The sequence below is a fragment of the Bos mutus genome, chromosome 1 (genome assembly GCF_027580195.1).
Source record: "Bos mutus isolate GX-2022 chromosome 1, NWIPB_WYAK_1.1, whole genome shotgun sequence".
NCBI classification, from domain to species: domain Eukaryota; kingdom Metazoa; phylum Chordata; class Mammalia; order Artiodactyla; family Bovidae; genus Bos; species Bos mutus.
The window spans coordinates 72976852-73265209 of record NC_091617.1 but is presented as its reverse complement, the minus strand read 5'-3'; the positions used below and the strand labels follow the sequence as shown (position 1 = coordinate 73265209).

General features: G+C 40.1%; 2 protein-coding genes and 1 long non-coding RNA gene across 4 annotated transcripts in view; 1 reads left to right on the top strand and 2 right to left on the bottom strand.

Moving 5' to 3' along the window:
- ATP13A5 (ATPase 13A5) overlaps positions 1 to 105939 on the bottom strand; it is a 122635-nt gene extending 16696 nt beyond the window's left edge. Inside the window, exons 1-25 of the mRNA XM_005903387.3 lie at positions 105747 to 105939; positions 78464 to 78637; positions 77649 to 77795; positions 77216 to 77286; positions 77029 to 77109; positions 67151 to 67220; positions 64405 to 64539; positions 51927 to 51999; positions 50857 to 50985; positions 43493 to 43663; positions 40973 to 41130; positions 38118 to 38306; positions 34250 to 34311; positions 31627 to 31777; positions 28004 to 28090; positions 27205 to 27361; positions 24765 to 24882; positions 20955 to 21079; positions 20009 to 20169; positions 18039 to 18164; positions 16705 to 16784; positions 14306 to 14348; positions 12323 to 12432; positions 8785 to 8881; positions 6722 to 6794 (exon numbers count right to left, since the gene is read on the bottom strand). Of these exons, the coding sequence (XP_005903449.1) occupies positions 6722 to 6794; positions 8785 to 8881; positions 12323 to 12432; positions 14306 to 14348; positions 16705 to 16784; positions 18039 to 18164; positions 20009 to 20169; positions 20955 to 21079; positions 24765 to 24882; positions 27205 to 27361; positions 28004 to 28090; positions 31627 to 31777; positions 34250 to 34311; positions 38118 to 38306; positions 40973 to 41130; positions 43493 to 43663; positions 50857 to 50985; positions 51927 to 51999; positions 64405 to 64539; positions 67151 to 67220; positions 77029 to 77109; positions 77216 to 77286; positions 77649 to 77795; positions 78464 to 78637; positions 105747 to 105809 (2851 nt within the window). The 5' untranslated portion in view covers positions 105810 to 105939. The remainder of the gene's footprint in view (positions 1 to 6721; positions 6795 to 8784; positions 8882 to 12322; positions 12433 to 14305; positions 14349 to 16704; positions 16785 to 18038; positions 18165 to 20008; positions 20170 to 20954; positions 21080 to 24764; positions 24883 to 27204; positions 27362 to 28003; positions 28091 to 31626; positions 31778 to 34249; positions 34312 to 38117; positions 38307 to 40972; positions 41131 to 43492; positions 43664 to 50856; positions 50986 to 51926; positions 52000 to 64404; positions 64540 to 67150; positions 67221 to 77028; positions 77110 to 77215; positions 77287 to 77648; positions 77796 to 78463; positions 78638 to 105746) is intronic.
- Positions 105940 to 126560: 20621 nt separating this feature from the next.
- Positions 126561 to 252473, bottom strand: ATP13A4 (ATPase 13A4). 2 transcript variants are annotated; one of them, XM_005903388.3, is made up of 30 exons: positions 252262 to 252473; positions 209945 to 210118; positions 198210 to 198356; positions 194387 to 194457; positions 194213 to 194293; positions 192549 to 192618; positions 190661 to 190795; positions 186250 to 186319; positions 183345 to 183479; positions 180562 to 180732; positions 179255 to 179412; positions 178458 to 178646; positions 175461 to 175522; positions 171834 to 171984; positions 167879 to 167965; positions 167496 to 167649; positions 166226 to 166337; positions 159123 to 159247; positions 157502 to 157665; positions 156547 to 156669; positions 155031 to 155110; positions 153077 to 153119; positions 152580 to 152689; positions 150637 to 150733; positions 149257 to 149329; positions 141237 to 141408; positions 140367 to 140560; positions 138982 to 139070; positions 135400 to 135480; positions 126561 to 129971 (listed from the first exon to the last, which is right to left on the bottom strand). In XM_005903388.3, exons 1-30 carry the CDS (start codon positions 252322 to 252324, stop codon positions 129759 to 129761), a joined length of 3594 nt encoding a protein of 1197 aa, XP_005903450.2. In that variant the 5' UTR covers positions 252325 to 252473; the 3' UTR covers positions 126561 to 129758. The 2 variants fall into 2 exon arrangements, with proteins under 2 accessions (XP_005903450.2, XP_070227738.1); XM_070371637.1 differs by lacking the exon at positions 138982 to 139070 and having other exon boundaries at positions 129808 to 129971.
- Positions 252474 to 252618: 145 nt separating this feature from the next.
- Positions 252619 to 269783, top strand: LOC138987989 (uncharacterized). The gene is made up of 3 exons (XR_011464337.1): positions 252619 to 252845; positions 258473 to 258568; positions 269627 to 269783. It is a non-coding gene; the product is annotated as an uncharacterized lncRNA (long non-coding RNA).
- Positions 269784 to 288358: the final 18575 nt, after the last annotated feature.

Below are 288358 nucleotides of genomic sequence, written 5' to 3'. Positions count from 1 at the left end.
CTCAAATGGTAAAGTATACATGTACCTAGCCAGCTGTGAGCTTCCTGAGGAAAGAAGTCCTGTCTTGCTCACTGTCTGTCCTTTACTGAACCTAGCACAGAGCCTGCTGTATGGGAGGACTTAGCAGCTTCAAAGTCTATTCTCAAAGTATAGTTTTTAATTGGTCATCATTATCTGGATATTATGTATGTATGTTTCTCCTAAATAGTTGGCTTACTTTTTATTGACATTTCAAGTCATGTAAGTCAAATTTTAGGAGGCTAATGAACCCACCCAAACTTAATGCAAAATTTTGAGCATGTGTCAGGAAATTTCTAAGGAGAAAAAAAAAATCTTTATCTTTCATTAGCTCCTTCAAGAGGCCCAAGACCCAGAAAGGACCCACTGAAGCACAGATGAAACTTAAGAGATGCATTTATGTGATGGATAAATCCTCCCTACAGCCTCCTCCTCTGTACACTGCCTTCTCCCATGTGCTGGAGTGATTGCCCAAATGGAGCTGAATTACATGACTCTTCCCTCATTCATAAAAGTAAATGGCCTAGAGTGGGCAACTTACCCAAGTGAAGGTGATCAGTTTTCTTTCTAAACAATTTGCAAATGACACTGAGAGGTTGAGCTAATTGGCTGTAGGAAGACAAGCAGAAAGGTTATGGAGACCCAATAATAGTTACCATTTGGGGTTATTTGCAAAGTGAATGAGTAGAAGTCAGTTGAAAACAGGAAGGTTAGAAAGAAGAAAGACAGAAGATGGTCTCTTGGAAATAAGGAAAGAAAATTCTAGCCCTCCTCAGGCCCAGGTGCTTCCAAGTTTCTGTTCTCAGATTATTTTTTTTGTGTGTGAGAATTGTAGTATTAAACATGCTCCTTCTTCAATTTTCTTGTTCTAATTTGAGTGGGTCTTACTAAAGAGAACAGAGACATAGCTAAACAAGTTCCTTTCAAGATTGCTTCTATACCTAAGAGGGTCAAACGGGACTTCAAGAGATGCATTCTTTTTCTTTCTTTCTTCTTTTTGGCACTGGTGCAACTTGCAGAATCTTAATCCCCCAACCAGGGACTGAACCTGGGTCCCTGGCTGTGAAAGCATCAGGTCCTAACCACCAAGAAATTCCCAAGACACACATTTTCTTAATTGACTATTCTGACTCCGTCTTACTTTTGTCCTAGATTTTTCCTTCGTATATTATATTTTACTGGTGGTGGTGTCAGTCGTGTCTGACTCTTTGTGACCCCATGGACTATCAGATCAAATCAGGTCAGATCAGTCGCTCAGTCGTGTCCGACTCTTTGCGACCCCATGAATCGCAGCACACCAGGCCTCCCTGTCTATCACAAACTCCCGGAGTTCACTGAGACTCATGTCCATTGAGTCAGTGATGCCATCCAGCCATCTCATCCTCTGTCGTCCCCTTATCCTCTTGCCCACAATCCCTCCCAGCATCAGAGTCTTTTCCAATGAGTCAATTCTTCGCATGAGGTGGCCAAAGTACTGGAGTTCTCTACAGTCCATGGAATTCTGCAGGCCAGAATACTGGAGTGGGTAGCCTTTCCCTTCTCCAAGGGATCTTCGCAACCCAGGGATCAAACCCAGGTCTCCTGCATTGCAGGCAGATTCTTTACTATCTGAGCCATGAGGGAAGACCAAGACTACTGGTGTGGGTAGCCTATCCCTTCTACAGGGGGTCTTCCCAATCCAGGAATTGAACTGGGGTCTGCTGCATTGCAGGCAGATTCTTTACCAGCTGAGCTATCAGGGAAGCCCATTTTGTCTTATTAGAAGCCTTTGTATGTTGCCTTAAAATCTTGTGGGGACATGCAGGGTGTGGATAGATAGGCAAGTAAATAAATAAATAATATGATAGTATTATCTTTTTAAAACATTCTCCAAGAGAATATACTGGTAGATTTATTTCATTATGGTTTTTATATTAATTTTGTCAATTTTTATACAATTTTTAAGTGTTACAATCCATTCCATTTGCAGTTATTATGAAATATTGGGTAAATTCCCCGTGTTGTACAATTTATCCTTGTAGCCCATCTTACATTCAGTAGTTTGTACTTCCTATACCCCCCCCATAGTGTACCTTACACCCCACCCCGGGTAGCCACTAGTTTCTTCTCTATATCTGTGAGTCTGCGCTTTTTTTTTCCTTTTGTTATATTCACTAGATTATATTCTAGTGAATATATATTATTTACCAGATTATATTCTACTGAATATATATTTTATTCCCTAGTGAATATATATATTATATTCTAGTGAATATATATATTATTCCAGGTATAAACAACAGTATTTTGTCTTTCTGTCTCATTTCACTTAGCATATTGTGATGGCATTATCTTTGTCCCTTACTAATTGAGGCTTGAAAGTCAAAGCCCTAACCTGGGAACCTGGAAATGTAGATGGGTTGATGAGAGTGATTTCACATTGATCGTCCATGACTCAATGTCGGCAGATAAATGTTCACAGTTCTCAGCCTAGTAGTCAAGATTCTGTGATCTGACCCAACCTACTTTTTCAAATTTTGTCTCCTGCTGTTCTTTCCACGTACCCTACAGTGTGGTCAAATTGAAAAACTCATGCCCTATATTTATCAGCTCTCTCTTGCTCATGCTGCTTCCTTCTACTTGAAGTGCCCTTCTTTTGGTAAAAGATATTTGAAATCTATACAGTCTTCTTATTTTGGTGCAAATGCTATGTCTTCCATGAAGCCAACCCCAGTATCTCTCTTTTCTTCATTGCTGTCTCGTCCCTAACTACAGATCATCAAAAACAAACTCCCCTTTTCCAAAACTCCCAGAGCATCTGTTGTTTCTTGGTACTCACTATTTTTGACTTGTACTTCATCCATTAATGTATGTGAATTCTCCACTAAACTCTGTATGTCAGTGATCAACATTTTAATGCCCGGGTACTTATGTGCCAAACACACAGTAGGAGACGAACACTTTTCTGAGGTGAGGTTGAATGAAGGTCCTCCTCTTGTCTGGGGAATTTTGCTGAGCCTCATATTTGAGGACAATGAAAAGAAAAAATAAGTGAAAATGGAAGTGTTAGTTGCTCAATCATGTCCAATTCTTTGCGACCCTATGGACTATAGACTGCCAGGCTGCTCTGTCCCTGGAATTCTCCAGACAAGAATACTGGAGTGGGTAGCCAATACTTTCTCCAAGGGATCTTCCCAAACCAGGGATTGAACCCAGGTCTCCTACATTGCAGGCAGATTCTTTACCATCTGAGCCACCAGGGAAGGACAATGAAAGGTAAGTGCCAATTTAATGTCAAGAGAGATGACTGCCATGTTGCTATCGTACCTACTAACAGGGATTCATACTGGTCCTTCAGGGGCAAACAGGCCGTCCTCCATCCCCCAGGTACGTACAGACTGTACAAGAGAAAACCATGGAGATGATGAAGAGATTCCTTAATAGGAATTGTTAGGAGCAATAAGAACTGTGGTTTTAGTCTCAGCATCACAGCACAAATGAGAGCAAATCATAAGAACCACTGTAGGAAAAGTCCTGAAGTGGTGAGGGTGGAGATTAGCGCTCATTGTCCTACTTGTAATATCAAAGGGAAGAGAGAGGGGGCAGCAGTGAGAACACGTGCCACATCTGTCTAGTAGGTCAAGCAGAAGCTCTGTAAATTAGCCGGGCTTCCGGGGAAGGCAATGGCACCCCACTCCAGTACTCCTGCCTGGAAAATCTCATGGACGGAGGAGCCTGGTGGGCTGCAATCCACAGGGTCGCTAAGAGTCGGACACAACTGAGCGACTTCACTTTCACTTTTCACTTTCATGCATTGGAGAAGGAAATGGTAACCCACTCCAGTGTTCTTGCCTGGAGGATCCCAGGGATGGGGGAGCCTGGTGGGCTGCCGTCTATGGGGTCGCACAGAGTCGGACACGACTGAAGTGACTTAGCAGAGCAGTCTCAGAAGGAATTTGCCCAGTGGGGCAGTCAGCTGAGGTTAGAGAGACCAGCAGAAGGAAAAAGCTGTGTGATATGCACCACCAGAAGGCAGTTAATGAAAGGAATCCTGAGGGGTCAGAGAAGAGAGCACCACCTATGTAAGAGAGTGGTCTGGTTCAGACAATCCACAGGGAATCTCTAAAGAACTCAGGAACTCACTAGTGAGCCCCATGCAAAGGGCCTGAGTTTAGATGCCTACCTTGTTAGAATACACTCGACAGGTGATAAGTACAATAGCCCCATTTAAGTAGAAAGTCCTGGGCTCTTGCTACTTGCATTCACCGAAGCAGGGTTGAAAGTAGCTGACACAAGGAAAACAGTTCATGGCCTTCTCTAACACTACCTACTCCAAGCCATGGGTCAGGCTTCATTTGGAGAAGAAAACTTTGAATTGGATGAGAACATGAAATGTTAATTTATAATACCTGGACTTTTCACATCTAAAGATGAGATCATTTCAGTACCTGGAAATGACCAGGAAATGATCTGCCTATAGTATGACTGAACTCACAGGGATGGGAAAGTGATAGTGTTCAAAGGCAGAAAGTAAAAAGAGACCAAAAAAAAAGGTATTTCCACACTGTGTTTCTCACCTTCGTCGGTCTAGCTCATTTAGTCAGCCAGCTACACGTTTGTTGCATACTAATTGAATGAAGTGCTCTCGTTTGGAAAGAACACTATGCTTCTGAACTGTCAGCCTTCTTCTTACTCCCACGGGAACAGTGGCCCTGCTCTGAGTCATCCCAACTCTCCCACTCGGCCTGCTCTGAGATGAGAGGCTGTTTCACAGGGTGAGCAACAGGTACCAGAGTCCACAGGCTCTTGCCATGGGAAACAGTAAAGTATACTCATCACCTTGAGAGTCAAATTCATGACCAAAATGAAAATTAAGTGTGCAAAAGCTCAAAACAACTTGCTTGAGGTCATCTGGCAAATCTGAGGCAAAGCGTCCACTCATATTTTTGAATTTCTAATCCAACAGTCTACTTGTACACAGTCTTCAGATTTTTTAAGTGCTCAACAAGCTAGTCAGTCATCTCAAAAAAACCAGCGAGGGGTGGGGGTAGTGCAATATCGTTCATCTTGTAATTAGTGCTTATTGGGTTCCGTGCTCTATGCTATACACTACGTGCACTGTGTTATCTAATCCTCACAACCCTGTGAGGACCTTTCACACGAATCAATTTTATGTGTGCATGCGTGCTCAGTCACTCGGTTGTGTCCGGTGCTCTGTGGCCCCATGGACTGTAGCCTGCCGGGGTCCTCTGTCCATGGAATTTGACAGGCAAAAATACTGGAGTTGGTTGCATTCCCTTTTGGGGGATCTTCCAGAACCAGGGACTGAACCCACATCTCCTGTGTTTCCTGCAGCAGCAGGCAGATTCTCACTAAGTCACCTGGGAAGCCCCAGTGAATCAATGATTTATTTAGTAAGTAACTTGCCAAAGGTCACAGAGATAGGAAATGATGGAGGATGGCCATACTCTTCACTTTCATGCTTCTGCCTGCTAGCTTAGCTCTTGAAACCTCCTGGTACTCTCTTCTTTTTTATATCATTGTCCATGTTCACAAGAAAATCATGCAAATTGCTTAAAATATAGCCAACATTGTAGAAGCAAATATACCCATCCATTTATCTGATTCAAAATTATCCAGGCATATGAATATTAATAACACTTAGTATTTAAATGGGCTATGAATAGATATTTCATTCCTAAGAATCAAAATTGATATTACTTAAATCTCTGACACTGGTAAATTTTGTCACTGTGATGATGTAAAAAATGACTTCAATATCAGTTTCATGTTTTATGATGCTACATGAAATTCTCAAGGTTATTAATATCCTGCATTGCTGGATGTTTTATCTGTTATTTTTCATAACACTTCTATTGTTGAACAAGGAAAAAGAGATGAATGTGTCATTCTTTTTCTTTGCTCCCTGTTAAGGCAGTCACCTTTCTCACTTATTAAGAGTTAGTATCAAGCTTTGAGTTCCTTGATAGGAAATACTTTATCAGTGTCATCTCAAAAGAAGGAAATGAGCAATAGTTGCTGTGAGCCACACCTTGCTTTTGAGAGAATTCCACTAGAATAAAATGCTAGCATTTGTTCTCAAACATCAAAGGCCTTAGCAAAAATCTGGTTTCATGTCAATGAGAAGTATAGCCGAATAATGGAAAATGACCTTTGGGTTTTAAAGTTTTCCCTTCCTCAATTTCTTATACATTTTTTCTGTGTATAAGACATAAACTTACAAAGAACTCAGAATATGTTGACAATTTTATGAAATTAAGACCTATTTTCTATCAGACTATATAAATGTCAAGTCTGAGGACTGCAAGCCTCACCTTACTACCAATACCACTTTCAAAAAATTGATAGGTAATGAGGTCTGGTGGGCTTCTCAGGTGGTGCTACTGGTAAAGAATCTGTCTGCCAATGCAGGAGACACAAGAGACTCGGGGTTCAATCCCTGGGTTGGGAAGATCCCCTGGAGGAAGGCATGGCAACCCACTCCAGTATTCCTGCCTGGAGAATCCCATGAACAGAGGACCCTGGCAGGCTTCGGTCCATGGGTTCACAAAGAATCAGACACAACTGAAGTAAATGAGCACACACGCACACAGTGAGATCTGGGAGTTAAAGTGTCATTCTCAGAAGCTCTTATTTGTATGAGTACTTCTAGAATTTTATGGATAAATAAAAACAATATGGTTTACTTTGCTTAAGATCTTACTTGTTAAACAGACCATCAACGTAATGGCAACATCTTGCATGAGATACTGGTAATTCCCAAACAGTTGTAGTTGCTGAAAATGAAGAAAAGTAAAGATAAGTGAGGATTCTGACATCAAAACATCTTCACCATCCCCAACACTCTTCCTGAAATCAGTCAGGAAGCAAGTGTTATTTTCCTCCCCATTTTAGGAGGAAAGTGATTGACCTAAGCTCTTTAGCATCTCATTGGATAGAATAAAACCAAATCACTCTTTTTCCAATGTTTAACTTAATTCCATATAATTAATTGCAATGAGAATCAGTCAGTTGAGAAACACTCTCTTATTGGTTGGTCACAGTGATTTTGGCAGCTGCAGACTCAGCCTGGGTAGTTGAACTCTCAACAGAAGATATTAAACCTGAAAATTTTGCTAGGAACTTTACACTTAAAATTTGAAATCAAGGCTTCAAATCATTGAACAGGGTTTTCTCTCTGTCTTTATCCATGGGTTGAGTTCACATGATTCTCTTGAAACCCACTTACTTTCACGAACTGAACAAGTTCCCTACCCCAAGTAAGCCCATTGCAGACTTCATTCTGGTACACCTGCCTCTCTAAGGTTTGTGTAGACATAGAACTCCCTTTCAGTTTATACTGGAAGTATTTAAATAAACAAGTCCGCTAAGTACTCTGCAAGAACTTGCCTTGCAATACCTTTTGCAGACAGGTCAGTTTTTCTTCATAGCTGTTGACTGAGCACGAAGTCATAATCTGGCTCTATGCATATTACCAGATCACACTGATGCCAATGAAAATATTTCTGTCCCCTTAGAAAGTGAACTCAAGGCCAAGATGTTTCCAGGCGAAGGTTCTTGGAGAACACTCTTAACTTAGATCTAGACCATCAGAGTGAATGACTTGGAGTAGACTGATTTCAATCAACTGTATCTATGGAGACTTTGGAACTGAAATTCTGATTTCTTAACTTTCAGAGAATGCAAATGGTTTCTGAGTTCTTCTCATCTTGCAATTCTTTCTCTGTCTTTTTTACATTTCCTTCTCATATTCTTTCCCCTCAGAATGGTAACATTATACATGCAGGGTGAGATGGAATAGGGAGAATTTTCAAAGGCAGCTTTACTTTATTTTGGGAGTTTTCAGAGAACTATGGAGGGTTTTAGAAATCAGTCAGCCTGACTTCCGGAGGCGGATAAAAGCTCAGCCAAGGGCAAGAACGAATTTGTTCTTAGAGACAGAAGTAGAACTTGAATCCAGGTTTCCTGGCTTCCAACCAATTTCTTCTCTCTATGCACCTGGTTGCCCCTTAGCCTCTATGTGCTTCTCACAATCATTAGCCCACCCGAGGCTGGAGTCCTGTGTTCCTCGCTTTCATCACTATGTCTCAGGAAGGCAGTAAATTAATTCCCCTTGCCCCAGTGTTCCCTGAGCCTGATGGATTATTTTACTGTAGACCAAGTTATGACTGACCTGATGCAGATTACTTTCAACCTATACATATTTCTTCCATATAGCTAGTTAATTTTTAGATGATTATTTTTATCATTTCATTTCAAAAGTCTTTTCCAAACATTTTTTACAGAACTGCTAATCCTTTACTAATGACATGTAGAGGTTCTGGGCAGGTTCAGAACTAAAGCTCTGGTATGGGAATCTTTCCAGTTTTTAGTCCTTCAAAGTCAAATTCAACAATTTCTCTCTCTTTTTAATCTCTTCTTAGTCTGCCAAAAATATTCCCCAGTTGGAGACTGATGCATTGCCTGCCGAGATATATTTAGGCTGCTCTGAAGCTCTCTCCATACTCTAAGTGAAGAAGTAGAGGCTTGAGGAGGTCAAGTGTCTCAGGTTATCTAGAGAAAAACAACACTGAGCCACATCTACTCATTTCTAGCTCTGTGTCTCATGCACAGTTATACCAAGTTCTCAAGTTTGCAGACATCTATTTTGAAAAAAGTAATTTATTTATAAAACATTAAGTCCCGTGTAGGAGCTGCACCCCCACCCAAAATAAACAGGGGATGTAAGTGCAATTAGAACTGGGAAGAAATTATTTTAGTTCATACCCAATAGAGCAGTGATGTGCCAATAAACTGGATTATGCCGTACATGGTCAAGTATTTAAATACCCCGAAGGATGAAACAAGAGCAGCTCGGCCTTCTCTGTTTAAGAAAAAATAAAAATAATTGGTTTTATACGATACATATCTCCCAGTCTCTTTTATATTTTCAAAGGAGCTCATTTTAATGGCCTGTTGATATATACTTGGACTTCCCTGGTGGCTCAGATGGTAAAGCGTCTGCCTACAATGTGGGAGACCTGGGTTCAATCCCTGGGTCAGGAAGATCTGGAGAAGGAAATGGCAACCCACTCCAGTATTCTTGCCTGGAAAACCCCTGGACAGAAGAACCTGGTAGGCTACAGTCCGTGGGGTCACAAAGAGTCGGATAAGACTGAGCAACTTCACTTTCTTTCTTTGATATATACATTCACTTCATCACTGATTCATCCTCTCAATGATTCATTTAACTATTCATTCACTCATTCTTTCCTTCAACCATCATCTCACCCATTGACTCTTAAGCTTGCTTTTACTTAAGGCTTATAAGATAGCAGCATTATGCTCAGAGTCACAGAGGATATAAATTAATCAGGCACAGTCCTTATTTTCAACAAGCTTCCAATGAATTAAGAAGATTATAAACACAATACACCATGACAAGGTGCAACATGTCAAGCATTGACTGGCTTGTGCTTCATTTCATCCTGGCAACACTTGCTCCTTGTGTATGTTTTAGAGTTCCTTAGACTCATGATGCTAAGGCGGTGCTCTCACATTATGAAAAAAGTAGATGTGATGCCAATATTTGAGATGAAATGGGCTTTGTTGGCTTCAGTACACCAGGAAGAACCCAGGATAATAATGGGAGCTGGTTTGGGAACACAAAGAGAAAAAGACAATTGTAAAAGTCGCAGCATCAAAAGTAAATAGTTCCTAGTCAATAATATTGTAATAATTTTTTAATGTGTCAGATGGTTACCAGACTTACCATGGTGATCCGTTCATAATATACATATATGTTGAATCACTATGTTGTACATCTGAAATTAATGTAATGTATATCAACTATACTTCAATAAAAAAGGGAAAAGGTAAATATTCTTTAAAAAATTCTGTTTGAACAATTATTCTTCTAAGACCCAATTAGAAGAATAATTGTTCAAACAGAATTTTTTAAAGAATATTTACCTTTTCCCTTTTTTATTGAAGTATAGTTAGTAATGGATTCAGAGAAGGCAATGGCACCCCACTCTAGTACTTTTGCCTGGAAAATCCCATGGATGGAGGAGCCTGGTAGGCTGCAGTCCGTGGGGTCGCTAAGAGTCGGACATGACTGAGCGACTTCACTTTCACTTTTCACTTTCATGCGTTGGAGAAGGAAATGGCTATCCACTCCAGTGTTCTTGCCTGGAGAATCCCAGGGACGGGGGAGCCTCATGGGCTGCCGTCTATGGGGTCGCACAGAGTCGGACACGACTGAAGCGACTTAGTGGCAGCAGCAGTAATGGATTATGTCAGGCCAAAGTAGCACATGTCGGGGGAGGGAGGAACTTGGCCAACAAGCACTCCTGCAGCCTCCTCTTGTCAAGGTAGAAGCGAATCCATATGGGAGGCGGCCCATATACTCTTGATTTCCAGTCCCCAGTGACATGGACACCTGTGCTGCTCAAAATTTTTCTACAGACCAGGGACATAAGAAGGAAAACCCAGAGAGCCAAAAACCACGCTGGGTCTTGGGCAAGATGAGAAGGTTCTGGTGGGAGATAGGCCAGGATACCTCAGGTCAGTGCTTTCCACCAGACTATGAGACACTACCTTTCTATTTTCAGCACAGAGGGGAGAGAGAAAACCAGTTGAGAAGGGGAAACCATGTGAAACCTAGATTGTTTTCTGACATAAACTTTGTGATTTCATCCTTTATTCTGCTGTTGTGTACATTTCCCAGAGAATAGACACCCAGATCAAAAAAAAAAAAAAGTGCAAAAATCCAAAGTGGTAAAGCGTAAAGAATGTTTGCAAGGCCTCCACAATGGCTGCTCTTCCTAATGGATGTGAATTTTAAGTGGTTCATTCATTCACTTAATGCATTCCACAAACGTTCATCGAAGGCTCTGATGTGTCATGGGAGGCACAACGACATAGAAATTAATAAGGCATAGTCCTTGCCCTAAAGGACTTGAACTATAACAAGCCAATCATGTTTCAAAGAATAATAATGGGAACCTGTAGACCCATGTACCTAAAACTGCACATTATCGCTCCTCTAAAGGATATTTTCTCAGGACTAGGCAGGCATCAAGAATAGCAAGGGTAAATTCAGCATAACAGAGCTGAACTCTGTATTTTTATGAATTTGTGAAGTATAAAAGAAGAGGGTTTCTATCATGAAGACTTACTAAGCCATCTGCCACTAGAGAAAATTTTGCATCCTGACTTGTATTTTAAAACAACATATTGCAATCATAAATGCATCACACAACTTGCATGAGAAAGAGCATCTGAAAGTGCTACTGCCTTTTGGATGAATCAAGTATGCACTTGGCACATCCGTCCAGGAGTTTGAATCCCCTCTGTGATGCCTCCACACCTGGTGTTCCAGCCTCACCTCCACAGTTCCCATCTGAGAAATCTTCCAGCTCAGTTCAGCAATCAGGCCCCTGCACTCTCCAATGAAAGCCCCATTTCTAAACATGGCTCTCCATTTCCTTTATCTGGAATTCCCTCCACCTCCTTAGTGTTTCCATACATCCCATTTATCGTTCAAATTACAACCTACCTCTGAAACCGTCCCTCCTAGCTTGAGTTATCATTTCGAACTACTGGCATATGACTGTATTGTTTGGACATTCATTTACGGAAAGCTAATTTATTGAGCACCTCTCATTCCTTAGGCAGAAGATTCTGTGTTAGGCGACTATATCTACATACATCTTTCTATACCCCTTACTGGAATGTGAGTCCTCCAGGGAAAAGTTCTGTCTCATTTTTAATACACCACATTTTCAAGAACAATATTTAAAAAGAGCCACATGAGTGAGGTGAGTGTCCTGGGCACTCTTGTTTTGTAGTCACCATGACACAAAGCGGGTTAAGACAATAATGATAGTAAAGGTAGGTGCAGTCATTTTGGATATTCACTAATCCGTATTTTGGAGACATATTACTACTAGGCGAAGGCTATGTGGTAGAGAATTCCTCTTCTGCTTCTTCTCCATCCCCAGCTCCTGAGAGAAAGGTTCCAGTAAGCATCCAACATAAAAAACTAAAGGAGAGGAGAAGTGAGATATACAGTTGGCTTTAAAATATCAACACTAGCATTCACAGCCATGTATTCTTTAAAACTCAGCAAAAGTCACCTTTTTGTTGATTTTATCAGCATTCTTAGGCAGCACTCACAGCCCCCTCCCCTTAATTGGTTCTCAGCAGCACTTCAGCCAAGTTTCTGCTGTGACATTTGTCACTTTCAATTAGAGTTGAATTCCACCTGGAGCCAAACAGTGAGCCAGACAGTCAAAGGATAGAAGGGGAAGAGGTAGCTTACTTGATGAGATGAGGCACACACTCGATGTTGGTTGTTTTTGAGGTGAAAGGGGAGGCCACAGATGCCTCCTGCTCTGACAGCGAAATGCCCGCATGAGCCATTTTCAAAGCCTAGAATGATAAATCCATGTTATACCCATGACTCCTCAGACCAGGCTCTAACTGTTCAAACACCCCAAGGCTAGTTTTCACATTACAGAGTTGATAGTATTGTACCCTTCCACCACTGGATCTCTGTTTAGGCTGCCCCTCCACCTGGGTACATGAAGGTACCAATTAAAGAGGCACCAACAATGACTCAGTGGTAGAAGAAGGTGTGTGTGTGTGTGTGTGTGTGTGTGTGTTGGTTGAGGGGATGTAGACAGGCTAAGAAAGTGGAAGGACTCATTTGAGAAGTTGATTAAAAAGATGACAGCGTTTGGATGGACCTGTGTAGAGGCCTTTACCATCACAGTTTTATACTTAACAGGTCATCTTCATGAACTAGGGGAAAAATTATCTAATGCCCACCTTCCCCCAGGCTGCCTGATCCAGCCAACCAGCTAACTGCTGGGATGAAATTTGGGACATAGACCACCTTCGCTGGAGGCAGGGACCAGATTACACTCATCAGAGAATCATTCCAAGGTATATGATGTCTCACTGAAATAAGGACTAAATCTTCTCTCATCAAGACTGAAAACTGCTCAGAGAGTGCCCCAAGCAGACAGCAGCCAATGAGCAGGCCAGCCAGCCCCTAATCCTATAAGAAGTGTATGAACATAAAATGAGATTTTGTATTTCTGTACTGCTATAGAACTTGCAAAGTTCCTGGTAACCATGGCCAGTATACACAAAGTTCATGTTCAATGAATATTAGAATATTTCCTTCTTCCTCATTTTTCCCTTGGTACTTTGTACCTCTACCATGTAATTTAGGACCATCTGCTTTATATATTAGGATTAGTTTTATGCATGATTTTTTTCCCCACCAGGTAATGAACTTTTCAGAGGCAGAGACTATGTCCTATATAACATCTGATTTATTTGTTTTGTTTTAAATTCCACATAATTAGTGAGAATGTGTACTCACCCTAGATTTGAAGAACAGACTAACAGCTAGCTCCTTCTCACAAAGTATGAAGCAGAAAAATTCATAACTGCTATCTAAGTATGAGCTTAGTTTATCTCAGAACTTTGAAGAAAATATTTAAGAAAAAAATAAAACAAATACCCAGACCTTAAGTATACAATAGGCTTTAGAAATACAAAATGATTCTCTTCATTACTTCTCCCACAAATTGGCTCCCAAAATATTTTCTGACATACATAAATCTTCAAGGTAAGCTACTATTTCAACTGTATCTTTGAAACTCAGATTATTAAACACGTACTGCCTTCTACTGTATCAGAGAAGTCATCTGCTGAGAATCTTGTAATTTCAGTTTGCTATTGTATGTAATAACCAAATAATTTGGTTTATGATTTTTCTGAGTGTGAAAATTTGGGAGTAAATCCAGATTGTATAAAGTAACCCTGGTGGAGAATTTGGCAGGAATACGATTTACACATAATTCAAACCTTTATCATCAGTTTCAAATTTTTCCTTCACTAAGCCTTTACCAGCTGTATGACTTTAGGCAAAAAAAGGGAAAAAAAAGAAAAAGAATTTACCTCCATGAGGCTCATTTCCTTATTTATAACAGGAGAGATTTAAACCACCTAGTCTTGTAAAGTCCCTTTTGGGTCTGAAATATGGGAGCCTCTGTAGCCTTTCTTTGTCTTTATTATTCTAAAAGTTGCTAGAAAACAGCTGAAGTGACTCATCTTACTTTACTCTTCACCACATCCAACCCATACTCTGGTAGAAATGAATATAAACATCAAAATGACTAAGTGATGTGGTTGTTGGCAGAAGGGTGAAGAGTCAGACCACAGGGGACGTGGGGTCCTCAGGAGGAATATCAATGCACCCCCTGCGTTAGAAGAAGTAATTTCTACTCACCCCACAGTCATTAGCTCCATCTCCACACATGCCTACATAATAACTGTGAGGGAAAGGATAAGAAACATTAATAGCTTAATGCCTCACTTGAGTAATTTCCATCACCACTAACATGCATGATGTGTGTGTGTGTGTGTGTGTGTGTTTGTGTATGTGTGTATGTGTCTCTGGAGCACATGTAGAATCAAGCTGAAGGAAAGTAACTTGGAGAGAAATATTCCCAGAGGAATAAAGCTCTGGTATATTGTTTCAATCAATCACATGGAAATCATGGCAATACTGCCAAGGACATCCACAAAGATGATCACACACTTCAGAAGAAGTCCTGTTGGATTCTGTCCACCAAGGCCAAGCTGAAGTGAGTACTGTCGTAATCAGTGTTTCTCACACCCTAATGCACAGATCATAACCTAGTCCATCTGTGTTTTGGTTGCTCACTGCTGCTGAAAGTTTAGCATGTAGACACTAGGAGAAGAAACATTTGGGAAATGGTTTAACAGATAACAACTAGAGATGTATGTACATATTCTAGATGCATCTTGGAGTGAAAATAAGATAACATGCTTCCCATCTATACCAGTGTGATGTGCAGGCACAACTGTATAAAGAGAAAAGTAAATTTTAAAGCTGTTACTAAAGGAGTTTCTGATGCGAGACACACTAAGTGTGTAAATAATACATTGGAGGTATTGATTAATGGCAATATTATTACAGGCTCAGTGGTAACTTGCCAAAAACACATGAAATGATACAATATAGAGGAAAATGAAATTCTCAGAGAATTTCCTTATTATTAGTTGACATAAAAATGGCCATCTTTATAGGTCAAATATGGCCAAATGTAAACAAATTTGTAGGTTCAAACTACTCTTTGGTAAGTATATATGAAAATCACACGGTAAACATTTGTTTGTGCTGATGTACGCATCAAGACTATACATTTGCTGAAAATGGCTTCCTTTCTTCAGGCATAAAGTACATATTTAGTCTTTATATCACAGAAGGAATCTTACATCTTCTAGTGTTGTCTGAATAAAGAATAAATTCTGAATGAAGAGCAAGATCTGGAAATTGAGAGGATAACTTATTCTGAGATAGCATATATCATCCTGAATTGATTTTTCTTTAGGGGAATACAGCTTTTCAAAAGTAAGCATTTAAGTTGGCAACATTTCTCAAGTATTTGAGAAGGGCAAAATTACTTTCTTCAGCCAATATCATATAATGACCATGTAAATAAAATAATCATTTTAGACACTGGTTACTAACCCAGCCTCAAGGCATTATGGGAGTTAATAGGCAGTTTTGGAAATGTCCCTAAGAATGCTTAGGCAACAAAAAATAATAGTCAAAAGCAGTCTCTTGAGTTTACCTACTGCTTATCAGCAATTATTTAAAGTTTTACTACTCTTCATTCCTTACTTAACTTTCTAGAAATCTGAGTCCAGAAGCTGTAACCTTCCCAGCAAGTAATAGGTAGGTCTGGTCTCAAGAAGAACCATTTCACTTTCATGTGACTTGGTCATCTGTATTTTTGAAGGAGATATGAAAGAACTTTTTCCTTTTTTTAATTTTTGCCTCTATACCTAAAACAGTAAAAATATAATCTCTTTCCTGGAAGATCTGAAATTGTTTACATATCTTCTAATGGACCAATCTCAAATAATTCCAGGTGATAACTCACACGCTTCCTCATTTTTCCCCCCATTCTAAGCTGTACAGAATGCTGTTGTTTCTAGTCTCTGTATCCAAGCAGGGGGATCTTCCTTTATGATAAGCCCTACCAGCCACAGAAGGAATGTTCTTTGGGGCAGACAGCTTCTAAAATGGCCCACCTTCTGGAATTCATGAGGTTATCTAATGCCTTCCTTTGAGTGTGGACCAACCGAGTGATTTGCTTCTAATGAAAGGAGTAAAGTGACAGCTTAGGATGTCATTTCTAAGATGAAGATATAAAAAATAGTCATCTCTCTTCTCTCTCTCTGACTCCTCTTGCTTGCTAACTCTCACTGGAGCTAGCCGATACTCTGTGAGCATCCCTATGAAATCACCTCATGGCAAGGAAACAAGTGTGGCTTGTGCCCAACAATGAGTACAAAATTTAGACTCTTAGCCCAACTTTCCACAAGGAACTGAATCTTGCCAAGGACACCTGGGGTGAGGCTGGTGGCAGATCCTTCCCCACCAAGTGCTGAGATGACTGCAGGACTGGTCGACACCTGATGACCCCTTGAAGGGGACCTAGAGCCAGAAGACTCAGCTAAGCATACCTGAATTCCTGACCCACAGTAATGTAAAAAAAAATAAATGGTGTTATTATAAACCACTGTGTCTTGGGGATAATTTGTTACACTGCAATTGATAACAAATATACCCTCCTTTCATGCACTAAAACCTACTTTAATTTCTGAAATTCTTCAACTAGGCTAGATTTCTGCCCAGGGGACATTCTTGCAAAAATCGTTCCATTCACCAGAATCTAAAGAGAAAAATAACAATTGAAATAAGATTAGAACAAAGAACACTTTATGGTAAGGGGAGGGAGGTGGGAGGGGGGTTCAGGATGGGGAACATGGGTATACCTATGGCAGATTCATGTTGATGTATGGCAAAACCAATACAATATTGTAAAGTAATTAGCCTCCAATTAAAATAAATAAATTTATATTAAAAAAAATAAAAGAAGAGTCTTGAAAAATTACTCCTGGCCACCATTTTAGTATAGCATTGGGTGATATAACATCAGACCAAATATTAGGAAAGGGCAAAAGGGGGATTTAACAGTTTAATATTTAACTTTCACTTTTGGTTCTCCATCACAAGTCTGTTACTTTGTTCCCAATCATTTTTCCAAGATGGGATAAGCTCTAATGAATAATAGTAACTGAAAAGCAGAGGAGTATATAAGATAAAAATGCTTAGGCAACTACAGTTCTTTTCATTAAGCACCATTTCCACAATTGCAGAGGAAGGAGCAATAGATTGGGAGTTGAGAATCAAGGTGCTATTACAGCTCTGTCCCAGACCGTGACGACCTTAGGCGAATGACAGTGTCTCTGAGTCTCAGCTCTCCCATCTCTTCAATGAGGAGCTGCACTAACAGCTTTCTAGACACCGTGGGGTCTAGACTCTATGGTCCTCGACTGGAAAGGTGACAGGACTTTCAAGACACTGCTAACAGACGGCTGCTGCCGCTCCGCTTGTTTCCTTCCCACCAATGGACCACTCTGCACAGCACTGTTTTAAAATAGACACACAGCGACAAGATAACAAATGATCTTGAAAATAAACCATAAAGCCTTTGTTTCCTCCTGCTGTAATTTAAGAATCCAGACAGGAATGGGAATAGAGCTCAGCCTGACATGAGTTAGTGGCTTTCAGAGAAAAGCAAATTCCAAAAAACAGGCTGCGTGTTTGGGACTATCTGTAGGTTCCCTCTGCTGGGGAGGCAGGGAAGAGGCAAACTGGGATTGGACTGGCCACGGGGGGTGGGGTGAGGGGCAACACCAGCCTCAGGCTCTGAATAGGAGGCCTTGGGCCCGGGAATGTGTGATGAGTGGTATAAGAGGAGTGATGAAGGGAGACCTCTTGAAGAGACAGTGCTCCCTGTGAGGGTGTTTATTTCCTAATTCTGAGATAACCTCACTAAGCATCGCCTTCACTGTTCTCTTACCCTTTTTTATCTCACTAATTTGAGGAGCAAAACGAAACATGTCATTTCTCCAGTACTTACTTTTGGAAGCAAGCTGTTGAAATGCTGCAGTATCACTTGGTATGATTTCCCACTCATTGCAAAATGGTAACAGCTCCCTTTTTCTTCAACAGGCACTGAACTGTTTCCAATGTTGATGTGGGTGTCCTAAAATCAAAAGGGCATTATTTCTACCTTGGCTCTTAAGGATGTTGCTGTTTTCCTACATTTTATGGAAGGAAGTGTATTCAAGTTACGCAAGAGTGTGAGGACCAGCAAATATATAATGTAGAATTTGCCCACAGAACTTAGACTCATATAAAGAAGACACTCAAAATGTTCCCCCAAAATTAAATGAACAGAGATTACTTTGGCAATATGAGGCTCTGGATCCTAGTCTGGGAGATAATATGTGTGATGTCAGGCTACTGAGGAAATCATTCCAAGGTTCCAATGAGTGACTCCAGAGAAGAAGAGGAAACAGTCTTCCCTTCTGTTCCTTCTCCTCATACAACCTTTTGTTTCCTAAGATCTCTTACCATTCATTCAGAAATCATGCCCGGATTTTTTCCCTGTAAAATAGGTGGACCCTTTCTTCAGAGCCTAACCTGACCTCTGCCAACACTTCCCTCAAGGTGCCCAGATCCCTTCCACCTTGTGTCCCTGAACCTTATTATTATTATTATTCTGGATGCACTATGCATGGCAGTTGGAATCTTAGTTCCCCAACCAGGGACTGAACCCATGTCCCCTGCACTGGGAGCACAGAGTCTTCACCACTGGCCTGTCAGGGAAGTGTTTGGACTCTTTATTAAAAATTAATGAAAATCTGTGTCCTGTAATAAATTATAATGGAAAAATATGAAAAAAGAGTATATATGTATAACTGAATCACTTTGCTATATAGCAGAAACTAACAACACTGTAAATCAACTATACCTCATTAAAATACATTTTAAAAAATATACCATCCTTATTTAAAAATCTGTATATGTACATGCAAACTAATTTTTATTGAAATATGTTAGGCACTTTTAAAAAATTAGTGAGGATCTGAGTTTCGTCACACAGTGCAGTTGAGGCAATACATGTAGTTGCTGAAGCAAGTGAGTTTAGAAGGAAATCAGCACCAGAAATCCACTGAAAGCAGAGAGCGAGCTGTCGTCTTTCACAACCCACACAATGGATTTGAGCCAAGTTAACACACCTCTTCGCAGGGTAGGGGCAGGGCCACTCCATACAGCTGTGTAGCTTGTGTGCTGCACAAAGAAATACTCGACACTGAACAATCTGAAGGGCTGGTCAGCCTGAAGGAAGGGAGCTTTTTGTAGTTTATCACCCTGAGGACCATCTCTTTGAATTCACACAAAGGCAGAGGCGACCCATTTAGTAATGAAACGTCAGGCTGCAGCCCATTCTCTTCACAAGAAAGAGCCGTCCTGGGGGAAGTGCACAGGAAACTCGCTACCTAGAGAAGCCTGACATCTGTTCACGTCAGTTTACCAGTCCAGGACAATCTAAATGACCATGAATTAAGGGAGCAGGGATCAAACAGACCGAACTTGATTCCCTGCTCTGCAGCTCACCAGCATGTGTCGTGGCAAGCTTACCTCTCTAGGCCTCAGTTGTCTCTTTTGTAAAAGGAATACTTTGCTCAACTGTGTAGGGTAACTGAGGGTCAGATGGGAACTATGATGTGAATCAGTGAGTCTCAGCCACATCTGTACACTGGAATCACTAGGCGAAGGACTCAGTTCCCAGCCCAGAGATTCTCACTGAATCTCTAGTTTTAGCCTTGGAAGCTTGAAAACGCTTCTGGGTAATTTCTACATGAAGTCAAGGCTGAGGAGTGTCAGTGGAAATGCTAAAAGCTTTGCAAACTGTAAAATTCTGGGCAGATGGGAGGGATTACTACTGTGATGACTTCTAATGCCGAGAGAGAGGGCTGCCCAGGGTCAGGGCTGTATTGCGTCAGCCTCGGTCCATGGAGGGGCTTTCTGAAATTCACTCACATTCTTTCCAGGCCCATTCTCCTGGTTCTCCACCAGCTGCCAGGTCACAGAAGCAGGGGCGAACTCTTCAGGTTCGTTGGCTTCAACAAGGATCACTTGGCTCCCTCGAGGAATCATTTCAGAATTCTTTGCAACGGTAATGGCTGTTTGAAGGTTGTCACCTAGATGACAAAGAAGGTGGACGTGATTTGTGTAGAAACCTCTCAGCATCCAGGACTGAACACTCCCTCCTCTGAGTGACCATACTGTGTTGTTGGTGCTCTTTGGGGGCATTTAACACTTTCTGCATTTTTTCATAATGTTTTATCAAGCCTGTCTATTCCTAGTGGTCAAACATTATGTCTACCTCTCCCTTTCATCCTAGCATCAAGTCCATGAACATCACATATTTCCAAAATATGCACTAATGAGTAAATAAATGTTCAAGTGCTTTACAGCTCATCCTCAAGAGACTGACAATTTTCAGTGGTGAAGTTATAGGCGTGGTCTGATAACATAAACCTATTCTTGGGATCTGGATTCCAATTAAGTTAAAGAAAAAAAAAGCACTTAGGATCAGCCATGTTGAATTTAATCATCACAAACCATGCCTACCCCACCTCCCTGAAGGACGGTCTCACCCCTTTACACAGAGGTCTCACTGGGGTTCTTCATGAGAACCCCGTTCTTATCTTTCAATATCTGCTGTGAGCCTATTGGCCCTGAACAAACCCTGGGTAGGAACAGAGGGCCTTAGGCAAAAAGAATGAGACGTGGCCCTTGCCTTCAAAGCTCACAGTCATTGAGGGGAGCTCCCCAAGTTCCCAGGTAACTGGAGCAGAGGGTAACAATCTCGATGGCAAAGCATCGGTCCTCCTGCCTCAGCCACAGGAACTCACTCAGCTCACATGGTCTTTTGCTTATGCCTAGGATGGGTTTAATTTGTTAGGCTTCCAGAAACGCATACCAGTGATCATCACAGTCCTGATGCGGGCCTCATTCAGCTCCTTCAAGACTGGTTTGGTTTCCTTTTTCAAGCGATTCTCCATTATGAGAAGTCCCAGAAATGTTAACTCGGACTCCACATGTTCTCTTTGGGTTTGGGAGAAAGTCAATATTAAAGCATATCCATATAGTCTCAACACTTGGATTTATTTCTTTTTAAAATTTCTAAGTTTTATCAATGTCATACATGCACAGGTTTAACAAATCAGAAAGAATCCAAAAGTTCATAATAAAGAAAACCTATAGCCCCTGTCTTCACAGCACCTTCCTCCTTCTCCTTCTCAGATGTGACCACTTCTACGTCTTTTAGCTGCTCTTTCCATGTTTTTCAACTCCATTCTTTTATTTATTTTTTTTTTCAACTCCATTCTTTTAAAACAATGTATTCATCTTCCAATTCTTCTGTTGGTTTTTAAAATTTTTTGTTAGTCATATATATTTTAAATTTGTAAGCATATAAGCAGTTTAAAATTTGTAAGTATATAATCTGACATGTAAGCATGTATTTTTAAATTTGTAAGCATTTTAGTTTAGTAGACATTTATTAAGTACATACTGAATACCAGATATTATAGTACTAGTTGAATATGGAATCATTTATTTCAGCCTCCATCTGTTGCCTCCAGTAAATACACGAATGGCATCAGTCAAGAATTTAGTTTTCAGAATTTGAAATTGGAGGCTTGGAGTCTAACTGTGTTCCATTAGTTATGTGAGACTTCTCCTCGAAAATAAATCTCAGGTGTTTTTTAGAAAGTAAATTTGGGGGCCAAGAGCTCTTTCTTGATCCTCTATTGTTCCTTTTTCTGTGCAGAGTGGAGTTACAATTGCAGGGAGAAGAAGCGGGAGGAGAGGGAGACCTAGGGAACCGATCTCTGTGCCTGCTCTCAGCTCATCCCCCGTGTTCAGGGTCCACCTTCCATGAGCTGTGCTGTGCTCAGTTGCTCAGTTGTATCTGACTCTTTGTGACCCCATGGGCTGTAGCCCACCAGGCTCCTCTGTCCATAGGGATTCTCCAGGCAAGAATACTGGAGTGAGTTGCCACTCCCTTCTCCAGGGGATCTTCCCAACCCAGGAATCGAACCTAAGTCTCCTGCACTGCAGGCGGATTCTTCACCATCTGAGCCACCAGGGAAGCCCAAGAATACTGGAGTGAGTAGCTTAACTCTTCTCCAGGGGAATCTTCCCAACCCAGGGATTGAACTAGGGTCTCCTGCATTGCAGGTGGATTCCTTACCAGCTGAGCTACCAGGGAAGCCCCTACTTTCCATAGAACATGACATACCAGAGGCTCATCCTCTCAGGTTCTACAGGGTGAACCAACTTTACTCTTGGAATCTCTCTCTCTCTCTGGCATGATGTAGGCTACAGTTTCTTCTATCCTGCTGATTCAGCTACCACTCTTCCAGTCACTTTACAACTTACAGAAATTTGTAGAAATCTCTCATCTACACGTATTGCTTCTTTAGTTTTCTTTGATACTATTTCTTTTCTATTATGTTAGTAGGACTTGGGAGGGAAATGATCACATGGTCAGTAAACTTCTTTAAGAGAAAGAATAGAGCTGAATCTCTTGATAAGAAATAATTCATCCTTGGATAAGAATACATTGAAGAAACATCTCTCTGGAGTAGAGAGTGAGTAGCTACATCCTCCATTCAAAAGTCTAGTCACTAAATCACTACTTTAGATCTTACATTAGGCACGTTGGTGAACACTCAGATAATCAAATATGAATTCTGCCATTGTGATCTCAGAGAATATTATAATTCCCATCATTTAGCTTCATGACTTTCTATTAAAAATTGGATTAATGTTCTTATTAACTAGAACTGAAAGAAAGATCCCAAAATCTTCTCATCAATTTATTCTATTTTGGATCTCTGTTTTATGACTTCCCTTGTTCACTGCTTCAGGTACTTGGGCCTCTCAGGATTCTACAACATTCCAGCAAAATCCTGCATCAAGGCCTTTGCATTATCCACTGTTCCTATTGTCTGCAGTGCTTTGCCCTGGATATCTGTATGCCTTACTCCCTTACTTTTACTCAGATCTCTGTTCAAATGTTACCTCCTTGGAGGACTTCCCTGATCACCCCATGTGAAGTACCACCCTCCTGTCATTTAAAAAATCCTTTTAACCTGCTTTATTTTTCCTGCAGGGCATTTATCACTGCCTGACCATATGTTATAGATTAACTTTATTATTTGTTTCCCCCAAGTAGGATATAAGCCTTGAGAAGGCAAGGATTTGATTTTATTCACTTCTGAATCCTCAGTGCCTTGAGGGACATCTAATAATAGCCAAGCTTAATAGAAATGGGCTAAACTCGTGAAAGGGTGAGTGTTATTAAGGAATTTTCTTCTGTTTTTGTCCTTTTTTCCCTAAGCCATCCTAAGAAATTCTTCTACTTCCTCATTATGATGCCAGCTTTTTAAACATTTTTAATTTTCCTAATTGGAAACCTCTCCTAAATATAATTTGACTCTAAAAAAAAAATCCTATTCTTTTACCCTGTTTGAAAATAATAACTATATTCTAGGAAGCATGATAAATAGTCTCCTGATATTCTTTGGGAAAACCTGAGATGGTTGGAAATCTAGCACATTTATCCTCATTTTGTGTTATATTTATAGTAATGTCTATCTCACTGGTAGTTTTTAAATGAGAATATCACATTCACATCCATATATATAGCAGCTGGGTAGTGGCTACATTTCACTTCAAGCAAAATACATCTTGTCTTCACATATGACCTTAACTTTCATTAAAATTTGTATCTTGAAAAATTACAAAATCCTATGTTATGAGTCTTTATGTTTGCTCAAGAATAGCTGACACCTTGAATACTAAACCTGAGAGTGCCATTTCAAAATGAGCTTTGTGGTTCTATTTAGAAGATTAAAATGTCATGACTGAAAGACTCATTAGAGATCATCTAATAGCACATCTTATAGTTGGGGGAAATAGACACAGTGTAAGGAAGGGATGTGATTATTGATTTTATTAGAGTAGATGGACTTATTGTAAATAGTAACACATTACATCTATGCAGATGGGCAGATAATTTTAAAAAATTGTATTAAGTGAGGACCTCTCTGTCAGCAAAACAAAATCAAAGATGAGTAACGTACACGATCTCTTATTCAATTTGCCACAGTATTTCTTTACTCTTTTGTCATAAACAATTCAAAAACAACCTTTAAGAACTGCAAAACTTAGAAAGAAAAAATAATTTACAGATTACCCTCTGCAGAAGACAATTTACCCCTTGAATGTAATAAAGAATACTGAATTCTATTTCATATAAGGAACTCAATTTGCACTCACAGCTTTGAGGGGGTATACTACTGATTCCTGAAAGAAATCAAGTCTAAAAATTTATGGAGGTCATTCAAAGTGACAACTGTATTCTCTGAACCCCATTTTTCTAGGGGACCCCTAATCCGTCAGCCACATGATGCTCCATGGTTGAAGAGGGGTTGGTTGTTTTGAGTGGGATGATGGGACATTGGTCAGAGATAACTCAGTGACATCTGAGAGTCAGGAGATCTCAACTGCCATCCTTGTTCATCACCAGCCTGCACTGTGGCTTGAGCAAGTCCTCCCCAATGTGGCTCAGAGTTGCCCCTCTCCAAAGCAAGGCGTTAGATGAGTCATTCTCCATCTCTAAGAGGTTTCCTGGTGATTTGGCTTCCATCCATTCATCTCCAGGGCTCATTCTCTTCACGCACACAGAGCCTGCCCTGGTACCAATTTCTGAGCTCCCTACCTGGTTAAACTTTGCACTTCTGAAAGCTTCTCCATCTTCAAGACTTTGTGGGCAAGGGCAATGACACGGAAGCCTTGCACTGTATAATTTCTTAGCTCCTTTGGGAAATTCTTGGGCACTGCCAAGAGAGAAAAGAGAGGTAAGCACAGGTCCCACTAAAGGTGGCTCAACTCCTAAACAAAATTCTGGATAGTCACAGTGCTTTGTTTTAACTTTCCCTCCATAAAAATGCTTTAATAGAAACACTATGGGGATTTCCCCGGTGGTCCAATGGTTAAGACTTCACCTTCCAATGTTTGAGGCCGAGGGTGTGGGTTCAGTCCCTGGCCAGGGAGCTAAGATCCCATATGCCGCTCACCAAAAAAATCGAAATATGAAACAGAAGCACTATTGTAACAAATTCAACAAAGACTTTAAAAATGGTACACATTAAAAAAATATTTTAAAAAATAGGAACACTATAACTTCAGTTAAATGCCACAAACAACTTCATCAGTATGTTTTTCTTATAATCTAACAGAAATAAATGCCAAAGATGTACTGATCAACTGGGTGTCACATACATTAGCTGAGTTCAGTAAAGACAGACCTCAGGACCATCTACCCAGATGAAATGAGGTACTGGAGAAGGTAATGGCACCGCACTCCAGTACTCTTGCCTGGAAAATCCCATGGACGGAGGAGCCTGGTGGGCTATAGTCCATGGGGTCGCTAAGAGTCAGACACGACTGAGCAACTTCACTTTCACTTTTCAGTTTCATGCATTGGAGAAGGAAATGGCAACCCACTCCAGTGTTCTTGCCTGGAGAATCCCAGGGACGGGGGAGCCTGGTGGGCTGCCGTCTCTGGGGTCGCACAAAGTTGGACACAACTGAAGCGACTTAGCAGTAGCAGCAGGCCAAATCTATCCCATTCTTGTTTTTGTAATTAAAGTTTTATTGGAACACAGCCATACCTGTTTGTTTGTTACCTATGGCTGCTTTCAGGTTACAATGGCAGGGTTGAGCAGTTGAGCCAGAGATGGTGTAGCCTGCAAGGCCTAAAATATTTATTACTTGTCTCTTTGCAGAAACGTTTGCCAATTTAGATAATGGATGACACAGTGCCAACCTTTGTGTGTTTCGATGTGATAATCATAACTAAGGTTAATATGTCTATAAAATTTGTATGGTTTATGTATGTATGGTTATATAAAAATATTAGGGAAAAGAATAGCATAATAAGTGTAGTAGCTTAGGTTCTAGTCTCCACTGTGCTGCCAGCTAGCTTTCTCACCTTGGGCATTTTAAGTCTCTCTTCTGCATCTCAATTTTCCCATCCATAAAATGAAGAGGTTATAGATGTCTATGCTCCCACTCAGCACAGACTTTCTATAATTCTAAAATATCAATAATTCTGGAGGTGATCTATTTCAAGGAAGCTGCTAACACTCTATTTCTTAAACACAAGAAGAAAAAAGAAATCACTGAATATGATATTATCATATGTCAAGGATCAGAAGTTAGGACAATAAGAAGAATTAGACTGACCAGACAAATAAGCAGTGGCAAATGACACCTAAAAAAAGTAACAGCCAACTATAGACCAACAGTCTGTAAAGGATGGAGTTAATGGGAGCTATGAGGAAGATCAATGTCAGAAAAATAGAAGGAATTCTTTTAAAAAACAACTCCAAGTAGAGAAAGAAGTGAAAGCAATCATTTGCCAATTCTTAAAATTCTATGCACAAGCTGATGGCTATCAGCAATTGTAAGGAGAATATAGATGAAAATCAGGAGAAAAAAAGGCCAATTTTATCCAAATGAACTCATTTGAATGCAGCAATATTCTTACAAATCTGGATTGTAGCTTAGAGAGTACATGTTTATAAGATGAAGAAACAATACAAATCAGCTTAAAATCTGGCCCAGAAAGATGAAATTGCTGTGAAAATGATCAGTTACCTTGCTCTAATACCACCTAATTTACTCTAATCACTTTTTTTTCCCCTAAAAGATTTATTGTCTTTATATTCTCCTCCCACTGATCTGAGACACCATAAGTGGTTCCAGCTCCCAGGAGGTGGGTGACAGAGCATCCCTGTTTGGAGAATGAGTCTGGTGTTCAGACCTGTCTCTTTGGTTCCTTCTGAACGCTACTCATTCTCACCGTCCCTGGTCCTCTGACCCCCGTGTAGTTTCCTGATTTGTCCCGATGCTTGTTTCACATCTCCTTCTCTAATGCCACAGTGTGGTTGGGCTTTTCTGGCAAGACCAGAGTCTGATATTTACTCTCTGTTTCTCTGCTTTGAAATGATCACCTCTGCCTTAGCAGATCTGCTGGGCCCACTTGCCACCTACCTAGAAAACAACCACCTCCATGTTCATTGATTTAGGCTGGTTTTCTCTGTCTGAGTTTTAAGTATTTTCACCTCCTGAAAGGGGGAAGTGCCAGTTAGTACCTGTTTCAGGTCTGCAGAACCGAGCCAGCATCTCCGGGGCTCCCTTCATGTAGACATGGAAGTGATCCTCCCCCGCCAGCTGAGCAACCACAGACATCCTCTGCAGGCTGGAGGAAAATGGAAACTGACGCAGGACGATGATGGCTTCCACTGGACTCTAAGTGCACAAAGAGAGAGGAGCTTAAGAAGCTATTAAGGAAGATTTAGCAGATGTACACCAACAAATAATCTTTACTCTGCAGTGAGCCCAGGGACGTGAGGTGGTATATTGTCACAACATTGATATTTTTCTAGCCGCATCTCATCAAGTTGTCTGGTCTACAAAGCCCTTTCCCCTGGGGGCCTGAGAAATCCTAATCATCTTCCAGGCCAAGCTCATAGGTCACCTTCTCTGCGGTACTTCTCTCTCAGCAACGCTACTCACTCCCACCTCTGGACTCCTGCTGCTCTTTCTTCAGCCGTTATTCTCGCACTTGGTGCACTGTATTGCATTTGTTTGCACTGGTATTGATTTTTCTATCAGTCCATGTATTCCTCCAGCACAGAACACAACATGTCTAGTTTTGAAATCACTTTATCTCTTAGCACCTAGCACAGAGCTTGAGTAAACATAGGTATTTTGTGAGTGTTTGTTGAATAAACTAACGAACAAATTTAGGAATGAAGGAATGAGCAAACCAACTGTACACACAGTTAGGATAAGACAAAATAATAGGAATATAAAAAACATATAAAAGGCAGGGGAATTTCACCAGTTTTAAGGGGAACGATTTATATAATTTAAAGAAGCAAACTATACCTGACTGGCTTTTGGTCCTGGCTTTATTATTACATTTGAATCTGATATTCCAAGTTCACAGTAGTCTGCATTGCAATCTTCGATTATCTGCTTTCAAATGAAAACATTCATAAGATTCCTTAGAGAAAAATAAGAAAGAAACACCTCATTTGCATAGCATTTTAATCTTTTCAAAACCCCTTTTACATTTTTCCTCTTCTAAGCCAATTATTTTAATACCATCATTATCAAATTTCTGTTTTTTGATTCATATTAAGGATCTTATTGTAAAATGTCAAAGAGCAGAATTATCGTGATTATATATTCAGTCGTAACTGATTGTGTATGTGTGTGCGTGCTCAGTCGTGTCCGCCTCTTTGAAGCCCTATGGACTGTGGCCTCCCAGGCTCCTCTGTCCATGAGATTCCCCAGGCAAGAATACTGGAGTGGGTTGCCATTTCCTTTCCCAGGGCATCTTCCTGATCCAGGGATTGAACCCGTGTCTCCTGCATCTCCTGCTTTGGCAGGCAGATTCTTACCTCTGAGCCACCTGGGAAGCCAGCAATAATTGATGGAGGAAGCATTAACCGTAGCCCACTGGCTCTTCCTAAAAGGTATGTCTTATAAATGGATGAGGGTAGAGACCTATTCTCCATTACACCTGAGCACATTAGCTCCCAGATGACAGAGGATTGACTCTTGAACTACTTTTTATGCTACGTCTATGCTACTAGCCTAACTAGTTAGCTACAGAGTTACAAGTTAGCTGCTAGCAAATTAGAAAGCATATTTGAAAATAGTTTGTATTCTTTGGATGTTACAGCACTATAAGTTATACCATCTGAAGAACCAATATTTAGCTAAAATATGGGAAAGGCAGTCAGATAAATATAAATAGTAGAAGTCAAAAAATAAAAGACAACATCTGGTCTCTCCTCTACCACTTGTTCAACCTTGGGGACATCACTTTGTTTCTCCAAATCTCAATTTCTTTGGAAAAATATTCTGACATTCCTTATGGTTTCTAATATTCTTAGAATCTATAAGAACATTTTCACTCCTCCTTATGCTTAGTGAAAGTTTCTTAATACCCAAAAGATATTTAACTAGAGACTTATTCAGCTTTAAACTCAGTGAACGATCTTGCACTGTTATGCTGTGTTTGGAGTGGATACAACTGGTCTTAAAAGCAGTTCTTACAGAGCTAATACTAAAGATTTATGTCCCCACATAAGACCCCAACTCGTAGGTCACTTGTACACAGAGAGGAAGCCTTCTCTTTTGGAGAAGAGGGAGCAGTGTTAGAACCAGGATCGAGTCATATAGAGTAATAATGACCATGTGGAACTCCTCACTGTGTCAGCACCAGCGATGCTGGTAAGGATGTTGGTGCTGTTTGCTTATAATAATTACACTGATTCCTCTTCATTAAGATCCAGGAAAGTGAATTCTGTCTTGCCTTTATATTGCAAATAAAAAATACTGCCTTCCATATTAGCAAACAAAGAATGTTGCAGCCATCAAGCCATCACATTACAGCCATCTGGATGGTGAACCCTGGGGGAACTCGGGATGGAAACTCTGCCTGCCAGCAGCCACTTCCTACAGTGCACCTTTAGGAGGAGACTCAGGATGCCTAATGGCTCAGCGGTAAAAACTCTTCCTGTAATGCAGGGGATGCAGGAGACATGGGTTCAATCCCTGAGTCGGGAAGATCCCCTGGAGGAGAAATATCCTATGGGCACAGCTACCTCCAACAGTGCACCCTGAGGAGACTCAGAATGTGAAAACACAAGACACTAGCCCCAGACAGCTGAGATGCATATCAAAGAAAAGATTTCAGTGAGCCCAGACTCTTGCATCTTCCCATACAAATAAAGCACTAAATTCCTTAACTTGAAATGTGTGGTTTTCTTTAAGTAACAGTAATTTTTTTTATTCCAACTACCTTGTCTTTGCTGCAAAAAATCCTATACATGTATCCTAGCTACATACCCCTTCTTCTGTCTTCAGCGCACTCTCTTAGAATTATCTGAGATGCTTAAGTCTTGGGCTTAAGTCCTCAGTTTTGTCTGTCAAATAAAACATAACTCAACTTTTAGGCTGTGCTTTTTTTTTTTTCCCAATAGGCAGTATCAAGCATTTCTCCACAGCAAATGCTCTAATTTTACTTACTGATATCAGAAATTTCCCTGTTTGCCAGGTTTCCCCTTTTATTACTTTGGCCTCTAGAAATCCGTGATTTTCCTACAATAAATCTTTTAATTAGCCTCTTTGCGACTGTCCTTCAGGCTTCCCAGGTGGTAAAGAATATGCCTGCTGATGCAGAAAACGCAGGAGACATGGGTTGGATCCCTGAGTCAGGAAGATCCCCTGGAGTAGGAAATGGCAGGCCACTCCAGTATTCTTGGTGGAAAATTCCATGGACAGAGGATCCTGGTGGGCTCTAGTCCCTGTGGTCACAAAGGGTCAGAGAACATGACTGAGCACACACTCTGTCGAGGGGTTCTGCAGGTCCCTGCAGTTGTTTGTTTTCACTTCTTTACAGCTCTGTTTAAATGCTGTTCTGCATTTCATGTAAGTAGTTTTAGAAAAAAACATTTTTTTTTTGAAGGGAAGAACAATGTGGTTAATTAACTAATGAATGAATGAATGAGTACCCTCCATTCTTTGAACACTTTACAATGCCTGGCTCCCTCAGGCTCACAGTTTCAAAGCTCCAGAAGTGAGTCATTGTTATCCAAATACACATAGGAGGTAATGATTCAGAATCTTTGTTCTGGATTTGAGGTCAGAAAGCTAGAGTGTACTTTCCCCATCTTGTCCTGACAGTTGCCAGTAGGACCTTATATCCTTCAGCTGTCATTCACACTCAGCTGAGGAAATGGAACCCCCCAGATTGAGGGGCCTCCATTCTGGTGTCAAACCCTTTCGCTGGGTTGGGAGGTCCCCTGGAGAAGGAAATGGCAACCCGTTCCAGTATTCTTGCCTGGAGAATTCCTTGGACAGAGGAGCCTGGGGGCTACAATCTGTGGGGTTGCAAAGAGTGGGACATGACTAAGCCGACTAACACTTTTAAGACCTATATTGTCTACTAATAATACAGCAGCTACCAACCAATTGTGGCTATTTCAATTATTTAAAATTTAAAAATCAGTTCCTAATTTGCATACCCACTGTTCAATGCTCAATAGCCAGTGTGGCTAGTGGCTACTGTGTTTACACCACTGCTTTGGATGAGTGTTTCTCCAAGGGTGTTTGTGCTATGGTTTGGCCTATCAAGGTTTTTGTGGTGAAACAGGTTTAGTAAATGCTGCATATTATATCCCCTCTTTAATATTCACAATATACCACCATACATTAACATTAAAGAAATTCTATACTCAAGAAATCAAATTACCTTTGTTTAAATATCAGTTCCCAAATTTATTTGGTGGTAGACCCCTATATCATGTTGCAAAGGTTTGTAGAGTTTTGGAGCAGAGATTGGGAGATTCAGGTAGGATCAGACCTTCATTCATTCATATACTGCTATGATTCTCTGGGTTTCAACCAAAGTTAGGAAAGCCTAGGCACTCCCAGTGAGTACTGGATATGTCTTCACATTTTCCTCATTCAGTTGAACCAAGAAATAATCACCTTACCCAAGCGGTGCCCTCAAACATTTTGAGGTCCAGTGGATCTCCCTGGATGGTCCCATCGAGGAGGATCAGAGAGTGGCAACTGGCCATGGCCGCACACTGTGGGCCCCAGGGCAGAGCCTTGCCTGAGGTAAAGCTGTGGACTTCCTGGAAACTGGTAGAGAAAACAATTCTCAAGTTAAGGTCTTCAACAAAATCATTTTGCACACCCTGACCTTCAATTTTACTGAGATAAAATTTACTGATACCTCACCTCTATGCTCAAAACCTTCACTAGCTCCCCTTCCCCCCAAACCTCATATGATAAATTCTGAGTGTTTGGGTATAATGACAGGGCATCATTGACTTGACGGACATGAGTTTCGGCAAACTCCAGGAGATAGTGGAGGACAGGTAAGCTTGGCATGAGGCAGTTCATGGAGTGGCAAAGAGTTGGACACAGCTTAGTGACCGAACAACAACAAACAGAGCCCTTTGTCAGGTTGCCTGCTGCCAGCCCACAGGGTGGCGGTGTTGTGGGAAGGTAGACTGTGGGAAGGCTCAGAGCTGACATCTGCAAATTGCAGAGCTGTCTCTAGAAAATGACCAGGCAAGAAGTCTCTAGGCCAGTGGGGTAGCAGGGATGGAAAGGAAGTCTGCCTGCTGGCTCCATTCTTCTTCAAGTAAAAGCAGGCATGGATGGGGAATTTCCTTGGCAGTCTGGTGGTTAAGATTCCACCCTTACAACTCAGGGGGTGTGGGTTCAATTTCTGGTCCTGGAACTAAGATACCATATGCTGTGCTTAGTCACTTAGTCATATCCAGCTCTTTGAGACCCATGGACTGTAGTCCACCAGGCTCCTCTGTCCATGGGATTGTCCAGGCAAGAATACTGGAGTGGGTTGCCGTGCCCTTCTCCAGGGGATTTTCCCCACCCAGGGATCAAACCCAGGTCTCCCACATTGCAGGAGGATTCTTTACCATCTGAGCCACCAGGGAAGCCCATGCTGTATAGCATGGCCCCAAAATTTAATGAATAAGTACAATAAAGAAAAAAAAGCAAGCATGGATTCAAATAGTTCTCACAAGTCGGCCCTTTGGCTTTCATCCCTATTTCTTAAAACTCCTGGCATGGATATCTAGCATCAAAAACTCATTTCCCTATTTGACAGTAGGTAGACATTCTTTCCTTCCATCTTACAGCTGAATAAAAACTGTATCCAGGGTTTCTACTTCTCTCAAAGTCTCAGAGTACTAGGGGAAAAGGAGAGAAAGAAGGAACGGAAACTGCAAATATCCCTTTCCCCTTTCATTGCTCTGGTCAGTAGAGGTCTGCCTGTCTGGACCAAAACCTGATCTGTGCATCCAAGTACCCAGAAGCAGAGGCACATTAACGGGAGCCCAGGGAGTTCACTGACATGTAGCCCAGGAATCCTCTGCAACGTCACACTGCCTGACTACTGTTCCCTTGTGCCAGGGCTGTACCCAGGACCCTGTCACCAACCTGGAGAGTCCCTGCATGACTCCTTCAGTGACAGCAGCCTCAGCCACTGTTTGGAGCCCAGGTGGTATACCCAGAGCTCAAGAGCAGAAGTGTCTCCACTCTGACTGAGAGGGTGGGTCCCAGCCCTGCAGGGAAGGGAGTGCAGGGGGCATTCTCTGAGGATGGGCACTCCCTCTTGTCTCTAGCTCTGTTTGGGGGGTAGTGTTTATGTGATTGCCCTCTCCACTCCCTGTTGTTGTTGAGTCGCTAAGTCATATTTGATTCTTCACGACCCCATGAACTGCGGCACACCAGGTTTCCGTGTCCTTCAGTATCTCCCAGAGTTTGCTCAAACTCATGTCCATTGAGTCAGTGATGCTATCCAACCATCTCATCCTCTGTCACCCCCTTCTCCTCCTGCCTTCAATCTTTCCCAGCATCAAGGTCTTTTCCAATGAGTCGGCTCTTCACGTCAAGTGGCCAAAATATTGGAGCTTTGGCTTTGGCTTCACTCCCTAGTGCCAGCTTTTAAACCTTGTCTGTAAAATTTGTAGCCATACTCCCTTCAAAACCCATCTTGTTTGTTATCTCCTCCAGGTGGTATTCCTTGATCTATTCATTGTCAAAATGAATTTCTACCTTTTATCCACTATGTTGTTATAAAAATCAGGACTGTCTTTTATCAAGCAATCATTATTATGTCTTCTTCTCTACTGTGATATCTGTGCCTTAATTCTTTTCCCAGCCCATGTGGTACATTACAGGTGGGTCCATTTGCACCTTTCATCTCACTAGAGTGCGAACTCCATGAAGGGGGAGATGGGGGTCTTCCTTTCTGGATTTCCCACCTCACAAGCCACCCAGGAAGCCTATGCAGTTTTAAATTAAACACAGTCCTAGTTTCACTCTTTGCTTTATTCACTCAACTCCCTAATCGTCCACCTTATTCTATTCCATTTTTCATGTGGAGTTTGAAGATCTACTTTCCCCCTCTGATTCCGAATTTAGAACTCATTTTATTTAACAAGTTAGATTAATGGGGAGCCAGTACCAGCCTATTATGTATATTTTATGTGAGATTCATCCCTCGACACTGGAAGGATGGACTGGAGCGTCACAAGGCAGCCCCACCAACCACACACACTGTCTTCATTACGTGCCTACCAGTTGTCAACAGTAGGGACAGTCCCCCAGAGGTCCAGTCCATCTTCTGTGAGAGTACCAGTCTGCAAAAAAAATCAGAATGGGTTTTACCAGAAGATTTAGAGCTTTTAACTATAAAACCCAAGCTCCGAAGAAACCAAAGTATGTTTAGCTTTCCCAAGCCCTTTCTTTTTACATTAGATGTTTATTAAAATTTTTTTCACTATTGTCTATATTTGTAGTAAGTGTGATACTCAGCTATCCATTAGTTTTCTTTTTTTTCCTTCTAAGAACAGACTTTTTAAATTTTTATTTTCCATTTGTTCAATGATTCTTTTTAAAATTTAATTTGTGTTTTATATTTCATTAACATATAGTTGATGTAAAATATTCTACAAGTTATAGGTGTACTCACAATTTTTAAAGGTTATACTCCATTTATACTTATTATAAAATATTGGCCAAGCCCTTACTGGCAAACATCAAATTTTAAATCAGAGAAGAGCACCTGAAGGAAGGACTCAGCCGGTGACAAATGATTCCCAAAAGACCATGTTGAAAATTAAGTTGAGTCTAGTCACTAATTATTACCAAATGCAAGTGCTTCCTTTTGTTTGTTTACTGCCGTGACCACTGCTGTTGCTGAATGAGAAAGGTTCAGGGGATAGAAACCCAACAAGAACCAGCTCAGGTCTGCCTTCTCAGTTGGCACCTGTTGTCTTTCCAAAGCAGAGGTCAGAATTTTTTCTTTCTTTGCAAGACTGTTTAGTTCCTAGTCTGCTATATGGTTCACAGCTATTTCCTAAAAATATGGCTGACATGGTGACTGTCCAGATTGATAGTGAAATGTTGATAAAGGGCTTTGAGACTACAGAGAGAAGTGAAGTGCTCATAATAAACATTAATTAATGCCCAGGAATGGGTTAGACTGTTAGATCAAGAGGAAAATGGTGGGGAGGGTTGATTTGCTGCATCAGGGGAAAGTATTTGTCAGATAATGTAGCAGAGAAAGCAAAATGGGGCTGAGTGCTATCACAGCACTTTTAATTTGCCCATTGCTTCACAGTCGATTATTAATTACAAACCCTAGTGTCTTTATGCAATAGGCCAATGGCATTTGGCCTGGTCTACACCCAGTCAGAATAAGGAGGTGGCTACCACTGGCTCAGCTCTAACTATCAGTAATGCATTGTGAAGTGATAGGGAATGTCCTTTTCAACACTGACACCTTTGTTTCTGACACTTTTTCCTTGAAAATTATCACCAAATAAGACACTGAAGTCTTCAGTTTTCCATCAAATGATATCTGTTATCATCATAGCACATTTGCATTAGCACCATGCTTTACAGGGAAGTGTCTGCAGTGCTTTCTCTTCTTACAACTAGGGTGCAGACAGTCTCAGTATAAAGGTGAAATGAGCAGCCCAAGGGTCCATTGGCACACAGATTGGAGAGAAAGAAACAGAATCCAGCCTGTTTGGAGACTTCCACCAGAAGACAAATGTTACGTGAATTGTGAAAAGCATGTGGAGAGAAGTCTGTACTGAGCTTCTGGATTAAAGAAACAAGGAAAGTTTGTTTTATTAACTAATTTGGACTTCAAGGAGAGCTAACACGCTTCGTGTAGGTTATTCCTTCAAGAACAACAACAGCAAAAGAAAAAAGCAAAACACTACTTTTTTCATGTACCTCCTATATTTTATAAGGACTCCAATCCGTGTGATTAGATTCCAAAGGTTCTTGAGTTGCTCCATTTCAGCAAGAGTTAGCAACTTAATTCAAACTGAAATATTTTCCTGATGATTAGATATGTTTTAAAACATCAATATCTCGAACATGAAAACAGAGATGATACCGTAGCAAAAATAGATAAGGGACAAAGTTATTTCTCTACATGAAAATAACCCTTATACAATAAAACTAGCCATAAATGGAAAAAGCACTAAATTACAGTTGCTGTTCTAAAGTGAATAAGATAGAAAAATAAAACTTCTTAGTATGAATACTAGTCCAGGCTTAGACTGAATTGAATAGAAAAGAGAGAGAGAACTTGTTTTAAAGAACTTGTAAGAAGCCAGTGTAAAACTGGAAATATATGGGAATAAATATACTCAGAAGCCCAGTGGTGAATATCTTCTAAATTGAAATAACACCAGATGGAAATTCAATTAATTGTGGAGGGCTTTATTCTAACATCATGGTGGTAGAGTTTTATAACATGAAAGAAACAGAGAATTGTACTTCAACTATCTTAAAAAGTCACACAGAAACTTAGTGTCAAATTCATGATTAGATGTCCCATTTCACTAATTCCCAATCATGAGTCTTTGCATAATAAGATGCCATCATGACATATGGAGTCTGGCCAAGTCTGCTGTCAAGCATCCTTAAGACAGTCTAGCAAAGGAGCACAAGGATGTGGAGGGAAACGCTTTCTACAGGAAGAAAAGGGAAGACCTCTGGAAAAATTAGTTTTAGAAACAGATATGTAATGAGCACATTTTGTAAATCTCCCTCCTATATTCTACACACTGGTGAGGCTGCTGGGTCAGTAATAGGAATTGCTGTCAAGAGTTGTTCTCTGGCCCTGAATCTAAAAGGTAGCTACTGTTAAGTTAACCTTACAGGTTTCTTTGTCAAAGGAAACTAGAAAAGAACTATGTAAGAGCTATGCCACTTCTACCTGGGGACCAGGACTTGTCAGGTCTGATCATGGTGTCTCTCCAGCTTGGCCTTTGCTCTCTGTTCCTCTTTGTCTAGGACAAGGAGCCATCTTCTCCGAGCACATGAAGCCCTGAGCAGCTGGGCTCATCGGTTCCAGCTGCATCCTGACCACAAAGCCACTTTCTCACCACCCAGAGTCTGGCTCCCCGCCTGTGGCAGCCCTGCTATTTGTGTGCTGCTGGGCTGCTCACCGCTGAGCCTGGGGCCCATTCTGCCTGACAGCCAAAGCCACAGCTTAGAGGTGACTCCCACCTGAGGCACGTAACCACACCCCAGTGCTTGGCTCATACTTATTTAGCATGCGTTTCACTGTCTTTTCATCATCTATGTTTCCCTGTTACCTTCTTCCTCAACTAGCTTGTGAGCTTCTCAAGAGCCTGGAACATCTCATTAATGGGGCTCTCTGCCAACATCAGTTATCTAAAAAGCAGCAAAGCCTTCATCATTTATTCTCATGAAGACAAAGTGAAGGCATGTAGGGAACAGACCAGACCCCTGCCTTAGAGCTGGTAAACTGGGTACCCGGGTGAGGTGATTGATATTGCAGCCCTGCCTGGTTCCCCACAGGAGCCACAGAGAGGGGTCCTGGGACCTGTCCCAGAACAGCTGTCCCCTCCTCTGAACATACTTCCCTTCTGCCACCTTTCCAGGCCCTAAGCACAGACAATCTGCCCCAGTCCTGAGGCTCGACATTCTGGGAAACAAAGGGGAAAAGAGGGACCAGAGTGTGTAAACACAGGTCACAGCCCCTGCTTTCTAGTTCCTGAAAAGAAGTAGCGGAGGAGAAGTGAATATGCTCCCTTAAGCTCTGGACAAAGCACCAAGGGAACAGAAATGTTCCTCATATTACTTTTTGCCTGTAAAAAGCCAGTCATTCATAAAAGTGATTACAGTAAGAGATTGTTTTGAAACCCGAAACAGGCATGGAAATATTAAATTTTACAGGAAAGAAATGCTTGATGTGATGGCTAAACCACTTCCTCAGGACTCGGGAGAGGGGGCTTCTAGAACATGCTCTCACACCAGCTCCGTGTGTGGGACCTTCGTGGCCTCCATGTTCCCATCTGTCCCAGGAGGGTGCAGGGCTAGATAGTCTCTGAGGCCCTTCCCGGCTCAGCTACGTCCCAAAATCATTAACCTCCAACCTGGGGAGTTGAGCTCATACTTTGTCAAAGCACACAAGGTTGATTTGCCCACACATATTGATCCGCTGTGGGGAGATGCAGAAGATTCCCCTTTTCTTCAGCCTCCTCTGTGCGTACACGATGCCTGTGGTCAGGGCAGCTGGCAGCACAGGAGGGACCGCCACGGTGAGGAGGAGCAGGGCCATGGCCATGGTGTCTTGTAGAGAGGCCTGGGGAGGGAGGGACACACAGGTTAGCCTGGCAGAAAGCACACACCCTTCCTGGCTCCATCTCCTGTCACACCAATGGAGTTCTGGAAGCTCAGAATAGTCATCATGAGCCAGCTCTCTTGGTTGGACTAAGTATTCTCCAGGCCGAGTCTGAGAAATCAACAAATTGTCACCTACTGCAGAGGCAATGACACCTTGGACCCCCACCCCACACCCTACTGCCCTTCCTGACCCGGATTCTCTCCACTCAGCCTTCTGTCCACCTAGAGGGCCACCCCTTCTTTGCCCATCAGGCATTTGCACACCCCCTGGACCCCTGGTCACTGGAACTAGACTTGAGTTGTAATAGTTCACACATGGCCTGACTGTTGCTTTCTCAACAGTTCTACAAACTCCTCTGGCACAGCAGCTGTGCCTCGTTCATCTTTGAAGTCACCTTGGAATTCATCTTACTCGTCACCAGATGCAGAGCCTAGCACCTTCTGACACACAGAAGGTGCTCAACACATGCGTGGAGTGCCTGGAAGCCTGATGAAAACTAGGACCAGGATTCTGCCAAGATCTCAGCATATATTCACTGCTCTGGGTAAGCCAATAATAAAACTAGCTGTTCTCAATGGATACACACCCTGGAATAAGCACTGTGTATACACACTGTTTATTTACTCCTCACAACCACCTTGCAATGTAAATACTGTTATTTCTTCCATTTAACAGAAGAGGAAACTGAGACTTAAAAAAGTAAACAACTTTCCCAAGGCCACATGCTGGTTAAATGGTGAGGATATAATCCCTAGTCTGTTCATCTAGAGGGAGGGCACAAATGTGTGACTGACATGTCATATTACCAAGCCAAGTCTCACAGAATCAGGATTCCAGGCAATCTACTAAGGATCACAGGACTAATAAAGGCAGGGCCGAGGTCAAATCATAGGCTGCATAATTTTCCCATGCTCTGTTAACGAATGGCTTTCCCTCTACAACCTTGCCTAGGTTTTTATGAAATGACCTTGATTTTAGCCATAAAGTTCTCTTTTCAGTATTGGAAACATAGATTCAAGTTTAGTAACAATGGCTACTTGGCACATCTTCGGGCCAATTCTAGTTTATCGTGAAATCCATCATTTCCGGATTTTTCCAACCCCAGCCACAGAGGAGCTTTAACCCGGGAGACTCAGCCCTGCCTAATGCTGAGCCAGTGCAGAGAGAAGCAACCAAAAGGTCCGCAGGTCCAGACCTACAAGACGATGGGATGTGCAATGAGAATGCTGCTTTGGTATGTACCGGACATTGAGTCTTGCCCAAGAAACTATCATATGCTATCACCACCAGGGCTTCCTGGCCCATAGGAGAGGGCTTTTGCTTGTTTTCCTGCTCAAAGCTCATGTTTCCCAGATGAAACTGGCACGCTGCCTCAAATTCCAGCCCCACTGGTTTTGACTTTCTGCCTCACTCTTTCCAGGCTCTATTCTACTGGTGCCCATGTGCCCTGGCCTCCTCTAACCTCCTTCCCCCTAGAAATGCTCTCTGAGAGTTTATTTCAGATTGCAATGACTATGCAGAGCTCAGGTTTGAACATGGCATTGCCTAAAAATTCTCATGACTGCCTTTGCCTCTCCCACACTCAACACACACACTTCTCTATGCCATCACCAATGCCATCAGTTTGGGCATTTTAGAGTCCACTCATGCCCAGTTTCATACCTGTGTGTGGATCCTTTTTTTCACAATGTTTTATTCTCCCCTACGAGCCCACACTGCTAAGATCCCAGCATGTTGTATAGAAGAGTTGATAACAGAATCAGATTCTTAGGACCAGAAAGGACCTCATGGGTTATTTGTGACAATTCTTTCCTGCACAGCCATCACAACTATTTAGAGAGACATCCAAACAAAACCAGACATCATGAAGCTTATAAAGGGAAGTGGGGATCCATACAGTACACAGCTGTACAACCAGACATTCAATTTCATCTCAGAACCTAACGAGAACAAAGGGCAGCTCATTGACTGCATGGTGTGTTGAGTATTCCCTTGACAATGTACACACTCAAATACATCAACACTTTCAAATAGTCCAAACGTCTAGGCATGGCATTCAATATCCCCTTTAATCTAATCTAATCCTACCTTATTAGATTCATCTCAACTGCTTGCTAGTTCCAGAATTCCTTTGTGTTTTTCTTCCTTTGCATTTTTGTCATTCAAATGTGTATATCCTTACTGCTTTCTAATCTTAAGACCAAATCTTCCCCATCCTATAATGTTTCAGAAGCATGTATTTCCTCTGAGGGAACATGTATTCCTCTGGGCTTGGATATAACAAATGCCACACATGAAGTAACTTTTCACTCCCATCCAGGTGGTGAAAGGAGCTGTGAACCTCACAACTTTTAATAGCTACACCTTCCAATATAATTTCCACTAATCACATGTGGCTATTTTAATTTTTAAAAATTGAAAATTTATTTCCTTTATTACACCAACACATTTCAAGCGCTCAGTGAACACATAGTTAATGGCTAGCAAGTTGACCAGTGTAGAGATATAGAATATTTTCATCATTCTAGAAAGCTCTATTGAATGACATTGATTCTAATCCTTCAGTTAGGTTAAGTTCCTTGAGAAAGTTATCCTATTAAAAAGCCCTACCCCCAAGTACTTACTCCATGGTACATATATACACCAAGGGCATAGAAAAAACCCATGATTCCAAGGAAGGCCAGGGACACTATGAACTTGAAGGCATCATTGTACAGTTTGAAGTTCAGAGGCCGGGGGTAGAGGATGGATCTCACCAAGTCCCCTTTGGCTGTATTGTAACCTACATGAAGATAATCACAAGTGGTGTAAGGTCCTTTAATACATTTTCCCCTAAAACCAAAAAGGAAAAAATGGTTTGCATTGAATTAAGAATTAGTTAATAGAGTCATTTGAATATGGAATTAAAACAGCATTGTTGTGACCTAACAGTTTTATATTTATTATTCCTCCAAATTGCCAGGAATAATAAATGTTGTTCACTTAGCCCTTCTCAATTTCTCTTGCTCTGGGGGTCAGTGCTTCAGTGGCTCAAACAATGTAACCCCTACTTCACATATGGGGATGAGGAAAAGACCAAGGAGCTGATGAAGGCAATGACCAGAGAACAAGAGATGCTGAGAGAAGAAGACTTAAAGAAAAATATGTGTTGAAAGTAATGGAAAATTAAGAGAAAAGTAAAGCACAAGTCCAGGTAATTTTATATGCCTCTGGTCATGTTATTCTTAAATTCAAAAACCTTCCAAACCACACACATTTTAGAATAAAGTTCAAATTTGTAGGCCTGGCATTTGAGGTCTCCTGCCTCACTAGGCTTATCCCTAGTCCCTGCTCCCTGGTCCCAGAGACCTCCATGCATTCCTTCTTTTATGTTTCTTAGATACAAATTAGCCTATTTTTCCAGCTCTCTGTGATTGGTTAAATCCTTCCCTTTTATCAGGTTTGGCTCAAAATACCATCTCTTCAAATAAGTATTTCCAGAATTCTACTCCCATATTTCATAATCAAAGTAATTTCTCCCTCTGTCTGTAATTTAGAGCTGGTATTTGCCAGTTTTAAGAAAGGATAAAAACCAACTTGGTTGTATGACATCCCTCTATGCACTGTGTTTTGTAGGCTATAAATCCATCTGTCTCTTGTATCAGATCATAATCTTCTTTGAGGGCAAAGAGTATCTCACATTTGCTTTTCTTTAGCCCTCTATGCATAGCACTTAGTAGATACTCATTCATCTCTAAAGTACTGGCAAAAAGATTGACTACTATATATTCCAGACATGAATCAGTATTGTAAGTATAGTGAAAGTGAAATCGTTCAGTCGTGTCTGATTCTTTGCAACCCCATGGACTGTAGCCTACGAGACTCCTCCATCCATGGAATTTTTCAGGCAAGAGAACTGGAGTGGGTTGCCATTTCCAAGCATGCTTTAATCCCACTTCTTGATGAACATCTGCTCTCCTCAAACATGGCTTTGTAGACTTTGAAGGAAAACAGCCAAATTTTCTCTAATCTGTTGCTTTAGCATTTTACAAGCTTAGATCAGGAGTTTTCATGATCTACACCCATTAGCTTTTTCTTAGGCAGCAGCTTGAGGGATATTCTCATGTCCACTGACTACTTTGAGCATAAAAACCCCTCAAACCTTGATATTTGTATTAAAAAACTAGGTAGAACAGTTGAATCATAGACTAAACTAAAGCATAGAAATATCAAAATGCAAGATATATTTTGGGTCTATGAATATGTGGGGGGGCAGAAACACAGGTCATGGGTAAATACAGAGCTGAGACCAGATCATGGAAGGTATTGATCATGTAATGTCATGTGAAAGAATGGGACTAATATGGGTCATCTTGAAACACTCTTGAGCATGGTATTTTTTAATTGCTCCAAACTATGTTTTAGAAGTGTGACTTGGTGACAGATTGAGGAATAGGTTAGAGAAAAATTGAGCAAGGCATAAAAAAACAATATTTAAGGTGAAAGTTAAAGGGATACTTTCAAATAAATATTTCTTCTGTAATAATCTAGACATGAAATGATAACTTAGATAACACCAACTATGAGGATGAAGAAGAGGGAGGGAGACAGGATGCAGGAGGTATTTGCAGAATCCGTAGGATGTGGTGCCCTATTTGGTAGGAGAGAAAATGAGGAATAAAGACAATATGAAGAAACTTGCTAGGAACTTTCGGCACTAGAGGAGTATGAGTCCCCTTGTAGATGCCTTGACTTTGAAGAATCTTTGGACCTGTTGAAGGCGTCCAGTAAAAACCTTGAGATAACAGCCTGGCATATGACTCTTTGAAAATAAAAATTTCTCAAGTGATCCTGGTTGAAACTATTTTCTTGGTAATCACTTAGAGAAAGTACAGAGTGAAAAGAGAAGAAGTCTATGGACACATAGTAAATCCAAGAACACAGTTTTGCCTTTGAGGAAGTGTACTTCATCCCCGTATGCACTTCATCACAAACAACAGTATTCACAATGAACAGTTCAGTTGGAAATGGCAGCAACCTGGAATAATAAGCATTTCATTGGAAACCAGAATGTGACAAACTCCATAGCTGTAAACAAGATTTCCCTAACCCAGCTCCCCCACCTCTAATCATGGACCATGTTTACAAAAATGGAATCTACTGACCTGTTTGCAAAACGACTGCTCTTACTGACCCCTGCCCAGAGGGCTTGACCTGAATAACTTCTGTTCCACAGAAAAGGACATGCTTCCGATAATCTTCCAAGCTGTGGGATTTCCAGGCTGTGGTGTTCTCTGCATGGGGCAGTGGTGTCTTTGTAACAGGTATACTTTCTCCTAAAGAAGATGGTATTTTGTTGATTTTGTGTGAACTTGGGTAGTAATTTAGAGCTGGTATTCACCAGTTTCAAGAAAGGATAGAAACCACAGTTAATCTGTTCATTCCTATCTCAAAAGTCAGATGACTATTCATTCTTAAGGATATTAGTGATGCAAGCAGTGGTATACTTGATTATATTTCAAATATTTGTTTAAGAGTTGCCTATCTTTCCCATACCTGGGAAAGTATGGCCAGTATGGTTTACTGTTTTTTATTTAAAAAGCATCCCATTTTAGAGAAAGGAGTGGCCACTTAATCATTTTCCTAAGTTTTCTTTAAGCCCAGCACTATTCTAGGCATGAAGAAGCTACAAAGCATGTTATTATTAGTTATTATTACTTGCCTCTTATTCACTTGTTTATCTGTCCATTCATCCATTGATTTGGCAAATGTGTCTAAGTGCTTATTCCATACCAGGCATTGCTCTAGATGCTGGCAATGTAATAATGAATAAGACAGAAATTCTGACCTCCTAAAGCTCAGGGAGCCAGGCCCATAAATATCAGTAAATAATTAATTAAATTGACAGTGTGGTAAATATTTTGGTAGCAGAACTAGGTGATCTGAAGATCCAACCCAAAAGGAAGATCAGGAAAGATTCTGTGTGCAAGTAATAGGTGACAATTGAAAGGCAATAAGCTAGGTCAGCTTAAGGAGGAGGAGAGAGCGTTCTTAGGAGATCTAAGAGAAAGAGCATGGTGTGCTCTGGGTATTAATGGCAGTTGAGGGTGTTTGGAATGTTGAGTTTAGGGTAGAGGAAAGCAGCCCTGGAAGTACAGAGATGGGTGAGAAATGATGCCTGCAGGAAATCTGCACAACATTCTCAGTACTCTTCATGCTGGGGTGGAAGGAGAGGGAAATGGATGAAGATTGTCAAAAGGTACCAACTTCTCAGTAAGATAAATAAGTAATAGGGATGTAATGTAAACATGACAAATATGATTAACACTGAATATGACAATTACTGTCACATGCTATATATGAAATTTGTTGTAAGAATAAATCCTAAGGGTTCTCATCATAAGAAATTTTTTTAATTTCTTTTTTATTTATTTGTTTTTTGTGAGATGATGGATGTTCACTGAACTTGTAATCATTTCGTTATGTAAGTCAAGTCATGCTATACACCTTACATTTATACAGTGCTGTATGTTAACTACATCTTAAATCTCGAAGAAAAAAAATATTCTTCATAATCTTTTTTGGAGCTTGCAGTGAAAGAGAAATTAATGTAACAAGATAGGACCTCTGTTTCCCCTTCCTCTTTCTGGATGACCTCAGCTGTACTTCCATTAATTGGCATGTCTAAAAAGATATCCCAGTAATGCCTAGCTCCATCTTTCCTCTCTCCTGGGCCCTTGTTTGGTGCTTCTCGGTTGTTGGCTGTTCATCCCAACCTGGATATTCTACTAGCCTCTGGAACTCAACATTTCTAAAATCTGTATCAATATCTTTAGCCCTAAATTTCCTCTTTAAATTTCAGTTTCTCTTAAGGTCTTGTTGCTGAGTCACAGATTTATAGTCTCAGAACCATTTTGATTCCTCCTCTTTCCATAATCTGCCTTTTCACAGAATAATTTTCCAAGTCCTAACATACCTTCCTCTGAGTGTCATTCCTGGACTTTTGCATCTAGGTCCCAGTGGCTTAAATAGCAATCATTGTTTGGTTCTTGGTGGTTGCATTAACAATGGATTAGCTGTGATTTGTTTAGCTCTCTGAAGTGCAAACATGTCCTCTGGGTAATTTGAGGCTACCATGGAACTAATCAATCTTTTTTTAAATAAACATCTCAACTTTGAAGTCCAGAATTAGGAAAATCCCCAATCCTTCCTTGTGTGTTTTGTCTTTAGTCTCACACCCTACTGTACTCACAAAGCTTCTGATACCAGATGTGTAGGGTTTTTTCCTCCACAACATGCAATTCTGTGACATCAGCTGATTGTCCTATAATTTAACTCAATTAAATTCAATTTTGATACCATCCATCTGGAGATAGTGTCACATCCCACAGGTTAAGGGCTCGGTCCTGTAAGACTGTTCCCACCCCATTCAGATGCAAGTTGCAAATCCAGTTTGTCATCTGTGCTTCTAAAACATTACCCATAAATCGGAGGTTCCCATGATCCCTTCCTTGGATTCAGTTAATTTTATAAAGCGGCTCACAGAATTCAGGGAGATGCCTACTTACATTTAGCTGTTTATTAAAGAGTATTATAAAGGACACAGATGGACAATCAAGTGAAGGGATACCTGGGGAACGGTCTGGGAGTTCTGAGTACAGGAACTTCTGTCCCCTTGGAGTTGGGGTGCATCATATTCCTGGTATGTGGGTGTGCTCATTCACCTGGAAGCTCTTTGAACCCCATACTATTAGGATTTTATGGAAGCTTCCTCATGTAGATACGATTAATTATCAACTCCATTTCCAGCCTTTCTTCCCTCTATAGAGAATGGGGGTTGAGGTTGAAAATTCCAAGTTTCTAATCATGGTTTGGTCTTTCTGGGGACCAGCCCCCATCCAGGAGCCATCCAGGTATCCACCAACAGCGGCCTCATGAGAACAAGAGACGCTCCTAGTGCTTTTATCAAGTAGGAATTTACAAGTGTTTCAAGAGCCCTGTGCCAGGAACTGGGTCAGAGACTAACATATCTATTTTCTCTTATCTCCCATTCTCCTAATTGTTCCTCCCCTCCAGTCCCCCCTTTCAGTCTTCCCAAACCATTTCCAGATGAATCCTAACAGAGGCTCCTTTTATTATCTCATTCTTTTCTCAAAAATCCTTCAACCTTTTCAGTTGCCATTGCTAATAAGCCTCAAACTCTCCTGCTAGGTTGTCAGAGCCACCACCATCTGAGCATCCATGGCTGTATCACTCTACACAGACTTCAGCTAAACCAGGCCATGGATGTATTACTGACTCCCATTCTTTGCCAGTATTCTTCCTCTACTTTCCCTAATGGATGTACAACCAGATATCTCAGATACAAAGAAAATCAGCTCCGGAGTTCAAAAAGAATAAGCTTCAGAGACAAAATAAAAATGCCAATAACACTTCTGGGCTCATAGACTTAAAAAGCACTAGAATTGGTTGAAACTGTCATCAGATTTTTGCTATTCAATTAGCAAGATAATGTTATATTTCCTACTTGTAAATACAGTTATACTGATTATAGTTACACAAGTTTAGGTTCTTTCTCGTCATCTAGGTAATATCGGAAGACAAGGACTTTGACATCTAAAATTTTTATATTCAGCATTTTCCCAGGGAATCCCAGGAAAGGATGGATTCTCCTAACAAAAGTTTGGATATCTATGTAGGCTGGAGAGGGTTTCAGAAGGAAAAAGACACTCACAGCCAACTGTTCACTTGGCTTCTGAGACCCGAAGATCCTGGCTGCTGTGAAATTGAAACTCCCTCCTTTGTCCACAATGAGCCAGATGTCTCTACATGGTGACAGTGTTTTGAAAGGTCAGGTCCTTGTTTATTTATACTCCTGGGACCATCAGATTATAAACTACTTGAGGGCAGGGACCCTTTCTCATTTCTCTTGTTGATTCCAGCACACAGTTCAGCGCTGGCACATAGCAGGCATCTCTGAAACTTTATTGAATAAATGGATGAATGAGTGAATAAATGAAAGAAAGACAGGAGTGAGAGAGAAGAAGAAAGGAAAACAGGAAGAGAGAAGATCTGATCTATCCACTGACTACAAGCTTGTCTGACAGGATATAAATATGAAATAACCTCTTAGGGGAATTCCTGTGTCCAGCTCAGACCACTACCTGATTCTGCACATACGATTCAAATAGATCAGTAATTCTAATGAGCAGAGGGAGGGTGAGGGACTGTGGCAGAGTGAAAGTTACCCCGCCCCCTCATAATTATCCCTAAGAGAACGAGAAACAGTAGTTGCAAGCGTAGGCTCTGGGGACAAAATGGCTGGGTTTAAGTATTTTATTTCCTTCATAGAACTTCCTGTTATTGGGAATTTATGTCATTTATCTGCCTTCATGTTTTCTGTCCTCCCACTAGAGTCTGCTCCATGAGGGCAGAAATCTGCCTGTTCACTGCTGTCTCCCCAGCACCTAGTAGAGCGTCTGCTCCATAGTGGGGGCTAATAAACATTTGTTGAATGAATGAATGAATGAATAAACAAATGAATTCTACTTTCAGCTCTACCACTTTCAAGCTGTGTAACCTTAGGCAAATAAATTACCCTCTCGGGACCTCAGATTCTCTCACTTTGCAGAGTTGTGCATTGAATGAAAAAACATGTGTAAAATGCTAGCATAACACCTAATACTTATGAGAGCTAAGAAAAATTAGCTATTGCTACCAGGAAAAAATTTCTCCCCACAGTACTCCTTTTTTCCTCTGGACCCTTCGGGAAGAGCTAAATCTTGAAGGGGATCACTGTCTCAGGAGGCACAAGAAAAGAGCAAGGGACTGGCTTTTGAGTTTCAAAAGTCACTCATAAATTTACCATAAATTTTAGAGACCACCTGAGAGAAAGAAGAAAGCTTTTCTGCTCATCATGCCTTTCTTTTACTACTTTTCTAGCCAAATAAAAATCCAAAGAGTAGGAATTGGAAGAAAGTCTAAAGAGAGGTTGGATATTGTATGTCTATGAAGAAGGGGCCCGAACCAAACTAGGACATGGGAACATTCTAGAAGTTTGTGGAAACTGAGAGCAAACGTCGCCGGGGTCTGCCTCATTTCCTGGTAGATAGGTCCCCGACGTTCCCCGAGCTCTGAGTGGCATGAGGCAACCACAGAGAGGAGCGTGTCCTAGACCAGAGGCCTCTCCCCAGTACCTGGCACAACTTCTGTAGCCAGACTAGAATGGGGGGCGTGGGGGCGGGGCTCCTGCTAACTGCTGGGATACCTGACTTATATCAGATGCTTCACACCACACACTTTCAAGAACGGCCAAATTTGAAGCCAAAATTAAAATGAAGCGTAGGTATAAAATAAAGTTGAGCTTTTTGCCTAGTGGAGTTTATGACGAGAGGATGAGGTTAAGATGATGCTAAGGAAAATTCTGCAATGCGCATGTGCTATAAATGGGACTAATCCTGAGAAAGGAAAAGGCAAGGAGACACAAAACAAAAAAACAGTACCTGTACCCATCCTAGAATCATTGTATTCACTCCTATGGTCCCTCATGCCTGGAAGCCAATCCACCTCCAACTTGGCCCCTTTCACTCATTAGCTGAGCAGCCCTAGTCTCTTCACTTTAGTTTCCCCGTCTGTAAATTGGGTATTATAATAGCGCCTAGTCTAATTTGTTTTATGTTACAATGAAGTGAGATATAAAAGTTGTTTATGCAAGTATAAATTGCTATAGAGATGCTAGGAATATTTGCTACTCTTCTTACATAAAGACTTCTGTATATGTAAAGGACTATTTTTGCACATGGAGGATATTACCTGAGTCACATTTATGAACACATACTCAAGAAATACAGTTGCAGTTTCAGGAATCTAACCTTAATCTAATTACTCCATCAGGATCCTTCCCAGGAATACATAGTGAGTGGGAGGATCTAGGCAAGCTATGTAATAAAATATTCAAAGCTTGCTGGTACTGAGGTCTATTTCAAGAAATTAATGAGAAAGAGATGGCTATATTTCTATTTTATGTGTTTATCTCTAAAGTTGACTTTATCAATACTTAGGCTGCATAGATATTAATACTGATGACTTTGTTTTTCCTGAAACAGGCCCTCAGAAAAGCCACTGACCATTTGAGGTCATTTTAGGTCAACTTTGCACATTTGTTAAAAGGTGACATTTTTGCATTTGCTGCTTCTCTGGGACTTTCTGAGTTTTCCTAAGAATCAGGCAAGCATGATCCTCCAGGTCAGATGACCCAGGGGAGTAAACCCTGCTGTGTGTCCCCTCTCTAGTCTCACTGCCATGCTCTCTGTTGCCTTCAGAGACACTGTTCTTGGTTGTCAGGCTATTGGAAATGAGAGATAGTTGTTGCCTCTGAGTGAAGAGCATGGTTTTCTTGGGTGTGAGGTTTGTACTTGAGGTACTATGGCAACATTCTGGATGAGAGATATGATCAGTATGCAAATCGTCAACACTACCATTACAAGGCAGTTAGATCTTAACACATTAAAGGGGTATTTTGTAATTATACTGCACATATTTATGTTTACTGCATTTTCTTGTCTCAGTTTTAAATTAAGCAGGCTCATCTTTAATGGGAATATGCTTCTGTTGAACAATTTAGGAATTAGAGAATGACTCTCTTTATGTTTAGGTGATGTTAAAAAATTTTGTGCATGTGTTTTTTCTTTTCCTTGTCTTACACTATTTGGAAACAGAAAAATGCACCAACTGTAAACACAAAAGACCAATAATTTCTTTTTCATGTTTCCATATGGTTTTTTTCTTCTTTAATTAAGATGCCCTGTGTATTTTCTTCTTCTTCTTCTTCTTTTTTTCTTTTTGGCTTAAAGAATATGTTATAGATAGAGCCTTACTAATTACTCAAATTCAAATGGACTGTACACAAATGAGGACAAGGACAGTTCAAGCCGTAACTAGAAAACCAGTTTTATGCTCAGTGAGATCAACTGGAAACACAATTCTAAAGAACAGAACTGTTTTACTGCCTTTCTGGAAGACCCAACTCAATCTTTCTCCCACTGAAAACTGGGGCTCAGTTTTCCATCTACAGAATACAGGGCTGGATAAAGTCCCTATGCCCTGTCAATTGTGAGCTGACGGTTTTAGTCTGTGTTTTGTTCGAACAGGTGTATAAACCATCCTCATATTTATAAAGAGATTGTGCATCAAATAGTAGGATCTTCTCACCCAACTCTAAACTCAAAGCATCTTATTCATCTCACTCATGGGGTAGTTAATTAATTACAAGTTGTATCAGTCTTTTCTTCTAGGTTCATATGTATTGTGGTTTTCATTCTGATATTTTAAAATTTCCTTATCTACATATATTGCTTTCATTCACATGAATAGCCTGGATGTGTCTTCCCCATCTATCTCTCAATACCTTTGTGGTTGTTCAGTCACTAAGTTGTGTACATAAAGCAGGTAAGTGTATGCTGATCTGCTTTGCTCACTTGGCCTGGTTGTTGGAAGGAAAGAAAGAGGAAGCTCCATGACAACTGCCTACCTGTGAGCATGCCTTCATTCACCACGCAGCTTCCATCAATCAGAACAGCATCGCAAGGCAATGAAAGCTTTCCTGGAAGAATAAGAACATCTCCGGGAACCAAGAGACGGGATTCCAGCTCTTGCAAACCTATATAGGAGCAACATTTTCATGATCAGATGAACTTTTCATGTTTTTACCTAACAATCAAAACAGCTGAGAACTCTTATCAACTTTTTGCTCAAGAACTACCCTGCATGCTCACCTGCTCCAGCCTCTTTCCACTCAATTGCAGATTCCCAGAAAACTAGGATTAGGGAATTGGTGTCTGGGTCTTAGGAAAGGATTTGCTCAGCAATAAGATCCCATCTTGATCCTAGTACCTGGGACAGCACTCTGTCCACAGGAGACCCTTAAAGGGCATTGGTCCATGGAAGAGTGCCCCTTTGCGTCTGCTTACATCCTTTAGCTGGGTTCCTGACCCCCTATAGCACGCTCAGTACTTGGGTCAGGGCCCATGTAAACACTCCAGACAACTTCCACTGCTCTGGAGTACAGCTCCTCACTTCTTGCTGCGAGCCATGGTCACCTCAGCCCAGGTAACTCGGAGCAAATGCCCACTGTCCATCCAGTCATCCATAAGCCTTATACAGGTCTGGTTTCCATATAACAGATACAAATATATGCTGCTGGGTCTGTTTGAGATGGTTAGTTAGCAAATCAAAAAGCCTTAAGAAGGCTTACCCAGTAACATTCCAATGAGTGAAATATGGAGTACAGAGGGGATTTGAAATAAACCAGACATTGAGTAGAAACAGTTCAATCAGGGCTGGCATCAGGGTGAGGCATGCCAGGCACCTAAGGTACAGAATTCAACAAGGGGCTCACTCTCAGTATCCTGCAGGTACAAGTCAGCATTCTTATGACCTTGCTGCCTTAAATTTTCAATCTATGATGACTTGTTTGCCTTGCCCAGCCCCAGTTCTCAGTATAATCAAAAGAGACTTCCTCCTTGACTTATCATCAAAACAAATGAGACCAACTCCACTCCAAATACTAGGATGCTGATGAAAGCAAAACACATCACTTACCTTTGCCTTTTACAGTGATCTTGACCTGGACTTTGTTGTGATCCTCCACGAGGTTGTGCAGCTTCACTGATTGCTGTAAATTTAAAGTCAGTATTTAAATATTAGATAGTCCATATCCTGAAAACCACCTGATCTCAATACAGTAAATGCTGAACCTGCTGCCACAGTCAAACTGACTCTGGGAAAGACTCAAGTCTACTTTCCAAGCTCCTACTTTCCTGTTTCAACCCCTACCTCACTCAACTCCCTATGCAGAGCAGCAAGTATGCTCATTAGCTTAATGCTATTTCAATCCCAGGAAAAATGATACACAGCCACTGTTTCACCAGCTAAAGCTAAGGATCTGAGACTTCGTTTCTGGAAGATGCATGATTAGACTGAAGAAAACCAATGACACCACAAACAGGTGACTCCCCTTCTCTGTGTCTCTGTTGCTCTGTCTGTAAAAAGCAAAGTGGAATTTGATCTGTAAGGGGTTTCCATTGTAAGAGCCTCTGAATACTTAGGTTGTATTTTGATTGCATGTGAAACAACTATCACCTCTTCTATGAACTGGTGGATTTTCATATTGGATAATTCTGCAGACTGGACTCATACTGCTCTATTTGGAATTCTGGTGCTACAACTTTTCAGTTATTCAGCCTGTTTAACCCCCTTTTCCTCATCTAAAGGCAAAGGTAAGAACAGTATCTATTTTATATGGTTATTTTAAGTTACTTTATGCTTATTTTACTTATCACTTTGAATAGTACTCATTACTATAGTATGAGTTTGATGAATGTTGATGACTAATAAGAAAGCTGTCATTAAAGAAACAAAACGAAACACTTTTCTGAGTACATCAGCTGAACAAATTCACTTGAAGTGGGATTCATTGAGGTAAGACCCTGAAAAGTGGAGAGAATGGAGGCAGCCTGGAGAAGTGGAGGAAGCATCTCCTAGGATAACTCAGGGAATGAGAAAACAGAGGTGAGAGAGGATGTGATCCACAGAGTCACCTAAACTGACTCTTAGGCCACCAGCCAGAGGCGAGTGCAATGCCAGACTAACCGGAGCCTCCCTGGAAGGCTGTGTATGGATGTCAGTTACTCAGATCAGATCAAATCAGATCAGTCGCTCAGTTGTGTCTGACTCTTTGTGACCCCATGAATCGCAGCACGCCAGGCCTCCCTGTCCATCACAAACTCCTGGAGTTCACCCAGACTCACGTCCATCAAGTCAGTGATGCCATCCAGCCATCTCATCCTCTGTCGTCCCCTTCTCCTCCTGCCCCCTATCCCTCCCAGCATCAGAGTCTTTTCCAATGAGTCAACTCTTTGCATGAGGTGGCCAAAGTACTGGAGTTTCAGCTTCAGCATCATTCCTTCCAAAGAAATTCCAGGGCTGATCTCCTTCAGAATAGACTGGTTGGATCTCCCTGCAGTCCAAGGGACTCTTAAGAGTCTTCTCCAACACTACAGTTCAAAAGCATCAATTCTTCGGCACTCAGCTTCTTCACAGTCCAACTCTCACATCCATACATGACCACAGGAAAAACCATAGCCTTGACTAGACTTGACTTTGTTGGCAAAGTAATGTCTCTGCTTTTGAATATGCTATCTAGGTTAGTCATAACTTTCCTTCCAAGGAGTAAGCGTCTTTTAATTTCATGGCTGCAGTCACTATCTGTAGTGATTTTGGAGCCCAGAAAAAAAGTCTGACACTGTTTCCACTGTTTCCCCATCTATTTCCCATGAAGTGGTGGGACCGGATGCCATGATCTTAGTTTTCTGAATGTTGAGCTTTAAGCCAACTTTTCACTCTCCACTTTCACTTCCAACAAGAGGCTTTTGAGTTCCTCTTCACTTTCTGCCATAAGGGTGGTGTCATCTGCATATCTGAGGTTATTGATATTTCTCCAGGCAATCTGGATTCCAGCTTGGGCTTCCTCCAGTCCAGCGTTTCTCATGATGTATTCTGCATAGAAGTTAAATAAACAGGGTGACGATATACAGCCTTGACGAACTCCTTTTCCTGTTTGGAACCAGCTTCCTGACCTGCATACAAATTTCTCAAGAGGCAGATCAGGTGGTCTGGTATTCCCATCTCTTTCAGAATTTTCCACAGTTTATTGTGATCCACACAGTCAAAGGCTTTGGCATATTCAATAAAGCAGAAATAGATGTTTTTCTGAAACTCTCTTGCTTTTTCCATGATCCAGCGGATGTTGGCAATTTGATCTCTGGTTCCTCTGCCTTTTCTAAAACCAGCTTGAACATCAGGAAGTTCACAGTTCACATATTGCTGAAGCCTGGCTTGGAGAATTTTGAGTATTACTTTACTAGCATGTGAGATGAGTGCAATTGTGTGGTAGTTTGAGCATTCTTTGGGATTGCCTTTCTTTGGGATTGGAATGAGAACTGACCTTTTCCAGTCCTGTGACCACTGCTGAGTTTTCCAAATTTGCTTGCATATTGAGTGCAGCACTTTCACAGCATCATCTTTCAGAATTTGGAATAGCTCAACTGGAATTCCATCACCTCCACTAGCTTTGTTCGTAGTGATGCTTTCTAAGGCCCACTTGACTTCACATTCCAGGATGTCTGGCTCTAGGTGAGTGATCACACCATCGTGATTATCTGGGTCATGAAGATCTTTTTTGTACAGTTCTTCTGTGTATTCTTGCCACCTCTTCTTAATATCTTCTGCTTCTGTTAGGTCCATACCATTTCTGTCCTTTATCGAGCCCATTTTTGCATGAAATGTTCCTTTGGTACCTCTGATTTTTTTGAAGGGATCCCTAGTCTTTCCCATTCTGTTGTTTTCCTCTATTTCTTTGCATTGATCACTGAAGAAGGCTTTCTTATCTCTTCTTGCTATTCTTTGGAACTCTGCATTCAGATGTTTATATCTTTCCTTTTCTCCTTTGCTTTTTGCTTCTCTTCTTTTCGCAGCTATTTGTAAGGCCTCCCCAGACAGCCATTTTGCTTTTTTGCATTTCTTTTCCATGGGGATGGTCTTGATCCCTGTCTCCTGTACAATGTCACAAACCTCATTCCATAGTTCATCAGGCACTCTATCTATCAGATCTAGGCCCTTAAATCTATTTCTCACTTCCACTGTATAATCATAAGGGATTTGATTTAGGTCATACCTGAATGGTCTAGTGGTTTTCCCTACTTTCTTCAATTTAAGTCTGAATTTGGCAATAAGGAGTTCATGATCTGAGCCACAATCAGCTCCTGGTCTTGTTTTTGCTGACTGTATATAGCTTCTCCATCTTTGGCTGCAAAGAATGTAATCAATCTGATTTCGGTGTTGACCATCTGGTGATGTCCATGTGTAGAGTCTTCTCTTGTGTTGTTGGAAGAGGGTGTTTGCTATGACCAGTGGATTTTCTTGGCAAAACGCTATTAGTCTTTGCCCTGCTTCATTCTGTATTCCAAGACCAAATTTGCCTGTTACTCCAGGTGTTTCTTGACTTCCTACTTTTGCATTCCAGTCCCCTATAATGAAAAGGACATCTTTTTTGGGTGTTCTAAAAGGTCTTGTAGGTCTTCATAGAACCTTTCAACTTCAGCTTCTTCAGCGTTACTGGTTGGGGCATAGACTTGGATTACTGTGATATTGAATGGTTTGCCTGAAAACGAACAGAGATCAGATACCTCTAAATAGAAGAGGTCTAAATACTGTCAACAGTACTTAAACACCGTAATTTAGCTTACCATACAGCTTACCATTGGAGAAGGCAATGGCACCCCACTCCAGTACTCTTGCCTGGAAAATCCCACGGACGGAGGAGCCTGGTAGGCTGCAGTCCATGGGGTCTCGAAGAGTCGGACACGACTGAGCGACTTCACTTTCCCTTTTCACTTTCATGCATTGGAGAAGGAAATGGCAACCCACTCCAGTGTTCTTGCCTGGAGAATCCCAGGAATGGGGAAGCCTGGTGGGCTTCCGTCTATGGGGTCGCACAGAGTCGGACACGACTGAAGCGACTTAGCAGCAGCAGCAACAGCTTACCATACTTCAGATATAATAAAACTTCTCTTTAGATATTAAATTATTTTTGTCTGTTGTGTTGATAATGTTTAATGTTATAAATGTCATCAGGCTTAGACAAGAATTATACACAATTATGCAACTTTCCTCTTGAGAGAACATAATGAGTTTGGTAAGTATGGTGTTAATATTTATGTAGAACAATTTATTATTTATTTCAGTTTTGCTTCAAAAACTAAACTTCAGTCATTTGGGCCAATTGAGTGGAAGAAGTGATATTACTGTTGGGCACATATTCGTTGGCCTAAGGTGACTTCCTGAGGCTTGCCTGTTGGCGCATTCATTTAATTATGGATGACAATAAGAACGTGGTTTGGTAGCAAGACTGCTAGATTCAGTCAGGATTCCTGAGTGGGTTGAGGCTTACCCACCAACCAGTCAGGTACCCCTATATAATAACACATTTCACCATATAAGCTGTTTCCTTTGTCAACAGACAACAATGAATTGGATCATTTTCAGGTTCCCTTCAAGCTCTACAAAAACATGATACTGATTTATTTTGCATATCAAAGATTCATTCAGATTTCCAAGGCTTCATAGGAGAAATATTCACAGCATAGCAAATGACTCAAATTATTGTTTTTAAATAGTTTAAAACTTTATTCAATCACCAAGTGCCAGGTGTTATTTTAGGCACTTGGAATATGTTGCTTGATTTTTTTTAATCCTCAAAATAATCCTATGATGAAAATGCTATTACTTCCAGTGTACATATAACTAAAAACAAAAACAATAAAACAAAAAACAGGGGCTTAAAAATGTTAAAGTAACTTGCCCATAATCACTGACTTATTAAGTATGAAAACCAACAACAACAAAAAGGTTCGTCTGACTAAAGCCTTTTCTGTGGGTGAAAATGGTCTCTGAAAGTGCTTGAAAGCAGCTTTTGTCCTAAAGAGAAGAGAAACATGCTTCCTTACAAATTCCTTTGTTTTCTTGCATAGCAAACTCCTTTAGTTAATGTCAATTTCAACTTTGCTTAAGAGGATGGTAACACATTTGGAAGTGGTGAAGCCTGGGTCAATAATACTTGACTATAATTCTGCAAACTTATGAAGGCATAAAGCTGAATTTGTTTATCAAACTCAGCATCTTGCATAACCTGCCAAGCTTTCCTGTCTTTGCTTGAGCTATTCCCTAGGATGTTCACCCCCATTTTCTACTAGCCAACTCTTTCTATTCCTATACATAAAGCCCTGTTGAAATATCTCCAATCCATAAGTCCTTAACACTCGCAGGAAGAATTAATTGTCCCACTCTCTGTGTTTCCTCCTGTGTTAGTGCATAGATCCCATTCCACTAGAGCTATCTGTTTTCTTGTCAGTTCTCTACTCCAAGTCAGGAGGTTCAAAGATGGGACTACATATTCATCTATGTATCCCCTGTGGCCTTCACATAGTAGGCCCTTAGCAAATATTTATTTAACTCAGCTGAATAATTCTACTTCACCCAACATTCTGCAGTAAAATAATATAAGCATCCTCTTTGAGCTAATGTACTCAGAAACGCTACACAAACGGGTTTCTATGACAACCAACCAGCTAGGAGAAAGCCAGCACTGTGATGCTTGCCATGATTTCCAAGCTCACTGCCTGATTTTCATTAGGTCCCCTCTGGTTTCTCCAGTTCCTGTTCACTGAGACCAGGATTCCCTTCCAAAATGAATTTGCATATTGTTATTCTTCGGCGTCTGTTGCTATGTGTCCTTGTGTTTGCGGTGGCTGGATTTCCTCCAGAGATGAATAATGAGGGCATTAACTCAGGTGTCTCCTGAGCCCAGCTCAGTCCTGATTGAGGCAGAGAACTATGGGCCAGCTATGTCCATGCTATTGACAGCGGCCACCGTGGAGCCAGCAGTGGAGCGTGCAGTACAGTTCAATGGAAATGCAAATGGGTGCCAAGGTTTGTGCTCATATCTGCGTCAAAAGTGGTACAAAGGGACCATGTTGCACTGGGGCGTTTCTTGGCCTAGGCAAGGTAACCTCTGTCTGTGCGACATTGTCAGTGGCTAGAGTGGGTGCAGGGGGATATCTTATTCCACTTCTGACAACATTCTTCTCCTTTGCAGTTTTCAAAAGCATGTATTTGTTTAGCATAATTTAGAAATGGCAGTAAGTAGATGATTTTTCTTCCCTTTTTCCCAGCTCTCCTGCCCAAATCTGCTCTTTGTTATAAATTATCAAAATTATCATTTATTGCCACAGGAAACTCACAAGTTACTTGGAGATTTTGCTCAAGGGGAAAGTGACTCAGAGTCAGGAAACCTGGGATGAAGGTCTATAGCCACCCTTCCTTGGGTGAATGTGATTAAATCACTTTACCTCCCTGATTGCTCCTATCCCTCCCTGTAATTTGTGTATCATTTCACAGTTTGCCAAGCCTCATACAAGCACCTTCATTATAAATATCAAATTCCACTGCAAATTGTAAAGCACTAAATGGATTAGCTGAGGACTATTTAATTAATAATATAGCAATTAATTATTATTAATTGCTGAGGACTTGTGATTTAAACTACAAAGAGATAGTTGCAGGAAACTGGCCCTTTTTGTATAGTGTTACAAGAGGCCTTGCAGGTTGGGTCAGATAAGCTTTTATTAACAAATGCTAACTGCTAATGGGTTTAGTGTCCTCATTTCAAAGAAGCCTTTTGCAAAATTGCCATCAAGTCTGAAATTCCCATGCTACTGTTTGGAGTAAAGGGAGGCATTCAGGGATTTTTAAGTTGTAGGATCTGAATATTTAAATTCTATGAATAATTTTAAAGTAAATATTAAGAAAATGACAAATAGAAAAAATTAAAATACCTAATTTTGGAAAAGGAGAGCTTTATAACAAAAAAAAAAGAGGAGACTTTTAAGACAAAAACCCAGAAACCATAAAGAAAAGGAAACATATTTAAATAGACATATTTTTTAAATCTAGCAAAAGTCAAGGTCAAGATAAAGAAGATTTAAAAAACAGAACTTTTTCACATATATAATGGATATAAAAAAGACAGTAAATAAAAGTGCAAATCTCTTTTAGACAAAGGAAAGTGTGTCTAATCTCAGTAGTAATCAGGGAAGTGTAAATTAAAACATCAATGAGACAGAATTTTCAAAAATGTATTGGATGGAAAATTTTAAATACCAAGGTATAACACCTAATGCTGGTCAGGATCTGGGAAAATAGATATTCTCATATGTTGCCAGTAAGAGACTGAATTATTCCATTTAGGGAAAATAATACTACAGTATTTATTAACGTCCAAAATATACATATCTTGTTTTGCTGAAAAAAGAGACACAAACACTAATATGTAAGGATACACTATATTGTTCAGTCGCTCATTCGTGTCCGACTCTCCGCGACCCCATGAATCGCAGCACGCCAGGCCTCCCTGTCCATCACCAACTCCCAGAGTTCACTCAGACTCACGTCCATAGAGTCAGTGATGCCATCCAGCCATCTCATCCTCTGTCGTCCCCTTCTGCTCCTGCCCCCAATCCCTCCCAGCATCAGAGTCTTTTCCAATGAGTCAACTCTTCCTTGTTGTATATCTTCAACGACATACAGCTTTGACATACTCCTTTTCCTATTTGGAACCAGTATGGTGTTCCATGTCCAGTTCTAACTGTTGCTTCCTGACCTGCATATAGGTTTCTCAAGAGGCAGGTCAGGTGGGCTGGTATTCCCATCTCTTTCAGAATTTTCCACAGTTTATTGTGATCCACACAGTCAAAGGCTTTGGCATAGGCAATAAAGCAGAAATAGATGTTTTTCTGGAACTCTCTTGCTTTTTCTATGATCCAGTGGATGTTGTAGTTAGTTTTAATTCAATATATGTGTTGTAGAGAAGAAACCCCTTATTTTCCATAAAGAGGAAAACAGTTGAATAAATGATGGTAGGCCATGGAATATCACATCATTATTTTTAGACATAATTTAAAATTATTTGTTATAGTGGATGGCCATTGTATAAATTGTAAAGTGAAAAACGCCAGTTCCAGTTTAATTCATATAGGACAATTCTGTTTTGATTAAAAACAAATTAAGAAATTCATCAAGGAACTTCTCTGGTGGTACAGTGGATAAGAATCTGCTTGCCAATGCAGGGGACATCAGTTCGATCCCTGGTCCAGAGAGATTTCACATGCCTTGGAGGAACTAAGTCCATGTGCCACAACTACTGAGTCCAAGTGCCTACAGCTTTTGCTCTGCAACAGGAGAAGATTGAGAAGTCCATGCATTGCAAGGAAGAGTAGCCCCTGTTCGCAGCAACTAGAGAAAGTCAAGCGACTGAACTGAACTGAACAGAAACTTGTCAGGCTGGTTTCAGCAGAAGTTGAGAGTTTATGAAGATGCAGAAATGTCTTATGAACCTAAGGTGGGAAGCACAGCCAAGTCTCCCAAGGGAGTTTCCAGACTAGGTGCAGGGAAACGCTGTGAGAAACAGGTTACTCTCTCTGTTGGACTGATTATTGCTTACCTCTATGTCTCACTGGGTATTTTGTTCACTCTTTTCCCTACTTTTTCTGAGGAAGTGTGTGTGTGTGTGTGCGTGTGTTTCTCTGCTTGTCCATATGCAGGGATAGAGGGTTGCCACCCTGCTCCTAACTATACATCATAGATCACTTTCCTAACAGAATATGGCCAGCAGCTTCAAGCTTTTATTCCAGGATTCCAGGCAGAAGGATTCCAGTCAGCTTCCACCAGATCAGATGCCCCCTTTCCAACTAGTTGTGCCAGTGGAGGGAGAAAGCCACATGGAACAAACCATCTGTGGGCTTCCAGAGCTCTAGGTACACCTAGTTTTCAGAAAAAAAGGAGTGAGGGTGCAGCATTTTCTCCAAAATATGTTTGCTTCATTGCATATTTGCCATAGAATAGGAGGCTAGGAGGAGGAACCCAGGTTCCTCAGCTCAGCCCCCTGGTGAAGTCCATCTACGCTTTACGTCCTTGGGTTCCATGAGCTCAGTTCAATTCATTTCAGTTGCTCAGTTGTGTCCGACTCTTTGCAACCCCGTGGACTGCAGCATGCCAGGCTTCCCTGTCCATCAGCAACTCCCAGAGTTTCCTCAAAGTCATGTCCATCAAGTCAGTGATGCCATCCAACCATCTCATCCTCTGTCGTCCCCTTCTCCTCCTGCCTTCAATCTTTCCCAGCATCAGAGTCTTTTCAAATTAATCAGTTCTTTGCATCAGGTGGCCAAAGTATTGGAATTTCAGCTTCAGTATCAGTCCTTCCAATGAATATTCAAGATTGATTTCCTTTAGGATGGACTAGTTGGATCTCCTTACAGTCCAAGGGACTCGCAAGAGTCTTCTCCAACACCAGAGTTCAAAGGCATCAATTCTTTGGCGCTCAACTTTCTCTTTGGTCCAACTCTCACATCCATACACGACTACTGGAAAAACCAAAGCTTTAACTAGATGGACCTTTGTTGGCAAAGTAATATCTCTGCTTTTTAATATGCAGATATTAAATATGTCTAGGTTGGTCATAACTTTCCTTCCGAGGAGTGTCTTTTAATTTCATGGCTGCAGTCACCATCTGCAGTAATTTTGGACCCCAAGAAAATAAAGTCTGCCACGGTTTCCATTGTTGCCCCATCTATTTGCCATGAGCTACTGGTGTGTATTTATAATATATACTCCTTTTGTGATGAAGGGAATTAAAATGGTCTTCTATTATTTGTCCACTCCTGACAGAGTAGTTTATGTGATTAATCAGTCTAAAACTAATAGGGTCCTATAGAAATTTACTCCAGTCTACAGCACATGCCCCCACATTCCCCGTGGCCAGCCAATTTCTTAATTAATGTTTAAAGTTTTCAAGGGCTCTTGTTCGTGCCTTGCTGGTAGCCCTGGCAAAATGATAGAATCCTAAAAAGGTGGGACCTAAAAGAAACAGTTTAACCTCCACTATCTACAGCTGAGGAAAGTGAGTCCAGAGAGGAGAAAGAGTTCCCAGAGTCACAGTGGATGAATCAGTAGTGGTTAGAAGCTCATCCCGGGGTTTTCCTTGTTCAAGTTAGAACTCCTGTCTTCCCTCTCTAGGCTGCCTCCCATCTTTCCATAGTCTAGCTTCTCCACTCCAAGAATAAGGGTACAAACCGTAACAACTATATCAGTGGTAACGAAAAGTAACATTTGATGAGTGCCTGCTATGGACTAGGAACACAGGCATTTCAAATGCATTGTTTCATTTAATTTTCTCTACTATATACACAATCACTGACTTGATGGACATAGGTTTGAGCAAGTTCCAGGAGTTGGTGATGGACAGGGAAGCCTGTGTGCTGCACTCCATGGGGTCACAAAGAGTTGGATATGACTTAGCAACTGAACAGAACTGAACTATAACAGTGAACACACACACACACTCACACACACATCTCACAGAAAAGCAGACTGACTACTAAAGTGTCCAGTAACAAATTGTGTCAAGTAATACATATAGGATTAGTATGTATGGAGACGGAAGATTTTAACTTGAAAAGATCTCCCTGCCAAAGTCCTCAGATCTTTCTGTATTTTTCCTAGAACCCTGAGATGGTCAGTGATGATATACTCAGGTATATGTTGAGTATGTGTCTTCCCAACAGAAGGAAGCACATGGAAGAGGAACTGCATTCACTGATGTTTGACATCAGCCAGAAAGCACATGAGTGGCTTGCAGGTATCAAATTATCCATTCTATTAAAACAAAGATTTCTCAAAACCCAGGAGCTAGAAATTTGATTTGGGGCTTCACATTACATGCCTCTATCAAATGACAAAAGTAAAACAACTATAATTTGTTTCCTACTGTGGTTGAACAGAATCTGGCAGATCGTTATTGTCCTGGTGTCTATTTTCCTACTTTGTTCACATGCTGAGAGTTCACCAGAAGGACAGTCACTCTTCCCCTAGACTTGGCAGCCAGACACAAAGAAATTGTCACCATGAAAGGCAGGTTACTTACTGGTCATTATTAATATTTGTGTGGCTTTTGTGATTCTAAATTAGTTCATGAAGAAACACACTAGGCCACTCATTTTTAAAATAGCAAAAACAAACAAAAAACCATAAACTAAAGAAAGCCCTCTAGTCTTCACTCTCTAGCTCAAAGTGTCTCCATTCATTTAACTTTTCATTTTTAAGTCCTGCTTTCTAACTCTTTAAATATATTGCCTTTCTTTCATTTCTCATCAAACACTTCATAACTCAAAATTTGTAGAATCCAAAACCTGATAAAAAACCAAGCTTAGACCTCATATTTGCTGAGTGATTGAAACAGAGTAAGAATAAAAATGTCTTTCGATTGGACTTGTTTAAAGTCTCCAGGTCTGCTTTACTGACATGTGCCCAGACTCCTGACAGCTAGAAGGCATCTCTCCTCTCACTCGTAGGTCTGACTTTTCTTCCCCAGCAATGTGCTACTTTGGAAAGGATCTTCTGCTAAAGAAATACCACACATGTAATAGAATTTCATTTATAGGGAACCAGAAGCCCTGATTCTGTCACAAAATCACTTTGTGACACGAACCAACCCCCTGTATCTTAGCTTCCTCTTTTCCAGATGACGGATGAAGTTTGAGACCAGGTGATTTTAAAAGTTCGACAGTTGACAGATACAAGTATCACTGTTTCCCCTGCCTAAAAAGTCAATTTCACGATCAAGTTTCCAAAAATATACAACAAATACATTGAGACACACTTAGAAATTGCCTCATAATTTAGCCTGATGAATCTTGAGCAAAGTAGCAGAACATTTTCTAGAAAGGTGTAGTGGGGAACAGAGACTTAGAGGGGCTGTGGATTTATAAGTAATATTCAGCTAGATTCCACTTCAGAAAGCATTAGTCACTCGGCCTTGTCTGACTCTTTGCGATCCCAGGGACTGTAGCCCACCAGGCTCTTCTGTCCGTGGAATTCTACAGCCAAGAATACTGGAGTGGATAGCCATTCCCTTCTCCAGGGTGTCTTCTTGACCCAGCTATTGAACCCAAGTCTCAATTCATTCCAGATGAATTCTTTACCGTCTGAACCACCAGGGAAGCCATCTACTTCAGAATACGCTATTATATCATTTATAAGACTGATTTTCTTTAAAAGGAAGATTTTAATTGGCTATAAGATGAACAATGATGGAAGATGACAGAAAGGTACTATACTGTCATCATTAATCCATCATTTTTCTATCAGACTCAGACACAGCCTCAGAGCCCTTCTAAACATAGTTACTCAATGCAGCCTTCAGTCAATAATCAGAGTTTGCAAAGATGTTTAAATCTATCTGACATTCCTGAAACCCTCCTTCTCAGATCCAAGGTTTAGTAAGCCCTTGCTTTTTGCTTTGTTATGACTTATGTTTAACGAAGCAACTCTTTGCTCTCAGTGGAACCACATGTTTGGCTTCTCGTGCAGCCTGAGCTAAATAGAATCCAACTATGATTTCTGTTCTTACCTGTCGCAAATCATACACACTTAAGACAATGGAGAGAACAGACAAGATGATGATGGCCACTGAGTATTCGATGTAACCTTGAGACAGCCACAAAGTGAGGGTAAAGGCTTGAAACACGTAGAATGGATTTAAAACCTGCAGGTACGAAAAGAGATTCTGGGTCACCTGCATGGACCTTAGTGGCAGTCTAGATGATGTCATTTCTTTATAGGATTTTTTTCTTTCCTTTTTGCAACATACAACAATAGAATTCACTTAGAGCTCCATTAATTTCAGTAGAGGCGATGTCAAGCTTATAGAATGTGATATGGTAGAAGCGAATTTATTTTAGGCGTTCAGAACCATGCTCACAAATTGATCCTTCTTATTTATTTTGAACTTTCAAAAATATTTGACCAATAACAAAATCTAATAGTTTACCTTTTAAAACAGATGTACCCACATTGGAGGAGAAACATGATTCAGACTCTTTTAAGAACAAACTTTAATTTTGAACTGTGTATTGCAAGTTTCTTTTTCATGTAATCACATGCTTGATGTAGTCAAGTTGTGCAATGAAAATGAAGGATTTCACTTTTATCCAAATAATTCATTTAAAAATAATACTCTCATGTCACAGGTCTTAGCAAGATCCTCTGAGAGCATGGACCTTCTCTTAAACAAGGAGGGATAGTCTTACTCAGCAAAGAGAAAAGTCTTATTCAAAGTTGCAGTGAGAATTATGTGCAGAATGTATCACCAGTTCCAAGCAGGTATTTTTGGTCTCTTAATACTATCTTGGGCTTTTTTGTTCCCTCAATTGTCCCCATTTAAGTCCTGCTGACTTTACTATTAATAATAATAGCAGAGAAGGCAAACCCCAGGGAGCTAGAGAAGGTCACATGACCTACGCATTTAGCTTGAATTAAGCACCCCTTCTGATCAGGGCAAAGATTTTTCTTTTTCTTGGTAAGTGCTCTTTATAATTATTATGAATTAGATGAAATATTACTTAAAATCAGTGCTGTTCTTTCTTACCTCTATCTTCTATAATTTTCTAATATATTAAATAAATTTCTACCTTAATCCTAAAAATAAACCGACATCTGGTTCATAAGTTAATAGGATATAACTTAAAAGTTTCTGAAACCCTTGGCCGTATTTCATCAGTTAAGAAAGCTTGTGTTCCTTAACTTTTTTATTATTTCCATTGCAACATGCTTTTCTTACAAATTATAGCTCTTCTGTCTGTTTGGCATGAAATGCTTTAATTATAAATTATGCATTTCTAGTAATATGATTCTGAGTTTGTATAAACTCAGTAGAAAATTGGTGAAATACTTCTTGTAGAAGAAACAAAACCATTCTAATTAATTTAGTTCTCTTATTCAATATTCTTTTGAAATCAAATGTAAAGACATACATTTTCTTGTTATTTTTTCTACTAAAGACCTAATAAGCAAGTGTCAGGAAATATTAGCACTCTTTTCAAAGTTAGACTAAATAGACATTTGAAAGAGTCTTTGGTAATTTGAAAATGTACTTGAATAAGAAGTTTTAAAAGCAATCTGCTTTTTAATAATAGGAGAGATTGTGCTTATGTGGAGGCATGGGTTACAGAGGAAACCTCAGTACCTTCCGATCAATTTTTCTGTGGACCGAAGACTGTTCTAAACAAAAAAGTCTAATAAAAAATTATTTTTAAAAAATGGCCATGTAAAAACCAAAATGGCCATCTTTGTGGATTAGAAATAGACTGGAAACATGTAGCACTGAGCAGAGACAGGTTGATCAGTCTGTTAGGTTTTACACAAAGACAGGAGATCAATGGCTAGGAGCTCAATTTTATGGGGAATAAGTATCCCACAAATGGCAGGCGACATAACCAGGCTTGCTAAAGATAACAGCAATAGCCCCTGGACTTGTCCTGCCCCAGAGCAGAGGCTGAGAAAAGTCACAAGCAGCCAGGGTTCACCAGCAGCAGAGGGTGGAATAGGAGAGACAAGTTTGTGGTTCAGCTGTGACTTTGGCCAAGCACCAAGCTGAGTCAGGGCCTGCATCCAACAGATCCATGATGGACAGAGCACAAACCTTCAACACAGGCTCCAGTTCTGAACCTGGGACCCATGGTGACCAGTGCAACCCAAAGAAGGAAAGTGAGCACAGAGTGAGGGATGCACGGAGGAAGGAAGGTCCCACCCAAGCTGAGCCTACTAAAATAAATAGATAAACTCCACAGCATACAGAGAAAACATCCTAAAACAAACAGAAACACTAAAAAAGGAAGAAGTCACTATCAAGAGAATGGATATAATAGAGTGATAGAATAATACAAAAAAGATCAAATAATACTTTTTAAATCCTCAAAAAGATCATGAAATGATAACAATCCTTCCCCCTCCCCACTACAGCCATCATCAAAAAAATGAAGAAAACAAAGAGGAGATTATGAAATGAAAATCTGTCCCTCACACTGGGAAGGAATTTTTTAAAGCAGATTTGAATTTAGAACAAGTGATTATTGAAAAGGACCAGTTATAAATCCTGGAATGAAAAATATATATTTATTGAAATAATAATAAAAAAGAAAGCCTTAATAGACAGGAAAAGTAGAAACTAAAGTCAATGGGAATAACCAAAGAAAGTTGCACAAAATACAGATTTTTGTCCTTTTCAAAGTATCCATGTTTTTAAGATATCCCTGAGTGCTAGAAATGCAAAAGGAAAAAACAGTATTTTATTTTTAAAAACAAATGAAAACAGTTACCTGTTTAACAAGCAGCTTCCATATGGGTTGGATTTCAACCTCAATGGCATTTGGCCCGCATACTAATCTTCTGTAGGAGATTGATCATCTATTAGTGTCACACCAACATGCTTATCGGAGAAGGCAATGGCACCCCAACTCCAGTACTCTTGCCTGGAGAATCCCATGGACGGAGGAGCCTGGTGGGCTGCAGTCCATGAGGTCGCTAGGAGTCGGACACGACCAAGCGACTTGACTTTGACTTTTCACTTCCATTCATTGGAGAAGGAAGTGGCAACCCACTCCAGTGTTCTTGCCTGGAGAATCCCAGGGACGGGGAAGCCTGGTGGGCTGCCGTCTATGGGGTCGCACAGAGTCGGACACGACTGAAGAGACTTAGCAGCAGCATCAGCAGCAACATGCTTATCAATAAGCGAGTACAGGCGACACTAAGCAGAAGTCCCTTCTCTACCCTCAAGGGACTTTGTGCTTTCAGTTAAAAATTAATATGCCAATCTCAAAATACTACTATATTTGTAAATGAAAGCACATGGTGGACAAGTTGTTTTTCTGTTAAACATACCTGAAGTACAGTATAATTCATGAATCAAAATGAAATTAGAAAGGCATTTTGAGCTCTTTTTTCTTTAATTGATTATATTCTAAGAGCAGCTAAAAGAAACAGATATGACAGTGTTCCTAGAATTCCCAGGAATTCTAGATTGCCCTTGATGTTGGAGATCATATCTGTCTTACCTTGGTATCTCTAGCACCTAGACAGGTCTTTAGTTTTTGAACTCAATGACTACATGAAGGAATGAACCAATGAACTGGAAGATGGTATATGGCTTTCATGGCTAACACTTTGTAAATCCACACACATGTACATTACAATAAGAAGCCCTAAGGGGGGATAAACTAGGAGATTGGGATTAACATAAACATATTACTATATATAAAATATATAAAATAAGAAATCCACAAGGACCTACTATGTAGCACCAAAAGCTCTACTAATATTCTGTAATAACCTATCTGGGAAAAGAATCTGAAAAAGAATGAATATATGTACATATATAACTGAATCAATTTGCTGTAAATACCTGAAACTAACATAACATTGTAAATCAACTGCACTCCAATATAAAAGTTAAATTAAACATAATTTTAAAAACAAAAGAAAGAACTGATATTCTCACTTTGCCAATGGAAAGAACTCTTCAATGTGGATATTTTGACAAAGATGCACATACCTAATATTAATCATGACAATGTAACTTTTAAGCAGAGATGACAGTGTCAGAAACTGCATTTAACCATTCATATACATTTTCCCTGTGAGATTTTACATTATCATCATTATTATAAAGAAAACTGAAGTTCAGAGAAACTAAGTAACTTTCCCAGAGTCTCAGAGTGAGAAAGCAGCAGAGCCAGGCTTCCCACCATGGTCTCTTTGACTCCACTTTACTCTCTCCCTCAGTAAAGATGGATGTGAAAATCTGCCTGATGGACCTTTGGTCTATGACAGAGAGCTGAGTCCAAGGTTGTCTGACTTCTAAGCCATGCTAGCCCAAATGCAATTTTTTTTTTTTTTTACAAAGAAAATATTTTTATTTGTATAACAAATATCCTAAGAAATGATGACACAATAAAATTAATATAGTTGAAGTATGTCAAGACACAAATAGGTATGAAATGCTATTAACAATTAATCCAACCTCCCATCAATTATTTTACAGAGTATCTTGGGTATATTTCTGACTGAGTCATAAGCATGATGTATCCAGGTGATTCAATTATGAACTCTTTGAAAGAATGGTTCCTTCCATTAGTCCTCATTAACTTTCTTTTTTTTCTTTTTCTTTTTCTCTGGACTAGCAACTGCTGTGGTGGTGCATGGCTCTTCTTCAGAAAGTGGTTCTTCCTTAATGTGTTTCTTCTTGTCCTTTTTCTTCTTCTTCTTCACAGATGTTTCCTGTTCTTCTACAACTTGTACTCCTTCTTCTTCTGTGTCTTCTACATCTTCTACTACTTCTTCTTCAACTTTAATTTTAACCTTGGCCTTTTTGGCCTTCTTTTCAATAACTTCATCCTCTTTGTCTACTTGTTCAATCTTACGTTTTTTAGAATAGGTTGGTAATGTGCATGCTAGTCCAAATGCAATTATCACTTGCAAGGGATTGCAAGGACTCAAACCAAGGTCTTCTGACTCCCTGTGTGAAAACACCATGGTTCAGAGGTGTTGAGAAACAGTGAAGTCAAATAGCATGTACTACTGTAAGGGACTTCAGAAGTCCCTAAGTCTCACATTGAGAAAGGACTATAACTCAAGCCACTTTAGTGGTTAAAATCCTTTTCCAAAAGCCATCAAAATAACCTGTGGTTGGCAAGTATTCAGAACTTCTCAGAATCCTAAACTTGGTTTTCCTCTCTCTCTCCTTGGAATACCCTCCCCACATCCTTCACTTTGTTAAGGTCTGCTTAGCCTTTGAGAGCTAAATCTGAATAGAGCTTGGTGGTAATACAGAAAGAGTAGGATAACCAAACAGTTAGTTTAGAAATCCCACTAGAGGATTATAGATAGAGAGGGAAATTTAGGGGGCTTTAGGAGACAACTGTAAGTTAATATCACTTGAGAAAACAATCTAGACATTGTAAATATAGCAGGCTTGCTTAATAACAAAACTATACAAGTCAATGGCACCTGCATCTTGCTGGTTGAGGTAAGTAAGTTAATGATCCCATATATATATATGAGGAAATGACATTCTAAAGTACAAGAACATCTTTACACTGAAACCTGAGATAATTTACCATATTTTAGCATATGTTAGCACTTTTCTAGGCTTCCCTCATGGCTCAGTTGGTAAAGAATCTGCCTGCAGTGCAGGAGACCTGGGTTTGATTCCTGGGTTGGGAAGATCCCTTGGAGAAGGAAATGGCAACCCACTCCAGTATTCTTGCCTGGAGAATCCCATGGACAGAGGAGCCTGGCAGGCTACAGTCCATGGGGCCACAAGAGTAGGACACAACTTAGCGACTAAACCACCACCACCACCACCTTTCTACTGATTTGAATAGCCCCATGACCATCTGGGTTTGACTGTGGAGGAACAAGAAGACTCCCCCACCTGATTTAGAGGAGAAGCTGATGATGGAAGCCTGATGTCTACTCAAGGATGAGGAAGAAGGTAGTCTTCTCCCCCTCCCCACTTTCCCTTTGATTATAAAAAATGTAGCCCACTAAGTTCTTCTGTAGAGTCCTCTGGCCTGTCCACTTGTAGCCTTCACAAATGTCCTATACTAATAACTCACGCTTATCTATCACCTTGCCTCTCATTGAATTCTTTCTGAGCCAAGACATAAGGAGGTTGAACTCCACCAAGCTCTGAAATGTATTCTGTGGTTTCAGGATTAAGAAATTTGAGATTCAACAGACTTGGGTAATGCTAAGCCTATGTACTTGTTGCTCCTTCTACCTGGAACCAGTTTCCCCCACATCTTTGCATGGCTCATGCCCTCCTCTTTTATTCAGGCCTCTGTTTAAATGGCATCTTCTTATTGGAGGCTTTTCTCCAATTCGATTTAAAATAGCTACCCTGACCACCAAATCACATCATCTTTATCTCCTTAACCTAACTCATTTTTCTTTATAGACTGTTTGATAATCTGAAGTTATACCTTATCTTTTGCATGTTAATCGGCATGCAAACAACAGACTATCCTCCACTATTATATAAGCATCTAGAGGTCACTGGTATATTCTGAATGCCTAAAGCAGGGCCTAATTCATAGAATGTACTGAGGAATGATTTGTTAAATGAGTGAATGGATGAGTGAAGTGTGAGCCTTGGTTCTCTTACCTAGAAAATGGGTTGCTAATACCTGCCTAATAAAATTGCTATTAGTAGCAAAAGATATAAATAAATAAGCATTTAACACAAGTGCCTAAAACAGTGCCATGCTCAGTCGTGTTTGACTCTTTGCTACCCCATGGACTACAGCCTGCCAGGCTCCTCTGTCCATGGGATTGTCCAAGCAAAGAATACTGGATTGGGTTGCAATTTCTTCCTCCAGGGGATCTTCCCTACCCAGGGATCAAACCTGTGTCTCTTGCATCTCCTACATTGGTGGGTGGATTCTTCACCACTGCACCACCTGGAAAACCCACCTAGAACATGACAAGTCCTTAATAAGTAACACCTATATTTGACAGAGTCTCCATTCCTGTATTAATTAATTATTTTTCTTGTCCCCAATTTCTTAGTCCCCTTCATTTCTTAGTAACCTCTTTGAATTGTAACATATAGTTACATGTCTTTTACCTTGAATTTCCTAGGCTCTGTTTAATGGCAGAGAGGGAGCTTTCTCAGCTCTATTTTTCTGACATCTAGGGGCACAGTGTCTGTCACAAAGAATGTTCCCTAAATATTGGAATTAATTAATGAGGACCTTCATGAACCATGACTAGAATACCGTCTCCCCTAACAAGACTGTAAACCCAGTTTAGAGAACAGCACACAGGCTGTGGAAGTCAGTTTAGAAAGAAGCAAGCCAAGTGCCCTATGACCTTTTTCTTTGTTGGGTGAGACGGTTTCTAATGTTACCATTAAGGGAGAGGTGCCCAGCCCTTATGAGAACTGAGATCCAGTAGGTTCATACTGGCCTGTCATGATCCTCTTTAGGGGACATCTGGAAAACGTGAATAAAAAATATTGCCTGTCATGTCAGTAAATAAAAGACGTTGTAGCTATTTGACCATCACATTGCCACAGCGGCCTTGAAGTTTCATCCTGAGGGAACTCAGGATAGAAACTGGATGCCCACCATCTAGAGGGCTACAGTCCAGAGAGTCGCAGAGAGTCGCACACAACTGAAATGACTTAGCACACCTTGTCAGCCGACAACCGCTGCAGCCTCCGATGGTGCACGCTGAGGAGACACAGGATGGTAAAACACAGGATACTAGCTCCAGATAGCTGATGTTCATACCGAAGCAATCATTTCAGTGAGCCCAGATTCTTGCATCTTCCCATACATAGAAAAGCGCTACATTCTTAAACTTGAGACCTCCGGTTTTCCTCAATTAACAGTAATCTGAAATTCCGACTGCCTGGTCTTTGTTGCAAAAATCCCTATATGCCCTGGCTCCTCAACCCCCTTGCCTCTTTGAAGCAGTCCCTCAGAGTGATCTGAGAGTCCTGTCTCACTGGCTTAAAGTCCTCAGAATGTCTGCCAAATAAAACATGATTCTCAACATTTATGTTGTCAGATAACAACCATGTTTGAATCACAAACTGGCATGCCCCTTGATGTTTCACCTTTTCCACTCTCTTTTGCCAAAAAGTATTGTGTGGTTACAGATCATGTACTCATCTCAATCTTAGCGTGAACCACATAGAATTTTCAGGGATATTGACCATTGGTTGAAAACCAGAAGAAGAAATACGAGGTTTGAGCTGGGTCACATTAGCAAAGTTCCAAGGAACAAAGGAGATGACATTCCCTGACTTTAAAAATCTGATGAGCTGGCGGGGAAAGGAAGCCCTAGAACAATTCCAGGTGGCCTCACGAAACTCAATAGTTTAAATGAAATTAAGTAGACTTGCCTAATATTCAGAACCATTCATTAGGGGAATAATTACTTTGGATGAAGAAGATTTCTCTTCAAAAGAGATTGAAGAGTTTCTTAACAGGGAAGTTACGAAGGCATTTCTGCACTGGCTATGGGTATATGCTTGAAGAAGCACTGAGATTTCTTGCAACCATGAGATATTAGTAAATGTGCTGAAAGTTATTTATTTCTTAAAAATCAAGCATGAATGACTAGGAATATTTTCTTTGGCAATGGTCTATATCTCTTTTCAATATGATTATTTGTTCATTCATTCGTCAATTTATTCACCAAATAACAATTATGTGGAGAATGTGTTGTCTGCTGGGCCCTTTAGGCTCTAGATGGTGAAGACTAGGCTGAGAGTCCTCAAAGAGGCAGGAGGACCATGTCAGCATCACTGGTGAGCATTTTCAAACTTCATATAATCACTCTGCTTCCATTCTGATAAGCCATCAATAGCGTCCTTGGCAGGGAGGGAGGTCTGAGGTTTTCCAAAGAGTTAATACTAAGCCAGGGGATTCTGGCATGACCCATTTCCATGAAATTTGGGATTTTAGGGAGCAGCTTTATTAGTGTTTGAATAAAAGTTCCCAGGTGATTCTGCTAGTTAATCCCTCGCTCTCCTAATGGAGACCTGAGAAGAAAAGGAGACCTGAGAAATTCACAGATGCAGAGAAATGGCATCCAATTGCTGGCATTTGGGTATGTCATAGAGTATAACAGGCATGTTAGTCTTTGAGCCCTCCCATTTTAAAATAATAATAAAAGTAAGATTAGCATGTTTTGAGAAATTGCTTTCAGGGGAAGAAATTCCCTATTTTAGCAGTCCATAGCCTGCTTCTATACTTTATAATTTATACAGAGAACATTCATTTTACAAATGACAAAAGTCATTTTATTTTTTCACACTAGTCTTCATCTGTGACCTGTTCCTTTCTTCCATTTCCTAAAGCACGTTTCCAGATAACCTCAGGGAAAATCAAGTTCTTGCAGAGTTTCATGCCCTGTATGTGAGCTAATTGAGGTGCTGCTCATCAGCTTTTGTGGGGACGTGCACAGAGCATTCCCAGGCATGCAGATCCAGAACACAGAGGACCATGAGGGCATCTAAATGGAGGTGGGGGTGGAGAAATCCCAGGGGCCATCTCACCAGGGAGACTCGGGTCTTAGGCTTACTTGTGCTTTCATAATGCTTTGCTCTGAATCAAAGCATTGGAGTTAAGTGACTTTATACTTTCAGTGGACCCAGAACCATAGAAACATGGGTTATATTTTTAAGAATGTTATTGACTTCTAATCTAATGCTAAGATCTGAGACAATCTTATTGGCTTCCAGAACAATGAGTGAAGCCTGTCTCCTCCACTCTGACCAATTCTTCCTTGTTCTTTTCCAAAGACTGATCTGATGGACAAGTGTCTACACTTGAGTTGTATTTCTAAAGATGGAGATTTCCAAGAGATTAAAGGTCGTGGTATATAGATATGATTTCTTTTATGACTTTGGCTTCCCACAAGACCTGAGGAGTAAAAAGGTCGGATTTCATAGCAGCCCAGATCTCTCTCTCCCCTGCCTTCCCCTTGCTTATTTTTTCTCTCTCTATTCTCTGGGAAAAGCTTCTATCAGCTTGGAGCTGAGCATTGAAGGCAAACCCATCCTTTTGCTGCTGTCCACTCAGATTTCTTTCCTCTGGTACTAACAAGCATGCCTTTTTTCAGTGGTATAACAAGTGTTGAGAATTAAGTTTGGTCCTACAGAATCACCAAGCCACTTTTGAATACCACTCCACAGCTTCACATTCAGTGATGTCACACTGGAATCAGCCATGGTTGGAGTATCCCTATTATAGAAATTGGTAAAGCCTATCCATCAAAGCTTTTTTTGTTTTTTTCCTTCCAGAGTTCTGGGATACCAACAAGGTGATTGGTCTGGAGCTAACCCCCAGTTAGGAGGCACCTGGATCTCTTCTGTCAGAAAGTTCTTATGTTTTCAGGAGGCTAAACAGAGGAGGCAGGGACAGGGAGGGCTGAGTGAGGAGATAAAGTGTCACTCAACTGAAAAAAAACTGTTCTAATACGAAGACAGCTTGGATGGATGGGGGATGAGGTAGGTGTGTTTTTTCACCTGTGTCCATGAGGTAAGAGAATTACTCCAAGTGTCTGTATACCTGTCTAGGACAGTCACTAAGATGGCAAGTTGTGTTCAGTTCCTGGATGAGTGAAGGTGAGAACAGGGAACCTTCTCGAATAATTTTCCTGCTTTCCTCTTGATGGCTTCCCTGGTGGCTCAGGTGGTAAAGGATCCACCTATTATGTAAGAGACTCAGAGAAACCTCTGATAGTTTCTCTCCAGGTGTGTCACTCCTGATGTCTTCATTTGCTTTTTGCTACTGAAAAGTGAGAACTATGTTCATCTTTGCATTTTCTCTCTTTTCCTGGTTGCTAGGAAGAGTGAAAGAGGTTGTATTTTTTGATGATTTTTCATGACAGAAATTTTTGTGTATCCCTCTTTCTTTATTTCTTATATTGGGTCCTTGCTTCTCATGCAAGCAAGCTCAAATTCATTGAGGAAACTGTTAAGCTATCACTCAACCAACCAATCCATCATATTTAATTTTTGGAAAAAGTGTTTAGTCTTACATTAAAAAAATAAAAGGGGAAATTTATGGATGGGTGAGGAATGCTCCATATTTTACTTTCTCTCTTTACTCTCCAAATGGAAAAACTCACAAAATAAAATATGACTATATATTTCTAAGTAGATTATCTCCTCTATTCTTCATATTTGGGAAACCATATACTTTATCTTGCTTATTAGATTGTTAAGTTCTTTATTGTGTGGACCAAATTTAAATTTAATTATGTATGGTGTTTATTAAAGCTTGGCACCTGATAAATAAATAAACGTGAGGTAGCTACAAGGATGGAAAATCTGGGGAAACATTTCTTAGGCAGAGTATATCTATATTCATCAACTAGATTTCCTAAATAGATCAATCCTTTAAATGTCTTGTGCTTAGTGCTAGGAAAGCAATGTGTTTTTAATGACTTTGCAAACTTTTTGTACTTCAGTATTAAAGCATTGTATCTGAAATCTTATATAATGTACCCTGTTTCTAAGCCATTTTGGAATATTGTCAGAATCTAGATGCCCAGTTCATTTTTCATAGTGTTCAAACAGAGGGAAAACTTGAAAACAATACTAGATCAATCACTCACAGGCTTGGTGCAAATACAAATCATGGAGATGCTTGCTAAAAATCTTGTTTTTCTCTCACCACCACCCTAGCTTCTACTTACTAAATCAGAATTATGGAGAAGAACCCAAGAACCTATATTTTAAGGACTGAATTGCTCCTTCACTTGAGAATCTGTGTTTCTGACCAAGTGTGAAGAAGATCAGGCAAATTCTTCTTCTCATCCCTAAAACTGGGCAAGAACTATAGGGGATTATTAAGATTCTTGGGAAAACTTGCAATGGTGTTCTTTCAGAGTCACCAGGATTCACCGTTTTAAATTACAGATGAGTGAAGCAGGGACTCTAGGTCACTGTGAGTTGATGAGAAGCCTAAGCATTTCCTGTACTATTATCCTATCATTTCCTAACCTATGCACCTTTATAGATCTCATTCTTACAACTGTACCTCTATTCTTTGTCTCTCTTTCCCACCAGTCAGTTGATGTCTCTTGGACCATGACTAAGTCTTATTTATCCTTAGATCCCTAGTGCCTTGCAAAATGCCTGGCATATTAGAGGAGTTTAGTTCACAGATCAATGAATGCATTTATTTATTCATTCCTTCCACACAAGTCTATTGAGCTTCTACCATGAATCAGGCACTGTTCTAGATTCTGTAAATAATAGTAGTGAATGACATAATTAACTGAGCAAACAAAATCCTCATCTCCAGGGCCAGTTCTCCTAGTAAAATGCAATCATTGTATTGTCTTTCTGTCTCTCAGAGGACCTGGAAGATTAAGATGCTGATGTTTATGAAATGACTCAAGTGTTTTTGAGGAAAGAAAAGAGACAACACAGAGAATACTGTTCTATAATCCTGAGAGAAAAGATCAAATGTTATTTGATTGCATTGTTCTTTTAGTCTTCCCTTTTTAATAAGTGTGCCTACGATGAGAGTAATTTAGAACACTCTGATGCCAGTCAATGAACTGGGGTTATGTGAAGTTGATGTAGCCTTATGCCAACAATTCACTCATCCTAAGCCATGCAACATTTCCATTTATGCTAGCAAAATTTTCTCTGGAGTACCCCAAACCCTACCTGATCTCTTGTTCTTCAGTGGTAAGACCCAGTCCAAACGTGTGATGGATGTCATAGCAGCTGTTGCTATCTTCCAGCAACCTAGGATGTGGTCAGGACAAGAACCGTACTTCAGTTCATGGTACTCAACAAATCAGGGTTCTTCCCTTATATTCTGATGAATGCTGAGGAAAAAAGTCAGACTTACCCAACTTTCTGAAACTTCTTCTCCAAGTTGTTCCAAACATACCTGATTTTCTGTACTTGGATACATCGGAACTGCAAGTACAAATGTGATAGAAAAGAAAAGTGAAAAGAAAGTAAAACCGCTCAGTTGTGTCTGTTTGTGAACTTCCCAACCCAGGGATCAAACCCAGGTCTTCCACATTGCAGGCGGATTCTTTATCAACTCAGCTACCAGAGAAGCCCTGATAGAACAGATGTCATTCACAAAGTAAAGCCCATCAAGGAAGGTGAGGGTTGGTTAGTCCAGGTCCTCAAACAGCTCTCACTTTTCTTGACATAGAGCTATAATTTCCAGCCCAGCAGTGTGATTTTCAGAACTTTCATCCAATAAATACAGTGTTCTCTCGCAAAGAAAACATGCTGTAACATTGTACTCTTAAAGTCAAATCACTTACTTTTAATTCTGGCTTCAATACAGCTTTGTTTATGACTGAGTGGCAGTCAGCCACTAGGGGTTCTTCTGTGTTCTTGCTTATAGGAATCTTCAATGTAGATAAGTAGAGACAGATTACCTTCTTCCTCATATATCTTTGAAATTCATCCTAGAGAAGACAATTCAGCCCATGAAATTCTGAATGTTATTCCATAAAGCACTCAGTCAACCAAATACCTGCCAAGTCCTAGACCAGTGGTTGCCAAAGTTTGGGCTACTGATAAAAGCATTTGCATTACCTTGTAACCTGCTAGACATGTAAGAGTCTTAGTCTCACCCCAAACTTGCTGGGTCAGATATTAAAACAGTCCATGTTTTAAAGAGTCCTCCAGGTAATTGTGAATTGCACTAAAATTTGAGGACCACTGTGCTAGGGAAAAAAGAAAAAGATACACTTTGCAAGAAAGTTCATATCAGGAAATAGTCTCCAGCTATCCTACAATGACATCTAGGTGTTTAAAATGTATAATATCCCTCAAAACACATGTTTTTGAAAAACTGAACAGTAATTCCCTTGTATATGTTTAAGAGTTATAACACTGACAGCCATTGTTCATGTTATGGCTAAGAGCACTTACAATTAGCCTGACATGATAGAAATTTCTCCAGGCAGATGTGGAGGAAAAGTCCTACATTCCTGGATCAAAATATAGATGGCAGAGATAGTTCTGCCATATTGTATCTGGGGGCAGGGAAACTCTTAAACAGAGGAGGATCTGCTCTGGAATGCTGATCATCACAGCTTGTGCACTCGATGCAACACAGAAGGGCACGCACCGTTGTCCTTAGCAAAACAGTGTCTGCTTCTTGCAGGGAGCATGGGATACAGTAGGCCCATACCCTCCACTGGGGCTTCCAGTAGAATAACAGGGGAAGGACCCCACAGGTCAGCACGGATGTCACAAGGAAGAGAACTCTGCGTAGCTTCTGGGTCTGGTAACCAAACACCTCCTGGAGAGTAAATAAAAAAATCACTCTATTTTTTCCCCATATAAAATCACATTTTGTTCCAGGACACACAAACTTTAGGTGCAGGTTGCGTTGGGAGAGCAATCTAGTTTTCGTTGGTTGGATCAGATCCATTGCTTACAGCTGTCAGCTGACACAATAAAAAAAGAAAAAGAAGGAAGGACTCATTTTGCTATCCTGGCACATGGAACTCAAATGTTAGGAGCAAAGAACAGGTGGACTTATTTGGTTCTAAATATTCATGAGTCACCTCAGATTTATTAATATAAAATACCTATGTTTTAGATCAGATTTACTTCCTTTAGATAAAAGGCTTTTTAAAAATTATTAATATGAACTTATTGGAAGAAGATGATAAATTATGACCAATAGGATTCATATCTTGTTTTAGGAATGAAAGTGTGCATAAATGTACTGCTTTGTAAAACAGTAGGGTGATATAAATTAAGAGATTATTTGTACATGTGAAAGATTTTCAACAGACAGCTTATAGGTATTTATCCTGAGAGTAACATGCTGAAATATTTCTGTTTTTAATAATTGATTAGTTAACACTTGTCATGAATTGTGTAAAGACTTGAGATGTAGTTTTAGGGGAACATAAATAGCCAAAAACAATACATTTGCTTCAGATCAGATCAGTCGCTCAGTCGTGTCTGACTCTTTGCGACCCCATGAATCGCAGCATGCCAGGCCTCCCTGTCCATTACCAACTCCCAGAGTTCACCCAGACTCATGTCCATCGAGTCAGTGATGCCATCCAGCCATCTCATCCTCTGTCGTCCCCTTCTCCTCCTGCCCCCTATCCCTCCCAGCATCACAGTCTTTTCCAATGAGTCAACTCTTGGCATGAGGTGGCCAAAGTACTGGAGTTTCAGCTTTAGCATCATTCCTTCCAAAGAAATCCCAGGGCTGATCTCCTTCAGAATGGACTGGTTGGATCTCCTTGCAGTCCAAGGGACTCTCAAGAGTCTTTTGAACACCACAGCTCAAAAGCGTCAATTCTTTGGCGCTCAGCCTTCTTCACAGTCCAACTCTCACATCCATACATGACCACAGGAAAAACCATAGCCTTGACTAGACGGACCTTTGTTGGCAAAGTAATGTCTCTGCTTTTCAATATGCTATCTAGGTTGGTCATAACTTTCCTTCCAAGGAGTAAGCGTCTTTAATTTCATGGCTGCAGTCACCATCTGCAGTGATTTTGGAGCCCAGAAAAATAAAGTCTGACACTGTTTCCCCATCTATTTCCCATGAAGTGATGGGACCGGATGCCATGATCTTCTTTTTCTGAATGTTGAGCTTGAAGCCAACTTTTTCACTCTCCACTTTCACTTTCATCAAGAGGCTTTTGAGTTCCTCTTCACTTTCTGCCATAAGGGTGGTGTCATCTGCATATCTGAGGTTACTGATATTTCTCCAGGCAATCTTGATTCCAGCTTGTGTTTCTTCCAGTCCAGCGTTTCTCATGATGTACTCTGCATAGAAGTTAAATAAACAGGGTGACAATATACAGCCTTGACATACTCCTTTTCCTATTTGGAACCAGTCTGTTGTTCCATGTCCAGTTCTAACTGTTGCTTCCTGACCTGCATACAAATTTCTCAAGAGGCAGATCAGGTGGTCCCATCTCTTTCAGAATTTTCCACAGTTTATTGTGATCCACACAGTCAAAGGCTTTGGCATAGTCAATAAAGCAGAAATAGATGTTTTTCTGGAACTCTCTTGCTTTTTCCACGATCCGGCGGATGTTGGCAATTGCTTAATTAAAGCTAATTTCTAGTTTCCACCTCCTACCATGAAATTTCACAGTATTGTTTTCTAAATTTCAAAAAACTAGATAGTTAGTGTATTTTAAAAAGCCAGAGGGCTCCTGATTATGAGTGACATTGTTACTCTACCATTATTTTACTTTCTGCTGTTATTGTATGCATGGGTGTGTTTTCTGTGACTGGAATCCGGGGTCCAGATCACAGGAATGCAATGTCAAGAAAATGGGTTTTTCTACAGCACTTTCAGTGATGGAATCTCCTGAATTTTATGCCAGTTTACTTTTTAAATTTTATTTATTTTTGACAGTGCTGAGTCTTTTTGCTGCATGTGGGCTTTCTCTAGTTGTGGTGCATGGACTTCTTACCCCATTGGCTTCTCTTGCTGTGCAGCACAGCCTCTGGGACACGTGGGCTTTGGTAGATGTGTCTGCAGGCTTAGTTGCCCTGCAGTACATGGAATCTTCCCTGACCAGGGATTGAACCGCTACATTGGCAGACAGATTCTTAACTGCTGGACCACCAGAGAAGTCCTTAGGACAGTTTGAAAGTGAAAGAAAGTGAAAGTGAAGTCACTCAGTCAAGTCCAACTCTTTGCGATCCCATGGACTGTAACCAACCAGGCTCCTCCGTTCATGGGATTTTCCAGGCAAGAATAGTGGAGTGGGTTGCCATTTCCTCCTCCAGGAGATCTTTCCAACCCAGGGATTGAACCCAGGTCTCCTTCATTGTAGGCAGACACTTAACCGCCTGAGCCATCATGCTTATAATAAATCTTTTGGCTTAATTCTTTGGGAAAGTTTACATCTTCAAAATAATCATTTTAATTAATATCTTCTAATAAAGAACTCTGGTAGATCAAGATTTCAATAAAAGTTGATGAAAGTAACCCTTAAACATATTGAAAAGATCCCAGGTTTAAGAAGCAAAGACGTAAGTTAGAGTCACCACTCTGTTGGTTTCCAACTATGTAAACTTAGGTAAATAATATCATTTCTAGGGAATCCCAATTTACTCTTCTACAAAAACAATTAGAAATATATACCTTACAGGGCACTTAGACTCAAATGAGATAATGTCACCTTAAGTGTTCTGCAAAGTAATTACAAGGTTAAAAGTTTCTTTCCACTACTCCTCAATAGGATCACCTACTTGGGGAAAAATTATCCATTAAGTTTCATGATGCAACTATTTGGAAATTATTCATGATAAGCTTTACATGTATCTTAGAAACACGTGTTCACTCTGCTTTAAGCATATTTTCAATTAGAGCTCCTTTCTCTCTCCTATCTTTCCTCTGATTCTGTAAACCTGCTTTGGTTTTATTTGTCAGTTACATTAGGTTTATTAGACTCAAATAAAAAGTATGTGCCAGTGCACATATTATGTCATAAATATGCATTCGTTTACATTTTAAAAAATGGAATAGCTTTAGCTTTACATTTTTTAAAGTTATTTATTTATTTTTAGTTTGGGCTGTACTGAGTCTTCGTTGCTGCAAGTGACTTTCTCTAGTTGCAGAGAGCAGGGCTACTCTTCAGTATTGGTGTGCAGGCTTCTCTTTGCATTAGCTTCTCTTATTGCAGAGCACAGGCTGTAGGTGTGTGGGCTTCAGGAGTTGTGGCACATGGGCTTAGTTGCCCCACGGCATGTGGGGTCTTCTCAAACCAGAGATTGACCTACCGTCCCCTGCATTGCAAGGTGGATTTTCAACCACTGGACCACCAGGCCCAATATTCATTCTTTTACAAAGCTATTTACAAGGTCTACTTCCAAAGCCCAAGAGTACGCAAAATAGAAGCAGACTAGTTTGGAATTTTAGTCCAGCTTTTAGCTGAAATGAGCACATTTGTAGACAATATAACTTTTTTCTGTTTACTTACATACAGCAATGGCATTGATAATCATAATTCTGGTTTTCCATTAGGTCTTTTCTATACAACAATTTTTTTTATTAAAAAAGTAACTCACAATGCTATCAAGAATTCAATGAAATCACTACAACTACATACTTCCAATAACCTTATAAATTGAGTAATTCTTTAGAGAAAGCAAGGTGATAAATTGTATTAAGAATTATAAAGATGTTTCTATCCCTTGAATCAGTAATTCCACACTCAAAAATATGCTCTAAGGAAATAATACAGGATTGCTGGGAGAAATATCAATAACCTCAGATATGCAGATGACATCACCCTTATGGCAGAAAGTGAAGAGGAACTCAAAAGTCTCTTGATGAAAGTGAAAGTGGAAAGTGAAAAAGTTGGCTTCAAGCTCAACATTCAGAAAACGAAGATCATGGCATCTGGTCCCATCACTTCATGGCAAATAGATGGGGAAACAGTGGAAACAGTGTCAGACTTTATTTTTCTGGGCTCCAAAATCACTGCAGATGGTGACTGCAGCCATGAAATTAAAAGATGCTTACTCCTTGGAAGGAAAGTTATGACCAACCTAGATAGCATATTGAAAAACAGAGACATTACTTTGCCAATAAAGGTCCGTCTAGTCAAGGCTATGGTTTTTCCTGTGGTCATGTATGGATGTGAGAGTTGGACTGTGAAGAAGGCTGAGCGCTGAAGAGTTGATGCCTTTGAACTGTGGTGTTGGAGAAGACTCTTGATAGTCCCTTGGACTGCAAGGAGATCCAACCAGTTCATTCTAGAGGAGATCAGCCCTGGGATTTCTTTGGAAGGAATGATGCTAAAGCTGAAACTCCAGTACTTTGGCCACCTCATGCCAAGAGTTGCCTCATTGGAAAAGACTGTGATGCTGGGAGGGATAGGGGCAGGAGGAGAAGGGGACGACAGAGGATGAGATGGCTGGATGGTATCACTGACTCGATGGACGTGAGTCTGAGTGAACTCCAGGAGTTTGTGATGGACAGGGAGGCCTGGCGTGCTGCGATTCATGGGGTTGCAAAGAGTCGGACACGACTGAGCGACTGATGTGATCTGATCTGATCTTATGTATATAAGATTTCAGGGGGAGGAGCCAAGATGGCAGAGGAGTAGGACGGGGAGAACACTTTCTCCCCCACAAATTCATCAAAAGAGCATTTAAACATCGAGTAAATTCCACAAAACAACTTCTGAATGCCGGCAGAGGACATCAGGCACCCAGAAAAGCAATCCAACTCTTCGAAAGGAGCGCGACTGAACAAAGAGAAGAAATACAGCTCCACCCATCAGAACACCGACACAAGCTTCCCTAACCAGGAAACCTTGACAAGCCACCTGTACAAACCCACACACAGCGAGGAAAAGCCACAATAAAGAGAACTCCACAAACTGCCAGAATACAGAAAGGACACCCCAAACTCAGCAATTTAAACAAGATGAAGAGACAGAGGAATAGCCAGCAGATAAAGGAACAGGATAAATGCCCACCAAACCAAACAAAAGAGGAAGAGATAGGGAATCTACCTGATAAAGAATTCCGAATAATGATAGTGAAATTGATCCAAAATCTTGAAATTAAAATGGAATCACAGATAAATAGCTTGGAGACAAGGATTGAGAAGATGCAAGAAAGGTTTAACAAGGACCTAGAAGAACAAAAAAAGAGTCAATATATAATGAATAATGCAATAAATGAAATTAAAAACACTCTGGAGGCAACAAATAGTAGAATAACAGAGGCAGAAGTTAGGATTAGTGAATTAGAAGATAGAATGGTAGAAATAAATGAATCAGAGAGAATAAAGCAATTAAAAACGAATTAAAAGAAATGAGGACAATCTCAGAGATCTCCAGGACAATATTAAATGCTACAACATTCGAATCATAGGGGTTCCAGAAGAAGAAGACAAAAAGAAAGACCATGAGAAAATACTTGAGGAGATAATAGTTGAAAACTTCCTAAAATGGGGAAGGAAATAATCACCCAAGTCCAAGAAACCCAGAGAATCCCAAACAGGATAAAACCAAAGTGAAACACCCCAAGACACATATTAATCAAATTAACAAAGATCAAACACAAAGAACAAATATTAAAAGCAGCAATGGGAAAACAACAAATAACACACAAGGGAATTCCCATAAGGATAACAGCTGATCTTTCAATAGAAACTCTTTAAGCCAGGAGGGAATGGCAAGACATACTTAAAATGATGAAAGAAAATAACCTACAGCCCAGATTATTGTACCCAGCAAGGATTTCATTCAAGTATGAAGGAGAAATTAAAAGCTTCTCAGACAAGCAAAAGCTGAGAGAATTCTGCACCACCAAACCAGCTCTCCAACAAATACTAAAGGATATTCTCTAGACAGGAAACACAAAAATGGTGTATAAATTCGAACCCCAAACAATAAAGTAAATGGCAACGGGATCATACTTATCAGTAATTACCTTAAACGTAAATGGGCTGAATGCCCCAACCAAAAGACAAAGACTGGCTGAATGGATACAAAAACAAGACCCCTACATATGTTGTCTACAGGAGACCCACCTCAAAACAGGGGACACATACAGACTGAAAGTGAAGGGCTGGAAAAAGATTTTCCATGCAAATAGGGACCAAAAGAAAGCAGGAGTAGCAATACTCATATCAGATAAAATAGACTTTAAAACAAAGGCTGTGAAAAGAGACAAAGAAGGTCACTACATAATGATCAAAGGATCAATCCAAGAAGAAGATATAACAATTATAAATATATATGCACCCAACACGGGGGCACCGCAGTATGTAAGACAAATGCTAACAAGTATGAAAGGAGAAATTAACAATAACACAATAATCGTGGGAGACTTTAATACCCCACTCACACCTATGGATAGATCAACTAAACAGAAAATTAACAAGGAAACACAAACTTTAAATGATACAATAGACCAGTTAGACCTAATTGATATCTATAGGACATTTCATCCCAAAACAATGAACTTCACCTTTTTCTCAAGCGCACATGGAACCTTCTCCAGGATAGATCACATCCTGGGCCATAAAGCTAGCCTTGGTAAATTCAAAAAATAGAAATCATTCCAAGCATCTTTTCTGACCACAATGCAGTAAGATTAGATCTCAATTACAGGAGAAAAACTATTAAAAATTCCAACATATGGAGGCTGAACAACACCCTGCTGAATAACCAACAAATCACAGAAGAAATCAAAAAGAAATCAAAATTTGCATAGAAACGAATGAAAATGAAAACACAACAACCCAAAACCTGTGGGACACAGTAAAAGCAGTCCTAAGGGGAAAGTTCATAGCAATACAGGCACACCTCAAGAAACAAGAAAAAAGTCAAATAAATAACCTAACTCTACACCTAAAGCAACTAGAAAAGGAAGAAATGAAGAACCCCAGGGTTAGTAGAAGGAAAGAAATCTTAAAAATTAGAGCAGAAATAAATGCAAAAGAAACAAAAGAGACCATAGCAAAAATCAACAAAGCCAAAAGCTGGTTCTTTGAAAGGATAAATAAAATTGATAAACCATTAGCCAGACTCATCAAGAAACAAAGGGAGAAAAATCAAATCAATAAAATTAGAAACGAAAATGGAGAGATCACAACAGACAACACAGAAATACAAAGGATCATAAGAGACTATTATCAACAATTATATGCCAATAAAATGGACAATGAGGAAGAAATGGACAAATTCTTAGAAAAGTACAACTTTCCAAAACTCGACCAGGAAGAAATAGAAAACCTTAACAGACCCATCACAAGCACGGAAATTGAAACTGTAATCAAAAATCTTCCAGCAAACAAAAGCCCAGGTCCAGACGGCTTCACAGCTGAATTCTACCAAAAATTTAGAGAAGAGCTAACACCTATCCTGCTCAAACTCTTCCAGAAAATTGCAGAGGAAGGTAAACTTCCAAACTCATTCTATGAGGCCACCATCACCCTAATACCAAAACCTGACAAAGATCCCACAAAAAAAAAAACTACAGGCCAATATCACTGATGAACATAGATGCAAAAATCCTAAACAAAATTCTAGCAATCAGAATCCAACAACACATTAAAAGATCATACACCATGACCAAGTGGGCTTTATCCCAGGGATGCAAGGATTCTTCAATATCCGCAAATCAATCAATGTAATACACCACATTAACAAATTGAAAAACAAAAACCATATGATTATCTCAATAGATGCAGAGAAAGCCTTTGACAAAATTCAACACCCATTTATGATAAAAACTCTCCAGAAAGCAGGAATAGAAGGAACATACCTCAACATAATAAAACCTATATATGACAAACCCACAGCAAACATTATCCTCAATGGTGAAAAATTGAAAGCATTTCCTCTAAAGTCAGGAACAAGACAAGGGTGCCCACTTTCACCATTACTATTCAACATAGTTTTGGAAGTTTTGGCCACAGCAATCAAAGCAGAAAAAGAAATATGAGGAATCCAAATTGGAAAAGAAGAAGTAAAACTCTCACTATTTGTAGATGACATGATCCTCTACATAGAAAACCCTAAAGACTCCACCAGAAAATTACTAGAACTAATCAATGATTATAGTAAAGTTTCAGGATATAAAATCAACACACAGAAATCCCTTGCATTCCTATACACTAATAATGAGAAAACAGAAAGATAAATTAAGGAAACAATTCCATTCACCATTGCAATGAAAAGAATAAAATACTTAGGAATATATCTACCTAAAGAAACTAAAGACCTATATATAGAAAACTATAAAACACTGGTGAAAGAAATCAAAGAGGACACTAATAGATGGAGAAATATACCATGTTCATGGATTGGAAGAATCAATATAGTGAAAATGAGTATACTACCCAAAGCAATTTATAGATTCAATGCAATCCCTATCAAGCTACCAACAGTATTCTTCACAGAGCTAGAACAAATAATTTCACAATTTGTATGGAAATACAAAAAACCTCGAATAGCCAAAGCGATCTTGAGAAAGAAAAATGGAACTGGAGGAATCAACCTACCTGACTTCAGGCTCTACTACAAAGCCACAGTTATCAAGACAGTATGGTACTGGCACAAAGACAGAAATATAGATCAATGGAACAAAATAGAAAGCCCAGAGATAAATCCACGCACATATGGACACCTTATCTTTGACAAAGGAGGCAAGAATATACAATGGATTAAAGACAATCTCTTTAACAAGTGGTGCTGGGAAATCTGGTCAACCACTTGTAAAAAGAATGAAACTAGAACACTTTCTAACACCATACACAAAAATAAACTCAAAATGGATTAAAGATCTCAACGTAAGACCAGAAACTATAAAACTCCTAGAGGAGAACATAGGCAAAACACTCTCTGACATACATCACAGCAGGATCCTCTATGACCCACCTCCCAGAATATTGGAAATAAAAGCAAAAATAAACAAATAGGACCTAATTAAACTTAAAAGCTTCTGCACATCAAAGGAAACTATTAGCAAGGTGAAAAGACAGCCTTCAGAATGGGAGAAAATAATAGCAAATGAAGCAACTGACAAACAACTAATCTCAAAAATATACAAGCAACTCCTACAGCTCAACTCCAGAAAAATAAATGACCCAATCAAAAAATGGGCCAAAGATCTAAATAGACATTTCTCCAAAGAAGACATACAGATGGCTAACAAACACATGAAAAGATGCTCAACATCACTCATTATCAGAGAAATGCAAATCAAAACCTCTATGAGATACCATTTCACACCAGTCAGAATGGCTGCGATCCAAAAGTCTACAACTAATAAGTGCTGGAGAGGGTGTGGAGAAAAGGGAACCCTCTTACACTGTTGGTGGGAATGCAAACTAGTACAGCCACTATGGAGAACAGTGTGGAGATTCCTTAAAAAACTGGAAATAGAACTGCCTTATGATCCAGCAATCCCACTGCTGGGCATACACACTGAGGAAACCAGAAGGGAAAGAGACACGTGTACCCCAATGTTCATCGCAGCACTGTTTATAATAGCCAGGACATGGAAACAACCTAGATGTCCATCAGCAGATGAATGGAAAAGAAAGCTGTGGTACATATACACAATGGAGTATTACTCAGCCATTAAAAAGAATACATTTGAATGAGTTCTAATGAGGTGGATGAAACTGGAGCCTATTATACAGAGTGAAGTAAGCCAGAAGGACAAACACCAATACAGTATACTAACGCATATATATGGAATTTAGAAAGATGGTAACGATAACCCTGTATACGAGACAGCAAAAGAGACACTGATGTATAGAACAGGCTTATGGACTCTGTGGGAGAGGGAGAGGGTGGGAAGATTTGGGAGAATGGCATTGAAACATGTGAAATGTCATGTATGAAACGAGATGCCAGTCCAAGTTCAATGCACGATGCTGGATGCTTGGGGCTGGTGCACTGGGACGACCCAGAGGGATGGTATGGGGAGGGAGGAGGGAGGAGGGTTCAGGATGGGGAACACATGTATAATTTTTTTTAAATTAAAAAAAAAAAAGAAAAAAAAAATAAAGATTTCAGCACAGCATTATCTGTAATAGCAAAATTATTAGAAGGAATAAATGATAGCTAACAGTTCAATAAGATGTGAGTCAAAACAATGGGCTATTGTGGAGCCATTTAAAACAAAATGCATGAACTCAATTTAGAAGTGTAGGCATGATATGCTGCTGCTGCTGCTGCTGCTAAGTTGCTTCAGTTGTGTCTGACTCTATGCAACCCCATAGGCCGCAGCCCACCAGGCTCCCCTGTCCCTAGGATTCTCCAGGCAAGAACACTGGAGTGGGTTGCCATTTCCTTCTCCATTGCATGAAAGTGAAAAGTGAAAGTGAAGTCGCCCAGTTGGGTCCGACTCTTAGCGACCCCATGGACTGCAGCTCACCAGGCTCCTCTGTCCATGGGATTTTCCAGGCAAGAGTACTGGAGTGGAGTGCCATTGCCTTCTCCGGGGCATGATATGATATATGATATAATGTTAAGTGAAGAAAAGAACAGATAAAAATAGATGGACAACAAATAGCAATATGATGAACTTTAACCTAACTATATCAATAATTACATTAAATGCAAAAGGTCTTAATTTTACGTTTGAAAGCAAAGATGATCAGGCTAGACAATAAAAGATTTAGTATATGCTGTTTAAAAGAGACACACTTTAAATGTAAAGAAGCAGATAGATTAAAAGGATAATGAAGGGGAAAACATAGCATACAAACACTAAGAAAACAGAATCAGTAAAGCTATATTAATGGCAGACAAAACAGACTCTAAAAAAAAGAAATAAGAGAAAAAGGACAAAGATTCATTCAACAAAGAGACATAACAGTCTTAAATTTTTGTGCATCTATAAACACAGTTTCAAAACTTAAAAAGAATACTTGATAGAACTTAAATTTACTCTCATTATTGGAGATTTTAAAACATAAAGAAGGAAATAATAAAGATAGGAAGAGAAACGAATAAGATAGAAAGCAGACATACACTAGACAAAATCAAGAATGCCAGATTTGTACTTAGAGGGGTTAATAAAATTGATAAACTCAAATCTGAATATTTTATGGTTATTAAAGAAAATGAATGTGTAACTAAAAGCCGTAATACCAAAAAAAAAAAAGATCTTCAATCCCAGATGGCATGTGAATCCTTTCAAATATTTGAGGTAGAAGCGATATCAGTCTTTCACAAACTGTGTCATAAATAGAGGAGGTAGGAATCCTTCCAACTCATTTTATGAGGCTGGCATATTCAGATACCAAGATCAGATAGGTATGTAATAAGAAAGAAAAATTATAGGCTAGGATTTATAAGAAACATGGATGAAATTATCCTGAAGTACATTTTCTAAATCAGTGAAATATTTAAAAAGCAATGAGTCATTATCAAATGCAGTTTATTCTAGGATTACAAGAACTTGAAAATCAATGTATTTTGGTAAATTAACTTGAAGAAAATGATAATCAGATACAGAGAAATTTTCATAAAATTTAATACCAATACATTAAAAAAGAAAGAAACCTCTCAGCAACCTAGCAACAGATAAGAACACCTTTCAGCTAATATTATGCTTAATGATAAAATATTACTGCTCTTGAAGTGACAAGCAAAATAAGGTTACCAGCAATCACTACTAGGATACAATATAGTACTGGAAATCTTAACCATTGCATAAGACAAGAAAATGAAATAATGTTTATAATAATTAGAAAATGAAAAGTAATAATACTATATTATATACTTGAAAGTTGCTAAGAGACGAAGTCTTAAATGTTCTTACCACAAAAGAGAAGTGATAATTATGTGAGGTGATGGAGGTGTTAGCTAATATTATGGTGGTAATCATTTCATAGAATTTAAGTATATCTAATCAACATGTTGCATACTTTAAACTTACAAATTTTTATATGTCAATTATATCTCAATACCTTTGGAAAAAAGAAGTAAAATTCTCTTTATGAGTAGATAATGTGATTACATACGTAAAGAAATTCAAAAGAATGCGCAATTATCAGAGTTAGTAAGTGAAATTATCAAGGTTTTTGGATACTGTGTCAATATAGAAAAACCAATTGTATTTAAATATACTAGTAACAAACAACTTGAGAGTAAAGTTAAATATCATTTGTAGTACTATCCAGGGGAAAAAATCAATTATCTTGTAATAGTTCTATCAAAATTGTGCAGGACCTCTGAATTGAAAACTACATATTATTACTGAGAGCAAAGACACAAATAGAGAAGTTCATTAAGTTTGAGGACTAACCATTAGCAATCCCATTTAACTAAATGATGATTGAATTCATGGAACTGTACAATGAAAATCAGTGTATTTTTTTATATCATTGTATGTACATATGTCGATAAGAAATAAGACAAAAGTGGAGTTTGTTATTAGATGTCCAAGCAGGTGAAAGTTACTTTACTTACTTTAGTGTGATTGAATTGAGAAAGAGAGAATGACAGCAAAATTTGGGAAGTGAATGATAAAAGACAAGGACCATCGAAAGGATTTCTATGGAAAGTAGGAAGTTTGGTGGCCTGGGAAGACAGTAACTGTCTTGAGCTGTGGATGACTGGCAAGTGCCAAGATACATAGGAGGAGAGTTAAAAATCACATCTCCAATAACCAAGAGAAATTTCCGTGAAAGACATTGCTTATGGCTGGAAACAGCTCAGTGTTAAAATATCAACAGCTTTTTCCCTGATCTGTTCAAAAAAAAATCAGTAGAAAAATAGATAATAGACAGAAATAAAAGACCTTGCAAATGTCAGAGTAACTTTCAGACCTGTGTAGCTCCTTGAGCAAAGATGAGCAGAAGGAATACTTTTGCTTCCTTGATAAACTGGCCTCATGAATCTTAATGAAATTCCTTTCTCTCCTTTCTCAGTTTTCCTGGAGTGTATGTGACTAGATATGGAACTTGTCTTAATGAAATTCCTTTCTCTCCTTTCTCAGTTTTCCTGGAGTGTATGTGACTAGATATGGAACTTGTCTTAATGAAATTCCTTTCTCTCCTTTCTCAGTTTTCCTGGAGTGTATGTGACTAGATATGGAACTTGAGGTCTCAGCTCAAAGAATCGCTACTTGACTTGGCACTCTTTCGATCTAGTCTCAATTGGTTTGTGTGATTCGAGTTTATCATATTTTCATTTTAACCAATTAATCTCAACTATAATTTGATTGTTCTAAATGATTATTCTTCGATACAGTAAGATTCACTCAGAGTTCTCCTAAATATTGATTCAGTCCTAGTAAAATCCACTAAGAAATGCAGGATAGACGACAGAGCCAGGAATATTATGTGAGCCATAATCGGAAGACAAGTAGAATATAGAGGTTTTGTAAATGTAAAGGTTCTGCGAACAGGAGTGAGAAGATCAAAATCTCAAGCTCCTTTCAGTGAACTGAGCTTTGCCACCTATTAGCTATGTGACCTCAGGACTTAACCTAAGTCTCAATTTCCATCTCTGTACTTAGGGGATATTAATAACACACACCTGGACAAATAGTTGTGAAGGTTAAACAAGAAGTGTAAGGTGCTGAGGACAAAGGAAGTGCTCAGTCAATGTTAGCAGTGGTTTGATAATAGGTTCCTAGTGGCTCAGATAGTAAGGAATCTGCCTGCAATGCATAAGACCTGGGTTTGATCCCTGAGTCAGGAAGATCCCCTGCAGAAGGAAATGGCAACCCATTCCAGTATGCTTGCCTGGAGAATTCCATGGACAGAGCAGCCTGGTGGCCTACAGTTCATGAGGTTGCAAAGAGTCAGACACGACTGAGCAATTAACACTCTGACTTTTCAGTCAAAGGAGGAAAAGAGGTGACTCAGTTTTGAGTTGCAATATACTGAGTCAAGGTTGGCAATGGAAACAGGCTGTATTCCATTTGCTGAGGATCCCAGACCTGCCACTTATTACTGGAGTTGAATAGCACAGAGGTTGCGCCCATCTTTGAATAAACTTGAATTGTAGTTCCTTGAAGCAATAATGTTCCCTCACTTCTTTGTTCCCCAACAGAATTCTGTATTCCAAATGCTAGGAAAGGTGGCACAGCCTTAAATGTCTTTTCCTAGACCCAGAGTACAGAGTAGGCAGCCTCTGTACTGACTAGGAGTAACTGAAATATGCAGATGCCTTTTGACGGAGGTTGTTCTCTAAGGTCACAATTTAGAGCCTTATCCAAGTCTGTCAGCAGAGCCTCTGTTCTTTACAGCCTACTCTGTTACCTTCTAGAAGCCCTCACTCCTATTTCTTGCTCCATCACTTGCCAGTTAATATGATCTGGGTAAATGATTTAATTCTCTGAACTTTAGATTCCTTGTGTGAAAAATGTGGCTGGTTGTAAAACGATGGAAGTTGTCTGACATCACAGTTAAAAGCTGGGGATAGGGCATGAGAAAACCAAGTTCAAATCATGCCTCTACCACTTAAGCACTTAACCCTTGGGAAATCCACATGACTTTGGATGATTCAATTTCCTCCTTTATAAATAAATATAGAAACATTAACTATTTTTCTGGGTTATTGTGATAAACTAATGAGATAATGCATGCAACACAGTACAGTTCCTGAAACATTTTGAACATTCAGTATATGTTGAAAGTAAACATTAGCTTGGTTAATTTACCATCCAACAAAATTTCAGTGGATTATAAGTAGCCAGTCTTGTTGAACTGGTTGTGAAATGTTTTGACCATAGGCAATATTCAGAGCTAAATGCTATTTGCCAAAACCATAAGTTGTGCTTCTAAAAGTGGCTTAAGTGGAATTTTTGCTTTTTCCACAGAGCACAAATTGTCAAAACTGAAATCAAATGCAGGCTAAAGAGAAAACTGCTCACCTTTGTGATATGTGAAACTAGGAGAAAGGCTTTAAGATAAACACCAAATTGATTCAAAGACTCACTAGATGTAGTAACTATATGCCCAAGTATCCCAATGCACACACACACACCATTACAGTCCCCTTTCACTAGTAGGGGAAGTAAACAGTGTACCAGATAATTCTGTCTCTGATGCTTACATAATATGACCTTTTATATGTTTACTTCACTGAGCTCAATTTTCTCAGCTGTTAAACCGATATCTGAGTAACTAGCTCGTAGGGATTTTGTGAGAACATACGTGAAGCACTAGCACATAGAGGACATTAATTATTTCTTGCTTTCTTTATAGGTAGTTTATCAGATATATGCTACCATCAGAGACAGAACCAAGATTGGTCACACTATTTAGGAAAGGAGAATTACAGGGCCCAGCTTCACCTAAACATAATTCTTCCCCAAATTCCCTTTTGGTGGGGTCTTCTTTGTCTTATAGAACTATGCCCAAGGGTTTCCTTCCTACTTGTTCTGGAATTTTCATTGCATCTGGAGCACTAGAATTTATGAACCCCTGGTCTTGTGAACAGGTCTTTTTTCAGTTTTTGTAAACTGTTTTATTATGTTCACCATTCGTGTATTTATCCATCTGAAATATTTGTCGCATACCCACCATGCAAAAGCACAATAGTGATTCAAGTTTTTTGGAATGGGTATTTTGGGTTACAGTGCATAACATTCTCATTTATTCAAGCCAGATTATTACAGCTCAAAGTTACAAATTTATTTACTCAAACAAGATATGCCATAAATGACTCTCATTACCTCAATTACCTTTCATGGATGGCAATGCCAATTTCCTGTTGTGACAAGTTGGGTTTTTCCGTAAGTAAGAATTTTTCAGTAACGTTAGAGTAAGTCAGCCTTTTCTCTGTAGGCCTCAAACTTTTAGTCCTTTGAATCATAGCCAAAGAGATAATGTCTCTGTGTCCTTTTATGAAGCTAGAATTCATCATGTTTTATCTTCTTTTTTTAAAACAACAATCACAGCTCCAGGTTTCTATTCATTATTCACAGTCTACCCTTTGTTGTCTTTATCTGGACATGCCAAATTGTGTTCTTTTATGTGTTAAATGGGAGGATATTCTTAAAACTGCTCTCTTATCTCTAACTCTGCCATGTTTCAAAGTTCTTTTCTTTAATGTTAGGATAATATTGTCTGTAGGTAATGAATCATGTTAGTGTGGCCATTGTTCCTCATCCTGGTATTACTGGTTTGGTGTGATCACATGTAGTAATTTGTGTTAGTTATCACTAGCCACCAAGCATTGTTAATTATAGCTTTCTATGTTTTGTCCTGCATTCATGCCATGGAGTACCCTTTGGGTAAGGATAAAATGTCATGAGTACTTTCACTTTTGTCCACATTTGGCAATAAGAACTAACCTTTCTAGGCATTTATTTAAGTGTCATTTAATCTTCACAACAATCCTATGAAATAGATATTATTATGTATTAAAATAGGTATTATTATTAATAATAATATTTGTAAGTTATTATTTATAGATCAGAGAAACTGAGTTTTATGGGGAAGGGATAAATTAGGAGTTTGGGATTTACATACATATACTACTATATATGGGAGAAGGCAATGGCAACCCACTCCAGTACTCTTGCCTGAAAAATCCCATGGATGGAGGAGCCTGGTAGGCTGCAGTCCATGGGGTCACTAGGAGTCGGACATGACTGAGCAACTTCACCTTCACTTTCATGCACTGGAGAAGGAAATGGCAACCCACTCCAGTGTTCTTGCCTGGAGAATCCCAGGGACGGGGGAGCCTGGTGGGCTGCCGTCTATGGTGTCACACAGAGTCGGACACGACTGAAGCGACTTAGCAGCAGCACTACTATATATAAATAGATAACCTACAAGGGCCTACTATATTAGTTCAGTTCAGTCGCTCACCAGTGTCTGACCCTTTGTGACCCCATGGACTGCAGCATGCCAGGCCACCATGTCCATCATCAAATCCCAAAGTTTACTCAAACTCATGTCCACTGAGTTGGTGATGCCATCCAGCCATCTCATCCTCTGTCATCCCCTTCTCCTCCCGCCTTCAATCTTTCCCAGCATCAGAGTCTTTTCAAATGAGTCAGTTCTTTGCATCAGGTGGCCAAAGTATTGGAGTTTCAGCTTCAACATCAGTCCTTCTAATGAATATTCAGGACTGATTTCCTTTAGGATGGACTGGTTGGATCTCCTTGCAGTCCAAGGGACTCTCAAGTGTCTTCTCCATAGTTCAAAAGCACCGATTCTTCAGCACTTAGCCTTCTTTATAGTCCAACTCTCATATCCATACATGACTACTGGAAAAACCATAGTCTTAACTAGACTGACCTTTGTTGATAAAGTAATGTCTCTGCTTTTCAATATGCTATCTAGGTTGGTCATAACTTTCCTTCCAAGGAGTAAGCGTCTTTTAATTTCATGGCTGCAATCACCATCTGCAGTGATTTTGGAGCCCTCCAAAATTAAGTCTGTCACTGTTTCCACTGTTTCCCCATCTATTTGCCATGAAGTGATGGGACTAGATGCCATGATCTTAGTTTTCTGAAAGTTGAGTTTAAGCTGACATTCTCACTCTCCTCTTTCACTTTCATCAAGAGGCTCTTTCAGGTCAGTTCAGTTCAATTCAGTTGCTCAGTTGTGTCCGACTCTTTGCGACCCCATGAATCGCAGCACGCCAGGCCTCCCTGTCCATCACCATCTCCCGGAGTTCACTCAAACTCACGTCCATTGAATCAGTGATGCCATCCAGCCATCTCATCCTCTGTCATCCCCTTCTCCTCCTGCTCCCAAGCCCTCCCAGCATCAGAGTCTTTTCCAATGAGTCAACTCTTGGCATGAGGTGGCCAAAGTACTGGAGTTTCAGCTTTAGCATCATTCCTTCCAAAGAACACCCAGGGGCGATCTCCTCTAGAATGAACTGGTTGGATCTCCTTGCAGTCCAAGGGACTCTCAAGAGTCTTCTCCAACACCACAGTTCAAAAGCATCAATTCTTCGGCACTCAGCCTTCTTCACAGTCCAACTCTCGTATCCATACATGACTACTGGAAAAACAGCCTTGACCAGACAGACCTTTGTTGGCAAAGTAATGTCTCTGCTTTTCAATATGCTATCTAGGTCTTCCTAATTTTCTGCCAGAAGTGTGGTGTCATTTGCATATCTAGGGTTATTAATATTTCTCCCGACAATCTTGATTCCAGCTTGTGCTTCATTCAGACCAGTGTTTCTCATGATGTACTCTGCATATAAATTAAATAAGCAGGGGGACAATATACAGCCTTGACCTACTCCTTTCTCTATTTGGAGCCAATCTGTTGTTCCATGTCCAGTTCTAATTGTTGCTTCCTGACCTGCATACAGGTTTCTCAAGAGGCAGGCCAGGTGTTCTGGTATTCCCATCTCTTTAAGAATTTTCCACAGTTTGTGGTGATCCACAGTGTCAAAGGCTTTGGCATAGTCAATAAAGCAGCAGTAGACATTTTTCTGGAACTCTCTTGCTTTTTCAGTGATCCAACAGATATTGGCAAATTGATCTCTGGTTCCTCTGCCTTTTCTAAATCCACTTTGAACATCTGGAAGTTCACATTTCATGTACTGTTGAAGCCTGGTTTGGAGAATTTTGAGCATTACTTAGATAGTGTGTGAGATGAGTGCAATTGCACAGTAGTTTGAACATTCTTTGGCATTACCTTTCTTTGGGATTGGAGTGAAAACTGACCTTTTCCAGTCCTGTGGCCACTGCTGAGTTTTCCAAATTTGCTGACATATTGAGTACAGCACTTCCACAGCATCATCTTTTAGAATCTGAAATAGCTCAACTGGATTTCCATCACCCCCACTAGCTTTGTTTGTAGTGATGCTTCCTAAGGCCCACTTGACTTCTCATTCCAGGATGTCTGGCTCTACGTGAGTGATCACACCATCACGATTATCTGGGTCATGAATATCTTTTTTGTATAGTTTTCTGTATATTCTTACCACCTTTTCTTAATATCTTCTTCTTCTGTTAGATCATTCAGGTATAACCTAAATCAAATCCCTTACGATTATACAGTGGAAGTAAGAAATAGGTTAAGGGATTAGATCTGATAGAGTATCTGAAGAATGATGGATGGAGGTTCATGACATGGTACAAGAGGCAGGGATCAAGACAATCCCCAAGAAAAAGAACTGCAAAAAGGCAAAATAGTTGTCTGAGGAGGCCTTACAAATAGATGTGAAAAGAAGAGAAGTGAAAGGCAAAGGAGAAAAGGAAAAATATATCCACTTGAATGCAGAGTTCCAAAGAATAGCAAAGATAGATAAGAAAGCCTTCCTCACTGATCAATGCAAAGAATTAGAGGAAAACAATAGAATGGGAAAGACTAGAGATCTCTTCAAGAAAATTAGAGATACCAAGGGAACATTTCATGCAAAGATGGGTACAATAAAGGACCAAAATGGTATGGACCTAACAGAAGCAAAAGATATTAAGAAGAGGTGGCAAGAATACTTTAGAGCAAATGGCAAATATACTCAATATTTTGTAATAATTACAAGGGGAAAGAACTGAAAAAGGATATATGTATATATGTGTTTATATATACATGTGTGTGTGTATACATATATATATATATACTGAATTACTTTGCTGTACACCTGAAACTAACACAATATTGTAATCAACTATACTTCAATAAATAAATAAATAATCAAAAATAAAATTCTTTGCCAATTCTCCCCAACAAAATAAAATAAAATGAAATGTAGACCTGTTGACAAACTAGAAAAATAAAAAAGAAACTGTTGGGGGCCAGAGTGAGGTACTCCGCCCATGGCAAAGGTCATGAGGAAGGAGGCTCGACGTACGCAAAGGCGGGATCGAGCCTCAGGAGTCCCCCTGGAAATCCTCGAGCATCTACCCCCATTAACCAGAGCCTGCCTACTTTACTACTTTGTGCTCTCACCTACACCTCTGACTTTACGGGGGGCTGTCCCCCACCACCTCTTTCGGAGAAGGAGTTAACTTAGAGCTCCAGTTAATAATAATTCCTGGGCATGATAAGAGTGTTTTAACCTACAAACTCCTCTGAAGGTTCTCTAGCCTGCCTGACAGGCTTGTCCGGCCACATGTGATTACTCACAGCCTCCCAACCATGAGAGGCATGAGATGCTTTAAACCTTCTAAAAACAGGTTCCTTAGAAAAGTTAGAAAACTATTAGTATAAGTATAATGGGTTGATTAGAAATTGTATTGGTGAAGGGTTTTTCATTTATTGAGCCAATGTTTGTTGCTAAGTCTCCATATCCCCTGCCCTTACACATATTAATGAATATATAGAAGAAATAACTATTAACCTTTGATATTAATCGTGTTAGACCTTAGGCTAAGTAAATTCTTTCCTTAACTAAAACCCACTACACCCTCACCCTATAGGAATGTAACTTTATTTGGGTGGCGTCTGTTTTAAGAATAATCACCCTTGGAGAAAAAAGTGTTCTGACCACTGTCACAAGGAGAGGGTCGTAAATTGTCAGCAGGCCCCCCTGGCCAGAAGATGATGTAACACCCCTAAGACCTCTGTATACATTTGTGTGAAGCACCTGACTTTAATAAAAGTCAGGACTGCTGTCCCCGCATGACTTTTGTATAACATCTCAGTGTATAAAAACAGACTCTGGAAAATAAAGAACTGGGATCAGTTTCTCAAAATACTGGTCTCCCCATGTCTCTCTCTCTTTCACTCTGGCTGAGTCTCCATCTGGAGCGTGGAACCCACCATGCTTACTAATTATGCCTGGGCTTCTAAGATCCGACCGGGGAGGCCTCAGTGTCTCCTCTCCTTCGGGAGAACAGAAGGACGCCTGCAGCCTACATAAGTGGTGCAAACTTCTTGTCTTGAAGTTTTATTGGTCTCCCGCGTAAACCAAGCCACTCAGCCTCTTTTCTCCACTGAATTTTCCTACTGAGCTATCCTTATTCTATTACTCTTTATATCTTTAATTAATATCTAATTGAAGCTATTGTATCCTGACCCTCGCCGACGCCGTCCCCGCTTCGAATACCCTGGATCAGCCGGGGTTGGACCCCAGCAAGAAACACATGGTCTGCCCAGAAGTAAAAGTATAACTAAGGATTTTTGTTTAATGAGACTTATGGTGAGAGAGCACTAAATATACATCAAAAGGAAATGAAATGCATAGGCTGATTACCAGGGGCAATTTTAAGAACCAAAATTGGCCCCATGTCAAAGGCATGGGGCAACATGGCACATTCTGTTTAAAGTTATTTGTGGAGTAAGAGCATCACTAAACAGGAGGAGTATGTCAGTAATTATTTGGTTCAAATTTCTCTCTTGGGAAAAAAATAGCTGTACACCATCTTTCACAGATGAACATCCATTGTCTGCTTAAGACAGACTACTCACTACCTGGCAGGGTTGCACCTTCACTTGTTGGACAGCTGTGATGGCATGTTCATTTTTCTATCACTGAATAACCAATGGCTTAACACAACACAAATTTACTGTCTCACAGTGTCCATGAGTTAGGTTTGGCTAGCTGGGTCCTCTGCTCAGAGTCTCATAGACTAAAGTAAGGTATTGTCTGGACTCTGCACCTTCTGGAGATCAAAGATTTCATTCAAGATCACATAGTTGTTGGTAGGATTCACTTACTTGTAACTTTAGAACAAAGGTCCCCATTCTCTGACCGGTTGTCAGCCAAAAGCTACTCTCAGTTCTCAGTTCTTACAGATTACTCAGAGCTTCTTACTACTCTGAACCTTCCATCTTCAAAAGTGCAAAGTAAAGCCTCCTTTGCTCATATCTCTCTTATGCTTTAAATCTGACTTCAGGAAATGTCCAGATTGTTTTCTGGGCTCACCTGATTAGGTCAGGCTTATCCAGATACTTTCTCTCTCTTTTTTAATTAAAATATAGTTGATTTACAAGATTGTATTAGTTTCAGTTGTACAAAAAAGTGATTCATTTATTTTTTTTATTCCATTATAGGTTATTGTAGGATACCAAATACAATTTCCTGTGTTATATAATAAACCCTTGTTGCTTATCTGTTTTATATATAGTTTATACCTGTTAATCCTGCACTCCTAATTTGCCCATTCCTCCCTCCTTCTCCCCTTTGGAAAACATTGTTTTGTTTTCTAGGTCTATTTCAGTTTTTACATAAATTCATTTTTATTATTTTTTAGATTCTACACATAAGTGATATTATATCATATTTGTCTTTGTCCGACATTTCATTTAGTATAATATTCTCTATGTGCATCCATATTGATGCAAATGACAATGTTTCATTCTTTTTTATGGCTGAGTAGTATTTCATTATATACATATACACTTTGTCTTCTTAAACCAGTTGTCTATTGATGGGCACTTGGGTTGTTTCCATATCTTGGTGACTGTAACTAGTGCTGCTGTGAACATTGGGGTGCATGTATTTTTTTTAAACTACAGTCTTTATCTTTTCTAGATCTATGTCTAGGAATGGGATTGCTGGGTCATGTGGTGACTATTTCTCTCTTTTTTTTTGGTCTCTAGCTGTGTATCCTTATTTTTAATTTTTTGAGGACCCTGCATACTGTTTTCCACAATGGCAACACCAATTTATATCCACCAGCTGTTTAGGAGGGTTTCCTTTTCTCTACACCTTCTCCAGCATTTATTATTTGTAAATCCCTTTTTGCCATATGTCCCCTGCATTACAAGGCAGATTCTTAACCCGTGAGCCACCAGGGAAGTCCCCAGAGAATTTTAAAATCTTGATTCTGTCATCTGTACTGTTCTTTCTCCCTCATAATGGGGTGCCAGTTGCAGATCAGATAAGCTTGTCAATCTATAATATAAATGGTGGCTAAATAAGAAAGAGACAGTAAGGCTCACTTTTGAATTTTCAGAGTTAGTCCTTTGAGTTTTATTTTGTTTGTCCTTTAATGGAATATTAGGAATATGTGATAGTGTTTAAAATAATTCAGATGTTCAAAATTTCTGATGTTTCTTACCAACTCTTTACATATTATTTTTGAAATGATAGACTTCAATTATCATTCCCCAAGTTTAAACAGAGGAAGAGAAAATATCCTTAGCATCACATTCACCTATTACATTATTTCTGTAATTTTTAAAGCCATGTGACAACCCCTGACTCCTTGCATGTAAATTTACCCTTTATATTTTCATAGCACTTTCCATGTTTCCTACATGATCCTTGCAAACCTTGTGAGTCAGAAGGGGTAATTGATGTCATTCTCAGACAACTAACAAGGTCCCATAAGTTGTCCATAGCCATCCAGTCAGCTGTGGACACTTGACTAAGATCTGCTGTCTTAAGGCCATGGCTCCTCCACTGTATTCCAGAAAAAAGTTACCACAAAGGGAAGTTCTCTCCTATCAAACCTGTGTCCTCCGCGCCAAGTAGCCGTTTTGCCTTCTGGGCTGCTCCCGTTTGTGATTCTGACACTAAAGTGGTGGGCATGTGTGCAGAGGGGAGCACCGAGAGAATGGTTGGGCTTGACGACCAGTGTGACTCATGCAGCACTTCTGTCTCATGGGCAGAATCTGTCTCGTCTCCACCAAGTAAATGCAGCAAGTGAGGCCCGAGAGGACCCCGAAACAGAGGCCGCTATGCACCCCCTGTGCCTCCTGATGCACCTGGCTGAAGAGAAATATGACTTTTTCTTCCAGGAGAATAATCATAATGCTAAAATGATACCAGTCATTCATTGAAAACAGCCTTTCTTACAGAGGTTCCATGGAACAGTAGTTATGAGGGAATCTTCCCTGCCAAGAAAGGATTCCATGTATACACATGTGTGAAATAGAACATACTCTAATGCCCTTTGGGTAGATTCACAGTGAGATACAGTATACTGAAGGCTCTGAGAGGCCCTGAAGTTAATGGCCAGCCTGTTTCACCAAGTACTTCTCAAACTTAATTGCTAGGGAGAAAAGGGAGAGTTTTTATATAATAAATACTATTAACAATATTGTACAACAGAAGATATTTTTGGAAAGGCTGTCTTACCTCATTTTATCCTCACCACAATTCCAAATGGTTGGTATTACTAGCCTCATTTAACAAATAACTCAGCGAGGTTAAAATAACTTACCCAACAGGACCAGAATCTAAGCCCATGTCTGCCTGAGAACAAATCCCTATCCATTAGGCATGAACTGTACAGACTGCAGACTCAGTGAGGTTCTGTGGCTGTGAAGGATGCTGTGGGCTGAGTGAAACAGCAGGGTCCTGAGAAGATCACAAGAAGAGACAAGAAAAGCTGACTGCAAATGGAGAGGCTGATGAAACACTTGGGCAGAAGAAAGGAGACGCTTTTGGGGAAAAAGTGAAGGAACAAGAGACCACTGGAGCCAGGTGGTGGTGTGGGGGTAGGGAGTGGGAGGCAGGAGATTGGGAAGGACAGTCAAGGCCTGTACAGTGACGGTACCTATCACATGAGCTATTGTGAGGGTAACATGAAAGATTGTTTGTCAAACACCCAGCACAAAGAAAAACAAAAAACAAAAAAAAACACCCAGTACAGCACCCACACAGGAAGTATGTGGAGGAGCAGGGGCTGGAGAACAGGAGATAGTAAGGCAAGGTTCAACTGTGATACTACGGCCACACCTCGTATCTGAGATGAGTTCAGGAAAATGACCCAAGACTGCACGTGGATCACCTCACAGGCCCTCTCCACCCACGGAGGTAGTTTCCACCTCACACCCCCTCACATAATCACAGCGCTTGTTCACTGGAAATGATGACTGCAAGAAGTCAAGTCTGGGCCACAGGAAACCTTTGGGAAAGGAAGAGCAAGTGCTGAGAGGTTGCAAAGGCTGGGATTAGACCAGGCCCTGGTTGAATTGGCCTACTAATTATCTAAGAAAGAAAAAGTCCCAGAGTTTATCATAAGGCTATTTTACATGAGTATACAGATTTCTGGCTTCTCTTTCAAACTCAAAAGACCTGACAGCGCTGGGCCTGCGACGTCTAGAATGGCAATTGCCTGGAGGCAGGTGGCAGCGTCCCGTCAGCTGTGGGCCTAGGTCACCCCTCTAGCTTGCCTACTAGCCAGGTTTCCTGACTCACCTGGATTTGCATCTGTGCTCTCTGCCTAAGTTCTTGAGTAAGATTTATGAAGGAGAGATCGACAGCCGCTCCTTCTCCCCCTCCCCAAGATGCCCTGACAATGAGGTAAACCTAGTGGGAGTTCCTAACAGAGGTTTTTTTTGGTGGATTTCTCTAGAATTGTTTGATCACCAATTTCTTCACCAAAGAAATTGGTGACTCCTGCTATTTAATCCTTTGATACCCATGCCCCCTGTGTGGTTAATAGAAATAAAACACTAGACTCTAAACTTTAAAAATACAGCACTGAGTTAGAGAACAATGAGGAGAAAACAGAGATTTTTTTTTTTTGCACGCTCATCGACATGCTGAAAAAAAGCAAGCAGACCCGCTACAGAGTTGTTCGGTAGTGAACACAAGTGAGTAAGTTTTAGTTCTTTGCATCCCTTCAGTCTGAGGATTTTAGAGCACTATACCACTGTAAAGATCTGTGGGGCAGAAAAATGCAAGCCACTTTTGTAATTTCAATTTCCCAGCCCCCACATTGAAGAAGTTAAAACAAAAAAAAGCAGGTGAAATTAATTTTCATAACATTTTATTTAACCCAACCTATCCAAAACATTGTTACTTCAATGTGTAACCAATATAAAAATTATTCATGAGATATTTTACACTTTGTTTTTAGTGAGCTTTCAAAAGCCTATGTGTGTTTTATTAACACACTAAAGCACTTTTCAGTTGGAATTAGCTACTTCTCTAAAGCGGTTTCCCTGGTGGCTCAGTGGTAAAGAATTCGCTTGCCAATGCAGGAGACAAGGGTTCAATCCTTGGGTCAAGAAATGGCAACTCATTCCAGTACTCTTGCCTGAGAAATCTCTCAGACAGAGGAGCCTGGCAGGCTGAAGTCCATGGGATTGCAAAAGAGTTGGACATGATTAAGAGACTAACCAGCAACAACTTCTCTAAAACCACATGTGGCCAGTGCAGGTATAAATGACATCATTTATTTTCCATAGGTTCACAAACACAATAAGTGGGGAGAGTGCGGATATGAATTTCCCACAGATTTCATAGGGAACCGGAAGAACCAAGCAGAAAATTGATACCCTTTGGATATATGAACCCTATCCTCTGGGTTCCTTTCTGCCCTTCAGTGCACCCTGTCTATTCCATCCCCTCTTTTTCTTAATCTCCATTTCTCATTGCCTCGCTAGAGTGTAAACAGCACAGGGTGTGGAGTGGGGAGGAGTGGACTGGCTTCCTAGGCTGACCTTGGGCAAGTTGCTTACCTCCCAAGTCTCACGTTTCTTGTTTATGAAATAGGATTAATTCCTTCCATGAGTTCTGAGGATCAAATAAAATCATAAATGTAAAGTCTTCAGTACTAAAGAGATATTGTAGGCGTTCTCGAGCTTTTCATAATTACTTTTCAAGATTTATATGTGTTTGGTGGAAGGGGCAGTGGGGAAAAAGAATCAAAGAAGTGAGAACTGTTTTTTGTTTGTTTTTGTTTGTTTGATTTTTTTAATATGGCTACACTCTAGTCCTTCTTTAGGACTTGGTGCTTAAAATCTCTCAATTGGCTCTTATAAGGCATGATTTCAGCCCAGAGCACTAAAAATAAATGAAAAATTTTAAAAAGAGTTTCATTTTTTTGCCTGCATTTGTCTAATTATACAGAGTGCCAGATGATAAGTAGGAACGCCTCCATGAGTACCCTGTGAGGAGGGAACTTCACGGGTCCAATCAAAGCACATCAGGATGGCAAGAGCTAAAAGACACGTGGTCATCATCTAGAAGACACAACTTTCTCTCCCCTGCGTAAAAGTGTGCCTCGTGGATCTCCAGGAGCCTTATCAGACTTCAAGTCAGCACCACCCCAAGTAGCCTACAGGCTCAGACACTTTTGAGAAACTATAATAAAAAGAAGGACAGACTCACCATTTCGTTCTCCTCTCCTGGGTTGAGCAAAGCCTGATGGTCCTTTTCTCTCTCCTCCTCCATCTGAATGGGACCGCCAAACTAATTCCCTGGGGAAATGTCAAAACCACCAGGGCTTCAGCGAATCCAGAACAATCACCAATTGTCATTGCTGTTCTCAGCTGCTTTTAAAATCTCTTAGCACACGCCTTACCTATTAGACTAACAAAGGAGAGGAAATACTTTCCTCAGCCACAGGATTGGTCTGTTAATCTATCCTTTTTTTTTTTTTTTTTTTTTAATTCTTAGTATTTACTTGCTGAACTAAATATAAGTGCCTCCAGACTTAAACTGTTGAACTAGGAAGATAAACCATTTCATGTGCTGTCTGTAAATATCTCAGCCAATGAATGTGAATGGTCACTTTGCCAAAAACCTGAGACAGAAGGATTAACCAGTGACAGGTGACTGAAAACCTTATGGATTTTGGGAAAGTAATGAGCGTATTGTGACCATGAAAATTGAAGAAACGGGTTTTGGTTCCTGACAGGGAATGTAGGGATCATTTGGGAATCGGGAAAATCTGAATTCTAATACCTGCTCTGCTGTTGACTCTGGACAAATTACTTAAAATCTGAAGTATTATATAACATGTCAACAGGAAGGCCAGAGTTGACATGGAGATTTAAGATAATGTTGATGGAAGTCCAGCTATACATGCGTCACACTCTGTAAGAGACCATCATAGTCACGCTAACCAAGAAGAAACGAGCTTTCTAAAAGTAAAGTGTAATAATAAAACATATTCCTTTCACTTTCACTTTTTAGTTTAAAAAGTTTTCAGATTAAAAAAAGTAGATGGATCCAGAAAGGCTAAATATTGGGAATGTCATCTAGATTTCAACAACTGTATAATCACCCCTGAATTTTATATTTTAACAAAAAATTAGGTTCATTGTGATCTATTCAGGAATTGGTTAATTTGCTCACAATAAAAATTTTTATCATCTTATTGCCTTTTTGTTCCATCTAGTCCTGGTGCAATAATATCAGGATGCAATAACTGAACAAAATGCTTGCAGCTTTGGCCATGGAAGAAAATTTTCTAGGAATGAATACTACTGGAGGATGATACTTGTTGATTGCCTTGAGGGGGCACCATTACCCACGTTGAAGTTCAGGAGAGGTCAATATGTTTCCTGCCTCAGGAAAAAAGTGGCTGATGAGAATAAACAGACAAATATAGCATTTCATGCCAGAGGGGCTACTGAAAGAACATGCCATCACAAATGTTGCATTTTAAGTGACACCAATCTAAAGTAGAGCTCAGACTCAGAAAAAAGAGCCCACCATTTTAGTAAAACCTAATGAAAGACTTGAAGGACAATCATCATTCACTCCTTACTGATCAGTTATCTACTCATATATTTTGCTAGAAATAGTCCTACTCTAGGCAGCATGATTTCAGGTAAAAGCACCAAGTATGAGTCATGGCGTGTCTTAGAGTGGGCACAGGACCCAGATCTGAGCGGGAAAGACACCTGGAGTCTTCTGGGAAAGAATGTCCTATTGACAAAAGAGAGAGAACTTTTTTCTTCCTTCCTTTAAAGATGACACATGAGAATGCAATACTCCATGCATGACAGCCATCTTTAGATCATGAAGAAGATGAAAATAGTCAAGTTAATGATGGTGGAGAAAAGGATAAAAGAGCTTAGATCCTTACAATTCCACTGAGCCACAGTGCTACCCTGGGACCACCTAGCTCTAGACACCTTGTTAAACATATAATTAAATGTTCCTAAAAAGTCACTGTTTGTGGTTTCTGTTACAGCCCAAATATACAAAATATAACACTCATAGCAGCTCCATTCGACTTTTACTCATTAATTATGAGTTAAACAACAGATATTCCAGACACTGTGCTGAACTCTTGGGAGTCAGTGGTGAAATGGAGAGTCACCACCCCAAGGGGTGGTGCTGGGGTGCAGTTGCTATAGGCAAATAAACAGCCTCTTAAATAGGAAGGGAATCAAACTCAGGCTTAATGGGATAATAACAGCTTCCTGAAGGAAGTGACACCTATCTGACATCTCAAATATGAGCACATGCTAACTAGGTGGAAGGAATAGGGGATAGTGGTGGATGGTGAGCACACTCTTGACCAGGGACAGAAGCATAAAATGTGTGAAAATGTTCAAGAGAGGTGAGAAAATATAGCTTATTTGGGGGTACCGAGAGATGTCAAAGTAAGGCTTGAGAACCAAGGGAATGAGGAAGAATATTGGGCAATGAGCTTGGAATGAAAACAGATGTGCCTGCCATGAAGCGCTTGTAAACCAAGTTAAACTGGTTGATCATGAAGTTCGATAAATACTGAGCCCTTGCTTCAGCCACCAGAGGACATGCTCCGTAAGAAAATAATCACTCCTGGTTTAAATCCTACCTCCTGCAGGATTTGCAACAGATACTAAAATTTAAAGGATCTGCTGAGAGATGCCCATAAGCAAGAGAGAGCCAGTCACACCTCAGTAGCTTAGCCAGTTCCTTGAAGGCCCACAAGAGGAAAAGCCTTGTGGGGGGTGGCGGCTAGTAGTGTGGGGGTGAGGATAGCAAGGAAGTTGGCTCAGTCATGGGGGGAGGACCTCCTAGGGGTTGTTTAGTCATGGAGATCAGGAGGTAGAGGTTGCCACTTAAGCTGACACTCTTCCAATCTTTTCCATCTGGAGAGGCCAGATTCCTGATTGCCTGTGACTGGAAGCAGAACACAGTCATCCTGATGAACCAAAGAGGCAAACTTCCTACTCATGAGAAGATGCAAGCATCAGATGCTGTAAAGTAGGGCCCTCCAGAGACACCACCTGCAATGCAGGAGCTGCAGGAGACTTGGGTTTGATTTGGGAAGATCCCCTGGCAGAGGGCATGGCCACCCACTCCAGTATTCTTGCCTGGAGAATTCCATGGACAAGGGAGCCTGATGTGCTATATAGTCCACGGGGTCACAAAGAGTCAGACACGACTGAATCAACATAGCACTCACTCACTCACTCCAGAGACAGGAAGGAAAGGAAGAGCCAAATGAGGAAACAAAAGAAAAAAAGAGTGAAATATTCACTTCACACAAGGACCTGAAGAAGTGATTAACACCCTTAAAGCCAAGTCTTAGCTCTTCAAAGGGTCTTTTTGTTCAGAGTGAAGCCAGAAGAAGCAAATGACTGAGAGTATCTCCCTGGACAATCCTTAACTCAAAATACAATTTCCAGAAAATGAATCAGAAATGCAGAGATGGAAGTTGTTTGCTCAAAGCTGCACAGCAAAGTACTGGCAGATGCAGGACACAGAGCCAGGTCTCTTGGTTCCAGTCCAGTTTATTTCAACCAGGAAATACAATACTTCCTCCTTTAATGCTGTATTTTCTCTAGAACTCTGCCATGGTTCTGGAGAGGTGGAGGACATGGGGGATTACATGGATTAAGGTAGAGGAAATGTCTCCACCTCTAGTCCATGAGGCCTAGAAATGAAGAAACAACAGGCAGAGTGGAATGTATGAGAACCATGCATCACACTCCTACATGGCAGGGACAAGATTCCTTGTCCCCACTTCCCCATGACCTAGAGGGAAAACTAGTGTGGATTTAGATGTTTTATCTAGATTTCTCTACTGCACTGGAGCCTTTCTGAAGCATCCCATCACACAAACATTATTGGACACCTACATGGGCAAGACTGTTTAATTAAGGTAAACTGACTGCTATAATGACCACAACTGTAACAATTTTCAGTGGTTTAACACAGCAGAAGTGTGGGTCTAAGTCTATAATAATAGGAGGGCATTGGTGGAATAATCGAGGGGAGTCTCCTCCAAACAATGATTCTGAAGCTGGGTTCTTCCATCCTGCATCTCCACCATCTTCAACACAAGCTGTCTGAGGCTGCTATGATTGTATGAAAGACGGGGGAGAGTTAATGAAGGTGTCTGTGGACTAGTCCTAGAAGAAATACTTTGTACTTGTGCCAAAAAATTAGCTAGAACTGGGTCAGATGACCACACCTAACTGCAAGATGATTGGGGTATGTGGTCTGCCTATGTGCCAGGAAGAAGAAAATATGAACTTGGTGGTTATCCTGCAGTCTTTGAAGAGCTAAGATTTCCACATAGACCCTGTGATGATCCCAGTGAGGCATAAAGGGGTGGATCAGATCAGATTCTTTTCCTCAGAAGACTCAGAGTCTGATAAAAGTGACAAAGCCATGTAGAGATGACTGTAACACAAGAAGTGAGGGCGGCCTGGGTTATTGCAGACTAAGGAGGAACATACGTAAGAGGCCCTATTCTCATTATATTATCTTATATCACAGGACACGCCACACCCTATGATTCCTCCACAAAACAGGCTTCAACAACCTACAGGAATCTTATCCAATACTGATAAAATTCCATTCCATCCCTATTACACAACTAGATTTTTCAGGGGTCTTACTACTAGTTCTAATCTTATTAACATAATATCTGTTTGAGGGACCTTATAAGCACTCTGTAATGACCACAACGTTAAGAAGATACTTGAATTTCTGTACGTGACTAATCTTCTTTCTGAAATATGGATTCAAGAATGTAGGCAAACGTCCACTCTAACTGCACTCAATCTGCTGAGAGGCAGACCTGCCCAAAACTTGCTCCTTCCACCCTCAGCCTTCACTTCACCAAAACAACCCACACTTTTCCCACAGAACAAATCAGGGTAGAGGGAGCTTTGTTTAGGAAACACAAATATGGTGAAGGTATACTTTGTCTTTCCCACTCTCTACTTTAAATTTCTATTCAGAGATCATCAGCAAATAGAGAATTTGGTGATTGTGTCAAAACTTAGATGGGTAGAAATAAAATTGTATCTTATCTGAAGACAAAAAAAGAATCCAAACTGTAAACAGGGACCTTCCCTTTTTACCCCTCAGCTTCTCTCTATCCTGTTCATTCATTTAGCAAACAGCTTCTGAGCGCTCAGATCAGGGTTAGGACTGAAGGAGGTGTGGAAATGAATCACTCTCATCCTGTCTTTGGGGCTTCCCAGGTGGGTCAATGGTAAAGAATCTGCCTGCCAATGCAGGAGACATGGGTTTGATCCCTGGGTCTGGACAATCCCTTGGAGGAGGAAATGGCAACCCACTCCAGTATTCTTGCTTGGGAATAGACAGAGGAGCCTGGTGGGCTACAGTCTATGGGGTCGCAAAGAGTCAAACACGACTAAATGACTGAGCACGCAGAACAATCCTGTCCGTAGTGAGTTCACAGTCCAGTAAAGAAAGAGTCAAAAATGTGACTCTGCTTTAGGGGTAAAAATTAAATAACCCAGAGGGACAGATGGAGAAATGGCTGGAAAAGCACAGAATCCTTGAAAGCAAAGGAATGACAAACATCTTTCGTCTGGGAGTTTATTCACTTTGGTGGGGTTACAGAGAACTTTGAGAATTAGGGAACTTTTCTCCTCCCAAGAATAATACACCTATCTATACACATGCATAAAATTTTACTTACATCAGATTTACCAACCCATTATCAGGTCCAATCCCTTTATTTCATATTTCATGAATTTGTTAAACAAATACTTACTGGGGGCTTCCTTTCTAGAAGGTCCGGTTCAAGGTGTTGGAAGGACAGTAGGGGTCAAAGCAGACAAAAGTCACTGCCCATGGAGATGAAAGTACAGTGGGAAAAGATTGACAACACAAGTAAATGGGTAAAATTCACAGTTGGGGAAATAGTGACATGGCTGTGGAGGGAAATAAGGGTAAAATGGGACTAGGCATGTCAGAGGTGTCTGGAGTGAGGGGGCAGAAAACAGAAAGAGATGTGGAGTTGTATTTTAAATAAAAATCGGGCAGGGAAGATATACTGACAAGGTGACAAGGACAGAAATGGTATGGACCTAACAGAAGCAGAAGATATTAAGAAGAGGTGGCAAGAATACATAGAAGAACTATACAAAAAAGATCTTCATGACCCAGATAACCACAATGATGTGATCACTCAACTAGAGCCTGACATCCTGGAATGTGAAATCAAGTGGGCCTTAGGAAGCATCACTGCAAACGAAGCTAGTGGAAGTGATGGAATTCCACTTGTGCTACTTAAAATCCTAAAAGATGATGCTATAAAAGTCTTGCACTTAATATGCCAGCAAATTTGGAAAACTCAGCAGTGGCCACAGGATTGGAAAAGGTCTGTTTTCATTCCAATCCCAAAGAAAGGTAATGCCAAAGAATGTTCAAATTACCATATAATTGCACTCAACTCACACACTATCTAAGTAATGCTCAAAATTCTCCAAGCCAGGCCTCAATAGTACATGAACCGTAAATTTCCAGATGTTCAACCTGGATTTAGAAAAGGCAGAGGAACCAAGATCAAATTGCCAACATCCATTGAATCATCAAAATGGCAAGAGAGTTCCAGAAAAATACCTACTTCTGCTTTATTGACTATGCCAAAGACTTTGACTGTGTGGATATCCACAAACTGTGGAAAATTCTTAAAGAGATGGGAATACCAGACCACCTGACCTGCCTCCTGAGAAATCTGTATACAGAACAAGAAGCAACAGTTAGAACTGGAGATGGAACAACTGACTGGCTTCAAATTGGGAAAGGAGTACCTCAAGGCAGTATGTTGTCATCCTGCTTATTTAACTTATATGCATGAGAAATGCTGGGCTGAATGAAGCACAAGCTGGAATCAAGATTGCCGGGAGAAATATCAATAACCTCAGATATGCAGGTGACACCACTCTTATGACAGAAAGTGAAGAGGAACTAAAGAGCCTCTTGATGAAAGTGAAAGAGGAGAGTGAAAATGTCAGCTTAAAACTCAACATTCAGAAAACTAAGATCATGGCGTCTGGTCCCCATCACTTCATGGCAAATAGATGGGGAAACAGTGAGAAACTTTATTTTGGGGGCTCCAAAGTCGCTGTGGATGATGACTGCAACCACGAAATTAAAAGACGCGTACTCCTTGGAAGGAAAGTTATGACCAACGTAGACAGCATATTCAAAAGCAGGGACATTACTTTACCAACAAAGGTCCATCTAGTCAAAGCTATGGTTTTTCCAGTAGTCATGTATGGATGTGAGAGTTGGGCTATAAAAAAAAAAGAAAGAAAGATGAGAGCCAAAGAATTGATGCTTTTGAACAGTGGTGTTGGAGAAGACTTCTTGCAAGTCCCTTGGACTGCAAGGAGATCCAAGCAGATCATCCTAAAGAAAATCAGTCCTGAATATTCATTGGAAGGACTGATGCTGAAGCTGAAACTCCAATACTCTGGCCACCTGATATGAAGAACTGACTCTTTTGGAAAACCCTGATGCTGGGAAAGATTGAAGGCAAGAGGAGAAGGGGATGGCAGAGGATGAGATGGTTGGATGGCATCACTGACTCAAAGGACATGAGTTTGAGTAAGCTCCAGGAGTTGGTGATGGACAGGGAAGCCTGGCATGCTACAGTCCATGGGATCACAAAGAGCTGGACACGACTGAGCAACTGAACTGAACTGAACTGAAGGCGTATGGCTATCTGGGCCAAGAGAGCTCTGGGTAAAGGGAATAGCAAGTGTCCAAGTGCTTAAGCTGGGTGCCAGGAAGGAAGTCAGTACGCCCAGACCTGTGTCTACAAGGGACAGGACCTCAGGACTGGAGGTAGAGATGCAGTACTGGGGGGCTGGTGTATTTCACACCTACAGCAGACAGTTTTTATTTTTTATTTTATTTTATTTGAAGTATAGTTGCTGTACAATATTATATGTTACAGGTATACAATGTAGTGATTCACAATTTTTAAATGTTATACTCCATTTGTAGTCATTATAACATATTGAGTCTAATCCCTGTATTATACAATACATCCTTGTAGCTTGTTCTATACCTAATAGTTTGTACCTCCGACTCACCTAAGTTGCCCCTTCCCCTTCCCTGTCCCCACTGACAACCACTAGTTTGTTCTCTATATCTGTGAGCGTTTTTTTTTTCGTCTTATTCACAAGTTTGTTGTATTTTTTAGATTCCACATATAAGTGATGCTATAACGTATTTGTCCTTGTTGAGTAGTTCATTCTTTTTGCTTCCTCCTCTATGTGACAAATGATTTTCAATTTGTGAGAACAACAAACAGAAAATAAACATAGAGGCCAACATAATATTTTTATTGAATTTTGTATGTGTAATTACACCAGTACAGTGTTTTTAAAATAAATAAATAAATAAATATTACTGTGCATGAGGAGAGATAATGTTTTAAAATTTTATTAATGTATTTTTACAAAAGAAAAATTCATGCATTGTAATTAATAGTGATATTGTGGTAACTAATACATGAATTTTAATAAAACCAAAACTGCTGTGAAAGGTAAAATTTGGGCAATTATCAAACTGTTCCATGTGATATAAAATTTTATCTTCTTGACCCAGTCTTTAGTTTTATAATGAACAATTGAAAATTGAAAAGAAAAATAAATTTGATTTTAAGGATATTCAAATTAGATAAATATTTCAAATATAATTCAAAATTTGCACTTACCAAACACAGTATTTCAGTTTGCATTGTGCACTCTGTTTTATTCTTTTTGAAGAAAAACTGAGGAAGTAAAAACTGGATAAGTAGCTGGAGAAGGGATAGGATACCCACTTCAATATTCCTGAGCTTCCCAGGTGGTACAGTGGTAATGAATCTGCCTGCCAATGCAGGAGACATGAGTCTGGAAGATCCCTTGGAGGAGGAAATGGCAACACACTCCAGTATTCTTGCTTGGGAAATTCCATAGCCAGAGGAGCCTAGTGGGCTACAGTCCATGGGGTCACAAAGACTCAGACATGACTGAACAACTAAGCGCACAAATTAAAGCCAAAGGATGGAAATCCAAACTCTCTAGGCAATAAGTTGGATTTACATGGTTGGCAAAGAGCAGCCTTTGGAGTTGTAATTGTAGCTCATCAACCTCCTAAGCTCTTCTCAATTCAATTCTGCCCACACGTATAAAAAGCTGCCATATACAAAGCACTGTTCTAAGCCCTCAGATGAAAATCTAGTGATGACTGAGACTGGAATCTTGTCCTTGAGCTCAGTTTACTGGAGCCATGCTCCAGAATCAAAATCTTCCATATTCTCCACTTCCCTCCAGTTTCTCTTAGAACCCATGTCCCAGGGAGTGTTGACAAACTCATCTCTCATGGACAGGATCAAGTTTAGCTTATCATTGCATGCATAAACCATCCATTGCTTAGCTGGAGTGTTTGAGGTATCTTCCTCCTATGGAAACTAGGTAGTTCAGAATCTATTGACAGAGGTTGTGACTTTTGAAAATGATTGATTGTTGGAATATCTGAACTTGTAGTAGAACAAGGCAGCCCAGGGACTTCTGATTAGAGCATTTGAATCAGAAGGGAAAGAAATATTCCACTTTGATCACTTACTGCTGTGACCTGGTCAACTGGAAAAAGGCTCCTCCTCATCTGTTAATGGCTTTTCTCTGGGGATCTCATTTCTGCTCCTATTTTAGGTATTACTGCCCCTCCATCTGCCCTTTGTAAGGGCAGAGACACAAGTTAGGTAGCTGACCTAGTTCTTTCATGGCCCTCGTGGGAGTCAAGTATGAGAATCTGTATCTAATGCAAGGCTCTACTTCTTCTTTATTGTAAAACTTACTTTATGCAGTTTAGGCACAGTGATTTTGTGTAGGTCACTGAAGCATTAAATTTGTATTTAATTGCTCTTGTTTGAGATTTTTTAAATGTTGTCTCTTCAGTCTATTATATAATATTTACTCTATTTACTCTATCATTTATTTACTCTAGTATATTATTTACTCTATTACACTCTAGTATTTTCCTAATGCTTTATATGTCCCAGGCTTGGTGGCCTTCACTGCCCTCGAGTCCACTGACTTTGATTTGGGGACTATTCCCATAGCATTTTATACATAAGTCAATAATGGCTCTTAACACTCTCAAGGGAAAGAATCATTCATCTTCAAATCCAAGCACTTAGAGAGTGGAAGAAATGGCAACTGTTCAATAAATACTGTAGATGAATAAATCACTCTTTTCTTGCTTGGAGAAACTGCTTTATACTATTGCATTTTTCAAATTAGGTGGATGCTTACAGAGTTTTCCCTTTAGGATGCTCAATGGCAGAGTGGAAAATAGAACTATAGACGATATCTGTGGTCTGTCTAAATCCCCTTGAATGTTCTTCAATGCATTTATGTGTTTTCTTCTGAGGTACCTTCAACTCTATGCAGAGGATTGCCCTTGAACCCTTTAGCCTGCCCTAGCAAAGAAACAAAAGTACCTGGAGTTTATTCCACATGCCCACCTGGCCCAAACAGCCCTGATCAATGACTAAGGCTGAAGCCTGAAGCGCTTCTTCTTCGCCAAGAGTTGGCACACAGAGGTGAAGTTTACATTCTAAAGCTGCCTGGTATCATCGGGTTAAGGTTAAGACTTTGCCAAAAATAATATTCTCCTCTGTGTTATCTTCTCCCTCATCAGTTTCTCCTAGGAATACTTCCTTAATAAAATATTTGCATATGAATCCATGGCTTAGTGTCTGTTTCTGGGGAGTTCAACTCCAGAAAAGAGCTAAGGTAGGTTCCTAATATTTGTAACCCCCATTCTGGATCTATCAAGGAACTCATTTCTTTTGGGGAGAGATGGGGAATTACTTACTGATAAGCGGATTTCATCTTTGTTTTCTTCCACCTGGCTCTTACCTAGTACCTTACTTCAAAGCCTCTTTTCTCCCTAATTTAAAAATTTCCATTCAACTTCTCTGAGTTTGGTCTAACCATTCTTTCTGCCTAAGGTATTAAGATTGTTCCAGGAGAATTCAATAGCTCATTTTATGCTTCTGGAAATGTATTGACTCTTGTCAAGGATGTTAGGCCTGGCTAAGCTTAAGCCACATTGTCCCAGCCCTCTGTGTGTTTAGTAGCAGGATAGGACAAGAATGTCTGTTTAATTTCATATTCTGGAGGACTTTCCAGATGACTGGCCGCAAGAACAAATCTACAAAAACTGCCAGGTGCATGGCTTGTCAGCTGAGTACTGGAAATGTCAGTGAGAATGATTGTCAACTGTTAACTGCGTTTGTCAGGTTAAGTCACCTACCAGTGTCTGACTAGTGGCCAAAAAGATATCCCAGTGTTGTCAGATTGATAGAGACAGAATAAAGAGACAGGGTAGTTGATTAAATAATCTCACTAGGGGATCATAAGTAGAGAGAAGTATGGAAGACCCCTATAAGTTAATGATCATTCAAGAAAACAGATTTGCTTAGCAACAAAACTAAGCAGGCTTGCTTAACAATGAAACTAACAACAAAACTATAGAACAAGTCAATGACGCCTGTATCCTGCTGGTTGAGGTCAGTAAATTAATGATTTCTAGAACATGCTCTCTGAACACACTAAAAACAAAAATATAGGGGGAAGGTGACATTCAAAAGTAGAAAATCTTCATTACACTGAAACTTAAAGATGATTTGCCATGTTTTGGCATATGTTACCACCTTTCTACTGATTTGAATAACCATGACCGTCCCAGGTTGACCATGTAGAACAGAAAACTCCCCCACCCAGTGTGGAGGAGGAGCTGAGGATGGAAGTTTAAAGTCTACTGAAGAATGAGTAAAAAGGTGATCTCCTCCTCCTCCCAATTTTTCCTTTGATTATGAAACTGTAGTTCTCAGTTCTCAGAGCAGCACTCTCTTGCCTGCCCACTCGTATCTCTCTTAAGCATCCTATACTATGAAATTCACTTCTTACCTATCACTTTGCCTCTTGCTAAATTCTTTCTGGGCCAAGACAAAGCAACCTGAGCGTCAGTAAGTCCTGACACTAGATGAATGGTTTTAATTAAAAGACAGCGGGTTCAAGTCCCCTCCTAAGTCAGAAATCATGGGTTCAATCCCCTCTCTGAGGTGTGCCTGGGTTCAAGTTCCATCCAAGAATTGTGGTTTCAATATCAATACCTTGGAAAACACTAAACTCATATCTCTGCTCCCCTCACAGCTAAAAATGTTATTGACCATTGAGATCAAATAAAGATACTGACCAGAAGAACAGTGGCATTTCTAAAATTGATGTTGTCACTGCTCAAAGAACAGAGGTTCAATAAAATTTGTCAATATAAGAGGCTTCCCCAGAAAGAAAAGAGCTGGGATGAGATGGGATGGTCACAAAGATGAGAAATAGACATTCTAAAGTGAGCTGGGCCCCAGGATCTATCCTAAGAAGAATCAGTTCAGTTTAGTCGCTCAGTTGTGTCCGACTCTTTGCGACCTCATGAATTGCAGCACCCCAGGCCTCCCTGTCCATCACAAACTCCTGGAGTTCACTCAGACTCACATCCATCGAGTCAGTGATGCCATCCAGCCATCTCAACCTCTGTCGTCCCCTTTTCCTCCTGCCCCCAATCCCTCCCAGCATCAGAATCTTTTCCAATGAGTCAACTCTTGGCATGAGGTGGCCAAAGTACTGGAGTTTCAGCTTTAGCATCATTTCTTCCAAAGAAATCCCAGGGCTGATCTCCTTCAGAATGGACTGGTTGGATCTCCTTGCAGTCCAAGGGACTCTCAAGAGTCTTCTCCAACACCACAGTTCAAAAGCATCAATTCTTCGGCGCCCAGCCTTCTTCACAGTCCAACTCTCACATCCATACATGACCACAGGAAAAACCATAGCCTTGACTAGATGGACCTTTGTTGGCAAAGTAACATCTCTGCTTTTGAATATGCTCTCTAGGTTGGTCATAACTTTCCTTCCAAGGAGTAAGCGTCTTTTAATTTCATGGCTGCAGTCACCATCTGCAGTGATTTTGGAGCCCAAAAAAATAAAGTCTGACACTGTTTCCACTGTTTGCCCACCTATTTCCCATGAAGTGATGGGACCGAATGCCATGATCTTCGTTTTCTGAATGTTGAGCTTTAAGCCAACTTTTTCACTCTCTTCTTTCACTTTCATCAAGAGGCTTTTTAGTTTCTCTTCACTTTCTGCCATAAGGGTGGTGTCATCTGCATATCTGAGGTTATTGATATTTCTCCCGGCAATCTTGATTCCAGCTTGGGCTTCCTCCAGCCCAGTGTTTCTCATGATGTACTCTGCATATAAGTTAAATAATCAGAGTGACAATATACAGCCTTGACATACTCCTTTTCCTATTTGGAACCAGTCTGTTGTTCCATGTCCAGTTCTAACTGTTGCTTCCTGACCTGCATACAGATTTCTCAAGAGGCAGGTCAGGTGGTCTGGTATTCCCATCTCTTTCAGAATTTTCCACAGTTTATTGTGGTCCACACAGTCAAAGGCTTTGGCATAGTCAATAAAGCAGAAATAGATGTTCTTCTGAAACTCTCTTGCTTTTTCGATGATCCAGCAGATGTTGGCAATTTGATCTCTGGTTCCTCTGCCTTTTCTAAAACCAGCTTGAACATCAGGAAGTTCACGGTTCACGTATTGCTGAAGCCTGGCTTGGAGAATTTTGAGCATTACTTTACTAGCATGTGAGATGAGTGTAATTGTGAGGTAGTTTGAGCATTCTTTGGCATTGCCTTTCTTTGGGATTGGAATGAAAACGGACCTTTTCCAGTCCTGTTGCCACTGCTGAGTTTTCCAAATTTGCTGGCATATTGAGTTCATCACTTTCACAGCATCATCTTTCAGGATTTGAAATAGCTCAACTCGAATTCCATCACCTCCACTAGCTTTGTTCGTAGTGATGCTTTCTAAGGCCCACTTGACTTCACATTCCAGGATGTCTGGCTCTAGATGAGTGATCACACCATCGTGATTATCTGGGTCATGAAGATCTTTTTTGTGCAGTTCTTCTGTGTATTCTTGCCACCTCTTCTTAATATCGTCTTCTTCTGTTAGGTCCATATCATTCCTGTCCTTTATTGTGCGCATCTGCATGAAACCTTCTAAATTCATGTCCTAAAGCAAATTGATTTCTTATTAATCAATTCTAGATGATTTAACCTGGTTGGAGAGATGAGTATATTCAGACCGGGGCATGGTCCAGTATCAGTTATTCTTTTTCTTCCTCATCTAAAGGATGGATTAGATTGGATACCTTAAGGAATAAAAGTTTTACATATATTTTCAAACTAACTTCAAGAATACAAGGTATTAAACACCATTCTACATTTTTGCTTTTGGTTAGTGGCCATGCTTTCCCACTGAACTTAGCCAGCAGGTGATTGTTTTGTCAAGAATGGAGTACTTAGTACTCTAACAAAGAGCAGGGACAAATTAGCTCATCTCAAAGGGAAAGAAGTCTGTCAACAGGCTTTCCCCCCACCAGGAACTGCTTTTTAACATAGAGTCGAGAATATAGCAGTGACATCGTATTTTCAAAGGAAATATGCCACAAAATATATCAACACAGCGGGAGATGGCAGAAAAAAAAGTGTAGATGAGTCTCTATGAGGACAAATGCAAGACAGAACATTTAGGGAAAAATAAACTAAGTTATTCTTTTAGGATTATAGTTCATAAATCTGATTTATCATCAGAATCACCTGGAGAGCTTGACAAAGCTATGATTCCTCAAGACTCATTCTGGAGATTCAGAGGATATCTGAGCTTGGGTGCAAGACTTTATTTCTAATAAGCTCCTTGGGGATTTTCATGATGTATCAAGTTTGAGCACCATGTTCCAAAAAGAACTTTATGAAGTGCTGTGGACAATTCCTTGGAGAGAGTGGACAAAAAGATCAACCAAACACTACCTACAAATATGTCTGAATCTGGACTATTTATACAGGACTTCGCATCTCATGGGAGATTCTATAGACTCAGAAGTCATCCAGGAAGGGCCAGTTCTAAAAAGCAGTCCTTCAGAGCAGTCAGATAATGGGACAAGAAGAGCTTCAAAATAAAGTCTGAAAAGAAATTTGGCTTTAGAAGTGTGAGTAACTGATTCTGTAAACAAAAGCCAGCAGTAGGCCACCCTGCATCTCATTTTAAATAAATAAGAGATTAACTAAGAAAATAATTTTAAACAATTAGCAAATAATAGATTATTACATTTTAAGTAAAATAAAATTAGATTCATTCAGTTCCTGCAAGTTTCTCATCAGTTCATTCATTCTCAACTTATGCATTCTTTTATTTACTCCTTCACTGATTCACATAACACATTAAATAGCTATATTATGTGCAAGGCCAAGATTTTAAAATCCTCCTTAAAGCTTGAGAGATGTAAGAAAAAAATAATGTGCTGCATTTAATATTCTTTGATTTTTGCAGATACAAATTAGGTAATAAATAATATTTTCATGCCAATAGTCAGGGAAAGAAGATGTAGACACAGTAATTTGCTCAAAATTACAAATGAAAGAAGTCTGGGTTAGAGCTCAAACTCTAAGCTTATGCTCTTAGCTACCATATGCCATTGTCTGAAAGAGACACCTTTGAGATTGACTTTATCTATCTGAGCACTGCTTGATCCCATTGATGAGGTCAGACATGGGGTACAGTCAAGAGCCCATGACCTCAGCTAGCATGGCTATTTCTATGCCCACAAAGGCTAGCTCTGTCCCACCCTCCAGACTCCAGGTGCAGGCCTGAGCTCCCACTTTGCCCTGGGACACCTGCTGTGCCAGAGTGAGATGTGGGCAGACACAAACACTTGATCTTTCCCAAATATGACTTTTGGCGTCCAGATCAAATACATTATAGGTTATAGAATTTATCTAGGGAGGATCTGAACTCAAAAAATTGTCCCCAGATCAAACCAGTTTTCAATTAGTCATGGATTGTGGTTCAACGCTTGAGGCTATTTTAGCCCTTATCCAATTCTCAAGGGCTTCCCAGGTAGCTCAGGGGTAAAAAGAATCCTCCTGCCAAGGCAGAAGACACTGGTTCAATCTCTGGGTCTGAAAGATCCCCTGGAGGAGGAACTAGCAACCCACTGGAGAATCCCATGGACAGAGGAACCTGGTGGGCTACAGACCATGTGGTTGCAGAGTAGGACACAACTGATTGGCTGAGCACTCGCACCAATTCTCAAGACTAACCTTGGCCTGAGTCAAGAAGTGACTCAGCTTTCAGGAAAGTGCATCCAGCCAGCTGTCTCGTACTTTGTTCAGTTCCTGAGCAGATCAGGAACTTGTTATGGCCTTGGGTCTCTGAGCTGTTTGCTCGGGGTGCTTTATCCCTAAGTGTTCCTGCATATACTTTCACCAAATGCACCTTCACCTCCTGGAGAGGTATCTCTCCTATCTTAGTAACTGATGTTTCCTTGGTCACATAAACCCAGGACTGTAGTCATAAACAGGGTCACAGAGGCACTGTCATGCTGAAGTCCCTCTGGATCACTGAGAAGATACACAGAGTGCTACAGCATGCTCTTCTTTCCCCTGCAGACCACAGTCCACCAGCCCAAGATGATCTCTGATGCTTCCGTGAGGTTTCTGTGAGTTTTATTTCACCTGGAGGTTGGTTGCAGGGGACTGCAATCTGGATTAGATCAATCTCATTGCAATCTGGATAAATCTGGATTAGATGCTCTAATCACATCTCCCCATCCTCTGTCTCCTTTAGCTACTAACTCCCTTAGCCATTTGGAGACATGCTCAGACTGTTTATAATACCTGTGTGATACCATCAGCCACTAGCAAAATGCCTCTTACTCTGGGGCTTATAGAGTAAGCCCCAGTCACCTCTCTGCCAAGTGACAGAGGGCACAGGTGGATTCCCTTCACTGTGCTTTTATTACATCCTGACACACCAACCACAGAGCAGGCTTCTATCTCTACCTGTGCCCCTACCCCTATCCTTCTCTCTCGGTGTCTCTATCTCTAGCCCTTTCTCTGTTTTCATCACAGGCCCTTGCGAAAGTTTGTAAATTCAGGGTGAAACCAGAGAACAGATTGAAAATATACAGTTAATTATACTTAAACTTTTCCCCTCTTCCCCAGTACCCACTGTTTGGTTTTTCAAACAAGTTTGCCTGGCTCGATTCTCTCTTCCCTTGAGTTGAGTACCTTTCTAGAAGAGCCTTTGCATTCACAAATAAATTTCTAGTGTCCTCTACATACTGAGATGGTCTTTGTAGCATATATCTAGCCCTTCTAATTTCACAGCACACCTCCCCACATCTACTATACACATGGACAGCCAAATTCATTAAGCACAACTTGGGAATCACTATACTTTGTACTTTTGGTTGCCTTTATTCATGTCCTATTGTTTTAGTTAAGCTTCTTTGTATTGAATGCAAAACAGATGTTCACAGACAAAGAAGGAGAAATAAATCAACAAAATGTCCCAGTGATTATATTTTTTATTCAATCATGCCACAGCTGCTTACAAAGCCCCAATCATGGCATTGTTCTGGGTGCAGAGTAGGAAGATGAAATGAATCAGGCTTTGTTCCTACCCTCAGCGAATGTGCTTCTAGTTAAAATGGGGTTGCGTGGACACGAGAGGAAATTGAAACACTACAGGATCATAATACAAGGTGAAAAGAGCTGCCTGCTACACAAAGGGTGAATATGTAGAGTGTGATGCATGTGTAGATAAAAGAGATCTCTCTTTTGGCTTGGCAGATTCAATAGCATCCCAATTGAGAAATAGGTGGGATTTGGATATATGAAGATAAGAGTAACAATTACAGAGAAAACAGCATGAGAAAAGGTATTGAGGTGGAAAAATGGTTCCTGTATGCTGGGAATAACAAGTGAGTTACTGAATGCTGGGAACAGTAGTTTGCTGCGTTAGAGAGTGCAAGGATGAGAAACGTCTGAGATGAGGCTACATGTGGCCATTGCAAGGGGTCTTAAATTCCTTTCTAGGCAATATGCATTTTATTTGGTAGATAACATGGACTATGAAGGGTTTCTGACCATGGACAGAACATGATCAGAGTTGAGCAATAAAATTCATAGGGACCTAGAGAAGCAAAAACAGAAGAGAGACTTCAGTTAGGGAAATGAGATAAGAGATTCTCAATTCAGACAAAGTTTTTGAGGGAGGGAATTTCTACATGCGAGACTGTGCCACAGGAGTGTTCAGGGGCTTAAGAACTGATTGGAGGGGGGACCAGTGAGACTCTTGTTACATGCTATGTTTGTGGCTACACAAGGAAAAGTCCTCACTTACCCACAAAGCCTTGATGTCACACAGAGACACCACTTTTGGCTTGTGATACAATAGGAATGGTGTCTTGTGAGTTGTGCAATGCCTAATACATGCAACATACATGAGACCTACCTGTGGAGTCCTGCCCCAAGGCCACAGGTGCAAGGCTTTGTACCAAGGCCGCAGAAGCAGAGCTCAGAACCAAGGTCACCTCCAAAGCTGACTGACCCCCTTTGTAACTGTTGCCAAAAGGCTCCTGGTCATCACTAACAAGCTTCCTGACTCCAAATTAGGCAAAGGTGCCTGGTCTGGTAGTCAACCAATAGCATGGTAACCAATCACCTAATGCTGACTTTCCAGCAGGAATTTTTTTTATCTTAGGCTATAAAAACTAGCCATTAACTCACAAAAACTGCTGACTCCCCTTGGTCCGTCAGGAGGTCAGCCCGCCATGTTAGCAGTGCCCACATTATCTCTGCTCTTTGTTCTTAATAAACTCACGCCCTCAGGAAATGCTCTATGTCTGGAAATTCTTTTCCAACCCTCACTTGGACTGCCTCAACACTTCTGGCAATATTGTCATCCTCACCCACACCTTCAAATTCAACAGTCTCCATGGTCGATGTGTGTGCAGCATTTATCACAGGCCAGTACTTTATCAGATTTTTCATGGGGTTGAAACACTGAGAAGAGATAATAGGAATGAGAGAGCAAAGAAATAGAGCCAGGAGAGCCTGGATAATCCCTTGAACACACTTCATTCAAACATGGAAGTTGCTCTACAACATGTTACATTTTTCCCCCAGTGATTTTCCCCCAGCTGATTTGATTAGCAGAATCTGGCTAGAAGCGAAGACCATAAAGGATCTTCACTTGGAAGCCTAGACTTGGATATTAGACTCAGGTCACCCATTTCCTAAGTGCATGATTTTGAACAATTGGGATTTTTTTCAACCTCGGTCTCCTGAAAGTTTGCTCAAGTAATTATGTAGAAAACAAGCTGAGCTAGCAGGGCGAGGAAACCCTTGGATGAAGTGCTCAGATCAGGCTAGACTTTTTGGAAGAAGTGACCAGTGAGCTGAAATCTGGAGGAAAAGGAGACGGCCGTGAGGAAGGGGGTGGTGGTGGAAGTGGGGGGAATATTCAAGCGAGAGAGCATGGCAAGAGTGGCCTTTCTGATGAAGGAACAAGGTCGACAGGCTTGGGAAGGCCAGGGTGGCTCGGTTAACACCTCCAGGAGAGATACGTTTGGTCGTTGTTGCTTTTATTTGTGTTTGTTCAATTCTGAAGAAAGCCAATTTGCTGATAAAGTTTAAAGGGTCATATTAACAAGTCTAAAGATATCAAAGGACAGACAATGTTGTGTGGCAGCAATTTTCAAGGGTTTTTTTTTTTTTTCTTTCACATAAAAAAGTGAGCATAGTACAAAGCCGAGAGAGAAGTCATATGACCCTTTTACAGAAATTGTACAAGCAGAGGCTGAGCAAAGTTCAAGCAGGGATCCAGGCTTCTGCTTCTGGAGACAAAAGGCAGAAACCAGAACTCTGTCTGCTCTCATGACATCAGCTCTCAGAGCTCTGGTTTTAAATTTTATTCTCTCAGCTGTGGGAGCTGACCTTTTCTGTGATAGATGGTTAGCTCCAAGAGAACTTCTAGGAAAACTAAAAACTCTTTCTGGAGGAAATTATATTCATGATGACAATCCATCAGATAGTTGTCTTGCTTGCCTTCTTGTCTGTTGATGCTATGAACATCCCAGGGAGAACAACACAGAGGAGTGGCACCGCAGGGACTTCACGGCAGGGGTACCACGTCTGAAGCCAGCTCCGGGCTCCACTCATGAGTCGGGTGCCCTCAGACAGGTTCCTGAGGCTTTGGAGGATTTATATGATGAAAAGGAGGAGGAGGGTAATCCTCACCCTGCCTTCCTCCTAGGATTGTTATGAAGCTTAAATAACAGACCGAGAATGAAAGTATTTTGGAGACTATAACGCCCTGTAACAAAGCAGGGAATAATCACATCTGCAGTGTTAGAAATGCCTGGGACTTTGTAAAGAAGTGGCTTTTTGGCCACATAACTGAAGGAGACTACCTTATTTTATTATCCAGAGTGAAAGACTTCACTGCAGAGAAAGAGGGATCGATTTTAGAACAACAGAATGATAGATTCTACTCATCGCTTTTGTACAGGATAATTGATGATAGCACAAACTGCGTACAAGGCTCTGAACTGTCATTTTTTCCAGTCATCACATCTGCAAGTGTGCAATGCATACTTCTGTGAATACAGAAAGGACACAGATGGCACAGCCGTATTTCCATTCTCTATTTCCACCCTTCCATATTCAGTAAGGTAAGCCTGGAGACAGGGTTCTTCTCCATGGGTAAGAGCTGTATACCTTGGAGTGAAGGTATACAGGTATACAGTGAAAGTATACAGGTGAAACTGTTACTCAGTTGTGTCTGACTCTCTGCGACCGCATGGATTGTAGCCCACCAGGCTCCTCTGTCGATGGAATTCTCCAGGCAAGAGTACTGGAGTGGGTAGCCATTCCCTTCTCCACGGGATCTTCCTGACCCAGGGATCAAACCTGGGTCTCCTGAATTGCAGGCAGATTCTTTACTGTCTGAGCCACCAGGGAAGTAGTGGTAAAAGAATCTGCCTGCAATGCAGGAGACCCAGGTTTGATCTTGAGTCAGGAAGATCCCCTGGAAAAGGGAATGGCTACCCACTCCCGTAGAAAATTTAAACACCACTGCTACTTTTAGGGACTTCTCTGGTGGCTCAGATGGTAAAAGAAGATGCCAGGGACTCTCCCAAATGATTTAGACCAGGTGACTATGTCCTTTTCTCCTCTAGGTCCTGGTCAGGAAAGCACAGTGGGTACAAGTAGTGCGGCCCTTGGGTTTGGGGCACTTTCTCATTTTTTTCTCTTTTTCTTAAATATTTCAAACATTTCTTTCTGAGAAAATACATCAGAAGTATCCCCCAGTTGTCAGTCTGTCAGTCAGAATCCCTCACTGTGCAGCTTTCTTCTAGATTCCAGTCCCTATCAGAAGCCACCTTCCAAGTGACAGAGCAGTCAGCCTGTGTATCCTCACCACAGGACCTCCCCCACCCAGCCCCCCACAGGGTCCAGCTGCTGTTTTGGGCGCTCAGCAGTCATAAAAACTCAATTGGAAGCTGAGATCCAGGCTATCAAATCTGAAAGGAATCCAGCAGGTAACTGAGTTTCATCTAATACTTGACTTCCTTTGCTAATTGATCTTCGAATACCCGTTGCAGTCACCAGTGTCAGGGAGTGCACACCTTGTGGGGTCACCAGCTTCCACCTCTGTCCACGCTGACTAATAAGGCAGCAGTCTTCGTGTCAGCCTGAAGCCATTCCCACCATGGTCTTCACCCATTGGTGGAGCCACCAGAAACAAGTCAGAACTTTCTCTCTCAGGTTAACCCCTTCAACTATTTGAATGCCATTCTGGCATCTCTCGAATCTCCATTTTTCCTGGTTAAGCATTTCCTGCTCTTTTACTCACTAAGATCTAGTTCGTCTCAAGAACCATGCTTAGAACAAGTCCCTTTTGGCCAAGGTTTTAGGGCTGTTTTGTGGGTAAGGAACTAGAGCTTTCCATCCCTGTTCCCTGCCAGCTGTGTGTGAATTGCTGAGGATGGAATCACTTCTGATCAAGACAAAAGCAACTGAGTTGCAGAAAAACAAACAAACACCTGTGGTTTGGGATTTTAACACACCTCTAGTCCAAGGCTGGCAGGCTGCCTGACATTCTTTTGAAGTGGAGGCGCTGGTATTACAAAGGCTTGCCTCTGCACCTGACAGAGAAGAATTTCACTCTTTGTTTGACTGTGAGATCACACCGTGCACCCTGCCCTGCTGGAGCTTAGTAATTAGGAGGCATTTGGAGGTTACAGAAGGTTTGCTCAGAAAACGTGTGTCCAAGGTCTGGCTGTGCTCTCCTTCCCCTGAATCTCAGCTTTCTCATCTGTAACGTGGGGATGGTAAGCCCTCCCTTGTCTGAGTTCCGGGAGAACTAAGTAACTCAGATGGCTAGTGGAGATGACATAATTGGTGAGAGGGGGCTCTTCAAAGTGTGAACGGTGTGCCCATGCTTGCTCATCACTAGGCTGTAGGCTGTCTCCAGCTTGCCCCTGCCCACAACTTTTGAAAAATGAGAACAACTATTAGTTTTAGAAAAGACATTTAGAGCTGTCCTATCATTGCCAAGGCTGACTTTGTAAAAGGAAACATTCCTTTCTGTACTGAGGAAGACAATGATCCTGCAGCCTGTTTTAATGATTCTTCACACCCTATTTTAAAACCAGAAGGAACAAGGTAGCTTTGTGTCTGAGAAACACCATGTTCCAGAATTATCTGCAGTCACAAGGCACTGACGATGCTCGGGAGTCCAGCAGAGGAAGGGAATGCTTGCAGATATTCTTGGTAAGTAGCCAAGTCAGTCAGGGACTCACTCTCTGCCCCAAATATTCACTTAGAATTAGCTGTTTGCCATGAAAATGTTGCTTTTGCCTTAAAAATACTATTTGTGGATGTTTTCCTAGAATTCACTGTTGTCTGCTGAGCTAACAGAAACCTGGGTGTTTTCTATGCCAAGTGAATTCAATATAACCAAACTGTAGGAGTGATAAATTAAGGGAAAATTTTGCTTTCTAAAAACTAAAGCCTCAAACTTAAGAAATGCATAGGTTGTACGAGGACTTATGTTAATGATAATATAATGTTGTAGCACAAAACTAACTTTTCTCAAAAATAATGGAACAAAGGGGTAAAAATTTCTGGAACTGGGCACACAAGATGAGGGGCTCCTAAAACAAAGAAGACCACAGGGTCAGGAGACAGTTTAGTGGATAGTTCTAGCGCTCTGTGATGTGGGCTACTTCCCTTTCTTTCCCAGGAATATAAGCCAGACTAACTAGACAATCTGTGGGGATGCTTGTTAAAAATTAAGAATGTCAAGATGGCAACAGCAGAGTACTAAACCAAGAATGGGAGCTTTCTGAGCCCTGGTTTGATCACCAGATTGCAAACCCATGAAGCCAGGGCTAAGGAGACTCTACTTCCCAGCTCCTTTGCCAAATTCCTGGTTAATGAATTGTGAGTGATGGGAGAGATGTGTGCCACCTTGGCACAGTGAAGAGCCTCCATCTTCCTTCCCTATCTCAGTACACATGGAGTTCTTGTGTTGAGTCAGTGGAACCATCAGATTGGAGCAGTCACCATCCTGAGGAGGGCTATTCTAAAGAGTCCCCTGGGTCAAGAAAGACGTTCTTGAGTGTAAAGACACTGAGATACTGGAGTTGCTTGTTATTACAGCATTGGCTTAGCCTGTCCTTACTAATACACAGGAGAGGCCAGAAATAGAAGAAAATATCTCAGATCTGAAAAGTACCACAAAGGAAAGGAAACCAGACAGTAAAGAGCAGTGTGATGGTTCTCCAGCATTTGTTTTTCCATCAATGAAATAAGAATTCAAAAATGATCTTTAACATGTTTATAGTTCTATGCTACTTTCCCTCAACTCATTAAAACATATACATCTAAGAAGAAAGATTACATACTCTCCTTCTCCTTCAGCCAGGCAATCTCTTGGCCCATTGCCATCCCTGGGATATTCTTGAGTCATTGAACACCTCTAATACTTTCAGAAGCCAGGAGAAAAGTGTTCTCCTTAGGGCAGTGTTCAGCTCTGTAGAAAGTATCTTATCAAAAAGACTTTAATTTGTCACCATGATTGGATAGGTTTTTGATTCCAAAACCTCCAGCTGATATTAAAAGAGTCTTGTTGCTTAAAAAAAAAGTAAAATAACTGAAAATGGTCCCTTTTGTCATTGTTTCTATGTTATATAAACTTGGATATCACATTGTCTTCATAGTTGATCCTCGTTGCTCTCAAACACTGGGTTGCTGTAAGACACTCCCCTGCCACATTCTGGCATATCAGAGTCGGAGGTCTGGTTTATTGGGGGCCAACTGGGGTCATTTGCCAAGGCTCTCTGCAATATCCGATACTGGCTTTTTGACTGATAGCCAAAACATCTTTTGATTATCATCCACAGGGCTCTATTTTCAATAATGGCCTCCTGCAAAATAAAAGAGTTATTGTTTACAATCAGAGGTTGTTTCCAGAATATAGTCCTCATAAGGCACTACCACATTGACTGCTTCAATCTAGCTTGACAAAGATCTTAAGTCTCTGCCTCCCAAGGTGATTTCACATGAGAGGTCAAGGCCTCTCAAACTTTTACATTTAAGAAATGCTTCTGGAAGAGAGTTTCTGAAACAGAAATATAGCTTTAAGTAGTCTGCCTCAAGGATGAAATTTCTTTTGAATTTCATGTGTATCTTAAATGTGAAGTGAAAGTCAATGAGTCGTGTCCTACTCTTTGCAACCCCAACTCTTTGCAGTCCATGGAATGCTCCAGGCCAAAATATTGGAGTGAGTAGCCTTTCCCTTCTACAGGGGATCTTCCCAATCCAGGGATCCAACCCAGGTTTCCCACATTGCAGGCAGATTCTTTACCAGCTGAGCCACAAGTGAAGCCCAAGAATACTGAAGTGGGTAGCCTATCCCTTCCCCAGCTGATCTTCCCAACCCAGGAACTGAACCGGGGTCTCCTGCATTGCAGGCAGGTTCTTTACCAACTGAACTATCAGGGAAGCAGTGAAAGTAAAGTGAAGTCGCTCAGTTGTGTCCGACTCTTTGCGACTCCATGGACAGTAGTCTGCACCAGGCTCCTCCGCCCATGGGATTTTCTAGGCAAGAGTACTGGAATGGGTTGCCATTTCCTTCTCCAGGGAATCTTCCCGACCCAGGGATCAAACCGAGGTCTCTCGCATTGTAGACAGACGCTTTACCATCTGAGCCACCAGGGAAGCAGTAAAAGCATCTAAATTCTGCAGTTTACTCCATATCACATCTATACATGATTTAATATGCTGCTGCTGATTTAATATAAATGACACTTAAAATACCAAATGGTATTGACCTTATAGAAACCAAGTATATCCCAGCATATCACTGTGTAAGCTTGAACACAGGTAAAACTGGGAATGTGGGCCACAGTTTTGGAGTTGGACAGATTTGGATCTGAGTCCCAGCTCTGACACCTACCTCCTGTGTGCAGATTAATTATCCCATCTGAGCCTCAGTGATTAGAAATGATAATTCTGTCCTTTTAGATTTGTCATTGGGATTGTATAACTCTTGTTACCAGAGAAGGCGATGGCACCCCACTCCAGTACTCTTGCCTGGAAAATCCCATGATAGAGGAGCCTGGTAGGCTGCAGTCCATGGGGTCGCTAAGAGTTGGACACGACTGAGCGACTTCACTTTCACTTTTCACTTTCATGAATTGGAGAAGGAAATGGCAACCCACGCCAGTGTTCTTGCCTGGAGAATCCCAGGGACGGGGGAGCCTGGTGGGCTGTCGTCTATGGGGTCACACAGAGTCGGACACGACTAAAGTGACTTAGCAGCAGCAGCAGCAGCTCCTGTTACAATGCAGGGCATGGCATGGCATGGCATAGCTGCCTCCCTTTACCATTCTTCTGAACTATTCATTTAATAAAGGGTTTGGCATTGCAGCCTTTTTCATATAAACCTCTAAACTTCACCTACAAATATTTCATTGCAATCCTTTTTCTAAGATAGCAAAAGATATGTCTCTTCAGAAACATTTTATGTCATGAGTTAAACTGAACCTTGAATAGAGCTCAAGTTATAACTTATAACACATAGTGCCTAAGAGGTTATCATGTTAATTTCATTGTTTTATCACGTGTGGTCACAGAGATAGACCATCTTAGAAGTTATCATGAAAGAAACAAAGAGGAAAATATGAGGGCCTAAGAGGTCCCTTAGAATTAGAACTAGTTTTGCTGTCTGTCAGTGGTATTTTTGCTAAACTGAAAGAGTTAATTCTGTAGGATTCTACAAGGAATTTTGCTAGAGATAGTGGTTTCCTAAAATCCACCCATCTTTGACATCTGAGTACACTGCTTATGGAAATCAAAGAAAAGAGCTAGTCTGAATATTCCTCTAAAAACTGATCATCTGCTGATCAGTTAAATACTCACATAGCTATCTCATCAGCATCTTGGAAACCTTAGGAAACGCCTCGCCAAACCTGTTCTTCTACATTCCCACAGCAAAGTTTTTTTGTCCTCCTTAATTAACTAGAGAACAGTAGTTCTCTTTAGAGCTAGGATAAAGTAAGATCATGGGTATTTAATTAAAGATTTTAAAATCCAACTTACATCCAGGAAATCTTAGCAGGCTTCAGACAAAACAAATCAACACACACACACACACAGAAAGACTTTAGTGCTCTCCACCATATCCTGAACTTTGTCACAATTCTAGAATGTGATAACCTATATTACTTTGCTGCTCTGAAAGGGGAAACCAAAGAAAGCACTGAGATATTTGTCCTGTCATTCTACATTGTAAATTAGATACAGAAGGAGAAACAAAGGAAAGCCTTGATAACACACCATTTCTTTAAAAACAAACAAACAAGAAACAACAAAAATTTTATCACATGAACTCTTTTGACAAACAATTCAAATAATTCATGTATATCTATATATACACACATACATATATATACACTTACATATACACACAAATACATAAGTAATACAAGAAGGGCTGTTAAAACTGTCTACATTAGCTCCTCTGCCTATAAGAAGGAGGTTGTTAGATTGTGAGATTAGCAATTATAATAAGGTCTCATTCAGACTTGTTTTGTGCATATCAAATTACCCTCTCCATATGTGGGGTGGGGTGGGGGTGGGGGGTGGGGGAGTTGGGGTGGAGGTAGACAGGCTCACTTCTTAAATTTAAGAATTGAATAAACCTTTATGCTCAGTAGTGTCCAACTTCTTGTGACCCTATGGACTTCAGCCTGCCAGGCTCATCTGGTGGTGGTTTAGTTTCTAAGTCACGTCTGAGTCTTGCAACTCCATGGTCTATAGCCTGCCAAGCTCCTCTGTCCATGGGATTCTCCAAGCAAGAATAATGGAATGGGTTGCCATTTCCTTCTCCAGAGGATCTTCCTAACCCAGGCATCAAACTCAGGTTTCCTGCATTGCAGGCAGACTCTTCACCGACTAAGCCATGAGGGAAGCCCTTTGCCAGACTCCTATGTCCATGAGATTTGCCTGGCAAGAATACTGGAGTGGGCTGTCATTTCCTTCTCCAGGAGATCTTCCCAAGCCAGAGATCGAACCCATGTCTCCTGTATTGGCAGGTGGATTCTTTACCACTGAGCCACCTGGGAAACCCAATTCTATGAGATGAGTTACTATTATTATCATCATTTTGCAGATGAGGAAACAGAGACTCAGAGAAGTATAGAAACTTGACCAAAATCAGCCAGCAAGAAAGGGTAGAGCCAGGATTCAAAGTCAAGTAATCTACTCTGCAACTATATTCTTAACTGCAAATATACTGAAGGAGAATGGTTTTCTGTAGGGGGATTATGGCAGGTTTTGTTGCTTGATTACCTTACAATCCATTCCTCCTGGCTCTTCCTTGCCACCTTAAAAAAATTATAACTAGTCCAGGACAATTTGTCCAAGTTTTTGGCATAGATCCACTTTACCAGAATCCTTTCCTACTAAAACTGACAATGAGACATAGTTCTAAGCAATGAGACATAAGAGGAAGCTCACTGGTGAGCTGCAGGAAAATATTTTGTTCCCTTATAAAAGGTTCATACTTGTGAGAAAAAAAGCTTGCTGGTACCTCTTCTTCCGTTTGCTTTTTACCTGCACTGAAAACAGACCTCAAACCCAGCTAACACAGCTACATGGGAGCTAAGCTGAGCACCATAAGCAACAAGCACAAATATGAAAGGTCAGTTTCTAAGGATGGTGAGACGGAAAGGTGGAAGACTGCAGGTTCCCAATAATGCCACAGAGACCCTAAACTAGATCTGAAGCCACTGGCTTCCAGTCTTCTTGCTAAGTGAGTTAATAAATATCTTTATTGTTAAACCACTGTGAGCTGAGCTTTGCTACTTGCCTAGCTGATCCATGCATCAGGAAAAATTCATGAACAGGATAATACCACAGCTATGCCACAGAGGATGGGATGGTATTTCAGTACATAGAGATGGAGAAAGATGTTTGAAACAGTGGAAATAAAGTGATCATGGACAGGAATAAGATCTACACATAAGATTATCCCTTAAAGGGCAAGGGCAATCTTTTTGCAACTCCTTAAGAGGACTCTCATGGTGACGCTCTTTGATTAATCTGGTGGCTTTGGGGACCGTATGGTTTAGCATAGGGCTCTTTACTGTGGTTCCTGAGTCAGCTGCATCAGAATGACCTGGCAAGCTACTGGAAAAACTAAAACTTGTATTTACTGCAAACCTACCAAGTCAGAAATGCTGGTGGCAGGGCGGGACAATCTGTGTTCTAACAAGCCCTTCAGGGAATTCTGATGCCCACTCAAGTTTGGGAGGCCCTAGTTTAGCATGTAGAGAGATGCTCCTTACCCTAATTCTATGTTCTCTTCTGCCACCAGCTCCTGCACAGCCTTCACTCTGCTCTGTAAAGAAGGCTCTGTGCTTACAAGACACTGCAGGGACGACAGGCCCCGGGGCCCCCAGCCCGCCATGAATCCCCCCTCACTGGAACCATCCTGGGTTTGCGAGAGCAGGATGAGGACAGATGGAGTTTTATAGCTCATCCTTCTTCAAACTGGATGCCTTTTCTGGGGTGCAAACTGGATGCCTTAACTCTCCCCGAAAGAAAGCCTTAAGAACTGGAGACTTTGTCTGACAGCACTGAAGAAGCAGCGAGTAAAGCACATAGCAAGGGAAAAGAGGAGCACCAACTCATTTTACTGAGGAAATGGAGCATAAAGAATAAAACTCAGGAAAAACTTACTGTGAATCTCATTTCCCATCTGTAAAGTAAAAATGATCCAAGTTGTTCAGGGAAAGAAGCTAGACACAACAGGCCGCATATCATACCATCCCCTTTCCATGGAATGACCAGGATAGGCAAATTCATAGAGACAGAAAGCAGACTAGTTGTTAGCAGGGGGTGAAGGAGGAAAAAGGGGAAATAAGAAGCAACCACTAATGGGTATGAGATTTCTTTTGGGGTAATGAGAATGTTCTGGAATTAGAAAGTGGTGGTGGTTACACAACTCAGTGAACATACCAAAAAAACCACTGAATTGTACACTTTAAATAAGTGAATCTAATATATGTGACTCATATCTCAATTTCAAAAAATAAATTTAGTTGGCTCTCTATATGTGAATTTTAGATATGGATAAGACCTTATTCCATCCTCCCCAGCCCCACTTTACAGACAGGAAAACTAATGCCCTGTTTGGAATTCATCACAGGGAACCATCATTGCTCATGTTGCCAAGGAAGGGAGCCCCTTGCACTGCTAAACCTTTTTGGCTAAAGCTGTTCCTTTTTGGACTCCCAGAGAATGGCCCCCACCAACCCAACCAGGTATCAGCAACTCGAGGACACTTACCTCCACGACAAGGGACACAATGAAATTGGAGCTCAGCATAATGACAATGTAGACCCTCCACAGGACAGGAGTGCAGAGCAGCTGGCGGGAGATGAAGTACAATCAGTTTGAAGACAAATCATGCTGCAAAAAGTTCATGCTGTTCATAGTGTACTTTTTCATAGGTTTCAAATTACATATGCAATAAGCCCATGCATAGACGTGTATGTTGTATTACATTTATATACATACATATACATTTTATATACATAAGTATGTCTATGCATCAATGCACCGAAAATATGGAAGTATTACACTCAATGATTCCAATAACTTGGGGACTGATTGTTGCTTTCTTTTATCTTCCTTCTTTCTTCTTTTTACCTCTCTGTAATTTCTAAATTTTCTAAAATAAATTTGGTTATTTTGCAAAAAAAAAAAAATAGTAAAAGTCTTTTTTGGGGTTTTATTAAAATTTTTATTTATTTAGCTGCATTGAGTCTTAGTTGTAGTATGTGGAATCTAGTTCCTTGTCCAGAGATTGAACCCAGGCTCTCTGTACTGGGAGTACAGTCTTAGCCACTGGACCATCAGGGAAGTCCCCAAAGTGTTTCTTGTTTACTTGCTTTGTTTTGTTTTTATGAGGGAATACAGGAATGTGGCTCTACTCCCAGGAGATTCTGAGGGTACACCTGTCAAACCTCTTCTCTGTGGTCTCATATCTCCCTTCAGCTGAGTTCTAGTTTGAGCCCTAAGTCAGGGCTTCCCCCTCAGGACCGTGCATACAGCTTCCCAGGCTGTGTCATGACAAGGCTTCTCACCAATGCAGAAATCAGAGATGAAACAGGTTGTCACTACCTATCTTTTGCCCCTCTTTCTCTCTATCTTCCCTGACCCCTCCCCAGGCACATAATATTTACATATTCATGTTGAATGAATTAACAAATGAATGAATGAGTGAATGGAAGTCTACTCTTACGCACCTGGCGCTGCCTCATACGCTGCCTTATACTTTGGTGAGGATAAAAGGTGTACAATTCTATGAAGGGCAGTGATATTAAAATTCAAAGTTCAAATCCATTTCAAGGAATTTCTCTTAGAGATATACATGGCTGAAATAATATATGTGTAAAGTTATTTTATTTGCTGGTAATAGTAAAAAATTAGAGGCAATTTAATGTTTGTCAATAGGGGACTCATATAAATTATGGTATACATAGATAGACATTGAAATACTACATTAGAATAAGAAAACATCATGTGCTAATATGCAACAAGCACCAAAATACACTGTTACATGAAAGAGCGAAGTGCAGGATTGTGTGTGTGGTTGTGGAAGCCGTGAAAATGCTTCACCTGGATCTCCTGCTGCTTGGAGGACAAAAGGCAAACCCTCCAACTACCAGCATGCTTAGAATCTACCACCATACTCACTCTGTGACCACACTCTGCATGCATGGTCTGCTCAGAGTTAATAAGTGAGGACCCCAGGGCTTCTACCCACACGCATTCTTGTGAGACACCTCTGATGGGCAACTTTGGCTTGACTTTCCTGGAATTGTGCTGCAGTCTGAAACTTGACTCGTTCAGCTCACCTTCCATCTCTCTGTCCTTCAGAGGGATCAGACTCATATCATAGTGTGGCCCCCTCCCGCCTTCACTGGCTGCCTAATCCCCTCCCTCTATGGGTAATTTCTCCAACAACTTTCTTGTACATCTCATCTCACCTGGACATCTCCATATCAGACGATTTGGACAAATGTAATAGTTTGCTATTATTTGTGTAAAAATGTGGTAAAATATACCTTTAAGAAATGTATGTATACATGTGTATAATACATATCCAAAAGTATGCAAAGTAAACTGGTGTTACAAGTTGTCTCCACAGACAGGGAATGGTAACCCGGGAACAAGGATGACAAGGGAGATTTTCACTACACAATTTCTCTAATTTTTGAATTTTAAACTATGAGAATGTTTTCTCTATTTTAAAAAAAATTATGAATTTTTAAAAAAATGAGCAATAACTAGGTTGCAAAGCAGCACGATTCCATTTAAAATAAAATGAACTTCATAACTCAGTCAAATATACACTTATAATATATGAATTTTCAAAGATGGAAGGATCCACTCAATAATGTTATAATTTTCCTTACCTGCATAGTTTCATTATATAAAATGTATGCATAACTTTATGAAATAATAAAAAAATTATTTTAATGTGAGAAATAATTCTTTGCAGAATCTTTTGAAGTCATGCAAAAGAGTCTTCACTATTTTGTTGTTGTTTCGTCACTAAATTGTTTCTAACTCTTTGAGATCCCATAGACTGTAGCCTACCAGGCTCCTCTGTCCATGGGATTTCCCAGGCAAGAATACTGGAATGGGTTGCCATTTCCTTCTCCAGGAGATCTTCCTGACCCAGGGATCAAACCTGTGTCTCCTGCATTGGCAGACAAATTCTTTACCGCTGAGCCACCAGGGAAGCCCCCTTATTATTAAAGAGTATAACTAAATTCAACATGTCCCAACCTGTAATTTCTGCAGGATTAAGGAATTTTAACTCACTTACAAGGCTGGTAGGCAAAGACCATTTATCTCCATGAGTACCTAATCTAGTTCATGTATACAATTGCACTGTTAACTACAGTAATACAATTATAAAAATGAAAAACTGAATGTAGATATTAGCATATAAGTCAGATGTCACTGTGGGCTTGTGAAGGTATTGCTGGTTTTGAATGCACTGTGTACTTTAAAGGCTTGTCTACATTTAGGAACCTGATCTACAATGATCAGTCATCAGTCATTGCCATTATGTACCATTCACTATGCTAGGCACTGGAAATACAAGAATGAATAAGATGGGATCTTGGCCCTCATGAACTTATCTTTGAGATGGAGAAGCAGACAGGAAATTTTGCAAAGAACTAAAAGCTCAGTTCCTTTTATCATCTCTTCTGTATTCTATTTATTGGTCTAAAAGACATTTATTAATGGTTAACTTCTGATTCAAAAGAAGAAAAAGTTAGAATAAATCAATATATACATTTTCCCTTGCTTGACTATGTAAAATTTCTGTCTCTTATAGAGTTCCAAAGTTGTCTCAAAATTACAAAATGTAAGAGAGTTCTTGAGATAGGATATGGATCTTTGAAAAGTTTTGAATACGTTTAAGTATGTACATACAGAAAAACATGTTTTAAAGATGTTTTTAAAAGATGTAAATACAAATTTGAGAACTAACCCCAAAATTGTTACAGGCAAAACTGTTTAAACAGCTTCAAAACAAAACCATTTAGGAAAAATTCTCTCACATTTGAAAAAGGAAATGTATAAATTGAATTTCCAATCTTACAGTGATCTTTTAAAGGTAAAGTGTTCAATGTTTTTTAAATACTTGAAGTCAAGACTAAACAGAATGTCATCTCCTGACTAGTTTAAATTTAAAAAATGAATAAATTCAGCATTCTTTTTAACCCTCCCATCTCAAAAGAATAATAGGTGTCACGAATCCATGTCAATTGCAATTGCAGCCCAGTTTTTGAAGTCAGGATTTTATATAACTATAAAATATCACCATATCCCAGAGATAAGACTTACATCCAGGCACCTATATAATTCTGGAATATCAGCAAATAGAATGAATAGACACACACTCAGCTGTACGACCAGCACAAGGACAAATATATCTGAGGAAATAAGAATACAAGTTATCATTTAGAGAAATCTAAGTAGAAAGTCTCACATTCATTGACAGATATATACTGATTAACACTGCTTAGATTTACTTGATTTCTTCATCCAAATAAGCATAATAGATGAAAAGTACTCATTTCTATGAAATGAGTCTCACTTCTACAATTTTTTGCATGCCTTTGAGTTAAGTGGAAATTTTAGCATGCTTGCTATATGTTTTAATTAATAAAAATGGGAAATAACAGCATACAGGGTAATATTGACAAAATATGTTTTCAATAAATGCCTTGGGGATATCCAAATCTCTTTAATGCAAATCATTTGCAAATACAAATCCTTTTCTGGAAAAAGGGAGGGCTGTAAATAAACAGGACAGCAGCAGCAGGAAATGTTTAAATTGCAGTCATGTGGAGGTCAGCACTCCACGGGTTCCTCACCCCAAGAAGGGCAAAATAACTTTCTCTGAACAGAGGATATTGAGTCTTCAAATTGTGCTTCTACATTTTCCCACTTAGAGAGGGAGTGATGCTGTATAAATATATGTCTCTTACCAGATCACTCATGTCTCCTAACATGCTCCCTCACCCCCAGCCCAGACTGTAAGGAGATGAGAGGTACTTTGGTCATCAGCCTCAATGATCTATAGTCAAGATCCCCCAGACTGAACCTGCTCCCAGAACTGCCAATCACACAGACCACCTGACTATTGTACTGTACACGTCATAGCCATGTCCAATTGAGTGCTGTAATCGTTCTTCTCACATCCTCTGAGATGAATTCTGATAAGCAGAGAATTAAATGCGTCTTCCCAACTGATGGTAAAGAATCTGCCTGCCAGTGCAGGAGATGCAAGAGACGCAGTTTCGATCCCTGGGTCAGGAAGATCCCATGGAGAAGGAAATGGCAACCCACTCCAGTATTCTTACCGAGCATATCCCATGCACAGGGGAGCCTGATGGGCTACAGTTCACGGGGTTTTACAGAGTCAGACACGACTGAGCACACACGCACAAGGTTCCCAATTCAGAGTGATCCCATGAAAAGATACCTAGAGACATTTCTAGTGAGGGGAAGAGGTGGATTAAGAAATTCTAGCATTTTATGCAGCTTTGACGGAGGTAGCAATAAACCAGGAGGTGAGGCTGCATGTGTTTACAGAGCCCTGGAGTGGAAGTCAGAAGACCCTAGATGAGCACCAACTCTGAACTGCACCTTGAGTGAGCCAGGCATGTCTGTTCTCCTCTCCAAAGAATGAGCTCTCTCCTCTGATTTGGTATAATTCTACTCACAGTTTTTGTATGTGGGCTGCCTAAATGGTTTTCCTTTAGAGAAGACAAGAGCCACAATGATGCAGTTGATTGTTCCCAAGAACCATATAGTAGTGTTCTCAAAACTTGTGAAGACACTATTAGTTCCATTCTTTACTGGAGCAGTTGGAGAAATGGTTAACTTTGAAATGGTGTCATTTTGCACTGTGCAGGCACTAAAAAGGAAATCGAAAAGGCTAATGAAGTGAGGTGACAAGCGCTTCTGAAGCATATGTATTTACACGACTCTGTGCCCCCCAAGGCTTCTATAATTGCCTACACTTTGGGAAGAATATACTGAAAAGTACAACAGGAAGAAATCAGCATGTGTAGACCTGTATTTTGGGTAGATGAATAAATGATAGATAGATAAACAGGTTCAAAAAGTTACTTATTCAATAAATTGGGCATGAATCATGTATTAAACCTATGCGGGAGGAAAAGATGTAAGTCATGACTCTTTCCTCTGTTTGCTTAAGATTTCTGAACATTTACAAGAAGGATGACTGTACAATTGATTGTCCAACAGGCACAGATTTCAATAGGAAAGGAAAAAATTTAACCATTTCATTGAATTATCAAGCTTAAAATAGGGCTACCTAGCTAAACTATAATGTATGCTCACCTTAGATATAAAAGATGGTCATAGTTCAATATCATACAAAATGAGTAAAGAGAAATACCAATGAATGAAGCCACCAAACAGTGCTACAGAGACACACACTCTGCATGCCAAGGGCATTAAGGAAGCCAAAACCTTTAACAGAATGAAGATCCATTTGCCTCTCGACACATGGGCCAGATGATGTTTGACAGAAGTTGGAATGCGAGAATCTAAGGCTGTGATCTTACCTGTGTATCCCCAAGGAATACCAAGGCTGCCTCTGAACCAGAATGAAGCCCACAATGTGCATGGCGAGGCTGAGAAGAATGTTGAGAATCACAGAGAGCAGCAGAGGTGGGGAGATCAGCCGTCCTGCTGGTCTGAAAGGCACCAGCTTGGGATAGGCACCATTCAAATTCACTACAAAACAAATTCAGGTTTTATATGGTATATGACAGGAGGCAGTTTTTGCATTTTTCATCAGAAGTATGGTATAACTTCTTGGTCCCACGTATTTAAAGAAACTGACAAATTGGAATATATCACAAACAGAAGGAATAAAACAATGAATGCATGCAAACTTAAGTCATATGAGGAATTCTTAAAAGAGAAGACATAGAACAACCACAAGATACCTTTTTTTCCCCCTAATGAATAGGCAAACTATTAAATTATAGATGAGGAAGTGATGAAATGAGCACTCTCATATACTGCTTGTGGAAACATAAATTGACACAAAAATACCTTCTGCAGGGCAATTTGGCAATAAATATGAAGAGACTGAAAAATGTTTATAACTTGCGACATAACTATTCCACTTCTGGAAATTTATCCTAAGCTAAAAACATAGAGATGTAGGAAGATGTTCACCACAGCATTGTTTACAATAAATTGTGGTACATCTCTACAATGAAACAACATGTAATCACTGAGAAGTAGTGCTTTCAACTACTAATAGCAAAACAAGGCATGACATTAGCAAAATGGCAGATTAGGTGGTTCCAAGATCTCATCCCTCCACAGAAACATTGAAAGACAAAAGGAAGGTGTCAGGACCAGCCTTGTCAGAACTCTGAAAAACAGACAAAAGTCTCCAGCAACCAAGCAGATGCTGAATCAAGAAAAAGATAGCTTAAAAATGGGAGGAAAGCTTTGTGCCATTTTCTACTTGCCCTTGCCCCACTCCCTCCTTAGTTTACTGGCAACCTTGAACAAGGTTGTCTGCATTCCCAGCAGGGGATCCTGGTCCCTGGTTACAGAAGGGAAAAGCAAACTTTATAGACAAGTAATTACGTGTGTCAGTTCTAACCTGTCTGGGGACTACCTGAGGACTGTGCAAGGTGTTCGTCTCTCTTTCATCTAATACAAAACTTAGTAAAGGCAGAAAAGCACCATACACTGCTTGAAAACATTGTAAAGCTAACAAGCTACCCACAGTCACAGGGAGCAAAAAATTGCAGTTGAGACATAAAATAACCATTTGTGGCTTAGAAAGAAAAGTTAAGGAGCATTTATTTGGAAAATTATAGTATTCAAAAGTACTTGTGCCTTTGGAGAATGTAGAAAGTCATGTGCATGCCAAAATGAATGGTCAGGAAAGACCAGAAAAGACCTTAAGGTTTTAAGCCTGAAAAATCACTCAACTCAGCACAAGCTTGGTAATGTGTTGAAGTGCCTCAGTACAGAACCAGTCTGCAATACTGGGAGAAGTATTTCTTTGTTCATGTCATGGGATTCAACTCATGGATATTTCCATCAAAATATTAGTTGAACAAAAGCTAAAGCAATAGAGATTTTATTGACCACGTGTGACAACTGATCCAAATCTTTGAAAAAATAGTTTAGAAAAGTTACTAAATAAATGGACTACTAAAGCCATCAAAAAGCAGCAAAACAAAAAACATCAAGACTTAGGGAAGGGAAAGAATCTGATTCCAGAGTTACAACATTAGAATATTTAATGGAATAAGATAAACTGACAAATTATTTCTGAGAAATCCCAAACATTGGACTTACTGGGAAAAGACTCTAAAATAACTGTCTTTAATATGCTTAAAAACTAAACAAAGTCAGTCAAATAATATATGAGCAAAAGGAGGGTATTAACAGAAATTTTAAAATGAAGCAAAAAGACATTCTTTTTAAAGAACCCTTTTTAATAAGTTCTCTTTATTGACATACTCATTTTTGACATCAGTAAAGGTAATTACTTAGACAAATATAAAATCCTATATTATTCCAATTTTGTCTTTTAACCTCATTTTTTTATTCCTACATTATCTAAAAGACAAATGCAAAAAAAATTAAAAATAAAAGACAAATGCATAGAAATAATTATATATGTATGTTACTGAGCACAAAATGGATAAAGATTTAATTTGTAATAGCCATATAAAAGGAGACAGAGCTATAAAGCAGGAGTTTTTGCCTGCTACTAATGTTAATGTACCTATTCAACTAGATTGTCATACATTTAGCTTATTACATGTAATCCCCATAATTATATATTATATAATAAAAGATCTACAGTTAGCATCACACTCAAGGGTGAAAGATTGAGAACTTTCCCCTTAAGATCAGGAAGGAAACAAAGATGCCCACGTTCACCATTGCTATTCAACATTGCATTGGAAATTCTATCTAAAGCAATTAGAGAAGAAAAATAGATAAAAGCCACTCAAATTGAATGAAAGAAGTAAAACAATCTCTACTCACAGGTGATATGATCCTATATTTTGGAAATCCCAAAGAATCCACATGAAAACTACTAAAGTTAAAAAATGAATTCAGCTATGCTGCAGGATCAACACAATAAAAAAAAAATCAATTGTGTTTCAACACATCAACATAAATGGATAAACAAGATGTGATATATACATATATATAATGGAATACTATTCAGCCATAAAAAGAATGAAGTTCTAATGCATGCTACAACATAGGTGATATGGAAGTATTATGCTGAGATAAGCCAGAGACAAAGGGACACATATTGAATGGTTCAACTTATTTGAAACGTTTTGAATTGGCAAATTTATAGAGACAGTGAGTAGAGCAGAGGTTATGAGAGACTGGATAGAAGGGCAATATGAATTATTTCTTATTAGGTAAAGAGCTTCTGTTCAGGATGATGCAAAATGAGAAATAGATAGTGGTGATGGTTGAACACTGTTGTGAAGGTAATTAATGTACCTGAATTGTATACTTAAAATGATGAAAATGGCAAATTTTATACTATGTATAATTTAATACAATCAAAAAGGTTGAAAATATTTAATGACATTAAAAAGTGGGCATAAAGGTAAACAAAAAGAATCAGGATGCAAAATAATATAGAAAACATAATTCAAATACATGTATATGTATAGACATATATATGAAGGAAATATGTCAAAATGCCTCCATTGGTTAGCTCTGGATAGTAGAATATAGGTGGATTTCGTCTTTGTTATATGTTGTAATGTTTTCCATTTTATTTTCACAATGAATTATATTAGTTAATTATATTAATCAATCATAAAAACATTAAAGAGTCAAGTATATTTATCAAAAAATAGATAAAAATCTGGAAATATTTGTTATGGGCAAGAGAAGAATCACAAAAAGAAAATGAGAGCTGTTTTCAAATATCTGAAGGACTATTTCGGCATAAAAATCAGATTATTCTCTGTCTTCCCAAATGGCAGAACTGAGAACTGAGATGGGTGAAAGTTACAGAGAGACAGAGCTGACTTGATGTGAAGGATTACTCTGTTAACAGTAAGGACTGTCCAAGAATGTTCTTATGGTAGATTTAACAAATATTTAATGAGCTCCTCTGACGTGTCAGGCACTGTCAGAAGTACTGGGAATACAGCAGTGATCAGGGTAGATCAGGTGCTGTTCTCATGCAGTGTACACACTGAGAGAAGGAAAGCAGGCAAAAAAAGATAAAAACAGAGATTAATGCCATAATTTCAAACTGCAGAAAGTAGCATGAAAACAAAGCAGAATGAGTGATGGAGAATAACTGGCTTGGTCACTGTTTAAATGACCTTTCTGAGGTGGTGACATTTAAGCTAAGATCTGACTCTAAAGAAAAAGCCAAAGCCATAGGCAGTTCTACTGGGAGAGTATTTTAGGCAAAGAAAATAGCAAAAAAAAAAAAAATGATGCTGAGGTGACCACAGTTGGCAAAGTTCACAAGACAGAAAAACCAGGGTGTCTAGAACAAGGACCTGAGTTGCAATATGGTTAGAGGTGAATTTAGAGAAGTAGGCAGGAGCCGGCTCATGTAAGATTTCAGACTTGGTGGAAATAGAAAGGATGACAACAAAATTTACATGTAAAAAAAGTAACACTTTTACTATTGTGTAAAAGGTAAATTGGGGTGAAGAGAAAGCAGCGAGAGTGGAAGCAAGATCAATTGTGAGGGTTATCACAGAAATCCTTAAGTGAGGTGACATGGCTTTGTGACCATAGCTACACTGGGGATGGCAAGCAAGGAGGCAGGGTATTTTTTGGAGGCAGAGGCAACAGGAATTGCAGATATATTATATGTAAAGGTGAAGAAAAAAGGAAAATTAAGGATGACTCTGGGTCTTCAATTTGAACAACTTGCTAGATTGTGGTATTATTTTAATAGAATGTAGATTTCACGAGGAAAAGAATTTTTATTTTTTTTCCACTGAAGTATTTTAATTGCCTACTACAGTAAGTAGTACAAACCAGATAATCAGTAAATATTTAATAATTTGTTGACTCTCAGGTCTGATGAAATAAAATGTTCTGTTTGGGCCTCTGAAGTCTCCATACTGTTAAATAGCTAAGATTAGATGCTTAGCAGCTGCATTTCCAGAGCTTGGGATAGACATCAAGGCTAGAGACACAAATTTGGGATTCATCATCATATGGGTGACATTAAATTCATAGAGTTGGCTGAAATCACTTTGGGGATGGTGTAGATTGAAAAGACAAGAGAACCTAAGAACACGCAAGCCTTGAAACACTCTGAAAGTCAGAGCACAGGTAGGTGGCACAGTGGTAAAGAATCTGCCTGCCTATGCAGGGTACGCAGGAGATGCAAGTTTGATCCCTGAGTCAGGAAGATCCCCTGGAATGGGAAATAGCGACCTCCTCCAGTATTCTTGCCTGGGAAATTCCATGGACAGAGGAGCCCGGCAGGCTACAGTCCATGGGGTCGCAAAGAGTTGGACACGACTAAGCGCACATAAACACACACACACATACTTTAAGAAGCAGAGGCCAGCGAAAGAAATGGGGAAGCTGTATTCTTTAAAGCAACAGATAATTCAGGAGTAAGTGGCATCACAAAAACCAAGAGAAGAAACCTTTTAAAGAAGGAGAGTGCTGTTGAGAAATTCAAGAACAATGAGGAAAGAGAAGTGATCAGTATTGTTGACAGCAAGGAAGTCCTTGGTGGACTTGACAAGAGCAGTGTTGGGGAAGTGGCAGCAGAGGTGTGGATAGTACACAATGGTTGCTCTCCTTGAGTATGTTCTCTGAAAGCAGAGCTTTTGAACAAAAATTTTTAATGATGAGTTGGTGTGATAGCTGTTAATATGATGATGAGAAGGCATTAGAGGAAATAGTGGAAATAGTGTGAAAGCAAGTCCAGGAGCCATGTGGAAGAGGCAATCTAAGACTGGTACATCTTTTTAAATGAAGTATAGTTGATTTAACAGCGTTGTATTAGCTAGTACAGCAAAGTGGTTCAGTTATACACACACACATATACATTTAAAATTCTTTTCCATTATACGTTATTATAAGATATTGAGTACAGTTCCCTGTGCTATACAGTAGGCCCCTGCTGTTTACCCACTTCACATACAATAGTGTGTATATTCTGGTATTTTTGAATGTATGAGTAATGTGGACCCTCCCAGCCAGTGGTGGCTAGAGCCGCTCATACAAGACCACAAGAGCCAACTGTGGCGAAGTTCAAAAGTCAGTTATTAAACACAGCCATTATTAAAATAAAATTATATAAAAGAGCAAGTAAATAAATATCTTAAAAACAAAGATAATGAATACTCAAAACTGACAACGTCGCAATGATTTTACTACAATGGCACCCCACTCCAGTACTCTTGCCTGGAAAATTCCATGGACGGAGGAGCCTGGTGGGCTGCAGTCCATGGGGTTGCTAAGAGTCGGACACGACTGAGAGACTTCACTTTCACTTTTCACTTTCATGCATTGGAGAAGGAAATGGCAACCCACTCCAGTGTTCTTGCCTGGAGAATCCCAGGGATGGGGGAGCCTGGTGGGCTGCCGTCTATGGGGTCTCACAGAGTCGGACACGACTGAAGAGACTTAGCAGCAGCATTATCATTGTTCTTGAAGTTAACAATGGAGATTGAACTTAAAAGTGTGTCACATCTGTAGCCATTACATCATGAACAATTGTTTTTTAACTGAGGAAATATCCTTCCAGTTTTCAAGAATTGTTAGTCAAATTAGCAAACAAGTTGCTCACATGACTGATGGGATGTGATTAAAGTTTCACCATAAGGCTTTGTTGTTTCGCTCATTCAGGAAAAGAAAAACATCAACCAACTATTGATGGTTGATAAACCATCAAGAGTTTATCATCAACTAAACATCATCAACCATCACATTGGAACTATTTCAGTCATCAATCACAACTGTATAGTGACTAAGGATACAAGATTTTGATGAAACTCAGTTAAAGCATTCTGTGAGAATCAACTGGTTAAATGGAATTTGCAAGAAAGAGTAATGTATATTTTATTACTATTTGTTAATTGTTCACTACTTATTTTTCTTTTTAGTAAAGCTCATAGTAAACTTATATGCATGAAAGTGATAGTCCCTCAGTTGCATCTGATTCTTTGCAACCCCATGAACTGTAGCCCATCAGGCTCCTCTGTCCATAGAATTCTCTAAGCAAGAATACTGGAGTGGGTAGCCATTCCCTTCTCCAGGGGATCTTCCCAAGCCAGGGATCAAACCTCCATCTCCTTTATTGCAGGCAGATTCTTTACTGCCTGAGCCTCCAGGGAAGCCCAAACTTATATGCATATGCATGTGTGTGTGTGTGTGTGTGTATACATGAAGTGGAGTGAAAGTCACTCATTCGAGTCTAAGTCTTTACGACCCCATGGTCTATATAGTCCATAGAATTCTCCAGGCCAGAATACTGGAGTGGATAGCCTTTCCCTTCTCCAGGGAATCTTCCCAACCCAGGGATCCAACCCAGGTCTCCCTCATTGCAGGCAGATTCTTTACTGGCTGAGCCACAAGGGAAGCCCAAATTTATATACAATTTTTGAAGAGCTGGTTGGTAAATATTTGCCAGGAAACCACTGCCTCCCACCAAGCAGCAGCACAGGTTCAGAATCCAAATCCATTCCACTGAATGTTAGAATCTGGCTGATTGAAACAAAATGACAGTAGCATTAGAGATGGCAGTGGACAGATTTGGTCTATTCAACTACTTGGGAAGTTTGACAATAAAGGGGACAGCAGTGTATGGTGGATTTTGGGTCATGGAAGAGCTTCTTAAAGAAAGAAGATACAAAAATATATATGTATACACTGACTGGAATGATCAAGTAGACCAAAGAAAAGTTGATGGTGGAAAAAAAGACTTTTTACAGAAACAAAATCCTTTAGGAGGTAGGGGCAGGTAGGATTAAAAGTACAAGTGGAACCGGTGGCATTCATATGTAACAGAGAAAAGCAGAGAATATGGTCAAGATGATGGTTAGTGGTCAGGTTGGGGAAAAAATCCCACATCAGGGAAACTGGGGAGACAATTCACATATTATTGATAGTCGGAGGTGTGGGTGAGAGTAGCGTAATGGCAAGATTACATTTAATCTCCGTTCTAAATCCTGAGAGGCTAGGATTGGAAATGGAAACCATGAAAGCCATTTAGCTTCTATAAATTGGGCACATTTGGACAATAACTATACTTAAAAGCACATGGAAGACAGTGTTTCTGATTTTCAAAGTGCTTTTTTTCATTTTAAATGTTTAGCAACCCTTTATAGAAGCTCTATATTTTGTGGAAAACAGTAAAATAACTAGCCAGCTTTTCCTTGGATAACACTTGCTTTCAACGCTTAAAACTGAAGATTGTTTCCTCTCTCTCTCCCTGCAGACTATATCCCTTTGAGAACAAGGCACGCGTCACTGCTGCTATAGCGACTGCCTCTCATGGTGGACCAACCCTGCAGGCAGAGAGGGACACAGGTGCAGGGCAGCATCTCCGAGAAGAAAATTTAAAAGATGTCTTACTTGTTACACCAATAATAGTTGTAATGGCCAGATCCTGGAACAGAAACTGGTAATTTGAAAGGTTGTTTGTCTCCTGAAAATAAAAATGAAAGTGGCTCAAAACAGTTAGAACTTTCTGGATGAAATGTGATATAAACTGCACTCATTTTCTCGTGGCAACATAGGATTTTCAATTAGAAGACCAAGGCGATATGGTCAGGGGCATGGTCATGTCAGCAAGAGTATCAAAGACAAGCCCGTGAACTTCTCCCTAATCAGAAGGGACACCGCTGTGTGCTTTCTGGGCTGGTCCTTTGAACATCTTTGTCACTCCTTGTTGAGGGGAACACCTCACTCTACCAGATTCATCTCTTCTCTCTGTTCTACTTGTTATCAGAAAGATTGGAGTTTGGTCTGGCACAACAAAATAGGACTTTCTAAACGGTAAATGAGAAATGGGGTGATCTTACCTAAATTTCATCAAGGGAAAATAAGAATAACTAAACCCATGATTTGCGTTCTCGGGTGTAGAAAGTCCTGATAAAGCATGCTGATATTCTTAAGAAAAAAATATTCAGGTATTATTGATTTCAAGGAACTTGCTTCCTTGCCCCCCAACCCCTTCGTGAAAAGGCAATGAGTACCCATTATCTCTACTTTTAACTCTACTTTTGAGGATAATGAGTTACTGGGATTCCAAAATATGGCCAGATTTCTGTAACCAGCCTTTCTTTTTTCAGCCCATTCATCAGTGAAAGGAAAAGGACTTATATAATCTGAAAATAACAGAAGTAAAACCTTCAACCCAGGAGCAAGAGGGTAAGACATAGAGGTGAATCTGGATACCTTCAGCACAAGTAGAATTCCCTTTCTCAGGGTTAGTCAATAGAAGAAGCCTATAGGTTGAATTCACAAACAGGTATGTCTTTTCTTTGATATTTTGTTAAATAATAAAAGCTATCACAAGATCTATGTACTTTGGGGGATATGATATGCCTATTTCCAAATCCCTATATTCAAGGAATCAGTGATATGCTGCTTTGTACTAACTTATGAAAGTCAATTGCTAAATTTTCAGGAATTTAGTAAGTTAGTTGTTGTGTGTGCTTAGTCGCTCAGTCATGCCCGACTCTTTGCAACCCTTTGGACCATAGTCCATCAGGCTCCTCTGTCCATGGAATTCTCCAGGCAAGAATACTGGAGTGGGTTGCCATTCCCTTCTCCAGGGGATCTTCCCAGTCGAACCCTATCTCTCACATTGCAGGCGGACTCTTTACCGTCTGAGTCACCAAGGAAGCCTGAAATATCCTATTTGCACTCTTTCTTTAAAAGGCATTGCAGATTGAAAGTGACCACTACTTTTAGCTCTCACTAACCAAGAGACTAGGTCCCAAGTCATACCCAGTAGAGCAGCAGAACACCAACATATTGAATCATGCTGTACAAAGCCATGTACTTAAACATGCAAAATGAGGTGACGAGAGCGGCACGGCCTTCCCTGCATGAGAAAAAAAATGAGAAAGTAAAGAAATGAAAATCACAGGAGGAAATGAGGTCAGTTATCCTGTGCTGTTCAGCTGAGCTCAGAAGAAAAAATCAAAGCCTGATAATTTGATTGTTTGTCTAACAGACTGGACAGTCTTAAGCCAGTGGGAATCAGTGGTCAGTATGCCAGATTTTCAATGAAGACTAATTCCAGTCCAAGGTCCACCAGCCTTTGGTCGAGCTTTAAAGCCCAGATATGGAATTACTTTTGTCCTGTCTGTGAGCATTATTTCAGCTCCGAGTCAGGAGACTTGAGAAATAGTCCCAGAGTTCATAATTATTCACTAATGTGACTTGGAAGTTCATTTTCCTCCTCTTGGTCACAGTTTCTTCATCCGTGAACTAAGGAATTTAAATAAGATTGCAGGTTTGGGGGCTATTTTCATGCTCCAGGTGCTAAAGGGGTTTGGCAAACATCTCATTCAAATTTCATTTGGCAGTCCCAACTTTTTCTAAAACTGAACTAAAATAATATGCACACTCAAATAAGGCTTGCATCCAACTTAAAGAGACTGGAATCAATGAGCATGTTCATTTGTGTTACTGTTAATTGATTTTGAGTAAATGGTATAAATTTAAAGCTTAAAATAGATTACTTATCAAATATCACTTTTATCTCTTTCATTTTGGGAAAAAAAGAAGAATTTAAATTTACTTCTGGTTGGAATAGTTTCCTGGGATTCCAAAACCTGATCCTCAAATCAAACCTCTTCCTCTATCAGGGCTTTACTGCTGTAGTTAACTCCACCTAGAAGATGGTTTCTCCTCCTCCCTCACCTCCTGAGAAAGGTGCCCCGACACAACCACATCTGAAGAAATTGATTCCATCACCTGAGCTATCTCATGACTTTTCACACTATTCCTGATTTATCTGTGTATGTGTTATTGTCTGGCTTCTTCATCAGAAGAAAGCTTTGTGAGATCAAGGAATGTTTGATTTATTTGCTTCTGGATTCCCAGTGCCTCCAACAGTTCTGGGTACTGAGTCCCTGCTTTATAAATACTTGTCGAGTGCATGAATACACTTTTTAAATGGGGAGGAGCTAATCAAAACATTATTTTAATGTGGTGGAAGGAGTATGACATTTGTACATAAAACATATTGAAGCAAAATTAATTCTAATACAATCTTCAATCTTATATGGCAGTGAGCTTGGCTACATGAAGTTCTCAGAGTCTCAGGTTCTTTGTTTGTAAAAGAAATAATGACCATCCCTACAATCCCAGGCTGGCACTTCATAAACTGTAAACACATACTAGTTATAATAACCAAAAGCAGCCACAATGCTCACCATCTCTATTATTCAAACAAAACGCAACACAAGTACATATTCTGGGATGGGGGAGGAGAACGAAGCACCAAGGGAAACTGTAGTAGAAGCAGCAAAGAGGAATAAATATTCTGGAAACTGGGGATAGGAAGGATATTCCAAAGAAGTTTAAAGACACAAGAGGAAAGGAAGACAGATAGGGAGGAGAGGGTTTCTGTAAATCCTCCATTAAGAAAGTATCTAAGGAGATACATTCAAAACAATACTAACAGTATGACTACCATTTTCAAAGCAGCAGCAAGTTCCAGATTCCAATCTTCTAAAAATAATCTATTCAGTGGTTTTCATTAGAAATGCCACTGCTTTCCCAGGAGGTAAATCCACCCCAAAGTAGAATCTTTGCTTTCTCCCACAAAGCACCCTTTCCACCCAGGGACACACATTTCCCCTGGTTTTTGCAGAATAAAGGGATCTACACCTAAAAGTCAAGAGAGGTTAAAACAATGCTGGAGGAAAGTACCTACTTACTTGATAAGATGAGGTACACATTCAATGTTTGGAGTTTTGGAGGTAAAAGGCGAAGCCACAGACGCCTCCTGCTCTGATAAAGAGACGCCCACGTGAGCCATTTTCAAAGCCTGAAAGCAAAGAGTCAGCTTACTGTCTACTCACATACATCTCTCCTGAGGCTGCATAAGAAAGGCTAGTTAATCTGGCCACAAGGTGGCTTGTAGGCCCAAGCTCTGGCCAGAAGATGATTATACTTTGCTCTGCTTACCACATAAGAAAGGATGTCACTCCGACACCTAGCCAAAGAATCTGGAGCCAAATTCTACTCCATTCAGTCCATACTGGTCATTGAGTCATTGTGTGGCTCTGGTCCAAACCTTCCCAAATCCTCCCCATCAGTTTCTCCATCAAGAGGAATGGAGACGGTACATAACCCCAGAGATGCTATCTCTTATTGGTCTTGGAGCAAATACAGTTGAGGGCAAGACGATGGCCCCCCACTGGCAGCTACTTACCCCACAGTCATTGGCTCCATCACCACACATACCTACAAAGTAACTAAAAGGGAACAAAGTGTCAATTGTAGAGGAGATCAAAGCAATCGTACCTACTAATTGTTCTAATTAAAAAGATAAAATAAACTTTATTACTTAAGACTCAAACTTATTATTTATTTTAAGGGAGATTCCCTAACAGTCTGGTTTGACCAAAAGTAGAGTTTGACTCAGCAGTTCCTGAATGGATTAAGAAAACCAACATAGCCGTCCTAAGTCCAGGTGCTTCAAGGAGACCCTGCACTTCACTATCTAGGAGGCAACTCTGTCAGCTGTAAAACAGGAAGTTCATCATTATATGACAGCATGGCATGGTGGGAAGGGCACAGGATTTGAAACCAGGAGATCTAGATCTTTGACCTGTTAACTTTCCATTTTGACTATCATTCATCTCCCCTACAAAGCATTATGAGTATTCAGTGAGGTGGGGCATTCTAAAATGATAAATAAAAATTAGTTGTTGGTAATGTTTAGTCACCAGAGAGGAAATCCACTGTGTCAGCAGTCACTTGAGTGACTCAAAAATGGGCTGCCAGAATCAAAAGTTGAAGAAACAAAATATATCTCTATTTCATGATAGATTTTCAAGGCTGAACGGATACTGCTATCTTGAATTGTTGATGGAAATAGTCTGCTTTTTAAGGCAGGAGCAATCTGACAGTGTTTGCACAATTTGCTGTACTTCTCTTCCACACTGCTACCTAAGACAACGAGTTTACTGCAGAGGTTTTCGGCCATGTTCAGAAGAGAGGACTGTTTACCCTTTCAGTGACTGAATGAAGTGAACAGGAGCAGGAGTTGTGTGGGTGTGCTCCAGTACCAGAGGTAGAGAAAGCCTCAGAGACTCCATGGAGTTCCATTAACAGGAAATAAAGGATCCCAAATGATGGGATTCTGTTAATGGAGACACTTTGTATTAAGAGTATCTTTCTAATTTAGGATGGACAAGATTCTTTGCATAAGAATGCTTTAATATTTCAGGGTTATGTGAGTATCTCTCTTATTATAGGAGTCCCCCATATATCATAACGATAAAAATAATTTGTAAAAATAAAGTGTACATTTTCATTGTACCTTCAGAAGTCAAATTCAAATGACCTTTCAGAGTTATTTCTTGTGCCCCTTATGTTCTAGTTCAGTGGGATTCTCAATTCTGGATGCAAAATTGACTTATGAAAGGAACTTTTAAAATGTCCAAGCACCCACGTGAGTAACTGAATCAGAATCTCTAGATGGTGGTGTCCTGGTATTGCTAATTTTTCAAAGCTCCTGAGGTGACTGTCATGAGTAGCCGCATTAAGAACCCTGCCCTGGACTTCCTTGGTGCTCCAGAGCTAAGACTCTGCACTCCCAATGCAGGGGACCTGGGTTAGATCCATGGTCAGGGAACCAGAACCCATAGGCTGCAGCGAAGACCTAAGACCCTGTGTGCTACAACTAAGACCTGGCCCAGCCAAATATATAAATGTTTAAGATATAAAAATAAAAGAGGAGGGGACATATGTATACCTACGGCTGATTGATGTTGATTTTTGGCAGTGAAAGTGAAAGTCACTCAGTTGTGTCCGACTCTTTGCGACCCTATGGACTATTCAGCCCATGGAATTCTCCAGGCCAGAATACTGGATTGGGTAGCCTTTCCCTTCTCCAGGGGATCTTCCCAACCCAGAGATCCAACCCAGGTTTCCCGCATTGCAAGCAGATTCTTTACCAGCTGAGCCACAAGGGAAGCCAATTCTGCAAATTGGCTTCAATTAAAAATAGTAATAAATTTAAATTTTAAAAGAAAAGAAAGAAATTATAAAACAAACAAACAAACACTGCCTTAAACAACTGAGTGACTTCCTGTACCTCTTACTTTCCCCCTGTTATGCCTGTATGCACTTTATACTACCTGAATTGGTAAATAACCTACTCTAGTTTCTGAAATTCTTCCACCAGACTGGATTTCTGCCCTGGAGACATTCTTGCAAAGATGGTTCCATTCATCAGTATCTGTAAAAAACGCAAAAGGGAAACGTTTTAATCATGTCAGCTGGTCATACCTGAAATAACTGATGGCATTCAGAACACTGACTGGTTAATGATATCCATGAGTGAGAAAACAGTGTTTCTAAGAAGTCCTCCTTCGGATTTGAAGACAGATATTGAGACTTTGGTCATCAGGTTAGTGATCAGGAAGACTAAAATCAGTAAAGATGACTACTTAATAGACAGAGTTGAAGAAAACAATGACCTACAAGAATTTAACTCAGCTGCCATGGGGATTGTGGGCCTGAAAAATCTGGAGCTTAATAGAACCTTAAACCAGTACAGTATGAGAAACTGCAAGATAAAATGATGTCAGGATCCCAAAAGAAGGAAAGGAGGCAACTGCTTTTTGGAAAGCTCATTTGAATCTAGCAGAAAAACCACCTAGTGATGACAGAGTGATTATCTGTAGCCTTTGACTTAGCCGTACTATCTGGGCTTGACCAATTGTGAGACTCAGCTGATATCTCCAACCTGATTTGGGCCATGAAACATTCATTGATTGTAGTATAAAAACCTCTACAGTTCCATCAACCTGAGCGCCATCCAACAGAGTCTAAACTCTTCCGTTAAAACTGTATGCTCCCTGCTCCTCTTGAGTAAACTCAACTTAGAGTTCACTCAGTTTAAGTCTTCATTCTTTTTTTTCTTAAACAGTACCCAAGATAATGAGCAATTGAATGCAAATAAATCATTTTGCTTTACTATGAGCATAATCCTCCTCTAGTTTGTTCAGATGTTATATATATAACTCACCAGCCCCCACTATGGGTTTAAGTTTGACACTCTTTTGTGTAGAGAATCTCTATCAGAAGCCTGGTGGAATTCCTCTATTCTTGGTCTGCCCTTGCTGTGTCGCTTCAGTTGTGTCCGACTCTGTGCAACCCCATGGACTATAGCCCATCAGGCTCCTCTGTCCATGGGATTCGCCAGGCAACAATACTGGAGTGGGTTGCTATTTCCTTCTGCAGGAGATCCTCCTGATCTAGGGATCGAACTCACCTCTCTTAAGTCTCCTGCGTTGGCAGGAGGGTTCTCTACCACTAGTACCACCTGGGAAGCCCCATCCTTGGCCTACCTTCCTGTATAAGCTGGATTCCACTATACTGTGAGACCCCCTCAATCATGGCAGTATAGTGACAGCTACCTCAAAGCAATCTTATCACTTGAGAAATCACCAATGCTTTAATCCTACAGTTGATGGATAATTGGTTAATCAAGTTTACTTATTTTAAATCTAGCATGAAATTAAACAGTGACCTCTGCAAAACTATCTGCTTTCCTTATGATACATTCTGTAGGTATAGCTAACCTAGTTAAAGGTTTGAAATCACTTACTATCATGCTCTTTGACATTGTTAGCATCTTTACCAGGAGATAGGTACCATCTTAGAGCTTACCTTTGGCAGTAGGCTACTGAAATGTTGACTTATAACCTGGAAGGATTTTCCATTTAGAGCAAAATGGTAACTTCCTTCTTTGCTATTATCAGAGATTTCTTCCCTGATATTAATGTAACTGTCCTGCAAAGCAAGACACAGTTATTTTAGACTTGATAAGGTGGTTAGGATCACAAGCATATCTAAGCAAAGGCAACTATGACAGTCTGGGGTCTCTCTTTAAAAGTCACACTCCAGCCTTGTTTCCTCAGAGAAGCACTTTCTCTTTGCTGGATCAATCTTTGCACATCAACGGCCTCTAGTGAACAGGAGGATAACTAACACTCATGTCCTGTCCGCATCCTGATTTGATCTTGGTGAGTCCCAGAGAAAAGCACATTTCACACATTTTAAGTGTAAAAATATGAAAGCATTGCAGCTTAATAAATCTCTTCCTGAAGTGAAAACTTTCCTTTTCTTTTTTTTTCTTTTTTTTGCTAGCAGAATTAATATTGTTTCACAAGGACACAATAGAGATAGAATACTGGCAAGATTGGGGATAAATGAATAAACTTTTTTCCCCCATCTTGAAGACATGGTCTGATTTTTCCAGTGCACACAGCAGTGTCTCTCCTGGGGACTAAATCCAGTTTGAACTCAATGGGATAGCTGGGAAGCAAGGGGAAAAAGGGAAATAGATTTGCAGTCTCACTTACTATATTCTTTCTAAAGACTTTTTTAAGTTTAATGGGATGTATTATTTCCAGCATCCAGGAAACCACCATACTTTAAAACTCAGTATGAATGGTATGGTAAAGTGATATAGTTGAGTGCTTTGAACTGCATACATGTTAGACATCTGAAGAAGTACGCTGACCCCAGGTCACACGTACACCTCTGCCAGTCAAAGCCGCTCAGAGGCCAACACCGTGTGATGAGTCAGATAATACGGCAGAAGGTCTGATTGTAGGTATACCTGATTCCTGCATGCAATGTGTTTCTTCTCTTCTAGTAGTTTCCAAGAAATAGATGCTGATGAGGACCCCGTAGTTTCATTTGCTTCAATGAGAATGACTTTCTGGCCTTCAGAAACCATTCCAGACTTTCTGGCCACTGTTACTGCAGTCTGAAGGTTGTCACCTAGCAGAAAGGAAGAGTACCCCAAAATGGGACTGAAGAGACAGAACCAGTTCATGCAGAGCCTGGAAAACTATATATAAACACTTATAAACTGAGTAAAACTATATATAAAATGATGTGTAAACATAAAAATATATAACTGAATCACTGCTGTACACCTGAAACTAACACAGCATTGTAAGTCAACTACACTCCAATAAAAACTTTTAAAGAAAGACTCTAATCCAAACTTCCTATACCTAGGCAAGACACCATTTCCTTGTCAAAGCCAAGAAAGATATTTCAGGGTATATAATAGATCAGAAAGCATATCTCCCTTTCACCTCATCCAAAGACAATTCTCCAGAAAAATTACAACCAAGCAAGGGAAGAAGCAGGACAGAAATTTTGATATGAGGGAAGAGGTGAAGAGGGAAGGTTGTGAGCCATGAGTTCTTACTTCTACATAAGTCTAACTGGTTAAAAATAGATTCTGAGAATGCATGCAATAATTGTTAAATAAAAATTTTGAAACAGAAGAGCCATAATATAAGGGGAATTCTAGTAAGTAGTAAATTAACTCAGCAACACCTAGAAGTTGGACTGAGGGGCTCAGAAAGGAGAGGGTAAAAGTGATCCAAAAATCTCTTGGTTTGGAGGGGTGGGTAGCGGAGGGGGATAGAGAAGTACCATAGGGGAAGTGAAGGTACACTTGAGTCCCCAACATAGAACTGAGTTCAAGGGCAGTAGGGTGGAGAGAGAATTCTTTGGTGGGGAAAGACTGTATTTGATGCCACAATTCATAGAGCTAAATGCATCTGACTTTGAGAGCAGAGAAAGGGAAGGCAACACACACTCAAAAAATGTAAATACTTAAGGAACTCATTGACTCTCCACTCAGAAGCATTCATTAGGAAATTTTACACATTTCTCTTGCGTGATCCTGTCTCATCATTCCCTTGTTTGTGATTTGGGGTTTGAGAGTGAGACTAGAGGGACATTTCATAATTTCCTGAATCATAGATCTCATTTGATGGGCCTTCAGCGTAGTGTACAGACCACGCTGACTGAGCATTCTTCTTCTCTGAATATTTAACAATGAAATCAACATCTCTGCGTGGCTTAAGGATTCTTATTCAAGTGTTACTTCGAAAGTCCCCTCTCAGAAGGAACACCTCATCTAAAGTAGCCGGTCAGACACACTTAACCACATCAGCCTGTTTTGTTTTACATAGCTTGTAACACTTATTGTGAGCTGTTTATTTGATTTGATTGATTGACTTATTTTCTGTCTTAACCCATGTGAGTGAAAACTCAGTGAGAACAGAAACTTTGCCTTTCTTGTTGCCCATCTCCAGCATCTAGAATGGTGCCTGACCCATATTAGGGAGTCAAAAAGATTTGCTACTTTTTGAGAGAACTGTGTCTATTTCTGCATCAATTTCTTCCTGTTTTCACCCACGTATTTTGTTCTATACCTGTGATCATCACAGTCCTTATCCGGGCTGAGATAAGCTCTTCAAGGACAGATTTTGTCTCTTCCTTCAGTCGATTCTCCAAGATAAGCAGTCCCAGAAATATCAGGTCTGATTCTACCTGGTCCCTGGAAGTGTATGAATGATTGAACAGAATTCACCCATTATAGTCTTTCTTACAGGAAGCAAAACAAAAACAATGACAGATATCATCCTCTCAGAGTGGTCTCTACTCACTCATTCACGCACCATTGCTGAGGCCCTGAATATGTGCAGGAACCTTCCAGAAAAAAGACAAGAGAAGGCACAAGGATATGGAGACGTTTGCTCTGATGGAATTGAGAGGAAGAGAGGGTGCTTATTCAGTACATGATTCACTTTAATCTTGGTAGAGAATGAATAAAATAACCACAAAATTGTCTTCCATCTGATGGGGTGATTTTTGTCACCTCACCTGTTAGCAACCACCAGAGAGAAGTTCTAGCCCTGGTACAAAACATCATGAAAAGTAAGTGCAGCACAGAAAAATAAAATAAAACACTAGTTTCTCTAGAAATCAAAGCTATCATCAATACTGTTTTGGTCCCAAGAGACATGAGGCCATAGTCTTAAAAAGAGCCCTTCCTTTGAAACCAAGCTTCTCTTTCTCTCTCCCTTTCTCTGTGTGTGTGTGTGTCTCTCTCTCAGTGGGTAGCGTTGCTCTTCTACATAAAGTGTGGCTGTTTGTGCAAACAAATGAATTCTCTCAGGCTCCTGCCCATCACAAGAACATTTCCAAGACATTCCACAGGACTAAGTGCAGGGGAGTACATCTGGGGTTGGGGTTTCAGTGATTCTTCCATGATTCATTTATCTGAGACCCAAATATGTCTAGCAGACACAAGAGCAAGGCACCAGCACCTCTCAAGTCTGCCCAAGTACAGATGAACGCAGAAGAACTAAACTGCCTTCTTGCTGTGTGTGTCTCAATGCTGGGCCTCACTCCAACCAGCAGCCCAAACCAGAACTAGAGACACTCCCCAGGCCACTGCTAACATCTCTACAGGAGTGGCAGGAAGTAGATATAACTTGAACTACTCACCTCAAAGCTGGCTCAGAGAGATAGCACTCCCTATCCTTCTGAACCTAGCATTTAAATCTCTCCATAATCTGAGTCCAAAAGATCTTTCCAGCTTCACCTATCACTAAATTCTTCATCCACCCCACATTCCAGCCAAGTTGGACCATGGGTATGTTCTGTACACAACCATCTTTAAACGTTTGCTCTAGACTGCCAGAAGACATTTCTTCTTACTTCATAGAAAAGGTTATAAGTTCCCTGTGATCTGTCATGGAAACCCTTCCTATATTTTGAAATCAAACTCACATGCACCTCCCATGAAGACTTTCCGTAATAGAAATAATTTCAACCTCAACCTATTACTTCTACCTCAGTTCAGCTTGTATTTTATTTGTCATTCTTTGCTACTTGATCTATCTCTCTGTCTCTGATCCTTAACGGTAAACTTGCTTGGTTCAATGACAAGTTCAACAACACCCATGTGGTGCCTAGCACAGAGGATGTGCTCAGCAAATATTTGCCAGTGAAAATGCCCTACTGCCTAGTATAACTTTTTCCCAGGCATCCCTGGAAAATTCATTTCCTCTTTCAGAAATTCTACTGCCAGAGGGTTCTCATGGGAACTGAAGCCAGCAAATCTGTCAGATCAATAACCAGTTAGTGGACACCCAAATAAATGTAAGAACATTTCTGGTGGCTCAGTGGTAGAGTCTGCCTGCCAATGCAGGAGACATGGGTTTGATTTCTGGGTCAGGAAGATTCCCTGGAGAAGGAAATGGCATCCCACTCCAGTATTCTTGCCTGGAAAATCCCATAGATGAAACAGCCTGGTGGGCTACAGTCCATGGGGTTACAAAAGAGTCAGACATGACTTAGTGACTAAATAACAATAACAACAAAATAAATGCAAGGAACGGGGCTCAGAAAAGAGGAAGAGAATATACAGGGATTATAGTAGTTCCTAACTCCAGAAACTTGACATTCAAATTGGAAGGACAAGATTAATCCTGATCACTTTGATTATATGGAAAGCTGGGGAAAGTATTGTAAGAGTTCTCTGGTGTCACAGAGGATGGTGTAATCATTTCTGGGTGGAATGACTGGAGAAGCCTTCCTAGAGGAGATGATATTTGAGCTACTTTTTGAAGGATAATATAGTTGATGCCTAACTGAGGTCCTCTAATCTTGTTAGTAGTTTTCATACACAGGCATCAGGTTTTAGATATTTTCAGAGATCACTGACACGGTCCAACCACAAGGCACCAGGCATCAAGAAAATGGCTGTAGTGTCAAGATCTGACAAAGTCTGCAACCCACTTTGGCAGTCATTTTTCTGGTTCCTCTGGCATGTGGGTTCAGTGCACAATAATCAGGAGACCAGCATTCCAATCCAAGCTCTGAGGCTATCCTGTTGTGTAACCATAGGCAAATCACTTTCTTTGCCTGGCAATTTATCTCTACTTTTTCAAAAGCAGGTGGTGAAAATAACGAATCTGCAAAGTCTCTCCTAGCTCAAGTGTGACACAATTCTTCTTTTCATTCAATCTGATCTAGAAAATGAAATAAGGAGAAGACATAGCCCTTGAAGGGGCTCACACTCTGTAACTTGGAATAGCATGCTATCTTTTCCTGTTTCCTGCACAAACGTTATACCTCCTCCTGAAGCACCTAAAAATAATGAAGAATGGGGAGTGTAATACGAAGGAGCATTGCCACTCCTGTGATTACACTTCATGTTCTTAAAATCCATGTGATTTTTAAAAGATGAAATAGGCATAAAGAGAGCCAAGAACCATCACAGAAATTATGATATCAGTGCTGGAAGCACTCTGAGTAAACACACACACCAGAAAGAATGTTCTGCGTTAATCATGGATTAGGGCAAATGTCTAATTAGGTAAATTGACTTAGCTAGAAGTAGACACGGTGGTGATGCAGCTTTAACACAAGATGGGCCAAATGACAACCAAGGGTCAGATTCTACCAGTGAACTTGGATATAGACCTTACCAGATTTTGGAGAGTTGGAATTTCAACGCTGTGGGCTATGGACTCTCCTGTCTGCTGCTGCTCTCACCAACTGCCCCTCCCAACCATGTGTCCCTACTGTGAATGCTTTGTTATATTCACAAACTCCAAAGTCATGAGTCTGAAACTTGATACGCAAATATTTCATCACAGAAATCAGAAGCAGCAGTGCCTCAGCCAGAATCTTGATATATATGTGTCAAAAGACTCTCAGGAAACAAAATTCCATTTCCAACTCTGCCACATCCCTGACCCAAGCATCCTCTTCTTTAAACTGTGAGATTCAGTCTCAAAGTTCACTTCTAGCTCTCTGACTTGAGTGACCTGGGTTGGTTAAATTACAGCAAAGATCCAGAACTGTAATAGCCAAAGTTTTAAGGGTCACAGTAAGCTGGCCTACTATCCTTGGGCCAAGAAGTCCAGGGAGTCAACACTCAATGACTTTGGATGAGTCACTTCCCCCTCCGGGCCTCACCCACCATTGACAAAGGTGGGGTTGAAACTGATCAGTAATTCTTAGCAGAGGTGATACTGCCTCTCAGTTCAGTTCAGTTCAGTTGTTCAGTCGTGTCTGACTCTTTGCAACACCATGGACTGCAGCACACCAGGCTTCCCTGTCCATCACCAACTCCCGGAGCTTATTCAAACTCATGTCCATTGAGTTGGTGATGCCATCCAACCACTTCATCTTCTGTCACCCCCTTCTCCTCCTACCTTCAATCTTTCCCAGCATCAGAGTCTTTTCAAATAAGTCAATTCTTCACATCAGGTGGCCAGAGTATTGGAGTTTCAGCTTCAGCATCAGTCCTTCCAATGAATATTCAGGACTGATCTCCTTTAGGATGGACTGCTTGGATCTCCTTGCAGTCCAAGGGACTCTCAAGAGTCTTCTCCAACACCACAGTTCAAAAGCATCAATTCTTCAGCGCTCAGCTTTCTTTATAGTCCAACTCTCATATCCACACCTGACTACTGGAAAACCCGTAACTTTGACTAGACAGACCTTTGTTGGCAAAGTAATGTCTCTGCTTTTTAATATGCTGTTTAGATTGGTCATAACTTTTCCTCCAAGGAGCAAGCATCTTTTAATTTCATGGCTGTAGTCACCACCTGCAGTGATTTTGGAGCCCCCCAAAATAAAGTCTCTCACTGTTTCCATTGTTTCCCCATCTATTTGCCATGAAGTGATGGGACCAGATGCCATGATCCTAGTTTTATGAATGTTGAGTTTTAACCCAACTTTTTCACTTTTATCAAGAAGCTCTTTAGTTCTTCTTTGCCTTCTGCCTTAAGGGTGGTGTCATCTGTATATCTGAGGTTATGGATATTTCTCCTGGCAATCTTGATTCCACCTTGTGCTTCTTCCAGCCCAACGTTTCTCATGATCTACTCTACATATAAGTCAAATAAGCAGGCGGACAATATACAGCCTTGACATACTCCTTGCCCTATTTGGAACCAGTATGTTGTTCCATGTCCAGTTCTAACTGTTGCTTCTTGACCTGCATACAGGTTTCTCAAGAGAGAGGTCAGGTGGACTGGTAGTCTCATCTCTTGAAGAATTTTTCACAGTTCGTTGTGATCCACACAGTCAAAGGCTTTGGTCTAGCTAATAAAGCAGAAGTATATGTTTTTTCTGGAACTTTCTTGCTTTTTGATGATCCAATGGATGTTGGCAATTTGATCTCTGGTTCCTCTGACTTTGCTAAAACCAGTTTGAACATCTGGAAGCTCACAGTTAATGTACTGTTGAGGCCTGGCTTGGAGAATTTTGAGCATTACTTAGATAGTGTGTGAGTTGAGTGCAATTGTATGATAGTTTGAACATTCTTTGGCATTGCCTTTCTTTGGGATTGGAATGAAAACTAACCTTTTCCAGTCCTGTGGCCACTGCTGAGTTTTCCAAACTTGCTGGCATATTGAGAGCAGTACTTCCACAGCATCATCTTTCAGGATTTGAAATAGCTCCACTGGAATTCTATCACCTCCACTAACTTTGTTCGTAGTGAAGCTTCTTAAGGCCCACTTGACTTCGCATTCCAGGATGTCTGGCTCTAGGTGAGTGATCACACCATCGTGGTTATCTGGGTCATGAAGATCTGTTTTGAATAGCTCTTCTGTGTATTCTTGCCACCTCTTCTTTATATCTTCTGCTTCTGTTAGGTCCATACAATTTCTGTCCTTTATTGTGCCCATCTTTGAATGAAATATTCCCTTGGTATCTCTAATTTTCTTGAAAAGATCTCTAGTCTTTCCCATTCTACTGTTTTCCTCTATTTCTTTGCACTGATCACTGAGGAAGGCTTTCTTATCTCTCCTTGCTATTCTTTGGAACTCTGTTTTCAAATGGGTACATCCTTCCTTTTCTTCTTTGCCTTTTGCATCTTCTATTTTCTCAGCTGTTTGTAAGTCCTCCTCAGACAACCATTTTACCTTTTTGCATTCCTTTTTCTTGCAGATGGTCTTGATCCCTGCCTCCTGTACAATGTCACGAACCTCTGTCCATAGTTCTTCAGGTACTCTATCAGATCTAATACCTTGAATCTATTTGTCACTTCCACTGTATACTGCCTTTAGAGGACATTTTGGAAACTTTTTAGGCATGCAAAATTTTACCCTTTTGAATATGCCTTTTGAATATTTTATAGGATTCACGGACACTAAAAACATCTGTGGATGTATTGCAATAAGCAAATATAAAATGGTTCATACTTCCCTTAGCTCTCTCTTACATATAAACACAAAGTATTTTTTACATATTTTTAATATTGCATTGAGTTCTCCAGGAATATAATGTATATTGAGAGGAAAGTGTTCTATTATATTCAGTTTTACTAAGAATTTTTAGTCATTTCACAGAGTCACCTCATTGACAGTAAGACTGCCAGAGATATCTGAGATTCCAATGAATAAAACACCTGTATCAATCTGCATTCCTTCCTGTTACATCCCCAAGGAGTCTACTTACTGTGTAAGCAACGTATTGTTTCATTTTGTTTTAATGGAGTCAACTGAGTATTTATTGAACTATTTATTACTTTTTGTAAGGCATTATAATTTGTGCTTCTATTTTTGCTATATAGGAGGGCATTATATTTCTTTTTTAAAGAGAATGTGTGCAGATCATGTTACATATGAATTTTATTTTCTTACATTAAAGGAAGTGATACCTAATAGTTATAGTAAGAGAGTGTTGAATTTGGCAAGGTTGAAAACAATTACATTAGACCTCCCAAATTTAAAATCCTAAATAACAAACTAAGCTTTGATTATCTCCATAGCAGTGTCACCAATAGTGGCTGACATAGAGTACTGGACATAACTTGAAAATGAAATAAATACCATTGCCTGAAAACAGTGGAAAATAAAACAACAAATAAATTTGAACTGCTAATCACTCCAGTACGTTTTAACTTTTGAGCATCCTTATTTTAATCTATCTATAAGAAAACTCTCTTTATAACAGCTTCTCTGAAGTTTTTCTTGTTTTTCAACAAGTATTACCTAGATTATATGTTGGGCCCAAGCTATATTTATTTGTTTTATTAAGTTGTGCATTTTTTATCAAGATTTTTTTCAGTCAAGTGTTATATTTTCTAACTTTCAACAAATTCACCAACTTTGACACAAAATAAAAATAATAAAATCCCCAAATAGCTAAGTAATGAAAAACAAAAAAATAATTTAAAATCAAATTTATATTTGGTTCAAAATGAGAGCAGGACCACACTTTCAAACTCTCTGAAACATAGGTTATATTCATATATTTGGTTTCACAAAGCTGTACAACCATATTTTATAATTTTTACAGCTATTTCTGGTCAATTCTCCCAGTCAAGTTCAGATCACCTTTGTGATTTAGGCAGGAAAGGAATGACTATATCCCCATTTACTAAGTTCAAGGACATTTTATACATAAAAATTCAGTAAGCTGTGTTGCTGAGTCCGCTGCCCAATCTGGTGTATCGTCCCATGAAATCATTCTGCTTTACCAAAATTCTCCCCTCCTCCCCTCTTACCTCATCAAGGCAGAGATGTGGTGATCCATTTCCAGCTTTTTGTAGGCCAGTCCTATGACCCGGAAGCCCTGTGTCGTGTAAATCTGAAGTTCACTAACAAAACTAGTTGGTACTGTTCAGAAAATAACACAAGATTAGTGTGCAATATGAAACTCAATTGGTACTGGTGGAGAAATTCCTTGCAAACAGAATCAACACTTGCCCAAGAAAACACATCTCTACAAAAGGTATGTATAGAAGTCAGTGGGAACTTTAAATATCACTACATTGTCATGGTTGACTTCTTGAGATCCAGTTAAGCAGAAGTGAAAAGGAAGTACTCAAAAGAAAAAAAAAAAAAGAAGAAGAAGAAGAATGGGTAAAGTGTATAATTCTTTTTTTCTCCAGTTTAACCAACAAAAATTTATTGAGAGTCTATTATGGATCAGGCATTGTTTATGCAGCTATTGAACTGTAATTCCTGTTTCGAGGGTCTTTGTCTAGTAAGGTCACAGACGGTAGACCAAGAATACAATTGAATGAGATGCTTGCTCTGATCCAGGCAATTGGGCAGCACACTTTGGGAGCATTAGTGTATCTACCAGACTGGGAGGAGGTGGTCAGATGGAGAAGAAAAAGGGCATTTGGCTGAGGGAGCATCATGTACTCAGGCGTGGGGCCATGAGGCAGTAAACCTTGACAGTTTAGCTCAGGGGAAGCACAGGATGTGAAGACAGGCATAGTAAAGAAAATCTGGAAAGTGTGATAGAAGTCAGATCATGAAGGCTTTAGATACGATTCTAAAGGAGTTTGAGATTATCCTGGAGCCTATGAGAAGCAACCAAAGAATGCAAGTAGGAAATAACAGTATAATTATGCTATGTGACAGAAAAACTGATCTGCACATAGTGTAAAGGATGAATCAGAGTAGGGAACACTGGGGAGGAGGAAGCCAATTCACCAACTATTGAAGTGATCCAGTAGAAGGATGATGAGGGCCTGAGCTGATGGAGTGACAGAGCCATGGAGTAGCAACTGACAAGATAGGAGTGCTGAGGGAGAGACAGGAATCTAGGAAGAATCCTAAATTGGGGTGGGGGAGTAATACTTTCATTCACCAAGTTGGAAAATACAGAGTGAGAAAGATAAGCTTGATTTTGGTATTGAGTTTGGAGTACCATTGAATCATCAGATTGGTGATGGCCAGTAGACAATTAGATTTGCCAATCCAGTGATGAAGGGACATATGTGGGACAGATTTTCCTGTTGTAATGTAAGTCTGATCACTTACCTGTCTCAGGTTGGCAAAAGCTGGCCACCCTCTCTGGTGCACCTTTCATGAACACCAGCTGGTCACCCCCCATCTCTTGGACAATGACTGTCATCCTCTGCAGCACTGATGAGAATGGGAACTGATGCAGGATTGCAATTCCTTCCACTGGGACCTGGTAGAGGGAGGGGGAATGGAGACAGACATACCACATAGCTTCTAGCTATGGGGAATTAGTTACTGCTCCTCCAGGCCTCAGTTTAGCAAATAAGGGAAACAAGGTCTCACCAATTTCCACATGTAGAAATCAAAGAAGACACATTTCTGAACTTTGAAAATTGTGGGTCTCGCAGGACTTTCCTTCCGAGTTGGGTGTTGTGGGGTAGACAGCAGGCAAGACTTACCTGACTGGATGTTCCACAGGGCTTAACAACCATGGCACATCCTGGCACTCCCTTGAGTTGGAAATCGTCCCTGGAAACCACCATTTCCTATTTCATACAGGATATTTCATTGTAGAGATTTCTTTCCCTTTCATTCATGAATACTGTGCTCAAACCCTCCCCTTGAGAAAATTCTCAGACCGTCTCAATGTATTCTCCTCCCTCAGCTACATGGAGGTGAACCAGATTTTAATTCGACACAAAAAAATAATGCATCGGAAATACTATGGAACTTGAAGGCCAGACACTTCTAAATTAGTCATACAATGTCTCGTGCTTTCTCTGCTGGAATTTGTGGCGTAAAGGCTTTCTCCGTTTCAGAGGGCTTAACTTGAAAACACTGAGCATGAATAGCCAGTACCTTATTGTCTTTCTTCTCCTGGTTCACTGTTGCTCCTGCTGTTTCCTCTCTGTCTAATTTAGATGGACGGTCCTCAGGGTACAGGAGGGCAGGGACTGTGATGTACATGGTTAACTTTTGGTAAACAGTAATTGCTATAATTACTATGGAATGATGAACTATGAATCATGAACTATGAACTATGAACTATAGTTCCTGATGAACTATGGAATGAGGTTCATGACATTGTACAGGAGACAGGGATCAAGACCATCCCCATGGAAAAGAAATGCAAAAAAGCAAAATGGCTGTCTGGGGAGGCCTTACAAATAGCTGTGAAAAGAAGAGAAGTGAAAAGCAAAGGAGAAAAGGAAAGATATAAGCATCTGAATGCAGAGTTCCAAAGAATAGCAAGGAGAGATAAGAAAGCCTTCCTCAGTGATCAGTGCAAAGAAATAGAGGAAAACAACAGAATGGGAAAGACTAGAGATCTCTTCAAGAAAATTAGAGATACCAAGGGAACATTTCATGCAAAGATGGGCTCGATAAAGGACAGAAATTGTATGGACCTAACAGAAGCAGAAGATATTAAGAAGAGGTAGCAAGAATACACAGAAGAACTGTACAATAAAGATCTTCATGACCCAGATAATCACAATGGTGTGATCACTCATCTAGAGCCAGACATCCTGGAATGTGAAGTCGAGTGGGCCTTAGAAAGCGTCACTACGAACAAAGCTAGTGGAGGTGATGGAATTCCAGTTGAGCTATTTCAAATCCTGAAAGATGATGCTGTGAAAGTGCTGCACTCAATATGCCAGCAAATTTGGAAAACTCAGCAATGGCCACAGGACTGGAAAAGGTTAGTTTTCATTCCAATCCCAAAGAAAGGCAATGCCAAAGAATGCTCAAACTACCGCACAACTGCACTCATCTCACATGCTAGTAAAGTAATGCTCAAAATTCTCCAAGCCAGGCTTCAGCAATACCTGAACCGTGAACTTCCTGATGTTCAAGCTGGTTTTAGAAAAGGCAGAAGAACCAGAGATCAGATTGCCAACATCTGCTGGATCATGGAAAAAGCAAGAGAGTTCCAGAAAAACATCTATTTCTGCTTTATTGACTATGCCAAAGCCTTTGACTGTGTGGATCACAATAAACTGTGGGAAATTCTGAAAGAGATGGGAATACCAGATCACCTGACCTACCTCTTGAAAAATCTGTATGCAGGTCAGGAAGCAACAGTTAGAACTGGACATGGAACAACAGACTGGTTCCAAATAGGAAAAGGAGTCCATCAAGGCTGTATATTGTCACCCTGCTTATTTAACTTATATGCAGAGTACATGATGAGAAACACTGGGCTGGAGGAAGCCCAAGCTGGAATCAAGATTGCCGGGAGAAATATCAATAACCTCAGATGTACAGATGACACCACCCTTATGGCAGAAAGTGAAGAGGAACTCAAAAGCCTCTTGATGAAAGTCAAAGTGGAGAGTGAAAAAGTTGGCTTAAAGCTCAACATTCAGAAAACGAAGATCATGGCATCTGGTCCCATCACTTCATGGGAAATAGGTGGGGAAACAGTGGAAACAGTGTCAGACTTTATTTTTTGGGGCTCCAAAATCACTGCGGATGGTGACTGAAGCCATGAAATTAAAAGACGCCTACTCCTTGGAAGGAAAGTTATGACCAACCTAGATAGCGTATTCAAAAGCAGAGACATTACTTTGCCAACAAAGGTCCATCTAGTCAAGGCTATGGTTTTTCCTGTGGTCATGTATGGATGTGAGAGTTGGACTGTGAAGAAGACTGAGCGCCGAAGAATCGATGGTTTTGAACTGTGGTGTTGGAGAAGACTCTTGAGAGTCCCTTGGACTGCAAGGAGATCCAACCAGTCCATTCTGAAGGAGATCAGCCCTGGGATTTCTTTGGAGGGAATGATGCTAAAGCTGAAACTCCAGTACTTTGGCCACCTGATGCAAAGAGTTGACTCATTGGGAAAGACTGATGCTGGGAGGGATTGGGGGCAGGAGGAGAAAGGGACGACAGAGGATGAGATGGCTGGATGGCATCACTGACTCAATGGACGTGAGTCTGAGTGAATTCCAGGAGTTTGTAATGGACAGGGAGGCCTGGCGTGCTGCGATTCATGGGGTCGCAAAGAGTCAGACACGACTGAGCGACTGAACTAAATTGCTATAACAATGATCCTAAATTATAGGCAAAGGAACCTTTTACCTAAAGATGCCATAATGCTTTATAATCATCTCATGGAGCGGTGGCAGAAAAAAAAATCTCAGAGAGGAAATTATAATTCCTACTTAAAGATACAGAAACAGTAACCCAGGAAGGATGGAGAAAGTTATATCACATTGGTACAGATGCATGCCCTATTAACAATGGGAGGTGGTGGTGGTTTAGTTGCTAAGTCATATCAGACTCTTTGTAGCCCACGGGGCTCCTCTGTCCATGGGATCTCCCAGGCAAGAACACTGGAATGGGCTGCCATTTCCTTCTCCAGGGGATCTCCAGACTCATGGATTGACCCCGTGTTTCCTGCATTGCAGGCAGCTTCTTTACTGACTGAGCCACAGGGAGGCCCCATTAATGCTGGAAGGGACCCTAAAGGTTGTCTCTTTCAGTGAGGATTTTACACATGTTATTACACAGACCTGGAACTGAAGCAGATTACAGAGAGTGGAGTGGACTGTGGCTAAGTACTTGAGGATGCATGTTCCCTAAGCTGTACATTTACTCCCCATCTTCTATCTTAACCAGAGTAACTCCAATGATTTGTTTTGGGTAGGGTGCTTTTGAATAAGGTTTCCTTTTAAGAAAAGATTCCAGCTTTTTTGTTTTCTTTTATGTGAACACTGCTGGTCTACTTCAATTCCCTCATTTTATTTTTTATTTTTATTTTTTTAAATTTTATTTTATTTAACTTTACAATATTGTATTGGTTTTGCCATATATCAAAATGAATCTGCCACAGGTATACTCATGAGGTCAAGGAGTCAGAGCAGAGCCAAGATGAGAACTGGGAAAGCCAGATACTTGGTCCTGAACAAGATAATTTTCTCTGAAATCCACTTCAGTCTCAACAAAAGCTCTCATGGTGTTCTTTTTAGTGCCTTGTCTTAGAGAGAAAATTATACTAAAGTAATAGAAATAAAACTCCTGGTAACAATGAATTACCCTAAGCACTGGGGACGTGATGCTTCCTAATCCCCATGTTCTAGAAAACTTTGAAATCAGACATGACTCATATTGTAGTTGAGAAGAGTTAGAATATAATTATATAATAATTATACTGAGACTATTGAGCTGGTAATAGATTCCAGGCACAGTACCAGGGATTTCTTACATGCATCGTTCCATTTAATCCTCACAATAACCCCAATACAGAAATACATTGTACAAGCAGAAAATGGTTTAGATGAGCCTGCCCCTCACTGCTACATGTAATCCATATTGGAGACCTCTAATGCTATAAGTATTGGAGAGCTGTGATAAAACCTGGGTTGGCCTGGCCTTGAAGAAGCTTCTTAGAATCTCTGAAAAGCAGAGGCTTACCCAGGTGGTGGCCTCAAACATTTTGAGGTCCAGTGGGTCTCCCTGGATGGTCCCATCGAGAAGGATCAGAGAGTGGCAGCTGGTCATGGCTGCATACAGTGGGCCCCATGGCAAAGTCCTGCCTGAGGTAAAGCTGTGGACTTCCTGGAAACTAAAGGAGAAAAGGGAAAGGACGTTAGTCCTCTTCCTCCAGGCCAAAGTGAAGCTTCTGGAGGTAACTATCTTTTAAAAATATAAGTTAATATGCTTTGTTGCATACTCAGTTTCTAATCCCCTCAAATGAATAGTGTTTCATTCAGCCATCATCCTTACATGAGTTCAGTGAGCATGAGAAAGGTCCTGAGGTTCTTTCAAGCTCTTTCTTCCCTCTTTTCCCTATGCCCCTCTCTGGCACTGATTTAAATCCAGAGGTATAGAAAGAGCTAGAAATATCACCCTTAGTTCCAACTGCATCTACTCCCACCTGAACTTCTGGACCCACTATTTCCTATGCTATTAGACAGAACAGGCTTGCTCATACTATAGCTTCTTATGTATATATCGCCTTCAATCTATCCTTCAGGGTAGGGTTGTTTCTTCCATATCTCTCTTCAACATATCTGATGTTTGGTCCACGGCAGACAGTTGACAAATTTAAGAGTAAATAAATGAATGAGTTGGTTACTGGAGATTTGAAAGACCATAATGTTAAATAAATGACAAATTTAAAAAACATTTAGAAAAGGACACTGCATTTTCCTCTTCTACCCTGGAATCTAGGGTCTATATTGCAGGCATCATTTCCATCACCTCCTATAGAAGTGGCCTCATTTAAAAATTTACCGAGACACAACTCAAACGTCACATGCAGGGTTCTTTCACTAATTCAGAATTGAAGTTACCAAATTTGGCCTTGGGCCTATGAAAGGATATCCTCTCACTGGTCAGGCCCTTCTTACACGTGTTGCACAGTAAGTGGTTTACAAAGCAGTCTATCCTGCTTGGAGAATCCCGAGTAGCAGAAGGTGCTTCCCAGATTGAGGCCAAATCTGTCTCCTGGGACCAGTCAGAATTTACTTGCCCATCCTCCTCCATGTGTCCACTTCTTTCAGATTTGTGGGCCAACTTGGTTGCACACACTGTATTACTCCCTTCCTCTGGGATTACACAGGAACCTCTAGCTGTGCCTTCAATATACAGTTTCCAGATCTCTGAACTTCCTATTTACTCTTTCTTGGAAGAGTTTGTATTTTTCACTTTTTGTCATACTTGGTCTTAAAATTTGGTCTTCAGAATCAGACTATTATTTCTCATGATATGGACACTGCGCTTCCCTTGGTTGCTCTAGCCTTTTGTTCCTGAAAGCAGGGACGGCAGAATATTAACTCATAACCTAAGCCATTTTTCTTCCTGGCTTCCTCATTCAAGCTTCCTTAAGAGCTCAAAAACCCTTTGACTGATTACTGACCTTGTTGATGGTGGTATCTATTATTATACTGAAAGTTCTAGTACCTCAGCGGTTCCAATGTGTCCCTGGTATTTTAGTAAACAACTAAAAGGAAGCAATCACCATCAGGGATTAAAACAGGTTCTCAAGCTCACACTGTGCAGCAAATAGATCAGGAAAAAAGAATCTTATTTTTAACACAGCACAAAAACTGTCTTCCATATGTAATTCTGAATACATACTATATTTCTGAGGATTGGGCCAGACTCTGATTTGTACAACAAATAAGTAGAATTCTGTCATCCCAGTCCTTGAATTTTTATTTGAGTGTTTATCATTTATCAAGATTAGGTAGTCAGGTAGATTTCCAATGGTTTTGAAGTACCTGGCACATTGGGAAGGCCCTCTTTGGAAAAGATAAGAATTATTAGAAATGATCTTACATTTTACAATAATATATTTAATAGCTTTAAATCAAGTGCTGACTTCTTACTTAGAACTCATTCTGTTTTCTCTTATTCTATTAATTAAATCTGTCATTTTTTTAAAAATGAATTGCTCTTTTAGTCACTTGGAGCCAACTTTGAGCATTTGGAGAAAGGAAGGGACTGGGAAAGAGAGTGACAGGCTGAATTAATCCATCAATAATCTAAATATTATATCAGCTAGTTTTATTAAATTTGACAAATCACTTTTAGAAACAGAAAGTTTAAAAAATTTTGTGACTAAGATGATGTTAATTCAATAAGCAGAAGAACATTCGAAAGACAGAACATACTTAGTTCATTTTAGATAAACAAACATTTACTGTGTATCTACTGTGCATGCCAGCTATAGAGCTATATGTCACTAGGGACAAATTTAATAAATAAGAAAACGTGCTCTCTAAATCCTCACATATTTGGATAAATGCATGCTTTTTATAGAAGCTGAAACAGAAAAATACTAATAAGCAAGACTGGCTATATATCCAAATCTACCTTTAAAAGAAAAAAAAAAACAAAAACGAGAAACTTTACCACATACAACAACCTTCTTCTATAGACTAAAATGGCTAAAAGCACCAGAATCAATTTTTTAACCCAGGAAATGGATTTGTATCTTAATAGTATATTAATATGAAAATGTATTAAATATATATAAATAAAGTATATTATGGATAAGTCACATGCATTCGCATAATGCAGAAGAATGTATAAAATGTATGTATAAAATGCTTCGTGACTTACATTGCAAGTATGAGAGGGAAGCATTCTCATTAAAAAAACAAAACCTGAAATCAACTATTGTTGCTGTTGAGTTGCTAAGTTGTGTCTGACTCTTTGTGACCCCATGGACCGTAGTCTGCCAGGCTTCTCTCTCCTTGGGATTTTCCAGGCAAGAGTACTGGAGTGGGTTGCCATTTCCTTCTCCAAGGGATTTTCCTGACCCAGGGATCGAAGCCGGGTCTCCTGCATTGCACGCGGATTCTGTACCATCTGAGCCAAGAAATCAACTATACCTCCATTTAAAAACAAGCAAACAAACTCGAAACCTGAATTTGTCAAATGTTCATGTTCAGATCAGACTGGAAGTTGTAGTGGGAAGAAAAAGGAGGCTGTGAAACAAACTCAAATGAGAGAGGCCCAGGAGAGGGACAGGCAACAAATCTTTACTCCCCTGAGTTTAAAATTGTCAAAATGGAATCCTTTCTGGCCAGAAAAAGAGGACTTTCCAGAAGCCAGAACTATAATATAAAGGAAAATGAGGTACACTAGCTGTGGTTCCACAGATATTCCTCATACTGAAATTCGGTGTCTGCAAGTCAGGGCCATGCTCCTCCTAGCACATGGAAAGACTCCAGTTCGTGCTATGAACATTAACTCCTTGAAGGACAGTGTCCAGGTGTTGCCCAAATGATGTACACTGGCCCCTGACTAATATGCTGACAGCTAATCACACATTAGCAAGATGAATGCAGTGTCAAAACGTGCCCTTCAGTTCCTGGGTTCCGTGAGAATCCTGGGGCTGGGACAGGGGTGGAGGGAGGATGCACATTTTAGTGAGTTTGGAAATAGTGAAGAAAAGAAATTAAATGAAGTTTGGCCATCACTCTAGCAATCACTGATCACCAAAGCCAGTGCCAGAACCTCTTCTTTACTAGTGTTCAGGATAAAACTGGGAAAGAGGAAATGATAATGCATTTGGTCCCGAGTACTTACCCGTTCCCATCACAAGGCACGACTCCCCAGAGATCCAAGCCATCCCTTGTTAAGGTGCCTGTCTAAACAGAAACAGGAGCTCACTTTACTCTGAAGACTCAGCAGCCCATAGTGACACCAGTAAGTTATGCTTTAACAGGAAAATGTATGTCACAAACCCATGGTCAAGCTCAGCACTTGGGGAATGACACAGTCAGATGGGTATCTGGAATCCTGGGTGGAAGCTTTGATGAACTCACACCAGTTGTGGGACAAACTGGCACTTAATCTCTTTGAACTTTAGTGTTCTCCGAGATAAAGGGAAGAAAACAGTTACTGCCTACATATTTCAGAGACCTGTTTTGAGAATTTAATGAAAGACTGAATGGATGGGAGAGGCATTGGTAAGCCTGCTCTGAGAGCTAAAAAGTGTGTCCACTGACATAGGTAACAGACTTGTGGTTGCCAATGGGGAGGTGAGGTGAGGGGGACAGACTGGCAGCTTGGGATTAGCAGCTGCAAACTATTACATATAGGATGGATAAACAGAAGGCCCTACCGTATAGCACAGGGAATTATGTTCAGTGCCCTCTGAGAAACCATAATGGAAAAGAATATGAAAAAAATGTATTTGTATAACTCAGTCACTTTGCTGTACAGCAGAAATTAAACACAGCATTGTAAATCAACTACACTTCAATAACTTAAAAAAAAAATGGGTGAGTCCCAGCATTTATAGCAGAAGTTAAAAGTACGTCATCAGAAATAATAGAAGTATAATTTTTCACTGTTCTAAAGAAATAGTTTGCTATTTTGACATCTATTTGTTAAAAAGGTGTTTGTTAGTATTTCTCTTAGTAAAGTGATGAAGAGTTTGGACTGGCTTAAAACGCTGGCTGTGTGACCTGGGCCAATTATTTAGTCCCCTAAACATCAGAGTCCTTATCTGTAATGTGGTCATAATCATATAGGGTTGTTGAAAAGATTAAATGAGATAATATAGTGTTGAATGCAATGTCTGCAAAGAGTGAGAGCTGAGAATAATGAAAATTGTTCACAATTATTACTTTTTATTCAAATTCATTTCACAATTATCTTTCCCACCCCTGTTTCCCTTTCCAAGCTCAAGGCTAATATGATGCTAGAAACAGAACATCTTTCTGTGTGATGCTAGCTTGATCACAAATTAACTTTGACATGGTGGCACGAACCATATTAACCTTCTGTTCTTCGTAAATCTCTTTGATATTCCAGTAATTATAAAATACAGCTCTGATCCCATTAAGTCTCTGCTATCCCAGACCTTCCCAGTACTGTTTAATGGGTACGGAGTTTCAGTTGGGGAAGAGAGAATAAGTTCTGGAGATGGATAGTGATGATGGCTGCATAGCAACATGAAAGCACTTAAAGCCCCTTAAAAATGATTAGCATGGTAAATTTTACGTTATAAATCTTTTGCCACAATAAAAAATCAGTAAATGGAAGGAAACAATAAAAAAGAAGAAGAAAACACCTTCAATGAATAGCTCTCCACTATCTAAAATGTATATTAAAATTTCTTAGCCAGATATTCCAGGTCTACAACACCCTTTCCCATCACTAAGGTTCTGCTCTGATCAAAGTCACTCTGTTCTCTCCCGACTCCATGCGTGGGCATGGAGTGTGGGCATGTGAATGTGGATTCACATGACTATAATGTCTACGAATTGTTTATCTTAAAAAATTTTTTTGTATATATTATGACATTTGACATGCAAAAGGACTTTCTCTTTTACAATTTATTTTTCATTGCCAAGACAGTGGTTTACATTATATTATAAATAACATTATATAAGTTTTGCCAACATTATACTTCTATTTCAGTATGATCACCACCAAAATTTTAATTTAGGAAACCTTCTGATGGAGAGACTGCCTCCTTGGAGCCAGCCAGTTCTTAGAGATAGCCAGGGTCTCAGCCAAGAATATGCCTTTGATATGCAAACTAACCAGTCAAGAGTCATACCTTCTCTATCTGGCCACACTCCCCTGGAAACATCACCCCAGGGCCAGCTACTAGACAACTAGAGGTCAATCCTATAGACCAAAACCCATCAACATCATTCCAAATAGCTAGTTGTCATCTATGTACCCTGCCCTGTCTTGTATTTCCTGCAGAAACTCCTTTATAAGGGCCATAACCTGAGCACTCCCCTCAATCCTCCTTTCCTCCCTGATCAAAATCTGGCATTCCATCTCTGGCCCTGCCTGGTAGGACATACCTCTTCTGTCGGGGAACTGTAACATTAAACACATTTTTCAATGGCATTTTCTGCCAGCAGCCACTTAGTCACCTTTATAAATTAAGACACGGGTACAAAACAGCCCTTCATTTCCATCTTACCCTCTTATAGCTCCCACCTTCATACCAGCATGTGTATACAGATGAAAAGAATATATTCAGGAGAAGGCAGAATAAGAGGCTGGTTGGGAGTAACTGGTATGGGATCAAGGATTATTTTAAGCAATTTACTGCAGATGGAAAACTATAGAAAAGAAAGATTTCCTGGGGATTTATTTTAACCCAGTCTCATAGTAAGAGACAGCTAAATAAACATTTTCTTTTTTATTCATTCATTAAGTCAATGAATATTTATTGAACACTGACTATACGCCAGGTAATAATATTAGCATTAGGGATACAGTAGTAACCATAGTAAAAGGTTTAAATTTCGTATGACGGTTTTGACTATAGAGGGACAGAATGCTATTTTAATTCATTGAGATTCATAGAATATTGGAGCTGGAAGAATCCTAAAAGATTCACCTACTCAGTTCCTACTTTCCCTTCTCTAAACCCTAGAATCTGAGATGAAGAGATGTATCTGTCCTAGATGACATATCCAATCAGAGACAAAATGAAATCAGGTACCCAGTACCCACATCCAAGGTTTCCTGCCTCACAAGAATGTAAAGCACCTGTGCATGATGACAGTGATGATAAAAATGGCGCCGAGGGTGATGATGAAACACACATACCTTGTCAAAGCAGACCAGGTTTAATTGTCCACATACGTTGATCCTCTGGGGGCTAATGCAGAAGATGCCTCTCTTCTTCAGCCTCCTCTGGGCATACATAATGCCTGTGGTCAGAGCAGCAGGCAGAGCGGGAGGAACTGCAATTGTGATGACGTCAAGGGCTTTCTTCACTACCTCCCCAGGAGTTTCCTGGGAGGACAAAGTTAGCTATTACAGATAAATCCATTGTGAACACTTTAATGCGCATGACTTTTCCCCTCCTCTTTATTTTCTATCTTGGTACAGATTTCTAGAAATTATATGAGCTGGCCAAATGTGGTTTAAAGAGAATGAACGCGTTTATTGGCTTTCTCTATATTTTGCCAAAGTGTAATGAAAAAGTCTGTAACAATTCATACTGCTACCAGCGGAGAACAATGTACCAGTTTGCCACGACCTTATCAACATTGGTTTTTATTTAAAATTCCTCACTTAACAGCTATAAAATACTACATTATTGGAATAAACATATTCTTAAATTGAAGATGAAAAAATAGAGTAAGGCAAAATCCAAGAGTAGAGGCGTGTTACTATCTCCATAAACACAGTGTTTTATCCCACTGGATCCAATGGCTATTATGGAGCTTGGTGATCAACTGCTTATATTGGGGATCTGGAAATATATAGGCAGGTTTCAGCATTTGGCTTTGTTTTCCCAGGTTTGAAAACCACCCCTTAGATTAAGGTCAACAGGAGAATAAGAGACACTATATAAATAAGTCTACATACATTGTACTAAAAGAACGAAAGCAGCTTACCCCACTGAGCACATAGATGCACAAAGTATAGATCATCCCAATGGTGGCTGTCCCTACGAGGCACAGGAGGAACCTGATGGCATCTCTGTAGAGCTTAAAATTCATCGGCTTGGGGTAGAGAATGGATCTCACGAGGTCTCCCTTTGCGGTGTTGAATCCTGAAGCAGTAAACACACACCTCACACTCTCAGGATGACAAATCCTTCTGCTAGTGCTCTTCTAATCTTTAACAGGGCCTTTGTTTCCTCTAGAGAAACTTAAACAGTGCTTAAGCCCAAACACAATTAAAGGATGATTGGCAAAATACCTAAATGCTAGAATGAATATATCCTAGCTCTTTCAGAGCCTATTCCTCTCTGGCTTTCCTTCCTTTTATATTTCTAATTTAAGTGCATCCCAGAGATAGTAAAGCACCCTATGGGGGCAGAGCGCAGCTTTGCCAAATATAGCTTCATTTTAAGGAAAGGACTTGTAAGTGTGCACATACACATGTGTGTATGCGTGCACACACACAGAACACTTGAATTTAAATGGTCCAGTAAATACAGATGGATTCAACTTCTAATGCTTTTTATCATCAAGTTTTCAATTTCTAGTCCTGCATGGAAAAAACTTGGGGTTTGTTCTTTGGGTTTGAAAACCTAAGCTCTAGGTCCTGCTCTGTCAGTGACTGGCTGTGTGAGTTTTTTTTTTTTTTTTTTAAGAAAAACTTGACCTAAATTGTGTGGGCTCCAGCCTATTCATGTACAAAGTGAGGACAGGCATCTTTGTTCCACTAATTTGATATGTGGAACTAGCTTCGGAGAAGGCAATGGCAACCCACTCCAGTACTCTTGCCTGGAAAATCCCACGGCCGGAGGAGCCTAGTGGGCTGCAGTCCATGGGGTTACCAAGAGTCAGACACAACAGAGCAACTTCACTTTCACTTTTCACTTTCATGCATTGGAGAAGGAAATGGCAACCCACTCCAGTGTTCTTGCCTGGAGAATCCCAGGGACAGGGGAGCCTGATGGGCTGCCGTCCGTGGGGTCGCATAGAGTCAGACATGACTGAAGCGACTTAGCAGCAGCAGCAGCAGGAAATAGTTTACAAATTACAAAGCACGTGAATAATACTTATTGTCACCAGTGTTATTGTTCTTACTAAAAGGTATATGCCATAGTTAAATTCACATTTTAAATATCTCTATTTACATATATGGGGTTTGTCATCTAAAGACTGCTCCTTGCCTAATTCATTTAAAGCACTAGATAAATGGAGTGAAAGTATTTCATGAAAATAATAAAATGCAGGAGGTGCTAACTAACCTGTCTGCAGTACCACTGCTTTCACAGGGCTGGAGCAGGCCCCCTTGGCCTGGATAACCTCCGTTCCACAGAAGAGGACATGCCGCTTGTACTCCCCTTCACTCTGTGTTTTCCAGGGCACTGAGCCATCCACCTTAGGTAATGGAGTTTTAGTGACTGGAATACTTTCTCCTACAGAAAACAAGCATCTCAGTTTGTGAGGTGGGAGACCTTCATTCATTTAAATCCTGCATTCACCAACCCATCACATGCCAGGCATTTTTTGTGAGCTTGTCACCTAGCAGGAACAACCTTTGGTATAGATGATATAAGGAGAAACACAGTTCTTGTGTTTAAGAAGTTTGTAGTCCAGAGAGGGAGACAGCCATTAAAAAAATTAAATACAATGTCATGTTAGAAATACTCTAAGTCTTATAAAACCAAACAGGGATGCTGAGATAGATTGGAAACAACCATTTAGGGAATAGCAAGTTGTGCAGTCTAGAATGCAGGGTCTGGGGAGTAAGAGGTCATGAGAGCTATGTAGGAGCCAAGACTTGGAGAGCCCTGCATGCACACACTTGAGTGTTTAAATCCCTTTCATTAGGCACTGGTGGCAGGAGAGAAATAGGGAGGTATCTCGTTGTCCGATTCAGGAGAGTACTATCACATTTACATACCAGAGAGTGTATTCTGTCTTCAATACAGGGAATGAATTGGAAGACTGATGAGGTTGCAGACTCATACAGTTGGGAAACCATCGCAAGGGTCCCAGCTGAAGAGGACAAGGTCTGAACTATGGCAGCTGACAGTAGGAGCAGGAAAGAACTGGTTTTGAGAAATAAAAAAGTGAGCAGCTACCAAACTTGGGGAGATTTTTATATTGGTAGATCATAGTGACAGAGGAATTTTAAGTGGCTTCCTGGTTTCTGACTTGAAAGAATGAGCAGAGGGAGGGTATTAATCATTAACACAAAGATTGTTGGAATCCTTGTAGGAGGAAGGAGGAACTGCCTTTTGGTCTCTGAGTTAAAGATGACTTGTGGAAGGACCATGGCGAGTTGCTTTGCAGGCAGTTAATTTATTTGGGTCCTGAGCTCAGGGGAGAGGTCTTGACTGGAGATATTTAGTCCCAGTTCATCACCCTATAGACAATAATTACAGCTATGGGAAGAGACAAGATTATTTAGGGATCACATGAAAGATGAAAAAAGAAAAAATCAAAGAACCCTGAACAGCTTCAGAAATCGAAGAGGTGGAGGAAATGGAGCCACACAGGACACTGGAGTATTATTCAGAAAGAGACAGTGCTATCTAGGAAGGTTAGAGAGACGTGTTTTCAGAAGGAAGAGGTGGTCAGAATAGTCAAATGCCACAGGTCGGCTAAAAAGATGAGAAATTTAAAGAATCCATTGGATTCGCCAATTGAGACTTTAGCGACTTTCGCCAATGTACTGGGAAGGGCAGATTTCAGTGGATTGAAGTGCTAATACAAGGTGGTGAATGAATTGTGAAAGTAAATAATAGCGCCTGTTCTGAGAAAGCTCGTTAAAATCCTCTACCTCCATTCATAGAAAGGATAATATAAAGTCAGGGATATGTCCCAGTATACTAGAGCTGCTTTCATGAGGAAAATGATATTTGGTATTGTAAATGTCCCAGCACAAAGGGGTTTTTATCAAATCTATGGATTCCTTAGAGAAATAAACCTGACCTGTCACATCGTTTTTGTTTTTGTTTTTTTGTAAGTTCACACGGACTGTGTGCTGATGTCTGCATTTCATGCCTTCCCGGTCCACCAGGAGAAATGGTTTGATTTGGACTTTAATGGGAATCATGGTACATCAATACATTTACAGCCTCCAATTGCATCTCTGAAAAAGCGCTTGTGATTCTTACAGAAAGGCTGTAACATCTCCTCCTAACTGCATATGTGAGTTAGAACTCAAAGCACTGTGACCTTGAACAAGACCTTCTCTCTGAACCTCAGCTCCCATATCCCTGATATGACATCTCTCCAGCTCCATCATGCAATTGAAAAATGAAATCCAGGGACTTCCCTGGTGGTCCAGTGGTTAAGAATCCACTTTATAATGCAGGTGATGTGGGTACAATCACTGGTTGGGGAATTAAGGTTCCACATGCCTGGGGCAACTAAGCCCGTGTGTCACAAAGATCCAGCATGACCCAATAAAACATTCCAGGTGCCGCAACTAAGACCCGGTGAAGCCAAAGACATAAATATTTATTTATTTAAAATTAGAATAAATAACAATGAAAAGTAAAAATGAAACACAATTATTTAAAAATATCCAGTGTGCGTTTTCAAAGTAGCAGCTTTGGCAAATCCTGCATCAACCACTTTTCAACATTTTCAAACCAACCTAGAAAGAGCTTGAACTTGACCTGGGGCAGGAAGGGTGTTTCAGGATGTCATAACGGTTTTCAAACCATCTGTGTTTATCTGAAGATACATTTTATAGAAAAACACTAAACATAAAAGCCACAGGTGATTCTGAAACATCAAATGACCTTTAAAGGTTTTTAAATCTTTAAAATGACAGGATTGTAATAATCTTTTTTGCAGGAAAGAAATGCTAAATGCTCCAAAAATTAGGACTGTTATCGAACCTAGCATATAGAAATCAGTTTTAATTTGAACTCTCGGGTCTGTCCAGTGCAGGACTATTAGTAAGATTTGTGAGAGTAGGAAGGTCCCATAGCAGCCGCATGCTCTGCCATTATCATTCAGGAGAAACCTGGGAGAACCAGCGGAGGCTGTATGTGAGGCGACAGAACTGTACCTGTCAGCATGCCTTCATTCACCACACAGCTGCCATCAATCAGAATAGCATCACATGGCATTTGCACTTTGTTCCCCATCAGAATTAATAGATCTCCAGGCACCAGGAAGCGTGATTCTAGCTCCTGGACTCCAGCTGGAAGTGTGAGGAAACAAAGTTGAGTCAGGTTTTTTCCCACAAAAACACAGTCCAACATCTACCTAAATTGGAAATCAATGAAAAAGCAACCAAAGCATATATGAAAAGGAAGCAATTCCACAACATTGACTCTAAATCTGCAAACAATAAGAAAAAAGGTAATATATTATATTACATAAAATAAAGACCTTTGTGTGGCAATAAAAAAATAAATAGGCAGAGAAAAAACTAATGACAAATTCAGAGAACATGTTTGAAACTTACATTGCAGACAAAAGATTAATATTCCTCATAAAAAAAGAGTTTGAAAAAAAAAAGATGTAAAGCAAATGACTGTATAGCAAAATTGTTACCATATAATTCACATGCAAACAGACACACACATACATACTACAAGCGGCATGGTGTTTGAAAAGATATTTATTCTTACTCATAGTAAGAAAATTGAAAAATATATCCTTCCTTTCTGCCTTTTGTCCTTCTTTCTGACCTTCCTTTATTTCTTACCTTCCTTATTCAGTCCCAAAGCCCCAAAGCTACAAGCAGTTAAGCAAGATAGACATCCATGCAGGGGGCTAGGTAAAGTGGGGATAGGAGTGGTAGACCATTCCACATGGTGAAGCCTTAACTGGATGAGTGGGTGCTTACGTGGCTGGGTGCAGAGTGACAGAGCCCAAGGAGGGAGACAAGATCCCCATAGTGGCAGTGGCCTGTTTTGAGATATTGGAGTCCAGCCAGGTGAGAAAGGCAGGATTGATACTATAAGTTGATATAATGAGGCTGAAGAGAGACAGGTTTCTCACTGAAGAAAGGAAGTTATAAGAAACAGAAATAAAATCAGAATGAACTTTGTGGTACTGGACTGGAATTGGAAATGATAGTGTAAATGGATGATTTTCAACAGATAGATGGTAAAATAACATAGATGTGCATGTGTGTATATATAAGAATATATAAGCAAATATATTTGCTTGCCTTTTTCTATATGTAGTTTCTCTTAATTCTGTTCTCTGAGAGGGGTTGTGAGCAGTGAAAACCCAATAATGAAAAAGAATGTAAAAGGCTCTACACTGAGAACTATAAGATATGACTGAGAGAAATCAAAGAAGATTAAATGGAGAGATAGCATGTCCATGGGTCACAAGGCCCAAATTTGTTACATACCAATTTTTCACCAATTGATCTACAGATTCAACACAATCCCAGTCAAACTTTTAGCATATTTTTTTTTGGTAGAAATCGACAAGCTGATTCTAAGAGTCATATGGAAATGCAAAGAGCCCTATATTGCCAAAACAACTCTGAAAAAGAACAAAGTTGGAGGACTAATGTTATTCTAAGACTTATGTAGTCACGTTATGTGGAATTAATATAAAGACAAGTAAATATTAGAATAGTAGAGAATAAGGAGTCCAGATAGATCCATTCAGGTGCAGGAAACTGACTTTTGACAAAAGTGCAAAGACAATTAAGTGAAGAAAGGATTGCCCTTTCAATATATGGTATTAGGACATTTTGGATATCTGTTTGCAAAAGATGAAAGTGAAATCGCTCAGTCGTGTCCAACTCTTTGGGACCCCATGGATTGTAGCCCACCAGACTCCTCCATCCATGGGATTCTCCAGGCAAGAATACTGGAGTGGGATGCCATTTGCTTCTCCAGGGGGATCTTCCCAACCTAGAGATCGAACCCAGGTCTCCTGCATTGCAGGCAGACGCTTTAACCTCTGAGCCACCTGGGAAGCCCTCCATTAGTCATTAGGAAAATGCAAGTTAAAACAACAATGAGATACTACCACTCACCTTTTTAAATGACTAAAATGAAAAAGACTGACCATACTGAGTAGTGGCAAGAAAGTGAAGCAACTGAAACTCTTACACACTGCTGGTGGGAAAGCACAATGGCACACCACTTCTGAAAACAGTTTTGCGGTTTCTTTAAAAGTTAAATATGGATTTGTCATATGATTCAGTCATTCTACAGTCAGGTATTTTCCCATAAGAAATGAAAATGCATGTCCATAGAAAGAATTGAATCCAAACATTCAAGTAGAATTATTTGTAATTGTCCCAAAGTGGAAATAACTCAAATTTCCGTCAACAACTAAATGCATTCACTAACTGGTCTACCTGGACAATGGAATTCACTTATAAATAAGAATAAGCTGTTAATGTTCTTAAAAAATGGATGAACTTCAAAATTATTATGAACTTTGTTCTTCACAAAATTAAACCCAAGATATACTTTAAAAGTTGATGATGGAAAGGAAAGCCTGGCATGCTGTAATTCATGGGGTTGCAAAGAGTCGGACACGACTGAACGACTGAACTGAATTGATACTTTAAAAGGCAAAAATGCATACTGTGCAGTACCATTTATAAAATATCCTGAACATGCAAAGTGGTTGCCTGAGGATGGGGATGCACAGTAAGAAGTTGAGAGGGAAGATTACAAACAGGACGAGGCAGCTTTTAGAGACGATGGACAGTCATTATCTTCATTGTGGTGATAGTGCATGGGTAGGTACAGTGTCTAAACCTACCAAATTGTACAATTTAAATATTCATATGTTCAGTTTATGGTATGTCAATTTTACTTCACATTTTTTTAAGTGAAAAAAAATGTCAAGGTCCTCAGCCCTTTAAGTTATTGCAGAGCAAAACCGACATATGAAGATGAGAGTAGTAGGAACAATCAGAAATAAAAATTTAAATCCCTTTCTGATTTCATATGGACAACACATAGATCTAAAATGAAGTGACTTACCATTTTTCCCATATATAGAGACTGTAATGTTATTATGTGCTTCAACTAAACGGTGGAGCTTTACAGATTGCTGAAAAAGAAGAACAGACAATAGGAAAAAAAAAAAAGCCTTTTCTATTTTAGGATAGGCCCCAGATAATAGCCAGTACAGTGTCAGCCTTCTTTAAAGGTGGACCCAACTGAATGTACTCTTTATAAACAAGACGGAGTAGCCTGCTACTCAACTGAAAAAGCATCCAACTTGTGGTGGTCTTCATCCAGTGATAAGAAGCATGTGTTGCTTAGTAGAAAGAAATTTCCCAGCATGCTCTGCCCACTCAAAAGAACTTTGATCATTCAAGATTTATGTTTATACCTAAATAGCTTCAAGAACCAAGCATTATTTCAGCTTTGGGTCATCCTACATTAGAGTTCCTAATTTAACTTCATAAGGACTTTAATGGTTCCTATTCTTTCCTCATAGTATTTTATATACTTTAATATATAAGATATATGGGACATTGACAGTGAAAAAATAAGAGCAGACAAAAATAGTAATATATTGGATTTCACATTTATTAGAAAACTATTGTGTGAAAGACCTTTTATAAGGTTCTGGGGATTAAAAAGTCCCAATCATTTGGTCTTTTCATTTTCTTTTTTCTGATTTTGTTATTTAAGACACTCCTTCAATCTCCTAGCTTCGAATCATTTACAGATTTGATTAATATGTCCTAAGAATAGTCAACAGAATAATATAAGGTGAAAAAGTTTTCTGCTATTAATCTATTATTTTATTTATTTATGCAGTCATTCCACATTTATTGAGTAATCTTTATGCTAAGAGATAGCAGTAAAATGGTCAACAAAGCAGAAATGATTCTTACCATCAAGATATTTACAACCTACTGGGTAAATACATTTAATCAAATAATCACACACATAAATATATCACTATGATCAACAATAAAATAGAAAAAGTAAAGTATTTTTGGAGCATATATAGCTAATGAACCAATACAAATCTTAAGTGACATTGAAATAAATAGGTTGTTGAACTATGAGTTTCAAATTCAAAAGAGATATTTGGACTGGAAATATATACATAAATTTGAAAGTCATTAGCATATGCTTTCAGAATTCATTAGTATATACAATATAAGAATAGTGAAGACTCAGTTGTACTCTTATGAAAAGACCATCAAGACACCATTATTAATAATAGCAATAAAGCTAGGTAGAAAATAATGTAATTATGCTCCCTCTTACATAGCAAAGAAAAACAAAATATATGTATATTCCAAAAAAATTTTTGGAAGAAAGCACAAGAAGCTAATAAAAGAGGTTGCACAAGTGGAGGGATGGAGGAAGAGGAAGCCTTTAAGTGGTAAACATTTTCCTATTGTTTTGGTTTTTAGACATCCATGTTTTGAAAAGCCAGGTAGAGAGGGATGAACTATGAAAAGAGACTTCCCTGGTGGTCTAGTGATTCAGACTCCTCACTTTCACTGCAGGAGGCACAGGTTCAATCCCTGGTCAAGGAAGTTCCTCATGCTGAAAGGAGCAGCCAAAAAAAAAAAAAAAAAGAGGCAGGGGTGGAGGGGTGGGGGGAGAGAATGAAAGAACATCTAGAGAAGTGGAGAGTGTGCTGTCAGTGAAGCCAAAGGGAAAGTAGTTAACATAGTCAAATGCAACCGAAAGGTTTAGTGAAATCTACACTTTCGAAAAAGTATTCACTGTAGGAAGGGAATCATAAAATCTGCAAACTAATGACCAGCCACCCAATAAAAATTAATGAGGGACATGAATACAGTTCACAGCAAAAGAAAAACAAACAGCTTAAAACAAGAAAAAAAGTTCAACTCTCAATGGAAAACATGCAATTAAAGTTAAAGAATTCTGTTTTCACTTATAGTGGCAAAAATGAGGAAAACACTCATCTACCCTTAGGGGAATATTAGTATTCACTTGTTTAAGAGACATTTGACAATGTCTACTAAAATAGTATATAGCTTATGATTAAGTAGTTCTAGTTTCAAATATAGAAAATTCATATCTCCTTATCAATACAGATACATTATACACACATTTACATGTGATATAAATTACACATATTTGTGATTTATACATATTTGTAAACACACATATACATTGATGTGTGAAAACATATATGTGCAAATATCCTCAATATATCAGTGTTTTACCAGCAAAAGACTAGAACAATCTAAATATCCATCCATATGACTGGCTTCAAAATTATGGTAAGTTTAGAGAAAGTATATTTGTGCAGATATGGAAAGATATTTAAGATATATTAGGTGAAAGATATTTAAGATATATTAGGTGAAAATTGCAAGTGTATAACAGTATATATAGTATACTTCCATTTACACAGAACAAATTAATGCATATGTGTTTAACTGTGCTAGAAGTATGTAAAGCATCTGGTCCCAGTGAATGCCTCTTAAAAGGAGACCCAAACACTGAAAGAAGGGGAGTATTTACTCCTCATTTACAGTTTTGTTCTGTGTGAATTTTTTTATTACATCCATATGTTATTCCTTCTATCAAGAAACAACACCACCACCTAATTTAAAGAAAAATATTGTCCTTTAATTTTAAAGTTATTTTAGGATTATAGTGGTGACCTTAACAATAGTTGTTTGAATGGAATCACAAGAGAGGAAGCCAGCTCAGTATGGGTGAGACATGAGAGGGAGATGAGTAAATGAAGAAAAAAGCAAAATGAGCTCAGTAAGTTTTGCTTCAAAGGGAGAAAAGAGGTAGAGTCATAGCTGAAGTTTAAGGTACAGTAAACAAATGAAAACTTTTTTCATTTGTTTCTTTTTCTTTTTTTAAGTTGGGAAACACTTGAGCATGTTTAAGTGCTGATAGAGAAACATGAGCTTGTTTAAATGCTGATGTGAAAGCTCTTAAGGAGGGGAAGCAGGAGTCATTCGCTGACCACATAAGCAGGCTGAGAAGGGAGGACAGAATGCTATAAAGCACAGGCAGAGGACTTCCCTGGTGGTTCAGTGGCTAAGACTCTGAGCTCCCAATAGGAGCCTGGGGGCCAACAGGGGGCCTGGGCTCAATCCTTGCTTGGGAAACTAGATCCCACATGCAGCAACTAAGAGTTCCCAAGACCTGGTGCAGTCAAATAAATAAAAATAAATACACACACACAAAAAAAAAATTAGAAGAAGAAGAAGGCAGGCAAATGGCATTTCCTCATATGTAAGAGAGATCAAGGCAGGAGGAAGGTGGAGACAAAAATCATCTGGTTGTTGGAGAACAGGGAATTGAGCAAATTCCCATCTTATAGTTTCCATCTTTGTGAAAAAAGCAATGAAACAGACTATTAGCTGAGTTAGAGGAAAGGTAGAATGTGAATAGTTAGGCATCTTAGAAACTCGAATGAAGGTTTGGTCTGAAACTTTAATTTCAGACAATTGGAGAGCACATTGACTAGAGACATATAGAAAGCTTGCCCAGATGAGATCAATATTCATGGTTTATAACACAGTCAACCAACCTACACAGTGTAATATTTTTTCCCAACAGCACCTGGATCCCCTGGTATAGGTATAAGGAAAACCAAGAGTTGGATTGGGGTGTTGACAAATGAGTACCAACTCAACATAAAGAGTAAAGATACTAAACATTCCTTGGTGGCGATGGTTTCGTCACTAAGTCATGTCCATGTCTTTGAGACCCCATGGACTGTAGCCCACTAGGCTGCTCTGCCCATGGGATTTCCCAGGCAAGAATACTAGAGCTGGTTGCCATTTCCTTCTCAGAGGATCTTCCTGACCCAGCCCAGTCTCCTGCATTGCAGGCAAATTCTTTACTGACTAAGCCACGGAAGTCCCTATTAAACATTAAAGACTCCTCTACCTCCACCATCTTTAAGATCCATCAGTATTCTCTACGTATTTTTCACTTATTTTTAATTCATAAATATACACATATTCTAGTAAAACTTAATAAACTAAACAGAGGGGGAAAATAACTTGAAAGGTTAGGGATTGAGATGTGAAGGAATGGAAGAACCAGTACTTGCTGAGCGTGAGCAGTTGTGCTAGATATTTACAAATGTGGTCTCATTTGTTATGAGGTGAGCAGTGACTTCTTCCAGGTGGCTCAGCAGTTAAGTATCTGCCTGCAGTGCAGGACACCTGGGTTTGATCCCTGGGTTGGGAATATCCCCTGGAGAAAGGAATGGCAATCTACTCCAGTATTCTTGCCTGGAAAATATCACGGATCAGGAGCCTGGTGGGCTACAGTCCATGGGGTCACAAAACAGTCAGACACGACTGAGCACACACATGGTGGGCAATGACTATTTCCCCATTGTACTCTTTTCTAACAAAATTTCAACAAAGTCAGAATTCTTCCTTTTTGAGACTGTAGTGTTAGTGGTTAAACTCACCTCTCTGAGATCGTATACAGTCAAAGCGATGGAAATGATGGACATGATTATGATGGCAAAAGCATACTCCTTATAGTCTTCACTAAACCACAGACAGACACTGAAGAGTTGAAATACATAAAACGGATTTAAAACCTATTGGCAGACATAAAAACAAGAAGACAAAGGAGATATTTAGGCTTTACACTTGGCTATTCATTGGCTTTTTTGGTGTCATAATCATCTCCATGACACAAATCATCCTATAAAATATTCTTATTTTATTTATGCAGCAACTACCATGTACTAGATATGGCACTAAGCAACTTGACCTGAATTTACTCATCTAATTCCCATAATTATCTCATTAAAACAGAAGTCATTACTTATCCCCATGGTAAAGATGAAGAAACTGAGCCTTAGATATTGAGAAATTGCCCAACATCACAGAGCAGCAAGTATCATAGACCAGGACCTGAACCTAGACAATCTGGCCCCAGAGCAACTTACTTTTAATCATACGGCACCTTATTAATTTATGAAGTATCATCTCATGTTTCCTCATGTTGACCATGACAACTGTCCTTTGACAACTGTCCTTTGAGGAGTACATAATATCATGGCTTCCCTGATGGCTCAGATGGTAAAGAATCTGCTTGCAATGCAGGAGACCCGGGTTCGATCCCTGGGTCAGGAAGATCCCCTGGAGAAGGAAATGGCAACCCACTCCAGTGTTTTTGCCTGGAGAATTCCACGGACAGAAGAGCCTTGTGGGCTACGGTTCATAGGGGTCGCACAGAGTCGGACACGACTGAGTAACTAACACAGTGTATGTCTGTCATGTGTATGTAGTAGTAGAATCATATCCGGTTTACATTTACTGGCCTTCAGAAGACTGAAGTAGTAGGTCAGGTTTACAAAGTTTAAATTCTTTCTAGTTTACTGTCCTTCTCTATGACAAACACTGTCATATCTGAAGCCTTTCAAGTACTTTATCGTATGAGTTGAAGACTAAATTTTCTCATAGAGAGCCAAGCCGAAGGGGTAATCTGTAGCTGAGCATCTAGAACACTATGGGAGAAAGTAGAGATTTAACTCCAACAGTTGTAATCCTGCTCAGGTTAAAAACATTTTGTGCCCTTACTCAAATTCCTTCTAGTTGATTTTCATCTTTCTAAAACAGAAATTGTAATCTTTGCCTCTGGTTAGGGAATAAGCACACAGAAACTTTTCTTATCAGTTTCTTCTGCTCTCATTCATGCCTTAAAGCTTGCTAAAAATTATTGAGAAAGAAGCTGGGGTTTACTAAGCCTGTTTTAAGGCAAGGAGGAGCAGAGATCATGTGCAGGAGAGGATCCAGAGTATAGCTGTATAGTTACAGTGTCAGTAATCACTGTAAAATGAAGAATAAGCCCAGGGATAGAGTCAAAGAGAAAAAATTCAAGGACATAAATGATGGTCAAATCTTTCTTTCCCTCCCACACATACACACTGAGATTAATAGAACAAATAAGGCGGAACAAACACTTTTCTCTTACAATTTTAGGTGCTGAGGAAATTGTGTATGCTGCCCATAAGAAAGGGATTGAGTTGGTTAAGTTTTAATTATTATTACAGTGTCACAAAGATGAGACAGGAGACAAAAGCATTGGATTAAAAAGGACACAGAGAACGGAAATCCTATGTTCACTGAGTCATTAAAGGGTAAGTAAACACATGAGCATCCTATGTTATGCTCTAACAGGCATTGTGTATGCCAAAATAGACCCCAAGAAAGAGGAGGGACGTGACTATGCTTAGCATTCTTTTAAAATAGTCCAAATTATGGTTTCCATGGACAAATAGCATTCTTGATCATTTGACTAGAACCAAACTTTTCTAGCCAGCACCAAGAGAAAATACTGATTACCTCCTTGATGAGCAGCTTCCAAATGGGTGTGATTTCAACATCAATAGTATTTGGCCCACATATTAACCTCCTGTGGGGAGAGATCACAGATCACTCAGTCTTTATTTTTATTTATAAAAATAAATGATTTCTCATTCATTCATAAAAAGGTCTGTTCCATGTTCATTTTCTCACTTGTCAGATCAATATAAGCCTCTCTTGTAACATAATACCTCCATCTTTCTCAAAATAACTGGAGAAGGGGAGGGTTTCCAGGTGCAAAACCAATAAACATGACCCTGTTACATTTATTGAACTAGACTCTTCATGAAGTTTAAATTTTTCCCTGATGGTAATTTGGATGTTTAATTTTAGTCATTGTTCCATTCAGGCAGTTTCAGGATTGGCACCCTCTCAACTCTGTCTCTCCCCAGCTCTGGCTCCATGGATGTGGGACAGGGGTTCATTACAAGAGAACAGTTTTACTGATAAGAAATACCATGCCTGCTTCCCTCCTCCTATTCAGTTCTGGGAAGCTGCAGAATTTATTTTGTGAGTGAGTGAAAAGATGTTGAATTCTCAAAAATAGTTGCACAGATACACAGCTCTTTAATTGAAAACTCAGAGATGTGTTTCTTTGATTCTACAGAACAGTGACTCTGTGAGTATTTTGCTCTTAAGAACACTAAAACACTTTATCTGTGGCTTCTATGTAAATGCTCAGATCAAAGAACTTAACAAAATGTATTACAGCAGTGCTTCCCAAATGTAATGTTCACGTAGATAACCTTGTGGTCTTGTTAATGGCAAGATTCTGATTCAGTAAGGGTGAGGTGTGGTCTGAGATTCTGCATTTCTAACAAGCATCCAACTGAGGCTGATACTGTAGACTGTGGGTTTATTCAAAGTGCCACCAAAGCTCCACTCTAAAATGGTCAGGAGGGGAATGCAGGAATCATAGAAACTTAGGACTAGCAACATGTGTATAGAGCTCTCCTCCCCACTTTTAATAATTAGGAAACTGAAACCCAGAAAGGAGAAGCTATGTGCTTAAAGCACACAGGAAATTAGTAACAGGCTCTTGACATTCAACACAATGCCCTTCCCAAACCTCACTCCTATGCCCAGTAACTGAGTTAGAATTGTAGAAGAGCTACAAGTCTTGAGTGATATTTTTCTACTGCTCTATAATTATTATTTTGCTACATTATATATTGTAATACATATTTCCTGATTAGTCAAAACTGGTTTAACCTTATTATAGTAACCTTGAGAAGCATCATGCAGAGTAAAAAGATAACTAAACCTATAGTCAAAGATGTAATTCTTCCTCTGTCACTTCCATCTGTGTGACCTGGTTTAGGCCATTAACCTCTCTGAGTCTCAGATTTTTCGTCTGTTTTATTGAGATGATAAGGGTGTCTGTTCTAACTCACCCACAAAGTTGCTCTGATGAAGTGAGATAATGTATATAAACACATTTGTTTTAATAATATTAAATAGAGCACTACAACATATTCTGATATTATTAATAACCAGTTAAGACAGCCATTTCCAGGGCCCTCTTTTAGACTACCTGGTGACAGTCATTTCTAGCTGTCAGTATAGATCAATAACAATATAGATAACAGTACAGGCATCTATGCATCTATAGGTACATAGATAGATAACAATAAACTTGGTACCTAATTTCTTGTTCTTCTGTTGTCAGACCAGATCCAAACTTTAGGTGTATCTTGGCAGAACTTAGCCAGTCTTCCAAACAGCTAAAATAATAATAATATTGAGAAAGACATATTTAACAAAATATTTCTGAGATAGTCTTTTTCTTTTTGGATACAATTGCTCAAACAACTTACCCAATTTTCCGGAACTGTCCCTCCAAGTTGTCCCAAACATATCTTATTTTCTGCACTTTTATGCACCTCACCTGCAAAAGAAAAGTACTAAGGAATCCCCAGTTTGAGGATCAGTGGATACACACAATCCAGAGACTAAAGAAGCATTTGTGGAAGAAGCAAAGGGAGAGCCCTAACATACTTAAGATTTTATCCTTTCCTAGCATATCTTGTCCTTGGCTATGACAGAAATGGCATTCCTTATTTGAAGTCTTCATTCAGTCAATGTGCACCATGGACTTACTATATAAGTAAAACTCAGCCTCTGCATTCCACTACTTGATAACCTAACAAGGGAAGGAAATATGTTATAAAAAGGGAAAACTATATCATACAGTCAAATTATATACATGTCAAAGAAATGAATGCATAATAAAGCAAAAATTATAGGATTGAAATACTGTAGAAATATAGAGGGTAGATGACAGAAGGTGTCATGGAGAAGAAGAATCAGAGCTGCATTCTTAAAGGATTGGAAGAATTTTGTTCAGATGAGAAGATGACATTTCAAAGAGGTTTTGTACAATTTAGTTGTGGGGAAAGGCAGGTGAGGGGGGACCTATTTGACAGCAGAATGGAGAAGGAGGCTGGAAGGATAAATAAAGATCAGAGTATGAATTCTCAAATGCTTGGGTAAGTATTTAGAACTTAATTTTGTAAGCAACAGATTTGCAGAATAACCTATGGAAGAGACACTAAAAAAAAAGATTAGACTGACAGGTTCTAGAAGTCTGTGAGGGCATTATTCAAGAAAATGAACTCTAGGAAATGAGCATCTGAGGGTACTGGCGATGGGAAGGAGAAGAAAGGTTAATGCTTATATTAGGACTTTCTGTTTCTAATTTTTAAAGCAATTTTACCTATGAATCTGAACTTCCCTTAACTGGTGATCTAATTAAGCACAAAGAGAAACGGTAAGACTGTCATGTTGTCATGCAGCAATAGTTGGAGTCAACTAAGGCACTTTTAAAAACACTGATAAATGCAGATATTGAGCCTAGGTCCCAGAAGTTTCCTTTTCAAGACTTCTTCCCCTTCCTCATATTTTATTGAACATGTGTCTTCATTTGTCAGTCCATTTATTTGTTTGATGGAATTAAAGATGGTGGAGAGACTTCCCTCGTGATCCAGTGGCTAAGACTCTGAGATCCCAATGCAGGGAGCCCAGGTTTGATCCCTGGTCAAGGAATTAGATCCCACATGTCATAACTAAAGATACCAACAAAGATTAAAGATCCCATGTGCTATAACTAAGACCTGGTGCAGCAAAACAAATAAATTATGCTGTTGTTGTTGTGGTCGAGTTCAACTTTTGTGATCCCATGGTCTGCAACCCACCAGGCTCTCTGTCCACAGGATTTCCCAGGCAAGAATACTGGAGTAGGTTGCCATTTCCTTCTCCAGGGATCTTCCCAACCCAGGGATAGAACCCACATCTCCTGCATTGGCAGGTGAATTATTTACCCCTGAGCTACTAGGGAAGTCCAAATAAATAAAAAAATATTTTTAAAAAATTTAAAGATCGTAGAGGCCAATAATATTCTGAGGTTGTGTCCATGGGATGATTTGGGATGCCTACTTCTCCAGGTTCATGGCCAGCTAACAGGTTAAGCAATCTGTTAGCTGGGTGCTTGACCTTTTTTTGCTTTTGTTTATTTTGGCAATTAAGACAACTGAGTGGTAACAATTGACAGTAGAGAACTGCTCAGTAATTGATTTTATTATTTTTAAAAACTGACCTTGAGCTCATAAAACCAATTTAAATAGTTGCCTACACCTATATAAATTTCAGAGAAAGAAGTCTGTTATAAATATGTTTTAAATGAGGCAATGCCAAAGAATGCTCAAACTACCGCACAATTGCACTCATCTCACACACTAGTAAAGTAATGCTCAAAATTCTCCAAGCCAGGCTTCAGCAATACCTGAACCGTGAACTTCCTGACGATCAAGCTGGTTTTAGAAAAGGCAGAGGAACCAGAGATCAAATTGCCAACATCCGCTGGATCATGGAAAAAGCAAGAGAGTTCCAGAAAAACGTCTATTTCTGCTTTATTGACTATGCCAAAGCCTTTGACTGTGTGGATCACAATAAACTGTGGGAAATTCTGAAAGAGATGGGAACACCAGACCACCTGACCTGCCTCTTGAGAAATCTGTATGCAGGTGAGGAAACAACAGTTAGAACTGGACATGGAACAACAGACTGGTTCCAAATAGGAAAAGAAGCGTCAAGGCTGTATATTGTCACCCTGCTTATTTAACTTATATGCAGAGTACATCATGAGAAACGCTGGACTGGAAGAAACACAAGCTGGAATCAAGATTGCCGGGAGAAATATAAATAACCTCAGATATGCAGATGACACCACTCTTATGGCAGAAAGTGAAGAGGAACTCAAAAGCCTCCTGATGAAAATGAAAGTGGAGAGTGAAAAAGTTGGCTTAAAGCTCAACATTCAGAAAACAAAGATCATGGCATCTGGTCCCATCACTTCATGGGAAATAGATGGGGAAACAGTGGAAACAGTGTCAGACTTTATCTTTTTGGGCTCCAAAATCACTGCAGATGGTGACTGCAGCCATGAAATTAAAAGACGCTTACTCCTTGTAAGGAAAAGTTATGTCCAACCTAGATAGCATATTCAAAAGCAGAGACATTACTTTGCCAACAAAGGTCCATCTAGTCAAGGCTATGGTTTTTCCTGTGGTCATGTATGGATGTGAGAGTTGGACTGTGAAGAAGGCTGAGCGCCAAAGAATCGATGGTTTTGAACTGTGGTGTTGGAGAAGACTCTTGAGAGTCCCTTGGACTGCAAGGAGATCCAACCAGTCCATTCTGAAGGAGATCAGCCCTGGGATTTCTTTGGAAGGAATGATGCCAAAGCTGAAACTCCAGTACTTTGGCCGCCTCATGCGAAGAGTTGACTCATTGGAAAAGACTCTGATGCTGGGAGGGATTGGGGGCAGGAGGAGAAGGGGACAATAGAGGATGAGATGGCTGGATGGCATCACTGACTTGATGGACGTGAGTCTGAGTGAACTCCGGGAGTTGGTGATGGACAGGAAGGCCTGGCATGCTGCGATTCGTGGGGTCGCAAAGAGTCGGACACGACTGAGCGACTGAACTGGACTGAAATATGAATGTTAACTAGTCATAATTCAAGTAATACTAATTTAATATGATGGGAAAAGAGTAACCCAAATACATTTGAATGACAGAATTCAAATAAGATCATTTTATAGACATAAACTCCCTAGGATATTCTTTGGGGATTAACCTTTATTGTAAGACAAATCCCGTTGCATAGCTTATAATACAGGGCATGATACTCCTAAGAGTTAATATGCACTGAACATCTACTACATACGTGCAACCATATTGATCTTTGCATTTCTTAATTAATTGAATTTCATCAATTAATATTAGCAGTCGGCATTATCAGAGTTTAATAAATGACTCAAGATTACAGTTTTGAAGGATGAAGATGAGATTTTAACTGAGCTCTGGCTCCAAAATCCATATTCTTTATAATGTTCTATACTGTAAATTAAAGATTGGCACAGTGGAGGATCTGAATTTAACCATTTTTATTGAAATATATAGCAGCTGTACAATATTCTGTAAGTTACATGTGTACGATATAGTGACTCACAATTTTTAAAGGTTATATTCCATTTATAGTTACTTTAAAGTATTGACTATATATGAATTTAATCTTGTATTTGGAAGGAAAAAAGATTCACCTTCTCTAGCATCTGCAGGAGCCATAATCGTACTTACCTTTAGGTCTGGCTTTCTTATGGCTCTATTTATGATGCTCTCCTCGTCGGTGATGAAAGGATTGTCAGGATTGAGCCTAAATGCGCTGTTCAAGGCTGACAGGCAGATCCACATTACCTTTTTCCGAGAGTAAGTTTGGAATTCATCCTGAGGAAATAAACACCAAAACTCCCATGAAGTTAAGGAAGTCATCAGGCTAAAATTCAACCTGAAAAGCATTGTTTTAATATAACTGTGTAAGTTTGCAGAGTTAACAAACCCTCTTGATGGGACTACATGTCTTTGAAAGCTGGTAGATTTAGAGCTTTAAGGGGCAAAGTCTTGTCATCACTTACGGAGGCATCAGAAGGTGAATATGATGCGGTGGCATATGACAGCACTCAAGAGTCATGAGGCAGATGTTCAGGTAAGAACCAGTGTTCCCTATTACCCTCCAACCATGGGGCTACGACCACATACAAATTTCATAGGGAAAAAAAAAGTCCCAAACAAGCAAGCATTCCAAAGTGTTTCTAAAGGGCTAAGAGACCAGGTGAACTGAACCATCCTCTTATTTTGAGGCTTAACTTCAATGCCACTCCCTTTAACACCTCTTGTGGGGGTGGGGGTGGGGAGGACCATCCCTATACCAGCTCCAAAAGACTGCCACTGTCCCTCTCTTGTGCTCCCAATTACCTTCTGCCTTACATTCTCTTAGTTCTTCCAGTCTATCTTGAAGGTAGGTGTCATATTTTACTGTCGCTTACATCCCATCCACATGGGGAATTTTGATTCACTCAGTGAGAATCTGATGAATGGATGAGAAAAGTATGGAAAGTGTGAGCTGAACACGCCCAGGGGTGATTGTCAAGATGTTGGCATAGGCAGCACTGAGGAAGGCATCTTTGTGCATGACCCTAATTGAGGCTGCTTCAGTTTCAGTTCACTGATGACTCCATCACAGCATAAAACAAGAGGCAGCAGCACTGGACTGAGTAACAGGGACCATGATGGTTGCTTAGAGACTGATTGACAATAGCAATGGTTATTGTCTGAATGGGTAAATGACACACGTAAATTCCACTCGGATGTCTGGTAAACCTCAGGAGCAAGGAAGAATGGCCAGGAAAGTGAAGCCTGGGAAGCAATTTGAGGCCTAGGAATGTAGGTCAGAACCAGAGATTGTCTCCATCACAACCACTGTTGCCATGAAGAGTGAGCTGACTGCAAAAGGCAGTGAGAAGCGTTAGTAATTATTGTAGCTAAGTCTCTTACAATGATTTTCCTCAGGCAAACCCCACCTCCAAGCCTGCTGTTTCCTCAGCCTGGAGTGTGTATCTTTAAGTCTTCCTGGGGCCGGATCCTAACCATCCTTCAGGGTCTGACTCAGAGTTCATGTATGGGAACATTCCTAACTTCTCTGATCTTTCCTCTAAATCATCAGGCTACTTGAGATTCTTACCACATACTACCTCACTGCATCATCCTTTGTCCCCTCACCTTATCACATCTCTCAGACTGTAGGTAGAGATCATGTCTGATGGATGTCTGTGCTCCAGCCTGGCTTAGCACAGATTCTGAGAGAGACAACTGGAGAGAGAGAGAGGAGGGAGATGATCAGGGAAGGCAAAGCAAAGGAAGTAGGGAGAACAGAAGAAGGGAGAGGAAGAGAAGAAAGGAGAGGAAAGAGAAGGAAAGAAGAGAAAAGGAGAGGAAATTTTAAAAAGAGAGGAGGGGAGGAAGGAAAAACCTTAGTAGAAATTTGAAAGTTAATGAGTTACTATTAAAAACCAGTAAAGTTGGCTATACTTCATTTTTTAACTACTAAATCAAATCATATCTGCATGGAGTTACCTTCACAGCCTAAGAATAACTGAAGGTGGCTACATTTCCAGTACTAAGCCACTGAACAGGGGCATGTTCTAGGTACTGTGGAATATGCCACCAGTTCCCTAGAACACAGCTTGACACAGCTCAGCATCATACAGCTTTGCCTTTGACCACATGAAAGAGTCAAATGCTCTGTTATGAGAAAAACTTTGTGTTTCCAATAACAGTAATACAACAGTTAATATTTATTGACCACTTATTAGTTTTCAGTTCAGTTCAGTTGCTCAATCATGTCCGACTCTTTGCGACCCCATGAACTGCAGCACGCCAGGCCTCCCTGTCCATCATCAACCCCCATAGTTCACTCAAACTCATGTCCATTGAGTCGGTGATGCCATCCAGCCGTCTCATCTTCTGTCGTCCCCTTCTCCTCCTGCCTCCAATCCCTCCCAGCATCAGAGTCTTTTCCAATGAGTCAACTCTTCACATGAGGTGGCCAAAGTACTGGAGTTTCAGCTTTAGCATCATTCCTTCCAAAGAAATCCCAGGGCTAATCTCCTTCAGAATGGACTGGTTGGATCTCCTTGCAGTCCAAGGGACTCTCAAGAGTCTTCTCCAACACCACAGTTCAAAAGCATCAATTCTTCGGCGCTCAGCTTTCTTCACAGTCCAACTCTCACATCCATACATGACCACAGGAAAAACCATAGCCTTGACTAGACGGACCTTTGCTGGCAAGATAATGTCTCTGCTTTTGAATATGCTATCTAGGTTGGTCATAACTTTCCTTCCAAGGAGTAAGCGTCTTTTAATTTCATGGCTGCATTTAGGCACATATAATGCCACATGTGTATGCTTTCATTTAAAGCTCAAAAACCCTAGGAGGTAGTTACTGTTCATTACCCATTCTACAGGGAGGAAACTAAGTCACAGTTGGTAACCATCAGAGCAGGGATTTGACACCCTCAACCCCCTGACCTTCTAGATCCTGTCTTACCCTTTGCTCTAGTCCATATTTTGTTTAAAAATACAGTTTGATTGAACTGCCATTTTATACCCAGCCTGAGCTAAGATTGCCAAAGGACAAAGTATCAAACAAAGTATCAATGAAAAACTTGGTAAGAAAGTGTATAATTTTTAGCTAAATAGGAATACAAATTACAAAAATGGCATCAGGATCACAGACCTCAGACCACCAAGTGAGGACAATTAGGAAGATAAGGTCCTCTTGGTCCTCTTAAATGAAGCAAAAGGATATTAACTAGTAATTTTCAAATGATTACTTGGTAGTTTATAAACAATTGTTGTGCCAGTTGTCCTGTTTTAGGTTCACAAATCTCCAAAGCCGATATTAAAATCTCCATTTTGCACATGAGAAAATTCTCCATCAACAAGGCAAAAAATTGTCCAAGCCAATCTGGTATGGGGAGCAAGAGGGAGCAGAGACCTGAGACCAGGTCTTCTCATGCTAAATCTTGTCTGCTTCCTCTTTGTTTCAACAAGTCATCCAACAGTGTCTGTGGTTCATGTATAAAAGTCACCTTGATTTCTAGACTGTGTATCAAATAGCATCCAGTTGCTCAGAATCTCTGATCTCCTAGCAACAGAGAATCTGACACCCAAAATCAAGCTGTCACCCTCTCGTTCAGTGTGACAGCAAACCGACCTCTAGACTGTAATCCCTAAAAGGGAAAAGGCAAATTGGAACACTGGAACTCCCAAATTCTCACGAGCCAGTATTAATCCAATGTACTGACTGCGTATCTTAGTCTAGGCAAGTATTAAAGGCTGAAATTCTTCTTATTACAGTCTAAAGCATCACTAAATTGAAGGTGCTTGGATATAGTTGTCTCTAAGCTCATCCCCTTCCTGTCATCCTCTTTACTCCTGGAGCCTTTTAACTCAAATTCTCTATAATGCAAAGTAGAACTCTATATGCTAAATAAAGATGCCACAGTGACTTTTCCCTTGTTTACTACTCTGTTAAAGACTGTAAAATCATGCATATTTTTAATAACTATAAATGAAAAGTAACCTTCAAAAATTGTATACTTTTTAAAAATGATAATTGAAAAAAAAGAAATACACCCAACTTTTTAAGGAGAAAATAAGACAAAGAAAGGGAAGGAAAGTGTGTCACTGTGGAGTGGTCACCCTGGGCGAGCTGATAACTTCTCTCCATTTTCAACTTGGTGTTGTCCAGTATGGAAAGGGCATGGGCTCCTTCATGAGATCAAATCTCAGTTCCAAACCCAATTGAAAAAATTGCCACTCTCTGAACTTAATTTTCATTATCCAGGAAGTGGGGGTGATAATACATATTTCATGGATGTTTTCAGAATTAAAGGCATAATGTTTGTGACCCAGGCTGAGTCTGGCCTACAGCTGACGTGGCAAATGTTGGTTGGGTGCAGTGCTGTACCTCATTTCCATAATATGCTGTTCCTGAGATTTTCTATAACTAGGAACTTATTTTCCCTTTAAAAAAAATTTAGAATCTCTAACAGTCTATTTCTCCTTTCTGGAAAAGAAGTATATTTACCTAGAAATGGCTATTTCCTCTTCAATCTGTTTCCCAGCTCTCTCAAGCGCTTACTGAGCTATAAAATCCTTAAATACACTGGAAGACTTACCACTTTAAATAATTGCTTTGTAATACATATAATCCAAATTGTTTGCCTGGCAAATCTAGGTGTTTTAATGCTTGAGCATCATCTTTACCTCCTCTTCACCAAGAGAATGAATCAGACCAGTCTAGTCCTTGAACTCTAAAAGAATAAGATTTAAAATAACTTGAGTGGATTTCAAAGAAGGAATGTACACAGAAGACTTAGGTTTGACCTGGACAGAAAGAGAAGCAAACCTGGACAATTCTTATCTTCTGTGGACTTGCACTTGCTGAACCTTGGAAATACCAGACTAACTTTTATAGTGAATGAAGTGAGTGACCTTGCTTATCTCTTTCCAACCTTTTGCTGTAAGCACCTCATCTCTTGGAATTTAAGTAACAGTGTAATGGTCACTTCAAGTTCAGGCTTATCCTCTTGTGTAGAAGTTCACTTCACAAAATGCAGTACCTCTAAGATGGCCTTAAAAAAAAATGTTACCCATTGCAAAATTCCAAAGAGGTAGTAGGAAATCAGTATTTTTCATTTGGGGTTGTATATATTACCTTGGATCTGAGTGAGGTAACAGCAAGATTCCCGTGTGCTCCGTGGTCTCCTCAGTGGCCCTAAGGAGACCTAGGACCATTGTCCTGACATGGCAGTAAGTCCTCTGTACTGAACCTCCTGTCTTGGTAGGAGGCAGGCTGTCTTTTGTTACCAGCTACTGTCCTCTAGGATCTTTCTCCCTATCTTCTCTATTTTGCCCCAGTGGCCTTCAAGGTTTCACTTTCTGTTTTGTTTGGTTTGCTAGCTTCTATTCTAATGATTTTGGTTCTCTTTTTTCTTTTTCTGGTAAGTAATTACTCTTGGAATATGGGAAGTTCACTCTCTAAGGGCAGTCTCCTGGAATTTCTGCTGGTCTTGCATATAAGAACTATGGACCTGAGTTCTGCAAGTATTTGTCTTGCTGGACTACAGTTACTTGGGATGATTTATAATAAAATTGGCCAACATGGGGCTTCTTTGAAATTCCTAAATTAGTTTCCCTATGCAGGGCTTCCTGGTGACACAGATGGTAAAGAATCCATCTGCAATGCAGGATACCTGGGTTAGATCACTGCGTAGGGAAGATCCCCTGGAGAAGGAAATGGTTACCCCCTCCAGTATTCTTGCCTGGAGAATTCCATTGACAGAGGAGCCTTGTGGATTACAGTCCATGGGGTCTCAAAAGAGTCCGACATGACTCGGCGACTAACACTTTCATTTTCACCCATGCAGTCAATTAGAAAAATGTAAGGCAAAAATGGAAGCATATCTCAACAGGCATTTTTGAGGACTCGGGAAACATAACAATTAATCCATTTCCCTCAGAGAAACTGCTCACAATTCTGTAGAAGGATTTCAGAACTGCAAATTCCTCTGAGGCTTCTGAGAGCTCTCTTTGTCTCTGACTCTCTCACTCCCACTCTGCTCCTCTCTGTTCCTCTGAAGATTCACCACAATGTTTTCCTTGCTCTCCATATCTCTCTGAACTTTCTTTTAATAGCACTGTTGATTGATTATTACAACAATAATTGTAAGGACCTAATGAAAATGTCTATGACTATTGTGGTCATTTTGAATTAACGGCCCTAATTCTGACCCCAAGGGAACAAAAATCCTCAGAGGAGTTGTGCATTTCTCCCCCTGTTTCTTTGAGATATAAATGTTCTACCTCATCTTCTTAGGGAACTCCTGTCTAGACCATCTCCAAATCATAAGACTGAAAAAAATGGAAAAGAGGTCTTTTAACTCAAACTGCTAAAAGGACTCTCTGGCCCAAACAGTCTCCTTAAAATTGCTTGTCAAGGGCAAATGCAAATCTTATAAGTCTTCCCCACACATAATAAAAGACTTCAGCCATCTGAGCAAGCAGATATAATTTGTTCCAACTGTTATTTATAAACTAGTGAGTTTTTTTTTTATTATTGTACCTGATTCATGACTAAAGTTTTAAAATTCAAGCTATGAGATCTCTAAACTCTCTAAAATCATATACCTTCTGCATGATCACCTCTCTTTCTCCTCTGTGGGACATGGCTTTCTGGGAATGAGTCTCCCCAGTGCCAAGGCGGTTAATACTAATGTCAAATAACCAAGTGGTTGATCATCAATGCTTTCTAAAGATACATCTCTATCAGAAGGGAGAAATTTGGAGAACTGTGAATGGAAAACCAAAATGGAGTCAGTATTGCTAAGAGAGCACTCTTCAATGGAGGCAGGAGACTATTAAGGAAGTGTGACGTATGTACCTTTAACCCTGGATGAAATCTGACTTTTTGGTCTGATGAAGTCATCCACAACACCTGCCACAAATTCAAAATACTTATCAGACCTTTACCCTAAGATAACTTACATCAGTCTATTCATTTATCAGACCTCTACCCAGAAACAACTGTGATTTCTTAAGAACAGACATGTTCTGACTTGTATCAGAGTCAATCACAACTGTCCCCATGCAACAGTGATGACTTTTTATTCTTATTACCCCTCAATCTCTCTTTCCCAGAACACTTTTTCAGGGTACCCAAATCTGTCTCCAGAATTGCAATTCTTGAGACTTTAAATAGGCTGTATCCATGTTTATATGCAAAACAAACAAACAAACAAAAAAACCCACAGAAATCCTTAACAACTCACCATAAATTTTGTTTTCACTGCTTATAGCTCTGGAACCATGAGCCTTTCTTTTAACTTCTCTATGTCTCCATTTGTAAAATAGGGAAAAAATAATCTCTACCAGTAAGGATCAAATAAGACAACATATATGCAAATACTTTGCAAATCATAAATCACAATATAAATAGTCCTATCTTATAAAAGATAGTAACCTCAAGACTATTTGCCTTAACAAAAAATCATCTCAGAGAGGCCAGCTTATGAAATTTCAGGCATTTCTGGCTAGATTCTTAACCAAAAAGTAGTTTAAAGTAAGGGGATACTAAGTCACTTCAGTCGTGTCCGACTCTGTGCGACCCCATAGACGGAAGCCCACCAGGCTTCCCCGTCCCTGGGATTCTCCAGGCAAGAACACTGGAGTGGGTTGCCATTTCCTTCTCCAATGATGAAAGTGAAAAGTGAAAGTGAAGTCCCTCAGTCGTGTCCGTCTCTTAGCGACCCCATGGACTGCAGCCTACCAGGCTCCTCCATCCATGGGATTTTCTAGGCAAAGTACTGGAGTGGGGTGCCATTGTCTTAGAAAGTAGGAGGATGGGGAAACAGAATTCAGAGAAAGGAATGTGTACCTAAAAGTAGCGTAATACTATCTCCTCTTACTTTCTCAATCATGGTATTTCACTTTACTGTCGTGATAGTTTTGGTAGAATCTGCGAAACCATTTATTGCAGATTCAATTCATTTATTTAATTTAATTAAATAATTATTGAGCACCTGCTGTGGACACGAGCTAGGTGCTACACACAATGAAAAGCCATGGCCACTGTCTCCAAAAAACTTCTAGTCTAATAGGAGAAAAAGCTATAAAAAGAACTATAACATAGTGGGGGAGCTCTGGGCTTAGGGATTAGGAACTCAGGTTCAACTTCTTTATCCATGTGACCCCTTTACCTGGACCATTCCCCATGTGCTCCTCCCCATCAGCCACCATTACCTTTTAATGTTTATCATCCTCTGATGCTCGGAAAAGTCTTTCCTGGTTTTTTTGACTTGGTCAATTCCTTACCTACAATCCTATGATAACCATGAAACCTTCCTAAGTATTGTGTTGGCCAGTAAGTTCATTCAAGTTTTTCCATAAGATGTAACAGAAAAACTCAAACGAACTTTTTGGCCAACCCAATAAAACTTGTAACTGTTGGATTTTTGCATTTATTTGTATAGTGATCTGATGAATTCTGTAAAGAACCTTGATTTTACTATAATACTTCCTGCTCCTTGCCCTGCCCATGAGCTAGCACTATGGTTGACATACAACCTGTGCTCATCAAATTTATAAAAGGAGGAGGAAAGGAAAGAGACAAAAAGGAAGGGAGAGGGAAATCCTGACTGACATTTACCAGGTTGCAAAGTAATTGTCCTCTCTGTATCCTCATCTCTAAGATAAAAATGATAATGCCATTTTCCAGGGCTGTTGTGAGAATTAGGTGGATGCATGTTGATGTATGGCAAAACCAATACAATATTGTAAAGTAAAAAAAAAAAAAAATAATAATAATAATAAAAAAAAAAAAGAAAAGCTTCCCAAAGGAGGTAGTACTTATGAACCTTGTATAAGAGAATATGTATAAAGTATTTGCCTAACATAAAAAAAAAATAGCATAATCAAGGAGATGTTGCTTTGTAAAATGTAAAGAGAATTGCACTGTAATAGAAGGTAGACTGCAGAAAGCATTATAGCAATGAGACTTGAAAATATAGAGCTAAAAAAGAATGAAGGAAAGGTGATTAATTTCTTCCAGACTTAGGACAGAGAATGGATCAACAAAGATTGAATAGACAAGGTGATTTATGGCCCAGGAATGAGTAGGTTTAATAAGTAGAGATAGAATGCCTACTCTCTGTATTTACTGTAAAGAGAATGTCGGGATGAGTGCATGCAAGTGTAAATGAGTTGAGTCCTCTCCAGAATGTCACTCAGTAAGAAGAGGGATTGCTATCTGTTTTGTTCATAGCTGTATTCCCAGTGTCTATAACAATGCCTGGTAGACGATTGGTACTTGCTCAACAAATAATGAATGAACAAATAAGTGAAAGAATGCATGGAGGAAATAGGGAATATCAGAAGAAATGCAAGAGTAAAATCATGGACAAATTATCTGGTTACCTTAGAAAATGTTGCTGAAGTGGGGAGCCTGGGTTTGGAGAGAAGAGGCTGGAGAGGAAGAGGGAGGGGAGGAAATAAGGGATCCAGGAAATATCATCACACATGCTGGTGGCTGATGAGCATCTGGGGGTCTGGTGGACCGCAGGTGTCATTTGCATGGCTGATTTGTGGGATTTTGAAGTTTTCAAATTAAAGCCCCTACCTTTGACATCTTTAGGTGAAACTGAAGGGAAAATGTTCCCCATGAAAACATAGAAGTGATATGCCTAGAGTCAGGCCTAATAGTCAATCATCACAATGTTTTCTGCACATTGGCAACATGTGACATACAATAACAATGAAGGGAAAAAACTTATTTGTGATTATAATAAAGATAAAAACTACGGAAATCATCAGGATCATCTGAATTCAAAACACCAATGAATGTAAATCGTGTTATTTGCATAGAAATGTGGCATCGATACAAATATTGGTTAAAATTCAGGAGTAGATGGATAATGAATAAAATGCCACTTTTAAAATTATAAAATAGAAATGTAATTACTCTTATCATTTGGAAAAAATGTCACTCTTTGAGGCATTTAATAAAAGGAGGGGAACAGAAAATAAACTAGGTGCTAAAGACTTCCAGCCAGTATATCACATTTACTATTTTTTTTTTCAGTTAAAAAAAATGACTACCTAATCAGTATCTAGGATAATGATCTGTAATCTTACCAGTGTGAGATTGATGATAAATATCAAGTACTGATTTTTTAATAACACAAAAAAACAGATATACAACACATTTTCAGATAGGAGTCATCCAGGCTTCCTTACTGGGAAATCTTTACTGTTCAGCTATTATAATATAATTCAAATAGTATCTTTCTTAAAGTGTCATTTTAATGCAAATAACCCAACAGCAGACTTTTAAACTTCTGGCTCCCAAAGCTTATTTTTATCTAAGACTCACATAGTAGAAGTGTTTGAAATAATTGAGTTCTTCTCTAATTACATAAAGACTAATTTAGCACCTCATTTATTTGGAGAGCCTCCGGCATAGCGAATCCATTTAAAATGACTCACAAGAGCAGGTAATTAAAAATTAAGGTTGAAATCAAGATGAAAAAGGCAAGATTGAAGGTGGTTTCAACGGCTCTGATTAGTTGAAGAGGATAGTGAAATGAGAGAAAACCTTTCAAAGAGTTAGGGGTGGAGTGATGGAATACAGTTTCCTGAGGCACCAATGCTTTTTTGGACTTTCCACCGTATGTTCAGTTGCAAAGCCAACATGCAACTAAGAGACGGGACCTGATTGAGTGTAGAGAGTGTTGGGGATTCCTAGCTAAAAGGGTACTTTCCTCCTGTATTCTGTCCTACAAGGAAATGCTTATGGCTAGTAAGGGAAGGTGGAGAAGGCAATGGCACCCCACTCCAGTACTCTTGCCTGGAAAATCCCATTGACAGAGAAGCCTGGCAGGCTATATAGTCCATGGGGTCACGAAGAGTCAGACACGACTGAGAGACTTCACTTTCACTTTTCACTTTCATGCATTGGAGAAGGAAATGGCAACCCACTCCAGTGTTCTTGCCTGGAGAATCCCAGGGACGGGGGAGCCTGGTGGGCTGCCGTCTATGGGGTCGCACAGAGTCGGACACGACTGAAGTGACTTAGCAGCAGCAGCAGCAGTAAGGGAAGGACATAGCACCCACATGAGCAAGGCCATTATATGTAGATGCATCTAGGCTACAGCAAGTCCTTTTGTTCAGTAAGCCTGTAAAGTTGCTGGATAAAAAACACATACACAAACAAATTGGTTCACAGTGCTTTTCAGGTCTACTAAATCCTTCTATATCTCTGTATAATCATTCTATTAATTTTTTAGTGTTTGATATTGAAACTCAAACTAAAAATCTAAATTTATCTACTTTTTAAAAATTGTAATATATAGTGGAAATATATTCTGTATATTTTGTACTATAACTTTATTCTATATTTTCCAATTCTCCTGTAAATGTGTTATCATATTTTCATAATTTAAAAAGTAAACAAGAAAGAGGAAAAAAATACACAGACACACAAAACAATCTTTGATAATGACCAAAGATCATTTACAATTTGTAAATGAGAGTGATCAAACCATTTACATTTTGTAAATGGCTTTTACAAATGTAATCTCACTTCATCCTCACACCAACCCAAGAGAGAACACATGCTTTCACTAGTTCCATTTTACAAAGAGAGAGACTGAGGTCCCAAAAGGTTAAGTAACAAGTCTAAGGTGTCACTCCCTACACTGACATTCACTACAATTGTAGTTTTAAAAGGAATGCCCTATGAATTAGGTCTTCTTAATGAAATCACATCATTTGTGGTAAATAACTGTAAGGCTAAGATGGATCCGGAGGCTGGACCTCTAGCCACCTCCTGCCTTGTGCTCATCTCCCCACAGCCATCCCATATCAAGATGTTCAGGAGAAAGGGCTGCCAGGTAGAGAATCAGGGACACACTCACCGTTGTCCTCAGCAACACGACATCTGCCTCTTGCAAGGAGCATGGGATGCAATTTGCCCACACGTGCCAAGCAGGTTTCCAGTAAAACACCAAGGGAAGGATCCCAAAGGAGAAGATGGATCCAGCAAGGCAGAGGGTTTCCCGGCAACTCTGAGTCCGGTAGCCAAATATCTCCTGGGGCAAAACCAAAATGAATCCAAATATTAGTTAAGCACAATAAACAACAAATGAACAAGTTGGAATTTTGCTGACGAAACTGGTGGAGGGATATGCAGAGTGTGAAGAAACTGAAGAGGTTGAGGGGAGAACAGAAGAACGGAGTGAGAGCTTGAGAAAGTGGAGAAAGACCCCTGACAAAATTCTTCATAAGCTGTGATTTCAGACTTCCAAGAAGTTGTATTCCAACTGGGGAAATTCGATTTTTACAATTTCAGCACCTGGCTGCCCTGAGCCAAACACTATACTACATGATACATCACCTTCTTTAAGTCTCCCAAGCATCTTCTGAATAGGATAATATGACCCTCACTTCATAAATGATGAGGCTGAGCTCAGAAAGGCTGAATGTAATGATTTGTCCAAGGTCACAGAGCTGGCAAGTTCTGCTGTCAAGATTCAAACCCAGATTCATCAGCCTTCAAGTCTTGAACTTGATCCACAACCTTTACAGATGTGACCATGAGCCATGTGTGAGACAGCAGCAGTGAATGATTTCCCTAGCTGAGACCAGCAGCTTTGTAGGACGAGCAGGGATGGAACGGGGGAAGCTGGAACCAGGCCTTGAGTTCAAAGTCAGGATTTGGTGAAACTGTTTGACAATGCACAACTAAATCTCAGCTTGCCTTTGGGGATTTGGGGTAAAGACAATTAGGCCTTTCCACCCTTCTCTCTTGTTTAGTAGCAAAAAGAATTTTATATTAAGGGGGGAAAACCCATAAAGGCTATTTGATTTATTTCAACTCCTGCTTATTGAGCAGCTGCTATGTGCCATGAGGGGAATAGAAGATCATGGAGAATGCAAAGATTAACAAGGTAAGAGTCTGATCTATAATAAATTTATAATCTGGACAAACTTTTTCCTTCCAAGCAAAGCCAGGGACAGAACAGAAAACCACCCCTGAGGTTTATGGTCTCTATGCCACAGTGATAGCCCACACAGCCATAGGTATATCACATATTAAGTATAATAACTAAGGTTGAGAGGAAGGAGCATGTCTGATTTAAAAGCATGTTCTCTGGATCAAGATACTTTAGATTCAAAGCCTAGTCTTTGGTTTACTGGGTGTGAGGTTGAACAAGTAAGTTAACCTTTTAATTTCTTGCCTTGTCATCCATAAAATGAGGGTGGTGATGGCACCCACTTCCCAGGGTTGCTGTGAAGTTTAAATGAGTTACTATGTAAAAGTGCTAACATGAGTAATTACTGCTGTTGCTGCTACATTACCATTTCCTGGAATATAGACCCAAAATTCGATTGGAAATTTGACATAGCTTACAGGCATTTAGATCTAAGAATTCTTAGTATCAACTGTTCTACTTTTGTTAGAATTGCCTGGTAGGAAAAAGGGGGATCTGGAACGTGCAACTTTAAATCCTCCAACTTTCCTGTCTCAACTTGATAAAGATGTATTAACAGGAAAGTTCCTGTGATCCTTGGCTGAAAGCTGCTTGCAGGCGTAATTACTGGGTTCCTTTCTCTTATCAGCAGTGCACACAGGTGCTGATAGCTTCCTTAGGTAGTGTTCACATCTGGAATGCCTTTGATAAAATGTTCACCTCACTGCAGAAATACAAGCTCTTGACTGACTTTGCAAAGTAGAATGTCTATCCTGACATAAATACTCTTCTGTCTCACACTCCAGTTGTCGCTCCCCAGATGCCAAATCTGAAATGTTTCTGTACCCTCACCACACTGGAAGCAATGCTTTGTTGGCTTCATACCAAGCAGCATACCAATTCTAAATTCCAGACCTGTCCTGAGTCCATCCCACCATCTTTTTCTGTGTGCTTTTATTACATTCCTACACTGTGGAACAGGTCAACTCTACCCACCCTTCCCACCCAGCCATTTTTTCACCTTTTTAAAAATATTACTTTTAAATGCTTCCTTATCTTGCCATTCAACTAAGCCCCTAGTTAATTATGCTGAAGCTATGCCAGTTCTGTCCCTAATACAAGCACGAATCTCCCTATCACTGTGTGTTCTTTTACAGGCTATTCAGTGAAAGCTTTCTGTAGTTTCCCAAATGTCTTCAGTTCATTATCAAAGTAATGCAAGAATGATGACCTTCAAGTTCCAGCAAAGAAAACTAGAGTTTAAAATGAGTATAGTAATAGTTTTTATTAGCAACTAATGATTTGGAAACAATGACGGTAGCTAACATTGATGCAGCACTGAAAAACCTTTCACCATGTGCTTTACACACACTTTGATCTCATTGAAAAAGATCTAAATAAAATTTCCAATGCACAATGTTCATAAGTAACTCAGAACTGAGCTTCAAGTCCAGATCTAGGCAGTACAGTGAAGGTAAATGTGAGCTCACTATTTCTACTCTAAGGCCTTTCTTCATTTTGCTTTTAAGTTCAATTTAAGAAAAAAAATTTAAGAGTACAGCAAATTGCAGGCATTGCAGGGACTATTCATAGATACTGGGTTTAAAATGGTAAAAATGTGTACAGTGTGGTTTCTTATCAACCCATAGCAATTTCCTTCCTGCATTACAGAGTGTGTTCCATGTCTCTGAAAATGCTTGAGGGAACGGTTCCTACTACCCTGCACTCCACCCACACTTTGCCCCACAATAAAAGAGTCCATCAGACCAAAAAAAAAAAAATGTTGGGCAAGTGTCCCCAAAATAGTACCCTCTTGGCAGTCTATTTGCATTACACAATAGCAAGCTGTCCCTTTCTTCATCCCCCTCCAACCCACAGATTCTTCTCCTCCCCCTGTCCCAGGGCATCTACATCCTTTTACTCCTAAGGACCAAAAGTCAGACTTCTAGGTGTATAGGCCTTCTCCCTTCTCCCCGTACTCAAGAAGTCAAACTATGTTCCCTGAAAGTGAAAAGTGTGAGTTCCTCAGTAGTGGCTGACTCTTTACAACTCTATGAACTGTAGCCCACCAGGCTCCTTTGCCCGTGAAATTCTCCAGGCAAGAAGACTAGAGTGGGATGCCATTCCCTTCTCCAGGAGATCTTCCTGACCCAGGGATCAAACTGAGTCTCCTGCATTGCAGGCAGATTCTTACTGTCTGAGCCACCAATGAAGCCCCAAGCAATGATCTAAATCACCTTGGCCAACAGAACTCCTTAAGAGTCTACAGATCTTCTCAGAAATACACATACATAAATTTCTCCATAGAGATTCAGGGGGTTCCCAGCGTCTAGAAAAGACCCTGCCCCAGAGGGCTAAGTCCAAATCAAGGCTGATCTTAAAGAATTTACACTCTGTATGTGAACTTGGGACCTGATACTAGGCAAGCACTTAGTGAAAGGAGAAGTGTGAGGACAGGATCTCACGGAAATGCAGGGGAGGGTGAGAGGGTGGCCACCAAAGCAGAGCACTGGCTGACTCCAAGAAGCTCCGTGAGGTGATCTGATCACCTGGGGGCCACTGAGTCCTGAGAATGGCTGTCAGCCTTCTAAACCCAGAGACTGACAGGAGAACAGTTCCCAGAGAAGTCTCCAGTTAAACAGATCCCAGAGACAGCGGTGTCATGAGAGAGAGAGAGATGTATGTACCTGTCACATGGACCAGATAAATACATGTGTGGGTGTGAAGAGTTTGCTGTCTTTCCAATGGCACCATCTCCACAATTGTGATTATCCTGCCGGTGGAGCCATATGCAAGCATAGCGCTTAAACTGGGCTCTGGAATCTTCTCTCACCCTAACATGCTTTCGTTAAATATATTTGATCAATTACAGTCAGATCCTGTTGGCCTGGGAGCCATTTATTCTCCTTAAGACAATTTTGCTTTCCTCTTCTAGCTTCATTAAATATTGGAAAGTTAAAGTGATTCATTTTTTAAAAGCACTTCCCCAAAGATAATCTCTTTTCCCTTATTTTCAAATGTTTTGCGTGAAGAGAATGTTTTGCTACATTTCCAAGCAGTACAATAAGTTGTGCTAAAACAACACGGTTTAACTCCCTGCTGATCTTAACCACACATTCTATTCAAATTTCTGCCTGGGTTGTTTCCTGTTTGCCATTCTTTAGTGCTAAAGAATGATTTCCTAAGTGTCCCCTAAGTTAATTTAACTTCTCCATTTAGGTGAGAAATTCTCAACCTGAATGACCTAATCTTAAACTGGAGGCTTAAAAAAAATGGCCTGCAGAAAGGTTTCTTGTTGCCCAGGTAAGAATTTCTTAAAACTTTAAATTGGTGCCCCAGTTATTTTCACATAGAAGTTCTACTTTTTCTTTAAAATTAAATGAGAAGTTGTGACCATCCTGAACTCATATTCTTGCACTGGAAGAATCAACTGGGGACTAAAAAGATAACACAAATGAATTTATTTACAAAACAGAAACAGACTCACAGACACAGAGAACAAACTCACGTTTATCAAAGGGGAAAGGTTCGGGAGGAACGATAAATGAGGAGGCCGGGAGGAGCAACCCCACGCCCGAGGCCAGGGGCGGCGGCCGGGAGGACCAACCCCACACCTGAGGCCAGGGGCGGCGGCCGGGAGGACCAACCCCACATCCAAGGAGCCTTGGCTGCGCGGGCGCCAGAGGGCCTAGAGGAGCTATCCCACGTTGAAGGTCAGGAAGCGAGGCAGTGAGGAGATACCCCTCGTCCAAGGTAAGGAGCAGTGGCTGTGCTTTGCTGGAGTAGCCGTGAAGAGATACCCCACACCCAAGGTAGGAGAAACCCAAGTAAGATGGTAGGTGTTGCAAGAGGGCATCAGAGGGCAGACACACTGAAACCATACTCACAGAAAACTAGTCAATCTAATCACACTAGGACCACAGCCTTGTCTAACTCAATGAAACTAAGCCATGCCCGTGGGGCGGGTCATGGTGGAGAGATCTGACAGAATGTGGTCCACTGGAGAAGGGAAAGGCAAACCACTTAAGTATTCTTGCCTTGAGAACCCCATGAACAGTATGAAAAGGCAAAATGATAGGATACTGAAAGAGGAACTCCCCAGGTCAGTAGGTACCCAATATGCTACTGGAGATCAGTGGAGAAATAACTCCAGAAAGAATGAAGGGATGGAGCCAAAGCAAAAACAATACCCAGCTGTGGATGTGACTGATGATAGAAGCAAGGTCCGATGCTGTAAAGAGCAATATCGCATAGGAACCTGGAATGTCAGGTCCATGAATCAAGGCAAATTGGAAGTGGTCAAACAAGAGATGGCAAGAGTGAATGTCGACATTCTAGGAATCAGCGAACTAAAATGGACTGGAATGGGTGAATTTAACTCAGATGACCATTATATCTACTACTGCGGGCAGGAATCCCTCAGAAGAAATGGAGTAGCCATCATGGTCAACAAGAGTCCAAAATGCAGTACTTGGATGCAATCTCAAAAACGACAGAATGATCTCTGTTCATTTCCAAGGCAAACCATTCAATATCACAGTAATCCAAGTCTATGCCCCAACCAGTAATGCTGAAGAAGCTGAATTTGAACGGTTCTATGAAGACCTACAAGACCTTTTAGAACTAACACCCGAAAAAGATGTCCTTTTCATTATAGGGGACTGGAATGCAAAAGTAGGAAATCAAGAAACACCTGGAGTAACAGGCAAATTTGGCCTTGGAATACGGAACAAAGCAGGGCAAAGACTAATAGAGTTTTGCCAAGAAAATGCACTGGTCATAGCAAACACCCTCTTCCAACAACACAAGAGAAGACTCTACATATGGACATCACCAGATGGTCAACACCGAATCAGATTGATTATATTCTTTGCAGCCAAAGATGGAGAAGCTCTATACAGTCAGCAATAACAAGACCAGGAGCTGACTGTGGCTCAGATCATGAACTCCTTATTGCCAAATTCAGACTTAAATTGAAGAAAGTAGGGAAAACCACTAGACCATTCAGGTATGACCTAAATCAAATCCCTTATGATTATACAGTGGAAGTGAGAAATAGATTTAAGGGCCTAGATCTGCTAGATAGAGTGCCTGATGAACTATGGACGGAGGTTCGTGACATTGTACAGGAGACAGGGATCAAGACCATCCCCATGGAAAAGAAATGCAAAAAAGCAAAATGGCTATCTGGAGAGGCCTTACAAATAGCTGTGAAAAGAAGAGAAGCGAAAAGCAAAGGAGAAAAGGAAAGATATAAGCATCTGAATGCAGAGTTCCAAAGAATAGCAAGAAGAGATAAGAAAGCCTTCCTCAGTGATCAGTGCAAAGAAATAGAGGAAAACAACAGAATGGGAAAGATTAGAGATCTCTTCAAGAAAATTGGAGATACCAAGGGAACATTCCACGCAAAGATGGGCTCGATAAAGGACAGAAATGATATGGACCTAACAGAAGCAGAAGATATTAAGAAGAGATGGCAAGAATACACAGAAGAACTGTACAAAAAAGATCTTCACGACCCAGATAATCACGATGGTGTGATCACTCACCTAGAGCCAGACATCCTGGAATGTGAAGTCAAGTGGGCCTTAGAAAACATCGCTACGAACAAAGCTAGTGGAGGTGACGGAATTCCAGTTGAGCTCTTTCAAATCCTGAAAGATGATGCTGTGAAAGTGCTGCACTCAATATGCCAGAAATTTGGAAAACTCAGCAGTGGCCACAGGACTGGAAAAGGTCCGTTTTCATTCCAGTCCCAAAGAAAGGCAATGCCAAAGAATGCTCAAACTACCGCACAATTGCACTCATCTCACACACTAGTAAAGTAATGCTCAAAATTCTCCAAGCCAGGCTTCAGCAATACCTGAACCGTGAACTTCCAGATGTTCAAGCTGGTTTTAGAAAAGGCAGAGGAACCAGAGACCAAATTGCCAACATCTGCTGGATCATGGAAAAAGCAAGACAGTTCCAGAAAAACATCTATTTCTGATTTATTGACTATGCCAAAGCCTTTGACTGTGTGGATCACAATAAACTGTGGAGAATTCTGAGAGAGATGGGAATACCAGACCACCTGATCTGCCTCTTGAGAAATCTACATGCAGGTCAGGAAGCAACAGTTAGAACTGGACATGGAACAATAGACTGGTTCCAAATAGGAAAAGGAGTCCATTAAGGCTGTATATTGTCACCCTGCTTATTTAACTTATATGCAGAGTACATCATGAGAAACACTGGGCTGGAGGAAGCCCAAGCTGGAATCAAGATTGCCGGGAGAAATATAAATAACCTCAGATATGCAGATGACACCACTCTTATGGCAGAAAGTGAAGAGGAACTAAAAAGCCTCTTGATGAAAGTCAAAGTGGAGAGTGAAAAAGTTGGCTTAAAGCTCAACATTCAGAAAACGAAGATCATGGCATCTGGTCCCATCACTTCATGGGAAATAGATGGGGAAACAGTGGAAACAGTGTCAGACTTTATTTTTTGGGGCTCCAAAATCAATGCAGATGGTGACTGCAGCCATGAAATTAAAAGACACTTACTCCTTGGAAGGAAAGTTATGACCAACCTAGACAGCATATTCAAAAGCAGAGACATTACTTTGCCAACAAAGGTTCATCTAGTCAAGGCTATGGTTTTTCCAGTGGTCATGTATGGATGTGAGAGTTGGACTGTGAAGAAGGCTGAGCACTGAAGAATTGATGCTTTTGAACTGTGGTGTTGGATAAGACTCTTGAGAGTCCCTTGGACTGCAAGGAGATCCAACCAGTCCATTCTAAAGGAGACCAGCCCTGGGTGTTCATTGGAAGGAATGATGCTAAAGCTGAAATTCCAGTACTTTGGCCACCTCATGTGAAGAGTTGACTCATTGGAAAAGACTCTGATGCTGGGAGGGACTGGGGGCAGGAGGAAAAGGGGACGACAGAGGATGAGATGGCTGGATGGCATCACCAACTCGATGGACGTGAGTCTGGGTGAACTCCGGGAGTTGGTGATGGACAGGGAGGCCTGGTGTGCTGCAGTTCATGGGGTTGCAAAGAGTCCAACATGACTGAGCAATTGAACTGAATTGAACTGAACTGAATCAACCCCCTCTTGTATGGACAGAGAATGCAACTTTGGGTGGGACTTTTGGGATTCTAGGACATGTCCTATTAGCCACTGACCAAAAGAGAGTTTGCCAAACCCTTAAAAATCACACTTGCATCTCTCCCCTCCCACAAATAGCAGGCAGACCTCTTGTGACAATCCTAAAGCTAGGGCCATTGGGCAAAGTCAGGGACAGAGGTCTCTGCCTAGCTGGACATTCCAGGTGGGCAGCAGTCTAGTTCTGGAAGGAGGAAGAACAAACGTGTTTGGAGCTTCAGTGTCCTTCAACATAATCAGGGTTTCCTTTTCTCAGACCAGGAGGCTGCCAGCATGGGCTGTGGAAACACCTCCTTGTCAGGCCAGTTAGCTGACAGAAAAGCAACTTGTCCCACCCATTAGTGACAGTCTGCCCTGTAGATAATTGTCCTTCCAAACTTGGCTAAAGCTCATGAGACATACAGTTTGTATAAATAATAACTTGTCATTGTGCACCAGTCACCTTAAATATCTATTTTTTCACACTCTGCTTTAATCCTCACAACCCTACAAAGAAGGTAATATCATCTGGAGGTGAGATTAAGAAAGGTAAGGTTCAGGAAGGTTAAGGAAAGTCCTCAGAGTCACCCAGCTGGTAGGCAACAGAGAAAAGTCTTTCCACCAATAGGGTTACCTCTCATGAAGACACTCCCACCCCTGCCCTCTGATAGTCTCATCTGGCGGGGGATAGTGCTTGAATCCTTGCTGATTATTCACATTTGAGCTAATGGATGCACCACCCAGACAGGTTCTTAGGCTCCTCTTAAACAGGTTTTCACAAGCTTCAAACGGCAGAGAGAGAGGAAATAGGACAGAGGGACACCACCCAGCAACCAGACAGTGGTTTCTACAATCAACATCGTTTTCTGGTCTGGTAATATTGGGCAAGATGCATTTTCTAGATTTCCGTGTGATGCTGAAATGAAAACTTTCCTTACTGGTGACGTCTGAGTAGTGTTAAGACCAGTAGGCCTCAGATAGATCAGTATCTGAGATACCATCCCATCTGGGAAGCCTCCTCAGTGCACAGAAGAGAGACTCAGACAGCAGAGTGGGGGCAAACACCACATGTAAAGACCAAACTCTGAGTTCAAGACCTGTTTCTGCTACTTACTAATGTTAGCATCTGGAAGTCACTACCCCACCTAAATAATGATAATAATAATGCCTGCATCACAAAACTGTTATTGACAAGGAAATGGGATAACAGTGGCAAACACACGATTTAAATAGAAGTTGTTCTCATTAAAAGGGCTGTTAGAGTTCAGGTTAATTGATAAACCCTCAGAGATGCTCTAACATGGCTGCCCACCCCCCATTATCACTCAGATCTCAGCTTCCCCAACCACACAGTCTAAAGAAGCTATCCAGTCATGCTCTTCCCATCATCCTTTTTAAATCTCTACAAGCCCCTATTTTTATCTGATATTTTTTTATTTGTTTATTTTTTTCATGATAGGTTCCCAGAATGTAAGTTTCACAGGAGCAGAGCTTCTGTCTGTCTTGTTCATTGCTGAATCCCTGGTACACAGCAGAATACGTCCTGGAACAAAATAGGCCCTCTAATACTTTTTTGAGTGAACAAATGGCTCTGATAACATTATTAAATATTACTAGACTGCTAAACAGAGATGCCAAGAATTACAATTCCAGACTGTTAGCATGTGGTGAATCTTAGCAAACATCCAGTCAAGTATCATTTTTCAAGAGGAGAAATCTGAGACCATAGGAGAATTCTCAAACAAGGGCACACACAGAGAAAGCGTAGGAAAAAAGCAATGATCTCCTTCCGAAGTCACAGTTCCACTCTCGATCAGTGGAGAATTTATCTTGACAATAGATTGTATCCTCAAGGATTCTTGTTGGCCTTTATCCCCAGATATGATTGTCACTTACCATAGGATATTATAAAGGAAAGATGGGGGAAGTATGCTCTATGAACTCTGAGAGAAGTAAGGGTCAGAGATACTCCTGCATTTCTTTCACAATATGAAACACCCAGACTTCCAATTAAGCAAACCCTACTTCCTGGGTAAGCCTGTTTCATTTTCAGACAACCTTACTAATGATTACATCATGTACCAGAAAGTGGGCTGAAACCCAGAAGCTGGTATTCTGAACTCAAACATTTTCCTCTCAAACTGAACAATTCCGTTTCTGTCTGTTAAAACAATATAAAATCAGTATAAATATATTGATCTTCCATTACAGGTACATGCCTAAACAAGGTCGTCTATAGACAAAAATAATTTGGAAAAGCATCATTCTGAAAATTACAAAGCTCTCTTGTTGAGATGGCCTGAAATCTTTTCCATACAGAGCAGGTGGGTGGAAAGCATGCCTATAATCACTGCTGCTGCTGCTGCTGCTGCCAAGTCACTTTAGTTGTGTCCGACTCTGTGCGACCCCATAGACGGCGGCCCACCAGGCTCCCCCATCCCTGGGATTCTCCAGGCAAGAACACTGGAGTGGGTTGCCATTTCCTTCTCCAGTGCATGAAAGTGAAAAGTGAAAGTGAAGTCGCTCAGTCATGTCTGACTCCTAGTGACCCCATGGACTGCAGCCCACCAGGCTCCTCTATCCATGGGATTTTCCAGGCCAGAGTACTGGAGTCGGGTGCCATTGCCTTCTCCGGCCTATAATCACTACTTACCACCTTTTTAGAATCAGCTCTTTCTTCACATTGCTGTGCTATCCAGCCTGCATGTCTTCCACTGGTAAGAACCTTCTCTGCAGAAATGTATGCATGTGTGTACCAGAAGACATGAATATTAAAAAAATCAAAGCTGGAAGCAATCCAAAAGTCCACCAACAATGAAACTGACATTTTTAAAGTATAGTCTTATAATGATCTGTTCTGATACAATTCTAAAGGAGATCAGTCCTGGGTGTTCTTTGGAAAGACTGATGCGAAAGCTGAAACTCCAGTACTTTGGCCACCTCATGCGAAGAGTTGACTCTTTAGAAAAGACTCTGATGCTGGGAGGGATTGGGGGCAGGAGGAAAAGGGGACGACAGAGGATGAGATGGCTGGATGGCATCACCAACTCGATGGATGTGAATTTGAGTGAACTCCAGGAGTTGGTGATGAACAGGGAGGCCTGGCGTGCTGCGATTCATGGGGTTGCAAAGAGCCGGACATGACTGAGCGACTGAACTGAACCGAACTGATACAATGAAAATGAATAAACTCTAATTTTATGCAATAATATGGATATGTCTCAAAAATAAACAGAAGAAGCAAAACACAAAAGAGTATAATCAATGTGATTTAACTAAATAAGTTTCAAAAATATTGTCATGGAATGATTAGAAAAAAAATTTTAAAGGTAAGAAAATAAGAATTACAGAAAGCAAAAGGTTATTTCTATATTGGGTGACAGAGATGGGTTATGGTTAAGGAGGGCCTCAGAAAAACATCTGGAATGCTAGCAGTGTTCTGTCTTCTGACTTACACAATGGTTTTGATTTACTATTAATTGGTTGTACACTTTTTTTTCACATTTATTTGACAGCTTTTAAAATGATTGGTTTCTGCTTTTGCCTATGGAAGCTGTGAAAGCTTGTTGGACATACAAATCCTTGGACCCATAGTGATAATTCTTAAGAGTCATAGGTTTGCAAACACCAATGCCGAGGGGAAAGCACTGGCTTAGAAATAGGGAATCCTGGGCTCTAGTATAAACCTTGATTCTATTAAGTAATTCCTTTCCCCAGTCTGGGCCTCAGTTTCACTCTGCCACAGAGGTGATGGAATTATATGATCTCTCAAGTCCCTCTAAATTTTGATATTTGTAGTACTTATAACAATAGGAACCGCACAAATATCACTTATATGATCAGCTTGCAGTCCCCTCATAGGTGTACATTATGGTTATAAATTCCTTCCATGGAAATGCCTGCCTCCACTTCATAGCTGCCCATGTGGCCTTCACTCAAGCTTCAACATTCCTTTAAGGGAAAAATAGAGGGTGTTTCCTACGGTACCATTTGTGCAAATTACTGCCAACATATTCTGCAGACCACTTGCCTGAGACCGTCAGACAGCCCTCTGAAAGAGGGAGCACGCCACATGCAAAAAGCCCCATGCCTGGCCCCAAGGATGGGGGCTGGCACACCACCCCATTGTGACATTGTGTGACTTTCTGGCCACTGTGCCTTATTCATCAACTGAGCATCTTAATTCCCCAGTGTGACAAAACTACATTATTCATTTCCATAACTGGTATTCAGACTTGAGCACTTCCTTAGGGAAGGGTTCCCGCAATTCTGTAAGATGGCACCATCATGCCATGAGGCATGATTCTGGTTTTGACTGACAGAAAAGAGGCTTCTTAATCTGTTGGAGAATTTCAAGCAATTAATGGACCAAAGTGGCAATTGATGAAGTTAGGCTGGGTGATAGGGAAATGAGTGACCACAATAAAAATGGAAAGTTTAGAAGAGTAGTGGAACAAAAGAGAGGCCAGAATTTCTAGTTTGTTGAAATATCCTGGAATGCCACACCCAACTAAAGGGTAATTCAGTGCACTTAAGCTGGGCCAGATAGTTATGACATAATTGCAGGTATTTGTTTTATGCCTTTGCTATTACAGAAGCAATACTTGTTCATTTTAAATCAGAAAAGAAAAATATAGTTTTAAATCCCCACAATCCAGAGTCACAGTTAACAACTTACTGCATACAGGTTTCTTTGATTAAAATGAAATTGTACTATAAATACTCTTTTATAATTTGCTTTTTCAATCACTAACCTCTATTTCTCTATGTCTATGAGTTTTTAATCTCAACTACAATGCAAATTATATTCAGATTTTTCAATGGCTCCACTAATGTCCGCTACAACTGTTTTTTCCCCAAACTGGAGTGGCATTACCCTGTTTCTTAATCTTGATGATAATTAATAGATTTTTCACCTTATAGTTCAGCTTTCCTGGTGGTTCAGATGGTAAAGAATCTGCCTGCAATGCAGGAGACCCGGGTTTGATCTCTGGGTCAGGAAGATCCCCTGGAGAAGGAAATGGCAACCCACTCCAATATTCTTGCCTGGAGAATTCCAAAGACAAAGGAGCCTGGCAGGCTACAGTCCATGGGGTCCCAAAGAGTCGGACACAACTGAGTGACTAACACACACACACACACACTGCTTGTAACTATCCATGGCTGCTAAGTCGTTTCAGTCGCGTCCGACTCTGTGTGACCCCATAGACGGCAGCCCACCAGGATGCCCCATCCCTGGGATTCTCCAGGCAAGAACACTGGAGTGGGTTGCCATTTCCTTCTCCAATGCATGAAAGTGAAAAGTGGAAGTGAAGTCGCTCAGTCATGTCCAACCCTCAGCGACCCCATGGACTGCAGCCTTCCAGGCTCCTCCATCCATGAGATTTTCCAGGCAAGAGTACTGGAGTGGGGTGCCATTGCCTTCTCCAAACTATCCATTAAGCTGTATAAAAATATTTCATGTGCTTTTATATAGGTACTATATAATATCTAACAATAGAAGAAAAGGGGAAATGTCACATACTCTTATATGTTCACCATTGTACTTTTGCTGGTTCATTTAATCTAGTTCTTGCCCTATTTCATGATAATAACTTATGAAACAGACAGTGCTTCTGCAACAGTTCAAATGCTAATAGCTACATTTCCACTGATATCAGATGTTACACAAAGACAACCGAAAAATGACCTAATCTTCAGCTCATTTTATTTTAATAGATTTTTTTAAGAAAAATAACATCTATCCCACAAAGAAATGGTAAAAAAAGTTTTGTTTATAAAGAACTTGCTCATTTCACAATATATACATACCAAATCATCACATTATACACCTTAAATATATATTTGGTATATATATATATATACCAAATTATACACCTTACCACATTATACACCTTAAATATACCACATTATACACCTTAAACTTATATATTTGGTATATATATATATATATATACCAAATCATCACATTATACACCTTAAACTTACACAGTGTTGTATGTAAGTATGTATCAATAAAGCTGGGGAAAAAACTGTCTATGAGCAAGAAAGAAAAAAAGAACAGAATTTTTGTTTTGTTATTTTGCATTTTAATAAAAATAGAGGTATAATTTTATGTCATACTTAAATTAGCTTGACTATGTGTGTGTTAGCTGCTCAGTCGTGCCCGACTCTTAGCGACCCCATGGACTGCAGTCCACCAGGCTCCTCAGTCCATGGGATTTTTCAGGCAAGGATACTGGAGTGGTATGCCATTTCCTTCTCCAATTTGACTATAAACCAAACCAAAAAAGACATTTCCTTAGCACAGTGCTTCTAAATCTTTTTTCTACAGTGAGACTCATTGAAAAATGATAATATTTTCATAGTGCAAATCAGATAAGTAGGTGAGGCTGCTTAAAGCTGGAAGGAATCAATATTTCAGCCTTCCCCTAAGAACGCCTATAATCTATCTCTAGCACCCCAGTGCCATCCGTGACATACTACTGGGAAGCCTTGCCTTAACCTATATTCATAGTAGAACAACACCTTCTTTTCTCTTATTTCTCTCAGTCTAATCAGAGTCATAATAGGCAAAGTTGTATTTAAAATGAGTATGTCCTACAACTACACATCATTCCTAGAAACACCCTCTTACCTATCAGCATGGCTTTATTCAAGCAGGGTTTTTCTTTGTTTTTACTTTGCAAATGCCAGCCCCTATCTTGTTGTTCCTTCTCTAGGGAAAATAAAATCCTACCAATCTTTAAATAAATAGATTTTATTCAAATAAAACTTTCTCTATGAAGTCTCCTCAATCAGAATTCATCACAAATTTAAAATGAAATTTAAAACCCTCTTCTCTTTCTGAATTACCACCACCACTACACAACCAGTTACATGACTCAGAAATCTAGGGATTCCCTTGAATATTCTGCCCCCTCCTCCCTCAACATCTAACTAGTTCAAAGACCACGGACTGTGTTTCCTAGATTTTTCTCAAACTGGTCTCCTGTGCTCCATCCCTGATATATCTCTCTGCTTAGTTCAACCTCTATGCTCACTAGAATCACAAGAGCCCCCATTTAGGTTCAACGTGCACCTACAATATTGTTCACACTCTACCTTCCCAAAGCAGACATCTGCTTTCAATTTCTTACTAGAGTAACAAGCCATCCCAGTTTGTCAAGGACTGAGGGGTTTTTCAGGATGCGGGCTTTCAGTGCTAGTGACCAGAAGGTCCAGCCAAACCACTGCGGTTGGTCACCTTCTTAGAACCCTTCATTCCTTTTAGAATGGCAAGCAAAGCCATTCCTAACCTTCCGCACACCATCTTCTCAGCCTCATCTCTCTCTGTTCTTCCTGTCCCACTCCAGCAGATACATGGCACTCCAACTTTGCCAAACTACATTCAGTTCTCCAAATGGAATGTGCTCTGTCTCTTTACACCTCAGTACCTTTGTGCATTGTGTCTCCTTGATTTAGAATGTTCTTCACCTTATCTGGGATTACTGGTAAACTCCTTTTTGTCCATCTCGATTATCTTCTTTGGCAATTTTTCACTGAAATCATCTAGGAGTTGGCTGTTGCTTCCTCTATGTTCCCACAGTATCTTGCTCTCATAACACTAGCCCACTGAAATCCCTAGGCCCTATGACTTTTCTTTGTAGCCCTAATACCAAGCACAAGAACATTGCACAGGAGGCAGTGATCAAAACCATCCCCAAGAAAAAGAAATGCAAAAGGGTAAAATGGTTGTCTGAGGAGGCCTTAAATAGCTGAGAAAAGAGGAGAAGTGAAAGGCAAAGGAGAAAAGGAAAGTTATGTCCACCTGAAGGCAGAGTTCCAGAGAATAGCAAGGAGAGATAAGGAAGCCTTCCTGAGTGAACAATGCAAAGGAATAGAGAAAAACAATAGAATGGGAAAGACTAGATACATCTTCAAGAAAATTAGAGAAACCAAGGGAACATTTCATGCAAAGATGGGCACAATAAAGGACAGAAATGGTATAGACCTAACAAAAACAGAAGATATTAAGAAGAGGTGGCAAGAATACACAGAAGAACTATACAAAAAAGATCTTAATGACCAAGATAATCAGGATGGTGTGATCACTCACCTAGAGCCAGACATCCTGGAATGTGAAGTCAAGTGAGCCTTAGGAAGCATCCCTACGAACAAAGCTAGTGGAGGTGGAATTTCAGCTGAGCTATTTCAAATCCTAAAAGATGATATTGTGAAAGAGCTGCACTCAATATGCCAGCAAATTTGGAAAACTCAGCAGTGGCCACAGGACTGGAAAAGATCAGTTTTTATTCCAGTCACAAAGAAAGGCAACGCAAAGGAGTGTTCAAACTACCATACAATTGCACCCATCTCACACACTATCTAAGTAATGCTCAAAATTCTCCAAGCTAGGTTGTACGTGAACCGAGAACTTCCAGATGTTCAAGCTGGATTTATAAAAGGCAGAGGAACCAGATATCAATTTGCCAACATCCACTGGATTATAGAAAAAGCAAGAGAATTCCAGAAAAACACCTACTTCTGCCTCATTGATTATGCTAAAGGCTTTGACTGTATGGATCACAACAAACTGTGGAAAATTCTGAAAGAGATGGGAATACCAGACCACCTGACCTGCTTCCTGAGAAATCTGTATGCTAGACGAGAAGCAACAGTTAGAACCAGATGTGGAACAACAGACTGGTTCCAAATTGGGAAAGAAGTACATCAAGGCTGTGTATGGTCACCCTGCTTATTTAACTTATATGCAGAGCACATCATGAGAAATGCTGGTCTGCATGAAGCACAAGCTGGAATCAAGATTGCTGGGAGAAATATCAATAACCTCAGCTATGCAGATGACACCACTCTTATGGCAGAAAGTGAAGAACAAAAGAGCCTCTTGATGAAAATGAAAGAGGAGAGTGAAAAAGCTGGCTTAAAACTCAACATTCAAAAAACTAAGATCAGGGCATCCGGTCCCATCACTTCATGGCAAATAGATGGGGAAACAATGGAAACAGTGACAGATTTCATTTTCTGGGGTTCCAAAATCACCACAGATAGTGACTGCAGCCTTGAAGTTGAAAGACTCTTGCCTCTTGGAAGAAAAACTATGACAAACCTAGACAGCATATTAAAAAGTAAAGACATTACTTTGCCAACAAAGGTCCATCTAGTCAAAGCTATGGGTTTTCCGGTAGTCATGTATGGATATGAGAGTCAGACCAAAGAGAAAGCTGAGCACCAAAGAATTGATGCTTTTGAATTGTGTTGGAAAAGACTCTTGAGAGTCCCTTAGACTGCAAGGAGATCCAACCAGTCAATCTGAAAGGAAATCAATCTTGAATATTCATTGGAAGGACTGATGCTGAAGCTGAAGCTCCAATACTTTGGCCACCTGATGAGAAAAACTTACTCATTGAAAAGACCCTCCTGTTTGCAAAGACTAAAGGCAGGAAGAGAAGGGGATGACAGAAGATGAGATGGTTGGATGGCATTACCAGCTCAATGGACATGAGTTTGAGCAAGCTCCAGGAGATGGTGAAGGACAGGGATGCCTGGCATGCTGCAGTCAATGGGGTCACAAAGAGTCGGATATGACTGAGCGACTGAACAACAACAACAAAGCACAGGGACCCGTACACAATAAGTGCTCAGTAAAGAAGGAAGGAATGAAGAAAGGAAGGAAGGAAGAAAAGGCATTTCCTTAGATCACTTTACCTTCTGTGTATAACTAATATTCGGATTAGCTGAATAAAATGTTTGCCTCTTCCATTAAAACATTAGCTTGTTGAAGGCTTTATCTATCCCTATAGCATGCACTTCCAGATGTCAGTGAACTTCCAGATGTTAAAGCTGGTTTTAGAAAAGGCAGAAGAACCAGAGATCAAATTGCCAACATCTGCTGGATCATCAAAAAAGCAAGAGAGTTCCAGAAAAACATCTATTTCAGCTTTATTGACTATGCCAAAGCCTTTGACTGTTTGGATCACAATAAACTGTGGAAAATTCTGAAAGAGATGGGAATACCAGACCACTTGACCTGCCTCTTCAGAAATCTGTATGCAGGTCAGGAAGCAACAGTAAGAACTGGACATGGAACAACAGACTGGTTCCAAATAGGGAAAGGAGTACGTCAAGGCTGTATATTGTCACCCTGCTTATTTAACTTATATGCAGATTCAGTTCAGTTCACTTCAGTCGCTCAGTCGTGTCCGACTCTTTGCGACCCCATGAATTGCAGCACGCCAGGCCTCCCTGTCCATCACCAACTCCCGGAGTTCACTCAGACTCACATCCATTGAGTCGGTGATGCCATCCAGCCATCTCATCCTCTGTCGTCCCCTTCTCCTCCTGTCCCCAATCCCTCCCAGCATCAGAGTCTTTTCCAATGAGTCAACTCTTCTCATGAGGTGGCCAAAGTACTGGAGTTTCAGCTTTAGCATCATTCCTTCCAAAGAACACCCAGGACTGATCTCCTTTAGAATGGACTGGTTGGATCTCCTTGCAGTCCAAAGGACTCTCAAGAGTCTTCTCCAACACAACAGTTCAAAAGCATCAATTACATCATGAGAAACACTGGGCTGGATGAAGCACAAGCTGGAATCAAGATTGCTGGGAGAAATACCAATAACCTCAGATATGCAGATGACACCACCCTTATGGCAGAAAGTGTAGAAGAACTAAAATGGCTCTTGATGAAAATGAAAGAAGAGACTGAAAAAGTTGGCTTAAAGCTCAACATTCAGAAAACTAATATCATGGCATCCAGTCCCATCATTTCGTGGCAAGTAGCTGGAGAAACAGTGGAAACAGTGGCAGACTTTATTTTGGGGGGCTCCAAAATCACTGCAGCCATGAGATAAAAAGACGCTTACTCCTTGGAAGAAAAGTTATGACCAACCTAGACAGCGTATAAAAAGCAAAGACATTACTTTGCCAACAATGGTCCATGTAGTCAAGGCTATGGTTTTTCCAGTAGTCATGTATGGATGTGAGAGTTGGACTATAAAGAAAGCTGAGCGCCGAAGAATTGGCTTTTGAATTGTGGTGTTGGAGAAGACTCTTGAGAGTCCCTTGGACTGCAAAGAGATCCAACCAGTCAATCTGAAAGGAAATCAATCCTGAATATTCATTGGAAGGACTGATGCTGAAGCTGAAGATCCAATACTTTGGCCATCTGATGCAAAGAACTGACTCATTTGAAAAGACCCTGGTGCTGGGAAAGATTGAAGGAAAGAGGAGAAGGGCACGACAGAGGGTGAGATGGTTGGATGGCATCACCGACTCAATGGACATGAGTTTGAGTAAACTCCAGGAGTTGGTGATGGACAGGGAGGCCTGGCATGCTGCAGTCCATGGGGTCTCAAAGAGTCGGACATAACTGAGTGACTGAACTGAACTGAACTGATAGCATGCACACTGCAGAGATTCATTATATTTATCAATTGGTGTTGCTTATCTATTGTCTAAGTCTGAGAAAAAATGGGTGACATGAAGTTCTTTGAAAGCAGATTGTTTACCAGCTGAGCCACAGGGGAAGCCCAAGAATACTGGAATGGGTAGCCTATCCCTTCTCCAGCAGATCTTCCTGACCCAAGAATTGAACCAGGGTCTGCTGCATTGCAGGCGGATTCTTTACCAACTGAACTATGAGGTAAGCCCATTTTAAAATAAAGTCATAATATAATATTTTCTTTAAAAGCAACTGAGACTTTTACTTCTGGAAACACGGAGTAGACTTACTTTCCCCTATTTTCCCCAATAAGTTCAACTAAAATCTGTGAACATTATATAGAAAACAAACATAAGAAGACTGAATGATGGAGAAAAGGCAGACTGACTACAAAACTTAGGAACCAAGGAACCAGTGACACAGTAGTGAGTTCCCTGGGTTTTCTCTTTGCCTTATCTATGGCTTGGAGCAAAAGAGACTGACAGTGGGAGAAGACACACACACACACACACACACACACACACACACACACACACACACACACACGGAAAGCCTTATCTCTCTATCTAAATGGCCAGGAAAGAATTCAAAGTCCACACACAAAAAACTGGCCCCGCCCCACCTATACCAGCAAAAGCCAAATTCAGAGTCTAGACTGTTCTTCTCCATGTGTAAAGAAGGAACCTTATCCCCCAGCAGGAATGATGACACATAAGCTTAAATAATGGAGCCAAGACTTTCATTTCCAGCAAGTAGTAGCAAGCACCCTTTTCCCTGTGGCATCAGTGGAAACCATGTGGAGCCTGGACTACCACTCCCACCGATCAAGTAACAAGGCTCACCTTCTCCTCCTCCATGCTGGGGTGCTGTCAGATGAAGACTATGGAGAATCAGAGCTTTTTACTATCACCTAGCAGTGGTAAGACTCCCTTCCATGGCATCAGTGGAGGCCATGAGGAGAAGAGCAATGAGGCACTTCTAATTCTCTAAGCCAGAGAGTTATCAGTGGAGCTTAGTGGCACTGAAACTCTCACCCTCAACCAGCAATAATGAGAAGCATTCCCCTACTCAAGTGTCAGTGGCGGTTGAGTTAGGTTACCTGACTTTCCCACTAACTGGCAGTAATGAGCTAGTGCCCTACTCTTCCTCTGCTGGAAGAGTTTGGTAACAGAAGTGGACTAAGATATAAGTTTTAAATAAGATCCAGAGTTTGTAACATAATACCTACGATTTTACTTTTTAAAAGTCATGCCAAAAAGAATAAGAACTCAAACTGAATGAATAAACACAATCAATAGATGCCAAACCAAGATAACAGAGACGTTAAAATAATCTGATAAAGGTTTTAAAGCCATCGTAAAAATACTTTGAGGAGCAACTACAGTCAAACAGAAAACAAATGAAAAAAAAAGAATATCTCAGCAAGAAGTAGAATATCAAAGTAGAGCCAAATAGAAACTTTAGAAGTGAATAATACAATGCCTAAAATTAAAAAAAAAAAAAAAAACGGAAAATTTCAAAGGATGGGCTCAATAGTAGAATGGAGGGACAAGAAATAATCTGTGAAATGAAAGATTAATAAAAGTGGCCCAAACTGAACTACAGAGATAAAATAGTCTTAAAAATGCTGAATAGAGCCATATGACCTGTGAAACTATAACAAAAGATCTCATTATTCATATCATTAGAAGGATAATAGATAATTTGAATAACCCTAGAACTATCAAGAAAATGGAATTTATACCTTTTAAATATCTAAAATATCTAAGGCCAGGTGGTTTCCCTGAAAAATTTTATTAAACATTTAAAGAACAATTAACATCAATTCTTCACAATTTCTTTCAGGAAATGAAAAAAAGATGAAACATTCCCTAATGCATTTTATGAAGCAAGTGTTATCCTGATAACAAAACTAGACAGACAGTATTTTTAAAAAGAGAGGAAGGAAGGAAAAAGAAAGCAATCAAACTATAGACCAATACCCCTCAGAAATATAGAAGTTCTAAGTGAAATATTAACAAAGAAAAATCAGCAATACGCTAAAAAGAATTATGCAATGTTATCAAGTGGTATATTACAAGGATACAAGACTGCTTTAACATTCATAAATCAATCAATGTAATCCATCATGTTAAGAGAGTTAAAAAAAAAAAAACAGAATCAGATCAATCAATGCAGAAAATATATTTGATAAAAGTTCACACCCATTCATGATTAAAAACTCTCAGAGAAATAAGAATAAAAGGGGATTTCCTCAATTTAACAAAAAGCATCTTAAAAACATATAGGTAGCAATATATTTAATGATGACAGACAATGTTTTCTCCATAAGATCAGGAACAAGACAATGTGTCTATTCTTTCCACTCTTATTCAACACAGTACTAGAGTTGCAGTTCGACAAGAAAACGAAATAAACAGCTTACAGAAATAAAAATCATTTTTACGTTATATGGCAAGATTTTCTATATAGAAAATTCCAAGAAATCTATAAGAAATAATCTCTTAGAATTGATAAATGAGTTCACCACATTCACAAGATACAGGCTAAACACTCAAAAATCACCTATATTTCTATATTTCAGTAATAAACACAAGAACACCAAAAATAAAAATATAAGACAACTTGCAATCATTAAAAAAAAATGAAATACTTATGTGTGAATATAACAAGATATGTACAAAACTTGTATATTGAAAACTACAAAATGGTAATGAAATAAAGCAAAGAAGATCTAAATAAATGGAAAGACATCATGTTGATTGTTTGGATAATTCAAAATAGTGAAAATTTTAATTCCCTACAAATTGATATACAGATTTAATACAATTTCTATCAAATTTTCAATAAGAATTTTTTGTAGATATAAATAACATTATTCTAAGATTTGGAATATGGAAATGCAAATGAACTACAATAGCCAAAACAATTTTGAAAAATAAGAATTAAGTGGGATTTCAAAATTTATTATATAGTTACTTTAATCGAGACAGTGAATGTAGCATTGGCACATAGCTCAGTGAAACAGAATAGAAATCAAGAAATAGGCCCATACAAATATGCCCAATTGACTGTTGACAAGTATGCAAAAGTGATTTAATGGAGAAAAATAGCCTTTTCAATAAATGAACAGGAGAAATTGGATATCCATAGGCCAAAAATGATCCTCAATGTAATTCTCATACCTTGTACAAAAATTAACCCTCAATTGATTACACACTTATATGTAAAACATAAAACTTAAAGAACAAAAGTAGGAAAATATTTTGGGACCTATGGTTACCCAAAGAATTCTTAGACTTAACTTCAAAAGCACAATCCATCAAAGGAAAAAAAATGATAAATTGGACTTCATTAAAACTTTAAACTTTTGCTCTGTGAAAACTTTTGCCTGTTAAGAGGATAAGAGTCTATTGACTTAGAGAAAATATTTGCAAGCCACACACCTGACAAAGGACTAGTATCTAGAATGTATAAAGATCCCTCTAAGCTCAACAGTAGAAACAAACAATTCAATTAGATAAGACAAGGGACCTGAAGATGTAGATGGCTAATAAGCTATGGTTTTTCCAGTAGTCATGTATGGATATGAGAGTTGGACCATAAAGAAGGCTGAATGTCAAAGAACTGATGCTTCTGAACTGTGGTGTTGGAGAAGACTCTTGAGAGTCCCTTGGACTGCAAGGAGATCAAAGAAGTCAATCCTAAAGGAAATCAATCCTGAATATTCTTTGGAAGGACTGATGCTAAAGCTGAAGCTTGTATACTTTGGCCACTTCAGCCACAAGAGCCGGCTCACTGGAAAAGACCCTGGTGCTGGGAAAGATTGAAGGCAGGAGAAGGGGATAACAGAGGACGAGATGGTTAGATGGCATCACTGACTCTATGGACATGAGTTTGAGCAAGCTCTGGGAGATGGTGAAGGACAGGGAAGCCTGGAGTGCAATGGTCCATGGGGTCGAAAAGAGTCGGACATGACTGAGCGACTGAATAACAACAATAAGCACACAAAAAGATGTTCAAAATCAATAGCCATTAGGGAAATGGCAAACTAAAACCAGAGTGAGGTATCACTACACACCTATCAGAATAGTTAAAAAAAGATAGTGACAATAGGAAATGCTGATGAGAACGTAAAGAACCTAGATCATTCAGTACAGCCATTCTAAAAAACAATTTGGTACTTTTGTTAAAAAAAAGAAACATGTAACTTATATACAGCCCAGAAAATGTTTTCCTGAACATTTATTCCTGAGAAATGAAAAGTTACTTTCACACAAAAGCTTATACACAAATATTTATAGAAAGCTTTATTCATAACAGCCTACTACTGGAAATGACTCAGATGACCTTCAATGGATGAATGGTTAAATAAAACATGGCACCATGGAAAACCAGGGAACACTAATCAGCAATAAGGAAAGAATGAACTCCTGGTACACACGACAACCTGGATCAATTTCCAGAGAAATAGAGTGAATTAAAAAGTCAATCTCAAAGTTTGTATATTGTATGACTACATTTATATAACAGTCTTGAGATGACAAAATTATTGAAATAAGGAACAGATTAGTGGTTGCCAGAAAATAAGGAGGGAGTGCAGATAAAAAAGAAATGGACGCGGCTATAAAAAGGCAAATGAAGGATCTCTTGGGTAATGGAAATATTCTGTACCTTGATCATATCAATGTCAATTTCCTGATTGTGAGACTGTATTATAGTTTTACAAGATATTATCAATGGTACACAGAATTTCTCTGCATTATTTCTTACAACTTCATATGAACCTACAATTATCTTTACCAAAGGAAAAAAAAAATTGCTTTAAATGACTATGTCAGACTAGACTATTTCTGAGTAATTTTCTATACTTGAAATTCCATGATTTGAGGGGTCTAAGGATCCATTTGACTCTTGGCTATAAATGGCTACACTATGTCCAGCAGGCAAATCTTACAGATCTGGGCCCCGTGTTCATGCTAGTAAGAGTCTAAGCAACCTCAAATGAGGACAGGTATGAAACTGAACCAGACAGATCTTACACATTTACATCTACCTAGAGATGGAAGAAACAGAGGCCAGACAAGGGACATTTCTCACACAAAATGAATGATTAATGGAAGTATTTGTATTAGAAAGATCCTGGACTTCTAAACAGGCCCTTTCAACTAGAACAGTTTGTAAATATCTACTGCTCTCACGGACAGCCTGTCCAAACACTTAAACACCACCCAACCCCAGGCCTTTTGGAACTCTACTAAACCAGTACTGGTGGAAACCAGTATTGGTGGATAAAGAAAATGTGGGCAATCTTAACAAGTAACATTTTACTATGGCAGTGAAGGAAAAGTTGTTCTTAAAAAAAAAAAAAAAAGAATAAGACCAGAAAAGAAAAGAAAGGAAAAGAGCTTTTCTGTAAAGTACCAGATAGAAAATATTTCCAGCTTTGTGGGCTGTATGAACTCCCTCACAACTACTCTGTTCTGCTGAGTATGGCAAAAGCAGCTAGAGGCAATCTATAAACAAAAGCAGGGATCTGTTTTCCAACAAAACTCTATTTCTAAAACAATCAGTGAGCCAGATTTTACCCACAGTCCATAGTGTGGAGACCGCCGCCATAGCAGACCATCAGAAACATTTAATGGTTGCACCTGTAGAGACAGTACCTACCTAATAGGGTTTTTATAAATTCAAAATGAAGTATCACTTGAAAAAGTGCTTATGAAAGGACATAGGGCCAAGTACATAGTCAATAAATGCTACTGTTACAATTATTAGGCAAGAATTATAAGTACTTTTTTTTTAACCCCTTTTCTGTTTGTCCATCTCTATTTCCCTCAGACTTTAATTGTAAAAATGAGATCACCAGGTAACATTTAACCTAACACATGTTTTATGCTCTACAGAATACACACAACGCTTTGTCTAACTTATTGATTTCTTTCCTGGATTAAAAGGAGTAAGAATGACAACTTAAGTAGTTAAAGAATGACTGATTCTTCAAACAGAGAAGGAGAAATATCGTATGACATCATTTACATGTGGAATCTAAAAATAAATAATACAAATGAACTTACAAAACAGAAAGAGACTCACAGATTTCAAGAAGGAGCTTACAGTTGCCAGGTGTGAGGATGGGAAGGATAGAGCAAAGGATAATTAGGGAGCTTGGGATGAACATGTACACACTGTTATATTTAAAATGGATAACCAACAAGGACCTATTTTATAGTATGTGGAACTCTGCTCAGTGTTATGTGGCAGCCTGAATGGGATGGGAGACTGGGGGAGAATGGATACATGAAAATGTACGGCTGAGTTCCTTTGCTGTTCACCTGAAACTATCACAGCATCGTTTGTTAATAAGCTATACCTAATGCAATATAAAAAGTTTAAATTAAAAGAAGAAAGAGTGACTTTAACCACAGCACTGTTGTTGTTCAGTTTCTAAGTTGTGTCCAGTTCTTTGCCACCCCGTGGACTGCAGCACATCAGGCTCAGCTGTCCTCCACTATTTCCCAGAATTTGCTCATATTCATGTCCACTGAGTCAGTGATGCTATCTAACCATCACGTCCTCTGCCGACCCCTTCTCCTTTTACCTTCAATCTTTTCCAGCATCAGAGTCTTTTCAAATGAGTCAGCTCTCCCCATCAAGTGGCTAAAGTACTGGACCTTCACCTTCAGCATCAGTGCTTCCCATCAATATTCAGGGTTGATTTCCTTTAGAATTGATTTGTTTGATCTCCTTGCAGTCCAAGAGACTCTCAAGAGTCTTCTCCAGCACAATTCAAAAGCATCGATTCTTCAGCTTCCCTGGTGGTTCAGACTGTAAAGAATCTGCCTGCAATGCAGGAGAACTGCTTTCAATCCCTGGGTAAAGAAGATCCCCTGGAGAAGGGAATGGCTACCCACTCCAATATTTTTGACTAGAGAATTTCATGGACAGAGGCTACAGTCCATGCAGTTGCAAAGAGTTAGACATGGCTGAGTGACTGACACTTTCAGATTTCTTTATGGTCCAACTCTCACATCTGTATGTGACTACTGGAAAAAGCATAGCTTTGATTACGTGGACCTTTGTCAGCAAAGTGACATCTCTGCTTTTTAATATATGTCTAGGTTTTTGATAGTTTTCATTCCAAGGAGAAGTGTCTTTTAATTACATGGCTGCAGTCACTGTCCATAGTGATTTTAGATCCCAAGAATATAAAATCTGTCACTGCTTCCACTTTTTCCCCACCTGTCTGCCATGAAGAAATGGGACCAGATGCCATGATCTTAGTTTTTTGAATGCTGAGTTTTAAGCAAGCTTTTTCACTCTCCTCTTTCACCCCCATCAAGAGGTTCTTTAGTTCCTCTTTGCTTTCTGTTGTTAGAATGGTATCATCTGCATATATGAGGCTGTTGATATTTCTCCTGGCAATCTTGACTCCAGCTTGTGATTCATCCATCCTAGCATGTCACATGATATACTATCCAGATAAGTTAAATAAGCGGGGTGACAATATACAGCCTTGTCTTACTCCTTTCCCAGTTTGGAACAAGTCAGTTGTTACATGTCCGATTCTAACTGTTGCTTCTTGTCCTACATACAGGTTTTTCAGGAGGCAGGTAAGGTGGTCTGTTATTCTCATCTCTAAGAATTTTCCACAGTTTGTTGTGATCCACACAGTCAAAGGCCTTAATGTGGTCAATGAAGCAGAAGTAGATGTTTTTCTGGACTTCTTTTGCTTTCCCTATGATCCAGTGAATGTTGGCAATTTGATCTCTGGTTCCTCTGCCTCTTTGAAACACAGCTTGTACGTCTGGAAGTTCTCAGTTCATGTACAATTGAAGCCTAGCTTGGAGAATTTTGAGCATTACTTTGCTAGTGTGTGGGCTTCCCTGGTGGCTCAGAGGGTAAAGTGTCTGCCCGCAATGTGGGAGACCTGGGTTCAGTCCCTGGGTCAGGAAGATCTCCTGGAGAAGGAAAAGGCAATCCACTCCAGTACTCTTGCCTGGAAAATCCCATGGACAGATAAGCCTGGTAGGCTACAGTCCATAGGGTTGCAAAGAGTCAGACATGACTGAGTGACTTCACTTTCACTTTGCTAGTGTGTGAGATGAGTGCAATTGTACGGTAGTTGGAACATTCTTTCGCATTGCCTTTCTCTGTGATTGAAATGAAAACTGACCTTTTCCAGTTCTGTAGCCACTGCTGAGTTTTCCAAATTTGCTGACATATTGAGTGCAGCACTTTCACAGCATCATCTTTTAGGATTTGAAATAGCTCAGCTGAAATTCCATCGCCTCCACTAGCTTTGTTCCTAGTAATGCTTCCTAAGGCCCATTTGACTTCACATTCCAGGATGTCTTGCTCTTGGTGACCAATCATACCATCGTGATTATCTGGGTCATTGAAGTCGGACACGACTGAGCTACTGAACTGAACTGAACTTAAGACCCTTTTTATAGAGTTCTTCTGTGTATTCTCTCCACCTTTTCTTAATATCTTCTGCTTCTGATAAGTCCCTACTTTTTCTGTCCTTTATTGTGCCCATCCTTGCATGAAATGTTCCCTTGATATCTCCAGTTTTCTTGAAGAGATCTCTATTCTTTCCCATTGTGTTGTTTTTCTGTATTTCTTTGCATTGTTCATTTAAGATGACCTTGTTATCTGTCCTTGCTATTCTCTGGAAGTTGGCATTCAGCTGGTTATATATTTCATCCCCCTTAGCTAATCTGTAGGTAAGATAGCATCAAAAGAAAGCTCAGGGGGAGTCAGCAAAACTGCATGGAATGGAAACATGACAAAGAATCTGACCCCTTTAGTGATTAACTGAGATTGTTTTCCCCTTTTTCCTTTACTTGGAACAAGCAGAATCTTCCGTTGATTTGGGGGCACAAAAACCACCTTCCACCCTAATTGCCAACTTCATGAATAAACCAACCTTTCCTTTCCAACTAAGACTTGTCTCTTGAGTCTTGATTTTTCAAGTGGCAAGCAGAGGAACAGAAGTTGGTAACAGAATAAGCCTGCTCTAAGACCTGTCTGGATCTGAACAGGCTGCTCTGAACTCATTATCATCAACAACCTTAGTGACACAGTAAATGGCACTTCTGTGTTCCTCCTGGTAGATGCACCTTTACCCAAGAATCTCTGTTGATTTCAAAGAAAGAATTACGTAAGAGAAGGTAGCTTCTTCTAATTATCATTCCAAGATTTTCAAAGAACATGAAGAATGATTGAAGAAATTGTATAGACTGGAGAAGAGATACCTGGAAGGATAGGGCAGGAGAAAAACAAGAACAATTTTTAAATACCTGACTTGTAGAACTGAAAACTGGTTTTTTTCCAGGAAGTCACCAAAAGCAAAAGAAGTAAGACTAATAAATTCAGATTAATAGAAACATATTTCAATTCAACACAAGGAAGAGTTTTGGGTTTTTTTTTTTAATAGTCAGCTCTGTCTTACAAGGAAATGATTTGTCTTATTATAAGTTTCCTTCTCTCTGAAGGCACTTAAAGAAAGGTTGGATGAATGAAGAGGCAGGAAAAGGTCAGATAAACTTTGAAGATTTTGGCCTGAGGTTCTGTGGAACAAGTAAAGTGAAGTGCAGTAAACCAGGCATCTATTTCTCTCAATTCTAATCATTTTTTATCTTTTAATTTGTATGCTATTTTATATTATTTTGGAATTTAACTGTAACAAGCTGCATTCATCCATCATTCATTCATGTCTTTCAAAAATACATATTGTTTAGTTATTATGTGCCAGGCATTTTTCTAAGCACTGAACATACAGCAGTGAATAGTTGATTAATTAGCTATGAGAAATTAAATAGAAAAGTATATCCTCCTTGGGATAATGAAAAAGTATTTTATTTGCATATTCTTTTATTTCAATTTGCTAATTAATTTATATACAGATCCTTTGTAGGCAATTATTTCAATGATGTTAACTAACATAATTTTTTTTTCCTGCTTTGTGATCTTTGTAAAATTTCAGAAGGAAGATAATTGGTTTTTTCTCCCAGTAGTTTGAAAGCCCTATAATCAAGCATTTATTAAAGAACAGATTCTATAGCTGTGGCAAAGGGATTGGAATTTGTTACCAAGATATTAAGGATTCTAGCTTTTATTTATTCCTCCTAGGGTAAAAAGAGCAGGGAGAAGCTAAAGAAAACTTCTCTGAAATAAAATATGAAGTTTCCTTAACCTGTTGCTCCAGCTCTGTTCACCCTTGCACCATGGGACACCTTGTGGTCAGAACTGACCCTTCATATGCACATGATGTCTTTTGCCTGAAAAGCCTTTGGATAAACAGAAGCATCACAACTTTCTATTACTCACTTCCTCTTTATAGTTTCCTGAGTGGAGAATGGCAAAAATGGCATTTCTGAGCATCAAAATCATATCCCTTCCTGCAGCTCCACTTGAGTCTAAATCTCTGCTACTGAGAGGGGTTAGCCAATCTGGCCTTACCAATGTGCAGACCCCCCAAAAAACATGATTTTAGGAACTAGGAAAGACTTGTCTTTAAAAATATTCCTCTAACATACAAAACACAGAGAAGATTTATATGCAGAGATATTCACTACAGTATTATTAGTAGTAGCAGTAGAAAGAAACCTATGTATATAAGAATAAGCTAATCATTAAATAATATTATATAGTCATTAAAATAATGCTTACCTACTTTTAATAACATGGAAAAAATACATGTAATAATATTAAGTGAAGAGAAACACCATAATTATGCAGTGTGATTTCAAATTTAACTGAAAAAAGGTGAAGCACAAACAAAAAAGTCTGAAATATAAATGCATAAAATAAAAATACTAGTGGTGTTTGCCTTGGGTGATGGCATCATTGTGATTCTTCTTTTATTTTTATATTGTGCACATTTTAATTATTGAACACAATTAAATTAACTTTTTGATAACAAAAATTATTTTATCTTTAATTTTCATTTTATATTGGGGCATAGTTAATTAACAATGTTGTTGATTTCAGGTGTACAGCGAAGTGATTCAGTTATGCATATATATATATATACGTTTTCTTTTTCAATTTTTTTTCCATTTAAGTTATTAGAAAATACTGAGCAGAGTTCCCTGGTCTATGCAGCAGGTCCTTGTTGGCTATTTATTTTGAGTATACTAGTGTGTGCATGTCAATCCCGAACTTCCACTCTATCCTTCCTCCCCACCTTTCCCCCAGTAACCATAAATTCATTCTCTAAGTCTGTGAATCTATTTCTGTTTTGTAAATAAATAAATATGTTTAAACAAACTTTTATTTTTTTTCCATAAGCTAACATTTCTTTTATTTGTAACCCATTTACATTATTTTTTTTAATTTTATTTTATTTAACTTTACAATATTGTATTGGTTTTGCTATATATCAAAATGAATCTGCCACAGGTATACATGTGTTCCCCATCTTGAACCCTCCTCCCTCCTCCCTCCCCATACCATCCCTCTGGGTCATCCCAGTGCACCAGCCCCAAGCATCCAGTATCGTGCATCGAACCTGGACTGGCAACTCGTTTCATATATGATATTATACATATTTAAAATCAGAAAAATAGCAATAAAGATGGAGCTAAGGATTGTCATACTAATTGAAGTAATTCAAAGACAAATATTATATGATTTCACTTATACATGGAATCTAAAAAAATAAAACAAATGAACTTATTTACAAAATAGAAACAGAATCACTGACATAGAGAACAAACTTACCCTTACCAAATGTCAAAGGGAGGATAAATTAGGAGTACAGGATTAACAGATACACATGGCCATATATAAAATAGTTAAATAAAAGGGATTTACTGTATAGTACAGGAAACTATATTCAATATAACAGCCTATAAAGAAAAGAATTCGGGAAAAGATACATATACAGAGAGAGAGAACATAATTACTTTGCTGTACACCTGAGACTAATACAATATTGCATATCGATTATACTTCAATTTAAATAACTTTTAAAAATAAAAATAAAATTGGAAAAACAAACATATTTTTAAAGTCCTTTTCCTCCTCTTCTTAGATATGTAAAATATCTTCAGAAAAGCTCTATATTTTACATTTACTCAGGCAAAAAAATCACAGGGGATCTAACCACTTTAAACTTTATTTGTTCAGTTCAGCTACACTACTATTTATTGGCTAGAAGGGAAATTCCATTTGTCCATTTGTACTTTTTTGTCTAGACCTTCCAATTCCCATTTATTTAACTCCAGGTAATAGCATCCAGTACTCCAATTTTCTTCTGTCAAACCTCTTCCTACCACCCTCTGCTGATGTGCTTCATGTAAAATTGCCTCTGACCCTGACTCTTGGACTGGGAATGTGATTAAAACCATGATATTCTCCTGTCCACACTAATAAGTTTGAAAAGAGGAGATGATCCGATCAGAGCCAATGAGAAAATATGAGTCTTTTTGCTCTTCTATTTTATTGAGAAAAGAGAAAAATTCTATATATTATTGAGAAATAATTTTATTTTTTCCATTGACTTAGTACCTGGAGATATATAATACTGGAGTTGTTAGAAAACCCCATACAAAGTCTGAGACTAAAACAAGCAGGACCAAATGAACAAAGATCACTTACTTGAAAGTAGGAAATCCTCTCTGACACAGCAAAAATGCACTGATGCTGGGTGGATCTTCTACCACTTACCAAGCATGGGTCTACAAAATCACACTCATGCAACTGTGAAGGGAGGAGCAAGAAAATCCCACCTAAGGCCAATGACAGACAGAACTGGCTGCCATGGAAAGGACAAACAAGAATATTGACAAAGCATCATTCCCTGAAGCCCAAATACAAAAGGACTGGCTAGGATCACCCTCTGTGCCCCTACTAGAAGCCTAGCACCAAGCCAAGTAGTAAAAAGCCAAGGAAGCCACACTGGTGGAGGGACAAGAGCATCACCACTTCTGTGAAGCTGGCAGGCATGGATGGCTGGAAACTACAGGGGAATCTGGGTGACCTGATTCCACAGCCTATGCCTCTGTTCACTTCTATGCCCAAAAGATCAGAAAGCTATGACTTTATAAAAGAGACCTGGAGGTTTTGTTTCTCACAAGTTCAAAATGAACACTAAGTGTGAAATAGCAGCTAAACTAGTACACACTACCTTGGGCTTATTTTCTAGTTGTAGTGGTGCTGGTGGTGGTGGTAGTGATAGTTATGGTTAGTGACAGCAGTAACCGAGGTGGTAACAGTAATGGCATCCAGGAAACTATTGGAGTTAGAGTGGGAGTTTGGGAATCAACCTGCGAAGTTTCAAGATCTGTTTTTACTGCTTCTTAGCTTCCAGATCTGGACAAATTATATATTCTCAGTACTTGCTTTTGTAAAATTCGGTGTAACAACTTAATTCAGTTAGGAAAGAAAGAAAAAACTTATAATATTTGCACAGTCTTCATCTTATCAGAAACATATTAAGCAACGTTGGTGTTCTATGTAAGATGTAGACATGAAATAAGATGCAGTACCTGCCCATACTAACTCACAATCTGTTGGAGGAGAAAGACAAACACATTATTACAAAATATAATAAAACACTCTATTACAAAACCCAGTGAAATTGCTATAGTAAGAGTTCAAACACATTCCAGACAAGGAAGGGACCAACTGTGACCCAGGGACTCCCAGATGGCTTAAAGGAGGAAGTCAGATTTGGGATGAGTTCTGATGGATGGGCAGAACTCTGAAGACCAGATATTAGGGTGAAGACGTCTTCCTGGCAAAGAAAGTATATAAAATATTCTGGGAAGAGCAAGAAGGCCATATTAAGGTGATCAGAGAAAATGGAAAGTAAAAAACTGTCTCTTAGAAGTGACTAAGGGAAAGACCTGCATAGGGTAATATGGCATCTAAGCTAAGAGATCCTTATCATGCTTGGTGATCAAGCCTGATCTTGAGACTCAAAGTTTCAAAAATCCAGAAATTCAAAATCCTGCAGCCATGGTTCCCCCAAGAAGCTAGCAAATTATGGAAATACTAAGGTGATTATGGTCTCAGCCAGAGCCCTGTGTGCACAACCACTACAAATCAGAAACTGTCCTGGCCCGAGGGACATAACATTTCTCTGGAAAGCACATTTGGGCCTCCTTCTGCTCTTTATCTTGAAGGGATATCTAGGGCCTAACTGTGTTCATTGTCCATAAGAATAGCCTCAGGCTGAGGACAGATTTGAGGAGGCGATGTTCAACCCAGCCGTGATTTTCAGGCAATTCACCGAGGTTTTCATGATGGGCATCTAGAAATACGTGTAGCCCATTTAGGTAGGTGGTCTCACTCTGTCTAGTCTTCATAAGGCTTTGAAACAGACACAAAGCGTTGCAGCTGGCGTCTAGGGTGACTTTCCTCTGGACACAACGCCAGATCACCAACTCTTCTGAAGCCCAAGTCCCTGTGCTCTGTGTCTTCTGTGGGCCTGAGGAAGCTGTAGATTCAGCCTTGGTTAATTATTTACTGATAGTTTTACTCTTGATTCCTTTATTCATGAGTAATTCATAAAGCAACTGCCATAAATTTCCAGTTCCCACTTACTGTAATGTCTCCAGAAAAGTCCTTCTTTTCATGACTAAAAACAATTCACAGTACTTTTAAAAACTCAAGAATATCACTTAAATTTCTTAAGACATTTCACAGAGATTTTATCCACTTGTTTTAAAACTTTTTAAACCATATTTTTATGTGTGTTGGAAAGGACCCCAAGAAACCATCTGCATTGGTCCCTGGCTCAAATCAGTAAAGTATTATTATCTCCATCTTGTAAATGAAGTGACATCAAAGAGAGGTGCCCATGATCTACTTTAATAATGACAGAGCCAATACCACGGTGCTGGTCTCCAGATTCCTAATGTGGTGTTTCTTTAAACTATGCCCTGCTGTTTTGCAACCATTAACAACTAAAGTAGTGTGTCCAAAATTAAACAAAACCAGAGGCAGTAAGCTACATGTTTAAAGCAGGAACCCAGGCTATAGCCTTCTATTTCCTGAGCCAGATGAACCTAGACATGTCATTTAATTTCTCTGTGCCTGTTTCTTCATTTGTAGAAGAGAGATGCTCATTCCTCCTAGGGTGTTGAGAGGGTTAAAGAAGTCATGACCTTGTAAAGTTCCCAGTCCAGATCAAACACCATGTAAGTATTTGCTACAGCTATTGCCATCCTCACTCCCAACCTGTTCCTATTTTTCCCTGTGGGATTAAGTGATGGCACCATCTTTCTCCCATTGGAAAAGTAGGAACTTTAAAGTCTTCCTTAGTAACTACTCATCCTGTTTACCCCTTCTCTCTTATCCCATGATCTATGGATCATGAAGTCTTTTTAATTCTAATTTCTAAATATCTCTTAAATCCGTTCTCCACTCAGCATCCTCTTTAACAAGCTATAGTTCCATCCTGAATCTCTTACCTGGACTGTTTCAAACACTCCTTCCTTGACTTTCCTCCTCCAACCAAACTTCCTAACCCCTGATGTAACATTGTTTGGAAAGGAAAATCCTACCATATGAATTCCCTGTTTCAAATTTTCCAGTGGCTTCCCCATTGTGCCCATCAGGCTGATATCACAATAAATTCAGCTCGATCATCAAAGATTCTAATTTAGTAGGTCTGGAATGGGGACCTATGGATCAATTTTTTTAATGCACTCTCCAACTTTATTCTGGTATTTTTTTTCATGGACCGATGTTTGGGAATCTGTGGAAAAGACAAAATGTACACTCATTAGGATGTCTCATAAAGTCCTTCACAATCTGGCCTTAATCTACCCCTCCAGAGAAAATGAATGCCCTCTTTTCCCTTTGGATTGCTCTTTGACTGAATTGTTCCTTCTTTGTGCTCCCACAGCTCTGTATGCATAAGTCTCACAACAATACCTATTTCAGCATAATTTCACTACATCTCACCCTTACTTGACCCAATTGTAGGACCAACTTCATGAGCATGTGGCTGGTGCAGTCACAAAAGGCCCTGCTCTTGGAAGGATGCTCTGCTAGAGTCATCCTAAAGTTCATAATAATTGTTGAGCCAGAGGTACCTCATTTTTATTTTGCACTGGGCCCCACAAATTACATACTTGGCCCTGCCCATTCATCTTTGAACTCCTTGAAAACAGAAACTGTTTGCTATTCACTTGAAATCCTCTTTAGTTAGCACAGAGGATGCTTGGCACAGAGGAAGGGTTTGGTAAATATTTGTTGAATTTATACATGAATGGATAAAAGAGTAGAATAAGGTATCTCATAGGAAAATAATGTAGTATGGCTAATTAACTCCAAAGAATAAGCTTTGTTTATGATTGATAGAGAGAGCAGTCAATTGATAAATTCACAAGATGACTGACAATCCCCAATAGACGACATAAATTTCCTAGGTTTCTCTTTATTCAAACCATCTCATCCTTTGAGCCCTGCTGCCTCCCTGTTCTTCTCAGAATACAAAATTGCAGGTTAAGGGAGCTTGGTCTTGTGCCATCAGCTATGCCCTGAGTGTTTGCGCCAAGCACTGTACTATATTCTGGGGACTGGGGAAAGGGGAGAAGGAGGCCATAGAAAGGTGAACCAAACAGGTCCTTATTATCAAGAAGCCATTAAATCTTCCTCTTCAAGAGTTTCAATCAAAGATGAGTTGACTTCATGGGAGTTCTACAGCAATGAATCAAGAATAAAGACACTAGACTTGGCCAGTGGCCCGGCTTCCTGAACACTTCAGCTGACAAAATGTCTCAGTCTGAACACAATTCCTCCACTATGAGACCGGTGGGTTTGCTAGTTAACATTGGCAACCAACTCGGAGGTGCTCAATGAGCATAATAAATAAGTGGCTATTGAGGTGGGGGAGGTGCTGTTGCTCCCTGGTGTTAGGGAAGAAAGGGCCAACATCAGCTATCAAAGTGAGCCCAATAATTGCTGAGGACAGATGCCCCTGACTCACGCTGAAGGCACGACAGGACTTCCAATGTGGCAAAGACCACACACCACCCTGCTGCCATATTATGTGCCTGTGGCACTAGCTTCTTGCTGCTCCCAATGACTTGGAAGTTCAGAAAGAGTTGCTCTTGCTTTTCCATATTCACTGGGAAAAGTTACCCAGTCTTCTGGGTTACCCAGTCTACCAGTCTACTGGAAAATTTATAGTTACCCAGTCTACTGGTTGATATAATATCAGTGATAACAGTAAGATAATCTAGTAAAAATAAATGCTGACAAACATATAGATGTGTGATAACTTTCAAATAAAGGAAATGAAAATATAATACGGCCACAAAATATCACTTTCACATTCCAGATGAGACAAAGGTTAAGACTGATAGTGCTCAACAGTGGCAAGTATGGTAGAGAAAGTAAGCATTCTCAAAAAAGACTGCTAGTCAGAGTATAAACTGGTACAATCACAATCTTAGGGAGGGCAGTTTCGTATTAAAATCACATATCAATCAAAACTTAGAATACACATCCCCTTTAAAGCAGCAGTACCTTTTTCTAGGACTTTTCCCTGAGGAAATGCTCTGATGAATATATAAAAATACACACACAAAATTGTCCGTCACAGCCAAAAAATATTTAGAAATGACCTAAGCGTGCAACATTTGAGATGTATTTGATTTAGTGCAGTCCATCCAAACATAATTTAAACATTAAAATGGCTATATGAAGCTGTAAACATCAAAAGGAAAATATGTCCCTAACATTTTAAGTGTAATGAAATGGCCAGCTTTAAAAAAGAGTATAAGTGGAATGACTCCATTTTTCTTAATGTATTTATGATAATGTGTATATATTCTTTTAAGAGTAGATTGTGACTGTCTTTTGATTCAGCATGATAATAGTACAAAAAAATGGATGATATACAAATATAATATTCTTATTTATTTTATTTTATTTTTAAAAAATATTTGTTTATTTGGCTGGGCCAGGTCTTAGTTGTGTCATGCAGGATCTTCAGTATTCACTGTGGCATGTGGGATCTAGTTCCCTGACCAGGGATTAAACCCCTGCCCCTGCCATAGAAGTGTGGAGTCTTAGCTACTGGACCACCAGGGGAATCTCAGTATTCTTATTTTATTCAGGCAGTCTCAGTGAACTCCGGGAGTTGGTGATGGACAGGGAGGCCTGGCATGCTGCAATTCATGGGGTCGCAAAGAGTCGGATACGATTGAGCGACTGATCTGATCTGATCTGATCTGATGGAGGAGGGAGAAAAGTCTTGAAGAAATAATATGTGCTGTAGTGTATGGGTATAAAGTTAACAACCGGTCTTCAGGTGGGGCAGACAGAAGTTCTCTGCAGCACCTTTTGATTTCCATGGCATAAATACACCCAACATTATTAATTTCAAGCTACTAAGGTGGCATCACTGAATGCAGAGTTGAGAAGAGATGCACAGTAGCATACCAATATGTTGTATTTCCATGATACAGATACAACAAATAAAAATAATTGCAAAAATATAGATAACATTAAAATGTAGTGAAATGCTAGCAAGTGATAAGTTTTGTATATGCATTTTTTATAAGTCTGGAAGGAGAGTCACCAATATAATAATATTGATCATGTCTGGTTGGGAAGTTCATGAATCATATTTACTTCATTCTTTACACCATTTGTATGTCATTGCAATATATTTTACAATAAACATACGTTACCTTTATAATCAGAAAAAATTTTCAAGGCTTTTTTTTCTTTTTTAATTGCTAAAATCCAGGAAGGAAAAAAATCAGGGAACACAATTTTTAAAACAAGTCTCAGACTTCCTTGGTGATCCAGTGGCTAAGTCTCTGAGTTCCCAATCCAAGGGGCCCAGGCTTGATTCCTGGTCAGGGAACCAGGTCCCACAAGTCAGAACTAAAGAGTCCACATGCTGCAGTGAAGATGGAAGATCCTGCATGCCGCAACCAAGACCTAGCACAGCCAAGTAATTAAATAAACAAACAAAAATATTTATTTAAAAAAGTATCACTGGAATAAAGCACTTCCCCATGAAGGAGTCTGATTTCACTAGAGTGTAACTAAATATGATAGGGAGTAAAGTTTGAATCAATTAAATCATATCTTTGTACAGTCATGGTATAAGGAAATGAGCACTCAGTGTTTCTAAGACCTTTCCAAATACAAATATGTAACATCTGCATTTGAGATCCCAGGCCATCTGATGCTCTCCTTTTACAAATAAGGAAACTGAGTCCTAAGACTGGTGGGTATTTTCCAAATTAAGCACTACAAAGCTGATTATTAATAAAGAAACTCGGCACCTCTCCATTTATAAATGGTTTCTATAACTTGTGAATAAAAGTATATATTCTTCACTTGTCATTTTTTAATGAGAGGAGACGACCTCATTCGGTGAGGAGGGAGGTGGCAGTATGCATTCAACTGGTTAACTGCTGAAGCCCTGACTTTTATCTTTGGATAGACACCAGCTTATGATTCTCCAGAATTTTATATTTCTTCAAACACTTCCACATAAGAACCCTGTGAGACAAGTAAGAAAAGGACTACACCCGTTTTACAGGCACAAAAACAGGCTAGAGCAGGCAAGTGGCTAGCCCAAGGCTAGTGAAAGCCTGATCTCTGGTCCCACTCAGGTGATGTCTGGGAGACCGTCTCCTTTCTGAGGCCTCTCAGAGGCAGTCATTTGGGGAAATCTTCTCTGAAGTTCACTTTTCCCCCTTTTCTGCCTTATCCTCCTAACAAGTGCTTTCTTCCATGGGCTTCTGTCTCAATTTACACTTGAGGATATTAATTTTAGGTCACTAAGAGTGTCTCTTTCGGAGAAGGCAATGGCAACCCACTCCAGTACTCTTGCCTGGAAAATCCCATGGACGGAGGAGCCTGGTAGGCTGCAGTCCATGGGGTGGCTAGCAGTCGGACACGACTGAGTGACTTCACTCTCACTTTTCACTTTCATGCATTGGAGAAGGAAACGGCAACCCACTCCAGTGTTGTTGCCTGGAGAATCCCAGGGATGGGGGAGCCTGGTGGGCTGCCGTCTACGGGGTCACACAGAGTCGGACACGACTGAAGTGACTTAGCAACAGCAGCAGCAGCAGGAGCAGAGTGTCTCTTTAGTTTTTAGCTTATTAGTTCTAGAGTGGAAGATAGTCCCAGGCATCATTAGGCCTGGAAATATTCCGTTCTTCTTTATCTGACGTGAAGGCTAAACCCTAGAATGTTATTTTCCCTGGAAACTTGCAGTAATTAGAAAGCCAGAACTATAAACACTTGGTGTGACACATTTCTAGACAATGTTGATTTGCTAAAAGGAACTAACGTTGAGGCCAAAGGAGACAGACTGACTCAGGAAATACAAACCATATATAACAACAGATCCTGAAGAATCTAAGCAGATCAGATGCTCCTAAACTTTGTTCGGTTAAAGGAGGAAGTGTGTTCTCCTATTAAGAGTACCACATCCAGGACTTTCCTGGCTACAGTATTGGTCCAGCCAATACTCTGTGCTTCCACTGTAGGGAGTGCAGGTTTGATCCCTGGTCAGAGCACTCCAGTGTTCTTGCCTGGAGAATCCCAGGGACGGAGGAGCCTGGTAGGCTGCCGTCTATGGAGTCGCACAGAGTCGGACACGACTGAAGCAACGCAGCAGCAGCAGCAGCAGCAGCAGAGAACTAAGACCCCACATGCCTTGCAGTACAACTTAAAAAAGAAAAGGCGTGCTATATCCTCTGCAAAAGCTGAAAAAGGCATCACAGGGTGTAGTGAAAACTAAGTTAGTTAGTGGGCAAAAAAACTATTTTGTAAACTAAAAATCACTCTTAAAATGTGTGGCATACATTATCTTGCTAATTTTTGATGCTTGCTGTTCTGGGTGAAGGGAGCGGGGTGGTGTGTTTAAAATGGACAGTGTCAGACACAGTAATAGGCAGGTGGCCAGGTTTCTCCAGGCTGAGCAGGCTAGAGAGCTCAAGAGTGCATACTAATTGCTGCACCTCCGCCGAGACTGGCGGCTAGATGACTCCTCTCCAGAAAACACAGTGTGCTTTCCACGTCAAAGGCCCTCTCCTAACCGGGCTTTCAGTTGCATGCAAAACTAAGCTGACACCCGAATGTGTTGACTGAGTGATACCATTGTGAAGGTGACCTACTGACAACATTGCTTCAGTAGACTCGGTAGGCTACAAAAGGGAGACTAGTTTCCCTGGAACTAGAAATGTCCCGCCAGCAAGTAGATAATTCTTCATGACTCTGGAATGACAAGCTGTGGAAGAGAAGAAATGAGTGTACAGGAAAAGAGTAGTTGTATTTCCAGCTGAGGATTTGAGGGAGAATAAAAAAAAAAACCTTAGAGGGAAGCAGACTTTGCCTTCTTGTGAATAATATTAAAAATGAGGATCAGATTTTCAAGTTAATATAGAGAATTTTCTCAAGTTTCTAAACATAGAGAAAACACTTTGGAGGGAAAGGGATGAATCAGAAAAAGGGATGGATCAAAAACATGGATCAGAAGGTCACTTCTGGTGACATTCGTATAGGGCCTAAAGGCAATTGTTATTTGGTAGTCAAATCCAAAAGAACTAAGGAGACAGTTGAGAAAGCCATATAAACTTGGGAGACTTTGATTCCCTTATAAATGTTTCAGCTTTGATAGTAGAAGGGATCTACTTTTGAAGTTCCAAAAAATGTTGTTGCTATAGGAACAGGTAAGCAGATTAGACTTGAAAGACCAGTTTAAGGAACAAAGAATTTAATAGTCAGGGCTAAAGCAATTAACCAAGAAAACAATTTTAAGTAAATATCTTTGGGGTTTGTTACTTATATATTTACTCCAGGAAAATAAAAATGCTACTGTAGAATGAGAATTTCACATTTTAACATTTTAATTACACCATTTCTGGCATAAAAGACTACGCTCACACAATTAGCAGAACGGCCTTATTAACAGAAGTACACATTTCTAACTCTCTCTTGATTAGATTGTAATTGAGAAATACAGCTTTAATTTCAGCAAGAGCATAAGAATCATCTTTGATTTTCCTACAGTTTCTCAGATGGGAACATACCTAAAATAAAAGAGACTGTGAACTCTGGAAAATTTTCTGTAACCAATCTGTATGAAGGGAACAACAAGTAAAATTCTAGAAGTAAAGAGAAACGTACGTAGGCTGATAATTGTTACTATTTTTATATGTTTTCTGCCCAGACATCTTTGTGAACACAGATATGTGAGCAGAGGAGGTCAGGACCCCATTGCCCTCTTACCTCTCTGAAGATGTGCTAGTCCTTCCTATCAGGAAATATGCTGCTCCAACATCAGGGATTTGCTAAAATTAGTAGGTTTTGGCCAGAACTGGCTATACTGATGAGACTCGAAACAAATCATAAAGTAGCATTGTATTTCTCTCCCTTTCAATTCTACTTCAAAACGTTCTTGATAAAATGAATACAATATTTTTAAGCCTACCAGATTTCTGGAGTCAGAGGTTACATTTATGGGAAAGGAAGGTTTCTTGTGCATTGTCTTTTCTCACATTGTGCCAAAATCAAATCGCACAAGTGTGTGTATGAGCATGTGTTTGTGTGTATGAGTGTATGTAAGCGTGTCAGCGTGTGAGTGTATATATGTGTGAGTGTGTGTGTGTATGTATGTGTGGGTGAGTGAGTGAGTGTTGGAGGCTGGGCAGTGGAAATGGAAAGAGGCGGAATGTGGCAGGAATCTTACCATCTCATTTTCTTCTCCTTCATTGAGCAAAGCGTGCTGGCCCTTCTCAAAGTGGTCCCCCATGGAAAAGCGATTCCACTCCTCCCCGACCTTCCGGAACAGATGCGTCTAGGTTGAGTTTGAACTCGCCCAGCCACCGCCGCTCTCCCTCTCCAGCTGACTGAAAGAGTTAATGCGTTAACAATCCTCCAGGTTAAAACTCGCTCTGGAGCACACACCTTCTCTCAGCAAATGACAGTACTTAGGAAACCGAACTCCTCCCACGAGCCACCCTGTGCTTGGAGGAATTTCTGCCCGCTCCTGGCTAACTGCATTCTCTCTCAGCCGCTGTCCCAGAGGAGGCTGCTCCCATGCTGGTCTTTTTGTACCCAACTTACAGGGAAAGAACTCATTGCCTGCACAGTGCCTGCCAGCCCAAGACATCTGACTGCAAATCCGGCGGGACAATGCAGAGTTGGCAGGACCTCTCCGAGGAGTGGGCAACAGGCAAAAGGACTCTAACAGAGCTGCAGATTTTATCTGATTCATGAAAGCCCCAATCCATCGACTTTTAATAGGATCTTCATTCATTTTGCTTACAAAAGGTAAAAATTGTGACTAATCCTCTTCAAAAGGTATTTGAAATCACATTTCTCTGTGTGTGTAAAAAAATAGTCCACTCAATGTGTATGTGGAATTAAGTTTACTTTTTTGAGAAACTTGCAGGGAAAAGAAAGCATAATCAAACTATACCATGCAGTCTCCTCTCACTAAAATATTGGTGGTTGAACTCATAAGGAGTCTAGACTCATTTTTAAATTTTTTCACACATTCATTCAACATACATTATTTGAGCACAGAGACTACATATATAAATCAAGTCATATATTACCCTCCAACTGATGTAAGTATTCAAATATACAAACAAATGTGGTAAAAGGTGTTTAGTTATTTTGAGAGCTGGACTAGGAGTCTAAGACAACTGTCAGAAGTCCCAGTACTGTGGAAGCAACACACATTCATGTCTGCTCTGAAAGAGAAAAAAAAAGCAATCTAGCTGCTCATGTGTGCCAGCCTCACTATAAGCATTTGACCTGCAGGAGCTGGCTCTTCTCAACCAATAACTGGAGGAATTGAATGGGGGCTTGGGGAAGCATGTTGTAGAGCTCTGATCAAGGACTGTCATCATAATTAAGCTAGACATCCAATTTAACAGCAGTCACTAGAGCACAGTGTTTAAGGGCAAGTACTCTGATTTTGGAGGTTCAGTCACTAAGTTATGATTCTTTGTGACCCCATGAACTGCAGCACACCAGATTTCCCTGTCCTTCACTATCTCCCAGAGTTTGCTCAAACTCATGTCCATTGAATCAGTAATGATGCCATCCAACCATCTCATTCTCTGCCACCCTCTTTGGAGGGCCTGGGTTCAAATTTGGCCTTTCCTAGTTATGCCATGTGGGGAAAACAAGTCTCATAAGCTCCAGAAGCCTCTATCTGCTCCCATGTAGAATAAAAAATGATAGCAATAGAACTTACCTCCTGTGTGAGGGGTAGTCCCTGGGAAACAGTGTATGTTCAATAAAGGGGAGTTATTTTTACCTTCAGTGTGTCCACCCACTCTCCTTCAAGCTATCCACAAATGTTGGCATTGATCACCAACCTGATATGAAAAATCCTAGCAAGTCAAAGACTGAAGTGTGTGTGTGTGTGTGTGTGTGTGTAAAACACTGAACAAATGGTAAAGTATCATTAAGATAAGCATTCAAAAATAGCCTATTATAATATTAATTACTATATTTATACATACATGCAGCTCTCTGAATTTCTAAAAATTATTAGTGCAACTTAACCACATAAATAAAACATTTTATCACAAAATCACAAAAATATGAAGAGTATGAGATTTCTTTTTAGGAGGATGAAAATCTTCTGGAATTAGTGGTTATGGCAGCAAAACTTTGTGAAAATACTAAACTCACTAAATTGTATACTTTTTAAAGGGTAGACTTTATAAATGTGAATTGTTTCTCAACAACAACAAAAAAAATTATATCTCAAAAAAGGATAAGTGACTATTTTAGAGCTCTAGCAAGAGTTATGTAAATATTTAAGAGACTTCAAACTTTATCTCAACTTATGAGGATTGAGGAATGTTTCTGTGTGAAGTGGTAAAACTATACCCATGCTAGTGGGCAAGTGAGAAACAAGTGTTTCATTCTGTTGTCTAGAACTGGCAATTCCTGCACTTCTTCCTTCTGACTGGGTTCCTGAGTACATTTGGCAATTCATGTGCCACTGTGGGGTTAAGATGAGTGTGTAATTGATTAAGGGCTTCAGGAAAAACTGCACACGAACTTAACCTCATTAAACAGATCTGATTATGCCATAGCAATATTTAAGGCGAACTTGAATAGCAAAATCAGTCCTTAAGAATGTAAAAAAAAGAAATGTTATTGAAAACCAGAAGTCCGTGGAAAACCATTTCAACGACATGGTCCAGGAGAACTGAGGACTTTGAAATAATGAGTTTCCTCATATCCCTCCAGAAGTTCTAATGGTAAAATATCCAAGTGCCTCTACAGCCCACATGACTCATGGGCAGCCTCCTTCCTTGTCTAGAACTGTTGGTCTGTAAGCATTGAGTGTACCTAGAAACGGAGCTACATTCCATGAAAAGGAAACAGAATATTTACAGAACACTTCCACGTACCAGGCACTATTCTGAGCATTTTATGCACATATTTACAATCCTACAACCTCTGTAGTCATTACTACTCTAGACCTTCCCACTTAGCAGACTGGGAAATGCCAGCACAGAAAATAAATAGCGAATGCTAGTATTTGGATATGGCAATGCTGCTCTCCCAATCCACGTTCCTCATTGTTAGGTTAATACAGCTACTACAGGTTCATTTGGCATAATCTAAGTGCTTTCTGAGAGATATTAAATCTATATGACCAGGAGAGCCTCTTCGGGAAGGAAGTATTTGAGAAGGACCTTGAAGTCAGACAGGAAAAGCTTCAATAGGTGGAGATGCTGGGGCTTAGACTGGAAGTGGGTCATAGGAAAGAGCATCTAAAGCAAGGGAGCCATCAGGAGAAACACACAAGCTGGTCCAGAAGTAATCCATCACCTTTGCTGCAATCAAGGAGTGAGTGAAAGAAAAAGGGAGATAGGGCAGGAAATAGAGATTAAGGTCATTACCTGAATGGCCTGAGTCTGAACTTCATACAGTAAGTAATGATGTCAGTGAAAATAAACTAGCATCACAAATATGCATATTTTCCTTGATCAACCTGTACTTGACTGTTACAGGAATCACTGAATAAGCAAGTTCTAAAGTAACTCAGTCTTTCTAGACAATAGAAAGAGTTTTTGAACCCTCTAGGTTAAATGTACTTCCTTTTACAACATTGTTGGAAAATTAATTATTATTTATTAAATAATTTTTAACTTAAATAAATTTCAATAGACTTTTTTGGAGCATTTTTTAGGTTTGTACTAAAGTTGAGCAGAAGGTACAGAGATTTTTCATATACTTTTTAAAAATATACATCCTTCCTCCCACATGAGCATTCCCCACCAGAATGGTACATTTGTTACCAATTAAACCTACTCTGACGCATCATTTTTACTCAAGGTCCACAGTTTACACTAGAATTCACTTTTGGCGTTGTCCGTTCTGTGAGTTTTAACTCCTGTAGTATCATATAGTTTCTCTGCCCTAAAAATTCTCCCTCCTCCCACTATTCATCCCTAACTTTCCAATGACCTCAGGCAATGGCTGATGTTTTACTGTCTCCATAGTGTTGCTTTTAGAATGTTACATAGTTGGAATCATACAATATGTTGCCTTTTCAAATTGATTTCTTTTGCTTAGTAATATGCATTTAAGTTCTCCTGGTCTTGTTTTGATGGCTCATTTCTTTTAGAGTTGGATATTATTCCACTGTCTGGATGCACCACAGTGCATTTATCTGCTCACCTACCAAAGGACATCTTGGTCGCTTCCAAGTTTTGGCTATGAGAATGGCAGCTATAAACATTTGTGTGCAGGTTTTTGTGGAGACATACGTTTAGGAACAAGGAATTTAATAATCAAGGCTAAACTAATTAACCAAGAAATAATTTAAGTAAATAACTTTTGTGTTTGTTATTTATAATCACCTCATTTGATTATGCCATCAGGGAACTGTAAATTCAAGCAACAAGGAACTATCCCTATACACCTATTAAAATGGCCAAAATCTGGAACATTGCCAACACCAGATACCAGCAAGGATGTGGAACAGAAGGTTTCATTCCTGCTGGGAATGCAAAATGGTGCTTTGGAAAACATTTTGGGAGTTTCTCACAAAATTAAACATCTTATCATATAATTCAGTTATTACACTCCCTAGAATTTACCCAAGGAGTTAAAAGTTTCATTATTTAAATCAGTCTCTCTCTTCCTTAATATCACCCATTTGAAATATATTCTCCACTGGATGTGCCTCACAGAGTATAGAGTGACATGGTGAGCACAGCAGATGTGGGTTTGGCGTGATCTGAATTCAAATCTTGACACTTTTCTAGCAGAAACCATTCATTCATTTATTTAACACTTGTTTGATTCACTTCATTGTACCAACTTGTACTAAAAGGAGAATGTGAGTTAATACACCTTGGAAGAGCTAAGTCATTAAGAAGCAAGACAAACACCAAAATATGAATTTCAAAACAAGTGTTAATTACAAAAGAGTGGCAGAGAAAGTTCAGGTAGGATAAGGACAAAAAGACTTCATGGAGGTAGGAAGCTCCATGCCAACCTAGATAAATGGAGATGGAGAGATAGAGAAAACATTACTGACAAAGAAGACTGAAAGCAAAGGCCCACTGAAAAACACACATGTGAGCCCATTCTTAGGAATCTGAATAATACACACATATTTATATATTGATAGCTTAGAATTGAGAGGAATTCCCAAGAGAAAATGTTGCTTCAGCCATTCCCTCTCAAATACTCCATTTCAAATAAGAACGGAAAAGAAAAAAAGAAGAAAACCAAAAATTAGCTGCCTCTTTGCTGATCTGGTGTTTCAGTTTGCTTTCATTTATCCCAGGAGCATGACCACTGCTCTATTTTTCAACCTCTTTGGGTGTTTATAATGGATGCAAAATAGAAATAATGACACTTCCAGTTTCTGCCAGGACTCTGGGCCTGTGTCTTCTTCACATCCTAACTCATTTAGATGGTGTGAAGATAAGTGGTAATCAGCATGTATTAACCTCCACCTTTCATCTGAGAACTCCACAGCAGTTACAAATATTATTCCTTGCAACATCTCTATGAAGTAAGTGGATGAGTAATATTACTGCCCCCACTTGAAAGCTGTAGGAGCTGAGTCACAAAGGGGTCACAAAGACCAGTTCAGGGTCATGTGTCCTCAACATAAAGTGGAAATCAAAATGAGCGTGATGTCTCTGCTTGTCATCATTGGCAATGAGCTGCCTCAAGCTTCGTCTCCAGTCTTCGTTCCTCCAGTCTGCTTATTTGCAAAGCACTTGAGACCTTTAACTCTAGAACTTCATCTAAACTCATCTTATTATTAGTTGTCCTAATCTGCACTACTGTATAATCTGCACATGACATCGTAGCAAGCAAAGATGTGATGTCCCACAGAGGAATTACCTATCTCAAGGTGGTGCTGTGAAGTTTAATTGAATTAATTTCATTTATGAAACATTTAGCAACCCTAAGAAAAAAGAGTCTAATACAAATATACAGGGACTCCCCATTAATTACAGTAGAAAAGAGCAGGTTACCACTGTCTCTACTTCTCAGAAGTATTGCTCTCAAATATCCCTGCTTGGCATCGGGTTCTGACCTTCCTTATGGTGACTTGGCCCATTGGTCCACCTTCAGAAGCAACCACCTGGCTTTCTGTTATTTTCAAAAATGAAAAACTCCTCTCTGGAGGTAAGGCAGTTTCTCTTCTGTGAAGTGCATCTCAGTTGGCAACTATTACAACAATACCAGGTCATTAAGGACAGTCTATAAAAATGGAAGCCAGAAGAGTAAATCCCCAGGCAGAAACTTCATGCCAGTGTACTTACTTTTGAGAACTTCTAACAGAAATTTTGAATATGCAAAATCATGCATGCTAAGGTAGAATTATTAAGAATCACGGATTGTTACAAGTAGACTGGATCTTAGAAATTACTAAATTACCTTCATTTTTTTCTCAGATGAAGAAAAAGTTCCAAGAAGACTGTACAATGATTTTCTGAGGTCACAGTCTATGAAAAGTGGGCCTCAAATAAAGAACTCGAGTCTTATATAAGGTACTTTGTTATTGTTATTATCGTTTAGTCACTCAGTCGTGTCTGACTCTCTGCGACCCCAGGGACTGTAGCCCACCAGGCTCCTGTGTCCGTGGGATTTCCTAGGCAAGAATTCTGGAGTAGGTTGCCATTTCCTTCTCCAGAAGATCTTCTCCAGAAGACAGTTCTCCAGAATACACGCCTAACCTGTGTCTCATTCATTGCAGGTGGGTTCTTTACCACTGAGCCACTAGGGAAGCCCATAAGGTACTTTACGCTGCACCATATTGCTACCCACTTTTTTGCGAAGGAATCAGAATAGGATTCTTTGAACAGTCTCTCTAGTATATTTAAAAGAGGATTTCATTTGGAAAGTCCAATTTAAATAGAACAATTGCAGAATCCACTAACTGGGTAACTGCTGCTATTGCTAAGTCGCTTCAGTCATGTCCGACTCTGTGCGACCCCACAGACAGCAGCCCACCAGGCTCCCCCGTCCCTGGGATTCTCCAGGCAAGAACACTGGAGTGGGTTGCCATTTCCTTCTTCAATGCAGGAAAGTGAAAAGTGAAAGTGAAGTCACTCAATCGTGTCCGACTCTTAGCAACCCCATGGAGGAGCCCACCAGGCTCCTCCGTCCATGGGATTTTCCAGGCAAGAGTACTGGAGTGGGGTGCCAAAGCTATGGCCGTATCACAGAATTGTAGGATGTATCCAATTACTGATTTAGGCAGAACAGAAAGGATCGTGAACATATCCAATGGACTTGATATCTGTACATGGCAAACTGCTGAATTTGCAGGTGCTAACAAAGGAAGTTCAATCTAGCCAATTGTCTATGGCAATCTTTGCCTACAGCTCAGGAGAGCAGTTGGCCGTAGAAAGGAGGCCATAAGACAAAAGTGGAAATGTTTCCAAAAAGCAGCTAAGTCCAGCCATGAGGAACATGGGGCAGGTGATACTTGGAAATCCAAACAGGAAGCTGGCTCCAGGAGTCTATTCTCTAGTGGCCAAGCCCAGCCAGAGACTTTGAGCCTGGGGGAGTGTTCCAATTCTGGGTAGGAGCCTGGCAAGAGAAAGCCTAGTCCTTACTCCTAAGAAGGATCTAGGGCTTGAGGCAGGCTGCCAAACAGGAACTTGGGAACAGTAGTACCCACAGGGGATCTTACGTTTGGGAATGAGACAGAAGCCCAGTTAGCAGAATCAGAGTGAAACTGTTAGGTGTCATTTCCAGGGTTTCAAAGAGCTCTGGCCCCACAGTCTTGTATGTCTCAGTGCAGAAAAGAATTCAGCAAGAGACAAAGTAATAGGTAAGAAGTGATTTATTAGAATAGGATGCTTGACTCAATGGACGTGAGTCTGAGTGAACTCCAGGAGTTGGTGATGGACAGGGAGGCCTGGTGTGCTGCTATTCATGGGGTCGCAAAGAGTCGGACACGAATGAGCGACTGAACTGAACTGAACTGAACTGAACTGAAGGCTCATAAGTGGGAAGGCAAGTGTTGTGCTGCCCTGGGTACTCAGTGAGTTACATTTTTATAATCAGAGGAAGAGAGGGGAGGAGGAAAAGGTCTTCATTGTCTCTCTTGAGTAGACATCACATTTCCATCATCAGTTCCTCCACCATGTAGAGCAAGGAAAGTTTGCTAGTCCTTCCCTGTATGGTCAGGCCAGGTTTGTCATAGCACTTTGGAAAAAATATTTTCAAGTCTCAGTGCAATGAGAGTCTTTCATTTTGAAAAGTCACCTTCCCATAAGTGATGATTTTTTGTGTACACAGACCCTGTTTTGGGAGTCATTAACTTGATGACACCACTGGGCAGATCGTAGTCCTTATTTTCTGCTATTGTTTTATTGTTTTGGTTGCATGGTGCAAAGAACATGTCTTGGGGCCAAAGAACATGTTTAGGGTGTTACTAGCTCACTGAGCTCACTGAGGAAGATATAGGTCTCATGCCACCATAGTTTTTTTTTAGGAGGGGGGGTCATGTCTCATGCTTCTGTTGCATGGTTTTGTTTTCAAAGCAAGTTAGCTTGATTTTACCATAAAGCAAGCCTATCTGACTGTGATACTAAGTGACTTATTTTGCTTTATGAGTCAAGCAAGCCCACATTGTTTCAGAATTTTTCCATTACTTTCTTGAGTGACCATTAGTCCTACTGTGGTCTCCCCAATCCCCTAAATTTCCCTCTCTATCTACAATTCCCTAATGGGGTTTCTAAGCTAACTATTTGACCATCCTATTCTGTCTCTACCAAGAGAACTGCCTCTGGTCAGACTGAAGGGGTGTGACTTGGAGCTCCTGGTGTAGAGTGAGGCTGGTCTGGGTTTGGTACCCCCGCTGTGGGATGACCCAGGAACAGGGCTGAGCCTCCTGGTGGGAATCCAAAACAGGTCCCTGCTGGAGATGGAGTTCAGTTCAGTTCAGTTCAGTCACTCAGTTGTGTCTGACTCTTTGCGACCCTATGGACTGCAGCACGCCAGGCCTTCCTGCCCATCACCAAATCCCAGAGTTTACTCAAACTCATGTCCATTAAGCTGGTGATGCCATCCAACCATCTCATCTTCTGTCGTCCCCTTCTCCTCTTGCCTTCAATCTTTCCCAGCATCAGGATCTTTTCAAATGAGTCAGTTCTTTGCATCAGGTGGCCAAAGTATTGCAGTTTCACCTTCAACATCACTCCTTTCAATGATTATTCAGGACTGATTTCCTTTAGGATGGACTGGTGGGATCTCCTTGCAGTCCAAGGGACTCTCAAGAGTCTTCTCCAAACCACAGTTCAAAAGCATCAATTCTGCACTCAGCTTTCTTTATAGTCCAACTCTCACATCCATACATGACCACTGGAAAAACCATAGCCTTGACTACATGGACCTTTGTTGGCAAAGTAATGTCTCTGCTTTTTAATACACTGTCTAGGTTGGTCATAACTTTTCTTCCAAGGAGCAAACGTCTTTTAATTTCATGGCTGCAATCACCATCTGCAGTGATTTTGGAGCCCAAGAAAATAAAAGTCTGTCACTGTTTCCCCATCTATTTGCCATGAAGTGATGGGACTAGATGCCATGATCTTAGTTTACTGGATTTTGAGCTTTAAGTCAACTTTTTTACTCTCCTCTTTTGCATTCATCAAGAGGATATTTAGTTCTTCTTCACTTTCTGCCATAAGGGTGGTATCATCTGCATATCTGAGGTTACTGATATTTCTCCCAGCATTCTTGATTCCAGCTTGTGCTTCATCCAGGCTAGTGTTTCTTATGATATACTCTGCTGTCGCTGCTGCTGCTACGTTGCTTCAGTCATGTCTGACTCTGTGCAACCCCATAGACGGCAGCCCACCAGGCTTGCCTGTCCCTGGGATTCTCCAGGCAAGAACACCGGAGTGGATTGCCATTTCCTTCTCCAATGCATGAAAGTGAAGTTGCTCAGTTGTGTCCGACTCTTCGCCACCCCATGGACTGCAGCCTACCAGGCTCCTCCATCCATGGGAGTTTCCAGGCAAGAGTACTGGAATGGGTTGCCATTGCCTTCTCCAATGATGTACTCTGCATATAAGTTAAATAAGCAGGGTGACAATATACAGCCTTGACGTACTCCTTTTCCTATTCAGAACCAGTCTGGTGTTCCATGTCCAGTTCTAACTGTTGCTTCTTGACCTGCATACAGATTTCTCAGGAGGCAGGTCAAGTGGTCTGGTACTCCCATCTCTTTCAGAATTTTCCACAGTTTGTGGGGATCCAACCAGTCCAAGGATTTGGCATAGTCAGTATACCAGAAATAGATATTTTTCTGAAACTCTCTTGCTTTTTCGATGATCCAACAGATGTTGGCAATTTGATTTCCGGTTCCTCTGACTTTTCTAAAACCAGCTTGAACATCTGGAATTTCATGGTTCATGTATCGTTGAAGCCTGGCTTGATGAATTTTGAGCATTACTTGCATGTGAGATGAGTGCAATTGTACGGTAGTTTGAGCAATCTTTGGCATTGTCTTTCTTTGGGATTGGAATGAAAACTGACCTTTTCCAGTCCTATGGCCACTGCTGAGTTTTCCAAATTTGCTGGCATATTGAGTGCAGCACTTTCACAGCATCATCTTTCAGGATTTGAAATAGCTCAACTGGAATTTCATCACCTCCACTAGCTTTGTTCATAGTGATGCTTCCTAAGGCCCACTTGACTTCAAATTCTGGGATGTCTGGCTCTCGGTGAGTGATCACACTATCATTATTATCTGGGTCATGAAGATCTTTTTTGTATAGTTCTTCTGTGTATTCTTGCCACCTCTTCTTAATATCTTCTGCTTCTGTTAGGTCCATACCATTTCTGTCCTTTATCAAGCCCATCTTTGCATGAAATGTCCCCTTGGTATCTCTAATTTTCTTGAAGAGATCTCTTGTCTTTCCCATTCTATTGTTCTCCTCTATTTCTTTGCACTGATCACTGAGGAAGGCTTTTTTTTTTTTATCTCTCCTTGCTATTCTTTGGAACTCTGCATTCAGATGCTTATATCTTTCCTTTTCTCCTTTGCTTTTTGCTTCTCTTCTTTTCACAGCTATTTGTAAGGCCTCCTCAGACATCCATTTTGCTTTTTTGGCATTTCTTTTTCTCGGTGATGGTCTTGATCCCTGTCTCCTGTACAATGTCGCAAACCCCCATCCATAGTTCATCAGGCACTCTGTCTATCAGATCTAGTCCATTAAATCTATTTCTTACTTCCACTGTATAATCGTAAGGGATTTGATTTAGGTCATACCTGAATGGTCTAGTGGTTTTCCCTACTTTCTTCAATTTCAGTCTGAATTTGGCAATAAGGAGTTCATGATCTGAGCCACAGTCAGCTCCCAGTCTTGCTTTTGCTGACTGTATAGAGCTTCTCCACCTTTGGCTGCAAAGAATATAATCAATCTGATTTTGGTGTTGACCATCTGGTGATGTCCATGTGTAGAGTCTTCTCTTGTGTTGTTGGAAGAGGGTGTTTGCTATGACCAGTGCGTTCTCTTGGCAAAACTCTGTTAGCCTTTGCCCTGCTTCATTCTGTACTCCAAGGCCAAATTTGCCTGTTACTCCAGGTGTCTCTTGATTTCCTACTTTTGCATTCGTCTCCTATAATGAAAAGGACATCTTTTGGGGGTGTTAGTTCTAGAAGGTCTTGTACGTCTTCATAGAATTATTCAACTTTAGCTTCTTCAGCATTGCTGGTCAGGGCATAGCCTTGGATTACCGTAATATTGAATGGTTTGCCTTGGAGACGAACAGAGATCATTGTGTCATTTTTGAGATTGCATCCAAGTACTGCATTTTGGACTCTTTTGTTGACCATGATGGCTACTCCATTTCTTCTAAGGGATTCCTGCCCACAGTAGTAGATATAATGGTCATCTGAGTTAAATACACCCATTCCAGTCCATTTTAGTTCGCTGATTCCTAGCGTGTCGACGCTCACTCTTGCCATCTCCTGTTTGACCACTTCCGATTTTCCTTGATTCATGGACCTGACATTCCAGGTTCCTATGCGATATTGCTCTTTACAGCATCGGACCTTGCTTCTATCACCAGTCACATCCACAACTGGGTGCTGCTTTTGCTTTGACTCTGTCTCTTCATTCTTTCTAGAGTTATTTCTCCACTGATCTCCAGTAGCATATTGGGCACCTACCAACCTGGGGAGTTCATCTTTCAGTGTCCTATCTTTTTACCTTTTCATACTGTTCATGGTGTTCTCAAGGCAAGAATACTGAAGTGGTTTGCCATCCCCTTCTCCAGTGGACCGCATTCTGTCAGAACTCTCCCCCATGGAGATGGAAAGAGAAAGGCAAAACTGGGAGTGGCTACTGGGCTCCTTGTTTGCCATTCTCCCTCACGTCCACTTTAGGATGACTTTTGCTAGTTATGGTTTTCATAATTCATCAGCAAGTGACACTGCACAGAAGGAAAGAGATTCTCAAGTGTATCAACCCATGATATTTGGGAAGGGAGAAGAAACTGCAGTGAATGCCTCATAAAGTTCAGAGCTTACAGGTGTCTCTGTAAGCAAATGGGAAGTGTTATTTCCTGATGGGAAACTGAGTGGAAATTGGAACTGAAGCACTTCTAGTACTCAAACCTGTCCCTCCATTGTGAAGTATCAAAGGGGGCTTGCTGAGGTCTTCGGCTTGTCCAGGCCCTCCACTAACTCTACTCAATCATCTTAGATTAATAATCTAAGGAAAAACTGAGTTTGTCATGCAAAAGCAACTTCAAAACAAGTTCCCCTGCTTCCAGCTCAATCTCTGTTCTAATAGAGGTTTTTTGGGGGGCCTTCTCTGTCTTGCCACTGACCTCCTCTGCAAGGCTCCGTGAAACATTGCTTTCTTCCCGTGTCTGTCACAGGAATGTCCCTGTACTTCTCCTTGCACTGGGGCCTTAGCAGCTTACTACCCCTTTAGTCTTCCTCTGGTCCCAGGACACTTGTCATTGTCTGCCTACTTTGTCTCTCTGTTTGTTTATATCCCATTCACCCTATAGGGCATTAGTTCACTTTTTCATTTGTGAAATGGAATAATACTCATGCTCTACACTGTGAGGTGGTTGTAAGGATGAGTAAGATAGTGTATACATACATACATAGTGTCAAACAAATTATAAGAATATTTTTTAAAGGAAAAATTAGTGGAAGTTAAAGATAACTATACCTGGGAATTTTTTCTTCCCTAAAAATATTTTTATATGAAACAGATATATACATATAATATACATACATATACAAAGCACATATAAATACAAAGCATATTATAAATACTATTTGTATATTTATTCTACATAGACACAGAAAATGGGGAAAAAAGACAAATCTTTTTTATTCTAGCAGGGAGGGTCAAGATAGGGGTATGTGATCAGGAGATACAAACTACAATGTATAAAATAGATAAGCAACAAGGATATATTGCACAGCACAGGAAAATACAGCCATTATTCTGTAATAACTTTAAGGGAAGTATAATCTGTAAAAATACTGAATCACTATGCTGTATACCTGAGATTAATACTGTAAATCAACCATACTTTGATAAAAATAAATAATAAGAAAAAATAATTTTATTAATCTTTTAAAATACACACACACACAAACCAATTGGTTGAAAGATGTCATCATTTGGAGTAGGCCAAGTTAAATCAAAGACATCCCAACCCTGGCCGCTGAGCCTGCCTCACTAGGCCTTGCTCTGGGCACCGCAGCCTGCCACCCACAGGCCTGGCTGCACCCTGTGTGCTCTGTGACAATAGTTGCATGGCTTTTTGCAGATTGAAAAATCATCCAGATATTCAATTACCTGGGCAAAATCAGTGTGGGAGGGTTAACAAGCTGATAAGAGAAACTCAGTTATGTCCCATGAAGTGCTTTGGTAAGAACTCTCAAAGGTACTTGAGGAATAGAAGAACAGAAGATTTAGGAAGCACAGGTTGGTCATCTGACTGCTTGTCATATAGGATGGAACTGACACTGATCTGGTGAAGCCAAGAGAAGAATTAGGATTAATAGAGAGAAGCTGCTACCCAGTGTTGATGAGAAAGGGCTTCAGTCCTTTCGATTGTGGTGATCATCTCACAGGTATACACTTGACATATTTTATACTTTATATATTCTCAGTGTATTGTAGTCTATTTATATGTCAATAAAGTCAAAAAGCATATGAGCTTTTATGTCCAGTGTCTTGGGCTCCAATTATTACCTTGCCACTTAAATTCAGTGTGATCTAAAACAAATTCCTTAACCTCTAATAAATCTCTTGCATTTTGATAAGAAGACAGGTGACATAATGCATATAAAGTGCTTAGTGCAGAGTCAATGTGGCAAATATTTGCCTAGGAGCTTCTTTTGAACTTCACAGAAGGCCTCCTGCCAGGCCTACTAGGGGCCAGATTTGGAGTGGTAGATTTCCAGGGACTTTTGCAAGGCCATCAAAGAGCACCGCAAAGTGGGAGAATCCCAGGCAAGTTTTGTTAGCTTCACTATCCAAGGTGGGCAACCTCAGAGTCAGATAACCTTGCCATTAGAAGGAACTCTTGGGATTGCTGCTTGTGCAATTCCAATCTAGACGTCCCACTCTGTACATGAGGCGTCCCAGCCTGCCCCTCCTCTCTACTTCTGGTACATCTGCACGGGGTACCTTCCTTGTCAGCACTCTTCTGGCATCTGGCAATCAGGAGCTCACATACTAAGTGCCTATTAATAGTCAAGTATTTGGGACAGGAGGTGGGAAACACATTAACTTCCTGTCTCTTGTTCTCTTGCCACGTGATCTTGACAAGTCACTTCACTGCCGTGAGCCTCAGTTTCCTCGTCTGTTCGATGAAAGCTACAATTTGCCTCATCCTTGTGATCTTGTAAAGCACTTAGTCCTGCTCAGAATAAGATCAAGTACTCCATGAAGGGCAGATCACAAGACCACAGTGAATGAGCATCATGGGAAGTAATAAAGGTAAAATCCATGCAGAAGGGAGTGTCCAAGTCCTCAGTTCACAAACCTGTGTGGCTGTTGAAAGGAGCAAATCAAAGCACTTTCTTCCCCTCCAGGGGAAGAAACACAGACTCATTTTATTTTGTTTTTTTCAATTTTTATTGGAGTACAGTTGGAGTACAATGTTGTGTTTCATGCGTATAGCTAAGTGAATCAGTTATACATATATCCACTATTTTTTAGATGCTTTTCCTATAGAGGCCATCACAGAGTATTGAGTAGAGTTCCCTGTGCTATACATTAGGTCCTTATTAGTTATCTAGTTTATAAGTAGTGGTGGTGTTGGGTTTGAGCAGCACAAACCTACAAGGCCTGTGCTTGCCCAGCTTCAAGACTGAAGAAGTAGCCCAGAGTCAGCAAAGAACCAACAATGATTTAATGGATGGGGGCAGTTTACACGTCCAAAGCAAGATCCTGGAGCAACACCCCACCATGTGTGGGGCACAGCAGGCAGGACATGGCGGCACTTTTTGTTCCCAGCGGGAAGGGGGTGGAGGAGAGGGGAGATTATCAGTTATAGGGGGAACTGAACTCAGATAGGCTCATTAGTTACCAGGGAAACCAGCAGAGGGGCATGCCCCTCATCACTGCATTGATAAGCCATCATTAGCTGGGGCCTGGGTTAAGTACACAGGAAAGTCAGTCGTGTGGGTAGAGTGCAAGCGAAGCAAGCCCTGGTTGGGCAAGGGATGCACAGAGAACAAAAGAACAGCCATCTTGGGTGGCCTGACCATACACTCCACCTCTAAATACCCTGTACAATCCTTACAATCTCGGACCGCCAACCCAGATGCATTTTAGACTGTGAGTCCCTAGAGGCAATGCTCCCACCCTTGTTGTCTTAACCTACTCTTTGATAATTTCCTAAATCCCAGTATCCTTTACTGAAATTTAATTCCTCAACAATCCTCCTTAGTTTAAGATCTCCCGGATTTTCCTTGCTGTGATCTTTTAACCTCTATGTTAGAACAGATGGTCCCCAGCTTATACCTTCTCCACAACTGAATATTCCATTCCGATCTGGACAACAGCTGGCCTGCCTCATTCCTCAAAGGACTGACCCCATTTGGCTTGTTTTCTGCCTTCAATAATCTGTGACTGCTCCCGGGTGCACAGCCCCAAACCTGATCTGCTGGGGACCCCCAGCCCCAGGAAGATGTTAGGCATCACAAGAGCCTTGCATCTCTTTCCCTCAGGTGCCACAGTGTCACACACGCACACCCACACACATACCATTCCAGCATGAGCCCTGGTCACATTTCCATCAAGATGCAATGGGGACATTTGTCTCACGATTCCATTCCATGGTATTTCTCATCCCATTAATCTAGTCTTGGAAGGCCTATTGCTAATTTCTTCAATTCCCTTTTGCCAAAACCGCATTTCTTACCCCAGATGTCATTCACAAAGCTTAGAATTCTGATTCACAGTATTTTCAATTACTATTAAAATATTTAATGATGTGCTTAATGTTAAGAATGACAAGGGGTCTTCTGGAAGGTTAGTTTTTAATATTGACCAAATGGAATATCCTTGCAGCAATTATACTTAACATTCATTGAATATTTGCCATGTACCAAACACTGTTGTGAGTGGTTTAATTTCTCTGCTCTCATTTTCCTGACATCAACTGTCTGGAACACATACTTTTGTTGTTGTTGTGTTGTTGTTCAGTCACTCAGTTGTGTCCGACTCTTTGTGACCCCATGGACTGCAGCACACCAGGCTTCCTTGTCCTTCACCATCTCCCGGAGTTTGCTCAAACCCATGTCCATGGAGTCAGTGAGGCCATCCAACCATCTCATCCTCTGTCGTCCCCTTCTCCTCCTGCCCTCAATCTTTCCCAGCATCAGGGTCTTTTTCAGTGAGTTGGCTGTGTGCATCAGGTGGTCAAAGTATTGGAGCTCCAGCTTCATCACCAGTCCTTCCAATGAATATTCAGGGTTGATTTCCTTTAGGATGGACTGGTTCAATCTCCTTGCTGTCCAAGGGACTCTCAAGAGTCTTCTCTGGCACCACAGTTCGAAGGCATCAATTCTTTGGCACTGAGCCTTTTTTATTGTCCAGTTCTCACATCTGTACACGACTACTGGAAAAGCCATAGCTTTTGTTATAACCACTTTATTCCACTTCTAGAAATTTTTCCTAAGGTAATAATCTTGGCCATATTAAAAATGTACATATACAAAAAATTTAGCAGAGCATACTTAAAAGTGAATATATCCAATATGATGCAATATTATACATTTATTAGATATCAAAAGTTTCACAAATATTTTATAAGATGAAAAGGTCGTCAAATACTAAGTGAAAAACAAGGTGTAGGGGACTTCCCTGGTGGTTCAGTTGTTAAGATTTCACCTTCCGGTGAAGAGGAGGTGGGATCAATCCCTGGTCAGGGATCTAAGATCCCACATGCCCTGCAGCCAAAAAACCAAACCATAAAGCAGGAGCAATATTGTACAAATTCAATAAAGACTTTAAAAATGGTCCCCATTAAAACACCTATTTAAAAAATGCAAGATGTAAATTTTTACATGCAACATGAACCACATGTTCATGTTTTTTTATCCACAGATGCATAGACGAAGAAAAAAAGAAGAGGAAACACAGCAAAATTCTAAGAGTAAATACCTCTAATGGGAGAGTTTTTGTTTGTCTGCATCTTCTGGAAAAAAAATGGAAAGTGAAATTCTTCTAAATTTCCACAACAAACATGCCTTAAAGTCATAATCAGAAAAAAGTAAATGTTATTAAAAATATCTTTTGCTATAGCATAATTTCTTCAAGTTCTACTTCTACTAGACTAGAGCAAGTCTCTTACTTGCCTTCATTGAGAACTTTGCATTGTCAACGTCTTTGATGGGACCATCTGCTAGAAGTTAATATTATTACCAAAGATAAGGAGTTGGAAAGGTAATGCAAATTTATTCCAATTACACAGAAAATATCCAAATAAAGAACCTGTGTACCTTACTCTGTGGCAGGCAGAAAATGTATCCTCTTTAAGGAGCCACTCAATCTCCTTAAGTGCCCAGAGAAATGGAAATTTAGCATTAGATTTTCTCTTTTCAGCCAGAATGTTTCCTCCTTCCGGGTTTTTCCTCTCAGTGATGTTCTTTGTTTCTTTCCTCCCTGCCATCCCCTGACCCTCCAAATCAGACTGGCCCAGGTCCTGTTCAAAGCCTACCAAGCATACTCCAGAGAGACCATCTTGCTCTAATCTTGTAAGCCAGGTCAGCATAGCCTAACTGAGGTCCTTGGTCCATGATGGTGCCCTCAGTAAATTGGGGGTGCTAGAAATACCACTTTTCTTTAACTACCAGAAAGCTTCAGTGAACAATTAACTGCAAGACAAATTCTTTCTCTGGGTGGAGTAAAGAGAAAATCTTTCATCCAACTGCAGGGAATAATGTATACTCCTTTTCCACTTTAACCATTATTTCTGGGCATACTGAAAGGAATATGGGTTTGTAGTCACTTCACATCTGGACATGAGGTCAGGCTCTGCTATAAAAGCAGGGGGAGCTTTTGCATGGCTATGAAGAATGCTCATCTATATGCTAAGTCACTTTAGTCGTGTCTGACTCTGTGCGACCCCAGAGATGGCAGCCCAACAGGCTCCCCCGTCCCTGGGATTCTCCAGGCAAGAACACTGGAGTGGGCTGCCATTTCCTTCTCCAATGCATGAAAGTGAAAAGAGAAAGTGAAGTCACTGAGTCGTGTCTGACTCCTAGCGACCCCATGGACTGCAGCCCACCACGCTCCTCCATCCATGGGATTTTCCAGGCAAGAGTACTGGGGTGGGGTGCCATTGCCTTCTCCAATGCTCATCTATAAAATAAGACTAATAACTTTATAAGTTGTCATTTAGTCACTAAATTATGTCTGATTCTGATTCTTTTGCAACCCCGTGGACTGTAGCCAGCCAGGCTCCTCTGTCCATGGGATTTTCCAAGCAAGAATACTGGAGTGGGGTTCCATATCCTTCTCCAGGGGAACTTCCTGACCCAGGGATCGAACTTGTGCCTTCCGCATTGGCAGGCGGATTCTTTACAGCTGAGCCACCAGGAAAGCCACAGCTGGAAGAATAGAATTATACAAAATGTATAGCTAAGTGAACATAAATGTAGCACCCTGATTTTTGCTTCTAATACCATTCTCCAACAACAGGGACCAGGGCTTCATGGGAAGAAAAATGGCTGATTCCAGAACTAGGATTTCCCAGATGTTGCTAGTGGTAAAGAATCTGTCTGCCAATGCAGGAGATGCAAGAGGCATGGGTTCCATCCCTGGGTTGTGAAGATCCCCTGGAGTAGGAAAAGGAACCCACTCCAGTATTCTCACCTGGAACATTCCATGGGCAGAGGAACCTGGCAGGTTATAGTCCATGGGGCTGCAAAGAACCAGACACTACTGAGCACATAATCTTTCTTTTCCAGAACTAAGGCAGCAAATACACAAGGTGAACTGGGAGCCTCTTTTATGGCCAGGAAGTTATGAAGTGCTCACACAAAAACACACAACAAAGACAAAAAGAAAGATGATGGGGATATTGAAAGGGCACTGGAGAAACTGAAAGAGTTTTCAAGGGCCGAAACAATCTGAGAAACAAAATTTTTAAATTGGATTTGGATTATAACCCAAAGTATAAATTAACTACCCATGAGTCCACATTGATATAAACAAAGGATAAAGTAAATAAATAAATGGGGAAGAAGAGACAAATCTCTGAAACCGAAGAATCCACATACTGTGTGTAGATACTGCCTCCTTCAGGAGGGTTACACAGCTCCCTACTCCCTAAGTGTGGGCAGCTCATCGTGACTACCTTTCACAGTGACTGCAAAGTGAGGGAAGGAGTCAAAGAGCAACTTGGCAGTGGAGATGCTGACAAATACTAGCGCAGTCAGGTGACCAAGGTTCAGCATCAACAGTCCTAAATCATGTTCACAGTATGTACTCTTAACAAGATGAGATGAGAGTGATACTTTACCTCTGTGATATTCTTCTCTCAAATTCATAATAAAAGTCTAATAATGAGAAAAAAAATAGCCAAATCTCCATAGAGGGACAATGTACAAGATACTTGACCAGTATACCTCAAAAAGATCATCAAAACAAAGAAATTTCAAGAAATTGTCACAGCCAGGAGGAACCTAAGGAGCCACGACAACTACGTGAAATGTGGTATTCTGGAACAAATACAGAACACCACTGACTCGATGGACATGGGTTTGGGTGAACTCCGGGAGTTGGTGATGGACAGGGAGGCCTGGCGTGCTGCGTGCGGTTCATGGGGTTGCAAAGAGTCGGACATGACTGAGCGACTGAACTGAACTGAAGGAGACTTCAATAAATTACAGACTTTGGTTAGTAATAATGTGTCAATACTGGTTCATTAATTGTGATAAGTGTACCATGCTAATACCAGATGTTAGCAGTAGAGAACAATGGGTTTGGAACATATGGGAACTCTATACAATTTTCACAATTTTCCTGTAAATCTAAAACTATTCTAAAATTAAAAGCTCATTCTTTAAAAAGTAGTATGAATAAAAGTTTGAGTCACTGGAAACTGCTTATTTTAAATATATAGCAACTCAACCTTTATCATCTTGTTAAAATAATTGAAGCCACCTTGGTGGCAATGTCAGGATTTAGATCTAAATTGATAGTATAAACTGGTTTCAGAAACAAATAGTACCTTAGTTTAGTGGGATAGCTCTGCCCTCTAGTGGCTTAATATAATGTCTACAATTTGTGTCAAAGGACAGCCTTCAGCTCCAGTTTTGAAGTTTGAAAGCCTAGACAAGCGTCAGAGCCCTTGACCTCCTGGAGCATATCTCCACTTCATTCATATACATAGATCTTTGCCCTTTGAGTGGTATCTGAAGAAAGGGACATGAATAAATCAGCTGATGGGAACATAAATAGCATGAATAGGCAAGAATTGTGTTAGTCACTCAGTTGTGTTCAGCTCTTTGCAATCCCACGGACCATAGCCTGCCAGGCTCCTCTATCCTTGTAATTCTCCAGGCAATAATACTGGAGTGGGTAGTCATTCCCTTCTCCAGGGGATCTTCCAGACCCAGGGACTGAATCCAGGTCTCCTGCATTGCAGGCAGATTCTTTGCCTTCTTTACACCATTGGACAATGTGAATAGAAAGTTTCAAAACTATTTCTATACCTTTACCCAGTCATTTCATTTTTGGAAATTGTTCTTCAGAAAGTAATACAGGTTATAGTAAAAGGCTTAAGCTATTTTAAGAAATGTTTCATATAACAGTGAAAAATTAGAAACAAAGTAAATATCGAACAATCAGGGAAGTATGGAAGGAAGTAAAGAAGGAGGTGAGAGAGGAAGGAAGGAAGGAATGTAGGAAGGGGAAAGGAAACTATACCTACATGATAGTTTTATTACACAGTCAGTAAAAACATACCCAAGAATATTTAATGGCATGCTTAAACTGCTTGTGATAGAATGTTCAGTAAAACTCTATAAACAGTGTGATAAAAACTTTAGGGACTAGCATACATGATCACACATACACATACATGCTATGCTATGCTATGCTAAGTCACTTCAGTCGTGTTCGACTCTGTGCCACCCCATAGACGGCAGCCCACCAGGCTCCCCCGTCCCTGGGATTCTCCAGGCAAGAACACTGGAGTGGGTTGCCATTTCCTTCTCCAATGCATGAAAGTGAAAAGTGAAAGTGAAGTCGCTCAGTCGTGTCCGACTCTTAGCAACCCCATGGACTGCAGCCTACCAGGCTCCTCCATCCATGGGATTTTCCAAGCAAGAGTACTGGAGTGGGGTGCCATTGCCTTCTCCGTACACACACACACACACACACACACACACACACACACACACATATAAACAATGATACGTATTTCTTAGGTCACAGTGTGCAGGAAATGTAACTTTATGTTTTTATATCTCAACTTGATTTTTTCTTTTACTACCTCATTGTGCCTGATGGCAGGAAATGAATCTAGTCCACTATGAGTTAGCTAAGTCATGCCAGGATACTCCCAAGCACTTTGTGTTTAAACAGTCAATTAAGGATTTCCCCCTTTCCGCTTCCTTCCATCAGATTCCGTTCCCCAGATGTTCGTGTCCCAGAGCGGGGAAGACTGGTCTTTCACTGTCCTCCGTCCTTCACTGGCACAGGTTGAGCCATCGTTTGCATACACAGTCATTTGCATTTCTAGGCTTGCATCTTTTGAGACATCTGTGGCTCCACTGTGGGTTGTACCTCAGCCTTCCCTCAGCCCTTCTCCACACCTTTAGGCCAAATGAAACACTAGGGACTTTCCAAGCCTCCTGGACCACCGTTAATGTAGGGGCTGGGCCCCTGCTAGGCTTTTCCTGCCTCATTCGCTTCTTCACTTCTGCTGTGAACTCCGGACTTCTCTGTCAATGTCATTATCTTCTCAGACTTCCCCAGGGCTCAGGATCCAGTTCTCTGCTTGAGGTGCCCAGCCCCACTGCCCTGAGCCATCTGTCATTCCACAAGGTACAGGTGTGTCTCTGGGACTGACACCAGCACGAAACTCAGACTTCCCAAATCTCTCCTTCCTCAGCTGTGAAATGTTTCTCAAATCTGTGACCCAAAAACTAGACCTTACATCATTTGTTCTGCCAAAGTCTACTATTTATAGAGTAAAATTTAGCTTTTGTACAAAAAAATCAGACTCTAAGACACAGAAGGACTTCTCTGGTTGTCCAGTGGTTAAGACTCAATGATTCCACTGCAGGGGGCACAGGTTCGATCCCAGGGCAGGGAACTAAGATTCTGTATGCTGTGCAGCATGGCCAAAAAGGAAAAAAAAAATCATTGCTTAAAAAAAGGGGGGGAAAATGACTCAGAAATCCTTTTTCTCTAAGTAAAGTGTCTTTCGGAAATGTCAAGTCTATTTCAAAAACCTAAGTACTGATGATTGTCTCGTTTCTTTCTCTTTGCTTTCCTATTGTAAACTTATACTGACTGTCCATGGAAAAGTCTCGCTGGTGATTAAGCAATTTGGGAAAGGAAAGGAGTAAAAAGAAGTGAATATATGTACACGTACACAAACATTTATGGATGCTTAAACATATGTATTTATATAAAGAACAGGAAAATCAATTCAACAAAAGGTTTTGATGGTTACCTATACATGTATCCCCACATTTCCTAAATTCCTAGAAGGAATAGGTTTCGACTCATCAGAAAAAGAAAATGGTATATAAAATAGTATATAAAATGGTATATAAAAATAAATCAATGAACAAAGTCTCTGACTCCCAGCATCACCACTCACAGTGGAGGAGGAAAAGGATGGTATCCAACCCATCTGTTGGCCTCACCCAAAGGCCTCTTCTCTTCAGTCTCTGTGTTACATGATCTTTGACCACTTTCTTCTTGAACCCTCTCTTTCCCTCAGCTTTCACAGCACCAAGGTCTCTTAGCTTTTTTCCTAGTTCTTTTATCCACCTCAATTCTGAGTCTCTTGCTGTAATAAAATGAGACACTTGCAGGTTCTTGGAGGGAAACAGGGCAATCTACCTGAGGGAGTACTGTCTAAATTTGTGGCCAGAGGCTGTACTATGGTAATAAAGATGACTGCACATTTACTTGAATCGGACAGGCTCTGTGACTACTTTATCCAATATGCCAGATGTGACACTGACGAGGTCACACTTTAAGAGACTGGCAGCTTCTACCTCTGTCAGGAGGAATCTTTTCTCTAGGAGTCCTGAGCCACAACATGAAAGGTGAACTAGCCTGAGAATAAATACTCTGCTGCAAGGAGCCCAAGCTAACCATGTGATATGCCATTTGGAGACAGGTAGGGAAGATTGAAGCAAGAAGAGAAGGGGATGACAGAGGATGAGATGGTGGGATGACAGAGGATGAGATGGTTGGATGACATCACCAATTCAAAGGACATGAGTTTGAGCAAGCTCTGGGAGTTGGTGATGGACAGGGAAGCCTGGCATCCATGTGGTCACAAAGATTCGGACGAGACTGAGCAACTGAACTGACTGACTGACTGAGGATGAAAGGGTGGTTGTTTTAAGTCACTAAATTTTGGGTAGCGTCTATGCTGCAATGGATAATTAGAAAAGATTCCTTCCAATAAAAGGGGGCTAATACTATAGTAGCTCTAGGAGGAACTGTAGTGAGAATTACCCTCACAATAGGTTCCAGAGTTTCTATGGGGGGCTTTTCTTTTTAGGAAATTACCTTGATAAGCCAAAATAAGTCCCTAAGAGGATGAGGTGGTACAGAGAAATAAAAAGATATAACTAAAACACCTTGAATTGAAAATGGACAGGCATTTGGAGACAGGGAAGAGCAAAAAAAAAGAGAGAGAGAGGAATGCAGTGATAAAGGAAGATAAATGGGAAAAGGGGCAAATAATGTGGTCAGAAGCTAGAAAGCAAGTTGCAGAAATGACCAAAAGATTTTTTGAAAACATGAGCATCTAACAAATTTGATTTATTTACATATTTGTGATGAAAATCTATTTCTCCAGAACTTCCATAAAATTCGGTATTAGCATTAGATTAGAAATTAAATTAAAGATTAAAAAAAGATTTTAATAATTTACATTAAAAAATTTTGATGGAAATAGAGAAAAATGATAGCTGCATGTATACAGACTTGGTGAGAACAGAGACAACAGGTGGCAGTTCCTACATGGTATTAAGTTAGAATAGTGGTTCCCAACAGGGAGTGATTTTGTACCACCACCCCATGAACTACAGGGAACATTTAGTATTGTCTGGGCACACTTTTGTCATGACTGGGGAAACGGCAGTCATGACATTTGAACTGGTATTAAGTGGGTAGATACTGGGGATGCTGCCAAAAATTCCTTCAGTGTACTATACAGCCACCCACAATAAAGAACTGTACAGTCCAAAACATCAATAGTCCCAAGGTTGAGAAATCTTGATTTGGGAGGATACAAAAGTTCTGAGTCAGATGTGTCTGTGAGAACCCAAATCTCCTACAGAATTAATAGAAATCTTGGAGAAGGTGTTAGACTCTGCAATCCATGGAGTAGAATTGCAGTCAATCTTATCTAAATTATCAGGGAAGGGTTATTGTAGTCAACATCTGGGTTATGATATCAAATAAGAAAATTGATTTGGTTATGGTTCTAATTTGCAAGTAACTGAAACTAACTCTGGGAAAATTAAGCAGGAAAGGAATGTATCAAGCAATAGTGGGTAGCTCATAGAATCCCTGGAAGAGGTGGAGAATATGGCCCAGAGGCTATGCAGAAAAGAACAGTCATAAACGCATACTGCAGAACAGGTCTATGGAGACAGTGGTGCTCCCGTCACTAGCACCAACACTGCTGGGATGAAGGGAGGAAGTATGGAGGTACTAGCAATTGTGATAGAATGGATGCTTCAAAAGAGAAAAGGAAAAAGAAACATGACGTCAAAAGAGTCTATTACAAAATATACAAATTATACAAATATACAAAATATACAAATACTGGGACTTCTGTGGTTAAGATTTCACCTTCCAATGCAGGGGGTGTGGGTTCGATGCTTGGTTAGGGAGCTAAGATCCCACATGCCCCATATCAAAAAAACAAAATATAAAACAGAAGCAATACTCCAACAAATAAAATGTTCCATATCAAAAAAAAAAATTTTTTTTTAAAAAGCATACAACTCTCTTTAAGCCTTAACATTAAAAAAAACCCTCAGCCATTTAGGCTAAAAGCTTCACTGTCACCTTTGACCTCATAATCCTAATCCAAGTCAGAACACATTGGATGATTAAAATATCCTCCTAAATGGGCTCTCTGCTTTTGTCTCCCACCTTTAACCAATACTACCAGCCACTGGCAGGTTAACCTCCACAGAGCATCACATGGATCATGGTGCTTCCCCACAACAAAATTACAAATTCCTTTTGCCAAAAGAAAAATACCCAAACATAATTTGACATCTTCAAAACGCTATTGTGTTTTGCTCTGAACCTACTTTTCTGTTTTCTCTTCCAGTACTCTTTTAGGCAAATGGTTTGCAAATGGAGCTGTAAATATATTAATACCATACTTGAACTTGAAAAAGTTCAAGTGTGAGCTTGAGAAAATGAACATATTTCTCTGAACCCATAAAAATAGAACACGGAAGTCATATAGTCTACACTGCTCCTTGGGAGACTAGAACGTGGAAATCATATGGTCTACACTGCTTATCGGTCTCACTGGTAGCCCTAAATCCAGTGTCCAGCATAACAGGAAGGTGAACATTAGAGCACAGTCTTTCTCATGTCTTTTCAGCTGATGCAGTGGGATTCATTTCCAAGTCCAATCTTTTATCAAATGGATCTCTAAGTTGCAACCCAGCATGTAGAAGTCTACATCCCACATAAACCTTTCTGTTAGGACTCTTAAAAGAACTAGGATTTATTAACAATTCTGAAAGTTGAAAATGCTTCAGTCTCTTTCAATCTCTCTGCATACAGTGTGTATTTAATGGAGCAGGTATAAATCACAGACTGTAAACTCAGGTATGTGATAAATATTGTGTTTATTTAAATCAACTGAATTTTAATTATGAGCCTTCATGTATTTGGTTTCTGAGAAATTCAATCACTTTCAATATGATGGTCCTGTTACAGAAAGTACAATAAAACTAGACTATAGGACTTGCCCAGTTGTCAGTGGTTAAGACTCTGCCTTTCAATGCAGGGGGCATAGGTTCGATCCCTGCTCAGGGAACTAAGGTCCCACATGCTGCAGAGTGTGACCAAAAAAAAGTTTTTTAATAAAAAATAAAATTAGGTTATTCTCTCTTTATGGAGAATAAAAGTAATAAAAGTAGGTTTTAGAAACAGAAGGGCATGAGTTAAAAAGTAATCTAAAACTATAGGTTCAATGGAAATATAGATAGCAATACTTAGAAAAAATATCTCATTTTTGGAGAGCAATGAATGACACTATTGTTATTATAGCTAATGCTTATAACATGAAGCATTAGCAGAGATAGGCACTCTCTCTGTCCATGTTCTCCTCAGTAGTTTTGAGCTTTACTGGTGGTTAAGTTGGACAAGGGACTATGTTCTGGCCAACAGAATGTGAGCAGAAGTGAACTTTGCCCCTTTTAACCACTCACATAGTGGTCATACTATGAAATCATTTCTAGCCCTTAAAAATACCAGACAATGCTCCATGCTCACCAAAGTGGCCTTGAAGGCCGCATGTTTCAGATGGTATAGGGTCAGGTGGGAAGCCACTTGGGCATCCAGGTCACCTGCCTTCAGGAGACCCTTCCTGCCCAGGGCACATCAGACTATCGTGTAAGAAGGAAATAACTCTATTGGGATTGAGTCCTTGAAATTTGAAAGTTTATCTTCTAGAGTAGCACATCTCAACCTATCTCAACCTACAATTATTATGTGTTTGCTCTGTACCTGGCTTTGCTTTAAATGCCTCGTATGTATTAACTCATTTTGTACTCAGATAGATACATCAGCATGTACTATAATGCCATAGTAACAGACTAATTTGTTGTTCGGTTGCTCAGTTACATCTGACTCTTTGAGACCCCATGGACTGCAGCACACCAGGCTTTCCTGTCCTTCACCATCTCACAGAGCTTGCTCAAACGCAAGTCCATTGACTCGGTGATGCCAATCATCTCATTCTCTGTTGTCCCCTTCTCCTCCTGCCTTCAGTCTTTCCCAGCATCAGGTCTTTTCTAACGAGTCAGCTCTTCGCATCAGGTAGCCAAAGTACTGGAACTTCAGAACGGTGCAGAAATACAAACCTAAAATGGTCATTGACCCCCAGATTCACCACACACACCCTTATCGCATTTCTTCCCCCCATCCTTTCTGCTTGTCTAAATCTCACCTATCCCCCAGGAGGGAACAAAATGGCAAGCTGGGTAAGGTAAAGGAAACAAAAGAAGGTATTCTAATTTGTGTTCATTTTATATAAACAGGTAAATCTAATTCTGATTTATTAAGAACTTCTTGGAGGCTATGCATTCCTATCATCTCTCCTACCAGTATAAGCTGATAAATGAATCACCTGCACACAGATTCAGTTTGCCTTCTTTAAATGTAAGTGCCATTGCTGCTAAGATGGTCTCCTGACCACGGGATGGTGGATCTCACTCTTCTGGTGGTGTTTGTAAACTGGATCAGCATTGTTGTAGCAGGCTGCTGCCTCAACCACCCATTTTGGCCTTTCCTGCCATGAAGGAAAGTTAAGGTGAACCAAAGTATGAGAGAATGAGGAGGCCGTCGACAATAACAAGCATATGGGAGCTTATCCCTTTGCAAGGCACACAGTTCAATCTACTTCTGCTGAGAAGGACACCAGAAAGCTGGAAAACGTGGATTACCATGCAATGTTACTTAACAGCTAATATATTTCTTGAACAGCTGAGCTTGGAAATCGGGGGGAGGTAGGGGATACGTTGTTCATATAAAAGACAAGAAAGGAGATGTTTCAAAGCGTAGAGAAAAAATATCTCTAAGCAGGAGGAAGAAAGCTCAGAATCCCAGGAATGGAGAAAGGAATATTCTGCAGGCTTTAGACATGACATTAGCCCAAAAGAGGACACAGCTGCATAAGTGGCCAGAGGTATAGGAAACTTCAAAACAAAGAAAAAAAACTAAATGGCACAATTTTTTGTCGATTTGTTTGGTGGGGGAGGGGATTGGCCACACCACATACCATGTGGGATACCAGTTTCCCAACCAGGGATTGAACTCATGCCCCGCCTTCAGAGGAACATGGAGTCTTAACCATTAGACAGCTGGGGAAGTCCCATAAGTGGCACAAGTTTTCAATGATGGAAAGATAGAAGAAGAGTAGCCTGTTACCCAAGCCCACATGTGCACACCAGTGTTGTCCTGGGAAATGTTTAGCAATAGCTCTTCCAAAAAAGCATTCATCCATGTGCATAAGGTCATTATAAACTTTACTAGGAATAAGTGCTTGATTATCTTTATTACTACTGATACTGAAGAACGTACTATCAATTACTAAATGTACTAAAGAAGTTGCTTATATCACTGGCCTATGAGTTCAGATCCGACACGAATATAAGTTGATATTCTCTATTCATTAACAAGTAAGAGAAATGTGAAATGACAAAGGCATGTCAGGACTTAGATCATCCACGATGATGTGTAAGATTTCTTTCCTGGATCAGATAACAGATTTTAAATACTGGAAGAGTATTTCCTCAATATTCTGTGCTATTCATAATGGAACAGCCACAGACACAACACACTTTTAAACGGGACTTGCAGTATTGCCATTTCTCTATCACCTACTTAAGACTAAGCAGTCAACAAAACAATAAATCAAGTCTTGATTAATTTATAATAACTAATATAACTAATTTCAACCTCCCAGCAAAATGTCACTGAAAGAAGAGTTGGGGAAAGATACACAGTAGCACACTGCTGCTGCTGCTGCTAAGTCGCTTCGCTTCAGTCATGTCCGACTCTGTGCGAACCCAGAGACGGCAGCCCACCAGGCTCCCCCGTCCCTGAAATTCTCCAGGCAAGAACGCTGGAGTGAGTTGCCATTTCCTTCTCCAATGCATGAAAGTGAAAAGTGAAAGTGAAGTCGCTCAGTCGTGTCCGACTCTTAGCAACCCCATGGACTGCAGCCTACCAGGCTCCTCCATCCATGGGATTTTCCCGGCAAGAGTATTGGAGTGAGGTGCCATTGCCTTCTCCAAGTAGCACACTATTATATAGTATTTCCATCAGACATAAATAATAGACATAATAAATAACCACATGTGTAGAAAATAACTTTTTTTACCATAAGTGGTCATAGATAACTTCTGGAGTCCTCCAATTTCCTAATCTTCATCATGCCTTTGAATCTGATGGGTCTGCTGTTTCCAATCATGTTTTCTCACTGTTTTTGTTGTTTAGTCTCTAAGTCATGTCTGACTCTTTTGTGACCCCGTGGTCTCTAGCCCACCAGGCTCCTCTGTGCATGGGAATTTCCAGGCAAGAATATGGGAATGGGTTGCTATTTCCGTCTCCAGGGGTTCTTCCCAACCCAGGGATCAAACCCACGTCTCCTGCATTGGCAGGCAGATTCTTTACCACCAAACCACCAGGGAAGCCTATGTTGAATAATACATTCTTTGCAATAAAAAACACAGTAAACCTGCTAGCCTAGTAAAGCAAGGAAGAAAAAGTGAAGCCTGTGAAAAAAATGTACGAAAGAATGGAAGGAGGTATGTGTAAAGACAGAGCTTGGTGCCCAGTGCATTCAAAGAGCATCCACTAGTGACTGTAATCACAACAGTCATGATAGATGCAGAGGAAGATGATATCCATGATTTTACTATCTATGAGATTATTTACGACAAGGATAAGAAAAAAAATTTAGACATAATTTTCATCTTTAAGATAATGAAAAAACTTGACCTCTAAGGTACAGGCAGAGAAAGCAATAAACATAAGTAAGGGCAATATCTCAAGATTTACAAGGCAAAAGAATATTAAAAATGACTTAGAAAGCAGGAAACACAACAGTACCATTGCAGAAAATGACATTTGTGACATGGAATGCACACTTGAGATTTCCTTTTAGACTGCAGGAAAAAATATGACAAATGTATACAAACTTTAAAAATAAGAAAATGATAAATTTGTAAACAAAGATTAGAAGTACAAATTTAAAACTACAGATATTTCCAGGTGTAGCTGGGTGAACAGGTGGAGCATGATACTTCAGACACACACACACACACACACACATACACACACATACACACATACATCCCATAGTATCAGAGAAAGATCAGTCAAAAAATTTAAATGGAGCTGTGTTGTAGGCAGGAGAATGTCTCCCACAAAGTCCATCCTAATTCCTGGAATTTGTGACTATGGAAAGGTGAATTAAGGATGCAGTTGAAATTAAGGTTGTTATCAGTCGATTTTAAAATAGGAAGATAAATGTAGATTATCTGGGTGGGACCAATGTAATCACAAGGGTCCCTAAATGTGGAAGAGGGAGAAGAGTTAGCATCAGAGTGTTACCAAAAGAATGTGTGGGGTCTGTCTGCTCGCCGTCCAAAAAGCCAATAAACAGACTAGGTTGGTGGAAAAGAAAGTTTGCTTTACTTCAGATGCTGGCAACTGAGGGTGATGGGCGAAGGACATCTGTCCAAAGGCCAGCTCGTTCCACTGGCAACCAGTGGAGCAAGAGCTTTTATAGGCTGAACAAGGGGGCTACATGCAGAAACAGCAGTCAGCTCTAACAGTCATCATCAAATTGGTCATCGGTGGTCTGACCAGAGTCATCTTGATTATTTTAGGTACAGTTATTCTTCAGTTCCAAGGTCCATTTGTTCCATTTCTCTGAGGCCAATTCTCATAAATGTGCAGCTCGTGTCCTAGGTACAGTCTAGTCATCATGCAGTTGACTTCTCCACTGGTGTTTCAGTATCTACAAGGCAGCTCACAGGATATGGCTCAGAATATTATCTAGAGCCCTTGAGAAAGAACTAAAGGTCCCTGACCATGCTTGATGACTACATTATTATTATTATTATTTAGTCTCCTTTGACTGTTTTCCTTTGTTTCCGCATTTCTCATTTCTCTGATTAAACTTATTCTTTGACTAAAGTTTTCCACATACAAAAGGCAGACAGATGACATGGTGAGGGTGCAAAGACCATAGGGTCCTGCTCCATTTCAGCTATATCACTTAACATTCCCGTCAGCAGTGCCTGAGAGTTCTGGTTGCTGCACATCTTCATCAAATGCAGTATTGTAAGTCTTTAATTTTAGCAGCTTTAGTGGAAGCATAATCGGTATCTTGTGGTTTTCACTTGCATTACTCTGATGAATAATAGGGAGTCCCTGGTGGCTCAGTGGCAAAGAATTTACCTCCAGTGCAGGAGACACAACAGATGTGGGTTTGATCCCTGGGTCAGGAAGATCCACTGGAGGAGGGCATGGCAACCCACTCCAGCATTCTTGCCTAGAGAATTCCATGGACAGAGGAGCCTGGTGAGCTATAGTCCACAGGGTCACACAGAGTCGGACACGAATGAAGTGACTGAGCCTGATGACTAGTAACATTGAGCACTTCGTTTATGTGTTCTATGGTGTGTGCTGTAATTTTTGGATTAATGACTTCTTCCTTTATCTTATACTTTGAATAAGATACAGTTTGATCCTTTGGTTCAAATACTTTCAGGGCTGCGGGTTGGCACTCTCTTTAAGCAAATTCACTAAGGCCACACCCATGGCCATTGATTTCACATCAAATATGGGTAATAATTGAAGAAAGAAATGGCAACCCACTCCAATACTCTTGCCTAGAGAATCCCATGGACAGAGGAGCCTGGCAGGCTACAGTCCATAGGGTTGCAAGAGTCAGGTATGACTTAGCAGCTAAACCGCCATGGTGTGTGTGTATATATACATATATACACACATACACACATACACACACACACATATATATATCCTTTTATGTAGTGTTTGTTTGAATTTTTGCCTATTTTTAATTGGGTTGTGCCTTAGTCAATTGGGGCTGCTATAATAAAATGCCATACACTGGGTAGCTTAAAAAGAACATTTTTCACAGTTCTGCAGGCTAGAAAGTCCAAGATCATGGTTCCAGCATGGTCTCTTTCTAGTCGATTAGATCCTCCGCTCTCTGGTTCATCTTCACACCGCCTCCTCCTCTGTTTGTACGTGTGAGGTCTTACTCTTGTCAGGATACATGTAACGGCATTTAGGGCCCACCTGAATAATCTAAAATACTCTCCTCAGATCAAGATCCTTACTATAACATCTGCAAAGACCCTTTCCCCAATTAAGGTAACATTTACAAATTCCAAGAATTCGGACCTGATATGTACACAGGTGTCTTTGCAAGTATATAAAAACACAATTATTTTTTATATATACTTTTGGGGACTCAACTCATTGAATATTTCTACTGGCTTTTTTTTTTTTCTTAAGGTTTTCAATGTAAGCAATCAATTGAAAATGTTATGCCTTGTATTTCTTTTTCTTGCATTATTTCACTGAAGGTAATACTTTTAGCCCTAAAATAGAAACGTTATAAAATAATGTGGATTTAATAATTTATGAACAATTTCAAGTTCTTGCATGGTTTTACAAAGGTTAATGTGATTCAGTTTCATGTTTATAAAGACAATTCTCAAATCTGTATTGCAAGCTTTACCTCCCTCTGGAATTCCAGGATTTGATTTCTAAGAGCTTCATAGATTTTTCCACTTAGATAACTCATTAATGCCTCAGCATTAATCGTCAATCCAAAAGCAGCATTTCTACTCCAAATTAGCTTCCCAGTATCTGTGACTATCACTAGCACTGTTCATTTACTACAGATTGAAATACCAATCATCTTTGACTCCTGTCCTGAATTTATGCATTCAGCTTTCCATTGCTTTAAATACTCAGAAATATTCTTTTAGATAATCTTTCACCTCTATCCCCACTGTTGTACCGGGACCTCTCACACTTACATTTCTCCATAGCTTCTTATCCAGCCTTCCCAAAATTCAGCCTCTCTTTACAAATTCATCTTTTTCTGTTTTTTCCAGAATTATCTTTCTTTAGCCCACTTGCTTATGCTATAGTTCTGCCTGTAGCAGAACTTCCATTCCTTACTCGGTCCTCAGTGTCCACTTAACTCAATCTTTGTAAACACTCTTTATATTGCTTACCTTTTTAGGTATGGGTCTCCATAGCCTGACCATAGACACTTGAGAACAGGGTTGGGTTTTACTCGTTTTCAAAAACATATATCATTTTTCTTTAAATCCCCAAGTGAGGATTTGTAGAAAATATTTTATAAATGTTTGTTGATGAAGATTATGACATCCTTTTCTGAAGGGTGGGAATAGTTTGATAACCATAATGGTGCAGTTATGCATGACTTAGCTAGTTTCTCTCTCCAGGAAACTGCAGAGGAAGAGTGCAGTGCCAGGGAATTTGGGCATCTCCCAGGAAGAACCCCAGGAACGGGGGAGCCTGGTGGGCTGCCGTCTCTGGGGTCGCACAGAGTCAGACATGACTGAAGCGACTTCCTGCAGCAGCAGCAGCAGGAAGAACTTAAACTATCATAAAAATTCTAATATAAAACTTTAAAAATAAATGCAAACATTTCAGTTTCCATTAACATCTCCCTTTCTGAAGATCTCTGGGATTAAAAGATAAACTGAGTCATTAAAAATTTAAAGGGTTTATTTTTTAATGATGCTGATTCTAATCTTCTGCTATTTCATACAGTGCAGAAAGAAACATCATGCATACATCTTTGCACAGTTTGTAAGCAGATAAGGTAGAGGGTCTGGAAACAGAAAATCAGGTGTGGCTTTCTTGGCATGAGAAGTCATTTCTGGCCTAAGCTGTTTTGTGATCTAAGCCTGGCCACAACGCTTGTCCTCAGGTCTCAGGAATTAACGATCTTAAGGGAACAGAGAACTGGACCATAAAGAAGGCTGAGTGCCAAAGAAATGATGCTTTCAAATTGTGATGCTGGAGAAGACTCTTTAGAATCCCTTGGATTGCTAGCAGATCAAACCAGTCAATCCTAAAAGAAATCAAAGAATATTCATTGGAAGGGCTGATGCTGAAGCTGAAGCTCCAATACTTTGGCCACCTGATGTGAAAAGTCAACTCATTGGAAAAGACCCTGATGCTGGGAAAGACTGAAGGCAAATGGTTAGATAGCATCACTGATTCAATGGACATAAACCTGAACAATCTCCGGGAGATAATGAAGGACAGGGAGGTCTGGCGTGCTGCAGTCCATGGGCTCTTGAAGAGTCGGATATGACTTAGAGACTAGACAGCAATAACAACAAAAGGGAACAAAGCAAAAGAATGCAGAAACAAAACTGTTATCAGGCAAGAGAAGCAACAATGCATTAGGTGTAAAGACTTCCAGTTCTAGTTCACTGGTAAAGGTTAGCCTGAAGCCTCAACCATCAGATCAACTGGAACCTAAGGGATGATGATGTTGACCTTTTCTGACCCAAGTGACTCCAATCAACTAAAGCTTAGATTCTGTTAACTGGCCAAGCCCCTTTATGAATATGCATGTACCCTTAGCTTAAAAACTTCCCCAGCTTTTTAAGAAAGGATGCACTGCTTTGGAAAAGATTCCCAGGTGTCTCATCACATGCTGCAAGTAATAAATTCTCCCTTTTCCCCAGCTTTGGCTTGGTTGTGTCTTTTGGCTCAACATCCACCAAGAGGAGAACCTAATTGTTGGGGGAACAGATTCAGCAGGCTAAATGCCTAGAAGTAAAAAAACAAAACAAGAGTTTTGTAAGATGTAAAGATAACCCATACAGGAAAGGAGTTGCCATTATTTGGTTTCCATTTTTTTCCCCATTAAAACAACTGGGACTTAACAGTAACAGGAATTTTTGCATAACTCCAGAGTTCTGCAAAAATAGTTTGTACAGATCAATACAGCAAGTTCCTATTTGCCCTTTTAACACAGTCACCACACTAAATATAATAAAGAAAATTCCCAGAGTCCTTCATGTGGGAAGTTTACTACCAAAAACTGGGTCTATACTTGGTGTCAGTTTGAAGGAATGGATATTGACTTCAGTTCAGTTCGGTTCAGTCTCGAAATCGTGTCCAATTCTTTGCGACCCCATGAACCACAGCATGCCAGGCCTCCCTATCCATCACCAACTCCTGGAGTTTACCCAAACTCATGTCCACTGAGTCGGTGATGCCATCCAACCATCTCATCCTCTGTCATCGCCCTCTCCTCCTGCCCTTAATCTTTCCCAGCATCAGGGTCTTTTCAAATGAGTCAGCTCTTTGCATCAGGTGGCCAAAGTATTGGAGTTTCAGCTTCAACATCAGTCCTTCCAATGAACACCCAGGACTGATCTCTTTAGGATGGACTGGTTGGATCTCCTTGCAGTCCAAGCAACTCTTAAGAGTCTTCTCCAACACCACAGTTCAAAAGAATCGATTCTTCTGTGCTCAGCTTTCTTTATAGTCCAACTCTCACTTCCATACATGACCACTGGAAAAACCATAACCTTGACTAGATGGACCTTTGTTGGCAAAGTAATGTCTCTGCTTTTTAATATTCTGTCTAGGTTGGTCATAACTTTCCTTCCAAGGAGTAAGCGTCTTTTAATTTCATGGCTGAAATCACCATCTGCTGTGATTTTGGAGCCCCCAAAAATAGTTAGCCATTGTGGGTTCTGATAATTAAGGGCAAAGGAATTTTCTTTGTGTATAGCATGTGTTGGGGCGGAGTCCTTAAAACTAAGGGTGCTCTTA

Excerpts from the sequence above, each read along its gene's own strand:
- ATP13A4 (XM_005903388.3), bottom strand. The coding sequence starts at position 252,324 with ATGGGGGACCACTTTGAGAAGGGCCAGCACGCTTTGCTCAATGAAGGA. Across the intron at positions 179,413-180,561 it reads AGCAGTGGTACTGCAGACAG|GATTCAACACCGCAAAGGGA; the intron begins GTTAGTTAGCAC and ends TTACTGCTTCAG. Across the intron at positions 141,409-149,256 it reads AACTATTATTGGTGTAACAA|TGAATTTGAATGGTGCCTAT; the intron begins GTAAGACATCTT and ends TTTGTTTTGTAG.